A 288358-nucleotide genomic window follows, 5' to 3' on the forward strand; every position below is an offset into this window, starting at 1 on the left:
GAAATGGGCTTCTTTATAACACTGACATTTTTTATTGCATGGAATATAATAACAGATAAATCTGGCATAGGTTATCACAATCCTTCTGTGCCAAATATGGTAAAAAGGAATGTTATCCTATCCTTTTCCTTTCTAGGTTCTTCTAGCTAATTTTCTAAAATCATTTTAATGATGTTTTTGCTTTGAATTAATTTTTAAAAAATCACAGATTTACTGTTTGTTTTTCTTTTGCAGAAAATAAAAATTGGCAGTAAGATTATTTGCCTGGTGGGGCCATATGTGCAAAAAATAAAGTATGTGAAAATAGCATCAAAATAAATCTGTTTTCACAGAAAGACATAACCAAGAAGATAATTGCTAATCTGCACTTGTGGTTTGGCTTTTTTTTCAACTTTGCAACGAAATATTTTGGATATGATTGCTGTGGTGATGAGTTACAGCGAAGAACGAGTATTTTAGTAACTTTTTTGGAAAAATAAAACACAGTCCAAATTAAGTTACTTCTTTGATAACATTTTACTTAAGTTGTGATGAAATGTTCCCAAGAAGAAATTGAAAACGGTAGCTAAATAAAGATGACCTTGGTGACAGCATTTCAAGGAAGGTTATTCAGAGAATTTCCTGGCATAAGTCCCAGCAAATGGTCAGGATATTCTGGATAGAATTTTTAGGGGGAAAGTTCCCAGCCAGTATATCCAGAAAACGTTTGCATTCAGGATACACTCAAGTGCAATGATAAAAACAAGAAGGGAGGTGGATTTAGCTCATGCCTGTTTCAGTTTTAGCTCAACTAAAGTTAAGATTCAAGGTTTATACATTGTGTCTTGTCTGAGATCAGAAGGAGCTGCAGTGGATTTTAAACCAGGCTTCCCTGCTTCTCTAATCAATAGGTTTTATTTATTTGGATTTTGCTCATATGTTTTTCAGTAATAACTCAAGGTGAGTTACATTCAGGTACACTGGGTATTTCCCAGTCCCTGGAAGGCTCACAATTTAAGTTTGCACCTAAAGCTTAACTCGAGTTATCTGCAGCAGGGCCCATTTTATTCCTATGGGCCCTGCTGCAGATGCCCAAGATCACAAGGAGCAGTAGTGGGATTTGAACTGTCCACCTCTGGATGTCAAGACTAGTGCTCTAACCACTAGGCAACTCCTCCATGCTAGAAGCTTTACCTAGAACTAAAGAAGCCTCCTCTTTTCTGATCTGCACATATACATAAAAATTGGAGTCCCCCACCCCCTATATTGTATCCCTGAAAATTTTGTGTGGATAGGACATCCAACACCACCATTAGTAGTCTCAGTACAGATTCCATTATTCATCCATTTAGAAAAATGGCCATTTAACCCTACCCTCTGTTTTCTGTCCAATAACCTAATGACATTGCCTCCTATCCCCTGAAAAGTGTGATTTGAACAGGGTCCCTTGATTTAAAGTCCACTGCACTAATCACTAGGCTACTCTTCAGACTTAAAGCAGACATAAAAGTAATGCCATGCTAACTGGAAAAGCCAAATTACAGTATAGGGGTTTTTTTTTTCAAATTGGGCTTCAAAGTTCTGGGAGCAAGAATGATCTGAACAGAGTTACACATGGAGACATTGGCAGAGAGGAGACATGAATTTCATATTTTAGGGCTTTTTCTAAATTATAATGTTTACTAGGCCACTCCCACATCCATGCCGCAGCAAATTGTTGCACTTTCTTCAAACAGAATTTATGTCAGCGTATAAAGTAAAAATATTCCTCCTTCAGCTTCCAGAAGGATGCTGCAACTGGATTTGATAATTAGCTTTATTCATGCTTCTGTATAGAAGTATTTTTCTGCAGCTGACTTGGAAATTGTAATAATGAAGGGGTTTTTGATAAGAGTGCTCCTAGAGTCCTTTGTTCTGTAGTGTTCTTCATAATCGTTAGTGGTGATAGAGGTAGATTCTACAGAAAGAGTTAAAAGTTTCAGCAGCAGTGTTTCTGAAATTGTGGGGCAATTATGTGGCACCAGTGCATATATTTGCATATTAAATAACATGAATGTGTACGTTATAAAAAATAAAATCGCTTTCTGATATTTCTTGTGTGCCCAGTTAATTTAATTCATTTTGTGGAGGAAAGGATCATAGTTATCAGTGCTAGGAAGAGTAGGGTGACATAGAGAATAGGGGTAGGGTAGGGAAACAGGACGAGGGAAGAGAGGGAAAGGGATTTTGAGGTGGAGGGTGGAGAGAGATAAGGGATGGAGGGGAATCTTGAGGGGTAATCTGGAATAAATTAGGAGAGGGGATCAAGTCACAGAGGAAGGGGAGAAGAAAGGGAATCAACAGACAGAAGGAGGGAGGATTCTGAGCAGAGAGAAGGGGATCCAGGATAAGGAGAAGGAAGTGAAAGAGCCACTCTCAGAACCCTGCTCTTAATACGATCCCTTCTCTCAAACACACCCCTTTCACCCTTTACTCCCACATACTCTATACCCTTTCCAATTCTTTCACTCACACAACCCCTATACTATCCTCACATCTATAGATGTAGTTCAGGGTGGACATGGGAGGGTGGTACTCCCTAAATGTTATGTTGCTAATGTTGAATTGCCCCCTACCCCCACTGCCATATGGCTTCCATATCCTTTGCCCCCCCCCCCCCCCCAAGTAAGCAGACAATCTGTACCAATGCTTATATCCCATACCTCATCTGATCCTCTCATTAACTCCTGGTTAGTCTGTCTGATCCTTTCACTCATTCCCACACACTTTATACTTTTCCAAATCCCCTCACACAATCCCTCTGCTCTCATTTACACCTCATACCCCTTTGCTCCCCTCAATCATACTGCACAATTCTCTGATCTCACACACACTTTGAAATCCTCTCCCCACCTTATGCTGAAACCCTCCACTTTCTGATCTTTGCTTGGCAATAGAAAGGAGTGTCAGCACCTTGAGCTGCATCTTCTTTTCCTACTGCTCTGAACTGGAATTTTGTGGTTTGAAGCATGCAGCACTAAGATACCTGCATGATTCAAATTTCCACACGTGGCCCCAGGCAGCAGAAGAGAAGGACATAGCCTGAGGTTTCATACCATCATTGAACACCTCTGAATGCCAAGGCCAGATCAGCAAAGGCTGCCACTGCTATTCCTGCTTCAATCTTGCCAACAAAATTAAGTCTCCACCAGGATTTACAGGCAATCCCACTCAGTCTCCAATCAGTTAACCAGGAGTGCACAAACTCACCCCCTCCTGACAGAGACAGATGGGATACTTTTAACCCAATGACAGAGGAGAGCCTTGACAAAATCCTAAGACACCTTTGACCAACCAGTGGCGTACCAAGGGGGGGGCGGTGGGGGCGGTCCGCCCTGGGTGCACACCGCTGGGGGGGTGCTGCATGCCAGTCAGCTTTGTTTGTTTCCATGCTCCCTCTGCCCCGGAACAGGTTACTTCCTGTTCCGGGGCAGAGGGAGCATGGAAACAAACGAAGCTGAGCGGTGCGCGGCACCCCCCCCAGTGGCGTGCACCCGGGGGGTTCTTTTGTCATGGTGGGGGGTTCTTTCGCCGGGGGCGTCACGCTGCACGGGGAGGGCGCTGCACCCGGGGGGCGGGGCGCATCGGCGATCTGCCCCGGGTGTCAGCCCCCCTAGGAACGCCACTGTGACCAACTACCTGCTCCCTCCACCCCTGCCCTTCAAAGATAGTGCAACAGGCAAGTGTGGTCCTCATAGAAGGCGCCACAAAAATTGTTAACTCCTCTCTTTCTAATGGGAAACTACCAACAGCATTAAAAAGGGCAGTGGTTTACCCTTTGCTAAAGAAAAACAACCTTGACCAGGACAAAGTTACCAGCTAGTATCCAAAATCCCATTTCTAGAGAAACTTATAGAACAGTCTGTGTTCAACTCAATGATTGGCTAGAAGAGAGAAACTGGCTAGATTCATGTGAATCTGGATTCAGCCCCAATTGTGGAACAAAAACAATCCTCATATCCCTACTAGATGATTTTCACAGAAACTGAGACAGGGGATTCGCCTTGGTGTTAGTACTTCTCGGCAGCTTTTGATACTGTGGATCATGATATCATGCTAGCACGACTGACAGAAACAGGTATCAATGGAGCAGTACTTACTTGGCAACAACTCATTGCCACCATGGGCACTGATCTGTGGGGTATCACAAGGATTGATACTTTTACCTATTCTGTTCAATATCTACCTGAAGCCACTAGATGAGCTGATTCTGTCAATGGATACTCAGTTCTATGTCTACGCAGATGATGTGTAGCTACTCATACTCATTGAACCTGACTTACCTACAGCCCTAAATAAACTGATTACCTGTCTAACATCAATTCAAGAATGGGCTAAACACAACAAACTTTGCCTGAACCCAAGTAAAATCAAGCTTCTCTGGGTCCCTAACACAAGTGTATACACCTGGCATAAAATTCTCTTTTGGAAAGTACGAACTCCCCTTCAAATCACAATTCAGGAACCTTGGAATAAAGTTAGATTCAACACTTACTCTGAATCCCCAAATCCAAGCAACCTTCAATAGTTGCTTCTACTATTTGCGACAGCAATGCTGCTGCCTCTGTCCTTACATTGAGAAAGTAAATCTTATCCCAGTTGTGCATGCCATGATAACATCAAGACTGGATTACTGTAATGCACTCTACAGCAGTCTGACTACAAAGGGCCTGCACCAGCTCCATTTGATTCAGAATGCTGCAGCAAGACTAATAGAAGGTTGCAAGCCACGTAACCCATCACACCATTTTTGCAAAAACTTCATTGGCTACCAGTACAATACAGGACTAAATTTAAAACTCTATGTCTGATCTTCAAGGCCCTTAAAGGAAATAGCCCCAAGAACCTGAAGAATAGGTTGATCCTCTACATACCTCCAAGGACATCAAGGTCCTCTCAAGAACTACCACTAACCACACCCTTTCCAAAAGGGTTCTAGGTCAGTTCTCAACTGGACAGTTCCCACTGGACAGTTCTCACCCTCAAATTTCCATCAGGACAATTCCCACCCAGGACAGTTACCACTGAACCAATTCCCACCACACCAGGGAGAACAATTCCCACCCATAACCCCCAAAATACAAAATTCACAAGGCAAGCAATCTCCCTCCCTTTTCTCTCCCAGATTGTTTTTTTTGGGGGGCCAGTACCCCCTCACCCCCCAACAACATTATCTTTTACACATCGCTTTACCCTTCCAGACATGCAGTTCATGTGTGTGTGTGGGGGGGGGGGGCAATGCCCCTCCACAGCCCTCAAACTAGGTTTCAACCTAATTTATGTTTAATCCAGGATCTAAATGTCATAAATAAGTAAATAAATACATAGATAAATACAAACTGCAATTCATGTTGGGGGGGGGGGCAATGCCCACCCACACCCCCCCAAGCTAGGTTTGAACCTAATTCAGTCCCTCAAAATGATGCACTGATTACAATTTATAACAAATTGCTACTCTGCCTATGCCCCCACACCCCCCCCCCCCAAACTTGATTTCAACCTAATTCATGTTTATTCCGGGATCTAAATGTCATAAATATGTAAACAAATAAATAGATAAATACAAGCTGCAGTTCATGTTGGGGGGGCAATGCCCCCCACACATCCCTAAACTAGGTTTCAACCTAATTCAGTCCCTCAAAAAGACACACTGATTACGATTTATAACAAATACTACTCTACCTATGAAAAGTTATTCTGTTATTATACATTCTCTATGTACATCCGTATGCTGCTCTAACTTCCTTGTTCCGGATGCCATTAAAAAAAAAATACCACCAGAAGTTATGGGACCAGATACAAGAAAGAAGCTACGGTCGGTAAAAAAAAAAAAAGGCGAGGGAGGGTGGGAAATGACCGGGGGAGAAAAGTCCTTGTTGAGAATTGTCCCCCTCAAGTGGGAATTGTCCCAGGGGGAATTGTCCTAGGTGGCAATTGTCTTGGGGGGAATTGGTGGGTGGGAACTGTCCGGGTGGGAACTCGCCTGATACCTCCTAAAGACGTTACACCCTGATACCTCCTAAAGACGTTACACGATGTGATACCCGTAAGAGAGCCTTCTCTGGAGTAGCCCTCACACTCTGGAATACACTCCCTGAAAGGCTCCGCTTAACACAAGACTATCTCTACTTCAGGAAGCAGGTGAAAGCTTGGTTCTTCAACCAGGCCTTTAATAGAAGTAACAAACTTGTTAGTCTCCCTCATACACACAAGGAGTGACACGGGCTGCACATACTGCAGCAGGACATGTTTATCTACTCCATCCCTAGCTAAGTTCATCTTCAAGCACCATTCTGACCTCTTCAACCAGGCCTTTAAAAGAAGAAGTAACTAACTTGTTATTCTCACTCACACATACAAGGAGTGACAAGGACTGCACACACTGCAGCAGGACATGTTTATCCACTCTTACCCTAGCTGAGATAATATTTAACCATCTATCTGACCTCACGTGCAACATTCTTTAAATTAGTCACCTTATTTTCTAACTCCTTTTACTCTCTTACCGATCTATGGGGCCCTTTTACCAAGCTGCGTTTTTCCCGGTGCCAGGGCCCTTTTTACCACTGCAGGTAAAAAGACCCCAGGCACACATGGCCATGCAGTAAGAGAACTCTTACTGCATGGCCATGTGGCGGGGAGCTCTTACTGCCACCCATTGAGGTGGCGATACGGGTTCCCGCGCTAACCCGGTGGTAACCGCTATTTCCGATTACCACCAGGTTACTGCCATGCAAGCCATTTCCAAGGGGGTTTCTTTTTCCCCTGGAAATGGCGCATGCTCAGGGTGGGACTACCACTGGCGGCCACATTGGGCTGGCGGTAGTCCTGAAAGAGCGAGCGGTAACCCCGCATTGGGCTTACCACCGCTCTGTAAAAGGACCACGATATGTTCCATCTTTGCCTATACCCTACACAGTCAATGAAAATGTTCTATTACTTATTGTGTTGACATTCTTAGTAGAATACTATGCCAGGATACTTTATATTATTATTATTTGAATATTTTTACTGCTGTATTTGTCTATTGGTCATGTTTGATTTATTCTTACTGTACACTGCCTTGAGTGAATTCCTTCAAAAAGGCGGTAAATAAATCCTAATAAATAAAAAAATAAAATCTGGCTCCCAGTCTCTCAAAGTGATTCTGTGGAAAATAGGGAATTCCAGGTCAGATTTTGTGGCCCTTACTAAACCACAGAATCATGAGAGAGGTGAATCAGCCCACCTATGGCATTTTTCCAGATTAGCATAGGGAGATTCAGTTTTCATATCATTTCACTTATTGATATATAACCTGCCTATCACTTTGCTTCTGAGCAGTTTACAGCACTGCAATCATAAAGCAACATATTACAATAAAACACACAAACAATACAATTATGAACAAAATATCATATAATTACAGTTTAATTTAAAAATTGAAACATATATGCTCTTTAGCTTTTGTGAAGAGTACAAAAAATCTCTTTCATTACATAGCTTGGTGGGCAAAATGTTCAATTGATGAGGACCAGAAAGTGAAAAAAATCCAAGAGTGTGTATATATTTGACATGCTACTCGGAGAGAAGGAAGGTCTAACAATTCCTGTTAGCTCAATCTCAGTGTACACAGGGGCACACACTGCTGTAACAAGGCTTTCAGTTCAGTCTCCATAATTCCAAATAATGATTTAAAAGTCAAACAGAGGCATTTAATTTGAACCTTGTATCTCACTGGCAACCAGTGAAGGTCTTGTAATATTGGAAAAACGTGTTCTGAATTTCTCAAGCCACTAATGAGATGTGTAGCAGCATTTTGAATCAACAGCATTGGCTTACATACCACTTCCCAGAAGACCAAGATATGCAATATTGCAGTTGCAGTAGTCCAGGGGTAGGCAACTCCGGTCCTCGAGAGCCGCAGGCAGGTCAGGTTTTCAGGATATCCACAATGAATATGCAGGAGATAGATTTGCAAGCACTGCCTCCATGGTATGCAAATCTATCTCATGCATATTCATTGTGGATATCCTGAAAACCTGACCTGCCTGCGGCTCTCGAGGACTGGAGTTGCCTACCCCTGCATTAGTCAATGAGGGCAGATAAGTAAGTGCGCAACCTTAAGGAACCTTAAGGAAATCTTTGCACAAAGATCATCTTAAACCTTGCACTCTTTGAGGAATGCTTTACATGCAAAGATAATCCTTATTACCATACATAATCATTGGTTTTCTTTTTGTAATTAATGGCAAACCCATTCTCAGAGAACCATTGGAAAATACTTGAAAAGTCTCTAACTAGCATAGAGAAACCCAGTCCTCGGGACACACTTTGGCAGTCAGGCTTTCAGGACACCCACAATGAATATTCATGAGAGATATTTGCATGCCCTACCTCCATTGTATACAAATTTACCTGTGAGTATCCTGAATTGGCTAGGTGTGTCTCGAGGACTGGGTTGAGAACCTCTGCTCCAGACTGAATATTGAACAGGACCAATATGAGAGTATCATCTGCATATACATGGAAAAAATTCCTCAATGAATAAAGTATTCAGAAAAAGAGAAGTGAATAGATCTTAAACAGAGTGGCTGACAATTTAAGAAACACCTCCTGCAGTAGTGAACCAAGAGGAATGCTTGGTGTGCATGCTGCAGTCTCTCTGAGAGACATGAGATAAAACCACTTAAGGACCCCATCTGCAGTTAATCAGGTCAACAACAAACCTATGTACAGCAAGTGAAATGAAGATAATACATCAACGAACAAAAAAAAGTAAGTGATATAATTGTCCTCCAATCCTTGTACTTCTGAGTCTTAAAAGAGATATCATCAAAGTCTCAGAACTGTAATCAACTCTAAACCCAGGTTTGCCATAAATTTTGAAAATGACTGTCACTCATGTGAGTGCACTTGTGAGTCTTTAATCCACCACAGTTAAAAAGGTGTTCAACAGCTGCACTATTAGGAAGTGGATTGTTCAGTCTGATAAAAATTTCCATCACATCAGGCCAGGCCACAATATTACTGATGCCTTTTAAGTGGGTCTGCAGCAGGGGCGTAGCCAGACTTTGGCAGGAGGGGGGTCCAGAGCCCCCTCCTGGTGCCACCGCCTCCCCCCCACCATTTTTGACCCGCCGCCACCACCAACTTTGACCCCCCCCCCGCCGACGACCCTCTCGACCCCCTCTCCCGCCGCCAACCCGCAACCGCCTACCTTTGCTGGCGGGGTCCCCAACCCCCACCAGCCGAGGTCCTCTTCTTCCGGCGCAAGGCTTCATGCTGTTTCTGTGAGTCTGACGTCCTGCATGTACAACGTGAAACAGAACGAAGCCTTGCGCCGGAAGAAGTGGACCTCGGTGGGCAGGGGTTGGGGACCCTGCCAGCAAAGGTAGCAGACGGCGACAGCGGCAGCGGGGGAGGGTTAGCAGCGGGAGGGGGGATCGAGAGGGTCATCAGCAGGGGGGGGGTTCCAGTGCCAAATCTACAGGGGCCCAGGGCCCCGTGGCCCCACATAGCTATGCCCCTGGTCTGCAGGTACTGATCAAATAAATCTGGGATCTTGCCAGGTATTTGTGATCTGGATTGGCCACTGTTGGAAACAGGATGCTGGGCTTGATGGACCTTTGGTCTTTCCCAGTATGGCAATACTTATGTACTTAAAACTCTGTCTGAAACACTTGACTTCCTTATAGCAAAGAATGCTTTATCATCATCGTCATTATCATCTGCATTAGTAGTAGTGCTAATTCATCACTTGCATCCTCATCTTTGTTATCACTGTTATGCTGTTCAATTACAGTGAAGGCTTTCACAAAGTTGAAATCATTGTCTGGTGTTGCCCTATTTTTTTGTCTGATGGCAAACTCTGAATATCAAGAACTGATTCAAGAATGTCAAATGTATGATAACTCTTCAGTCTTGACAAGCAGACTATCAATCTAGTGGACTGTCACGCCAATGTAAAAGTTTTCAAGGGATGTCTAGCAGTCTGCTGTGATAGAGACGAATATCTGTTCACCAAGAATTGCATCCAGTTTCAGCTCCATCTCTGCTTCAAAGTGACCAAACTCATAACTGTTCTGTTTGGCTGGAGACTAGTAAGCAGTTCAACAAACGTAGGCAACTCTACTGTTCTCATAGGCTGTATTCCCTGAACACCAAAATTTAAGATGAGACGATCCACTGTTTGTGCGACAAAGTTTGCAATTGCAAAATCCTGTTCTAGGTTTTGCTGTTTTCATTTGGTTTACAGAGGAACCATCATTTAGGTCTCTCTGCCACTTTTACTTTTTGCTTTTAACTGCAAGCGTCAGAAATAACTGGGTAAAAGTAGTAAAAATTGGTAACATAGTAACATAGTAGATGACGGCAGAAAAAGACCTGCATGGTCCATCTAGTCTGCCCAAGACAAACTCATACAGTGGTGGAAATAAGTATTTGATCCCTTGCTGATTTTGTAAGTTTGCCCACTGACAAAGACATGAGCAGCCCATAATTGAAGGGTAGGTTATTGGTAACAGTGAGAGATAGCACATCACAAATTAAATCCGGAAAATCACATTGTGGAAAGTATATGAATTTATTTGCATTCTGCAGAGGGAAATAAGTATTTGATCCCCCACCAACCAGTAAGAGATCTGGCCCCTACAGACCAGGTAGATGCTCCAAATCAACTCGTTACCTGCATGACAGACAGCTGTCGGCAATGGTCACCTGTATGAAAGACACCTGTCCACAGACTCAGTGAATCAGTCAGACTCTAACCTCTACAAAATGGCCAAGAGCAAGGAGCTGTCTAAGGATGTCAGGGACAAGATCATACACCTGCACAAGGCTGGAATGGGCTACAAAACCATCAGTAAGACGCTGGGCGAGAAGGAGACAACTGTTGGTGCCATAGTAAGAAAATGGAAGAAGTACAAAATGACTGTCAATCGACAAAGATCTGGGGCTCCACGCAAAATCTCACCTCGTGGGGTATCCTTGATCATGAGGAAGGTTAGAAATCAGCCTACAACTACAAGGGGGGAACTTGTCAATGATCTCAAGGCAGCTGGGACCACTGTCACCACGAAAACCATTGGTAACACATTACGACATAACGGATTGCAATCCTGCAGTGCCCGCAAGGTCCCCCTGCTCCGGAAGGCACATGTGACGGCCCGTCTGAAGTTTGCCAGTGAACACCTGGATGATGCCGAGAGTGATTGGGAGAAGGTGCTGTGGTCAGATGAGACAAAAATTGAGCTCTTTGGCATGAACTCAACTCGCCGTGTTTGGAGGAAGAGAAATGCTGCCTATGACCCAAAGAACACCGTCCCCACTGTCAAGCATGGAGGTGGAAATGTTATGTTTTGGGGGTGTTTCTCTGCTAAGGGCACAGGACTACTTCACCGCATCAATGGGAGAATGGATGGGGCCATGTACCGTACAATTCTGAGTGACAACCTCCTTCCCTCCGCCAGGGCCTTAAAAATGGGTCGTGGCTGGGTCTTCCAGCACGACAATGACCCAAAACATACAGCCAAGGCAACAAAGGAGTGGCTCAGGAAGAAGCACATTAGGGTCATGGAGTGGCCTAGCCAGTCACCAGACCTTAATCCCATTGAAAACTTATGGAGGGAGCTGAAGCTGCGAGTTGCCAAGCGACAGCCCAGAACTCTTAATGATTTAGAGATGATCTGCAAAGAGGAGTGGACCAAAATTCCTCCTGACATGTGTGCAAACCTCATCATCAACTACAGAAGACGTCTGACCGCTGTGCTTGCCAACAAGGGTTTTGCCACCAAGTATTAGGTCTTGTTTGCCAGAGGGATTAAATACTTCTTTCCCTCTGCAGAATGCAAATAAATTCATATACTTTCCACAATGTGATTTTCCGGATTTAATTTGTGATGTGCTATCTCTCACTGTTACCAATAACCTACCCTTCAATTATGGGCTGCTCATGTCTTTGTCAGTGGGCAAACTTACAAAATCAGCAAGGGATCAAATACTTATTTCCACCACTGTATGTGTATACCTTAACTTGAATTTGTACCTGTCCTTTTCAGGGCACAGACCATATAAGTCTGCCCAGCAGTATTTCCCGCCTCCCAACCACCAGTCCCGCCTCCCATCAGCGGCTCTGGTACAGACCTTTATAAGTCTGCCCTCCCCTATCCTCGCCTCCCAACCACCACCCCCTCTTCCTCCCAACTGCTCCGCCACCCAATTTCAGCTAATAATTTCTCTAAAAGTAACAAATTTTTCCTGTACTTCTTTACAAGTAAAAGTTATAAAACAGATTCTGTTTCTTTTTTTTTTTTTAATTCTGGATGAACTGAGAACTATTTTAAGGTGCAAGGCACCACACAATTATGAAGTGAACTAAGCATACTATGAATCTTTCTGAAATGCTAGTTTACAGGCTATGCTGCTAACAGGGGTGGGCTGACATTGGTCTGGGACCCCAGGCAATAATGGTCATGGACCTCTAACCACATAGCAAAAGTAATTAAACTAAATGGATGCTAGGGGAGATTGGGCCCCCTCGCTCTTTGGGCCCTTGGGAACTGCCTTATTTTACATAAGTACATAAGTATTGCCACACTGGGACAGGCCAAAGGTCCATCAAGCCCAGCATCCTGTTTCCAACAGTGGCCAATCCAGGTCTGAAATACCTGGCAAGATCCCGAAAAAGTTCAATACATTTTATGCTGCTTATCCCAGAAATAGCAGTAGATTTTCCCATGTCAATTTAATAATGGTCTATAGACTTTTCCTTTAAGAAGCCGGCCAGACCTTTTTTTAAACACTGCTAAGCTAACTGCCTGTACCACATTCTCTGGCAATGAATTCCAGAGTTTAATTACACATTTGAGTGAAGAAATATTTTCTCAGATTTGTTTTAAATTTACTACTTTGTAGCTTTATTGTGTGCCCCCTAGTCCTAGTATTTTTGGAAAGAGTAAACAAGTGATTCACGTCTACCTGTTCCACTTCACTCATTTTCTTATAGACCAGTCTACCCCTAGCTGCTAGAATGAGCAATGTTCCAGTTATGTGGAGCCATTTCTGGCAACTATATGTTATATTCACCATCCCCTGGTTTTCTGCAGTAGCTCAAGGGTAAATTCATAACAATAGCCTGAAAAGTTGGATGTCAAAGTTTCTCTAATTCTGTGGCTATTATGTGACATAGTTCAATAAATTTTCATATATTTGCATTTAAATAATGGAAATCCATATTTTAATTTTTAAAATGTTTGCTGACATTTTATACTCATCATCTTCTTAATTTTATGTAGTGGGGAGAGGGATCTTGGTGTTCAGTATTGTAAAGAAAGGAGGAGAGAGACTAGGGGATGGGGTAGATAAGGAAGATAGAGAATAAGAGAGGGTCAGGGTTACATTGGATGAAGAAGGAAAGGGAAACTCAGAGGATGAGGAGTGGCCTAGTGGTTAGGGTGGTGGACTTTGGTCCTGGGGAACTGAGGAAGTGAGTTTGATTCCCACTTCAGGCACAGGCAACTCCTTGTGACTCTGGGCAAGTCACTTAACCCTCCATTGCCCCATGTAAGCCGCATTGAGCCTGGGGTACAAATGTAACAAAAATGTAGAAGGGGTTTCAGGAAGGAGGGAAAGAAAGATAGAAGGGGTTCTTGGGGATGGAGAATGTGAAATTGTAGTTTAGAAAGGAAAAAATGCAGCAGTGGGGGAGCAGAGGGTGGAAGAATGGTATAGAAAGGGATAGGGATGAGGGGAAGATAAGGGGGATCCGGAATCAGGAGAGAAAGGGAAAATCCACTCTTACACATTTCCTCCTAAAATCAAGCCCTTCTTTCACTCAGTCATTCACACCCTAAACTGCCCCAACTCCCCCTCCAGCTCCTCACTCACACTCAGCCATTTCCATTCCTCAATCTACTTGCACTCCCCTCCGATTTCCACACTCTTTCCACAGTTCTCCCTCATATTCCTTCCAGCGCTTCTTCCTGATCCACTCACTCCTCTCCATCTCTCATCACTCACGCTCACATTCCCTCCAATCTCCTCACTCACTCTTCCTTCACCCTCCTACTCATCTCCTCCAGTTTCTTCACTCACCCTTACATCCTGACTTGTGGCTAGGAGGAAGATAGTGTCAGCATGCTGTCTCAAGCCCCAACCTGCTTCTTTGCTGCTCACATTGGCATCATGGGTTTGCAGGACGTGTAATTCCACACAGCTCTAAGTGTAACACTGGTCCCTGGCACTAAGAGGAGTACATGGCCATGCTACCAATGTTCTCTTCCCAGCCCCAAGCCAGGATGAGAGGGTGTATGAGGGGATTGGAAGGGATATAAACTGGGAGAGAGCGAGGGGTGGAAAACCAAAATTCACACAGTGATGATGTCCACTGTAAACCATAAGTGAAACGGTCTAATCAAAAACAAAAAAAATGACCCACTGAAATATCAAAACTATGTGTGAACAAAGAGAATGTACATAAAAGGAAGGAAAAAGCCAAAGAGGTCCTGATTCACTGATGATATTTTTCTTTTATGGGATGGGGGGAGGGGGGCAGGGGGCTTCATTCTCTACAGCAGTTTGTGCAATATCTGAATGATTGTCATCCTAGAATACAGGTTGTGATGTATTTTCATGCCATGGAGATTTCTTTCTTGGATGTTTTGGTAAAAAGAAAAAAAAAACGCTGGTGGTTTCTTAACAACTGTATTCCACAAGGCCACAGATAAAAACACTTTTTTGAACTACCAGAGTTGTCATCCTCCTTCACTAAAGAACATCCTCCCTTTTCCCCAGTTTCTTAAGTATCAGAGGGTTTGTTCTACTGATCTTGACTTCCAGACTGAGTCATGGTAAAGCTCTCTTTACAATATGGATGACAAGAGGTTACCCTATCCCAGTGGTGCAGCAAGCATATCGCAGGGCAAGATTTAATAACCGCGATTTACTCTTGGCACCTAGAGTATGCGTTGTTGATGAGAAGACGTTGACATATGTCATGAAATGCAACATGAGTTCCTTGTGAGTAGTTCGCACTGTTCATAAGCATTTGGAAGTGGTTCAGTCTATACTTTCAAGATTTAACTTTGAGATTCGCTTACAGCAGCCAGGGGAAAATTTTAAAAGAGCTTCTTTGTCCCTCCAAGGGGTAGTGTATCTGATTTGAGGAGAGGTGGCCGACGTATGAAATGTGGGAACTGCACAGTGTGTGAAATAATGACAGAAGCCACGGAATTTATCAATCTGGTCACCGGGAAGAAATATTATCTGAGATATTACCTCCTGTAAATCTAGTTTGGTGATCTATTGTTTGCAATGTCCCTGTAATAAAATCTATGTTGGACAGACTTCAAGAACTCTGTATGTTTGTTTAATTGAGCACAGGAGCAACATTCAAAGGGGGAAAACCAACTTGCCCTTAGTAGCACATTGTACTTTATTTAAACATGCATGGTTAGAGGTGATGACATTCACAGATTGTTGCTGCAAAAGGAACAGAAATGGATTTTTTTTTGTTACGATCTTTGGAACCGGATTGAATGGTGTCATTTTTTCTGACTTTACATCCCATTGGCTGAGTTTCCTTCAGCGTCTGACGTCATGTTAATTAAATAAGTTTGCCATTTTTTGATATGTTGGAGAGTCGTCAGAAAGCAGTTACTTGCTGAGATGCCATCTATCTTTAGTGAGAAATAAGTAAGAAATATGTGTTGAGCAGGGGCTTAGGCAGACTTGCCATTATGGGTGGGCCCAGAGTTAACCTGGGTGGGCCCTTCCCAACCCCGCCCCTACCCCTACCCCTGTACATACATACAATATAGTGTTTTTTTAATGACCTGACATCTGCCTGTTTCTCTCTGAACCCCCTCCCCCAGTTCTACCTCAGAACCATTGCCTATCGCAATTCCTAGAGTCAACCTGTGCCAGCCCTGTAGGCTTCTCTCTACCACATCCCCAGCAAAGAAACAAGAAGTGACATCATTGAGGGCAGGACATGATAGAGAGATGCCTGCAGGGCCGGCACAGGATGCCTATAGGAATTGCCACCAGCAGTAGCTCTGAGGTAGACCAGGAGGGAAGATTCCAGAGAGAGAGGGGCAGATGCCAGGCCATGAGTGGAGAAAAGTGAGAGAGAGTAGTGAGGCACCGCAACTGAAACGTTTTAGGGGACTCATGGGCTGCTGACTGGGTGGGCCTGTGCCCACCCAGGCCCACCCTTAAAGGTTTTTTAAGCCAGTGATGAAGAACAGATCATTGTGATCGTCTTTAGCTCTATAGATCAGTTGATCTGGAGCTCTTTGAGACTTTTCCCTTCCTTTTATGTACATTCTCTTTGTTCACACATATCTACTATAATAATTTGCACCTCCAACGTTCTGAAGCTGACTGCCAGGAAGTTGAAGCCCAGTTCATAATGTCTGAAGCCTTCCGGTGATGTCAACGTGTTGCCTGGGAAACCACGACGCGTCTCAAGCGCCGACCTCCGACGACCTTGAGCAGTTTGCTTCACCCAGGCGGACGTGGGCTTGGCCCTGGGCACCCTGTACGGGAACGTCTTCTCCTAGACCACTATCTGCAGGTTTGAGGCGCTGCAGCTCAGCTTGAAAAACATATGCAAGCTCAAGCCCCTGCTGGAGGAGGCCGATTCCTCCACGGGCAGCCCCCCCAGCATCGACAAGATCGCAGCTCAGGGCAGGAAGAGGAAGAAGTGCACCTCGATTGAGGTGAGCGTCAAGGGGGCTCTGGAGAGCCATTTCCTGAAGTGCCCCAAGCCCTGGCCCAGGAGATCACCAACCCGGCCGACAGCCTGCAGCTGGAGAAGGAAGTGGTCCGCGTCTGGTTCTGCAATCACAGGCAGAAGGAGAAGCGGATGACCCCCCCCCCAGGAATTCAGCAGCAGACTCCCGATGATGTCTACTCGCAGGTAGGCAATGTGAGTGCGGACACGCCACTCCTGCACCACGGACTGCAAACGAGTGTGCAGTGACGGATAGGTAGGTTTAAAAAGTGTGGTTTCTTTTACCACGGCAGGGCGGCCCTGGAACTCGAAGGGGAGGGGTGGCGCTGGGGAAGGGAGGAGGGAGGGAGGGAGGGAGGGAGCCCTGGATGGGGAGGAAGAGCGGGAGGGGGAGGGGAGGAGGAGGGAGGGGGAGGAGCGTGAGGGGGAGGGGCCCTGGAGGGGGGGGGGAGGGAGAACTCCAAAGACAACCTTGCTAGCGCCCGTTTCATTTCACACAGAAATGGGCCTCTTTCACTAGTTTTTTATATTTCAGTGGGTCATTTTTTTGTTTTGTTTTTTTGTTTAAATGGTTCGACTCTATTGACTCCACATCCTTTTGAATTTTTTTTTAGTGAGCCATAAGTGGAAAACAGTGCACAGGGATAACTAAATATTGCTGCCACTTTGACTCGGCTACTGATCTCCTATAATAATTTTATAGGGACTGGACATTCCACATTAAAGGCCAAATTTTGTGGCCCATACTGTAGCTGCAGAATCACAGGAAACTAGGAACCCAGATTATATTATCGTCCATAGCTGATCTGCAGTAAAATTATTTGTATAAATAAAGACCATAATTCACATGTGCAGCACAGGAAATTAAGATGAAGGACTATAAATACTTGTGTCCTGTGAATACATTCATCTATATTGCACACATTTGTCATGTCTTTAAAATTGTTCTTCTGAGGAAGGAACTTCTGTGGTCTCCAAAATTACTACTACTACTACTGCTATTTAACATTTCTAAAGCGCTACTAGGGTTACGCAGCACTGTACAATTTAACATAGAAGGACAGTCCCTGCTCAAAGAGCTTACAATCTAAAGGACAAATGTACAGTCAGTCAAGTGGAGGCAGTCAAATTGGGGCAGTCTAGGTTTCCTGAAAGGTATAAAGGTTAGGTGCCGAAAATTCATGTACTAGAGCATCTCGTTGGTTGATCAAACAGGCGGTATCACAGCCTACAAAGATTCTGAGCAAAACTGCTTTGTCCTGACACAATGACTTTCACAACATGGTTGATTGTAACTCAGAATGTAGCACAGTTGGATGGTGATATAATCAGGCATTGCTATGGCTGCCTTTTTATTGGTTTGTGGCTCAGCAAATATGCAAATGCAGTCTGATAAGGTAATGCACATCGTGTGATGCTAAATGCAGACACTCAAGGCATATTTTACTGTACAAACTATCAAACTGTAGCTTTTGCAATGCTAAAGTGACTTCGTAATACAATTGTGTGCCTGTGTGTGCCCTCAAGACAGGCTTATTGCAAGTATTTCACTGCAGGCTGCTTCCATTTGAATTCATTGATTAGAATGTTGCAAGTGTGTTCATGGTGCTGTATTTACTTACAGTACATTTTACAACTTTCATTCAGTTTTCTTAAATGTAGAGATTTTGTTCTTGCTGTGCTGGAAATTCAGAGAAATTCATCAGTTTATCAGCTTTTGTGCTTTTGTGTGTGTGTGTGTGTGTGTATTATTTTCTCTAGTAAAGCCTGCACATTACATTCAAAGTGAGCCATATGTGAAGCAGCAAAGTATTAATCCACAAACAAACCTTTTCCGGAGGTGCGAAGGAGGTAGAACGAGAGGACATGAAATGAGATTGAAGGGGGGCAGACTCAAGAAAAATGTCAGGAAGTATTTTTTCACGGAGAGAGTAGTGGATGCTTGGAATGCCCTCCCACGGGAGGTGGTGGAAATGAAAATGGTAACAGAATTCAAACACGCGTGGGACAAACATAAAGGAATCCTGTTCAGAAGGAATGGATCCTAAGAAGCTTAGCTGAGATTGGGTGGCAGAGCCGGTGGCGGGAGGCGGGGATAGTGCTGGGCAGACTTATATGGTCTGTGCCAGAGCTGGTGGTGGGAGGAGGGGCTGGTGGTTGGGAGGAGGGGATAGTGCTGGGCAGACTTACACGGTCTGTGCCCTGAAAAGAACAGGTACAAATCAAGGTAAGATATACACAAAAAGTAGCACATATGAGTTTATCTTGTTGGGCAGACTGGATGGACCATGCAGGTCTTTTTCTGCTGTCATCTACTATGTTACATGGAATGTTGCTAGTGGAATAGCAACATTCCAGCTAGAATCTCCAATAGTAGCAACATTCCTTGTAGAATCTCAACTAGGGAAAGGGAAATGGGACTTGGTATTCCGCCTTTCTGAGGTTTTTGCAACTACATTCAAAGCGGTTCACATATATTCAGGTACTTATTTTGTACCAGGGGCAATGGAGGGTTAGGTGACTTGCTCAGAGTCACAAGGAGCTGCAGTGGGAATTGAACCCAGTTCCCCAGGATCAAAGTCCACTGCACTAACTACTAGGCTACTCCTCCTCTCACATGCTACCCATGCAAAAACCATGCAGTGCGCACCAGCATGGCCACGCTGCCAATTACTACTGGGAATGCGCCTCCCCCCTGGCTCAGTAGAAAATAGCATGCCAAGCTTGGAATTATCGCCGGGCGAACATGTTACCCCAGTAGTAGTGCCAGTTTGGTGCGCACTAACCATGCATTAGCCATCCCGCAGCTTTGTGAAAGGGCCCCTCTGTGCTGATTTAACCAGGATAGTAGTAGTATGTGGATATTGCAGGCTGTTAGGTTGCTGGTCTGGTCCATTATTCCCCACAGGCTGCTCGAGTCCTGATTTCATCCCACCGCATGAATGGAAATGCAGTTCTGCTTTTCTGAATTTTTCCCTTCTCCGGATTTTGTCCTTTTAAATATTTAACTATCTCCGTGCACTGTTTTTCACTCATGGCTTACAGTACATATAATCACTGGTTTATGTGTGAATTTTGGTATAGATCATTTCTAGTTAGTTCTTTCCTTCGAAGAGTTAGCACATCTTTATTCTTAGCTTGATCCCACCAGGAGAGGATCAAGAGATGTGATAATGATCTAAAATAGACTTGCTTTTCTGACAGAAATCAGACCCACAAAATCAAGAGCAGCATTTCTCAGTCTTGGCATGGCAGGATTAATCCTATGAGTGGACCTTAGGCAAATGAAATAACGCCTATGTTTACTAAGCGGTGCTATGGGCGCGTTAGCTTTGTAAATGCACATACATGGTGTATGCATGTTAAATGCTAACGCGCCCATAGAAATGTATAGGCGCGTTAGCGTTTAACGCACCTTAAATTTACAGGCACGTTAAAAACGCTAACGCACCTTAGTAAACACACCCCTAAGTGCATTGGGTTCCACATTATAATAGGTACATAAGTATATAAGCATCACCATAGTGAGACTGATCAAAGGTTCATCAAACCCAGTGGCTAATCCAGGTCACATGTACATGAAGAAGGCATAAAGTGGCATGGAGGAGTGGCCTTGTGGTTAGAGCACCAGTCTTGCAATCCAGAGGTGGCCAGTTCAAATCCCACTACTGCTCCTTGTGATCTTGGGCAAATCACTTAACCCTCCATTGCCTCAGATCTAAACTTAGATTGTGAGCCCTCCTGGGACAGAGAAATATCCAGTGTACCTGAATGTAATTCACCTTGAGCTACTACTGAAAAAGGGGTGAGCAAAATCTAAATACATAAATAAATGCCTTTTAACACTTCCAGAAACAGGGCCATACATGGTTCTGACTGCAGAAGAAAATGGCATGAAATACTGGTGTGTGGACTCATCCTGCCAATTGGACGATACAACACAGGAGGTGAGGAGAATAGACTGAACTCTGCAGGCAGTGGTGACTCCAGTTCCTACCCCTCCCTCAAACATTTTCTCTGCCAGAAGCTGACTTACCAGGGCAAAAATGTGCCTTGGAAGCTATTGAATTACACATCTGAGAGGGTCCCTCCTAAACATTTGGGCCCTAAGCATGTCTATGCTATAATCCTGTTATTTTCAAGTCCAAGGCACACATATATTTTGAAATATGTTGTGTGGCACATTACCCTCCACATAATGAGCACATATAAGAGAGAGTATGGCCAAACAAAAAGCCAGGGAAGAACTGAAAGTTCCCCCCACCCCCACCACCACCAGAGGAAGAGGAAGAGATGCTGTGTACAATGTGTGTGCTGCTCCAAGCAGGGCGTGGCTACCTCTTCACCTCTACATGCTGCCTGTTAATTCCTAGGTTTCAGGCTCATGTATCTAGGAAGGAGACGGGCAGGTATGACTACGCACATGCTCAGAAAGGAGCTTCTGCATGTTTCAGGGCCAATATTGGTTGCTGGCTACAAGCTGCTGAGAACTGAGCTCATGTGCTGGTTTGTGTTTGAGCATCAGGTGGTGGTGAATTTTTTTTTTCTATGATGCAACTGGTCAGGTCTGAAGCACACCTGTGTGTCATGGTACACTGATTAGGATTGGTTCAACCTGTCTGGAAAATTTGGAACCCTCTGCAAATGTACTTTTGAGATGCGGTTGAGACAGATTACAGCTCACCTTTGAAAACTTATTTTCCTAATGATGTTCTCTCCTCATCACTTATTGTTCAATCAGCAGGTACACTAAGATATTCGGCAGCAAAATGCTCTTAAGGTCTCTGTAGGCTGTTGTCCAGAGGAGATCATAGCACTTTCCACTTTTTTATAACTTTTAATTTCCAGACAATACAATCACAAAATTAATGTAACTGAGGAAAACAGGAAACAAAACTGCATCTCAAGAGATATAAAAAAGGAAAATAAAATCTTAACACAATCATTCACCATTCAAGGAAAATGGAATCAAGATATAGCAATAAATTTTTAAAAAGGGGGGGGGGGGGGAATTTACATACTAGAGCAGAAACATGATTCAGGGATAGACCTCAGATAGCCCTATGATGTACACAAATTAACTGCAAAAATCATGTCTGTACTTTCAGCTCCTCCTTAAAAAACATAAATTCCAATAGCTGCATAGGATCACTAAAGACACAGAGCATATTCAAAAGCATGGATTAATGAGACAAAGCCAACATGGATTTAGTGAGGGAAAATCTTGCCTCACCAATCTATTACATTTCTTTGAAAGGGTGAACAAACATGTGGATAAAGGGAGCTGGTCGATATTGTGTATCTGGATTTTCAAAAGGCGTTTGACGAAGTACCTCATGAAAGACTCCAGAGGAAATTGGAGAGTCATGGAATAGGAGGTAGTGTCCTATTGTGGATTAAAAACAGAGAGTAGGGTTAAATGGTCAGTATCCTCAATGAAATAAGGTAGATAGTAGGGTTCCCCAGGGGTCTGTGCTGAGACCTCTGCTTTTAAAATATTTATAAATGATCTAGAGATGGGAGTAATGAGTGAGGTAATTAAATTTGCTGATGACACAAAGTTATTCAAAGTTGTTAAATTGCAAGAGGATTTGAACAATTACAAGAGGACCTGGGAGACTGGGCGTCTAAATGGCAGATGATGTTTAATGTGAGCAAGTGCAAAGTGATGCATGTGGGAAACAGGAACCCGAATTATAGACACGTAATGCAAGGTTCCATGTTAGGAGTCACCAACCAGGAAAAGGATCTAGGCATCATTGTTGATGATACGTTGAAACCCTCTGCTCAGTGTGCAGCTGTGGCTAAGTCTGCAAATAGAATGTTAGGTATTATTAGGAAAGGAATGGAAAACAAAAATAAGGATGTTATAATGCCTTTGTATCACTCCACGGTGCGAGGGCACCTCGAATATTGTCTTCAATTCTGGTCACCGCATCTCAAAAAAGATATAGTGGAATTAGAAAAGGTACAGAGAAGGGCAACGAAAATGATAAAGGGGGGTGGGATGACTTCCCTATGAGGAAAGGCTAAAGTGGCTAGGGCTCTTCAGCTTGGAGAAAAGACAGCTGAGGGGTGATATGATAGAAGTCTATAAAATAACGAGTAGAGTGGAACAACTATATGTGAATTGCTTGTTTACTCTTTCCAAAAATACTAGGACTAGGGGGCACGCAATGAAGCTACAAAGTAGTAAATTTAAAACGAATCGGAGAAAATATTTCTTCATTCAATGTGTAATTAAACTCTGGAATTCGTTGCCGGAAAATGTAGTAAAAGCAGTTCGCTTAGTAAGGTTTAGAAAAGGTTTGGATGGCTTCCTAAAGGAAAAGTTCATAGGCCATTATTAAAATGAACTTGGGGAAAATCCACTGCTTATTTCTAGGATAAGCAGCATAAATTCTAGGATAAGCAGCATAAAATGTATTGTACTGTTTTTGGATCTTGCCAGCTACTTGTGACCTGGATTGGCCGCTGTTGGGAACAGGATGCTGGGCTTGATGGACCTTCAGTCTGTCCCAGTATGTCAATACTTATATATTTATGTACTTATAAGATATAGGAATTATTCTGAAAACTAAGGCAAAAAGTACAAGGAAACAATAAAATATTTCTGATGTAAAATATGACTGTCTCTGATTGTCCTTGGGGAGAGCTCTGCACATATGTAAGCATTAGCCTATGACAGAGAAGGACATCACTCTGATTGTCAAGCAGGTATTTAGTTTCAGTTTTAAATCTGTTTTTATTTATGATTTATACTCATTGATTGTTGGCACCTGTTCATATTTGTCATGGATGACATCTAATGGATTTTTGCCTTTACGTAGAAAATTGTAGTCTCAGGCTTTCCATTATGTGTTGGTAATGTAATACATTATTTACATTTTAATTTTGCACTTTGTAGTAATGTAGACTGCTATAACAAATAAAGGCTACAAGGTCCATATCCTCTGTCCGTTTTCCATTTTATGTATATTAACACATATACTGCTTGATCTTCACATCTCCACAACTAGAGCTTACATCTGTGCTTACCCCAGGCTTTCCTGAATTCTGGAATTAATTTTTGCCTCCAAACACAGATCAAGAACAAGTATGCATATTTTATATTACATTGATGACATATGTTATGAGTGTAACTCAGAGGGGGAGAGGAAGACGACTTAAGGTTGATAGCTAGTCAAATGTTGTCGGTTTGCAACATTGTGGTGCGGCTCTGGCCACCTTATTGGGTACACTGGATGGACCGGGTGGATTTTAATCTGCCATCATTTTCTATGTTACTATGTTCCATTCTTCCACTGCATGTTTTCTTTAAAGATATCATTATGTTACTCCAAAATCTACCCCCATTGACCCATTGAGATGCATTTTGATCTCTGTTCTACAGATTTTTTTACACTGAAAAATGCCACTTGTGAATTACGTGTAGCTTTGCTGTACTTTAATGTCTCTTAACTTATTCCAGTTCTTTCCACTGTACTTTGGGGTGTACTTCTTAGGCCTAAAAGTTCCTTCTCCCACCTCCCCCCCCCCCCCCCCACCACCACCAACAGCAGGACTTAGGGTGTAGATCCTGTATCATTTCAACAGCCCTTCTCTCAACTACCCTTACCCTAACTATATCCTTTTGGAGATGCAGGCCTCCAGAACTAGATCTTCAATGGATCTTGTTACATATATGTATGCAGTGGAGTACTTCTATAACTATTATACGGTTTCTCAATGCAAAACTTTATCTCTTCTCAGTATTTACTTAATCTAAATATAAAAATGAAAAAATAGGAGGAAAAGACCTCATTTAGACCTTAAACCACATTCCTGGAAAAAATATATTTCCTCTGTGTGTGGTCGGTCAAACAAGTCATCATTGGTCTAAAAACCTCCTTTCCACCGTTGTTGAACAAACCAAAAAATACGCGTTTTTATTTAACAATCATTTTATCATTCAACAACTGTATATGGTGCATATAGCATGAAGCATAAGAGATCATTATTATAAGAGGTGAGGTCTCCGGACAAAGCCATAGCGAAACGGGTCCCAGTAGGAACCTCTACCCAGGAGTTCACAGCATTTATAGCGTTCAGACACAAGAGAGCAGCTGACAATCACTTCAAGCTATTTAGAAGCTAAGTAATACTTCACCATATACAGTTGTTGAATGATAAAATGATTGTTAAATAAAAATGCGTATTTTCTGGTTTGTTCAACAACGGTGGAAAGGAGGTTTTAAGACCAATGATGACTTGTTTGACCGACCACACACAGAGGAAATATTTTGCTCCAGGAACGTGGTTTAAGGTCTAAATGAGGTCTTTTCCTCCTATTTTTCATTTTTATATTTAGATTAAGTAAATACAGAGAAGAGATAAAGTTTTGCATTAAGCCTTCAGAACTAGACACAACATTCCAGATGAGGCATTATCACTTCCTTTTTTTCTCTTGGTTATACTCACAGCCCCCAGTTTCCTGTGGCAGCTCAGGGCTAAATATATGGCAAGAATTACAAAATTCCACTGCAAAGGTTTTTAAATTAAACAGCGATAAACTGGTACATTTGCATAAAGTTGAAATAATTTGCATATTAAATGATATTAATTTTTTGCATAACAAGAATAAAATAGTTTTCCAACCTTCCTTTGTGTCTGAATAATGTATTTTGTTTTAGGAATTTTATGGGTTGTTGAATCTCAGGTATCAAGGTGGGGCAAGAGAGGAAAGGAAAATCTCAGGGTTAGCAAAGAGGGAACATCAGGGGTGAGAAGGGGAAGATGTGTAAGAGAAAGGATCAGGGACAGGGAAGTGAGAAATGAGGGAGGAAAAGGGATGGGGACTTGGGGAGTAATGAAGGAAGGAAGATTAAGATGTAAAAAGAGAGGAACGGGAGGCTGTGAGATCTTCAGGGGGATCTGGACGGGAGGGGGGGTTGGGGGTCTACAAAGGGGAGAAGGTACTAGTGGAATCTTGGGGGAATCCAAAAAGGAGAGAGTGGCATGTCCTTCCCTTGACTCCAGCTCTGCTTCCTGTCACATCCCCATCTCCATCCTCAGTCCTCCCTCTCTCTGATCCTCTCCCCATCCCTAGTGCCAATATATGTATACACCCACACACATACGCACCCGTAACATACATCCCAGCTCCTCAGTTCCTCTTTTACATACCCCCATACATCACCTCTTTTCACAATTCCCCAGTCTATTTTTAAAGACCCCAGCTCCTTTTTTATACATTCCAGCCCCCTATTTTTCACATCCCACCCAGCTTCCTTTCATACATAGACATCCAGCCCCTTGTAAGGCTCCAAGTCCCTATGTCATCCCACCATCTCTTCTGATTGTCCTTCCACCAGAACCAAACCAGGTGTATCTTATGCCCTAGGTGAGCTTTCAGCCATGTGCCCACCCTCAGGGCAACTCAAGTAGCAGATCATCATGTCCCCTTCCCTTGCAAACCTCTCCTCATATTCCAGCATCTCACCTTCCCTTCCCTAAGCTACCCCACTGTGTCCAGCATCATTCCTTCCCTTCTATCCTTTCCCAAGTAATCAGCATTTCCCCTTCCTATCCCCCCAGGTGGCTAACATCTCTCTTTCTTCCGCCCCCCAACCAGGTGACCACCATCTCATCTCCCCATACCTAATCCCGTGTCCAGCATCTTGTTTCTCCTTACCCCTTCACCCCATATCCAGCAACATCGCTCCTTCCTCTCCCCCTTTTTCCTTCCTCCTGACAAGCTTGCCACCACCACTGCATCCACCTTCACCTAGTCCAGAAGTCTAATTTATTTACTTATATTTTGCTAATGCCTTTTTCAGTTGTATCTCAAAGAGAGTTACATTCAAGTACAGTAGGTATTTCCCTGTCCTTGGAGGGCTTAGAATCTGAATTTGTACCTGAGACAATGGAAAATGTAGGGGATCTTTTTCTAAAGGTTAGTTTGAGTTATCTGCAGCAGGGCCTATATGAATAAAATGTGCCCTACTGCAGATAACTCGAGCTAATCTTTAGTAGATGACCCCCTAAGTGGCTTGCCCAAGGTCTCAAGGAGCTACAGTATGGGGTCTTCCAGCACAGGCCCATGCTGAATAAAGGTTCATTTTATTGTTCTGATCCTGTACCTTTCTTCTTCTACTCCTTGGCTATCTTCACTAATCCTGGTTGCTTGTGCTTCTAAGGAGTCTGATTCTTCTTTCTTTTGTTCAGATTTTCCATATTGAAGGCCATGACTGTGTCCCCAAGTATGAATGCAGCCTCTGCAACATTCCCAGCCCTGTCTTTCCATAATGCAGATGAGCCAATATGGGAATGAAGCTGGAGACCTCATCCATGTGAGTTCACAACAGTATTTATTGTTGGACTACCCTAAAGAGTATGATCATACATTTACAAAGTTTTATGTGTGATAAAAGCTTCACAAATAGAAAAGGCCATGGGCAAGTCACTCAACCTTCCATTGCTCCAAGTACAAAGAAAAAGAAAAACAGATGGTGAGGCCAGTAGGGCCAGAGAAAGTACCTGCATACCTTTATCTTTAAAATGATATTTACACTTTTTTTTAATTTTTGGATACTTCTGAAAGGAGATGGACAGATCTGAAGCAGTATCAGTTAGCTGTGCAAATTCACCAGGCTAAAAACGTCCCTTCACTTAGCATGCCCACAAGTAAATTTGTACCAGTGGACTTCTCCAGTCCTGCCCAAATTTTCAAAGTGAAACTCTAATTATACGAGGCTGTCCCAATCACGGACAAAAAACACACATGCATGCACTCTTGCTCTTCAGACATGTTCACAAATGTACTCTCTCATCCTTCAGTCTCACAAACACATGTGCACATGCACAAATTCTCAGTCTTCAGGCATATATGTAATCCCCCATTATATTGGGGATTACTAAACTGACGAGAAACCCTCCTTCAGAGTCACTGAGGGGAGGGAGGGAGTTAAGAGAGTGAGAAGCCCAGCCCTAAAGGGAGTGGTTATGGGAAAGTTGCTGAGGGAAATGTTTCTGGTTATTGAATGACAGTAGGGGTAGAGTTTGAAGTTAATAAAGACTGTTGTACTGCAGAGCACATGGTCTTTGGTTACTTTTACCCCCCCCCCCCCCCCCCCCCCCCGCCAGGACCTATGTGGAGAGAGGGTGTCCTGGATTGGCCCAACAACCTAAGGCTGAACTGAGTGGAGGTTTCTGCCAATAGAAACATTAACCGCTACGGTTGGAAGAAGAGTTAATCCAGCCTGGGAACAGGGAAGAGCCTGTTCGGCACCAAAGGTAGCAGCCCTGAGAGGTGTATCTTTGGGAGAGAAAAGGACAGATAGGGAGGTCTGGTTCCAAGTGGAGATAGTTTATTGCAAAAGTGTTGCAAGCACAGCCTTGGATTATCCTGCCCAAAAGGATGATCAATGGACTGGAAGAGCTGTAAATATGTAAATACCTTCCTTAGGATTTATAAAATCCACCCAATTTCACCCAGAGTCTTGAACTGGCACTTAAACCTTAATTTCAGCAAATTAGCTGTTTGGATATAATTTGAACTGTTTGTTAGTGGAAGAACTACTGTTACTAGAGATTTGAAATTTGGATAAACCGCCTGTTCAAGTAAAATTTTGTGTTTGGTTTATAAAACCTGGACTGGAGTATTTCTTTGAGAGAGAGCGAGAGAGTTAAGTTTATTTGCTCCTGGACTAATAAAGATAATAGAAAGATAAAGTGTGGCTTAAAACCCTATGGCCTACTGGAATAAGTCCTGCCTCGGCCTGTGCCCAGCTCAGAAGTAGAACTGAAACTTTTGCTGTGATCCTGGTTTTGCAGGCTAACCCGAAGAGCTAGCTGACGGCCAGAACTTTATGGTGAGACCAGGGTTACATATACACACATGCTCTCATTTTTCAGACATACTAACACATTTACTCATATGCATGCTCTCTCACTCCGTAGACATACATCGCAAGGCTCATGAAAAGGTTATTTTAATTTCTGACCACACCCAGCCCTGTTTTGTTATGTGTTTGGTATAGCATGTTGCACAGTGTTTATTCTGAAGGATAGGAAAAATAATGCAATGAGTAAACACAGCCGCTATGATTCTAAGCACTTTTAATGGTGTACTGGCAATAAAGGAACCTTTTGGCAATACCTACTGGCAATAAAAGTGCCCATTGTACACATGGTTTATGTTTGTTTCTTTTCATGGAGAGCAGTTCCAGTACTACCCACAAGCAGCTAAAACTAGCCATGTGACTTTTATAAAGTGCTAGTGAGTTTTGAGGCAGCCACATGCTTCACTGGATTGTATATGATGGCTGTATCTCCTCATAATGGAAGAGCTGCAAAATCAATAGAAACAAAAATTCCTTTGCTTATTGCCCCGGGGTCAAATGGGGCGAGATGTTGGTTCTGAAGCTGAGGAGCACTTTCTGCCTCCTTCACACTAAAGAAATGTGACATCCTCCAGGCTGTCACACCAATTTCTTCTCTGTACCTGGCTCCCAGAAATGTTCCCTGCAACCATTATGACACACAGGAGCAGAACTTTGGTAAATGTGCAAAACAATAGGAATCCTGCCAACTCCGAACCTGTCTGTGTGTGACAGGGGACGAAGGTCTTTCTGTACTACTGATACTGAGTAGGCTGTGATAGGACTCTTTCCCAAAAAATGCAAGGACTGGGGGGCATGCAATGAAACTACTAAGTAGCAAATTTAAAACAAATTGAAGAAAATATTTCTTCACACAGGGCTAGATTCTATATATGGTGCCAAAACAATCAGCACTGAAAAAGTGCTATTTTGTAAGCTGTGCTTAAAGTTAGGTGTGATTTACAGAAAAGCGCTTATGCCCAGAACTCATACCTAATTTATGTGTGAACATTTGAACCAAATGAAATTTGGTACAAAGGTACGCGCCTAAATTAGGTGTGTATCCCCGTGAGCTGGTTGATATTGAGGGGCATAATCGAACGAAAACGTCTATCTCCATGGGCGTTTATCTCCGAGTTCGGGTCCGTGAAGGGGCGGACCGAACCGTATTTTCGCAAAAAAATAGACGTCCATGTTTTATTCGACAATGTGTGAGCTGGGCGTTTTTGTTTTTCAGCGATAATGGAAAATGAAAGCGCCCAGCTCAAAAATGAATAAATCCAAGGCATTTGTTCGTGGGAGGGGCCAGGATTCGTAGTGCACTGGTCCCCCTCACATGCCAGGACACCAACCGGGCACCCTAGGGGGCACTTTTACAAAAACAAAAAAAAGGTAAAAGAGCTCCCAGGTGCATAGTACCCTTCCCTTGTGTGTTGAGCCCCCCAAATCCCCCTCAAAACCCACTGCCCACAAGTCTACACCATTACTATAGCCCTAAGGGGTGAAGGGGGGCACCTACATGTGGGTACAGTGGGTTTGGGGGGGTTGGACGACTAAGCATTAAGCAGCACAATTGTAACAGGTAGGGGGGGATGGGCCTGGGTCCACCTGCCTGACGTCCACTGCACCCCCTAACAACTGCTCCAGGGACCTGCATACTGCTGCCTGGGAGGAGGGTATGACATTTGAGGGTGAAAATAAAAAGTTGTGAAACATAATTTTTTTGTGGTGGGAGGGGGTTAGTGACCACTGGGGGAGTCAGGCGAGGTCATCCCCGACTCCCTCTGGTGGTAATCTGGTCATTTAGGGCACTTTTTGGGGCCTTATTCGTGAAAAAACAGGGTCCAGGAAAAGTGCCCTAAATTCTACCTACAAACGCATACTTATTTTCCATTATCGGCGAAAGGCGCCCATCTCTGTTCGGGTGATAACCACGCCCCAGTTCCGCCTTCACCACGCCTCCGACACGCCCCTGTCAACTTTGTCCGCATCCGCGACGGAGTGCAGTTGAAAACGTCCAAGTTCGGCTTTCGATTATACCGCTTTATTCGTTTTTGTGAGATAAACGTCCATCTCCCGATTTAGGTCGGAACTTGGGCGTTTTTCTCGTTCGATTATAAGCAGGATAGTGTATCTAGATTTTTAGAAAGCTTTTGGCAAAGTACTTCATGAAAGACTCTTGAGAAAATGAAGGAGTCATGGCATAGGAGGCAATGTCCTTCTGTGGATTAGGAATTGGTTATTGGACAGAAAACAGAGGGTAGGGTTAAATGGCCATTTTTCTCAATGGAGGAGGGTGAATAGTGGGGTCCCACAGGGATCTGTACTGGGACTGGTGTTATTTAACATATTTATAAATGATATGGAAATCAGAATGATGAGTGAGGTGATTAAATTTGCAGATGACACGAAACTATTAAAAGTTGTCAAAACACATGTTGACTGTGAAAAACTGCAGGAAGACCTTAGGAAACTGGAAGACTGGGTATCCAAATGGCAGATGAAATTTATATAGAAATGTAGACAAATGCAAAGTGATACACATTGGGAAGAATAATCTGAATCATAGTTATCTGATGCTAGGGTCCACTTTAGGAGTCAGCACTCAAGAAAAAGATCTAGGTGTCATTGTAGACAGTACGCTGAAGTCTTCTGCTCAGTGTGCAGCGACGGCCAAAAAAGCATACAGGATGCTAGGAATTATTAGGAAAGGGATGCAAAATAAGACCAAAAATATTATAATTCCTGTGTATCACTCCATGGTGTGACCTCATTTTGAGTATTGCGTTCAATTCTGGTCGCTGTTATGTCAAAAAAGATGTAGCGGAATTAGAAAAGGTTCAAAGAGTGACCAAAATAATAGAGGGGATGGAACTGCTCCCATATGAGGAAAGGTTAAAAAGGTATGGGCTCTTCAGCTTGGAAAAGAGACAGCTGAGGTTGGATATGATTGAAGTCTACAAGATCCTGAGTAGTGTGGAACAGGTGGAGGTGAATCGATCTTTCACTGATTCAAAAAGTACAAAGACCAGGGGACACTTAAAATGAGGAGGAAATATTTTGTTCACTCAAAGAATAGTTTAGCTCTGGAACTTGGGTTTAAAAAAGGTTTGGACTAGTTCCTGGAGGAATATTCCATAGTCTGTTATTGAGATGGACATGGGGGAAGCTACTGCTTGCCCTGGGATTTGTAGCATGGAATGTTGCTACTTGTCTGCCAGCTACTTGTGATCTGGATTGGCCACTACTGGAAGCAGGTTACTGGACTAGATGGACCATTGGTTTAACCCAGTATGGCTATTCATATGTTCTTATGTAAATGCTAGGAATGCCCCTATTCCACCCATGACCCTCCCATTTCCGCACCTTTCTTTTTACTCACACGTAAAATTTAGGTGCGGGAGTTTATGTGTGTAAGTTCCATTTAAATCTAATTAGTGCCAATAACTGCTTGTTAAAAATTGGCTCATTATTCAATTAAATTTTGTGCACAAATTAGACACACACTCAAATTTGCGCATGCAATTTTTGGCGACTTTTATAGAATTAGGGAGTCAATGTGTAATTAAACTCTGAAATTCATTGCCAGAGAATATGGTAAAAGCAGTTAGCTTAGCAGGGTTTAACGCAAAAGTTTGGATAATTTCCTAAAAGAAAAGTCCATAAGCCACTATTAAGACAGACTTGGGATAATCCACTGCTTATTTCTAGGATAAGCAGCATAAAATCTGTTTTACTCTTTGGGATCTTTTCAGGTTGTTGTGACCTGGATGGCCACCTTTGGAAACAGGATACAGGGGGCTGAAGGCCTTTTCATAGGTCTGTGAGGGGGACTGAAGGCCTTTGCACAATACTAATATTGAATAGGTACTGCCAGCCTAATTCTAAGTCTCTATGAGACATTAGTTCAGTTTTAGCATTTAGCTCCTATTCCAGTGGCCAATCTTGTCTTGAACTAGGATTGTGTTAGAAAACAATGCCTGGACTAAAATATCAACATTGGCAATACCCTTTTTAGTAGACAGCAGGGACCAGAAGACCTAGCACTTTCACTTAATGCCCTCTGCAATGATACTGCCCCAGAGTGATCCCAGAACACTCCTTCCCCTATACTTCTTACAAAACACTTGAGAGACACCAGCAAGTGAAAGCTTCAGACTTTGAATACCTATTGAGAGAAATGCTGTTTATGAGGTTGAATCCATGTCAGTCTGTTGGGGAGGGGTGACAGCAAGTAGACAAGGGGTGTGACATTACTGTGAAGATAGGGCTGGCTTAACCATTAGGCAGGCCAGGCAATCACCTAAGGCTGCAGCCACAGATTGCAGCTTCAGTCAAAATCAAAATAATGGGTCCTGACAGCTGCACAAACTCAAAAAACCATCACCATGTACTTTTAACCACAGGAAGGCTGGGCAATTTTCATATAGCGATTTACCCACATAATCTCAGGGAGGGGGCCAGTGGCCTGAAAGATAACTGGAAGATGAGGAGGCTGCGGCACAGCTAAATACCTTTGGCTCCAGTCTTGCATGAAGGTGAGTCACTCAGTGGGCAGAATGTGAAACATAGCCAGGAAAATGTACACAGGAGCAGAATCCTCTCTGATGCACAGGAGCTGCTGCTGTGATATCAGGCAGGAGGACTGCACAGTGCAACCCATTCTCCCAGGTGTAGTCATTTCTAGTCCTCAATCAGATTGGGTTTCAGTATAGTCACAATAAACATTTATCAGGTATATTTGCATCTATTTGGTCAAAACATCACATTCATTTGCATTTGTTTTGATTACCCTGAAAACCCAGAGCTGGCTGTGGCCATGGATACACCCTGGTGTTTACTCCCAGTTTGTACTGAGGTTCTTTCAGAGAGCTGTACACCCATCTCCTCTCCTGCAGAAAGACAGTGAAGATATAGATAAAAACACGTGATGTGTCCAAAGCAGGCGATGAGATACAGGCAAGCAGCTTCTAATAATATGCTCTGGCTCAGAGGCATCAACCAAGGTTCTGAAACCTGCATAGCAGATACAGAGTCTCTTAACTGGTTCATTGGCCTTCCATCTGAGCTTTCTTCCATGATAATTACAAAACAGACTAAAAGAAGCACAAGAAAGATTGCAGGGATGGTATATCCCAGGGGTGGACAACTCCTCAAGGGCTGCAGCCAGCGGCGTACCAAAGGCGGGGCGGTGGGGGCAGTCAGCCCCGGGTGCACGCCGCTTGTGGGGGGGCTGCAGAGAGCAGCCGCACGCCTGTCGGCTCTACTGGTTCACTGCTCCCTCTGCCCCGGAACAGGTTATTTCCTGTTCCGGGGCAGAGGGAGCAGGGAGCCAGCGGAGCTGAGAGCCGCCCGGCTACTCCCAGCAGCCAAGAATGCACCTGGGGGGGGGGTGCGCATCAGCGATTGGCCACGGGTGGCAGCCGACCTAGGATCGTCACTGGCTGCAGCCCAGTCAGGTTTTCAGGATTTCCACAATGAATATGCAGGAGACCTATTTGCATACAATGGAGGCCATGCGTGTAAATAGATCTAATGCACATTAATTGAGGAAATCCTGAAAACCCAACTGGTCCTCAAGGTCTGATGTTGCTCACCCCTGGTATACCCTGATGTTGTAAAAATAAACCAATAAAGACAAAAGGGAAACTGTGTAATAATCGTAATTATTACTTAAATAGCGTTATCCATGTACAAAGCTCTGTACAACAGAAAGAGGGGCATAATCAAACGGGGCACCCATGTTTTCCTGAGGATGTCCTCGCAGGACGTCCCGGCGAAGGGGCAGGGAAACCCATATTATCGAAACAAGATGGGCGTCCATCTTTCGTTTCGATAATACGGTCGGGGACACCGAAATCTCAACATTTGGGTTGACCTTAGAGATGGTCGTTCCCGATTTTCGGCGATAATGGAAACCAAGGACGCCCATCTCAGAAACGACCAAATCCAAGCCATTTGGTTGTGGGAGGAGCCAGCATTCATAGTGCACTGGTCCCCGACATGCCAGATTACCAACTGGGTACCCTAGAGGGCACTGCAGTGGACTTCAGAAAAAGCTCCCAAGTGCATAGCACCCTTACCTTCTGTGCTGAGCCCCCCAAAACCCACTCCCCACAACTGTACACCACTACCATAGCCCTTAGGGATGAAGGGGGCACCTAGATGTGGGTACAGTGGGTTTGTGGTGGGTTTTGGAGGGCTCACATTTACCACCACAAGTGTAACAGGTAGGGGGGATGGGCCTGGGTCTGCCTGCCTGAAGTGCACTGCAGCACCCACTAAAACTGCTCCAAGGACCTGCATACTGCTGTCATGGAGCTGGGTATGATATTTGAGGCTGGCATAGAGGCTGGAAAAATATTTTAAAAATTTTTTTAGGGTGGGAGGGGGTTAGTGACCACTTGGGGAGTAAGGGGAGGTCATCCACGACTCCCTCCAGTGGTCATCTGGTCATTTAGGGCACATTTTGTGGCTTGGGCATTAAAAAAAGGACCAAGTCGTCCAAGTGTTCGTCAGGGACGCCCTTCTTTTTTCCATTATTGGCCGAGGACGCCCATGTGTTAGGCACGCCCCAGTTCCACCTTCGCTATGCTTCTGACATGCCCCCGTGAACTTTGGTTGTCCCCGTGACGGAAAGCAGTTGAGGACACCCAAAATCGGCTTTCGATTATGCCAATTTGGGCCACCCTGGGAGAAGAACGCCCATCTCCCAATTTGTGCCGAAAGATGGACGCCCTTCTCTTTCGAAAATAAGCCTGAAAGTATACCTCAAATAGTTTACAGTTAAATCTGAAGCACATGAGAAGCCGAATGAGGGGTGGAACTAGAGTCTCCAGATATGCATATCTATGTTCTGGCCGGCTACGGAGAATAGCATCAGTTGGAGTGTGGTATATGCACACCTGGGGTGGGTGGAGATGAGCACCTTTAGCAGCCCCGGAGGAAGGGGGGGTGGTCCACCCCGGGTGCACTCCGCTGGGTGGGTGTCAGCTCCACTGGTTCCCTGCCCTCTGCCCCGGAACAGGTTACTTCCTGTTCCGGGGCAGAGAGAGCAGGGAACCAGCGGAGCCGACGCAGCTCCCAGCGATGTGCACTCGGGGGCGGATCGGCCCTCTCGCCCGCCCCTTGCTTCCTAATTCAATGTAAGAATGCGCTCCGGGGGGGAGGGTGCACGCCGTGCTGCACCCTGGGGGGGGGGCGCAGCGGCGACCCGCCCCGGGTGTCAGCCGCCCTCGCTACGGCACTGCCAGGAGGGGTATAATTTCAAGCTCCAGTGTACAAATAGACATGGGGGCAATTCTATAATAGTCACCCACATTTGGGTGCTAAAATGCAAGGCCCTGACTGTGAATTCTATAACAACATCTGGGAACCCGGATTCTGTTATAAAATACAGTGTGAGTCAGTATCAGTTACACCATGAAAAAGGCAGGTGTAATTGTTAGTGCATAAAAGTTCCACTTTAGCAAATGAAGCCAAAAAGAAAAAGATAGGGGAGGACCAATTAAAACCAACAATCAAACAATAATTAAAAAATTTGTTGAAAACATAAAACAGATTTGACGCAGATTGCATTTTGGCACACAGGCGCCTGCCTCAGGAGTCAATAACATTAGTGTAGCTAGTCTGAAGGAAGGAAAACCCTCAATTTCATATATAAAAGCTACAAAAATACACAATATCGGAAATGCTCATCTCAAGAGTTTATAGGCAGGTCTGCTCCATGAGCGTCCTCAGCTGCTCCAAGGTCAACTCTGACAACTGTCTCCTGAAATCCTCCCCCACCAGGGACACAGTTTTCCCACTCTCTTTTTGTTGCTTTTATATCTGTGTCGAGTCTGTTTTTTGTGTTCAATACATTTTATATATTTTTTTCATTATTGTTTGACCAGGTGTTGGTTTTGATTGGTCCTCCCCTATCTTTTCCTTATTGACTGCACAATTTATGCTAGGGGAATATCTTCTTCTTTTCCTGCACTTTAGCACATAACGCAGTATTCTATAAATTACGTGCCTAATTGTCGAACTCACCCATGCTCCACCCACGTGCATCCCTCCTTCCAGTTGCATGCTATGTGGGTCGCACGCTAAGATTGTGGAACACCACTTAGTGCCCCACCAGCACTTACACACATGCTATCATGCACTTATATTTAGGCGCTAAGATTACAGAATACTAACACGCACGCATGTGGATATTATGTGTGTGAATATGAGTGCTAATATGCTACAATCTTAGAGTGCAAATGGTATCTACATTAAGGTGCTAAAATGATGCAATCAGGGGGACAGATTAAGCCTGCCATGAGTGGGAAAGCGCGGGGTACAAATGTAACAAAACAAAAAAAACAGCCTGAAATGGACTACACCAAACCTGTGTGAATGCACGAGACAAGGAGAGTAATGGGGCATTGAATAAACAGCCCAGATAGAAAACCACCGTCCTCATGTCCCACCTTTTCCTATGCATCACAGTCAGTTACATTTTGTTCATTTTCTAAAACAGTGTCTTTTTTTTTTTAACTGCCATCCCAAATCTCCTATTTAATATCAGGCCTATTAAAGTTCAATTCCTCTTCCTGGCCGTTTTGGACTCGCTCAGCTTGGGCACCATGTTCTGTATCACTGTATTCTGTTAGGATATTTGAGTTACTGTCAATTCCCCTGATAGACACTTGTTTAAATAAACAGTTTAACTGAAAAAAAAGTGCATCACCTGTCTTTAAAAAAATAATATTCTTCAATCTCAGTTTTATATAGGCTGTGAGGTCCTACTCAGCTTCCTAGGGTCCCCGAAGAGAGCATGCAGTAATTACACAGATATCCCGGACTGGTACTGCTCAGCAGATGGATTTACTAAAGGGAGGAAAATTGCTAAAGGGTATTTTCCAGAGATAATCTGTACATCTTTTTCATGAGCACATTCCCTGAACAAATTCCAGCTCTCTTTGTAGTTGTCATACAGTGATTTCTGTGCATGTACAGCATGGAGTCTTTCTGTGGACTATTATGATGAAGGGAGCTTGTACACCCCAGGAGGCATGGTGGCACAGTGCTTTTGTACACTAGCAGTAGGTAGAAAAATGTTACAAGAAAGTCTCTTCATGTCACAACGTGGGCTCCTGCCAAGGAGACATGAGCACAGACCAACAAGGAAGGATTTATAAACAGTGGTGATTTTCTGCCAGGTAAGGCCAGGTCACCGATCGGGAACTTTTTTTTTCCTCAAGCAGGAATCTTTTGGAACTTCCTTTCTTTTTCCCACAGTGGTTGAAGTGGAACATGGAAATTGCCACTTGCTAAGATCTGGTACCATTTTTCGTTGTTTCAACTGCTTATAAATAAAAATGAGACGTTATATGCCAGTAACTCGCCAGGTTCACATCCCTTTCACCGTGAGTGTGTGCTCGACATCCTGGCCTAGAACAAATGGGCTCAGCTGCTTACAAATGATTTCCCCAGCTGTGAAAGAGAAAAATGAGAGGGTATCTTAGCACAAAATGAATGTAAGGATCACTACACTGGGTCCACCTAGCCTAGTTTCCAATAGGGGTGTGCAGGCCAAAAATTTCATTTTCATTAGTTTCCCATCTTATTGTTTTGTTGGGGATTTTAAAACATTTTTTTTCTTTCAGGTGCAATATTGAAAATAGTTCACGTGGAGGGGGATAATCGAACAGGGGCGCCTATCTCTATGGGCGCCCATCTCTAAGGATGGCCCTGTAAAGGGGTGGGGCAACCCGTATTATCAAAACAAGATGAACGTCCATCTTTCATTTCGATAATACAGTCGGGGACGCCCAAATCATGAAATTTAGGTCGACCTTAGAGATGTTCGTCCCCGGTTTTCAGCGATAATGAAAAGTGAGGACATCCATCTCAGAAACGACCAAATCCAAGCCATTTGGTCATGGGAGGAGCCAGCATTCGTAGTGCACTGGTCCCACTAACTGAATGGAAAAAAGCCCTTCCCGATCTGGAAAGGAACGGGCATGCATGAAGGAAATTGCTTATTTGCACATGATTTCCTTCCTAAGGAGGGGAAGTGGTGGCAGTTGAGGACGTCCAAAATGTGGATGTTTCTGTGAGAAGGACATCCATGCCTTTGCTATGCCTCCAACACCCTCTTTATTTATTTATTTGGATTTTGGATCACAAGTAGCAGCAGTGGGATTTGAATCAGCCACCTCTAGATTACAAGACTAGTGCTCTAACCACTAGGCCACTCCTCCACTCTACTCCACTCCCTTGAAATTTGGCCATCCCTGTGGGGGGGGGGGCAGTTGAGGACGTCCAAAATGTTTGAAAGAAGGACGTCCACGCCTTCTTGATGCCTCTGCTGACACAAACATATCTCTCCCCCCCAGGGACCTGCATAATGCCCCCCCCCCCCCCCCACACACAGGGATGGCCAAATTTCAAGGGAGTAGAGTGAAGGAGTGGCCTAGTGGTTAGAGCACTGGTCTTGCAATCCAGAGGTGGCTGGTTCAAATCCCACTGCTGCTATTTGTGATCCAAAATCCAAATAAATAAAGAGGTTGTCAGAGGCATAGCAAAGGCATGGATGTCCTTCTCACAGAAACATCCACATTTTGGATGTCCTCAACTGCCATCACATGGACGGAGGCATAGCGAAGGACATACTCTAAAAAAAAAAAGACAAAAGTTTTTGAAGTTGTTTATTTCGGTGTGGGAGGTGGTTAGTGTCCACTGGGGAAGTCAGGGGAGGTCATCCCCGATTCCCTCCGATGGTCATCTGGTCAGTTCAGGCACCTTTTTGATGCTTGGTCGTGAAAGAAAATGGACCAAGTAAAGTCGGCCAAATGCTCATCAGGGATGCCCTTCTTTTTTCCATTATCGGCCGAGGACGCCCATCTGTTAACCACGCCCCCACCCCGCCTTTGGTACACTGCCGACATGCCCCCTTAAACTTTGGTCGTCCCTGCGACAGAAAGCAGTTGAGGACGCCCAAAGTCGGCTTTCAATTATGCCGATTTGGGCGACCTTAGGAGAAGGACGCCCATCTCCCAATTTGTGTCGGAAGATGGGCGCCCTTCTCCTTCGAAAATAAGCAGGACAGTTACTGAAATTGTGTGCCGTATTGCACAGTGTGCACTATTGTGCACTCTTCTGCAATAATGCATCTATTGATAAGTAGTGTGCACTATTAATCAGTGGCATAGCCAGGAAATTTTTACAGGGAGTGCATCTCCTGCATTGCCCCCCCATCTCTCATGCCCCCCCCCCTCCTGGTACCTTAAAATCCTCTCTTCACCTGGGCAGTGACACTCATAGGCGGCCTGCGGCCTACACTTGGACTTCCTCTCTGAACCGTTCTGCCTTTCACAAAACAGGAAGTTGCGTCAGAAGTGGCAGGACGGTTCAGAGAGGCAGTCCCAGTGCAGGCCGCAGGCAGCCTCTGAGTGCCACTGCCACTGGTCAGGTGAAGACTGAAGCAGAGATGATTTCAAGGTACAGGATGGGGGCCAGGGAGCCGGGTCTTACAGGGGGTGTATACGTAACACATACACCTTGTATAAATATGCCACTGCTATTGATGAAACAGAAAAAAATTAGAAATGTGAGGGTCTGATATTCAGAAAAGGCCAAGCTCCTAAATATATGCCCTATTTTCAGTCAAATCTAGGAACATAATTTGTCAGCTGTCACTCCCTAATTTGTCAGCTTAGCCCTCCATTGCCCCGGGTACAAAAACTTAAGAGTCCTTTACTAAGCTGCGGTAAGCACTAGCGCACGCTTACCACAGCTTAAAATGATTTACCGTAGGACACGATCGGGCATCCTGTGGTAAGTTCCTAATCTACACTTGCAAACCACATGCCAAAATATATTTTTATCGTGAAGGGAGCATATCTGGGGGTGGAGAGTAGGCATTTCTGCACTAATTAGTTAGCACAGTTACATTACCACGCGCTGATTATTATGGGATTAGCGTGTAAGCTCTTACTACCTACAAAATCATTGTCGGTAAGTGCTCGCATGCTAATTTTTTTTAATGGCCGTATTCTAATGGCAACATTAGCACATGGCCATTAATAGAAAAAACAGAAAATCAGCCATTTTTTGGCTGCACTAAAATGGCTTTAATGTGTGGAAAAAACCTGTGTATGGGTGCACTAAGGTCACTTTTTACCGCAGCTTAGTAAAAGGCAGTGGTGGTCCTAGCCTGTTCGCCACCTGGGGCAGGTCGCCACTGCACCCCCCCCCCCCCCCAGTGTGTCACCCATCCCCCCTGAAGTGCATCCCACACCTCCCCCAAGCACATTACCAGACCTTTCCTCCCAGAAAGGGGGTGATCGGAGCAGGCGCGTGGCTGTCGGCTCTGCCGGTCCCTTGCCCCAGAACAGGAAGTAACATTAGAGAGGGCAGGGGACTGACAGAGCCGACAGCCACACACCCCCTTGCTGCCTGCATCCGTAGCAGCCCGCCCTGCCCTTGGTACGCTGTTGGTAAAAGGACCCCTTGGATTGTGGGCCCACTAGGGACAGAGATAGTACCTTTATATAATAAATGTAAACTGCTTTGATTTAGGAGCTTGAAAAGTTGTGCTTATAAATTTAGGCCTACCATTCATTTGCCTAGATTTATGAGCCTAAGTTATGAGCCCAGTGCTGAAAATCAGTGCTAAGTTCCTAATTAATTTTCCTTGCCCTAAATCTGTCCTTGTTGCAAGCCAATGTTTAGACTCCTAAATTTAGATATCAGTGAAATAGTATGTATACAATTAGGCACTCAGCCCTAGTAAGGCGTAAGGTAAGGTCATGCATTTGATATTTCAGCTTCTTGTGGTACATCCAAAGTGGTTTACATATATTATATGCGGGTACTTTGTTCCTTCAAAGAGGCCAGTTTTAAGAGCATTTTTTTTTTTTACTGCTGTTTCAGGTTAAAAACTGACATTTCCCATCAAATTATTTAAAATGAAATTGTAAACATATTTTTTCAGACAAGCATTTGGATTGTAGCTCAGGCCTCTGGACTGTCCGTTAGATTCCTGCTGAGATTTCTGGATGTGTGAATTTGTATGTATGAGCTTTCCTATTTGAAATGGAGTTCTTTCGGATTTTTTTTTTTTTAATTGTAAACTGCCTGGACCTTTATTTGATGGGCAGAATATCAAATCTAATAAATTGTAATTGTTCTAAACAAATGCACACCCCTAATTTTCATTCTCCAACAGGTGACATGGAGTCGGGGCTTAGAGGAAGTGGGTAAACCACGGCTTGTGTTGAGTTGTCCATCCAGTCACCCTCTGCCAGTTTCCAGCAGTCATTGGTTAGGGTTGTGATAAAACAGTCAGGCATGCCCACACCTTATTAAACGTTTCAAATACATGTCAGCTGTCAATGTACTAATGCCAGGTAAATGTTGATGTATAAATTATACATATCTGATAGAAAAGAGTTGGACCATCATGTGGACCCGAATGCAATTGTACTACAGTGGTCATCACTTTTATATGTACCTCCAACTTTACAAATATGCCTCTTTCAATGTTTTTCAATATGCAAATAAAATGATCTTTAAATTAAAAAACTTGTTGCTTCCCAAATTAATGTTGCCCAATGAACATGTCTAAATACTTCCTCTCCGCTTCCTTCCATGTACTTGTTTTCCCTGCTGCACCAGTTCCACAGATTCTCAGCACCCCATCCACCACTCACTTGCTCTGTAACTCGCCTGCTGCAGGCTCTTTTGCTGTGCTGCCCTCCATCTACACTGTCTGGTTCCCATTAAACTCACCTCCATTTTGCTGTAGATCCAGGGGAGGAACTCTGTGACTTTTGAATAGACACCTGGCTTGTTTCTCTCCCCACATCCATCCCCCCAGCTTGTCACACCAGTCAGGTACCATCGATCATTCTGCTCACAAACCAGTGGTCCACCGCTGTCTCCCTGAAACACGATAATCAGATTAACAGTTGGCACTATTAATGAAAGACCTAGAACAGAGCTCCTGAAAGTGTGGGTCAGATCCCCAAATGGAGTCACAAAATCCACATTTGGGACAACAACCTGAGTGAGCTCTCCATAGGTGCATCATTGTTCTACTCCTCCAGGGAGTCACACAATATATTTGGCCATGATCATGGGGGTTGTGGCCAGAAAAAGATTAATAAGCACTGGCCTAGAATAACATGAGCTTCCAGACAGACAAATAATGGTCAGATGTCTCACCTGGCAGGCATCTTTTCCTCCCTGCAGGTAGCCTGCACACATCATCCTGGCAGTGATATCTCCATTATAAGCACTGAGCCGATTACAGGTTGACGTACCAATCAAACGCACTTCTGTCTCCATCATGATTGGGGATGTATATTCTTTAAATATCCAAAAAAAACAAGTATATTCATCTATTGTTCACTCCTACACCAATCATGTTATAACAATTATTACCAGTCGTGTTATTCAATTATTTTACTGGTATATTTACAACCAAAGCCCTTCAGGATACAAACATTAGCAAAACCAAAACACTAGATAAAGAAAAAAGATCAGGGATAAGGCAAGGACTGTAGGCTGCCTGTCCTGGAGGCTGAGAGTAAAAGGGGGGGGGGGGGGAATTCTATAACTGAGTGCCACAAGTTATACCCCCAAATTACACGGGCTGTGAGCCTGTTCTAGAAAAACACTTCCATGTGTAAATATTCTTATGGGCTACCAGGGGCGTAGCCAGACTTCGGCGGGAGGGGGGTCCAGAGCCCGAAGTGAGGGGGCACATTTTAGCCCCCCCGGTGCCGCTGACCTCGCCATTTTTAAACCCCACCCCACCTTTTTGACCTCCCCACCGCCACCACCACCTTTGACCCCCCCCCCCCAGCAGGACGTCAGACTCACAGAAACAGAAGCCTGCCCTTGCAGACCAGGAATGCGGCTGCGCCGGAGAAGAGGACTTCGGCTGGCGGGGGTTGGGGACCCCTGCCAGCAAAGGTACCCGACGGCGGGTTGGCGGCGGGGGGGGGGGTCAAAGGGGTTGGCGGCAGGGGGGCCAGGGTCAAATCTATGGGGGCCCGTGCCCCCGTGGCCCCACGTAGCTACACCCCTGTGGGCTACTAGCATAATTTGGCATCTACACACCTACATTTAGGCACACCAAGGCCAGTTCAACCTATAGACCAGGTGAGGCACTGGCTCAGAGCACCAGTGATAAAAGGCGCCAAAATCTCAGTCCTGTATCTCTCCCTCTTTCTTCCATCCCCTCCCCTGCTTCTCTTCTGCCTGCAGTTCGGTTTCCACAGCATGGGGGTGGAGAGGAAAAGGGAATGGGACTTGATATGTCGCCTTTCTGTGGTTTTTGCAACTACATTCAAAGCGTTTTACATAGTATATGCAGGTACTTATTTGTACCTGAGGCAATGGAGGGTTAAGTGATTTGCCTAGAATCACAAGGAGCTGCAGTGGGATGCCAGACTGGAATTTTGGTACCCTTTATCACCAGTGGGTGAGGGTGGGGGGGACTTGAGAGAGATGGGGAGATAATGGATTGTGGGTGATGGGGAGGGCACATAGTCCCTTGAGCCAGCCCTGAGGCATATCCACCTACACCACATCATTAGCTTTAAGGGGTCCTTTTACTAAGCCATGGTAAAAGGGGGCCTGCGTTAGCATCAGCGAGTGTTTTTGACGTGTGCTGAGGTCCCCTTTTACCACAGCGGGTAAAAGGCCATCTTTCTGGTCAAAAAGAAATGGCCATGCGGTAAGTGAACCACTTGCCATATGGACATTTTGGGGGCAGCACTTGCCACCACCCATTGAGGTGGTGGTAAGGGCTCCCGCACTAACCTGGAAGTAGCCGGGCAGCAATTACTGCTGGGTAAGTACCGGTGCTGCAAAAATAGAAGATACAATGGTAGTTCTTGAATAGCAAACAGTAGGCCTGCATTGGGCTTACCGACGCTTAGTAAAAGGGCCCCTAAGTACGTAAACATTGGACACTCCCATGCCCCACCCATGCTCCTCCTCCTGACCACCTCCTTGCATTTATGTGCTACAGCAGTTGTGCACGCATGTTATAGAATACCACTGAGCGAGCAGTTGGCACGTATGCATTTAACTGTAAGTCATGTATAGAAGTGATAATACTCTGTAATTTACAAATGCAATTGGTGCCTATCTTTAAGCAACCTGTTATAGAATGAGGGGGAAAGGGTACAGGGAACAAGGATAAGGGAAGGATTGATGACCACGTTCCCTCCGGTCAGTTGTCCTGGAAGTTATGAGTCAGGGTATATATTTCAGAAGACATTGATAGAGGCAGCCTTGGGACCCTCACTCACCATCGTTTTTTGCTCAAAACCTGAAAGCCAGTCCACATGCAGGCCATGGTTTCCCCTGGGCTTTAGTTTAAGGTTTCCTTCTGTTCCCACTATAGGTTCCTTTTTTTTAGGGGGGGGTGGTAATCTGTTTAGTTTATGGAGGGGACGAGACAAGGAAATTATTTTGGAAATGTTTGATGTTGCCTTTAGCAGTTTTCATCCCCACTCATCCCAGAATCATGCCATCATTCTTTAAGACTAGCTATGTCTTCTGATTTTAGGAGGTTTTTTGAACTTTGTAAAAATGAAATTTAAATGTGATACATCTCAGTGAAAACTGACCAAAAATTAAGAGCTATATACACAATTAGTATATAGGTACAGAAAAAGGCGAAAAGAAAAGTACACTAAAGCTTCAATTATAGTCCACTATATAAGGGACAGAGCAGTACAACATGGAGAGATGAAATAAAAGGGAAAAAAGCAACACCAAAAGCAAAAATAACCCTAACTAGATCAGCTGCTCATCATACAGGGTTCCTTCTACCAAGCTGCGGAAAAATGGCCCTGCGCTGATGAACTCAACAGGCCAAGTAGAAACACTTGTAAGTACTGTTAAAATTTGTCTACGGCATTCACATCGATGAAAAATGAAGTAGATAAACTCTTTGAATGAAGAAACGAATAAAATAAAGGAAGTTTCTTTGCAATTGATAAAGGATAATACATTGATACACAGTAAATTGGAACAATTTGAGAACTACAATCGAAGGTTAAACCTTCGTTTGTTGAATTTTCCACGAACATCTGTGTATACTCCTTTGGACATATTTAAACGACATTTGATTGAAAATTTAAAGTATTCTCCGGAAAATATACCGCCTTTAAATAAGATATATTATTTGCCTCAGAAAAAAAAGTAAAGAAGATTCACAGAATTTTCCTCAAATTCAAGGAGATCTTTGATATCAGTAACAGAGAGACAAACATTGCTTGTATCATTTATTCTTCAGCAAGATCAAGAAGCTGTGAGAAGAATGGCTTTAAAACATTTACAAACACCCTTTTATGGGGGGAAAATGTGGGTTTTTCCCGATGTTACCGAGCAAACCCAAGAGAGGAGAAAAGAATTTGTTGCATTAAGATCAGCAGCGATAGCCTTGGGTGCTACATTTAATTTAAATTACCCCTGTAAATGTAATATAAAATATTTGGGAGTTAAATATGTTTTTCTCCTACCTGACCATTTAAAACAATTTATTGATCAAAAAAAATTGTGAAACTTGTTGGACTCACACGGTTAAGATCTATGGTTAAAAGAAATGTATTAATTTTTGGTGGACAAAGTGTTAAGCTTTTCTTTATTTTTTATTGTTTAAATCTCATTTCCTGAGTTTATAACGGCTCCTACCCCCCACTATTGGTGATCTAGTGCAAGACGTAAAATGGTTTTCTTTAATTATATAATTTCCTTAAACTTATATAAGTCTGACTTTTCTTGTTCAAGTTGTAAAGCTTGTAAAATCTATAAATTTATAAATAAGTTTTTTTAATTTATACGTTTATTAATCATTTCAAGTATACAACTTGTACAGAAAAGAAAATATCAGCACATATTACATCACAACACAAATTTACCCCAGAAAAATGTTGCCATATTTGCTCAAGTCCTCTATATGGATTCAAGAGGGTTCACAATGGAATTAACATTTAAATTATAAACATCATTAAAGAAATAGCTTGCATGACATCTTAATTTATCGGTTCTATTTTTATTACATCAAGAGAGAATATTCTACCCCTACTTATTCTTAGATGTTAAAAAAGCTGTTAGTTGGGTAGGTTCAAAGAAGACGTATTTTATCGATTGATATTTTACCACACATTTACAGGGAAACCTCAAAAAAAAGGTAGCCCCTAACTGAAGGACACCAGGTTTCATCATCAGAAACTGTTGACGTCTTTTTTGTGTTTCTTTTGCAAGGTCAGGAAAGATTTGAATTTTTTGTCCCAAAAACAATTTTCCTTGATTTTTAAAGAATTAAAAAAGAAAAATGGCCCTGTGTTAGTGGTGGGGGCCATTTTCCCTGCACGCCAGGGCCCTTTTTACCACAGTGGGTAAAAAAAACCCCAGACAAGCCATTTCCAGGAGTTTTCTTTTTCCCCTGGAAATGGTGCATGCTTGGGGCAGAACTTCTGCCGGTGGCCACATTGGGCCAGCGTTAGTCCCAATTTAGCATTGGGCTTACCAACGCCTCATAAAAGACCCCCCACAATAACTAGTAGACGTTACACCGGATGTTCTTCTGCAAGAGACATAAGTTTCCTATTACAAAGTGCAGTCACAGATGGGATCTTATCACTTAAGAAGGATGATAAGTTTGATGGCTCAACAAATACTTATTTCACAGCATTATACACCATAATACACTTACATTGAAATTTCAAAAGCAATTGGGTTCCAATCTGATATACATGAGACCGCATTAACAGAAACTGCTTCCTCCTTTTTTGATTAGCTCTTAGAAGCTTGGGAAATATCCATATCTTCAATTCACAGCATAACTTAAATCTAGTTTTAAAGAAGTTTCTCAATAAAACATCATGGTCCACCATAGAGGAAAAAGTTCCAATTAAGGTGACTTTCTGTAAATGAGAATTCTGAGTCTCCCAGTTTTGAGAGTCCTCCTAACTATCAGGTGAGACCAATGAATCTTGAAGCTGAGTCTCAGAGACTGAGAATGGAAAGTATAATAGTTTAGTCAAAGCTGGCAAGATCTCTTTCTCACAATCTCAGTCAAATAGTTATTCAACATCTGCAATAATTCAGATTTTCTTCTGAGTTTTCAAACTTTTTAGCTTGGACCATAGTATATTCAGAAGATTTTTCAATCGAAATATTTATTTGGTTATTTAAACTGCCCAATCTAAACTGTTCCAAAATTACGTATCACAAGCCATACCAGATCCAGCATTATTATCACTCAGGTTTCACCATCATTAGTGACTCCTGCCAATGAAGCTATTCTGGATGTAGAGATGAGATCTTCCCAACTAATCATGGCACTCCCTCCCAAAACTACTACATTCTGAGTTGGAGTCCATGCACTTGCTCCATGCCAATTCTCTGGGTCACTCCCCTGCCAGGAACCAGAAACCTTTCTGCCCAGTCATGGTGGCCATCTATACTCCTCGGGGCTCAAGATTTTTCAACAGCCAGGGAGTACACCACCTCTCCCACGGACAATCCATCCTGATATTAGGTTTTAACTGATAAAACATCCTAATACAAATAAATAAGTAAATAAATGAAAAATGAAAAAATAGATGTTTATTGGATAAACACCAGACAAACACCACTTCCTCTAGAGCAGGGTTGTCCAACCTTGATCATCGAGGGCCTCAATCTAGTTGAGTTTTCAGGATTTTCCCAATGAATATGCATGACGTCTATCTGCATGCACTGCCTCCATTATATGCAAATAAATCTCATGCATATTCATTGGGGAAATCCTGGAAACCCAACCTGGCGAGGGCCGAGGTTGGACACCCCTCCTATAGTACATTCTCACCCCTCCCCTAGCTTGTTTGGTATCTCAATTTTTGTGTCTTTTCTGCACTGATGACTCTTGAGTAACAAACATTGATTTTTTTTGTACTCTCAAAAAAAATCCTAATTGGTTGTGAAATTCATTCATTCATTCAGTACATAACTAGGAACGAAAATCCTAAATAAAACTCAACAAAATAATCTTTCTCCTCTTCCAAACATTAATCTTTCCTCATGGCGGCAATTCTATAACTGGGCGCCAAAGTTAGGTGTCAGAATTAAGAGAGTAGTGTGCTAATTCTATCATGGCAATTATGTACGCAACATTCTAGAATACTAGCATAAATCAGCAACAACATGCCTACATTTTGGCATGCCCACTTATGCTAGATGGCGTACATTAGTGCCTAAATGCAGCACTTCAGCATGTAACACACATGTTGTCCCTGCCTATGTTCCTCCCCAATGCTAAGACTGGTGTTTGTATATATTAAAGCAGGGCTCGACATATCCTGGGCGCCAGGTTGCCATGGTGCCTAGAAATTTCATACCACTGATATTTTTCCCCTACTGCTGTGCTACCTGTAACTGCTTCTCTCCACCCTGCACGGTGATCGGGATCTCCATATACTTGAGCTGGAGGGGAGGCACAAGAGAGATTGGGGAAAGTGGGAGGGGGGAGGGTTATGAGAAGAGACATATAGACTGGGTTAAGATGGGGGGGGTTATGAGAGAGAAACTGATAGACACCCAGGCTATGATAATAGGTAAAACAAAGAGGCAATTGCCTCTTTGCTTCACCTATCAAGAGGGTGCTGTCACACAGATGACAGCATGCTTTGGGAAGGAAGACTGTTGACTTCTGCAATTGATTAGCAGAGGCACATTAAGAAACTGATTTATTAAAGTTTCTTTGCCCAGGGCACAAAATAGAAAAAAAAATCTTAGTAAGTCAATTTCTAAAAGAGCTACTGCTAATCTAAGAGGGGGTTCCAAACCTCTCCCTCCCCCCAAACTTCACTGGGGGCAATGTTGGAAGGGTGAGAAAAGAGAAGCGAGAAAGATGCTGGCTCCTAAATTTAATGAAAATTTGTCAAGGCCTGTATTAAAGAATACCTCTGAGCACTTATACACATAATTGTACATATATATGCATATGTGCTAGGATTCTATAAACATGTGTGCACAATTTTTGCCTGTCTTTATGCATCCTGTTATAGAATGAGGGGTAGTGTCAAGGTCAGAGAACACACAGGAATAGTAAGGAGTCAACAAGCACAGCATCCCCACCCACTTATCTCCCACAATAACAATCACTTTATCCACTCTAAAGAATTTTTTTCTTAATGGAAAATGATTAGGTATTCTTGATTTTGCATATCCAATTTGTCAATGTCAAAAATATGACCACAGATCTTGGATATTATAATAAAGTTACTTAGTTAATGTGGAGCGGCAGAAAGGATGTCCAGTAGGGCTGCTGAGAGTGTGAGTCAGGCCCAAGGCTGCCCCTCCCCCTCCAGGACACCGCCCCACCCCAGGACACCGCCCCACCCCAGGATGCCATTGCCGCTGCTGCTGCCCCCCGGACACCGCATAGCCAGGCCATATTGGGGGGGGGGGGCTGGAGCCCAAAGTGGAGGGGCACATTCTGCCCCACCTCCTTGCCCCCCGCTGTAACTCCACATACCTTGGCTGGCGGGGGTCCTCAAGCCCCGCCAATAGAGAAGCCTCCCCTCCAGTGCTGTTGTCCACTTAACTGCCTGCCCAGTGCAGCTGCTTCTCCTCATGTCTCACATGCTCAGTTTCATCAAAACCAAGCATGTGCGACATGAGCGGAAGCAGGGCAGGCAATGCGGTGAACAGCACTGGAGGGAAAGCTTCTACCAGCAGGGCTTGGGGATCCTCTCCAGCCAAACCAGGAGCCATGAATCCAACTGTGTCTGCTCCTCCCCAGCCTCTAAGGGGGGCCCGGGGCCAAAGTCTGTCTCTCTCCTACTCCTGTTGGGACTCGGGTGATTGTGTCTCTCTCCTGTCAGGAGCACGAGAGAGACAGACCCCAGTGCCGGGCCCAAGAGAATTTTAACCCCCTGCTCCTCCCCTCTCAGTGTCCCTGATGTCCAGCTCAGAACATGGACATTCAAGTTAGTACATCACAAATGGACGTCCTTCTCACATGTATTTTAGAATCTTCTATGTGGTATGTAGAGCCAGCCCCTGCCACTAGGCAGACTAGGCATCCATCCAGGGCAGGGGTTTTCAACCCAGTCTTCGGGCATACCCAGCCAAGGAGATATCCTGAAAACCCCAACTGGCTAGGTGTGCCCTGAGGATTGGGTTGAAAACTTCTGATCTAGGGCAACAAAATTTATGGGGGGGGGGGGGTTAGCTCTAAACAGGAGACAGCCTGGTCTCCTGATGTAGGGATATAGGTAGAGAGAGGAAGAAGAGATACTGACCACCTGAGGGGGGATAGAGAAGGGAAAGGAAGATGCTGACCACCTGGGGTGGGAGTAGAAAAGGGAAAGGGATATTTTGGCCACCAGGAGGAGTAGGGAGTAGAAGGGGACATCATTCTATTCTATTCCTGTTTTTATATCATGCCTAAATCAACCTGGAATCAAAGCAGGTTACATCCAGTTAGAACAACTAATATGGCATCAAGCATTTACTACAAATTTTCCATATATTTGCTACATAAGTAGGTTTTCACTACTTTCCTAAACATAATATAATTAGGAAGTGCCCATAGCTGAACTGGAATAGAATTCCAAATCCTGCTAGACTGAAAGTTAAACAAACTTTCATGAATGAGTTTATAGCAAACCTCAATTACAGGACTACCCAATCTTATTAACAATCCAACACAAGAATAAGAGTAACATAGTAACATACAGGCTCATTTTCAAAAGAGAACTATGTCCATCTTCAAAATTCAATGATATGCACCTTAACCCTTTGGGGGCCTAGAGAAGTGAAGCAGAGAAGGGCATGGAAGTAAAGAGAACGGAAAGGAAGGGAAGGGAAGATACTAGACTATGGAAAGGCATGCAGGAGCAGGAGAGGACAGACCTGGAAGCAGGCAGGAAGAAGCTTGCCGGCGCCAGGCCTGAGCCCGCCCTCCCCCCCTTGGAGGACAGGCCTGAGGAATTTTGCCCCCCTTCCGCTCTCATTGACCCTGCAACAACCATCTTACAACACAATAGCAAATAAAGTAAGTTGGATCACCCAGGCTAGCCAACTGTTTTCTTCTCTGATTCTCTACCAGCTTGGGAAGATGAAGATATCAAATTCCTACACTACAATAAAAAATTATGCACTCTAAAATTCCTACACTAGCAGCTCCCTGCATTCCTTGATGCTGTTTACCAATCTGGGCTGACCTCTGTCTTTTCAATCTGATCCAAGCATATTTAGATTCCCTTACAGTGCTGTCTTCCACTATCTCTGCCTGCAAACTAGTTCAGTCTTGTCATGTTCTGCTAAAGTTCTTACCAGCACCGTAGTTAATCCAGCACCATTACTAAGCTTTGTAATTTAAAATTGAAATAAACCCTCTGATATATTTGGAGGTGATTGATTATCCTGCTCTCAACCTAAAACACCTGGGCTCTTGATAAAAAAAAAACCCCAATCCAAAACACTTTGATTTTATTGGAAGAGCATAAGACGTGTAGAGCAAATTTGTAAATAAACACAAAACCTTCTGCAGCCCCTTCAAATGAAGTTCACCTTTTCCATGTATTTTTAACTGAGGGGGATTTGGCTATAGACTAATGGAAAATCTCCACTTGCAGTCTCCATTCATCACCACTACAGCTCCATAAACGGATGGTCTCTTACTTGAAATTGAATTGGTTTTCCCAAAACCAGAGATCCAACACTGTTGTCCTTCCACAAAGTTCTGACCAGTCATGGGTAGACATGCAGGCTGTATATTAGCTGTAACAAGATAAAACAGCACAATTATGACCTAAAATACTTTACAGTCCAGAAATCTGACTGCCAATGTAGTGGAAACCTGGCTTTCCCAGAATCTGCATCCATGTCCCAGAATCTATTAAGCAGATTGATCACACACCAGTACTATACACATGGAAATCCACAAAGTTTCAGGAAAAGGTTAATTAGCAAGAAGTGCTGTACCTCTGAAGAAAACCCAGATGGAGGCTCTGACTATCTTCTTGATAAGTGCAGTTCTAGAAAAACTAACCTTCTCCAGGAACATGGACTTCCCACCATTCCCTCAAGGCACCTGAAGCAGCATCTCTTTACCATCCCAGATAGCCAGTGGCCACTGTGTTATTTTAATATTTACTCTTTTTCTGAAAATATTTGACATATTTTGGCAAATCTATATGTTCTGTACATTGATGTAATTTCATTTATTTTGGTTGAGATCAAGCTTTTTAATGTAAATCATATCTTTACAATGGCAATGTGCCAATCGGCACTATTGCCGGGGTAGCACGTGCACCCGGCAGTAGTTCTGAGTTTGGTGTACGCCACATATTGCAGTAGAAAATATTTTTCTACCACAGAGGCGTTCCTGACAGTACTCAGCTGTGCAGCCATGTTGGCGTGTGCTGCATGGTCACCGCACGAGTAGCGCGTGAGCCCTTATTGCTAAGTCAATGGCTGGCAGTAAGGGCTCAGGCCATAAATCGGCATGCGCTAGTTTTCATTTTTGCACACGCCCATTTCCTGGCCCATTAAAAAATGGTCTTTTTCCCAGTCATGGTAAAAAGTGGCCCAGCGTGCAACCAAAATATGCACCCACACTACTACAGGCCAGTTTTTACCGCAGCCTTGTAAAAGGGCCCCTAAGTGACTTGCCCAAAATCACAAGGAGCTACAGTGAGAATTGAACCCAGTTCCCGACCCACTGCACTAGTCATTAGACTGCTCCTCCACTTGTCTTTTTACCTCTTGGTCATCTAGTAGTTCAGTGGATTCCCTCATTGGCTTTCTGTTTTAAATGTGCTTCAAAAAGGATTGCCTCTATGCTCTTTTCAAATTCTGTCTTTGCCTATCTTGTTATTGTTTTACATCTAACTTGACAGTGCTTATGCTATCCCTATTTTCCTTATTTGGGTGTACTTTCCATTTTTTTTATGTCTAAATCTTTTTATTGGACGATTCAATTACAAACCTCATTAACAACAGTTCAGCCGTTTATAAAACATCAAGTGAATTACAGCATTCTAGTTGCCAATCGTCCCCAATTTTATATCTAATCTCCCACAACCCTACCCCACCCCTTCCCTTCCCAAACTTCGGCCAAATGATATATTCTCAACCATCAGAAAGTTATTTTGAACCCTGAGACAGCTACCTCCAAGATATCATACTTGCCAGGCCCCGTCTCCTCCCTTCCTATGTCAGTACTACCCATCTCTCGAGTGTATGTCTCATAAGCTCACAATCAACACCCAAAAAGAAGGAGGATGTTTGGTTTCTTATAACACCCCCAACATTTTTCCTATACACCTCAAGGTGTCGTAAAGCTAACTTCTCCCCAAATTTACCAATGTACCCTGCAAACCTAAAATCATCTGACCCCACCCAACCCTGACTCTGCATTCCAAAAAACACCCCTCATTCTATCCTTGAGTGCGATCCGGACTTCCCCATCCCCTCTCCCCTCCCACCATGGAGTTCCTCCACAAGTGTATCCCCAAATGGTATAGAAATTAAAAGGAATTCAATACAAGGCTGCGAGCTCTATGCGACATGGACTGGAGATAATTGTCCCAGATGGCCAAAAACCTTTGTTTCTTCTTATAAGAAGAGCGTGCATATTGTAGTTCCATTAACATCATGGTATGAAACCTATTCCTCCACTGCCAATATGAAGGAGCCTGGTCGCCAATCCACACCCCCAAAATTATACATTTCCCACCATCTCCGCTTTCCAGATCAAAAGCCCATCCAGGCCCACCCGTAGCTACGCCCCTGGTCGGATCCCATCAGGTTCGGTGAACGGCAAATTACGTGAATGTAACTTTAGAGTGTTGCATAGGGCAAATTTTACTCAAGAGAGGGTCTTTAAGGCGGGAGGGACGGACTCTCCAATATGTCAGAAATGTCGTTGGGAAGTTAACTCTTTTATCCAAGCGTTTTGGATGTGACCAATTATTCAAACATTCTGGAAGAAAATGATAAATTATTTAGAGACATTGGGAGGAAGGCCGATTAAGGTATCACTGGCAGGTTTCTTGTTAGATAAATATGAAGACCTGGGACCAAATTATACTTTCACATATCTGGAAGCCCGAGACCTCCCTGTTACCAAGAGCCTTGTAAACACCTAAATGGTAGACGTGGTTTGTTTCCCTTGCCAGCAAAAATTAGATATCAATTTACGCAAAGATAACAAGTCTCTAGTTACCAGCTTGATGGGCAATAATTGTAGAACGTACAACCACTTAGGAAAGAGGATCATCCGGAATAACTGAATTCTGCCATATAATGACAATGGCATTGAAGCCCATTGCGTAAAACATTGTTTAGTATAATCTAAAAGGTGAAATATATTCAAATCATGAATCAGGAAGGCCCTATATGGAAGTTTTATACCTAGATAAGGAAAGCACCGGGAAGCTCCCTTCAAAGGAAATTGACCTACCCACAACCGCCTCACCAATTGTTATGTGGGTAATGCCAAAGATTTATCCAAATTTAATTTGAAACCAGAGAACTCCCCATATTCTGCTAAACTATCCATTAAAGCTGTCAGGGACTCAGTTGGGTTGACCAAATGTACCAAAAGATCATCTGCGAATGCCGATACTTTGAATTTTCCATTTTTTTTAAAGATTCCCTTTTGGCTTTAACTGCCTCTTCACTTCACCATTGAACCACACTGCCAATTTCTTGGTCTTCCTTTGATTTGATTTTTTTTTAATGCATAGAATATATTTTATCTGGGCTTCCATAATGGTATTTTTAAATAATGTCCACACATCATACAAACTTTTAATCCTGACAACTGGTCCTTTTAGCTTGTTTTTGTTTTCCTTTTTAATTTCCTGTTTTTATTATTGTCTTCATTTTTTAAATTAAATTCCACAGCACTTTCCTTAGTGTCTTCTTTCCAGTGTTATGACAAAATTATTGTCAAGTAGATCTACCACTTTTACCCTTTGCACCAGGCCCTGCAATCTACTGAAAACTAGATCCAAACTAATTAATATTCTTGTCAGTTCCGTGAATAGCTGCTGCATGAAGCAGTTGTTTATGGCACCTAGGAATTGTATCATTCTTGCATGTCCTGATGTGACATTTACCCAATCAATACTTGGATAACTGAAGTCTCTTATTACTATTGTATTGTATCCTATTGCCAATTTTATTAGTCTTCCCAATATCTGTTAACATGCTACAGTCTGCTTCCTCATCCTGGGCAGGTGGCTATTAATATATCCCCACTACTATACTCTTCCCTGTCATCCTTGGAATTTCTATCCATAAAGATTCCAAAGTGTAGTTTGTTTCCTACAGAACTTGTTTCCTGTTTAGCTATGCCATTCTTAGCATATAACACCAGATCTGTACCAATTTGACCTGCCATGTCATGTGACTACTATTTGTATCCCAGTACCACAGGGCCCAGTATTTAGTGGTCCTTATCTGAATAGGTATGGCTTCTACCCAGATAAGTACTACTCACTAGGGCCAGCCATTGAGTCTCAATGCTGCTGAAAAGTTTTACTGACTGCCCTGGAACTATCCAGATAATGTTGAAGTAGTCTGAGTGTTGTGTCATGATGCAACCAGAAGTTATCTGGGTACAGCCAATATGCAGTGCCATTACCCAGATAACTATATACTGAAGTTAGGACAGCAGAATAGCTGGGACTGTTCGACTATGTCCCTGAGAGCCCCCTCTATATACATCTCTAGCTCCCTCAGCTCTTCCAAGTGTGTAACTGTGGCCTCCACAGATTGGATTTGTTCTCTGAGAGCCAGGAGCTGTTTGTACTAGCTGTGCACATAGGATCTCTCACCATGTGCCAGCTGATGTAAAAGAATTTATAGCCCTAGCCCCCAACTCACTGCTGGACTGCTGCCTGAATTTTAAGTTATTGTTAGTTATTTAAAGGCTTAAAGGGAGTGAGGATGCATAGCTAAATTTAAAGTCCCTCACATTTATTTGGTGTATTTTGTGTTGGACTACAATTAATCTAATACTAAAATCAGACTACAATTAATCTAATAATAAGGCTGGAGTTACTCACTTATTGATGTGAATCACACTAATTGCTTCCTAATTTTCCCTCCTAACTTAATTGGGGTAGCAGTCTATTTACCAGAGAATGTGCCTGGGGGTAGGTGGGAACTGGGGGAGGAATATGGAAATCAAACACCACAACTTTAATGGCTTCTCACAGCCAAACAATATCTAATTTCTTTAAACATTATTTGGCTCAGCAAACACTTGACCACTCATATAGACACATAAAGCAAATCAATACTCACAGTCCCAGTTCACCCAGCAGCAGAAGCAGCTTCTGCTGGCAGCAGTCACTTGGGAATAAACTCAAGTTTGATATTAGCATATAGATTAGCAGATCAGATTAAGCATAGTAATAGGTAATTGTGGTATTTCTGCAGTAACATTCTGAATTTAGAGCAGGTTGCATACCAAACCATAATGAATTTAGTTTAATAGTCTCCTACCTCAACAAACACTGAACAAAATATATACTCTTCCACTTTCCTATTTATGTAAGAAGAAGCTAAAGAAAACCTTACCTCCCATGAAAGAATAGGGACTTCTGAGTTTAATCAGAGCAATGTCAAAGTCATGTGTTGCATCATTATAATCATCATGCACTATAATATCAGCAACTTCTGCCCGGTTGTTGAGCTTGCTCTGGTCGATAATTCCTGCATAGACTCGCCAGTTGGCAGGGTAATATTGTGTGTTGCTGAAAAGAAAAAATTAATAGAAACAGTGTCACAGCCAGGTGCATATAGTGAGAACATTTGTACAAAAATGTCAAGCCCCTCATCCTCAGCTGCACAGCAGCCAGTCTTTCACCTCCTTGCTGACCTAAAAGTCCTTTCCTTCCATTTGTCATAATTTAAGAGTAGAAAGAGAAGACAGGACAGATGCCTTGATTCCTCCACCGTTTGTTTTATTGCTCTTCTTCTGATGTTTTCCTCCAGCCTTTTGATGTCCTGTCTGGATTGGACTCCTACCCAGTGAGCAGGTGGACCTACTGTCACTCATATCATGGTAGGTTACTGTCATCTAGTCACTCTACCCTTTTAAATCAAACCATAAACTAGATCAGGCTTGTCCAATCTATGGCCCATGGGCCAGAATCCAGCCCACCAAGAATCTGGCCGTCAGAAGCTTAGCAATTCTTGTGATGCTTACAGTAGGATTTCTGCTTCCTCGCCATGACTCAGCTCTTTATAAGTTTGAGCCATGTGGTGCCAGAGTTTCAGGTTAGTCTTACAGTTTCAAGTCTCACGAGACCAACCTGAACTTCCAGCACCACATGACCTAAGCTTGTAGAGAGCTGTGTCACGGTGAGGAAGCAGGAATCCCATGGTTTCTTCTGCAGCTAAAGCCAGGTGAGGGTAAAGAGACTGGATGAAGACTGGAGGAGGGGGGTACATGAGAGAGAGAGAGAGAGAGACTGGGTGAAGGCTGGGAAGGGGACAATGCACCACTGTATTTTTCCACTATTTCACGAAACATGTGTCAAAAAATGATGGTGCGTGTTTTGGCCCTCCAAATGTTACATAATATCAAATGCTACCTAATATAAAATGTGGCCCCTGATAGAAAAAGGTTGAACAAGCCTGAACTAAACTGTCCCTTCTGGATGAGCAGGTCTTGCACGTTTTTCAGTCTTTATGCTATTCCCAGTGTTATCTCTTTTTCTTCCCCCACTCCACCCCCACCTTTCTATACTCTTCCAAAATCACAAACTTGTCTTCACCTACTCCCCGCTCCCCCCGTTTTCTATTTCTGTTGATGGATCTCTCATTCTCCCTGTCTCCTCAGCTCGAAACCTTGGGGTCATCTTTGACTCTTCTCTCTCCTTCTCTGCTCATATCCAGCAGATTGCCAAGACCTGTCGTTTCTTTCTTTACAACATCCGTAAAATCCGCCCCTTTCTTTCCGAGCACTCTACCAAAACCCTCATCCACACCCTTGTCACCTCTCGTTTAGACTACTGCAATCTGCTTCTAGCTGGCCTCCCACTTAGTCACCTCTCCCCTCTCCAGTCGGTTCAAAACTCTGCTGCCCTTCTCATCTTCCGCCAGGGTCGCTTTACTCATACTACCCCTCTCCTCAAGACCCTTCACTGGCTCCCTATCCGTTTTCGCATCCTGTTCAAACTTCTTCTACTAACCTATAAATGTATTCACTCTGCTGCTCCCCAGTATCTCTCCACACTCGTCCTTCCCTACACCCCTTCCCGTGCACTCCGCTCCATGTATAAATCCTTCTTATCTGTTCCCTTCTCCACTACTGCCAACTCCAGACTTCGCGCCTTCTGTCTCGCTGCACCCTACGCCTGGAATAAACTTCCTGAGCCCCTACGTCTTGCCCCATCCTTGGCCACCTTTAAATCTAGACTGAAAGCCCACCTCTTTAACATTGCTTTTGACTCATAACCACTTGTAACCACTCGCCTCCACCTACCCTCCTCTCTTCCTTCCCGTTCACATTAATTGATTTGATTTGCTTACTTTATTTATTTTTTGTCTATTAGATTGTAAGCTCTTTGAGCAGGGACTGTCTTTCTTCTATGTTTGTGCAGCGCTGCGTATGCCTTGTAGTGCTATAGAAATGCTAAATAGTAGTAGTAGTAGTAGTCTTCACCTACTCAAAAAAGCAATGAGCTGCAGTGACCACCCAGTGGGGAGCGATCAGGGTCCCCCCACATACATGGTCGGTGTTTTCTCCTCTTATGAAATGGAGACTGATCTGCCAGGGCCACCTCCCCAGCTCAGCTGGTGTTCCTCCAATTATTCGACTGGTCTTCCTCTGCCCACAGTCTGTAGGGAGGCAAAGCAAAGGCACTTCAAAGTAGAATGTACTAAAAAGGGTTCTCTCTCATATCATACCTACAAAAGAAAAAAACCGTTTATATGTGACCTGGGTGTCATTAACACCCTCACAGAAGGATTGTTCCAATGGGGGGTTCCAATAGGGTACAGCCAGGGCAGGAGTTAGGGAGGCACAGCTGAGGTTTGGAAAGAGAGATACCTTTAGAATGGAAAAGTTTCATTTTATATAGGGTGTTGCTGTTGAAACGTTACACACTGTGCAATGAATGACGTTTCTTTTGAACAATAAGACAGGGGGGTGTGGTATTACTGTAAGCAAAAGCACAAGCTGTCACACATGCTATAATTACTCCAAAAGTCATGAAACATAACCTCCACTCCCTAGTGTCCGACCGTTGTTACGAAACATTTACTGATTATTTTACTGATATTTTTATCCTCAATTCAAGTTCTTTGACAGTCCTGAAAAGAAACAGTTGATGTACATTTTAGCTATACTGTGTCTCTGGTACAGTCCAACTGTTTTTGAAGGCAGCTTTGCTACTAGTCAGCGCTTTTACAAAGCTACATTTGACATTAAGACAGTCACATGGAATATTTTTATAGTTAATCAGACGGATTTCTCAAACCATTCTACCTGGTATAGAAGCAACCTCAGAATCTAGCCTTCTGCTCATATCATAAAAGGGAATAGATCTTTCATTATTGCAAAGGAGCAGCACAGCCCAAGGAATGAGTGAGCAGGTGACCCTATGAACCCTGGGACAATCTGATTCTGCTTTACACAGCATTTCTAGTGCACACTGCATTTCCTATAGAGCCCTTCTCCAGGCAGCTTACAATACGTGTAAGTATAAAATTATTCCAACAGCACCTAATTCCGTATGAATGAGGAAGTCAGAAACTTGAAAAGGCGAGTGTGTGGAAGGAATAGCAGGAAAGGAGGCACTTTCCCCTTTCACAACCAAGGCACAACCTTTCGGCTTATCACTGTCATTTATTGAATTTTCAGTGTTACACTGAAATGATGATCTTAGGGGGACCCTTTTACTAAAACTTCACGCATGCTAACAGACATTAGTGTGTGCTATGTGCCAAGTGGTCTGTAGGTATAAAATAGGACACGTGGCACTTACTGCATGCTAAATCTGTTAGCGCGCACTAAGCTTTCATAAAAGGGCCCTTTAATGGGTATATCTTGATATTTATGTTTATTTTAAACTTGTTATACTGCCTCCTCTGACGAACAGGTCAAAGCAGTTTACAGTCAAAAAGTTCAAATGTTAGAAAAGAACTCCATAAAATTAGATGGAACAGGGACACTCAAAAAGAGATCAGACACACCAAAAACTAAAACCTACAAACTACAAGAAAGTTTTATAACAGGAAACCTAAGTGGACTGAAGACCCGAGTAAATTAGACATCAAAAGCCAAATGGAAAAAAAAAGTTTTCAAGGCAGATTTAAACCTTTTAATTAAAGATTCAGTTCACAGAGAATGGGACCAAAAATAGGGACCAAACCCCCCCCCCCCCCCCAAAACGCTGAATTTCTGGCAAAATCCAGCAGGGCCCATGATGGAAAGGGAAGAACCAAACATCGTTCATATCAAAGATCTATGAGTATGCCTGGGAGGTACAGAATCGTCAACACAGACAAGTAATGAGGGTTACGTTCATATAGAGCCCTGTGGGTTAGTCCTACAATCTTAAGCTTTATCCTTGAACAGGCAACCAGAGCAATTTAATTATCATGGGTATAATATGATCAGACTTGAGGGCTTTGCAGAACATCCAAGCTACTGTGTTTTGGAGCAACTGCAACCGTTTACGATGGTACCGAGTAACACCAACAGAAACCATATTACAATAATCCCGCTGGGAAAAAAGTAATATAAGAAGAAGCATGTGCAAAGGGAAGGGTGTCTTAAAGGTGACATCCTAGAATAAAAGATCTGGAAAGTCTGAGCTCTCACAGAACCTAAGCAGGGAAGATCATCACTCTAAACCCACAGTGCATCAGAAAGCCGTTTGCAAAGTTTTACTGAGAACAAGAGGATTGCATTAGAAAATAGAGGTCATAGAGGGAAAAGTACAGAGGAGTGCATAATGGCTCATTAGTGAGAGCCGAGTGGGAAGGGGACATACAAGGACAATAAATAGGACGAGGAACTACATAGTAACATAGTAGATGACGGCAGATAAAGACCTGTACAGTCCATCCAAGTCTGCCCAACAAGATAAACTCATTCTATGTGCTATTTTATATGTATACCTGACCTTGATTTATCCTTGCCATTTTCAGGGCACAGACATAGAAGTCTGCCCAGCACTAGCTTTGCTTCCCAATTACCGGTGTTGCCACCCAATCTCCACCAAGCTTCTGTGGATCCATTCCTTCTGAACAGGATTCCTTTGTGTTTATCCCACGCATTTTTTAATTCCGTTACCGTTTTCATCTCCACCACCTCACCCTTATATACCCACCTGTTTCCTTCATTCTATTAATGATCTCAGACAGATTCTTCCAGGGCCATCCTGTGCATAGTGGGGAGTCCACCAGACATAGGGGTCCTTTTACTGAGGTGTGCTAAAATATTAGTGTGCATTAACCTCCTAATTCCATAAAACTCAAAAAAATTGCATGAAGATATTAATAAGAGAACAGATTATTTATTTGTCTCCAGCCTGAATGGAGAGTATGTGGAGACGATCTACCAGACAAGGCCTTCCATAATACAGATTAGATGATCACTTAGAGTGCAACCATTTTTAGAGCAGCCCCAGGGACTTTGCTATGCTTTAGCACGAGCTTTGCCCAACTGACTGTCAGGGCTCGATTTAGGTTTAGGAAACAGGCACATCCTTAGGGCATCAAATTCTGAAGAAGTCTAAACGCTGGGGCTTGAGGACCTCCACTCTCCATTCTCTGGAGGACTCCCCTTGCCACCAATCCTCTGTTTATGGGCATCATAATCTTACATCTGGCCCTGTTGTCTCTACTGGTACCACTTCAATCTCAAGCATGAGAGAACAGCTCTCCACTTGTTGCCTCAACCCCTTCCTTCCCCTCCTCTCTCAAGCAGTCTGCAGACAGGACAGGGTGAGGCTAGAGCTATGATCTTTGAGTAGCTTGGCAGTATATCAACTGTTAATAGACTACTGAGGCTCATTTTCAAAGCACTTAGACTTACAAAGTTCTATAAGTTAATTTTGAACTTTGTAAGTCTAAGTGCTTTGAAAAAATGCCACTTAAACCATAAAAGAGCTGAACAAGGAAAAGACACTCTGCTCTCTAATCCAGACCCTCCCCTGCTGGGAACAGGAGGGAAGATGGTGAGCATGTAGTGGACATGAGTTCATTTTTTCTCCGCATATTTTTATTTGGATTTTGTATTTAATTAGTCCTCTTTTTCAAATTCAAGCTCAAGGCAAATTACTAGTCACGTCCCTGCCCAAATGTGCTTACAATGTAAGGGGCTCTTCTACTAAGCTGTGGTAAAAAATGGCTTAGCGCACCCTTACGAAGGTCTTTCCCCTTGTGCTAAGGACATTTTTCCGCAAGGGGTCAAATGGCCAATTTTCAGATTTATCCATTAATGGCCACACACTCATTTTCCCATTAGCATGTAGCCATTGGCATTTGAGCCTCTACCACCACCTATAGTTTAGGCAGTAGGGACTCATGCACTAAACCTGCACTAATGCTGATGCGCTAACTGATTTGCATAGACACGCCCACTCGCCGTCCCCAGACACTCTGCCTGCACCAAAAAATAAATTTTATTTTTTAGCATGTGGGTAGCAAGTACAAGTGGCAATATTTCTGTGGAACACCTCAGCGCACCCTGCGGTACACCATTTTTTGCTGCTGTAAGCACGCGTTATTGCTTACCACAACTTTGTAAAAGGGCTGCTAAGTTGTATCTGTGGCAATGCGGAAGAAGCAGGATTTGAACCCTGGCTTTTCTGATTCTCAGCCTGAGGCTTTAGCCACTTATTCTGTATTTTGTGAGGATTCCACTATGTTCCATGTGTGAACAATAAGGCGTATTCTGCTAATGCGTAGCTCCTGAATAGTCCAGTTTGTTTTGTTTTCCCAATAAGAGGTGTGCTCCTTATAATGAATGCAGAATTTTAGCCCTGCCTTAGCACATGATGTTCAAGGGCTAACAGCATTTCTAGAATCCAGCTATAATAAGTTCCTGACCCCAAAAGCTTGCAGTCTAAGCGGGCACCTGAGGCATAATCGAAAGGGATGCCCAAGCTTTTCTGAAGACGTCCTCGCAGGACGTCCCCGTGAAGGGACGGGGAAACCTGTATTATCAAAACAAGATGGACGTCCATCTTTCATTTCGATAATATAGTCGGGGATGCCCAAATCTGGAAATTTTGGTCGACCTTAGAGATATTCTTCCTTAGACTTGGTTGTTTCTGATTTTCAACGAAAATGGAAACCGAGGATGCCCATCTCAGAAACGACCAAATTCAAACCCTTTCGTTGTGGGAGGAGCCAGCATTCGTAGTGCACTGGTCCCCCTCACATGCCAGGACACCAACCGGGAACCCTAGGGGGCATGGCAGTGGACTTCAGAAAAAGCTCCCAGGTGCATAGCTCCCTTACCATGTGTGCTGAGCCCCCCAACCCCCCCAAACCCACTACCCACAACTGTACACCACTACCATAGCCCTTATGGGCGAAGGGAGGGAACCTAGATGTGGGTACAGTGGGTTTCTGGTGGGTTTTGGAGGGCTCAAATTTACCACCACAAGTGTAACAGGTAGGGGGAGATGGGCCTGGGTCCGCCTGTCTGAAATGCACTGCACCCACTAAAACTGCTCCAGGGACCTACATACTGCTGCAATGGACCTGAGTATGACATTTGAGGCTGGCAAAAAATATTTTTAAAGAATTCTTTTGAGGGTGGGAGGGGGTTAGTGACCACTGGGGGGGGTAAGGGGAGGTGATCCCCGATTCCCTCCGGTGGTCATCTGGTCAGTTCGGGCACCTTTTTGTGGCTTGGTTGTAACAAAAAAAGGACCAAGTAAAGTCGTCCAAGTGCTCGTCAGGGACGCCCTTCTTTTTTCCATTATGGGTCGAGGACGCCCATGTGTTAGGCACGCCCAAGTCCCGCCTTCACTACGCCTCCGACACACCCCCAGAAACTTTGGTCGTCCCCGCGATGGAAAGCAGTTGGGGACGCCCAAAATTGGCTTTCGATTATGCCGATTTGGGTGACCCTGGGAGAAGGACGCCCATCTTCAGATTTGTGTCGAAAGATGGGCATCCTTCTCGTTCGAAGATAAGCCTGAAAGTGACTTGCCCAAGGTTACAAAGAACCTCAGTCAGGGCATGGGATTTGATCCCTTATATTGCAGGCTCTTAGCTCACTAATCTAACCACTACTAAGGAATTTCTTTTTCCTGATGGGAGTAACAGTAATGCTATTTTACGATCTGGTGTAATATTTGTGGTGCTGCTTTTTCAGAAGTAGGATTGTTGTTGTTTGAGTCCCGAGTGTTAGTGCTGTTTTCATTTTTCATTTTGCTATATACTGAAGATTCTGAGTAAGTTTTTGAAGGATTTAGTACTACTTCACAACATGCCTGGTCATTTCAGAGAACATGTCTATGGGTGTGAAAGTTAATTGGGTTGGGATGCAAGACTGAAAGATTGCCTAGGGTGCCTAATATCCATACAGTGACCCTGATACTAGATAGACCTCGATCCTATGCTGTAAAAATTGCTTTGTTCTTATAATGACCGCGATTGAATGATTTGGATTTCAGAGCACCATGTGATCATCCAGATGTGATAGAATACATATAAAAATATTTCACCTAACACCATTTCTACACAAGTCTGATCCAGCTGTTATGATCATGCTTACCCATGCAACTCAGAGTCAGATACTGTCCATTAGAACATGATGACCTAAAGATGAAAGAGAATATGAAAAAGTTACTTTTTATAGCTGTCCACTGACCTCCTCATTTCACTCCCGAGAAGCAGGAGGTGTTTAAATGCACCTCAGCTTCCTCTTATGTAGGGTCAATCTTGCGGTATGACCCATGAGATTTATAGGGAACTGTGCAGCTCATACTGTGAGCTTGGCCCTGTGCAGCAGAGGAAGCTGGCGTGATATTAAATGCCGCTCCACCTGCCAATGGGAGTCAGAGATGGAGGGAGATAAAAGGAAGGAGGATTACAAAGGGGAAAGAGGGAGGGGGAGAGAGAGAAAAAGAGAGAGTTGAGAAGGATAGGGATGTTTTGTTGTACCAAATCTGCTACCAGTGGGGGAGGTGTGGGGGGAGGGCACAAGATTGAAAATTAGCCTAGGGCACATATATCCTTGCACCAGCCCTGGAGCTTTCCAGAAGAGCCTTAGGAGCAGTTCTGTACATTGGTGTGCAGGAGATTAGGCGCCAGATGCACAAAGGTCCCATTAAGAATCCGTCTGCATTTTCAAATCGGTAAAAATTTACCAATTTAGAAACACAGAGGGATTCACAAAAAGAGAATCGCATGCAAATGAGTTGCTCGTTGCTTTTGCGACCCAGCTCATTTGCATGCGATATCAGGGAAGCCAGTCGGCGAGCTGAGCATGCGCAGAACAGTCAATCCCTATGCGTGACTGCCCTGCGCATGCTACAGATGGCTGTGTGTATGATAGCAGTAGATGTAGCCCTTTTTTGGGGGGCAAGCACAAAAGCGCATTTTTGGGGGGGGATGGACAGACCTGTATTGGGGCTCCCTGCCTCCCTGCTGCTGGGAATATGCTCGCTGTTGCTCTTGGCTCTGAGGAATCAGCATCAGGGCTTGGCTCCACCCCCAGCTGTTCCTGCTGCTTCCTTCTATTGGCCGGCTGACAACCTGGAACGCCCATCTCCCTGAAGATGGACTCTCATTGGCTGGCTGCTGTCCTAACTCCTCCGTGCAGGGCTTTCCTGATGATATCACTCTAGAGATGTAAGTTGATTGGACCCGAACTTCCTGGTGTCCCCCTCCAGTAGTGAGTGGGCAGGACATCCCAGGCTGACACTGTCCAATTGGTTTAGCCCCTCTCTGTTGTGCTTCTAAGCATGGGGGGATGCTGTTTCCCAGCAGAGGTTGTTTGACCCTTGTCTTCCTTGCATTTTTGGTAAGTCACCATTACTTTTATGATTTACATTTACTGCCCCCCCCCCTCCATTTCTTGCCAGTAAAATGTCATTTGAGAAAAGAATCATGGCATGGCTTTCATACATGGCTTTCATACACTCAAAGAAGCTGCTTGTAAGCCGGTGTACTTTTTTTTTTGTGCTCCATCTTCCCTGCCTTTTTCTCCCCTTCTCCCACTTGTGATAATGAAGAACTGTCAGGCCCAGACCTCCCGTTAAAATTTCCACGGTAAAGGTACGGACTGCTTTTGTGCATGGGATCGGAAACGGTAGTGCATCACATTGAATGCACATTATAATAGTAATTAGCTCATTATAATAGCTTTGCATTCCGTTTTCGTTAGCTGCTACTGTGACTAGAAAATGGCTTGGAGAACCCTTTTGTGCATGTCCAGGTTTACTACTTGCGCAGCTAGAACTAGTTTAAAAACCACATTGCTGGCTCGTTAAGTTTAGTGCATCTGGCCCTAGGTTCCTGGCTGTCACCGGGGATGCTTTCAAAATATTTGTTGCCTCTTGCCAGTGGACTGTCACCACAATGACTGAATTAGAAGGAAAAGGGAATAACATAGGAAAAGCCCTGGCCACTTGTGAATAAAGGTTAAACAAACAGTGCTGTAGTCCCTACAGAGGCTAGAAGCTCAAATGAGCAGGGACAAACAGCCAGCTAACCCTCTCTCCCACCCCCTCCCCCCAAAATATCAAAATCTTAGGGATCCTTTTACTAAGCCACAGTAAAATGTGGCCTGCGGTAGTGTGGGCATATGTTTTTGGCACGCACTGGGCCATTTTTGACTGCGGCTGGGAAAAAAGACTTTTTTCAATGGGAGCAGTAAATGGCTGTATGCTAGAATTAAAAGTAGTGTGTGGCTATTTATTGACTGAGCCCTTACCACCACCCATTGACCTAGTGATAAGGGCTGACACGCCATATGTGTGGCAATCATGCAGAACGTATAAATTTGGTCGCGCTGTCAATTACCACCAGGAACGCCAAAATAGAAAAATATTTTCTACTGCGGGAAATAGCGCATTACTGCTAGGTGAGCGCACTAACTGGATGGTAGTGTCGATTTGGCACACGCTACACTCGATTTGGCACACGCTACACACGAGGTAGCTCGACCATCGCTTTGTAAACGGGCCCCTTAGTTTACAGCCACAACTACGAAAAAGACACCACAAAAATGTAGGTGAAAGAAAGGAGACTTTAAGAGATGCAGTGCAGAGCTCTTTCTTACCTCACCAGGCTCCCTTGAATAGTGTCTGCGGATTTGCTATAAACAAGTCCAGTGTTGCTTGGGTCACCTGACATGCTGACTGCTTCAGTTTGAAAAGAGCTAAACAGAAAAGAAAGATGTTTGTCATCCCTTTTACCTTTAATTATCATTTATAATAAAAATAATTGCTATTGTTACACAAGGACAACTGGCAAGCAACCCGAAGACCAAAAGAGAGACATTACTCCCATGTGTACTGGTGTGCCAAAAAGCATGATAGGCCACACCTGCTAATCTTGTTTCCTTATTTATATATCACGTTTGGAGAGAGACACAATACACGTAGGGACTGCAAAGGGTGAGGCAGGGACTCTACAGCCACAGGAGAGAGAAAGTGGCTGCTTCTTAAAACAGAAACTCTACTACCATAGGAAAGAGAGTGGGCCTTGTGCCAAGGTGTTATTTTGAAACTTATATATTGCCAGTATGGGGATGGTGCTGGCAACCTGCCCTGCTCAAGGCCTGCCATGGAAACCATCATGCTTGTGACAGCCCCCATAAGTCATGGCTTGGTATTTGTGTGCAAGGGGTACTCTATCCACCATCATATTGCCAAGAGACTTACTTGTCAAATCCCAGCTTTTTGCAGACAAAATTTGAGAACGATGAGCTGAGGCCCTGCATACACACAGGCAACCATCGGTTATCTTGAGAGGAAGACATGACCTCAAGCAGTGAGTTATCCCACCGGAACCGCACTGTGCAGGGACAGAGGCAGAACAATTACTGGGGCCAACAGTTCTTCATACTTAGAGACCATTTAAAAAGGGACCTCTGCAAACACAATCAGTATTTTCATATCCAATGAATGCTTTAGATCAGGGGTGGGCAACCATGGTCCTTGAGGGTCACAACCCAGTCGGTTTTTCAAGATTTCCACAATGAATATATGTGAGTCTGATTTGCATGTATTGCTTCCATTGTATGCATATTCATTGTGAAAATCTTGAAAACTCAACTGGATTTTGGCCCTCGAAGACCATGGTTGCCCACCCCTGCTATAGAACATGCTGGCTATGATGTCATAGTGGCATCATGCATCCTGCCTAAACCAATCAACTAGTAGCGTGTGATGATGTTTGGGACAGTCTTTCAGACACGGTTATTACCAATGATGGAGAAGAATCCGAGAACCCAAGAGACAAGAGGCACTTGTGGAACTCATTCTTCATCATAGTTGCTGCTTTTATGTATATTTTAGAAATACTGCACAATACATGCTGGAACTTTTCTTTAACATTACATCCTATTTATTAGATGCTACAAACGTAGCCACATTGCTTAACATAGTAACATAGTAGATGACGGCAGAAAAAGACCTGCACGGTCCATCCAGTCTGCCCAACAAGATAACTCATATGTGCTACTTTTTGTGTATACCCTACTTTGATTTGTACCTGTGCTCTTCAGGGCACAGACCGTATAAGTCTGCGCAGCACTATCCCTGCCTCCCAACCACCGGCTCTGGCACAGACCGTATAAGTCTGCCCAGCACTATCCCCGCCTCCCAACCACCAGCCCCGCCTCCCGCCACCTGCTCTGGCACAGACCGTATAAGTCTGCCCAGCACTATCCCCGCCTCCCACCACCGGCTCTGCCACTCAATCTCGACTAAGCTCCTGAGGATCCATTCCTTCTGCACAGCTTAAATAGCAATGCTTTCTGCTTCTCCTCATCAGATGGGTGGTATGCCTGAAACCATTTTCTCAAACACTTTAATAGGTAAGATGATTTCAGGAGCTTGCTAGAAATATCTTCTTTCCCCCTAAGTCCTTACCCCCATTCCTCATCATAGCCAAAAAAGAAAGGGAAGTCTTGTAGCCCTGTGTACCTCACTTTTGTGATATCAACCAGGATTTTACTCTGCAGGTACATATCTCCTATCCCCATACACAGAGACACACTATTATTTTAAACCAAAATTGGAAAATGCTTTTTCATTACCACAGCCCAGTTCATCGCCCCCCAAGGAGCAATCTTTTATTCCATTGCAGCGGATCTGGTTTGCAGGACAGGTCTCCAGTACCTTCTTGCTGGGTGGGGGGCTCAAGAGATTTAATTTATCTGCAAGAGAAAGCAAGAGGGTCCTAGGGTCAGAGGTGGCGTGGCCGGGCACTGTTTATATTTATTTTTAAAAAGTCTTGTTCAAACTTGGTTGAGAATGATGTATCATTATTTCAGTGAAGCACATTTTTCTCTTCTGCTTCAGAGTATCGCCTTAACTCAACTGGATTACTGTAACTCTGTCTATTTAGAAGTTTCAGTAAAAATGATGAGGAAAATCCAGCTGCTCCAGAATATATTAGATTAATTTTTAGATTACACAAGTTTGACCATGGTACTCCTATGCTTGTGAAACTGCACTGGCTGCCGGTAGAAGCACGGATAATTTTTATATTATCCTGTTTTGCTTTTAAGATTCTAAATGGGGAAGCTCCCATACAAGGAATGAATTTAATTTCCATTAGGAGAGTGAAGGAGAACTTATGTTCAACAAAGCGCCTCACATTGGGATTTCCATCATGTAGAGAAAATTTTAAGAAAATGTTGAATAGCTCTTTTCCTTATTTAGCAGTTCATTACTGGAATATGATTCTAGTATACGTCAGACAATTACTGAATTATAATGTGTTTTGTAAGCATTTAAAAGCTTTTTAATTTCAAAAATATTTGAATGTAATTTAGAAAGGAGACTTTTTAAAATTGTTTTAATCTTCTATGTTTTCTTTCGTATAGTTTTTATGTAATCCTCATTGAACTAGAATGGGATTATGAGGTCTATAAATTCTATGATTATGATTTGTCCATGCTCCTGTCTGAAGCTCCAACCTCTCTCCCAATCTATTATAGTCATGAACACTGAAGCAACTAACCTTTATGTTAATAAATTACATAAAGGAAAGAGAAAAATAAGGCCGCTCTTGTTCTTGAAAGTAGTAGCCGAAAAGGTAAGAGAAAGGAGGTTAGCCTTCATATGATATAAGACGACTCAGAAAGAAGAAGACAGGCAAGAATACCTGGGTAAGCTAAGAGAAGCTGGAAAAGCTGCCAGGAAAGTGAAGAGGCAAAGGCTTTTGAGAAATCCAGCAACACTAGTATCAAGGCAGATCCCTTGTCACGGTTTCTGTGCAGATCATCGAGAAGGGACATTGGGGGATAAGACGTTTTTCAGATGTGTGACAGGAGGAAGTGTCATTAGAGCATTTTGAGGCTCAAAGCTGAGGTGGAGGAATAAAGGAAACTGATAAGGATAAAGCTGAACTGTGTTCAAGGATGAAAGGCCGGGGGGTAGGACCAGGGCCGTGCCTAGGGTCTCCGGCGCCCCCCTGCAGTTGGCCCCGCCGGCGCACCCCCCCCCCCCGAAAACGATCGCTACACTACCCGCCCTCTTCTCCCCAGATCCTTTTCCTTTTTGTTTAAATTTACCTCTCCGGCGCGCGGCAGCGTAGCGTTAGTGAGAAGGAGGCGGCGCTCCCCCACCCCGACGTGTCTTCTTCCCTTCGCTCAGTGTCCCGCCTTCTTCTGACATCATTTCTGACGTCAGAAGAAGGCGGAACCGAGCGAAGGGAAGAGACTGACACGTCGGGGCGGGGGAGCGCCACCTCCTCACTAACGCTACGCTGCCACGCGCCGGAGAGGTAAATTTAAACAAACAAAAAAAAAGGACAAGGATCTGGAGAGAAGAGGGCGAGGTAAGCATGGTGCGGCGGGGCGCCCCCCAGAGGATGGCGCCCTCCTGCCATGCTTACCTCGCTTACCATGTCGGCACGGCCCTGGGTAGGACCACAGAAAACAAAAGCAAATGGGGATGGCTGTATGGCAGACCAAGACCCGTTCTCAGAGGAGCTAGCTAAACTAAAAGTAGACAAAGCAATGGAGCCTGATGGGACACATCCGAGGGTGCTCAAGGAACTCGGAGAAGTTCTGGCGGCTTAGCTGACTGACCTCTTCAATGCTTCCTTAGAGTCCGGAGTGGTCCCGGAGGACTGGAGAAGGGCAGATGTGGTCCCTTTGAACAAGAGTGGAAGTAAGGAGGAGGCTGGGAATTACAGACCTGTCAGTCTGACCTTGGTGGTGAGTAAACCAATGGAAACGCTTCTAAAGTGGAGGATTGTGAGGTTTTTCAAATTGAATGGAATGCAGGACCATAGACAGCATGACTTCACTAGAGGCAGGTCATGTCAGACAAATCTGATTGATTTCTTTGACTGGATGACCAAACAGTTGGATGTGGGAGGGGCACTAGATGTGGTGTACTTAGATTTCAGCAAAGCCTTTGACATGGTTCTGCACAGGCAACTCATAAATAAACTGAGTACCCTCGGTATGGGACTTTAGAGTAACTGACTGGGTTAAAAATTGGTTGAATGGAAGGAGACAGACGGTAGTGGTAAATGGAGTGTGGTCTGAAGATAGGGATGTTATCAGTGGAGTACCGCAGGGATTGGTCCTAGGGCCGGTTCTTTTTATCATCTTTGTGAGTGATATTGTGGCAGGGCTGTCTGGTAAGGTTTGTCTCTTTGCAGATGATACCAAACTCTGCAACAGGGTGGACACCCCAGAGGGTGTGGATGACATGAGGAAGGACCTAGCAAAACTTGAGGAACGGTCCAATATTTGGTAACTAAGATTTAACGCTAAAAAATGTAGGATCACGCACTTGGGTCACAAGAATCCTAGGGAACAGTACAATATAGGGGGTGAAATGTTTCTTTGTACAAAGGAAGAGCGGGACATGGGAGTGATTGTGTCTGGTAAGTTTCCAAACAGGTAGAAAAAGTGACTGTCATAGCCAGAAGGTTGCTTAGGTACGTAAAGAGAGGGGTGACCAGCAGATATTTTATAGTATCATGCTTCATTTCTGGCAATGTCCCTGAACTAGCCATACCCCTCCCATGGCCACACCCCCTTTGGTGTGTGTACTATGAAATTTAGGCATGATGTTAAAGAATAGGGCATAGGGCAGATCCTCACCTCATTCCTAATTGCTGCCAATTAAGTGCTTGTTAACATCAATTATTGAATGTTGGCTTCTAATTAGCTAATGTGTGGCTCTGCGATCCATGCCCACATTTGCATGCCCAACTTTGAGCAACCTCTACAGAATCCAGCAAATAATGCACTTTATATGTGTTTTTACAAACCACATCTTCTCCCTACATGCTATACGCATGGGCGCACTATACTATATGATTTGTTTTCTAAAACACACTAACTGCAAAATTAGTGCATTTGTTTTTAATACTTATTCTCTTTTGTTTTGTTTTTTTGCAGGTTTACATAAGTACATAAGTACATAAGTAGTGCCATACTGGGAAAGACCAAAGGTCCATCTAGCCCAGCATCCTGTCACCGACAGTGGCCAATCCAGGTCAGGGCACCTGGCACGCTCCCCAAACGTAAAAACATTCCAGACAAGTTGTACCTAAAAATGAGGAATTTTTCCAGTCCATTTAATAGCGGTCTATGGACTTGTCCTTTAGGAATCTATCTAACCCCTTTTTAAACTCCGTCAAGCTAACCGCCCGTACCACGTTCTCCGGCAATGAATTCCAGAGTCTAATTACACGTTGGGTGAAGAAAAATTTTCTCCGATTCGTTTTAAATTTACCACACTGTAGCTTCAACTCATGCCCTCTAGTCCTAGTATTTTTGGATAGCGTGAACAGTCGCTTCACATCCACCCGATCCATTCCACTCATTATTTTATACACTTCTATCATATCTCCCCTCAGCCGTCTCTTCTCCAAGCTGAAAAGCCCTAGCCTTCTCAGCCTCTCTTCATAGGAAAGTCGTCCCATCCCCACTATCATTTTCGTCGCCCTTCGCTGTACCTTTTCCAATTCTACTATATCTTTTTGAGATACGGAGACCAGTACTGAACACAATACTCCAGGTGCGGTCGCACCATGGAGCGATACAACGGCATTATAACATCCGCACACCTGGACTCCATACCCTTCTTAATAACACCCAACATTCTATTCGCTTTCCTAGCCGCAGCAGCACACTGAGCAGAAGGTTTCAGCGTATCATCGACGACGACACCCAGATCCCTTTCTTGATCCGTAACTCCTAACGCGGAACCTTGCAAGACGTAGCTATAATTCGGGTTCCTCTTACCCACATGCATCACTTTGCACTTGTCAACATTGAACTTCATCTGCCACTTGCACGCCCATTCTCCCAGTCTCGCAAGGTCCTCCTGTAATCGTTCACATTCCTCCTGCGACTTGACGACCCTGAATAATTTTGTGTCATCGGCGAATTTAATTACCTCACTAGTTATTCCCATCTCCTGCAAAATCCTAAAAAGAAAAGACCTTTAAAACAAATGCATTCATTTTGCAATTCGTGTGCTTTAGAAAAATAAACTGGTATAGCATGCGTTATATGCATGGGCAAGTTATATGAATTTATTTTTACATACAATTTGCGTGCGTTATATGCATGTGTGTGCGGGTGTACTATATGCGTAAATATACTGTACACAAGTCTTGGAAATTTTTTTTTAACCAATAAGCCCTCAAAGTGAGTTAGAAAGGCTTGCACTGCTGATGCCTGCGTTCTACCTCCTACAATAACTTTGATTTGATTTTTGTGCTGCCAGTCTGGCGGGTTTCATAGTGCTATGGTCACAGTAGTGGCAAGATCAAATGGAGCTGTTAGTCTATAGGAACAGCTGGAAACTGATGGGAAAAACAATGTAACATATTGCAGTCGTACTGAATCCAGTCAACTTTTAAAAGAAAAGTGAAAAAAAAAAAGCTAACATGAGAAAGAAAGGAAGAGAGAAAAATAAACAGCTTACATGCTACAATTAATCCAACGAGCAGCACGATGATTGTGATGATGACGAGGAAGATAAAGGTCACTATTTTTCTTTTTCCACATGTTGGCAGGAAGGGGATTTTTGACCCTGTTTATATTAGACATGATAAAATACATATTCATTAAATGTACAGCATTGGGTAAAATAAGGCTTTGTTCACTTTACCTTCTGCCCATCCACAACATGCACTTTATATTCAGCTTCAGAGCCAGCTCGGCCATTGAAGGACCTGTGCTTTGTGCCCATGGGCCCACTCTTCAGCCCCTTTTGATAGTCCCTGCACATGGCCCTGCCCCTGGGGAAGAGGCAGGATGTCCTCTCATTGCAAAAACAGTGCGAGGAAGTTCTGCCTTCTATTTTCCTCTAAAGAAAGATATGTCAGAGCATCCAAAAGTGTTTCAAGAAATATTCAGATTCTGATGTCATCTCCATAACTGCAACACCTGCTGCCTCCGCTATCACAAGTATTGTTATTATTGCAGGAGATACGTTTTTTCAACATTTGTCTTCTAGAGCCACACGGTTACTAAGGGGCCCTTTTAGTTTTACTAAGGTTCTAATGCATGCCTAATGTAGCAAAAATGGCCTTATGCAGGACATGCTATAGCATTCCACATTAATTCTGCCATCTGCTTGCATGCTAAGCGCACAGTACTCATTTTTTGGAGGGTCAGGGGTAGAGAATGGTTGTGCATGCACTAATCAGATAAGCATTCTGACCTAATTAGGAGGCGGTAATTGCTCCTATGTTAATTTTTTTTAATGGCCGCACGCTAATGTTAACATTGGCGCACAGCCAGAAATGCAACAAATAGAAAAAAAGCCATTTTTGATGGCCGCACTAGAAATGGACTTAACACACGGGAAAGGTCCATGTAAGGGTATGAAAAGCACATTTCATAGTGCAGCTTAGTAAAAGGGCCCATAAGTAAACTGTTTATTCCTTCTCCATTTTTCTGGTCGCCGTATCTCAAAAAAAGATATAGCAGAATTAGAAAAGGTTCAAGGAAAAGCAGCCAAAATAATAAAAGGGATGGAACTTCTCTCATATGAGAAAAAGCTAAAGAGTTTAGGGCTCTTCAACTTGGAAAAGAGACGGCTGAGGGGGGGGGGGGGGGATATGATTGAGGTCTACAAAATCCTGAGTGGTCTAGAACGAGTAGAAGTGAATCAAGTTTTTACTCGTTCCAAAAGTGCAACACTCAAGAAAGTTACATGGAAATACTTGTAAATACAAATAGGAGGAAATATTTTTTCACGCAAAGAATAGTTAAGCTCTGGAACTCGCTGCTGGAGGATGTGATAACAGCAGTTAACGTATCTGGGTTTAAAAAAAGGTTTGGACAAGTTTCTGGAGGAAACGTCCACAGTCTATTGAGACAGACATGGGGAAGCCACTGCTTGCCCTGGGATTGGTAGCATGGAATGTTGCTACTCTTTGGGATTCTGCCAGGTACTTGTGATCTGACTAGGCTACTGTTGGAAGCAGGATACTGGGCTAGATGGCCTACTGGGCTGACCCAGTATGGCTATTTTTATGTTTTGGGGTTTAAGTTTCTTCCCTAATCATTGGTTCCCTCTTTTGTTGTTGTGACCTCCACCACCAGGTCTTTTGTGACAAAACACAAAACCTTCATAAACTCTTTCAGTACAAGTGCAACAATCTTCCCATATCAAAACATTATGTATTTATTTTTTAGATAATTTATTTCAGACTTTTATATCTCACCTATCCACTGTGTTCTAAACTCACAGGAGTCAAATGGCAACAATTCTGTCTGTGAAAAAGGCAACACTGCAAATATTATAACAGACATTAGACACTAGTGGTGTGAATGGTGGATGTATATCTATGGTGTGATAATGGGGGGGGGAACAATGGGGGAATAAAAATAATGCACTGATGGAGGGTGGCCTGATTAGTGCATCCACACTCATTCTCTGCCTCCTCCAAAAAATGTCCACAAAAAATTAATACCACGCTTTAGCATGTCCTGAGTTAGGGTGACCTTATGTTCCCGTTTGGATTAGAGCACACCAGAGAGGGGAACGTTCAGTTTTTTATATTGCTTGATATCTGTATTATTTATTCAGTAGTTTTAACAGGTGTTCATTAGATGTGGAATAAAGAAGGGAGAAAAAGACACTAGAACACCAATACACCTCCTTCTGGGCCATATGTACTAAGCATTTTTTCCAATTTTGTGTCCGTGAGAGAAATGTTTAGTACATCTGGCTCATTGAAGGATGCAGATTGAAAAATATATCAAACTAGACTGCTACTGATTCCTACACAAAAACTACAGTCTAGCATAATACCTCACCTCTGGACATATAGGCAAAGCACAAACAAACCCTCACCAAGGAGGGAAGTTGTCAACGTGGGCTACTGTTGTCAGGTTGTTTTAGCACAGGGTTCGATTTTATTCAATGAGACCATGTGCTAAAATAACCCAATTTAACTGTAGCCCGTGCTGATAACTTCTCCCCAATGAGTCTTCACATAGGACTTAAATTTTATAAGGGAAGGTTCAGCTCTGATATTAAGTAGAGGAGTGTGGTAGCCGTGTTAGTCCACTCTTAAGGTTATCAATAGAAATCAAACAAAATAAAACATGGAAAAGAAATTAAGATGATACCTTTTTTATTGGACATAACTTAATACATTTCTTGATTAGCTTTCGAAGGTTGCCCTTCTTCGTCAGATCGGAAATAAGCAAATGTGCTAGCTGACAGTGTATATAAGTGTAAACATTCAAGCATTACTATGACAGTCTGACAGGGTGGGAGGATGGGGGTGGGTCGGAGGTATGCATGGGGATATCAAAGCATATCATTGATATTCTAACCGGATGGGTGTGGATAGGTGAGGGGTGGGGTGATCAACAGAGACATACAGCTTTATGGTTTATAATGGGCTAGGAACCCCAGATCCTTGTTAAGTCCTTTCTGTTGGGTGTTAAAATATTCAATCATTCTGACTTCAAAGGTCTTACATTCTTGTATGGTTTTAAAGTTACCTTTAAATACTGAAATACTGAATACTGAAAGGTAACTTTAAAACCATACAAGAATGTAAGACCTTTGAAGTCAGAATGATTGAATATTTTAACACCCAACAGAAAGGACTTAACAAGGATCTGGGGTTCCTAGCCCATTATAAACCATAAAGCTGTATGTCTCTGTTGATCACCCCACTCCTCACCTATCCACACCCATCCTGTTAGAATATCAATGATATGCTTTGATATCCCCATGCATACCTCCGACCCACCCCTATCCTCCCACCCTGTCAGACTGTCATAGTAATGCTTGAATGTTTTCACTTATATACACTGTCAGCTAGCACATTTGCTTATTTCCGATCTGACGAAGAAGGGCAACCTTCGAAAGCTAATCAAGAAATGTATTAAGTTATGTCCAATAAAAAAGGTATCATCTTATTTTCTTTTCCATGTTTTATTTTGTTTGAGCTCTGATATTAAAAGGAAGGTCATTTCATAACTTTGGTGCCAAATAAAAAAATGCTGAGGACTTAGTGGTTTCATAAAGTACAAATTTTAAGGATGGCACAACTAGGCAGTTAGCATCTAAGGAACATAATATAAGGACTAAGTACAGAAGACAAATAAAGGGGAGATTGTATTGTATTGTATTGCTGTGCCCTCTTACTAGGGAATTCTACATATGGTGCCTGGTGTTATGCGTTAATCGATGCGAAAAGTGTTGTAATTTTATTTTATTATTTATTGTATTTGTACCCCACATTATCCCACCTTTTTGCAGGCTCAATGTGGCTTACAGGGTGTTAATTTGGTATGATCATTACATAGTATTATATAACAGAAGAAAGGTGCCAAACGACCAAAATAAACGCAGATTGCTGCAGAATTACACTGTTATGGCATAGAGCCTAAGGTGCCCCGCCCAGTTACCATGTTAGTCTTTACCGCTAGGTCAATGGCTGGCGGTAAGGTCTCAGACCCAAAATGGACGCGTGGCAATTTTGATTTTGCCGCACGTCCATTTTCGGCAAAAAATATTTTTAAAGCCTTTTTTACTGGTGCGCTAAAAAAAATGGATCGGCACATGCCCAAAACCCACGCCTACACTACCGCAAGCCATTTTTCAGCGCATCTTAGTAAGAGGACCCCTAAGATCTGAAAAGGAGGTGTAACAATGGGAGGGATGTGGGCGGATTGGGGTTCTTCCCTTAAAATGTGCACAGTGTTATAGAATTTGGGGAATCCGAGCCCAACTGGCAGGCTGGGATTTACACCTGGTTTCAGTTTGTGTAAATCCTCGCACCCAAAGTTGGCGCAGATCCCGGCACTACACACTATTCTATACCGTTCAGCGTCAATTTTCAGTGCCATATACTGAATCCAGTCTTTAATGTTTTATTTACACAACATTGTCAGGCCAAGAGGTTTTCTTGAAACTTATCAGGACAGACACCTCCATCACCCCTAGAGAGAGACATCAGGGACTAACATGTCTCCAGTAGTCTAAAGGCAGAAGCATAGCCAGGTTTGGATGTCAGGGGAGCAGACCTTTTGTAAAACAGGCGTCAGTGTGAAGCTGAAGGGCTGATCATCTTAGATGCTATTTTATTCAAAATCCATTTGGGGGAGCAGCTGCTCCCCTTGCACCCCACCTAGCTACGCCTCTGTCTAAAGGGGAGATTCTTATCACTTTAACTGTGCAAATGCTGCTGAACACTTACCTGAATTTGGCCGTTGAATGACATACGCTGGTAGAGATGGTCCAGCCTGGGGCATGTATGGTTGATAGACCATCCCTTGGTTTCCTCCTGGTCTGTGAGGACCTGGAGCACTTGCATGATAAAGGTTGAAAGGATGATTTCCATAGGGTGGAGGGGGAGTATTCTGAAAGCAAAGAAACAGAGGTCTGTTAGCTCATATTCAGGAGCTCCCCAAGCTGGAATTGCACCTGTGCAGTACACCCCTAGTGTCCCACTCCACCCACTGTGCCTCAACCCCTGTAGGGAAGACAATGAACAGGGAGTAATTTTTGCATCCCCATCTCCCTTGTACCCCATGTGGCCACATCACTCGCACAGCCGTCAGGACAGCTTTGGACAGTGAAAAGTCTGCTTTACCTAGGAATAACCTGGCAGACAATAGGGTCAATCCTTTAGAATTCAGAGAGGGTCAACCATTTAGCTATTATGTACAGCAAATTAAAACACTGTGCTGTATCACAAATCATTCCGCCTGAATTGATAAGAACCCTGGCAAAATCAAATCATTTACACATATCATTCAGGACAGAGGGAAACAATTACCACAAATGGCAAGACAAATAGATTTTTAATCACAAGGTGTTAAGCCCTTCATGTGCAGTTAGCACACACAAACAGGCTACCGCAGAAACGCATTGAAGTGTTTTGCAGTATTTTGCCTGTCTGCACACACCAACCAGCTTGTTACTAATTTTTCAAGTTATGATTAGCCACGCTAACTGGATAACATGGAGTTAACACGCAAGCACTTAGGAAGTGGTAAGTCCTCCCATGTTAATTGTTGCAGGCCCCACACACTAATGGCCTGTAGATTTTTTTTAAAAGCCCTAAAAAAGTGCCACATTAAATCTGGGGTTAGCGTGCAGGAAACTCCCTTGTTAAAATGTGTTAAGACCAGAGTTTAAAAGGCTCCAATATTCATTAATGGGCAGATGATGAGGGTATCAAGCTGCATGGGATGGCAGCAGGATAGATACTGACAGGAAGAGTTAAAGGTTCCAGTTTAATTTATCTCCAGGATTTATATTCCACCTTTGCAATCACTAAAAAAGCACAAAGCAGGGTGCATTAATATAAAATACATTAAAGTATACTGGAAAACAACAGTTCTGGAAAGAAGTGATAACATATATAGGAGATATTTTGGTATCCCCCATACCCCTTTCCCCGACAGGAATTATTTTGATCAGTTTGAGGTTTTTGTACTGCTGGTGAGAGGGGGGCATCGGTTACGCCAGAAGGCAAGTATAGTAGGCAAAAAGACTGTTTGGGGTGTCTGGACAGTCCAGGACCTGCCTTCTTTCTGGGCCTGGAGCAATAAATGTAATACTTTAATGCTTTTTGAAAGTAACCAAGCCAAGGCATTGCCTAAATGCAAGAAAATACTTTTGTCTACATGGGAGAGTTATATTCAGTCCCTCCCTCACAGGGCTGATAGTGGTATTATCAACCCTCTGTAGGCCCCGACATGTTTTTGTTTTTTCACATTTCTGTTATAATTTCAATTTGCTGTGATAATTGGAATAGTGGGTAGGGAAGGGGGGATAAACTTTTAAAAAGTGTGATGCCTGTTTGTAAGATATTCTTATTGTTCTTTCTTTCTATATTCTCATTGTTGGACTTGTTATCAATAAAAATTGTTAAATTGTAAAAAATATACTGGAAAAATTCATACTCCCAATTACAAGTTTGACTCTTGGTAGAAAAAGGCTTCTTCACTCTTAGCCTCACTTGTGACCTAGTTGACTAGCAATAAAGTTCACTGGAAATATTTTGCATTTCACGAAGACACAGTGGAAACCAGGAACAGTTTCACAAGCTTATATCCAGGACATTCTGTTCCATTTGTGGAAAGACAGTGGCAGATCTCAGTCAGGTGTTTCTTAGAACAGGCCTGGAGCCTCCCAGCCTCTGAGATATTAACTGGAACATACATAGCAGAGAGGTCAAGGAGTTTAGCGTCTGTAGGAGTAGACACCCTTACCGCAACTCATTCAGGTTTCTTCTCTCCCCAACTGACCTTCCATAGAGTGCCCCCAAGCATAAATCTCTTCATGTGCTTGTGTCATTTGGAAAGTAATTTTCAAAGGCACTGGCTAAAGTGGTGTGGTAGCTGTGTTAGTCCACTTTTAAAGGTAATAAATAGAAATAAGTCAAAACATAGAAAAGAAAATAAGATGCTTTTTTTATTGGACCAACTCAATATATTTTTTGATAAGCTTTCAAAGATAGCCCGTCTTCTTCAGATCGGAAATAAGCAAATGTTGACAAATATCAGAATATGTAAGTAAAACACAAAAGCATTCCAATGGCAGTCTCACAGGAAGAGGGTGGGGTGGGTTAGGTGAGAAACAGGGAGAACTGGGTGGGTGAGAGACAGGGAGAGATGGATGGCTAATAAGAAAGTGACAGCACGGTATAATTTTATGGTTTATGGTGGGATAGAAAGCCCACATCTTTGTTAAGTCCTGTCTGGTGGGTGTCAAAATATTTCATCATTTTGACTTCAAAGGTCTTACCTTCCTGGATTGTCTTAAAATTTCTTTTTAGAATTCTTACCATAAGATCATTGATGCAGTGTTCTGGTTTTGTAAAGTGCTGTCCACAGAGGTGGCATCTTATCAGCCATCATCTCTCCCTGTCTCTCACCTATCCAGTTCTCCCTGTTTCTCACCTAACCCACCCCACCCTCTTCCTGTGAGACTGTCATTGGAATGCTTTTGTGTTTTACTTATATATTCTGATATTTGTCAACACTTGCTTATTTCCGATCTGAAGAAGAAGGGGTTACCTTCAAAAGCTAATCAAAAAATGTATTGTTAGTCCATTAAAAAAGGTATCATCTTATTTTTTTTTCTATGTTTTCATTTATTTCTATTTATTACCTTCGAAGGCACTGGGAAATTACCTTTACATAGGCAGCTGAGACCACCCCCCCCCCCCCACCCCATGAAGAAAGGAAGGGCCACTTGGACCAAGAACTCAGGTGTTATAACTTTTGGGCTGTAGCTTTTATTTAACATTAACATGATTTAGAAAGTTTGTATAACATCAGAACACTACGCCAGTCAAGAAACACACATAAAAATGCATTTTGTGCCCCAGCCTACAATGGTGCTGGCAGAGATGTCACCTTTGCTAATCTCCAGGGCTTCCCTGCCATTCAGCCAGGGGCACAACCACAGACTTGTGCCAGGCAGTATATCAGCCAATGACAGGCGTCCCTGGGCATCCCTGCTGCAATCATATACGGTTAAAATGTCCCAAATTATAACCCCTGGCTTGCCAGCGGTGATAATATGCAAGTAACAGAATAGCCATACTAGCAATGACTATACACGTAAGGAGGGAGGGGTGAGAGGAAGGCTGACCACAAGCCAAGTGCAGGCAGCAGGAGTGGAGCAGTAACCTAATGGTTAGTGCAGTGGACTTTGATCCCTATTGCAGCTCCTTGTGACTTTGGGCAAGTCATTTAACTCTCCATTGCACCAAATGTAAAAACTTAGATTGTGAGCCTAGGGACAGAAAAAGTACCTGCATATAATGTGTACAGTGCTCTGTAGGTCTAATAGCACGATAGAAATGATAATTTCTTCTATTAGCTTCCATTGTGGCAGACTCACATCATCACCACTCCTGCATATCATGCAGCAGGTGCTTGAGCCATGGCGGGAAATTCTCCAACCACACCCAAGGAAGTTGGATGTGAAGATGGGGCAGAGAGGAATGGGCTGGGGGCACAGTGACACAACTTGAAAGAGAATGGTGTGGCAAGGAATGTTGAGAGGAGTGCGTCTTGAGAGCTCCTGCTAAGACCTCCTTTTTTTTTTCCTTTCCTGTAAAGCTTTTCCTTACTTACTGAATTTGACTCAGGTTATTGAAGCGGATGTGACTGAAGTTAAACCTGCAACTTTAATTGCTTCCTTTTTATTAGACCCGGACCATGACTGGATTTTAAGACTCTTCTTTCACAATTGTGCTTCCTTATTTTTGGGTTGTAAAGTCCGGGCTTTTCCTGATGTTACAAGAGCGACTCAGAAGTGTCACCAAACGTTTTTGGCTCTGAGACTGCGTGTATTCTAGTTGGGTGCTCCTTTTTGGCTGAATTACCCATGCAAATGTGTCATCAAATTCTGTTAAATATGTTTTCTTTGATTCTGGCCATTTGAAGAATTTTTTGGAATCTAAGTCACCTGCTATTGTTTCCCGTCCTTCCGTTCCCCCCCCCCCCCCCCCCCCCCCCCAGGATGGTTTCACTTCTACTCCTTAATTAATAATCTTTCAATCTTATCCTTAATTGTTACCTTTTCTGGTATTTCACCTTGTCCTCCGTCTCAAGATTATTAATTTCCTTTGTAAATTTTTCCTAGTACTCATTTATTTAGTACATAAGTAATGCCATACTGGGAAAAGACCAAAGGTCCATCGAGCCCAGCATCCTGTCCCCGACAGCGGCCAATCCAGGTCAAGGGCACCTGGCAAGCTACCCAAACATACAAACATTTTATACAAGTTAGTCCCAAAATTGTGGATTTTTCCCAAGTCCATTTAGTAGCAGTCTATGGACTTGTCCTTTAGGAAACCGTCCAACCCCTTTTTAAACTCTGCCAAGCTAACCGCCTTCACTACATTTTCCGGCAACAAATTCCAGATTTTAATTACGCGTTGGGTGAAGAAAAATGTTCTCCTATTTGTTTTAAATTTACTACACTGTAGTTTCATCGCATGCCCCCTAGTCCTAGTATTTTTGGAAAGCATGAACAGTCGCTTCACATCCACCTGTTCCACTCCACTCATTATTTTATATACCTCTATCATGTCTCCCCTCAGCCGTCTCTTCTCCAAGCTGAAAAGCCCTAGCCTCCTTAGTCTTTCTTCATAGGGAAGTCGTCCCATCCCCGCTATCATTTAGTCACCCTTTGCTGCATCTTTTCCAGTTCTACTATATCTTTCTTGAGAAGCGGCAACCAGAATTGAACACAATACTCAAGGTGCGGTCGCAACATGGAGCGATACAATGGCATTATAACATCCTTACACCTGTTTTCCATACCTTTCCTAATAATACCCAACATTCTATTTGCTTTCCTAGCCACAGCAGCACACTGAGCAGAAGGTTTCAGTGCATTATCGACGACGACACCCAGATCCCTTTCTTGGTCCGTAACTCCTAATGTGGAACCTTGCATGATGTAGCTATAATTCGGGTTCTTTTTTCCCACATGCATCACCTTGCACTTGTTCACATTAAACGTCATCTGCCATTTAGCCGCCCAGTCTCCCAGTCTCGTAAGATCCTTCAGTAATTTTTCACAATCCTCCCGTGAGTTAAAGACAGGTTCAACTGTAGGAAACACAAGGCATTGTACCGGCAGGCCTTAACAATAGCCAAAAAACAATATTTCTCTCAACACATTGAACAAGCTGCAAATTCAACTAAGCAATTATTTAAGTGGCCCTTTTACTAAAGGGTTGCCGTGTGGAAACCCGGAACTACCGCCAGCCCGATGCAGATGCCGGCCGTAGTTCCACCCCCCCAGTATGTGCCATTGTTGGTGCTAGTGGAAATATTTTTAAAATATTTCTGTGGGGGGTTACCTGGCGATAATCAGGAAGCATTGTGCACTGCCTGGTTACCACCGGGTTTAGTACGGGAGCCCTTATCACCACCTCAGTGGCTGCGGTAAAAGGTGCCCTAAAACAGTAAGCAACACACAAACCCCACAACAGATGGAAACAGGAAAAGGGAGTCCACGCCTTCCACAAAGACACAAGCGCAGCAAAACAAAGGTGGAGGCAAGTCCAAATGACCAGCCCAAACACTAAGTAAGAGTTTGTTTTGTGTTTGGGCTGATCATTTGGACTTGGTCTTGCCTCCAACCCCACAAGAGAACCAGCCTTTCCAGTCATAATTAACCAGCAATGATTTTGCCACAGACTTTACCAACAAAATTAAAGGTCTACATCAGGACCTAAAGACAGTCCCAACAAAACTCTCACCAGTTAACGAGGAGAACACTCCCTCTTCCCCACCATGCACAGCCATCTGGGACTCATTCAACCAGGTCACACAGGAAGCTCTTGAAAAAATTCTGAAAGGTCTATAACCAACAACCTGCTCTACTGACCCCTGCTCAGCAAAGATACTACAGTGAGAAAGCGTAGGCCTCATTGAAGGGGACACATAAATTATTAAGCCCTCTTTTGTGGATGGGCAGGTGCCAACAACATTAAAAAGAGCTGTGGAGCACCCCCTACTGAAAAAAAAGCTCCCTTGACCAGGACAAGCTTGAAAACTGCTGACCAGTCTCTAACATTCCTTTCTTGGCAAAACTTAAAGAACAAACAGTCTGCATTCATAGTAGCATAGTAGCTGACGGCAGAAAAAGACCTGCACGGTCCATCCAGTCTGCCCAACAAGATAAACTAATATGTGCCACTTTTTGTGTATACCTTACCTTGATTTGTACCTGTCTTTTTCAGGGCACAGACCGTATAAGTCTGCCCAGCACTATCGCCGCCCCCCGCCCCCCAACCACCAGCTCTGGCACAGACCGTATAAGTCTGCCCAGCACTATCCCCGCCTCCCACTACCGGCTCTGCCACCCAATCTCGGCTAAGCTCCTGAGGATCCCTTCCTTCTGAACAGGATTCCTTTATGTTTGTCCCACGCATTCAACTCAAAGATTGGCTAAATGAAATTAATTGGATAGATCCATGTCACTCTGGCTTCAGACCTGGGTACAGAGCAGAAATAGTTGTTATGTCCCTTCTCGATGATCTGCACAGAAACCGTGACAAGGGATCTGCCTCGATACTAGTGTTGCTGGATTTCTCAAAAGCCTTTGACACTGTGGATTATAGTATCAAGCTTATGAAGCTGGCAGAAACAGGTATCGGTGGCAAAGTATTTACATGGTTCAAGTCCTACTTGTTAGACAGATAACAATCAATTCTCTTCAACAATAGCACATCATTACCTTGGGCAGCGAACTGTGGGGTACCATAGAGATCCATACTGTCTCCCATTTTATTTAATATCTACCTTAAGCCTCTGGCTGAGTTGCTTCAGTCAATTGGCACAAAATTGCCCACTGAACCAGATCTACCCACAGCTTTGAATAAACTGACTGCCTGTCTAACTGCAACTCAGGAATGAGCAAAAAAAAAAAAAACCCAACAAACTCTGCCTGAACCCAAACAAAACAGAGATTCTTTGGGTACCTAACACAAGTGGACAAATACCTGACTTCAAAGTACCTTATGGAAAGTATGAACTCCCCATAAAATCACAGGTCAGGAATCTCAGGATACTGCTTTACTCGTCACTCACTCTGATCTCACAAATTCAAACAACTTTTAAAAATTGTCTCTATCACCTGCGGCAACTACGAAATCTCTCTTCATATATTGAAAGATGAGTCTGACCACGGTGGCCCATGCCATGATAACATCACAACTAGACTACTGTAATGCCCTGCACACTGGTCAAACCAAAAAGAGCTTGCATCAGCCACAACTAATTCAGAATGCTGTAGCCTGACTGATAGAAGGCTGCAAGTGGCATGATCACATCACACCCTTCCTACAAAAACTACATTGGCTACCAGTACCTTATAGGGCTAAATTTAAAACTCTGTGTTTCATTTTCAAGGTCCTCATACAAAATGGGCCAGAGTACTTAAAGAATATGTTAGCCCTCTACATAGGGTTACCATATGTCCGGATTTACCCGGACATGTCCTCTTGAGGACATGTCCAGGCAACTGGGCGGGCTTTGCCAATCTGCCGGTTTGTCCAGATTTCTGGACAAATGGGCAGATTGCTAGCCTCCCCTCCCCTTAGTTACTACTGCCCTGGTGGTCTAGTGACCTCTTCCGCCTTTCCTGCCCGGAGCGCTGCCCTGCATGCATCCTTCCTGTTGGTGATCTCGGCGCTGATTCAAAATGGCCGCAGAGAGGTGAAGTGACCTCTCGAGACTTCAACTCTCGGCGGCCATTTTGAATCGGTGCCGAGATCACCAACAGGAAGGATGCATGCAGGGCAGCGCTCCGGGCAGGAAAGAGGGGGCTCTTTCCTGCCCCGAAGAGGTCACTAGACCACCAGGGCAGTAGTAAGGTAAGGGGAGGGGGGTGATGGGGAGGGAGGGGGTGACAGGGTGTGTGACAGGGGGGGAGGGGAAAATGTGCCAGGGGGCGGAGTGAGGCCGTGAAAGTGGGCGGGGTGGGGTGTGTGGTGGGGGCGGGGCATGTGTCCTCCTTTTTGGGGAACAAAATATGGTAGCCCTACCTCTACACAGCTTTGAGACAGCTTTGAGACCTCTGAGGTCCTCTCAAGAAGCATCACTTTCGAAAGAAATTGTATGATGTGAAACTCACCAGCAAGCCTTCTCAGGGGTAGCCCCCACACTCAGGGCCACCGAGAGACTGAACCGGGCCCGGGGCAGAGCAGCCGCCACCCCCCCCCCCCCCCCCCCCCCCCCACACACACACACACACAATTCAATTACCTTCACTGGCAAGGATCCTGAGGCCACGCCAGCAGAAAACGTGTTCCTCCAGCACTGCTCTTCTACCGATTGCCTGCCCCTGCAGCTGCTTTTCTTTTCAGCTCGGCAGAAGAGCAGTGCTGGAGGTGCTCATCTGGACCGGGTCCTCCTCAGCCTCCAAGGGCCGCGGCGCCAGAGTTTTCTCTCTCCTGCTCCTGTCGGGACGTGTTCACTTGGGTCCCGTCAGAAGCAGGAAAGAGAGAGAGAGAAACCCTGGTGTCGGGCCCCCCTTGGAGGCCTAGGTCCGGGAAATTTTGCCCCCCCCCCTCTTCCCTCCCCTCTCGGCAGCTATGCCCACATTCTAGAACTTATTCCCAGAGGGGCTACGTCTAACTCGAGATTACCTCTACTACAAGAAGCATGTAATAGCCTGGATCTTCTCACAAGCCCTTAATACATGTGGTGACTGACTATACACTCACTCCACACCTGAACTAGCTTGCTGCACACTCTGTAACTCAGACCAGTTCCTCATATCTTGTTTAACTGTACAAAGATTTTGTCTTGACTTTAGTCACCCATCTATTTATCCCAATTGACTCTGTACCACCCATCTGGTCCCCATCTATACATCTGACTTGGCCCCTTCGCTACATGGTAAACTGTATTGTAGAAAAGCATTAGCATCATATCTATATTTATTGAATGTTCTAATGCTTGCTTTTTAGGTGTTTCATTGGTATTATACTGATATTGTATTATATCTATGTCATTTGAATATTCTTCCATGCTGACTATTATACTACTACTACTACTTATCATTTCTATAGCGCTACTAGACATACTCAGCGCTGTACACTTGAACATGAAGAGACAGTCCCTGCCTGATAGAGCTTACAATCTAATTAGGACAGACAAACAGGACAAACAAGAGATAAGGAAATATTAAAGTGAGGATGACAAAATAAGGGTTCTGAACACGTGAATAAGGGAGGTGGGCTTTTAGCTTAGATTTGAAGACGGCCAGAGATGGAGCTTGACGTACTGGCTCAGGAAGTCTATTCCAGGCATATGGTGCAGCAAGATAAAAGGAACGGAGTCTGGAGTTAGCGGTGGAGGAGAAGGGTGCCGATAAGAGAGATTTCCCCAGTGAACGGAGTTCCCGGGGAGGAATGTAGGGAGAGATGAGAGTGGAGAGGTACTGAGGAGCTGCAGAGTGAATGCGCTTATAGGTCAATAAGAGGAGTTTGAACTGTATGCGGAAACGGATAGGAAGCCAGTGAAGTGACTTGAGGATAGGGCTAATATGAGCATAATGACACTGGCGGAATATTAGTCGTGCAGCAGTTTGTATTGTACTGACATCGTATTTCTAAGTTTACCTCATTTATTGTATTTACTAGCCGTTAAACCCGTTAAAACGGGCGAGATTTCCAGCAATCTTCCTTGATGCCGCTCCCTCCCCCCTCCGTGCCGGGCCCCCTGCACTGACCTGACAGCGCCTCTCACCTCCGTGTGAAAGCGCTGCAGGCAGCAGCAGATCACTCTGCTGCTGCCTGCAGCGCTTCCACATGGAGGTGAGAGGCGCTGTCAGGTCAGTGCAGGGGGCCCGATACGGAGGGGGCGGAAGCGGCAGCGGGGATGGGGGGGAGGGTGGAGGTTGTGCGCGATGTTCGTTTCTAGGCTCCAGCGGCAGCGGCAGCATCCGACTCCGTTTCCCTCTCTGTTCCGCCCTCTGACATCATCACATCTTGACGCGAGGGCGGGACAGAGAGGGAAGTCTCTAAAGCGCATTTGCAGGTGAGTCGGTCACTTGCCATTTATATGTTTGATGTTTATATTTGGTCATTTTACTATTGTTTTGTTGTTAATAAAATTGTAAGTTTTCTATAAATTGGACTTGCTGAACATCACCTTGGGTGAATCTATTCATAAAGGCAGTTAATAAACCCCAATAAATAAAATAAAAATAAGTAAAATAAATCTTAAGGGTGTCTGTCGTGCACCAGACACATCACCCTGTCATCCCCCTCACTGTTCACACTATGCATACTTTGACGTATGGGGAAAAGGGATGAAGTTAAGTTGGGGAGGAAATATACATATCGCGCTTTCACTGTGAAATCCACAAACTTTCGTGCGAATACTTATCACCTGCTTTAAAACTAGGAAAAATACCCACTTTCCTCTACTCAATTGCATTTTTCAAAGCTTCCTGGCTGCCTGCCTAGATACACAGATACTAAACAAGCATTTGCTACTTCAGGGCCAGCGTATAGTAGGGGAGAGGCTTCTTCAGGGCCAGGGTTGTGTGGGACAGAGAAAATAGGGCATTGCCTTATAAGAGGCCACTTTGCAAAGCTAAATAACCTACTGAGGCAGAGCGTCAGGGCACCTGTGGCTGGCTAGATCCACACTGCTCAGGGCTCCAGTGTGTCTGGTGATAGCTCTGTGCTCCTTGCAAATTGAGCAGCTCAGACAGTCAAGGGGTCACTTCACCCTACCTAAAATTTCAGAGGAAAGCACCAGGACTGGATGATTCGTGATACCCTTTGCTGTTTGATAGGTCATAAATACCTACAGTAGAACTATACCTTGCTATCGATATACCTGTTCTACCAGGTTAAACTCAGCAAATAAACAGAGAGGAAGAATCACCCAGAACCTTAATTCTTACAGAATCACTTTAGCCTCCAGTAGCAGGAAAGTTCTAGTTACAGACCAATAGCTCCAAGCCCTTCTGTGCATCACTTGAAAAAAAAATGAACTGCAGAATTAAGGAATCCTAGAAGCTGTGAAAGCTGCCTTCGCTCATGCATGTAACCTACCTGGTGGCCTTCCATGGTGCCCAGCAGCAGCCTGACCGGTCAGAGACACAGTAGTCTCATCGCCTGCTATCGAATGATCTCCAGTGAGTTTGTCAATGTTATTAAAGTGAGTGAAAAAGGGACTGGGAGGGAAAGGAACCTCCTAATACCTGTATGTCTCTGTGTGATGTAATCATGCATAAATTACCAGCCAGAAAAGAAACTCACCCAGCTGGTATCTCCACTTTAAGGCAGACTCAGCCTTGACTCTGCCTTAGTTCATGGCAGGCTGTTGAGGGCAGGAGATTACTGGCCTGACATACAAAGGCTTTCTCCTTATGTACCCCAATTCAGCCCCAATGTTGGCTCACAGGATCTCCTGAATTCAGTCAGTCATTTACTGAACTATTGGAGTACAGGTAGAAGGAAACACTGAAAGATCACCATGAGCACTCCACAAACAGCACATGACAGGATGCCAATTCCTTCATCAAAACAGGCTCTTCCATGAGGCAAACTGTATCTGAATTTAAGAACGCTTGGGACAAGTACACAGGATCTCTAAGGGAGTAAAAGGGAGAGTAGATGGCATGGATGGGCAAGGGGCCATTGGCGGAGTCCGTCATTCAGCAGCTGAACATTGCCATGATTAGGAGGGGAGAGAAAGAGAGAAATGAATGATGGCTAGATGTGGGGGGGGGGGGTGAAAGAGAGAAAGAGGGTGCTGAGGTGGAATGCACTTGGGGTGGGTTAGAAATAAAGAGATAGAGAGTAGAAAGAACTGGTGAGGCAGAGGGGGATTGAGAAAGAGAGAAAGTGCTGAGCTGGGGAGGGGGAGAAAGAAGGTGATGGGGTGGGTTACTGTGGTATGGAGAGAAAGAGGATGATAAATACTGCAAAAACAGGTCAAAGAGATGTTGCTGTTCTGGACAGGGAGTGAAAGGGAAAGAGAAAGAATGCTAAGGGGAGAAGCAGAAGAGATGCTAGGCAGGGGGCAAAGTGAGGGTAATGCTGTGTAGGAAGTGATAGAATGTGGAATATCATGCATGCTGCAGAGAAAGGGAAATGGGACTTGATATACTGCCTTTCTGAGGTTTTTTGCAACTACATTCAAAGTGGTTTACATATATTCAGGTACTTATTTTGTACCAGGGGCAATGGAGGGTTAAGTGACTTGCCCACAGTCACAAGGAGCTGCAGTGGGAATTGAACTCAGTTCCCCACAATCAAAGTCCACTGCACTAACCACTAGGCTACTCCTCCACTAGCAACATTCTATCTAGAACCTTAAATAGTAGCAACATTCCATGTAGAATCTCAAATAGGGAAATGGAAATGGGACTTGATATACCGCCTTTCTGTGGTATTTTACAACTACATTCAAATCGGTTTACATATATTCAGGTACTTATTTTGTACCAGGGGCAATAGAGGGTTAAGTGACTTGCCCAGAGTCACAAGGAGCTGCAGTGGGAATCGAACTCAGTTCCCCAGGATCAAAGTCCACTGCACTGGACTGCTGTACTGGAGCTGCCACAGCTGGTAAGAGTGAGCCCTATGCTGGAGCTGACACTAGTAGCTAGGTTGGAGGGGGGAGAGGGAGCAAGGCTGAAGTTTCACCTAGGGCATTGTGAGGTTGCAGGTTAGCCACCTTACAATAGGTGGCGCTAAACCTGCCATGTCAAAGGCTGTGAGGTGTGTGGCTCAGGCCGGGAGGTGGTTAAATGCCCTGGAGAGAGAGATACTCCAAGGAAGGAACTCACCTAAAGTGTGGCTGGGCTGCAGTACCTGTGGGGGTGAATCCCAGGGACGCAGAGAGTGGACCTAGCTCAGAGGTTTCCACCCTATAGAAGCCCAGAGAGTGCATGAAGGAAGAACAGAAGTGCAAAGGTAAGAGTGCCTTTATTTATCTGTGAAGATCCAGGTCCTCAGCACTAAGCTGAGCAGGAGTCCTCCATGTATAGTCCTGCCAGTGGAGGTGCTGTTTCACTAATATTTTCAGTAGTGAGGGACAGGTAAGCTCTACAGGACTAGAGAGTTGAATGGGGACAGAGGTTTCACCCATCCCTGCCCATTCCCACTGGAATCTAACCCTTCCCCGCCTGTCTCCACTGGAATCTCCATCATTCCCACCTAGGATTACCATATGGCTCCAGAAAAAGGAGGACAGATTGAGCCAGTCTGGGTTTTACTTCCATTGCTTTCATTGGAAGGAAAACCCTGACTGAATCAATGCGTTCTCCTTTTTCTGGAGCCATATGGTAACCCTATTCCCACCCATCCCTGCAAGTAACCTCCTCCATCTGTGCCTGTCCCCCTGTACTAAAACAACCTTACTTGTGGTAAAATAACCCAACTTAACAGTAGGTCATGTTGATAACTTCCCCTCTCAGTGCTTATGGGGATTTCAATGCTATCAACCATAACCATTCATTTTTTTAGTGCTATTATAATTGCTAAGCTAGCTTAGAAACATAAGGAAAGGATAAGTGGGCTGGCCTGGCACTACACTTCTGTGGGAACCAGGGGCGTATCTGAGGTTCGGCGGTAGGGGGGCAGGGGCTAGAGTGAGGGGGCACATTATAACCCCCCCCCCCCGGCCGCCATCCCCCCCCACCACCGTTAACCCTCCCCCACCGCCGTTAACCCTCCCCCGCCTACCGCCAACCCTTCCCCCACCTACCGCGGTCACCTACCCCCCGAGGTCCGCTCCTGCCAGTTTTTTAAAATATTACTTCAGCTGGCAGGGGACCCCAACCCCCGCCAGCCCAGCCGAGGTCTTTAACTTCTTCATCCTCGTGCTGTTAAACCTGCAATGCATCCTTCCAGTTGGATGGAGTTTGAAGTCGCAGCACGTTGACGTCCTGCACGTACAACGTGCTGCGATGTCAAACTCCGTCTAACTGGAAGGATGCATTGCAGGTTTTGCAACACGGGGATGAAGAAGTTAAAGACCTCGGCTGGGCTGGCGGGGGTTGGGGTCCCCCGCCAGCTGAAGTAATATTTTAAAAAAACAGCAGCAGCAGACCTCGGGGGTAGGTGACCGGGGTAGGCGGGGAAAGGGTTGGCGGTAGGCGGGGGAGGGTTAACGGCGGTAGGGGGGTCCAGGGCGAAATCTGTGGGGGCCCAGGCCCCTGTGGCCCCACGCAGATACGCCCCTGGTGGGAACCCCGCAGGACCTGCATCCATCCCCGTGGTCAGCTCTGCCTTAGAGAGCATAGGGAAAATCAAAGTTAGCAAGTGCTCACAAACAGGATTTTTTTTCCCCTAGGGTTTAAACAATGTTGCAGTGCTGCTGAGCAGCAAGCAATATGTAAAATCTGGCTTGGAGTAAAGCCACAAGGAAAGCAGGCCTGAAGGGCCCAAAAAACGTTCTGCAGAAAGTGTTTGGGGCTGTTGTATAACCCACAAAATAGCCAGAGGAGCTGGCAAGAAAATTAAACGTGAGGAAACAATTAAACCCTGGAGGCTTTCCTTAATTGGAGGATAGAGTATGTTTGAGGCTTGAGATCTAGTAGAACAGAAGAAAAACAAAGTTAAAACAGAATATGCTAGTTCTGGAGCAAGGAAACTCCTATGGAAAGTCAACCAAGAATTGCTGTTGGTGCTGGAGCAGCTGGGGAAAGCCAGTTTGGAATACAGAGTGGAGCTATTGCTTCTGTTATCAAGAAGCTGACTCTTGGAGACTGCAGAACATAAGATTAGCTATATTGGGTCAGACCAATGGTCCATCTAGCCCAGTATCCTGCTTCCAAAAGTGGCCAATTCAGGTCACAAGTAGCTGACAGAATCCAAAATAGTAGCAAGATTCATGCTACTGATCCCAGAGACAAACAGTAGCTTCCCCCATGTCTATCTCAATAGCAGATGATGGACTTTCCCTCCTGGAACTTGTCCAAACCTTTTTTTAAACCTAGATACACTAGGAGTGGAGGAGTGGCCTAGTGGTTAGGGTGGTGGACTTTGGTCCTGGGGAACTGAGCAACTGAGTGTGATTCCTGGCACAGGCAGCTCCTTGTGACTCTGGGCAAGTCACTTAACCCTCCTTTGCCCGCTGCATTGAGCCTGCCATGAGTGGGAAAGCACAGGGTACAAATGTAATAAAAATAAAATAAAAAACTGCAAGATTCCAAGCTGTGCATACAGAAACATAGTGAAAGCTGAACTGCTGCCAGGGAGGCTGCAACTGGGGCAATTAAAAAATCCAGTCTGGAGTGGAACAGGGGAGTAGCTAGATTTGACATTTATTTATTTTAGTTACCTTTATACCCTGCACTTTCTCACTCATGGCAGGCTCAATGCGGCTTACATATACAGGTACTTATTTGTACCTGGGGCAATAGAGAGTTAAGTGACTTGCCCAGAGTCACAAGGAGCTGCCTGTGCCTGAAGTAGGAATCAAACTTAGTTCCCCAGGACCAGAGTCCACCACCCTAACCACTAGGCCACTCCTCCACTCCAGATTTGACATTTTTTTTTTTGGGGGGGGGCAGTAGGCATGCAGGTTGAGTAGTGCTTGGTATATTCCTAAATAATGCCTTAGAGTCTGCATCAATATAAACCACATACATACTCAATACCATATATTTTGTGAAGTAACACTAAATCCTGCAAATATATGTTTGTAGAGCCCGTGTAGCAAACTTAACAGCACCAATTCTGAACACACAAATACCAATAACTGTATCTTTAAAAAGGCAGCAGTAAAACGACAGAACAGCGATATGCTTCCTATTGGAAAAGCCAGACAAACCTGGATCCCCGCACAAACTATGTACCAGCAGAATCTCTCACCTTGGTCATTCACAGAACACAGACCAACTCTCACTAACCACAGAATAAAGGACCAAAAGTTAGAACAGGAAACTCTGAAAAAATTACATTCTCTATGAGGGAAAGGGGACTTGATACACCGCCTTTCTGAGGTTTTTGCAACTACATTCAAAGTGGTTTGCATATATTCAGGTACTTATTTTGTACCAGGGGCAATGGAGGGTTAAGTGATTTGCCCAGAGTCACAAGGAGCGGCAGTGCAAATTGAACTCAGTTCCCCAGGATCAAAGTCCACTGCACTAACCCCTAGGCTGCTCCTCCACACAATATGCACAGCAGAAATAAAAAAAATTTAAAAAGCATTATCTACTGTTCGGAGCAAAATGCAAGAACATTTTCTACCCAAAATAAAACCCACAAATAAATTATCCGAATACCCATGAAATGTCAAAAAACTTGTGGGACACAGTTTCTCCAGCAACAAGGTTTAAATATATTCTGCAAAGACATGCCATGTAAGTTAAGCGGGCATTTGCCAAATAGTAGTTAGACAACATACTAATGTATATGTGTGTAAATGGTCATGTACACATTCCAAGCATTTACACCTGTAACAAAAGTAAAGCATCTCTTGCCTAGCTAGATCCATCAATATAAATCCGAGTAAATCACAGGAAGGGTGAGAGAACACACCAGTGCTTATCAGTATTACCCCCCCCCCCCCCCTTTCCTTAGCACTAATACCAAAGAAATATGAATATAGGGACATAGATAAAATCTGGATACCCCTACAGTGTATACCACCTTAAATCAGGCATTCATAAAGGATCAGGCTTTTACCCAGTCAGCCACATCCCTGGATCCTCTGCTGCCTCAGCGAGGCCCTGCTATGCCTCGGTTTAACCTGCCCAGGAACCTTGGCAATTTTTTTCTTCACCTTAAAGGTGGATGTGAAGGTCTCCTTCAGATCTGACTTTATTGCTAAGAACCAACCTACCAGGGGGGTTGTTCAGAGGCAGCCTGAAGCAAGATCCAGTGACCTCTGGATCCAACTTTAATGTGAAGAAAACAAAGCTAGTGCAAAGCAGGCCATGACAGCAGAGGATCCAGGGATACGGCTGAGCAGAGGACAGGAAAAAGGCCAGATCCTCCAGCTTTGAAGTGTTAATAGTCTGGATCAGGCAGATCCAGGAGATCTGGCTTTTACCCGGTCCCTAAATACAGCACCCAACAGCAGAGGCTGTGCAGAAACCCTAAAAGGCACACACATTCAATAAGAAATTAAAAAAAAAAAAGGTAGGAATTTGTAGAAATTGTACTGTAGCCAAGCATCTCCCCTGCCCCTCCATAACCCCCCAACTCCTTCATATGAAGTCTGGCATCACCCCTGCCCTTCTATACCCACCACCCCCTCATAGACTGGCATCACCCCCTGCCCTTCCATACCCCCACCCCCTCATATTTATTTATTTATTTGCAGTATTTGTAACCCCCATTTTCTCACACACTAGCAGGCTCAATGTGGCTTACAAGACACCGTATTGGGTCGATGTTAAATACAATCAGAAATAGGGTAAGGGAAGGTAGAGGTAGATGGGAACAATAAATGACAAAGGAAATAAGAAATAACATTGTCTTTTAAATCAGTGCAGGGTTGAGGCAGCTAGGCAGATTCAGAAGGGTAGGCCTTACAAAACAAATATACTGGCATCATCACCCCTACCCTTCTCTGTGCCTCCCTGCTCTTCTCTACTCCACCATTATCCCTACAATCCAACATCAATCCCCACCCCTCTCCCCTACCTGGCTTGAACTTAGCCCTTCCCACACCACCACAGTCCAGCATCAATTCCTGTCCCCAAAGCCCCAGTATAAGATGTTCTTTTTTTTTTTTTAACCTAGACAGCAGGCAAGCACTAGCAGTGGTGGAGGAGGCCCAAGTTGAATTCAGGCACTAGTGCCTGCGGGGCCACTGATAAGGCTTCTTTCAGCTGAGCAGCAGCACTTTCAAAATGTTCTAAAACCGATCCGGTGCAGCAGCTGCTCAGTGATATGTAGTGGCGTAGGAAGGGCGGGGCGGTGGAGGCGGTCCGCCCCGGGTGCACGCTGCTGGAGGGTGCAGAGAGCTGCCGCGCGCCTGTTGGCTCCGCTGGTTCCCTGCTCCCTCTGCCCCAAAACAGGTAACTTCCTGTTCCGGGGCAGAGGGAGCAGGGAGCTACGGAGCCGACAGGCGCACGGCTGCTCTGCACCCTCCAGCAGCCAAGAATGCACCCGGGGGGGAGGGCTTGATGCGTCGGGGAGGGGGGTGTCATTGCACTAGGGGGGGCTTGATGCGCTGGGGAGGGGTGTCATTGCGCGGGGGGGGCTTGATGTGCCGGGGGTGTGCAGCGGCGATCCACCCCGGGTGGCAGCCGACCTAGGAACGCCACTGGTGATATGCACTGTTTATCAGTAGGTACACTGGTGTCAATAGGCACTCTATAAATGGTGCCTATAAAATCAGTGCCGAAAAATAGCACTATTACTATGTTAAGCACTATTCTATAAATGGCGCTTATAAGTTAGGCGCTGTTTATGTAATAGCGCTTAGTGCTAAGAACCGCAACTAAATTTAGGTGCAAGCATTTACATTAGGCATGGATCCCTTTCATTCTGTAACAATGTGCATAAATTAAAGAAATGCCCCTGACCCACTCATGAGCGGCCCCTGTCCGTGCCCCTTTTGTGGACATGCACGTAAAATTTATGTTTGTAAACTTTAATTCCAGTTAGCACTAATAATTGCTTGTTAAGGTCTCAATTATTTTTGCTAATCGGGTTGTTACTGCATTTGTGCATGCAAATTGACAGTGTACCCAAATTTGCACATGCTATTTGAAGTGCTTTTTATAGTATTTGGGGGACTGTTGTGCAAAGGTGCACCCTATTGCTTAGTAATGTACGCTGTTTATAAATAAGCACACTGGTGATGAACAACGTTCACTACTGAGCAATAAGGAATGCTATCAGGCTCATTTTCGAAAGAGAAGGACGCCCATCTTTCGACACAAATCAGAAGATGGGCGTCCTTCTCACAGGGTCGCCCAAATCGGTATAATCGAAAGCTGATTTTGGGCGTCCCCAACTGCTTTCCATCGCAGGGACGACCAAAGTTCACGGGGGGCATGTCAGAAGCATAGCAAAGGCAGGACTTGGGTGTGCCTAACACAAGGACGTCCTCGACCCATAACAGAAAAAAAGGGCGTCCCTGACGAGCACTTGGACGACTTTATCTGGTCCTAATTTTCTTATGACCAAGGCACAAAAAGGTGCCGAACTGACCAGATGACCACTGGAGAGAATCGGGGATGACCCCCAGTGGTCACTAACCCCCTCCCACCCTCAAAAAATATCTTTAAAAAGATTTTTTGCCAGCCTCTATGCCAGCCTCAAATGTCATACTCAGGTCCATCACAGCAGTATGCAGGTCTCTGGAGCAGTTTTAGTGGGTGCAGTGCACTTCAGGCAGGCGGACCCAGGCCCATTCCCCCCTACATGTTACACTTGTGGTGGTAAATGTGAGCCCTCCAAAACCCACCAGAAACCCACTGTACCCACATCTAGGTGCCTCCCTTCACCCATAAGGGCTATGGTAGTGGTGTACAGTTATGGGTAGTGGGTTTGGGGGGGGGGGTTGGGGGGCTCAGCACACAAGGTAAAGGAGTTATGCACCTGGGAGCAATTTCTGAAGTCCACTGCAGTGCCTCCTAGGATGCCTGGTTGGTGTCCTGGCATGTGAGGGGGACCAGTGCGCTACGAATGCTGGCTCCTCCCACGACCAAAGGGCTTGGATTTGGTCCTTGGTTTCCATTATTGCCGAAAAACAGAAACGACCACGTCTAGGGACGACCATCTCTAAGGACGACCTAAATTTCAGGATTTGGGCATCCCCAACCGTATTATCAAAACGAAAGATGGACGTTCATCTTGTTTTGATAATACGGGTTTCCTCGCTCCTCCATCGGGACATTTTGCGAGGACGTCCTCAGCAAAACTTGGACGTCCCTTTCGATTATGCCCCTCCACTTGAACCATATGGTGCACTACCGCACAATAATGTACAGATGACATTGATCCCAAACTAGAAATTTAAAAAAAATCCCATAAAAAAACAACATGGGGAAATAAACAAAAGTAAGCATTGTGCTTTACACACCTCTAGGGAGCATCAGTCAGCCAGGTTTTCAGGATATTCCCAGTGAGTATGCATAAGACACATTTAAATGCAATGGAGGCAGTGCTTGAAAATACAGTATCTATCTCATGGATATTCATTGTGGTTATCCTGAAAACTAGACTGGCTGCTGCTGTCTCAGGACAATTTGAGAACCAGCTGAGCCAAACCTAGTTTACCACATAACTTCAACTGACTTGTAATTTCCTGCCTTTCTAAGAAAAATTGTGATAAAGCTAGGACTGACTTGTCTTACTTCCTACTACATGGAGCTTTCTGGCAACCCCTAAAATTGCCTATGTCAAAGTTACCATGAGCTCTTTACCTGTAAGGAAAGACTGATCCAGTAGTTTTACTCTCAGTGCATTACATGGGCTTAGACTTCCTGCCTGTTAAGAAAATCATGACATTATTTAATTAATTTACCTATGTGTTGGGATTTATTAACCACCTTTATGAAGAGATTCACCCAAGGCAGTGTACAGCAGGTACAGTTTAACATAAAACTTGCAATTTTGTTCACAGCATAACAATAGTAAAATGAACAAGTAAAGACGTAGACAGAATGAAAGAGGAAAACTTGAAAGAAGCAAACTGAGACCTAAAAATAGGACTACCATGAAACAGGATCAAAAATATACACATTTACAGCACTGAAATTCAAATAACAGAGATATTTATTTATTTGCTGCATTTATATCCCACATTTTCCCACCTATTTGCAGGCTCAATGTGGCTTACAATATAATACAACAACAATCATATTGATGGAATAGAAAATCAGAGTATACATAACAGATAAGGTGTATAGGAATATTGTGGCAATCATATAATACGATGTAAACATAATAGTCATGGAATATCTAATAAGCACATGATTAGAACATTCAAACAACATTGCTATGATACTAATACATTTTTACAACACAGTTTACCATATAGCTGAGGGGCCAAGTGTATATATATATATATATATATATAGGACAAGATGTGTGGTACAGTCGGTTGGGATAAATAAATGGGTGGCCAAATTAAAGGCAAGTTCTTTGTATAGTTAATCAAGATATAAGGGACTGATCTAAGTTACAGTGGGTGTAACAAGCTAGTCCAGGTGCAGATTGGGTGCATTTACCCAGACTGTTCTGGGAGGGGTAGTATTGGAGGGACCAAGGGGCATAAAGGTTATTTTAAGGATGGGGATGGGGATGAGATGCAAGGGTGGAGGGTTGCCTAGGCCAACTAAAACCTTGCACTGGCCCTGCAGTTACATTTCTAAGTTATATCCCGCTATCACCTCACAGTTCTAAGCCGGTCACAAAACTCAGGAGGCCAAAACAATCTTTGGGAATTACATAAACTTTACCAAAAATAACTGTAACCTAAAATATTTATCTTCTTGTAAAATAAATTTCTTAAATAAGCAGGTTTTAATTTTCCTTCTAAATGTAAGGTACTGTTGAGGAAATGAAAATAAAAGTAGCAAAGTCCTTCCAGAACTTCCAGCATATTACATTGGCCCCTCAGTAAAGGCTGTTGAGATACATGGCAAGTGTCATGTTTCTGCACACAGTGGACTCCCTTCTTTACTGGCCTCTCAGATTGTAATTACTGCATCCTCTCCAGCAGGGGGCATTACAGGATTTAAAGTTCAGTTTTGTATTTTGGAACATGTTCATTAGCCAACATTCCATTTTACATTAACTCTGAAAATGCTAGGGAGCTGAATTTTTTTCCTCCACACATAATACTGAAATATTGGCTGCTTCTGGCATTGGTTTTCTGATAAATAAAAATAAAACAAAAAAGGAAAGAAAAATAAAGCAATACCTTTTTTTCAATTATTGATATTGCACTAATTTTACATTTTTGACAAGCATGCAAAGACAGAACCACCTTCAGAGCAGGTATGAGCAATATTAGAATACATAAGTGAAACATGAAAAGAATTCTAATGATAATCTCAAAGGAAACCACAGTATTGTTATTCTCTTATAGGGGAAATGAGTTCTAATCCCTAACCTGGGCACTGGGTTCTTAGTCTTGGTTGATCAGATATCACCTTACTGAAGGTCCATCAGGCCCAATATCCTGTTTCCAACAGTGGCTAATCCAGGCTACAAGTACCTGGCAAAATCCCAAAAGAATAAAACAGATTTTACGCTGCTTATTTTATTTATTTACTTATTGCATTTGTATCCCACATTTTCCCACCTATTTGCAGGCTCAATGTGGCTTACATAGTTTAGTAATGATATTGTCATTCCAGGATATCAGATACAATTAGTAATATGTAGAGATTAAGTAAGGGGAAGAAGAAGGAAGTGATTGGGCGGGTAAGTTTAGAAGGTGGACTTTCATAACTGGATGGATTGGTGGGGTGGATTGTTGGGCTATAGGTTCTCTTTGTAGGCCTTGTTGAAGAAGTATGTCTTCAGAGATTTGCGAAAGTTAGTTATTTCCTCATTTGTTTTCAGGTCTGTGGGTAATGCATTCCCTGAGTAAGGCTGATCAGACCCCTCTGTGGTGGAATGGCTGCTTGATGGGCATAGACTGACCATGCAGATTAACGAAAAATCTACAAGGTATTATAAATCTAACGGTTCCAGATGCAAGAAAGCAATTCATATTGAGAAGAATTCTTGTGACTCTAAATCCATTTATTCACAGAAAGAGAGACCCTGATAATCAGCAGCGCTTTATTCAGGTAGGAGCAGTTCCTACCCAGATAAGTGCCTTCACCAGGGTGGTACAGTTTAGGGGGTGAAGTACTTTTGTGCACAAAAGAAGAGCAGGACATAGAGGAGCAGGACTTGAGTGTGATGGTATGTAATAATCTGAAGGAGGCCAAACAGGTAGAAAAGGCAATGCTAAAAGTTAGAAGGATGCTTGGGTGCATAGGGAAAGGAATGGCCTGCAGGAAAAAGGAGGTGATAATGCCTCTGTATAAGTCTCCGGTGAGACCCCATTTTATTTATTCATTTTCCAGAACTTGATATACCATACAGGGTCCATGGAGGCTACTGTGCAGTTTACAGTACTAAAACAGAGTCCTCAAGGGAGGAAACAAAAGGAAGGGAGATACTAAGAGCAGGTTAGTCCATAAGCTTTGGAGAACAGATGGGTTTTGAGCAGTGACTGCATTTTGTGTAGGACGGTTGTAGATGGATATGGGATGGAAGCGAGTTCCAGAGGGAAGGGTCAAGGAAGTCAAAGGATGTTTCACGAGAGACAGTTATGCAAAAGGCAGGGAGAGAGTGCACCACCAAAAGATTGGTGGTAGAAGAACGAAGGGAATGTGTAGGGGTACAGGGAATCAGTGCACAGTGAAGGTATGCAGGGGCCGAGTGGAGACACAATTTTGAAAACAAGTCAAAGGATTTTAAACTTCACATGAGCTGAGTTGGGAAGCCAGTGTTCTAGGTGAAGAAAGGGATTAATGTGATCAAAACGAATGAAAAGTAGAGAAGTTTGACTGCTCTCCTCTGGATGAATTGAAGGTGTTTGATGGAGTAGAAGGGAAGACCAGTGTAAAGAGAGTTGCAGTAGTCAAGGTGAGAGATGACAATAGAGATGAGACGAATGCAAATTTGATTGCGATCAAGGAGAGGACGCAAAGCATGGATACGATGAAGAGCAAAGACTGCAGAACAAATGACTGAATGAATTTGGGGCTTAAAGGTCAACTTGGAATCAAATATAACACCCAGAATTTTGACTATATCAGAAAAGGAGAGAAGGCGGCTATCGATAGAGGGAAAAGGGAGAAGCAGTGTACCAGGATTAGGGAAGACAATTGCCTTGCATTTAGAGGTGCTGAGGAAGAGACAATTGTTCTTAAGCCAAGAGGAGACATAAAGGAGACAGTTCTTGAGAGTTGAAAGAGAGGTAGAAGAGTTAGTAACTCTACAGAGGATTTGGATGTCGTCAGCATAGCAAAAAGGAATGCAACCTTGTTCTTGGAAGCGTGAGAAGGGGTGAGAGAAAGACATTGAAAAGATTGGGAGCCAGGATGGACCCCTGGGAAACCCCTAATTGACAGGATAGGTGGAAGTAAGGCAGCTGTTATGAAATAGTTGTAAAGTGCAATCTGAGAGATAGCTGGAGTACTGTGTACAATTCTGGAGACCAATTCTGGAGTTGGTCCAGAAAGCGGCTACTAAAATGGTTAGCGGTCTTCATCATAAAACATATGGGGAGTCAGGGACAGACTTAAAGATCACCATATCTATACTTTGGAAGAAAAACAGGAAGGGGAGATATGATAGAGACGTTTAAATAGTTCTGTGGCATAAATACACAGGTTCAATTGAAAGGAAAGTATGGAATGAAGCAGCATAAAATGAAGTGGTAGATGCAAGGAACAGCCTCCTGGTGGAGATGAAGACTGTATCTGACCATGAAAGCTTGGGACAAGCACATAGGATCTCTAAGGGAGGGGAAGGGACAGTAGATGGTGTGGATGAACAGACTGGATAAGTCATGTGGTCTTTATCTTACTTAATTTTTCTCTGTTTCTCTGTTTTCTACATTTCTAGATTACTTGGTTTTCAGTGTTAATTACTACTACTACTACTACTACTACTACTACTACTATTTAGCATTTCTATAGCGCTACAAGGCGTACGCAGCGCTGCACAAACATAGAAGAAAGACAGTCCCTGCTCAAAGAGCTTACAATCTAATAGACAAAAATAAAGTAAGCAAATCAAATCAATTAATGTGTACAGGAAGGAGGAGAGGAGGGTAGGTGGAGGCGAGTGGTTACAAGTGGTTATGAGCTAATATCCAGATAGTGTTGAAAATCTTTACTGACTGCCACAGCACTGTCTAGGAAGTGCCAGGGTGATCCAGTGGTGCAGTCAAAATACAGCTGCAAGTTATCCAGGTACTGCCAATATTCAGCTCTGAAACCTGCCTAGTTATTCAGGTAAGTAAAGACAACAAAACTGGGGCCACTGTGATAGAAAGGGACACCTGTTTGGGGGGGTCTCCCTACCTCTAAACAAAGACAAGACTCCCTCCCCCCACCTTTATGTGGCAGCTTGATCCCTAGCAGTAGTACTACTAGACTACCACTGGAAATCATGGACACCATTTTTAACCTGGCTCCAGCCGGGGCAGGAGTGATGGGGGATCACTTCTGCTCAGTACTCTCAGACTACCAGGAAATAGTTGTGGTAGGCCCAGGGAGACCTACAGGGAGGGGGTGGGAGGGTCTTTAGGGGAGTCCAAGGAGGATCAAGGGCAATGAGGCTATAATGTGTATTCAGTGATGGAGGTATCTTCGGGAGAATGAGTCTTTGCTGGTGAAGGAACCGCCCCCCCCCCCCCCCCCCCCCCCCGCCTCAGACTGTTTGTTTAAAATTATGCTCCTTGTCAGGGAAAATAACACTGTTTTAAGCTGGAGTTATTTTTCCTGGAATAACAAAGCTTGTGAAGTTCAGCACAAGCAGCATTATTCAATTTACATATTAATGAGGTGTTTGGTATAATTTGCATTCTTTGCATCGCATTATTATGTATTCTTTGGTACATTAAATTAATATGTTATGGTAATATAACACATGAAATTGCTATTTAATGTGTGTTAAGATGCAAATCTCATGCATTATTCTCTTAATGCATTTTATGAACTATTCTTCCTTAGTCTTTTGAGCAGTCCACACAGTCAAGTATAAGAGTTGTTAGCTGACAAACTTGGCCAAACAATAATGTGCAGTGAAAGTATGAGGAGAGGACCAGGTAGCTGCTTAATGGAATGCATTCAGTAAGGCTAACTTTATTAGGGTCACTGTGGCTGTAGAAGTCCTAATCTGATGCAACTTGACTTTGGAGGACAGCAGGGCCGTTGCAAGGGTTTCTGGTGCCCACTTCACCCTCCATTGCCCCAGGTACAAATAAGTACCTGTATGCAGTGCACTTTTTCTAGTGAAAAAGGTGCCGGTACTCAAATGCTAGGCCACCCTTCAGGGGTGGGGGTAATCACTGAGGGACCCTCCCCACAATAGCCAGGCCCCCTGCAACCAGTCACAGAACCTATGACAAGGCAGAATTGGTGTGTAGAGCCTGAGCTCTTTCATGAAAACTTGGGGACCATGGGTCAATTTTAGCAGCCAATGGAAAAGGTGCCGGTACTCAGTACCCCCAAGTACCCCCTCAAAAAAAGCCCTGCCTGTATGTAATATATAAACCACTTTGATTGTTAACCACAGGAAGACAGTGTATCAAATCCCATCCCCTTTTCCTGTTTATTTTCCTATATATTAGTGCCCTCTTCCCTCATTAATATTAATAGCAGGTCACGTACAACCTTTTCCCCAAAACTCCTTTACCAGCTCTTTGTTCACACAATGCTACTATTTAATTAAAAGGTTTCACAAAAGGTTAAAGCTACTTAACTTTCTGCACTTTCCTGTTCATAAAATCAAGGCACAAGGACACAAAGTGTTTTAATTGCTACTGCAGCTGCTGCAATTGAGGTCTAGTTGGAGGTACTGATACCAACACCGGCCATGATGAGGCAGGGCCAGTGCAACAGGTAAGGTGGAGCTTGGCTTGTGGCAGCTTTGACACCCTCTCGCTGCACTTACTCGCTAGCTGTGTTGCGCCAGTCCTGGAGCAAAATAGCCATGCTGATAGCAGAACTGTGTAAAAGAAGCAAGGCAGTTTGCTAGAGTTCATTTTGTAACTGGCATACCAGTTCTACTAGGACTGAACTGAGTTGATTTTCCGAATGATTCAATTCTATTCAAGTACCTGGTGCCAACCGATTTATAGTCCATTATACTGGAAAGCTGGGCTTTACTAAATCCTGGAAGTTGTTAGAGTGCACACTCCATGTTCAACCTTTTGGAAATGGGCCAAACAGAAGTGGATTCTTGCACCTGTTGGACCTCGAACATGCCATGAACAGATACAGTTACTGTCACTTTGGGGTCTTCTATTTTAAAAGGCCAAAGATGTCAGATCTCAGTTCTGTTTCCTGCTGAAGCAGAAAGGAACTTCTTTATCCATCATGGTAACAATGTGGGATTATCTTTGAGCCTTTTTTAAAGGCTCATATGCTTCCTGCATCGCTGTTGCACTTTAAAGCATTCTGACCCCTGAGGAAGGCTTGTTTGCCGAAACCCGGACCGTGTAGGATCCCAATAAACTTATTTTGACGCTCTTATTTCCTGTTTGGGCTGGTCACTTAGAACCCGTTCGCTTCCACCCTTGTGTGTTGTGCTTTGTTGCTTTGTGGAAGGTGTGGACCCCCTTACTTGCCGATCCTACAGAAAAGACTGAGACAAAAGGATCTGAAAGTAGTAAGGCGTGAGGAGTGAGACTGCGTTAGGCTAAGGTGACAATTGCTGTTACCAACTAGCACAGAAAGAGCAAGCTGTTGTGCAAGGTGTTGCACAAAAGTGGTGAGTCCATTCTAAACATATCTTTTGCAGTATCAGGAGGCACCAGAATATATGGGTGTAATTAATCATGTGCCAAATATATATTATCCCATCAATATAATATGTAGAGCGGGAGGACACCAGAGTTCAAAAAAAACGATGGAGAAAAAAGACCTCAATGAAAAAATCTTGGTAATTTATACACATGAAGTATTGCCAGCATCTGTCTATCACTGGTCAAAAAAACTCCATCCAAATGTTCAAAGAACTTCAAAAACTTCACACAAGGTCCTCCAAACTGCACACAATAAATTGAATATATAGGACATATCCAGTCAAGTGTAATACAGACAGTTAACGCCAGTCTCAAACCCGATTTATCTGAAATGATAGAAGCAGAAGCTGTTTGCATTCCATAATCCAAATCCCATTTGCTGCCTCAGAGGAAGACTGGAACTATGGATACTGAAAGGAAGAGAGTATTTCACTGAGGTCTTTTTTTCGCCATCATTTTTTTTCCATATATATTTTTTTGAACTTTGGTGTCCTCCTGCTCTACATATTTTATTGATGGGATAATAAATATTTAGCATATGATTAGTTACACCCATCTGTCTTTCAATTTGTGATTGGTAATTCCAATTTTCAAATAACCCATTTACTTGGATAACAACATAACATAATATAACAAATCAATTCTTATATTCTGCAGCAATCAATAAACGTTCTGCATGGATTAAAATCAAGAGAAACTAGAACAGTCCTCAAGGAGCTACAATCCAACATCATTATCAAGCACCTTCACCTTCAACAGCCATTATAAAGTACACATTTCTGAAATAAAATAGTTTTGACTGATTTTCTGATAAGCTTATAATCGGACATCGATTGAAGTTGAACCGGTAAACTTTCCACGCTTTCCACGCCTTTACGGCCTGGTAAACAAATGAAGAGTCAAATCATTTTTAAGATTTCTTTCTCTTAGGAGTTGGAATTGAAAAAATTGTAGTACCTCATAATGAGTGCTTTCTACTTACCTCTGAGAAACAAAACAAATTATACATATATAGAGGAGCCTCACCTTACACTCTTTCATAAAGAAAACAATATGATTTAAACATAAGAGTAATTGAATTTAAGAAGGGGATATTCGTTTAGTTCTAGTTAATGAAAACATGAGTTGAATTGCTCTATTTTGAATCATCTGAATTTTCTTCAGCAAATATTTAGGAAATCCTAATAAGATAGTATTACAATAATGAATTTGAGACAATAACAAGGCTTGAACTAAAAATTGAAATTGATTTATCCTAAAAGCATGAATATATGACATAACTTTCACATTAGAAAAATTGTTTTTCTAATCAAGGCCCTGCTTCAGGGCCGCCGAGAGGGAGGGCGGGGGGCAAAATTCCTCCAGGCCTGGACTCCAAGGGGGGCCCAGCGCCGGGGTCTCTCTCTCTTTCTCTCCTGCTCCTGACAGGCTCCGAGTGATCAGATCCTGGGCCCCCCTCCAGCGCTGCTCTTCGCTCACTTCTACTGTTGTGCCGAGCGGCTGCTTTTCCCCCTCAAGCGCATGCTCGATTTTGAAATTGAGCATGCGCAATGAGAGAAAAAAAGGAGACGCAGGGGCAGGGCAGGCATGGAGTGAAGAGCAGCACTGGATTCTTCCGCTGGCGGGGCCTCGGGATCCCCGCTAGCCCCAAGGTACCTCAGTTGCGGCAGCAGCAATCCTGGGTGGAGGGGGCGGGAGCAGCAACGATCCAGGGGGGGCAGTAGCGATTGGGGGGTGGCAATCGGGGGGCAGCAGCAGCCCTGCTCCAGGCGCGGCAGCAGCGTTCCTGCCCCAGGCCTGCTCGGTCTCTCGGCGGCCCTGCCCTGTTTACTAAGGTGCGCTAGCATTTTTAGCGTGTGCTAAATGGTAGACATGCCCATATATTCCTACGGGTGTCTCTAGCATTAGAGCACACTAATGTTTAGTACATGCTAAAAACACTAGCATGTCTGTAGCGCAGCTTAGTAAACAGGGCCCTAAAATATTTATTTTGTGGTACTAGTAGTGATAAAGAATGATCAATTAGTATCCCCCAAATTTTTTTCTCAAATGAAAATTTAAAATCTACATCTCTAATCCTAATTGATTCTACATTGTATTGTATTGTATTATAACATTTATAACCCGCGCTTTCCCACTTGTCAGCAGGCTCAATGCGGCTTACATAATATAGCAAATTTACAAGATAAAGCAAAATAAATAAAACATCTAAACATAGTATATAAAGAGGTGGACAATAAAAAGAATAAGGGAGGAAGGTGGTAGAGGTAGGGAACAAGGAGATGGTGTAAGTTGGGGTAATGTGTTATGAGTAAGGAAGAATGTATAATAATGGTTCGAAGAGGGATGAATTAAAAAGGATTAAAAAACATACTTTAATTTCTGTCAAGTAGTAGATCCAGGTATCACAGATAAATATCTAATTTAAGTCTCATCATATGTGTAGGCTTGCTTAAAAAGGTGAGTTTTCAGCAGCTTCCGGAAGGGTAAAAGGCCATTGACTGTTCAAATCGATCTTGGCAAGGTGTTCCAGAGCTTGCTGCCTATAACGGGGAAACTGGATGCACATTATGTTTTATACTTGATTCCTTTACAGTTGGGAAGATGTAGATTTACATAAGTTCGAGAAGATCTGGAGCAATTCCTGGTAGGAAGGTCAATTAGATTGTACATGTAGGCTGGGGAATCTTCGTAGATAATCTTATGAATCATCGTGTGGACTTTAAAATTTAAAACGGAGAGGTGTTGCACTATCAAACCGTGATTTACCAAAAATAAGTCTGGCTGCTGTGTTTTGGGCATAGTGGAGGAGTAGCTTACTGGTTAGTGCAGCAGACTCTGATCCTGGGGAACTGGGTTCAATTCCCACTGCAGATCCTTGTGACCCTGGGCAAGTCACTTAACCCTCCATTGCTCCTGGTATAAATAAGTACCTGAATATAATATGTAAACCGCTTTGAATGTAGTTGAAAAAAACACAGAAAGGCAGTACATAAGTCCCATTCCCATAGTCCAGACTAGAATGACCACCTAGTAATAGGAATTTTGTTGTTTCCTTATTTAATTTTAAAGGATGACGCAGCAACCAGTTTTTAGAGGGACCCTTTTACAGTGTGGCAGTAAGCCTAACGCGGGCTTACCACTTGCTCTTCCAGGACTGCTGCAGGCCCAACACGGGCGCCAGCAGTAGTCACATCCCGAGCATGCAACATTTCCAGGGAAAAAATAAACCCCCTGGAAATGGCTTGTGCAGCAGTAATCCAGTGGTAATCGGGCATCGCCACGCACTGCGCGGTTACTGCTGGGTTAGTGCGGGAGCCCTTATCGCCACCTCAATGGGTGGCGGTAAGGGCTCCCCATCGCATGACCATGTGGTAAGAGTTCTCTCACCGCATGGCCATGTGTGCTGGGGTTTATTTTTTACCTGCTGCGTTAAAAAGGGCCCTGGCATGCTGGTAAAATGACCCCCGCCACCAGCGCAGGGCCCTTTTTCCCGCAGCTTGCTAAAAGGATCCCAGAGTAATGCAGTCTTGCATAATACCACTGGATGATTCAATAGAGCAAAGAATCAGAATTATGATGGAATGTCATATGAAAGTTTGAAAACCTTCCTTTTCTAAAGTAGGCCCTTGCAAGTACCAAAATACATTAAACAATATTGGGGATACTGTGGAACCCTGGATTTTAGAAATTCTTTTTTTTTTTTAAATATTTATATAATTAGAACAATACATAATGTCCATTTTCTATGGGATTGTTCTGTGAAGGGTGATATGATAATCCTGATTGTTGACTCTATCATAATCTTGGGCGGGAGAGACTAGGCATGACAGTTACTTGAAAAGGGCAAAGCTGAAAATTTGCATAGAGCACCGAATACCCTTGTACTGGTCTTGTGCACTGAGGTTGCAACATGTGAAACGCCAAGGAGGAAGGTGTTCCGGTCATGCTCCACTGATTGGTTTATGTGTCAGATGAGAAAACATTCTATACGCCTGTGTTTGAGAGGAAATGTAACTTATGATAATGACCTTGAACGGGATGCTGTGAATTTAAAATAAAGAAATGAAAATAGATTTGATTTTAGGAAATGTATACTATATCATCAATTAAAATGCAATCAGTTATATATATTGCAAGAATAGCCTGATAGTTTCCCTTGATAATTTTGTCCTTGAATATTATATACACTTTGCACCACTCAGTCTGTATCTTTTCCATGATGCTGCAGCAAGTTTTTTCAATGTACTGGTGTGTTTTTAAATTGTGTTTTGGCCCAAACTAGGCCAAATCTGTGAAAGTTAGAAGAGAAGGCTGAAGGGAGATATGATAGAGGTCTATAAAATTCTGAATGGAGTGGAATGGGTACAAACAAAATGATTGTTAATTTTTTTCAAAAAGTACAAAGACTAGATGACACTTCATGAAGTGCATAGTATCATGGTTAAAATAAACAGGAGAAAATATTTTTTTCACTCAACATATAGGGAGTCTTTTTACTAAGGTGCGTTAGCGTTTTTCGCTCGTGCTACAAATCAGCTAGCACTAAACACTGAGATGCCCAATACATTCATATGGGTATCTCAGTGTTTAGCGTCAGCTGATTTTTAGTGCGAGCTGAAACACTAGTGCACCTTAGTAAAAGACCCTCATAATTAAGTTCTGCAACTCATTGCTGGAGCAAGTGGTAAAAGCAGTTAATGTAGCTGGGTTTAACAAAAAAGGTGGTAATTTCGGATTTGGCATGCGTCCATAATGCCTGGACAGATTATTTTTTTATTACCTACCGCTTGTAGCATTTCCAGCATTACTCAGCAGTTGGCACGTGCCGACAAAATTGGCGCTTGGCAACCAGTCATCGTGTTTGTAGCATGATCCCTTACTGCTAGATCAATGAGTGGCGTTAAGGGCTCAGTCCGTAAATAGACGCGTGCTGGTTTCAGTTTTACCGCAGGCCCTTTTCCCGGCCCCTTTGAAAAAAAGCCTTTTTTCCCCAGATGAGGTAAAAACTGGTCCAGCAAGCGCCCAAAATACGCAGTCACACAACTGCAGGCCACTTTTTACCGCGGCTTAGTAAAAGGACCCTTAAGTGACTCGCCCAAGGACACAAGAAGCTGGTGTGGGATTTAAACTTGGGTCCTTCTGGTTCCTAACCCAATGCTCTAACCATTAGGCTTAGAGCTCTTGCCATGAAACAACACAAACATGAGCCTTGGCTCATGCCATAGGAGTAGTAGCAGCAGCAGTGAAAACAGTCCAGAGAAGGAGCCCCACCCCACTCTTCAATCTTGGGTGGCAGAAAACACCAGCAGGTTCACCCTAGACCCCAGACCCTTCTAGGATCAGCCCTTACTGAGTCATCTTGACCAAGACTTGTAGGTCTTCCTTGAACCATCTAATACATATCTATATCTAAACCTAGACTAGTTTTCCTACGCTCCCTGTGAAATCCACCTGAAAGTCTAATCAAAAGGGAACATATTAAAAAATAAAAATTCTAACCTACATTACCACAATTTTTATTTTCCAAAGATATGGCTTATGACTGTAACTGGTTCCCTTATCCCTTATTTGTCCTGTTTATCTGTCCTAATTAGATTGTAAGCTGTGTCAAGCAAGGACTGTCTCTTCATGTCCAGTATACAGCGCTGTGTACTTCTAGTAGCGCTATAGAAATGATAAGTAGTAGTAGCATGTTACGTTTGTGCCTTGTTTCTTGTTCTCCTTCACCTTACCACCCAGTGGCCAGACCTAGTGGCTGCAATGGACTGTCTGGTTACTGTCACCCGTTCCAGATTTCAGCCCAGTCCGGTCCGGAGCGTCCGGGCTGCCAGACTTGCTTGTTTTGTGTGAGCCTGCACAGCACCCATAGCTGCCTGGTGATTGCTGCATCTGCGCTTCAGCTGCTGCTGGGCTTATTAGCCATTTGGGAAATCTCTGCCTGGCCTTTGCATTGCCTAAGGCCCTGGTATGTGGGTGTACACTGTGCACTTCTGCCTAGTCCAGTTCTAGTCTGAGTTCCTTGTCTGTTTCTAGTTTGTTTGTGTGTTGTTAGCTTTGATTTTATTGCTTAGGTCCTAGTCTTGTTTCTGGTCTGCCTTTCCTTGTCTTGTGTTTGTGTTTCTTGCTTAGTGGCTGCTTGCAGCTTTCAGTCCTGACTCTCTCCTGTCTGTGGTTCTCTTAGTGGCTGCCTGGCAGCTTTTAGTCCCTACTCTGTTGTGTGTTGCCTGTTGGGATCCTGCCCTGTCCTGCAAGTCCTGCCGGCCACCTGCACCCAGGGGCTCAACTCCTGGGGAAGGGCGGCTAAGTGCAGGTAAAGTCTAGCCGTCCCTGTCAGAGTTCTGTCTTAGTCTGTGTGGGGTGGTCTTGCCTGCCGCTGCCGCTCCTCGGCAGTGGTCCAAGGGCTCACAAACCTGGTTCCAGCTTGGAAAACGTGACATAGCAGTAACTGTAATGACCAGACTGAATGTGCCAGGGAGGAGGGGGTAATGCTTGTGTTGCCAAATCTCAGCCCTGATTCTGACTGAGCAGGTCATATAGGACTAAGGGGTCCTTTTAGAAAGCAGCAGTAGCCTGATGATAATTCCAAAGTTGGCATGTACTGGTTCCCGTGGTAGAAAATAAATGTGTATTTTCTACCGCAGGGGGCATTCCTGGTGGAAATCAACAGCACACCCGCATTGGCGCATGCTGCCTGATTACCATGCGGGTAGCACATAAGGCCTTACTGCTAGGTCAATGGCTGGTGGTAACGGCTCAGGCAATAAATAGCCACGCACTACCTTTCATTTTAGGTCACGGTCATTTACTGCCCCATTGAAAAATGCCCTTTTTCCCAGCCATGGTAAAAAATGGCCCACTGCATGTCAAAAACGCGCGCCCACACTAGCGAAGGCCACTTTTTACAGCTGCTTAGTAAAAGGGCCCCAAAATTTTGTATGTGGTGCTGAAAACAATGAGTGCTGCTATTCTATAAATGGTGCTGCAAGTTGGGCAAAGTATATAGAATAGCGTTTGGCACCAAGATCTGTGCCTAATTTAGGCATGAGGATTTACACCAGGTTTCAGTTGGTATAAGTCCTTGCACCTAAATTAGGCACGGATCTTCCTAATTGTGTAGTGTAGTGTAGAAATTTAAAAAACCAAGGAGGATGCCAAAAAACTATATTAAAATTAAAAACGACCCAACACGGCCGTGTTTCAGCCCAAAGGCCTGCCTCAGGGGTCTTGATCAATCTGGGTGTAGCAGTGTAATTTAATACACCGATGAGAATTGATGCCCAATTATTGGGTAATATGAATCTTCCTCCAATCTTTTCTCCTTGACAAAATGGCAATAATTGGGCATCAATTCTCATCGGTGTATTAAATTACACTGCTACACCCAGGTTGATCAAGACCCCTGAGGCAGGCCTTTGAGCCGAAACACGGCCGTGTCGGGTCATTTTTAATTTCAATAAAGTTTTTTGGTATCCTCCTTGATTTTTTTCCTCACTGTTATTTCTACATCTCACGGTTACGTGAGGTATTTTATCTCCTTTTTCTGCTGATTTTCTTCCTAATTTTGTAACACTGCCTGCAAATTCCAGGAACACTTCTCCCATGCCCACGCCCCCTTTTTGGATCCATGTGTAAAAATGTACGCATGCATCTTTAGAGAATAGCAACTAAAAGATGTGTGCATATATTTTAATTACTGCCAATTAGCGCTGATAATTGATATGGCCAAATTATTGGTGCTAATTGGCTTGTTATACAATTAAATTGCATGCACAAATTGGATGCATGCCCAAATTTGTGTGCACAGGTTTTAGCACCATATATAGAATTGGGGGCATAAAGGAGCAAGAGGTGATTGCTGGGTCAAAAAAATAGAAAATAAGCTAAATACACTTGTTTTATTTTTTTTTTAATAAAATCTTTTCCTTTTTTAGGGTATGTACTTTATAATGGTTATCACAAATGTGCTATGATGCTAATCTCTTATGCCTCCATGGGTGGTTTTATCTGCACTATATAGGCACAAAATTGTCACTGAGCAACTTATTCTAATATTTATATCTATACTACTAAATGTTTTGAGCATATAAACCTGATTAACGAAAGTGTTGTATCAAAAAAAATAGAGGTCAATGGTCATTTCCCTAGCTGCAAGAATATAAGATACAAATTTATATTCACCAATGGATTCCCTTACTTAGTTACAAAATGGTAGAATTCACTTCCGAAGGAAACAAGATACATAAATAATTATTTATCCTTCCGTAAATCTCTAAAAATCTTCCTGCTTAAAAAGTTCTTATCTATGGAAAACAAACTGTCTTAAGCAATAACATATTTTCTCTATAATATGTCTATTCCACACTTCTGTTAACTATCTAATCCTTATAATCTAGTATATTTATTTATTTACTGCATTTGTATCCCACATTTTCCCACCCATTTGCAGGCTCAATGTGGCTTACATTGTTCCGTCACGGCGATCGCCATTCCGGAATAAGAAATACAAGAGGTATTACCTAAAGATCATGAATGACATAGAGGGGCATAATTGAACGAAAACGTCTATCTCCATGGGCGTTTATCTCCCAGAACGGGTCCGTGAAGGGGCGGGCTGAACCGTATTTTCGAAAAAAATGGACGTCCATGTTTTATTCGACAATTTGTGAGCTGGGCGTTTTTGTTTTTCAGTGATAATGGAAAATGAAAGCGCCCAGCTCAAAAACGAATAAATGCAAGGCATTTGTTTGTGGGAGGGGCCAGGATTCGTAGTGCACTGGTCCCCCTCACATGCCAGGACACCAACCGGGCACCCTAGGGAGCACTTTTACAAAAACAAAAAAAAAGGTAAAAGAGCTCCCAGGTGCATAGCACCCTTCCCTTGTGTGTTGAGCCCCCCAAATCCCCCTCAAAACCCACTGCCCACAAGTCTACACCATTACTATAGCCCTAAGGGGTGAAGGGGGGCACCTACATGTGGGTACAGTGGGTTTGGGGGGGTTGGGCGACTAAGCATTAAGCAGCACAATTGTAACAGGTAGGGGGGGGATGGGCCTGGGTCCACCTGCCTGAAGTCCACTGCACCCCCTAACAACTGCTCCAGGGACCTGCATACTGCTGCCAGGGAGGTGGGTATGACATTTGAGGGTGAAAATAAAAAGTTGTGAAACATCATTTTTTGTGGTGGGAGGGGGTTAGTGACCACTGAGGGAGTCAGGGGAGGTCATCCCCGATTCCCTCTGGTGGTAATCTGGTCATTTAGGGCACTTTTTGGGACCTTATTCGTGAAAAAACAGGGTCCAGGAAAAGTGCCCTAAATTCTAGCTACAAACGCATACTTTTTTTCCATTATCGGCGAAAGGCGCCCATCTCTCCTCGGCCGATAACCACGCCCCAGTTCCACCTTCGCCACGCCTCCGACACGCCCCCGTCAACTTTGTACACTTCCGCGATGGAGTGCAGTTGAAAACGTCCAAAATCGGCTTTCCATTATACCGATTTATTCGTTTTTGTGAGATAAACGTCTATCTCCCGATTTGGGTCGAAATCTAGGTGTTTTTCTCTTTCAATTATAAGGTGGATAGTAGATTAAGCAATCAGGTATAAAGAGTTCATGTTCAGAATAAGAGATAGAACAGTATTCCATTAAAAGTTCATAGGATGGGTCGTTGGAGTACGTCTTGATGAGGACATAGTAGATTCAAATTCGGAATGGGAGATAAAGCGGTATTGCGTTAACGTTCATAGGAGGGATCTTTGCAGTATGCCTTGTTGAAGAGGTAGGTCTTCAATGATTTCCGAAAGTTGGTTAGGTCTGGCAATTTTTTCACGTCAGGTGGTAGTGCATTCCATAACTGTGTGCTTCTGTAGGAAAAGCTGGATGCATGTGTTAATTTGTATTTTAATCCTTTGCAACTGGGGAAATGGAGATTCAGGAAAGTGCGTGCTGATCTTTTTTTGTTCCTGGGTGGTAAGTCTATAAGGTCTGACATGTAGACCAGGGCCTCTCCGTAAATGATTTTATGAACCAGGGTGCAGACTTTGAACTTGACACTAGTGGAGTGGAGGAGTGGTCTAGTGGTTAGTGGTTAGGGTGGTGGACTTTGGTCCTGGGGAACTGAGTTCAATTCCCACTTCAGGCACAGGCAGCTCCTTGTGACTCTGGGCAAGTCACTTAACCCTCCATTGCCCCATGTAAGCTGCATTGAGCCTGCCATGAGTGGGAAAGCGTGGGGTACAAATGTAACAAAACTACTGTATTTTTAATATATGTAAGCCACATTGAACTGTTATTCTTTTGTATAATATGGGATATATAAGTACCAATAAATTAATAAATTATGAAATGATAAGTGAAAAATGAGAGAAAGTAAACTAGCATGAAAAACTGAAATTCAGAGGAAGTAGAATAGAATCTGTGAGCACAGGAAATAACAAAAGATGTTAGTGACTAAAGTCAGTGCTGAGGTTAACAGTCACACTTAAACCACACGCACTGCAACAGAGTCCGAGCAACAGGTGTGAATTTTTAGGGAAAGCTGGGGGTGCAGAAACAGAACAGCATATTAAAAATCATGTTGCAAATGTAGCCCTACCAATGCACTTCACTTGAACCATGCAGCTTTCCCTACAGAAAGCTCTGCAACTTAGTTTGCCTCACTCCTTCACTGCAACCTCATTCCTACCACACAATTTAAAGCTAATTGTTTCTATAACTATTTCTATGGTTTTACTTTTATACATCCTTATTTTGTGATCATATTCCTTTGTTTGCCTCCTACCAAAATCTCTTTGTGCACACCTGTAAACAGAGGTCCTGTGAGCATAGGCAGTGGAAAAGGGTGGGTCACTAGAGCCATGAACCAACGGATGTTTTGTCCTACACTGCATCAGCAACTAGGAAGCATGGAAGTGTGGATAGTGGATGGTTGGTTTGCCCTGCCTCCCCACCCCATTTCAAAAAGGTATTCTGCTGTCCCTGTCTAAGGGGGTCTTTTACTAAAGCTTAGCTCGAGTTACCTGCTGCAGGGTCCATAGGAATAACATGGGCCCTGTTGCAGAAAACTCGAGCTAAGCTTTAGTAAAAGACCCTCTAAGTGACTGGAAGTTCATGTAGCAGCTACTCTAATATTGGTAGCTGTTTAGAGTAAGCCACGATAATAAAATTAAATTACCACCTAGGTCTATAAGTACAGTACAGTCTTAATTATCCGAACTGATCCGATCATCTGGCATATCCAACAGACACCCCTCCCCTCTGGTGATGTAATCACATTTATTTTGACTAAAGATCTTTGTTTTAGAACAATTTTTGAAAAATTGCGAACTCTGAGGTCCTTTTACCAAGCTGTAGAAGAATAGACCCTGCGGTAGTGGCAGGGGCCGTTTTACTGCAGTGGGTAAAAAGTCCCTAAAAAATGGCCACACGGTAAGATAACTCTTACCGTGTGGCCATGTGGCAGGGAGCACTTACCGCCACTCACTGAGGTGGCGATAAGGGCTCCTGTGGTAACCTGGTGGTAACCGGGCAGTGCGCAGTGATGCCTGATTACCACTGGGTTACCACCGTGCTAACAATTTCCATGGTTTAAATTTTTTCCCCAGAAATGGCACGCGCTCAATCTGGAACTGCCGCCAGTGACCCCATTAGGCCAGCGGTAGTTCCAGAATAATGTGCGGTAAGCCTGTGTTGGGCGTACCGCTACTTTGTAAAAGGGCCCCTCTGTGCCTTTGTTTATGTGTTGTTTGAGGGGTTTATGCAGTGTTTTCCGTATTATCCGACTTTTCAGTTATCCGACAATGGGTCGGTCCTGTTTATAGCAGATAATCAAGACTGTATTACATAGAATGTTATTTTTCATATTTACTTCACATCTTTTCATGGTAGCTTAAGGCAAGTTATCTTCATGTATAATAGGTACTTTCCTGTTTTCACTGGGCTTGCAATCTAAGGGGCCCTTTTACTAAGCCACGTAAGCATCTACGCACACCCAATGTGTGCCAAAATGGGCCCTTGAGGTTATTTCATTTTTGGCGTGCATCTTCTATGCACGCCCAAAAACTATTTTTTATTTTCTGGCGTGCATCAGTTACACGTGCCAAGTGCCATTTGATGCGCCTAGGTCGTTTACCACCCAGTTACCGTGTGAGACTTTACCGCTATGTCAAAGGCTGGCGATAAGGTCTCAGACCCAAAATGGACGCGCGGCAATTTTGATTTTGCCGCATGTCCATTTTCGACAAAAATTTTAAAAAGGCCTTTTTTACAGGCGCGCTAAAAAATGGATTGGCGCACACCCCAAACCTGCGCCTACACCACCGCAAGTCATTTTTCAGTGCACCTTACTAAAAGGACCCCTAAAACTGTTCCAGGAGACAATAGAAGATGAAGCAACCTGCCCAAATTCACAATACAAACCAGTGGGATTTGAACCATGGCTTTCCTGCCGCTCAGCTCTAAATGCTAGTGTTTTCCCTGTAGTGTTAGGGTCTAAGCACTACACTACTGGAAAAATACAAGCACTTATTTAACTGGGTCTGTGAAGCAGCCTGTGCAGAAGACATAGGAGGACAGAGGTCTAGCCAATGGCCACACAGCTGTTGGTGGTTATGTATATTATTACAATGCTTTGTGCTTAACTGTGGGAAGGGAGGAGTGCTGGGATGAACTAAGTGGGATATCTTGCATTCTCATCTGCCCAAGTTGTAATTTATTTGTTGTATCTAAACACATTTCTAGCATGCTCAGCAACAGTACTGAACAGATTACAATAAAAACATAAATGATAAAGGTACGTGGAGGGGCATAATCAAACGAAAACGTCTATTTCCATGGGCGTTTATCTCTGAGAACGGGTCCGTGAAGGGGTGGACCGAACCGTATTTTCAAAAAAAATAGACGTCCATGTTTTATTCGACAATTTGTGAGCTGGGCGTTTTTGCTTTTCAGCGATAATGGAAAATGAAAGCGCCCAGCTCAAAAACGAATAAATCCAAGGCATTTGTTTGTGGGAGGGGCCAGGATTCGTAGTGCACTGGTCCCCCTCACATGCCAGGACACCAACCGGGCACCCTAGGGGGCACTTTTACAAAAACAAACAAAAAAAAGGTAAAAGAGCTTCCAGGTGCATAGCACCCTTCCCTTGTGCGTTGAGCCCCCCAAATCCCCCTCAAAACCCACTGCCCACAAGTCTACACCATTACTATAGCCCTAAGGGGTGAAGGGGGGCACCTACATGTAGGTACAATGGGTTTGGGGGGGGGGTTGGACGACTAAGCATTAAGCAGCACAATTGTAACAGGTAGGGGGGGATTGGCCTGGGTCCACCTGCCTGAAGTCCACTGCACCCCCTAACAACTGCTCCAGGGACCTGCATACTGCTGCCAGGGAGGTGGGTATGACATTTGAGGGTGAAAATAAAAAGTTGTGAAACATCATTTTTTGTGGTGGGAGGGGGTTAGTGACCACTGGGGGAGTCAGGGGAGGTCATCCCCGATTCCCTCTGGTGGTAATCTGGTCATTTAGGGCACTTTTGGGGGCCTTATTCATGAAAAAACAGGGTCCAGGAAAAGTGCCCTAAATTCTAGCTACAAACGCATACTTTTTTTCCATTATCGGCGAAAGGCGCCCATCTCTGTTCGGGTGATAACCATGCCCCAATCCTGCCTTCACCACGCCTCCGACAAGCCCCCATCAACTTTGTACGCTTCTGCGATGAAGTGCAGTTGAAAACGTCCAAGTTCGGCTTTCGATTATACCGTGTTATTCGTTTTTGTGAGATAAACGTCCATCTCCCGATTTAGGTCGGAACTTGGACGTTTTTCTCATTCGATTATAAGCAGGATAGTGATACAATAAAAACATGAAGTAACAAAACACAAAAATAAAACAAAAATTTTAATATGTGATCTCAACAATAATGCTTAATAGAGAGGCGGAGTGTGGGCAACATTGATCAGTAGTGCTGTCGAAACTTTCCATGCAATCAAGGGGTCATTCTGGGATCTGGTGCCACTCAAAGCGAACAGCTTAGTTCCGAATTGATGACTGGTGGGTTTTATCATTCTTTTTCTCAGGAATGCCACTACAAAAGCTTTGGAGTCTGATTTACTTTTGCAAGTGAGTGGGTTACTGATGAGGGACGGAAGGAAGGGAGTGGGGGAGGGGGTTGGGGTATAGTGGGGGTAGTTATGGTAGGTTACTTCTATAAGCAAATCAATAGAAATCAAACAAAATTAAAACATGGAAAAGAAAATAAGATGATATCTTTTTTATTGGACATAACTTAATACATTTCTTGATTAGTTTTCGAAGGTTGCCAGATCAGTAGTAAAAAAAAAACAGAGACCATAACAGACTGGATCACTGCAGACAACCTTGACTTCCTATTCATCACTGAAACCTGAGTCCACAACCTTCAAGACCCTATAATCCTAGAATTATACCCACCAGGATACAAAATTACACACTGGACAAGAAACGGAAAAAGAGGAGGAGGAATAGCCATAATATACAAATCGAAGTTCAACATCACAAACACAGCTGAATCCATACTGCCACAACTTGAAATCGCTTCCATAAGAAGCCACCCAAAATTGCAGGAACACCTTAAAGCAGTCATATTTTACAGACCACCAGGCAACTGGCGAGACTGCCAAACACACTTCATGGACTTCATCTCGAACACCTGTATCTCTTCCTCTAACTTCATCATAATAGGAGATATTAACCTACACCTGGAAGATCTCACCATAACAAGTACCCAAGACTATAAAGAGTTCTTACAACTATGGGATCTACAAGGACAAAATACACAACCAACACACAAAAAAGGTCACACATTAGATATCATAACACACAAATTTGACTACGACGCAACTGTTACACTAACAAACACTAATTGGTCACCTACACTGTGGTCAGACCATTACAAAGCACATATCACCCTCCAATGGAGAATGAAAGACTTACCTAACACACAAACATGAAAAACCTACACCACCAGAGGAAAAATAGATCCGGTTAAATTCTGGCAACAAATCTACATCGACGGATGGACAATAAAGACAGACACAATCCAATTCCTCTCAGATTGGGATAACAGATGTAAATTAATACTAGACAACATTGCCCCAATCCAAACCAGAACCTCGTACAGAAAGAACTCAATACCATGGTTCAATGAACAACTGAGAAAACTCAAAACACAAGTTAGGAAACTAGAACGTGCGTGGAATAAAAAGAAAGATGATCCCACTCTCAATGCTTGGAAGCAACTCCGAAGGAAATATAAATATACCATAAGACAAACCAAAAGACAATACTACAAAACTGAAATTGGCCCAAATTACAAAGACAACACAAACTCTTCCAACTCGTGAATAAATTATTAGATACTACTCCATTCACCAACATCAGCAAAGACACATCAGGAGCTGACGACTTGGAGAAGTACATCAAGGAGAAAATCATACAACTGCGACTCAAAATGCCTGCCAGCCCCATCAACTACACTGCACTCCTAGAATGCCTAGACCCTGACCCTGGAGTTTACCCAGCAGACAGGATCTGGACTGGATTCATAATACTACCAGAAGACCTTATCTCACAAACGCTTAAAAGATTCGCCAAATTTCATTGCAAATTAGATATATGCCCAAACAACCTCATGAAATCAGCCCCTCAACAATTTATAACTGACCTAACAAACCACGTGAACTTTATGCTACAAAATGGACTCTTCCCAATGGAGAAAGACAACATTTTACTCACCCCCATACCTAAGGATGCAAAGAAAAACGTTAACGAACTAACGAACTACAGACCAGTAGCATCCATCCCATTAATTACCAAAATAACAGAAGGTATGGTGACCAAACAACTCACAGAATATCTAAACAAGTTCTCAATATTACACGATTCCCAGTCAGGATTCCGCGCTAATCACAGCACTGAAACCGTATTAGTTACGCTCATGACAAAATTCAATTGATAGCAAACAGGAATAACATACTACTGTTACAATTCGACATGTCAAGCGCATTTGACATGGTTGACCATGGAATCTTATTACACATCCTCGAATACTTTGGCATTGGAGGCAAAGTTCTCAATTGGTTTAAGGGGTTCCTAACTACACGCTCTTATCAAGTGACATCAAATTTGGCTACATCAGCTACATGGACACCTGAATGCGGCATTCCACAGGGATCCCCTCTCTCACCAACCATATTCAACCTAATGATGACACCCTTGGCCAAACTACTATCGAATCAGAAGTTAAACCCATATATATATGCTGATGATGTAACGATCTTCATCCCATTCAAACAAGATCTAAGGGAAATCTCCAATGAAATCAAGCAAAGCCTACACATCATGAATTCCTGGGCAGATGCATTTCAGCTGAAACTTAATGCAGAAAAAACCCAATGCCTAGTACTCACTTCGCAATACAATAAGAATAAATTCACCACCATCAACACACCTAAACTAAACCTACCAGTTTCGGACACCCTAAAAATTCTTGGAGTCACCATTGATTGACACCTAACACTTGAGAATCATGCGACAAACATAACTAAAAAGATGTTTCACTCAGTGTGGAAACTAAAAAGAATTAAACCATTTTTCCCAAGGTCTGTCTTCCGCAATCTGGTACAATCACTAGTACTCAGTCATCTGGACTATTGTAACTCAGTATACGCTGGCTGCAAAGAGCAAATACTTAAAAAACTCCAAACAGCCCAGAACACAGCAGCCAGATTAATATTCGGCAAACCAAAATATGAAAGCGCGACACCCCTACGAGAAAAACTACACTGGCTCCCACTTAAAGAACGCATCACGTTCAAACTTTGTACCCTAGTCCATAAAATCATCCATGGAGACGCCCCAGCCTACATGTCAGACCTAATTGAACTACCACCCAGGAATGCAATAAAATCTTCTCGCACATTCCTCAACCTTCATCCTCCCAACTGTAAAGATCTGAAATACAAATTAATGCACGCATCTACCTTTTCCTATATGAGCACGCAGCTATGGAACGCACTACCACGTAACCTGAAAACGGTCCATGAACTGACCAACTTCCGTAAACTACTGAAAACTTATCTCTTTGACAAGATATATCACAAAGATCAACACTTGTAACTGTACAATCTTTCATATATATATAGGAATGTCTTATAATGTATTTTGCTTTATTACAACCATGTATTTCACCACCATGTAACCCAAAACCCTCTGTAAAACCAAATGTATATTCTCTTCTATTTCTAGTATCCACGACGAATTGTAAGCCACATTGAGCCTGCAAAGAGGTGGGATAATGTGGGATACAAATGCAATAAATAAATAAAATTAATAAATATTGTTATGTCCAATAAAAAAGGTATCATCTTATTTTCTTTTCCATGTTTGCATTTTGTTTGATTTCTATTGATTACCTTTAAGAGTGGACTAACATGGCTAACACACCTCTTTTCTATAAGCAAAGAAACACTTTCTAGGGTTCTTTCGCATTGTACTGCAGGATTTCTAAAATAATTTTATTCAGAAACAAATAACAGCACATTACAAAGTGACAGGCACATACACATCCTGTACCTGCACAGAAAAAATTACAGAAATGACCACAGGCCAGCAATCAATGTATATAACAGAAGAAACACAGGGACATGGCTAAACAAAAACTAGCTTTGCAGATTATGTATAGTATTACCTCTTCCTGTAAAATTATAAGTCATAGGCTGTAGCAAACTACCATTGCCAGGTTCCTTAATTTCTTTTCTTGTCCTATTACCCTACCACCTACCCACCCCATCCCCTGAGAAAATAAGCCCTCCAAATTGACTGAAACAGGCCACCATTCACCCCAGCGTCCATGAAGACCCTGCAGTTCCCATTCTGCCATATCTTTTATATTCATCACCAACTGGTGGAAGGATGGTAGTGACTCCTTCGTCCATTGTTGAAAAATGTCCTTCTTAACCAGCAGGATGGCCGCCAATACAAACTTGTGAGTCTGCAATTTTTATTTGATTGATTGTTCTCATGATTATAGGTTGGCATGTCAAAAGGAACAACCGTGTGCTAGCAGTTTTCTTTTTTGATGTTGCGCTCAAAAAAAACTACAAAAACAAAACAATGATGCTTATACTATCAGCCTGTACACTTGTACTGCTAAAAATAGTGCTCCACCAGTGCTACAATACCCTCTTCCTCCCCCCCCCCCCCCAAATAAGCAATATAGGCACACAACCCCTTCTGGGGGAGCCATTGGGAGTATGGTCCACAATGAGTGGTTCCGAGAGTGTGCAGGTTGACCTGACTACATAAGAATAGTTGAACTGGGTCAGACCAATGGTCCATCTAGCCAAGTATCCTGCTTCCAACACTGGCCAATCCAGGTCACAAGTACCTGGCAGAAACCCAAATAGTAGCAACATTCCAGAACTCCGAAGTGAAGCAAAATTCCAGAATCCCAAAGAATAGCAACACTCCATGCTACCAATCCCAGGTCAAGCAGTGGCTTCCCCATGTCTGTCTCAATAGCAGACTATGGACTTTTTCTCCAGGAACTTGTCCAAACCTTTTTTTTAAACCCAAATACACTATCCGCTGTTACCACATCCTCCGGCAACAAGATCCTCAGCTTAACTATTCTTTGATTTCTATGTAATTTCATTGAATATCCCCTGATCTTTGTACTTTTTGAAATTTGATTCACTTTTGCCTGTTCTACACCACTCAGGATTTTGTAGAACTTAATCATATCTCCCCTCAGCCTTCTCTTTTCCAGGTGAAGATCTCTAACCTCTTTAGCCTTTCCTCATATGAGAGGAGTTCCATCCCTTTTATCATTTTGCTCACTCTTCAGTGAACATTTTCTAATTCCGCAATATCTTTTTGGAGATACAGTGACCAACAATCAAGGTGAAGTAGCATAGTGGAGCGATATAGAGGCATTATAATATTCTTGGTCTTATTTACTAATAATTCCTAGCATCCTGTTTGCTTTTTGGCCGCTGCCACACACTGGGCAGAAGTTTTCAGCATATTGTCTACAATGATACCTAGATCTTATTCTTGAGTGCTGACTCCTAAGTTTGTGGCAGGCCTGAGCCAGTAACAACCATCTCTGGAAGTGGTACAATGAGGGGTGAAGTATCACCTAAGACTGGAGACCAGTGCTGCTCAAAGTGGTTGGGTAGAGGCAAAAGGATTGGGGCATGAGCTGACTCTGAATGCCACACCAGCTTTGACCTGGCTGACTCTGGATGATGGGCTGTAGACACCAAACTAAATGTGCTACCCTACCAGTGACAACTGGCTCAACACTGATGTATTCCAATAAAGCTGCGACTTTGTATGCAAAATGATCTGTGTGTGTTTAGTATGAGCAATAGGGGGGGGGGGGAGGAGAGGGAGTATATATCTGCTTTGGTTAGAAGGAGCCCCTAGGCTCAAATGCTCAGAAAGACAACTGTGACCAGGTAGCATTGCCCCTTTTTCAGGCAGAAGAGGTAGAAATTCCTCCTTGTCTTCTCAAGGGATGGGGTGGTGGCCACTGGCCACTGAGGAGGAAGAGTAAAAGATGGGACCTTGCCAGCCAGTGTAGTAAACAATCCGGGGCAGAGTGCTGGGCTGGAGGGAGAGAAGGGGTGCCGCTAGAGAGCCATTCCTCTCAACCAGCTCTTCTATGCTGCTCCATACTTGGCAACAAGTTTCCCATGCATAGCCAACATCAAAAACGTTTTCTTTTTATTGCATGGCCGTGATATTAATAATGATCACATTACCTTGCATTCTAATGTGGTGTGTAATTAACACCCAGGCTGAAACCCTTTCTGAACTGCTTGTCCAGTAAACCATGTAGCAGATCCACACTAAATCCACAGTTTACTGTTGCGGTCGGCTGCCGAGGGAACTTCTGGGAATGGAGTGGATACTGCACCGTTTACGGAAGAAAGAGTTTATAACAGCTGGAGAATCTGAAAGTGGACAAGGCTATGGGGCCGGATGGAATACATCCCAGGATACTGAAGGAGCTCAGAGAGGTAATGGTGGGACTTCTTAAAGATTTATTTAATAGATCTTTAGAGACGGGAGAGATTCCAGGGGATTGGAGATGAGCGGATGTGGTCCCTCTTTACAAAAGTGGAGACAGGGAAGAAGTGGGAAACTACAGACAGGTAAGTCTCATGTCAGTGGTAGGAAAAAATAATGGAGTCGCTGCCAGATTGAGTGGCTGCAAGATTGAAAGGAAGTGATGTCAACAGAGTTGTCTATAAAAATAGAGTGCATGTGCGAGCGTTTTTTGGGCTGGCAAGTCTTGAGTAGGAGTGATGTTCCACACCAGGTACGCCAAGAATATAGAATATTAAAGCAAATTGAGATTGTAATAATAAGAGGAACGAATTGATTTAGAAATGATATGGAACAAATCAAGGTGCAAAGTATAAGTTCACAAACCAATAAGGGATTGTATAATAAAAACATGTATTTATGTTTTAGACACCAAAAGTTCTCCTGAGGACGCGAACAACTAGCGAAACACAGCTTGTGTTGAGAACTGAGTTGGAATAGAGTGAACAGATGAGTGGAGGAGTGGCCTAGTGGTTAGGGTGGTGGACTTTGGTCCTGGGGAACTGAGGAACTGAGTTCAATTCCTGGCACAGGCAGCTCCTTGTGACTCTGGGCAAGTCACTTAACCCTCTATTGCCTGCCGCATTGAGCCTGCCATGAGTGGGAAAGCGCGGGATACAAATGTAACAAAAAAAAAATCCAATGAGAAGATATCTGTATATAGAGTTGTCACAGGCACAACACCACACGTATTAGTTACTCCGGAGGGACAACCACAACATAACCAACAAGAAGGAAGACCAGCCCTAAGATAAGTGCACTAGCTAATAAGATGGTACAAATGAAAAGAAATTTGGGTGTTGGTGTCTGAGGATCTGAAAGTGAAGAGACAAGGCGATGGCCGTGGCCAGAAGGATGCTAGGCTGCATAGAGAGGGGTATAACCAGCAGAAGAAAGGAGGTGTTGATGCCCCTCTACAAGTCGTTGGTGAGGCCCTACTTGGAGTATTGTGTTCTGTTTTGGAGGCCGTATCTAGCTAAGGATGTAAAAAGACTAGAAGCGGTGCAAAGAAAAGCTACGAAAATGGTTTGGGATTTATGTTGCAAACCGTACAAGGAGAGACTTGCCGACCTGAACATGTATACCTTGGAGGAAAGGAGAAACAGGGGTGATATGATACAGACGTTCAAATATTTGAAAGGTATTAATCCGCAAACAAACCTTTTCTGGATATGGGAAGGTGGTAGAACTAGAGGACATGAATTGAGGTTGAAGGGGGGCAGACTCAGGAGTAATGTCAGGAAGTATTTCTTCATGGAGAGGGTGGTGTATACGTGGAATGCCCTCCCGCGGGAGGTAGTAGAGATGAAAATGGTAATGGAATTCAACCATGCGTGGGATAAACACAAAGGAATCCTGTTTAGAAGAAATGGATCCACGGAATCTTAGCAGAGATTGGGTGGTGACGCTGGTAATTGGGAAGCAAAACCGGTGCTGGGGCTGGGCAGACTTCTACAGTCTACGCCCTGATCGTGACTGGATGGGAATGGGCTTGAGTGTAAATTTTAAGGGGCTTCGACGTTAGCTTCAGAACTTTTAGTGGAAGAAGAGTGCTGGGCAGACTTCTATGGTCTGTGCCCTGAGAAAGGCAAAGACAAATGAAACTCGGGTATACATATAAAGTATCACATACCATGTAAAATGAGTTTATCTTGTTGGGCAGACTGGATTAGGGTTACCATATGACTCCAGAAAAAAGGAGGACAGATTGAGCCAGTCTGGGTTTTACGTCTATTTCTTTCAATGGAAGCAAAACCTAGACTGGATCAATGTGTTCTCCTTTTCTGGAGCCATATGTTAACCCTAGACTGGATGGACCGTACAGGACTTTATGTGCCGTCACTTACTATGTTACTGTGTTAGTAATGCATTGCTGATATACTTATACATCTCACACAGTGAAAAGGGAAGTGTATAATTGACAAGGAAGTGACTTGTACCCGCCCCCTCCTGCCTACAGAAAGCTGAACCCAGAGGCAGAAAAATCAATCAAAACTCTGGAGGAGTCTGTCAGTACTGTTAGTGCCACGGATCATGCCGGCATCTCCAGAATGGCAAGAAGTGTCCTCTCAACACTGGCAGCTGGCATTCTGCTGACATTCTGCTTACAAGGTAAGACTTCAGGAGTCCAAACCATTCCTAGCAGTCAAGGGAGCACAGGACAAGTACACAGGATCTTTAGCTGCAGGACGCAAGAAGAAAGTCTGTCTGTGGTATGACAGTAGTTAGGGACAGTAAACTAAGAGGGGGAAACTGGCTTGTGTTATTCATTATATTAAATTTGAGTTGCTGTGCTCAGTGTCTTTAGGAAGGATTCAATCAGAAACACCCGGTACTCCCATAACAGGCTCTATGCAGGTTCCAGTGCAGGCTGTGGGATTATTTTGAAGGGTTGACCCTGAATCTGGGCTATTGTCTTGCTAGGGTGATATAGTAGTAATAAATGTGATTATTCTGTGAGGGATGGCGCATCCCTCTATGCTAGCGTCACTACTGACATAGTAGCGAGATTTCAGGTCAGTCAAGATTCACCTTAGACCCATCATAAATATTTGAATACCTTCATGTTTCAAATTCAAGTTTCAGGTTTAGTATTTGATTTACTGCCCTTTAGGGACCTTTGAGAGCGGTTTAAAATAATAACATTCTGAAAAAGAGAGGCAATACAATAAATGATAGGAAAGTAGATAGGTAGCCTAGCAAAGTTATTTGACACCGATTCCTCTTGGTAAGGACTAACTAGGGAGGATCATGTCAGAACTAGTAGTGTAATTCAGTAAAACTAAGTATCCTAATTAGATTGTAAGCTCTGTTGAGCAGGGACTGTCTCTTCATGTTCAAGTGTACAGCGCTGCGTACGTCTAATAGCGCTATAGAAATGATAAGTAGTAGTATGTTAGTCTCAGCCAGAGATATTCTCAGCCTCTACCCTCTCCTACCCCTATGGATGTCAGGTGTTCTCTCTTCCTCTGGGGGCATTCCTCGTCTCCTTCCTTCCGCCCCCATAGATGACACATCTTCTCTTACCCAGAGTGAATATTACAAGTTCTCTTTTATTCCGTAGTGAGGTCAGACCCAGAAGTTGCTCTCCCCCCCCCCCTTTCTGTCTGCCTTTACAGTACTCTTAGTGTTGTTACATTTTCATATTTGCTTTATTAGTTCCTGATTTTGAGAAATGCCGCCAAGGACGTCAAAGGTCTCATTACTGCATTTTTTAAAAACTTGGCTCACACTTTTTCAGTGGTAGCTCAAGGCAAGTGAGATCGAGGTGCAATACTTTTTCCCTGTCTCCAAAAGGCTTTCAGTTTAAGGGTCCGACAGTCAAAAAAAAAATGCTAAGCCTCCTAAATTTGTCCCCTATTTTCAGCCAAATTCAGGGCCCTGTTTACTAAGCCACGCTATAGGCATACTAGCGTTTTTAGCCTGTGCTAAAAATTAGTGTGCCCTAACACTGGAGACATCCATAGGAATATATGGGTGTCTCTAGCATTTAGCGCACACTAAAAATGCTAGCGCATCTTAGCAGCAGCGTAGCAAGGGTGGGGCAGTGGGGGCGATCCGCCCCAGGTACACACTGCTGGAGGGGTGCAGCGAGCAGCTGCATGCCTGTCGGCTCCGCTGTTTCCATGCTCCTTCTGCCCAGGAACAGGAAAGGGCAGAGGGAGCAGGGAGCCAGCGGAGCCGAGAGCCACGTGGCTGCTCCCAGCAGCCAAGAATGCACCCCGGGGGGGGGGGGGGGTGCGCATCAGGCGATCAGCCCCAGGTGGCAGCCGACCTAGGATCGTCACTGCATCTTAGTAAACAGGGCCCTTACGAGTATGAATTTTTTTTGTTACATTTGTACCCCGCGCTTTCCCACTCATGGCAGGCTCAATGCGGCTTACATATACAGGTACTTATTTGTACCTGGGGCAATGGAGGGTTAAGTGACTTGCCCAGAGTCACAAGGAGCTGCCCGTGCCTGAAGTGGGAATCGAACTCAGTTCCCCAGTTCCCCACCAGAGTCCACCACCCTAACCACTAGGCCACTCCTCCACTCATTTTCTGTTGAAAATTAATCTTAATTTAGGAGCTTAGAAGTTATGCTGATAAATGTAAGCCTGCCATTCGTTTGCCTAGATTTATGAACCTAATGCTGAATATCAGTGACACAGTAGCATAGTAACATAGTAGATGACGACAGAGAAAGACAGACCATTCAGTCTGCCCAGCAATATAAGCTGATTACATATGGTATGTGATACTTTATTTATCTTTGCCATTTTTAGAGCATAGACCGTAGAAGTCTGCCCAACACTGTCCTTCTTCTAAAATTTCTGAAGCTTACATCGAAGCCCCTGAACAGCTCCACTCCATCCCATCCAAATCTATTCAGCTACGATCAGGGCACAGACCTTAGTAGTCTGCCCAGTGCCTGCCTTGTTCTCCAGCTTCTGAAGCTGAATCTTTCTAACCACCATCAGAGCACAGACCGTAGAAGTCTATCCAGTACTGGCTTTGCTTCCCAGTTACCGGTTTTGCTTTATGATCTCCACTAAACTTCTTTGGAAACAAGTGCTAAGTTCCTAGTTATTTCTCCCAGCCCTAAATCCACCTGTTACCACCCATTTTTTATGCTTCTAAATTTAAGAGTTTAGTGAACATTTGAATAAAAATTTGTGGCCTTGACTGTAGTAAATTTTCAGACAGGCCAATTTATGGGCATAAATCCTTTGCATATTGGGCCTAAGGCCCCTTTCACGAAGCTGTGGCAAAAGGGGGCCGGCGCTGGTGTCAGAGCATGGTTTACATGTGCGTTGAGGCCCCCCATTTACCACAGCTGGTAAAAGAGAAGTCTCTCCATCCTGCAGGAAATGGCCATGTGACAAGTAAAGCACTTGCCATGCAGCAATTTCGGGGGTACACTCTGGCGCTACAAATATTCATTTTGTAGCGCCGGAAATGATGGCGTGCTAGGGGTGGGAAGTACTGCCGGGCTGCTGTGGTAGCCCAGCGGTACTTCCTTGTTAGCAAGCAGTAAGCCTGCGATGGGTTTACCGCCACTTAGTAAAAGGAGCCCTAAATTTGTACCTGAAGCAACGGAGAGGGACGTGACTTGATCAGTGGGAGTGGTGGGCTTTGAACTCCAGGTTTCCCTGATTTTCAGCCTTCTGCTCTAACTATTAGGCCACTCATTCTTCATTGAGGGGATCTTTTACTAAAGGGTTGATGCCACACGCCAATCCGGAACTACCGCAGGAGCCCAGTGGTAGTTCCCACCCCCAGTAAGCGCCATTTCTGGTGCTATAAAAATATTTTCTATTTTTTTTTTAGCACCAGTGCTTACCCGGTGGTAATCAGGCAGTGCCGTTTGCTGCCCATTTACTGCCTGGGACCCACCTCAATGGGTGGCGGTAAGTACTCCCCCTCCCTGAAATGGCCGCACAGCAAGTGGTTCACTTACCGCATGGCCACTTCTTTTTGAGAACAAAAGATGAACTTTTACCCGCTGCAGTAAAAGGGGGCCTCAGCGCACATCAAAACACATGCTGATGCTTGCACAGGCCCCCCTTTTACCGCAGCTTAGTAAAAGGACCCCTAAAAGACTTACCATAACATAGCAGGTGATGACAGAAAACCACCAACTGACCCATGCAATTTGCCCAGTTATTCTTGCAATAGAATGTTCCTTCTCTATACCAAGATAGAGAAGAAGGGCCTTAAAGCAGGTTTGTTGTAGAGAGAAAGCCTCCTTTTAGTTAGGTATTGCTGGCCCACCTCCAAAAGACTAAAGGTATATCTGCAATTTGTAATCTGCAGGGGAAAGTCTGCCTCCTCCTACTCAGGTGCGGTTTAAAACCAATGACTTTTATCATCACATCCTGACTTGGGAGCCGGGACGGAATAGCACTGGAAAGGCGTGGTATCAAGTGGAGTACATGCGGTGAGTCCTGAGGTTTTGTGGTGAGGATTCCACATGTAGGGTAGGGGTGTGAGGGGGTGGCGCTTTGGCATGTCCTCACTGACTAGATTGACCCCTATGCAGAGGACTCTCAGCAGTTTTACACTTTTTATCTGAGGGATCATGTTTGTCATGGCTGTAGTTTCTAAAGCTTTGTACTCTATCTCCTGCAAGGATAACATAATACTTTATTTACTTGCATTTGGGGGGGGGGGGGGGGGAGAATGCTCAAAGCGTGGCACAACCAGAACCAGAAACCACCCAAAATAAAGATACTTAAAAATAAAACTACATACCATTTAAAATAAATACAAATAAAATAACAATAAATAACTCATAAATCAAATCTCATCATAAACTTAAACCAAACCTTAAAGGAAACAGGATTGAAAGATAAGTGAAATAGTATATATTCAGATCAGTTATATAAATAAAAAGCCACATCTTTGCAGACTTAGGAACAGCTCTTAATATTTCCGATGGCCTTCCTTGGGAAAGGAGCTCCACAGACATTCTACAAAACTCAAAAACAGTCAATTGTGCAGGGTAAACCCAGGGACCCCAAAAACAAGAGCAATACCTGTGTAATCCATAGCACAAAATACATCAGAACATAGTCTAATGATAGGGGAAAGGAGCTGAATTGCTGATATGCTGTTAGAAATATGTAACCTATCATTAAAATCATCCGTAGAACCTGAAGATTGGAGGGTGGCCAATGTAACGCTGATTTTTAAAAAGGATTCCAGGGGTGATCTGGGAAATTACAGACTGGTAAGCATGATGTCACTGCTGGGCAAAATAGTGGAAACTATTATAAAGCATAAAATTAGGGAACACATAAATAAACATGTTTTTATGGGATGGAGTCAGCATGGGTTTACCAAAGGGAAGTCTTACCTCACCATTTTGCTTCATTTCTTTGAAGGCATGAATATGTGGATGAAGGTAAGCCAGTTGATATGATAGTGTATCTAGATTTTCAGAAAGCGTTTGACTCCTGAGAAAATTAAAGAGTCATGGGATAGGAGGCAATGTTCTGGTGTACATTAGAAATTGGTTAATGGACAGAAAATAGAGGGTAGGGTTAAATGGTAATTTTTCTCAATGTAGGAGGGTGAACAGTGGAGTGCCATAGGGCTCAGTATTGGGACCGGTGCTATTTAACGTATTTATAAATGATATGGAAATCAGAACGACAAGTGAGGTGATTAAAGTTGCAGATGATACAAAACTATTCAAGGTTGTTAAAACACAGGCAGACTGTGAAAAATTGCCGGAAGACCTTAGGAAATTGGAAGACTGGGCATTCAAATGGAAGATGAAATTTAATGTGGACAAATGCAAAGTGATGCACATTGGAAAGAATAATCCAAGAAGAAAAACTGCAAAAGCGGAAGACTGAGGTCCACTACGTATAAGGGTTCACGCGAAGAGGAGTAGTGCGATCAGCAAGGCTCTTCCAAAAAAACACCAGGAAGACAGATATATGTTGGAGAAAACTATATTCTTTATTCTTGTAATACCCGGCACCATGTTTTGGCTAAGTGCCTGCCTCAGGGGTCTATAATAAACAAAACAATAAATATATTAAATGTAAACATATATTGAAAAGAAGATAAAAAGATATGGTATGTATACATAAATATAAATATATAAAAGGAGTATTGGTGGAACTGATGTGACACTTATAATATAAAACAGAGGGCATTTGTAACATACCACTACATCTTTAAAATGTAACAAAGAATTTAAAAACACGTACAGTGATTAATAAAGAAAGTGATAAAGGAGTAATACACCAACAGGCTCATTTTCGAAAGAGGACGCCCATCTTTCAACACAAATCGAAAGATGGGCGTCCTTCTCCCAGGGTCGTCCAAATCGGTATAATCAAAAGCTGATTTTGGACGTCCCCAACTGCTTTCCGTCGCAGGGATGGCAAAAGTTCAAGGGGGCGTATCGGAGGTGTAGTGAAGCCGGGACTTGGGCGTGCCTAACACTAGGATGTCCTCGACTCATAATGGAAAAAAAAGGGCGTCCCTGACGAGCACTTGGACGACTTTACCTGGTCCTGTTTTTCTTATGACCAAGGTACAAAAAGGTGGCCGAAATGACCAGATGACCACCGGAGAGAATTGGGGATGACCTCCCCTTACTGCCCCAGTGGTCACTAACCCCCTCCCACCCTCAAAAAACATCTTTCAAAATATTTTTTGCCAGCCTCAGATGTCATACTCAGGTCCATCACAGCAGTATGCAGGTACCTTCAGGCAGGTGGGCCCAGGCCCATACCCCTCCCTACCTGTTACGTTTGTGGAGGAAACAGAGAGCCATCCAAAACCCACCAGAAACCCACTGTACCCACATCTAGGTGCCCCCCTAAACCCATAAGGGCTATGGTAGTGGTGTACAGTTGTGGGTAGTGGGTTTTGGGGGGGGGGGGGTTGGGGGGCTCAGCAGACAAGGTAAGGGAGCTATGTTCCTGGGAGCATTTTATGAAGTCCACTGCCCCCTAGGGTGCCCGGCTGGTGTCCTGGCATGTGAGGGGGACCAGTGCACTACAAATGCTCCCATGACCAAAGGGCTTGCATTTGGTTGTTTCTGAGATGGGCATCCTTGGTTTCCATTATCGCCGAAAATCAGAAACGACCAAGTCTAGGGACGACCATCTCTAAGGACGACCTAAATTTCCAGATTTGGGCGTCCACGACCGTATTATTGAAACGAAATATGGACGTCCATCTTGTTTCGTTAATACAGGTTTCCATGCCCCTCCATCAGGACGTTTTGCGAGGACGTCCTCAACAAAACTTGGGCGTCCCTTTCGATTATGCCCCTCCAAGTGTATGGAAAACTAAAAATTAAAAAACAAAAGATAAAAAAAGGAAGATAAAAGAGGGGAGGTTAAAGGGACACACCTCTGTATGATAAGTTGAAGTATATGCGCTTGAAAATCTAAAACACTTGCTGCCTGTAAATGAAAGCTTAAAATGAAAAAAGTGAAAAAAGTTTGTGAGAACCATATAATAGGCAAACAAGGGTGTGCTGGAAAGACAGTGAGACAAGAAAAGAAAACTAGGCGTGCTATATGTGAAAAGGGAGTAATCTATAGACAAAATTGATGACAAAATCAATTCAAAATACCGGCAGCAGATCAAAAGGCCTTGGAAACAAATGTAGGAGAATAGCAGCAGGTCTTATGTTAGTAGAGGAGAATACCAGAGAGTGAATACAGAAGACAAAAAGTGAACAGTAAATGCCGAATATCAGAAACTGCCATAAAAAGGAAAACGGAACGTACCTTTAAAAAGACGTGACGTGCTGGTCGCACTACTCCTCTTCACGTGATAGAATAATCCGATGCTAGGGTCAACCACCCAAGAAAAATATCTAGGTGTCATTGTAGATAATATGCTGAAATCTTCTGCTCAGTGTGCGGTGACAGCCAAAAAAGCAAACAGGAAGCTAGGAATTATTAGGAAAGGGATGGTGAATAAAACCAAAAATACTATAATGCCTCTGTATTGCTCCATGGTGCAACCTCAACTTGAGTATTGCGTTCAGTTCTGGTTGCTGTATCTCAAACAAGATATAGCAGAATTAGAAAAGAAGAGTGACCAATATGATAAAGGGGATAGAACTCTCATATGAGGAGAGGCTAAAGAGGTTAGAGGTCTTCAGCTTGGAAAAGAGATGGATGAGGGGAAACATGATTGAGGTCTACAAAATCCTGAGTGGTGTAGAACGAGTAAAAATGAATCAATGTTTTTACTCATTCCAAAAGTGCAAAGACTAGGAGACACTCAAGGAAGTTACAAGGAAATATTTTTAAAACAAATAGGGGGGCATATTTTTCAACTTAACGAATAGTTAAGCTCTGGGACTTTTTGCCAAAGGATGTAGTAACAACGGCTAACGTATGCAGATTTAAAAAAAAAAGTTTGGACAAGTTCCTGGAGGAAAAGTCCATAGACAGCTATTGAGACAGACATGGAGAAGCTACGTCTTGCCCTGGGATCATTAACATGGAATGTTGCCACAGTTTGAGTCAGTTACTTTAGACGGCGTTTGCCATGGTTTAAGTCTTTATTCAGCAACAGTTCAAAATCCCCAGAAGCAGGTCTTTTGATCGAAATGCTGTATTCCATATGAGCGTCAGCGTCAGAAGCAAGAACTCTTTAGCCAGCACTGAGCTGCTAATGCAGCTTATGTAGTCACTTATTTTCCTATTCTCTTTAATAGTAGTTGTTGGTTGGAACTCTAATGAGGTTTTTTGCTTAACTGTCACATATGAAGTATCTCTAGAAGTTACTTGTGTATATTGATTTTTTTTATCCAAAACATTTATTTGAACTTGTAATATATTTACAATGAAAGATGTAAATACAAAGTTAATACCTAATTTAGAGGTTTTGGTCTCTGGAGGCAAATGATGTCTCCAGGTCCTTTTTCCTCTTTTTTTAGTGGTATGTCATAGTGTTCTTTGGGTTTCTGCCAGGTACTTGTGACCTGGCTTGGCCACTGTTGGAAACAGATGGACCATTGGTCTGATCCAGTACAGCTATTCATATGTTCATTTATGCATGTAGAGTCACTCCTCTAACCACCCCTTGCTCCCACCTAGGGTTACCATCAAGCTCATTTTCAAAGCACTTAGCCTCCCAAAGTTCCATAGAAGCCTATGGAACTTAGCCTCCCAAAGTGCTTTGAAAATATGCCTCCATATGTCCGGATTTACCCGGACATGTCCTCTTTTTGAGGACATGTCCGGGCAACCGGGCGGGTTTTGCCAATCTGCCTGTTTGTCCGGATTTCTGGACAAACGGGGCAGGCTGGTGGGCTGGCCATCCTATAGGATGGCCTACCCGCCAGCCTGCCCGTTTGTCCAGAAATCCGGACAAACGGGCAGATTGCTAGCCTCCCCTCCCCTTACTTACTACTGCTCTGGTGGTCTAGTGACCTCTTCCGCCTTCGGGGCAGGAAAGAGCCCCCTCTTTCCTGCCCAGACCGCTGCCCTGCATGCATCCTTCCTGTTCCTGATCTCGGCTGCCGATTCAAAATGGCTGACGAGAGTTGAAGTGACCTTGCACTCTCAGCAGCCATTTTTAATTGGTGCCGAGATCAGGAACAGGAATGATGCATGCAGGGCAGTGCTCCGGGCAGGAAAGAGGGGGCTCTTTCCTGTCCCGAAGAGGTCACCAGACCACCAGGGCAATAGTAAGGTAAGGTGAGGGGGAGTGACGGGGTGTGTGACAGGGGGGAAGAGAAAATGTGACAGGGGGCGGATCGAGGGCGTGAAAGGGGGTGGGGCGGGTGTGAAAGGGGGCATGGTGGGGCGGGGCATATGTCCTCCTTTTTGGGGACAAAATATGGTAACCCTACTCCTACCACATCCCTTTTCTCAGTTCCAAGTGAAAAGGATACCTCTCTGTTTGAAAAACAGATCATGCAGTGCATATACCAATGCCAATAGAGGGTGGGTCCTTTGAGCTCCATACCCCAAGAATCACTTTTTGGCCAAAAAAACATGCTTTCTTTACAAACGGTTTAACTAGTATTCCCTTGGGGAGTCTTTTACTAAAGATTAGCACATGTTATCTGTGGCAGGGTCCATAGGAATTAAATAGGTCCTATGACAGATAACTGCTGCCCCCCCCCCCCCCCCATACTAAGTAAAGATACTAGTCTAATAGTGATAGTAAAGCTCTGAAAATATGACTCTTTAGATAATCTTTTGGATTGTTAATGGTATTATTTTATTGTAGTAGTAGCACTCCAGAATGATGTGGGGGTTTACATTTTTCCCCCCTATTGTGTCTTTGTTTTCTGTTGTTTAGCACTTTTTTTTTTGTTATTGATTGTTGAGCTATTGTCAATACTCCTCCTTTTGTGTTGTGTTGTTTTTAGCGTTTGTTTTATTGTTTTTGTTTGCATCTCAGAATGGATGTCTTTTTATATTGTAAACCACCTTGATATATTTGTTTGAAAGGCAGTAGATCAAATTTTACAAAATAAATAAAATCAGTGACTGAGCCGGGTCCGGTTTTCTAGGAATGAAGACACCTGGAAGTACTAATGCTGGAGGGCAGAGATTTGTACACAGATTAACAAATATTAATATTTCCTAATATCCACAGATATGGCAGCAATTGGGAGCTTACCAAACACTGTGCCAAGACTGTCAGCCTTTCATGCAACCTCACCACAGAGACGATGGATCCCAATCACAACTATTTTGGCAGAGTTCGGGCTGTTTTGGAAGACCAGGTCTCAGAATGGTCCAGGACCAGTCGTTTCTCTCCACAGGAAGGTATGAAGTAGACTTTTGCACCTCTGCCCCATCCCTGGTTAGGATCATAGCAGAAGGACATAGCGTCCGTAGAGGCACCTTCCTCCCACCCCAATTCATAGTAATGGTAGGATGCCTTGTTGCAGACCAAGACTCCCATACTGAGCACCATTTCATAAATTTGGTTTATGTGAATGGCTGAAACGCCAATGGGGCAAAGTGACCATTTGTGGGATAACGATGGAACACCTCTAGGTTAGAATCCACCCCCCCCCCCCCCCCCACACACACACACACACACATACTAAACAGAACGATACTGCAGCACTGCAGGCTGGTGAGTAGAGCCACTCTCCTCAGGATCAGAATGCAAACAGCGCACCACACATTCATGGGGACCCTGGTGCTACCTCAGTTATAGCCCTAGAAGATGATATGGTACCTGGAGGGGTGGGAAGACATTACTTCTCCTGTAGAAGGCTATAATGTTTATGTCAGGGCTGTGATATAAACATTTCTGAAACCCTTAGTCAATTTTTCTTGTGTATTTTTTCCAGTCATTTTACCGGCTCCACATTTAGCCTTGAATGTAGAAAGAAATACAGTTTATATCAAGGTGAAATCTCCCTCCTTGAGAAGACAGAATATCACAGTTGAATTCAACGATATCTTCAAATATAACATTATATACAAATTATATGTCAGGAGGGCATCAGATAACTTTACGGTAAGGATATTTCTTTTTATAAATGATACATGATCATGTCACATTCTGCCTCTCACACTGCAAGTGTGTGTGTGTGTACTTACACTCCGTCAGAGGATCAGTATGCTTCTGTGCGTACTCTGAGATGCTGTACACCATTCACACATTTCAGAAAATGTGCTTATTCAGTTGCTTCCAGCCAACGTCTGCTTATGAGCAGTTCAAAGGTGAATGCAAAGATTGCTATTGTGTATATCGCCATCCAAATGCCACAAAGAATAGTCTATATCCACAATAAGTTGCAGACACATGATCCATTTGCATTATAAGCAGGTTTAATGGCTAAGGAGGGGTCGGCTACCGAACAGAATAACATGCAAGTCACATCTCTGCTTTTTCTAGTTTGTGCAGGTGGTGGACCTCTTGCAGTCTGAGCTGTCTAACCTGGCCTGGGGTCAGCAGTACTGCATCGCTGTGTGTGCTGAGGTCAAAAGCAGGCCTAACCCTGGCATTCGCAGCAAGGAACACTGTGTATCTGTGCCAGAGGAAGGTAAGTTGTACAGGATATATATATATATATAGGCTGCCTCCAGTAGTTCACAGACTCCAAAAAGTAGGAAGGTGACTTACTTACCGATTTGATGCACGTGCTGAATGTCCGTTGTCCCATATTAAACTCAAGTCTTTTCAATGGTAGTTCTAAGGTGAATTACATTCAAGTACATTAGAGTATCCTCCTGCACCTTGCAGGTTTTATAATCTAATTTTGTACCTGAAGTAATGGAGGATTAAGTGACTTGCCCAAGATCACAATCAGCAGGAGCAGTGGAATTTGAACCTTGACTTTGCTTCTTCACAGCTCACTGCTCTAGTCAGCTGCCTACTCCTCCACTCTGTTTAGTATATTTATTCATTGCAGTTCCACGACTTATCTGAAAGGCTTTATGCCTATATCTAAAGGTAGAACATTTATTAATAACTATCAAATTATGCCAACTGGCTGTACCACACATCTTGTTCCCATCACATTTATTTAGTTAGTAGGATTTATTTACCGCCTTTTTGAAGGGCATTCACTCAAGGCGGTGTGTAGTAAGAATAGATCAAACATGAGCAATAGACAATTACAACAGTAAAAATATTCAAAAACAATACAAAGTATGGCATGGTATATCTGCTCTTGGTCCCTCAGCTATATGGTAAGCTACCTTGATTTGTATCTGAAAATGACAGATACAAATCAAGGTAAGGTACACACAAAAAGTAGCACATATGAGTTTAGTTTATCTTGTTGGGCAGACTGGATGGACCGTGCAGGTCTTTTTCTGCCATCATCTACTATGTTACAATGTTATTGTAGAAAATCTTTAGCATAATATCTATGTTAGCTGAATATTCTAATGCATGCTTATTAGGTGTATCATTAGTATTATGCTAACATTGTATTATATCTCTGGTAATTGAATTCCACTGCTGTTAAATGTGTATATTTTTGATACTGTTTCATGGTACTTCTATTATTAGGTTTCAATTTACTGTTTTCAAGTTTACCTCATTTATTGTATTTATGTTTATTCTTGGTTATTTTACTATTGTTATGCTGTTAATAAAATTGTTAACTTTTATGTTAAACTGTACCTGCTGAAAGCTGCCTTGGGTGAATCTCTTCATAAAGACAGTTAATAAATCCCAATAAATAATGTAATGCGTCCCTGTCTCCTATTCTATGTTCCACATAGGGAGGCAGCACACCTCAGAAAGGACGCACACAGGGCAAAGCTATTGGTTCATTTTCAATGTCTACCTTTTTTCTAAAACTTTTAATGCTTGTCGTTCATTTTTTTAAAAATTATTAAAATGAATGTATAACACATGCCAATCAACGTAACATACATTAATTCATAAGTTAATGTGTGTTAATTCAGTTCAGCAGGCACTACATTTTTAATGCACACTAACAACTCCACATCCCTAAGCTACAGGACTCCCTTGACAAAAGTTCTATGTTCTGCATTACACGTTACCCAGCTTTGTTTCTAACTCTCACCTGTTTCTCCCACAGAGAGAACAAGCAGCAATGTGATCATCATTCTTGCCTGCGTTTGCATCCTCACCATTATTATAAGTTTTGGAAAGATCTTCATTTGCTGGTACATTAACAGACCAGCAAGCACTCCAGAATCATTGGTATGTGATAGCATTAATTCAAAACTGGGGAGAAACAGATTGCATGCTCTCATGTTATGGGAGGAAAGGGTTGCAAAGAGTTCTCCAAAGGGGTGAAGGGCTTTCATAGCTACCTGGAACTGTTATTTGCATACTATCTCCCATAAAGCTAGAAGTGCTGAATATATTTAAGAGTGTTACATGAGTGGGTATTGTTATATAAAGGATTGTTTTGGGGTTCTTAGATTGGGTAGGGGAGGGAGGAATTGGAGTATTGGCTGTTATCTTTCCCAAGATGGCCTGGAGTTATAAGAGTCCAAACTCCTGCCATCTTAAAAATCTGACAAGGCAAAGGTATTGGTAGGGAAGGAGGGTGACTTTGAATATTTGATAACATTGAACAGATAATGGGGTAGAGGGGTGGGAGGTAATGAGAGGGTTATCGTATGTATAAAAAAGGATCATGTATTACAGGGTTATTATTGACAGATGTTCTTGCTCGTTGCTATGTAAATGCTTGATGCGTTTGCATAGGTTTCTTTTTCAGCTGTATGTTGTTAGGTTTTCTTTGATCCTGAATAAAAACTGTTACACTTTAAATCAAAACTGGGGGTAGGCACTCATGTGCCCTTCCACCTCAAAAACTAAGGGACTCCACAAAAGCAGAGGACCGGGTATCACTATGTCAGTAGAAACCAGCAAAAGGAGTAGTGTAATCAGCAGGGCTCTCCCACAAAGGAACAGAGACTGTTTCTTCTCTTTTTCCAAGGTCATGGTTTTTCTAACTCATTCTTTACCGGGAAGTTTTTGATTCTCTCTTTCTGCTTTGGTAAATGTGCAGCTCCCCTCTCTTTCAATTTTGAACAGTATGGAATAGATTTCTGTTTCTGTTTCTCCAATATTGCACTGCATACCGTATCTGGCTTCTCAGGGTTTCCATTTCAGTTTCTGCTGGTATTTTCTATTCCTACTTTGTGGTCACATATTCTGTATTTAGTAGGGGACTTTCAATATTCTGCAATGACATAAGATATTGTAGGAATTTCTAGCAGTCTAGCTCATTTTGTTTGTTTCCTATCAGAGAAACTGGCATTCTAGAACTTAAGTGAGGTATTTGCAGTGCTGCCTTTTCATAGGTAGGATAGTTGGCATTGTTGGAATTAGTGTTGTTAGTATGGCAGATGTGTTACATCAAATGAATATACTTTTTAATGTCACAAACAGCCCCCTAATGGAGTTTGTGTATTTGTGTTGCTTTTGCTAAGGTAGCACCAAAATATGAAAATTGTTCACTGTATAGTGATAAGAAAGGGAAAATGTCTCAGTTCTCAAGGGAGGCCTTCTTCCAACAAAGCAATCATTCATCAAAGTACAATCTACCCAACCAGGGACCTTTTGGTCTGAACTTAGTGTTGTGAATCTCACAAAGGGCTTGATTCCCTAAGACTTATCTCTCATTCTGTGACCTTGGGGGGGGGGGGGGGGGGGGTGAGGCACTTAGTGAATCAGACCCAAACATTTAGCAAAACAGCTCAGTTGCTACCTTATACATCACTGCCTTCTCACAAACGCAGCTGGTGTCTGGCAGTGGAACTGGTTTTGGACATCACTATTGATGAAAACTTAGGAATGATTTAGGGAGTGGTAAATTATATCCGACAGAATGTGTGGGCTAGGGGAAAGATTTACTGAGTTCCCTTCACCATGTTCTGTAACTTCATGTTTTTCAGAAGTCTTTCGCAACTCATAGCTCTCACTGGATTGAAGACCAGCAGTTACATGTTTGGGACTACAGCATATTGCAATGTTTGGATGATCTTACCCTGAAAAAGATGTTCATGGAGTTGAAGAGCAGATGTGGGAGCATGGACAGCGGTTTCTGTAGTGAGAAGCAAACTCTAGAGAATACCTGTTCCTGTTTCACACTTACCCATGATGATCCAGAACAAACACTGGAACCTGGAGCTCCACAGGCTTCTGAACATAGCTGCTCTAGTGCTGACAGTGGCATCTACCCAGGAGGAACACCCTTTGGATGGAGCCCACCCATGTCTGAGAACAAGGCATATCAGAAGCAGATTAAAGCCACTGAGAGCGACGATAGTGGCATAAGCATGGAAAGGGATTCTCCATGCTCAACACGACTTGCAGACAGAAGGGAGCAGCCCACCATAACATATGAAGATGACCTGCAGGGAAAGAGGGAACCTGGACTGGTGAATAGCACTGGTGAGTGCAATGAAACGAATGGAAGCCAGGGACACATTAATCATCAGGGATATAAGAAACAATCCAAGTACTGGAATGGATCCTTCCAAAGTCAAAATGGAAGCAGTAATGACAAACTTTTCAGCATAGATGTCACAGATTCAGCACAAAAAACATGCATCGAGGGAAAGTTGGACTGCTCTGTACTTGATCAAGCTAAAGGGTACCTAAAACAGACATCTCAAAAGTTGGGCTTGGTCCATTCAGATGTTACATCAGATCATGCTGATGGGACTTTCTTGAAGGACACAGGCATGATGGTATTCTCTGCTTCACTAGAACTTAGAAGTTGGGGCTTACATCATGAGAATCTAGTGACATCCACTGACCTGAAATACCACACAAACTGTAAAGTGACTTCAGATGTCACTGACCTCTTAATGCCTTTCCCACTCATCTCCAGTTTAAACTCAAATGACATATTCACTCTTGAAACGAACACTCTCTCTTTGGCAGACATGGAACTTGAAGATGGCCATGTATGACTGAGTCAAGGGGGAAAAATGTTTAAGGCAAAGAGCCTGCTTTGAACCCTCCCACAGTCACTAAGCGTAAGAAGAGATCAGTCCTAAGGGACTTCATTGGCACTTGCCTGTCTACAATGTTAAATGCTGACATGTTGTATATGTTGAGGAGAGGATTTTTTTTTTTTTTATTGTATTTTACTTTTTGCCATGCATGTAATTTGGGATTTTACTTGATTGTTCCAGAATTTAAAAAGGCATGGGATAAGCATGTGGGATCACTTAGGAACAGGTAGAATTGGGGGTTACAGAGGATGGGCAGACTGGATGGGTCATTTGGCCTTTATCTGCCATCATGTTTCTATGTAAGATAAAACCAAGCATTTTTCTCACTGGAGGAGGGTGAATAGTGTCATGCCACATGGATATCTGTACAGGATATCTATAAATGATCTGGAAATCAGGATGACAAGTGAGGTGATTAAATTTGCAGATCACACAAAACTATTCAAAGTTGTTAAAACACATGCGAATTGTGAAAATTTGCAGGAAGATCTTAGGAAACTGGAAGACTGGGCATCCAAATTGCAGATGAAATTTAATGTAGACAAATGCAAAGTGATACACATTGGGAAGAATAATTAAAATCACAGTTACCTGATGTTAGGGTCCATTTTAGGAATCAGCACTCAAGAAAAAGACATAGGTGTCATTGTAGACAATAAACTGAAATCTTCTGCCCAGTGTGTGGCGGCGGCAGCCAAAAAAAAAGCACACAGGATGCTAGGAATTATTAGGAGAGGGATGCAAAGTAAAACCAAAAATATTATAATGCCTCTGTATCGCTCCATGGTGTGACCTCACCTTAACTATTGTGTTCAGTTTTGGTCACCATATCTCAAAAAAGATATGGTGGAATTAAGAAAGGAGGTGGAACTGCTCCCATATGAGAAAAGGCTAAAGAGGTTAGGGCTCTTCAGCTTGGAAAAGAGATGGCTGAGGGGAGATATGATTGAGGGTCTACAAATTCCTGAGTGGTGTGGAGCGGATGGAGGAGAATTGATTTTTCACTCATTCAAAATGTACAAAGACCAGGGGACCCTCAATGAAATTGCATGGAAATACGTTTTAAAACAAATAGGAGGAAATATTTTTTCACTCAAAGAATAGTTAAGCTCTGGAACTCATTGCCAGAGGATGTGGGAACAGTGGTTAGTGTATCTGGGTTTAAAAAAGGTTTGGCCAAGTTCCTGGAGGAAAAGTCCATAGTCTGTTATTGAGATGGACATGGGGGAAGCCACTGCATGCCCTGGGATTGGTAGCATGGAGTGGTGCTACTAAATGGGTGTCTGCCAGATACTTGCGACCTGGATTGACTACTGCTGGAAGCAGGATGCTGGGCTAGATGGACCATTGGTCTGACACAGTATGGCTATTCTTATGTTCTTAGAATGTGAGCAGGTCTACAGATCATGGAGGGCAGCTGCCTTCCTTCAGGTATTCTGCAGTACAAGCTCTCAGTCCTGGCTCATTGGGATATAGTCACTTGTAGTAGAGTAGCAGAGCTCAGGCCTGCTCACACAAGGATTACTTATGTCAGTGGTTCCCACAGCTGTCCTGGAGGGGGGGGCTCTCCAGCCAGTCAGGTTGTCAGGATATTCACAATAAATATTGATGAGAAATATGCATGGACTGCCTCCACTGCATTCAAATCTCTCTCATGAAATGACAGGTTTGTGAACCACTGACTTATGTGATTTTAATAGTTGTTCAATGGTCGCCCCCCCCTCCCCCCACACACACCACCACCCACGTCTCCACAAAATCATCCTGTTGCCTATGCTGCTGTTTTCCCCCATTGGATTGAGAAGTTACAGATCATTCAAAAGGCATTTTCTCACACCATACGTATACTCACACAAACCACTAGTATGGAAGTGTCTTTAAATGTAAACCTAAAGTGTACTATATTGAATCAAACCAAAAGGTCCATTAACCCGGTATCATTTCTCTGACAGTGGCCACTTGTCACAAGTACCCAGCAGGATTCCAAGGGATTGATCCATCCTTATTATTCATATACAGAGATAAGCTGCAGCTTTCCCAAGGCTAAATGACTAGTAATGGTTTACAAACATTTCCTCCAGGAACTTGTCTAAATCTTTTTAAACCTAGCTATGTTAACTGCCTTGACCAGCAACAAGTTCCATGGCTTAATTTTATCATGTGAAAAAATACTTCCTCCAAATTTTCTTTAAATATACTGTCACTTTCAGGGAGTGTGTCCTCCTCTTACCCTTATTTGAAAGGTTAAACAACTGTTCACCCCACTGATGGTTTTATAGACTTCAATCCTATATTCTCTGAGCTCTCTCTTCTCCAAGTCGAAAAGCCCACACTTATTCAGCCTTTTTTCCTTGGGAAGTCTTTTCACCCCATACTACCTTTTTGGTTGTTCTTCTCTGTACATTTTCTAGTATAGCAATTTTTGAGATGGAAGTGACAAGAACTGCATACAGGACTTAAGATGCAGTCACACCATGGATCAATACAGAGACATTATAATATACTCTATTTTATTTTCCAATCCTTTCTGAATAATTCTTAACATTGTTTGCTTTTTTTGACCCTCTCTGCCCATTGTGCTCAGCATTGCTCACTCTAACGCCAAGATGTTTTCCTAGATAGTGACTCTTCCTATGGTACCATCATATAGTTAAGATTATTTTCTCTGTAGGGAACACTTTGCACTTATCCACATTACATTTTTTTTTCAACCATTCAGATGCCCAGTCTAATCAGGTCCTCCTGCAACTCCTCAGAATCAGCTTGTGAGTTAACAACTGTGAATAATTTAGTGTCATCTACAGACATAATCACCTCATTCATTGCTCCCTTCCTCAGATCATGTACAAATATTGTTAAGGATCGGTCCCTATACAGATCCCTAGGGCAATCCATTATTTACTTTTCTTCACAGAAAGAGCTGATCATTTAATCCAACTCCATTTCCTAGCTTTTAGCCAGTTCCCAATAGGACATTGCCTCCTGTCCCATGACTTTAATTTCCTCAGGAGTAGCTCTTGAGAAAAGTTGTCATACGCCATTTGAAAATCCAGATACACAATATCAACCAGCAAATCCTTTTCTGCATGTTTATTAACACCTTTAAAAAAAAAAAGACAGATTAAGAAGGCAAAACCTCCCTCTACCAAATCCATAATGGTTCTTCCCCATTAAACCATGTCCCTCCGTATACCAGTGGTCTTGTTTTTCAGAACTGCTTTTGCCATTTTGCCCAGCACAGATGTCTTGCTCACCAGTCTATAGTTTCCCAGCTCCTTACTTCAACTCACCCATCTTCCAATCCTTAAGTAATTTTTATTACATTTGTACCCCGCGCTTTCCCACTCATGGCAGGCTCAATGTGGCTTACATGGGGCAATGGAGGGTTAAGTGACTTGCCCAGAGTCAAAAGGAGCTGCCTGTGCCTGACATGGGAATCAAACTCAGTTCCTCAGGACCAAAGTCCACCACCCTAACCACTAGGCCACTGTTCAATTTTTGAGTTCTTTCATAACTTGGGTTTATACTACCTTTGAGTGTATATGGGTAAAAACCTTTATCAACCATACCCCCACACCAAGGTGAGAAATGGAACCATGCAGCACATGCACTGGCAGCTTCTCTTCAGAAATAGATAGGGGATGGGAAGGAATAAGGAGTGGCAGGAAAAGCAGTACTTTAACTGAATCCCAATCACAGTGAACAGAACTCATCAAATAGACTTTGTGGTCAAAGCATTTCAGCAGGGACCCCTCTCTGTTCTGCAATACAGGGGGGCTGGTGCTGCATATGAATCACAGAAAGGAAACTGTTACTGGTAAACAAGGGAGACCAAGTCAGCTCCATAATAGCCAGAAACTTGAACATGACGATCTGGGGTTTTCAGCTGAACCAAGGACAACTAACTGATTCTGTTGTGGATTTGCCCTACTGCATGTCTAGAGCTATAGCCCTGCTTTAATGAGGGAAACCTGTGCATGAACTGGGCTGGTGGACCAGTGCTGAGGAGGGATCATTAGTATAAGCCCTGCCGAGATAGTAAGATTCTTCTGAGTCAAAATAATATATTTTCCGTTATTAATGTAATCAGTTTGATAGTGGGTTCAGTCCTGCAGAAATACTGTGCCAAGAGTTCATGGCGTCTGTTATTTATTTGTATACACTTAGCTGTCCTGTTCTTAGAATTTTGTATATAGAAAAAGAGACTTATTTATTGTTTTGTATGTGCTATTTAAGTAAATTTATTTTAAGTAAATTAATTTTTCTAATAAAATTATCTTTGAAACGTCTCCTGATGAATATGATTCCGTGCAGGCTGGTACCTGGAAATGGCCTTTTGGCTTCTCTATAGATTAAATAATTTCAATACATACGCCCTTGTTTACTAAGCTGCGCTTGCAAATTGCGGTGCGCTAATGCCGACACACTGAATGGGCTGTCACTGCTATGTGGCTTAGTAAATAGGGGGGGATAGTTTCCTTCTTCCTACACCGCATAGGCCAGTGGTTCCCAAACCTGGTAGCTGAGGCACCCCAGCCAGTCAGATTTTCAGGATATCCACAATTAATATGCATGAGAGAGATTTGCATGCAAATATCTCTCATGAATATTAATTGTGGATATCTTGACAACCAGACTGGCTGAGGTGCCTCCAGGAAGAGGTTTGTGGGAAAAGGGTAGATTTTCAGAACACATATGCCACAAAACGAAAGAAAATCCACAGATTTTGGAAGGCAGTGGAACAGCCACTGTAAAAAAAAAAGGATGACAACTGAGATAGAGAGCTCTCCTCCTATCATTCTAAACCTGGGAAGAAAACAGAACTGAACCTTCATGTATGAGAAAAATACCCAAAAGAAGTATAGGGAAGCCATTTTCTCAAGGGACTTTTTCCCCTCTGTTATCATTGTACAGTATCTAAATGGGTCACTAATACTTCTAGGGAAGCCCAGTTTATTAAAACCTTCTAGGGTTTTAAAATAAACCACCAGGAGATCTCCCCTCCCCCTCCGCTTTTCCTGTGTGTCATAGAACCTCCTTGGCTCAACTGTCAGTCAGACACTTCCTCCTAGGAGAGTTAGCCTTGTGCAGCTGACCGAAACTGTCACTGCTTGGCAGGAAACTGCTCATCATCTGTTTCCCAAAGTGAAGAAACTCTGCAGAACTTTTCACTAGCTTCTCAGTACCTAGGAATTTTTTTTTTCTTTTAACAGTGAACAGAAACTCGCTACAGAAGTAAGGGGCATATAAAGAGAAGCCCTAAAAAGTTGTTTTGGGGTTTTTTTTTAATCCATCGATGTATACATTTAAGGTTTCTATTCTTAGCTGTTTATAAACTGTAAATTTAGGTGTTTATTTTCCAGCTAATTCTGGATTCTTTCAGAGTATAAAAATTGTATTGTTAATTTCCTTAAAAGCTGAAAGATTAGGCTACACCAATGGGTTGTGTCCTCACCCCAGCAGATGGAAGTAGAGAAAACTGAACTCTGCCAGTGACATCACTGGTATAAGGGCTGTTTCAGGCTGGAATTACTTCAGTAGGGGCTTCTTTTACTAAGCTGCGCTAGCGATCCCCAAGCAGCAAATGAGAAGAAGCCCATAGGGACTGAACGAGTTTCCTCTCATTTGCCACACCAGGAATCGCTAGTGTGGCTTAGTAAAAAGAGGCCCTATGTGAATACCAAAACTAATTCTCTCTTATATTTGCACAAAAACCTTTATTTTCTGTGCGGATAACAAGATCTTCAAGAAGTCCAGGCAATCTCTTAAAATTTTACATTTGCTAATCAGTTATAATTACAACATAAAAAATATTATCCAAAATCATGAGCTTTCGTGTATTTCCTAAATAAAATATAGGCAGGGAGAGAATTCTAGACCTTAGCTGCCAAATATGTGAAGTTGTTGAAAATACTGTTGTAAAACACAACCCCCTAGGGATAGGAAATCGCAAAATTAAAAAGGATTTCTAGCTTCTCTAAATCTAAACAGAATTGGAAAACCAAGTATATATATCACATCCATGGAGTGGAGGAGTGGCCTTGTGGTTAGGTTGGTGGACTTTGGTCCTGGGGAACTGAGGAACTGAGTTTGATTCCCACTTCAGGCACAGGCAGCTCCTTGTGACTCTGGGCAAGTCACTTAACCCTCCACTGCCCCATGTAAGCCGCAATGAGCCTGCCATGAGTGGGAAAGCGCGGGGTACAAATGTAATAAAATAGATACTATTGGAGATTCTACATGGAATGTTGCTATTCCACGTAGAAGGCTGCGCAGGCTTCTGTTTCTGTGAGTCTGACGTCCTGCATGTACGTACGTGCAGGACATCAGACTCACAGAAGCCTGCGCGGCCGCGCTGATGATCTGCAAGGGCTGATGTTGCTAGTGGAATAGCAACATTCCATGTAGAATCTCAAATAGTAGCAACAGTGGAGGAGTGGCCTAGTGGTTAGGGTGGTGGACTTTGGTCCTGAGGAACTGAGTTTGATTCCCACTTCAGACACAGGCAGCTCCTTGCGACTCTGGGCAAGTCACTTAACCCTCCATTGCCCCATGTAAGCCGCATTGAGCCTGCCATGAATGGGAAAGCGTGGGGTACAAATGTAACAACAACAACATAAGATGGAGCATTACTATAGAGTATATTTTTAAAAAATCAATGAACAGATAAAGAAGAGCAGACCAACAAATTGAAGAGAAAATCATTTATTATTCAAGGTGCACAACGTGGCCATGTTTTGCCTTCAAAAAGGCTATGTCGGGGCAGAACTATTAGGGACTCAGAGAACACTTTCCCCTAATAGTTAATACTACAGCAGCAGTAACTCTTCATGTCAGGAACTTTGAAGAAAAAAAATGCTCTTCTCTTCAATCTGTTGCTCTGCTTTATCTGTGGATTGAGTACCTGCAGATTGCTGCCTCTTTGTGATTCTATTAAAAGTCATCATACTTAATTTAAACCTAACGCAAACCTCTACTGGTAACCAATGCAATTCTATCAACAGAGGAGATACTACTTCAGATTTATGGGCAGAAGAAACTAGCTGTGCCACTGTGTTTTGGATCATCTGGATCTTTTTCAATAAAAATGGTGAACATCTTTTTCCCTTTTCTTCTTCAGCTTCCCATGGAGGTATCTTTAGGATCCTCTCCTTCTGTGGACTGTATTGGGTGTCTAATAGTTTGATATCTTTATTATGTCTTTTCCTTTTTGTTATTTCTCAAGTTCTGATCAAAGTTAGTATCTTTGAGGTATAATGTGAAATGATATAAATAAAATAATAAAAAAAATTACAAACATCCTAAATAGACAACATTACAATAGTCTGTCCTAGAATAAGACTTTGTACCACCATTTTTAAAACTGAAGTGTCTAAATAAGCCTTAATTCTCCAAAGCAATTCAGTACAATCAAAAAACTTTGCAAACTCATTCTTTTCTTTTCTTTCTTCTTCTTTTTGTTAAACCCCATAGGAAAGCTCTGCAGAACTTTCCAAACAAAAAACCCACATTCCCTACAACATCTAATATAATAAAACGCACCGTGAACGTTCTAATGAGGACAACGTTCTGAAGCCATCTGACGTCACTCCCTGGCTGTAGGGTTCGTGGCGTTCGTGGTGTGAAGCCACCCAGCCGTCTGTGCCCCGCCCTCGCGTCTAAACAAACAAATCCGGAAGCGAAGCGTCAGGGAAGGAGGCGGCGCTCCCGACGTCTAGCCTTCCCTTCGCTGTGTTCCGCCTTCAAAAAAAGGCGGAACACAGCGAAGGGAAAGCTAGACGTCGGGAGCGCCGCCTCCTTCCCTGACGCTTCGCTGCCGGAAACGCCACGGAGGTAAAGTTAAAAAGAATAAAAAAACAAAAAAGGGATGCATGGATGCGAAGGGGGGCGGGGGCATGGATGCGAAGGGGGGGGGAGAAGAGGGCGGGCCAGGCTGGGACATGGGAGAGAGAGGAGCATGGATGCGAGGGGGGGCCATGGAAGGGAGAGGGGGACTTGCTGGAAAAGGATGAATGGAGGCAGCAGGGGACAGAGGAGCATGGATTGGGAGGGCAGGGCTCAGGGAAAGAGGGAAATTGCTGAAAAGGGATGAATGGAGGGGGCAGGGGACAGAGGAGCATGGATGGGCATGGATTGGGAGGGCAGGACTCAGGGAGAGAGGGAAATTGCTGGATAGGGATGAATAGAGGGGACAGATGGGCATGGATGGATATGGATTGCAGGGCAGGCCTCAGGCAGAGAGGGCAATTGCTGGATAGGGATGAATGGAGGGGCCAGGTGACAGAGGAGCATGGATGGGCATGGATTGGAAGGGCAGGACTCAGGGAGAGGGGAATTGCTGGATAGGGATGAATGGAGGGGACAGATGGGCATGGATGGATATGGATTGCAGGGCAGGCCTCAGGCAGAGAGGGGAAATGCTGGATAGGGATGAATGGAGGGGGCAGTGCCCATGGAGAGAGGGGAATTGCTGGAAATGGATGAATGGAGGGGGCAGGGGACAGAGGAGCATGGATGGGCATGGATTGGGAGGGCAGGACTCAGGGAGAGAGGGAAATTGCTGGATAGGGAAAAATGGAGGGGCCAGGTGACAGATGAGCATGGATGGGCATGGATTGGAAGGGCAGGACTCAGGAGAGGGGAATTGCTGGATAGGGATGAATGGAGGGGCCAGGTGACAGAGGAGCATGGATGGGCATGGATTGGAAGGGCAGGACTCAGGGAGAGGGGAATTGCTGGATAGGGATGAATGGAGGGGACAGATGGGCATGGATGGATATGGATTGCAGGGCAGGCCTCAGGCAGAGAGGGGAAATGCAGGATAGGGATGAATGGAGGGGGCAGGTGACAGAGAAACATGGATGGCCATGGATTGGGAGGGCAGGGCTCAGGGAGAGACTCACTCTCTCTCTCACACACTCACACTTTCACTCTGACTCTCAAACAGTCACTCTCACATACACTCTCCCAAACATACACACTCCGAGGAAAACCTTGCTAGCGCCCGTTTCATTTGTGTCAGAAACGGGCCTTTTTTACTAGTTATATATACTTTATTATTATTTATTGCATTTGTGCCCCACATTATCCCACCTTTTTATGGCTTACAGAGTGTTGTTATGATGCAGTCATTACATGATCTTAAATACAGTCGATAATAAGCTGAAGGTAGGTGATTTAGATGCAAGGTGCTAGGTAAGGTGTTGTGAGAGGTGTTTTTGATGCACCTGAGTAGTTTGAGGAATGATGTATTAAGGATGTCTTTAGTAGGCTTTGTTGAAGAGATGTGTTTTCAAAGATTTGCGAAAGCTGGTTAGATTGTCCATATTCTTCAGGGCCATGGGTAATGCGTCCCAGATCTGTGTGCTTTTATACGCAAAAGTAGTAGCGTATGACTGTTTGTATTTAATTCCTTTACACCTGGGGAAGTTCAGATTGAGGAATTTGCGGGCCAATCTTTTGGCGTTTCTGGGTGGTAGGTCTACTAGGTTTAACATATAGAGTGGAGCGTCTGCATGGATGATTTTGTGGACGGTTGTGCAGATCTTGAACTCGATTCGTTCCTTGAGTGGTAGCCAGTGTAGTTTCTCTCTTAGAGGTTTCGCCCTTTCGTATTTAGTTTTTCCAAAGATGAGTCTGGCTGCGGTGTTCTGGGCTGTTTGGAGTTTTTTAATGGTCTGTTCTTTACAGCCTGCGTACAAAGTGTTACAGTAGTCCAGATGACTTATTACTAATGACTGTACTAGGGTCTAAGGGGTCCTTTTACAAAGGCTAGCAACTTTAGCACATACTAAAAATAAGTATGCGATAAATGCTAGAGACACCCATAGGAATATACGGGTGTCTCTAGCATTTAGCACGTGCTAAAAATGCTAGCGCACCTTTGTAAAAAAAAAAACCCAACTCTGATAGCTCTCTCAACACAGTTCAGGACTATTCCCCTGACACCATACTCTTCAGTGGATTATTCTAGAAGGATGGAAAGAAGGGAAATTAATAGATATGAATACAATTTCACCTTCTTTTTCATCCTTCTACACCAGTACAAACAAATGGGATGTACAAAAGAAGTACCTCATGGGGTGAGGGAAGACAAAACCAGCTTGATTACAGGTCTGCCAAAGGAAGCCTGGACCCTGGCCAGAACATCAATCTTATAAATGCTTAACAAAAGAATGGAGTGACGACTAAGTTGCTACTCTGCAAGCGTCCTCCAGGTTGCTGCCAGAGCCTCAGCCCAGGAGGTTGCTTGCATCTGGGTAGAGTGAGCCCTAAGGCTTACAGGGACAGCTTTCCCTTGAAGATGTATGCTGCCTCAATGGCTGCCTCAATCCATCATGCTACACAGGACTTTGAAGCTGCACCTATCTATGCAGACCCTAAAACAAGACAAAGAGCCTGACCAACTTCTGGAAAGGATTTGTCACTCCCAAGTATGAGAGAAGCACCCAACAAACATCCAACTTGTGGAGCTTGCAAGAAGAATTCAATGAAGCAAAAGAATCCTGAGCCGAAAAGGCAGGAAGACACACTACCCGATTTACATGGAATGGGGAAACCACCTTTAGCAAGAAAGATAGGACTGTACCTACAGACATGGACTCATCAGCAAAGGATAAGGCCTGCAACTCAGAAACCCTTTGGTCTGAGCAAATGGCAACAAGGAAGACCAACTTATGGGTAAGGTCTTTCAGGAAGGACCTCTTTAAGGATTCAAATGGTGGTCCAGCCAAGACATTGAGCACTTGCTTGAAATCCCTTCTGTAGGACTCTGCCGATGAGAGGCCAAGATGGGAACACATATAGGGCCAGATTCTATATATATGGCACACACAAAAAAAATCAGCACCCAAAACACCCGTGCTTGCAGTATTCTATAAATCTCACCTAAAGTTAGGCCACGGTTTACAGAATGCAGCTGCCCTGCAGCTAAAATTTAGGCAGAGGCATTTACTCCAACTAAAATCTGGTGTAAATGACCACACCTTATTTAAGCGTGGATCGGGCGTATTCTGTAAGAATGCATGTAAATTTTCAAAATGCCCATGACCCGCCCATGGCCACACCCCTTCTGTGGTCTGATTTATGCATATCACTTTATAAAATACACTTAGCAAGCTATGCCCATAAATCCTAATTAGTATCAATAAATGCTTAACATCCAATTATTTGCACTTGTTAACCAATTAAGTGCCACACAATGCGCGTGAAACGTTAATAGCTGTTTACAGAATCTGGGGGATAAGGGTTGCTGCTGTGGCCACGACTATACTAGCTCATCAATGTCTGTTGAGCTTGGCAACTTTCTGTGGCTGAAAAATAGAGAACATTTCACATTCCACCATGACACCATCAGGTCACAACATGAAGGACCCCACTGGCGCACCACAGTGTGAAAATGCCAAGGGGCTCAACTCCGTCTAACCTAGATTCAAGATGTTCCTGCTGATAAAGTCCACCTGCATGTTGTCCATTCTTACAATGTGTATCACCGAGAGCACTCCAAAAATCTAATCCACCCAACTGCAGCACTAGCTGGCTTACAATGTCACTTCTGATGCAGCATTCCCCCTTACCTGTTGATGTACGCCACCACCCAGAACACTTTCTGGCTCAACAGGGACAGGAAGAAACTAAGCCAAAGCCTTTTTTTCAGCACTGCAAAAGCTGTGCTGAGGAAGAGGCAGCCAGAGCCAAACATGCACTCCCTGCTGGCAAGGACCCCATGAGGTCCACTGCTAGTCAGCCTCACTAAGCACCAGTCCTTGGGCTAGGTTCAGGGTGGGGAAAAAGAACTCCCCTGGCCTCAGCAAGCTCAACTGTGGGTAAAGGCCATGACCCCAATCCCAGAAGCAGCTGATCAAGGGACTTAACCAGAAGTGACACCCAAAGCAAACCTACTATACCAACTCAACCTACACCATCTGCCAGAGGTAGTGAAATTCTGAAATGTTCCAGCCTGCACCAGGCCTTACACTGGAGATGTCACTGGAACAGTTGGTTTCTTTACCTCCATCTGCTGGTGGGGGGTAAATAACCCATTCGTGTGGATGAAAGGAAAATGATGTTTATCAGTGGTTTTGCACCATGGGTACTATACGGTCACCTTTTCTAGTAGAATCAAATGTATACATCTGTGTCACTTAAAGAGTTATTAGTGCAGAAAGGGCACAAGCCTGAGTGGAGGATACAAAACAAGCTGGGGGAGGGGTAAGAAAGTCCTGGGGGATATGGTGTTTTTTTCCAGTGTATAATCCAATAATTTTTTTTCCCATTGAGTACTGTATCAGCGTTTATCATATGAAAGTTAAAATCGAAAGCCCTATCTATGAGTCAGATCAAAAGTTTCCTCATAATTTAATAAGCAGTTTCCATAACACTTCTGTTAATCTTTAACTGTTGAGTGTTTTACTTGACAAAAACTGCGGTGTGCCCAAACACAGCTTCTTGATCTCACTGTCAGCAACAGCTGAGCGTGGGGTGAAGCCATCACTGCTATTCACAGTTGGCAGTTCTCCTGTCAATACCACATAGGCCCTTTAGAACCAGAGGCGGCTGCCTGACACCCACACATTTATATGCAAATGTCTAAAGTGACTTAGACTGCAAAAAACATTTTTGTAATAGTTGACTTATAAGCAAAAAGATGAACAGCCAAAGCAGTGCTCAAGGAAATGGATTCCATATACTCTTCATAAATCAGATTATCAAGACATGATGACCCAGGTAAAGTTACAAGAGGGGCTGGTTTATCCAGTAGAAGAGAATGGAAAAAGCTACTGTGGTTAGCCTGAGAAGCCTAGAAGCAGTGCTGGATCCTCTAGCAAAGGTACAGAATGCCAATGTGTTTTGAGGAGACTGATGAGGCCTCACATTAGGGATCTGCCCAACCATCCCAAATCTACATAGTCAGCTTAACAGAAAAAAAAAAGATGGAATCAGCAGGGAGCCCAATCCTTCAGAGCTTCTACAAGAGAGCAGGAAAGCATTATCCCCCCCCCCCCCCCCCCAACACACACACACACACACACCCACCTCCTGAGACACACAAAAAAAAGAGAGAAAATGCAGAGCAGCATCAGCTAGAACTTGCTAGTAGAGCTGCTACCACCAGCTATAGGGAAGATGTGAGGGGATGGACAGACTAAAGAAAGATGGAGAGGATTAAGATTTTATAAACCTAGGAATATGTTTTCTCAGTTCCATTACATAACTTGCCTTGAATGAATAACTGCATAAAAGTGGTTAATAAAGCCCAATAATAAAATAAAACAAACATGTAAACTTTTTCCATACACAGTGAGATGAAGACACCCACCGTTTATAATCAGCAAATGCAGAACAGCCCACCTGGGACCCTAGTTATCTGATACCATCTCCCCTATGTGCCAACAGAGTTCTCTTCTTTCACTGTCACATTACATATTGCAGTCATGAAATTGGACGTAACCAGATGTTGAGGTATTGCCGCTGATGGTGAAGGGAGGGGCGAGCTCAAGCTCCACCGACTTTGGGTGCCTGCAGGGAATCAAAAATACATAGGTGCTTACCCCCAGATCTCCATCACCCCAACGAAACCCTGTCAGAATCACCAAGCACTCCAAATGGACTCTCCAACGAGCTATTCTTCTCATGCTACACAGCCCCTCTTTTTAAACTACTCATGGTGTCCCCACCTCTTGTCGTCAGATGCAGAAAGAAATAACCATGAGACACCCCCCATCCCTCACGCAGCTCAGTCCTTTCCTCACCATTTCATGTCTTGCTCTGCACTCACCGAAACTTATCCAGGTTGAAAATGAAGTTAGAACCTAAAGGTGGGAAGAGCAGTTATCAGAATTAGAAACCTTCTTTTAAAAAATTAAAAAGCCAATGCTCAATCCACACAAAGCCTGTACATGATCACACTATCACACCACAACCCAGATTTGAGAAGGCTTTTTCCCCCCCTTCTGTGGGGGAAAAAAAAAACAACTTAAGAGTCGGGTGCTAAATCTGGGGTGGCAAAAGTGTTTTTCAATGTCATACAAGACTGGGGGGAAAAGAAATGTACTTGATGCAGACTGATCACAGGTTTGAGGGGGAGGGGTCTCCTCTGATGCTGTAGTTGAACTTTACCCCTCCCCATCCCTTGCAGCCAGGGCCACCGAGAGACTGGGCCGGGCCCGGGACAGGGCCGCCCCCGGGCCCCCTCTCCATCCCCGGGCCCTGTGCACTAACCTTGCACCTCTCTCACCTTCGCAGCAACAGACCTCGCCTTCTTTCCGTGCCCCGCCCTCGCGGACGTTACGTCAGGTGAGGGCGGGACACAGAAGGAAGGAGATTGGAAGGCCCGAGTCGACGTCAAGACATCAAGACGAGGAGGAGAAGGAGGAAGGAGATTTGATTTTTTTTTTTACAAGCAGGGCACGAGGCGCTGCCTGCGACGCTGCTTCGCCGGTTTTTTTAATGTGTGGCGCCGCGGGAACGGCCACGGGAGGCGGCGGGAGCGGAGCACCCCCCACCCACTGGCACCCGGGGCGGACCGCCCCCACCGCCCCCCCCCCCCCCCCTTGGTACGCCACTGGTGCAGTGTGAACTAGCATCAGATCACGTTACACTAACAATCCACCCTCACACACCTCAGCAGCCTATAACATCTCAGTGCCCTGAGAGTGCCCAGCCTCAGGTATTCTGCAGCAACTCTCAGCACCTTTCAGAATTTAGCAAACTGGTCTACACAGGGTCCCACAATTGCTAAGACCGGCCCTGAACCCTTAGAACAGCTCAGTCAGGGAGGCCCAGAGGAAAGAAGCCCTCCGACATATGCCTCCTCTGTGAGCACGCAAACTATAGAAGCTCCACTCAAGTAGACCAAGTTTATCATGGAACACTCCTGAAACTAAACTTAGAGCCCAGGCCAAAGCCTGGCTCAATTCTGCTGAATACTGAAAGATAAAACTTTAACTTTGGAACTCCAGGCAGAGACAAGTTGTTTGTGCTGCCTTTTGAAAGACAGATTACTGCACACAGTAGCCCTTCATGAGCAAGCCATGGGAGAGAGTTCTTTAGAGCAAGGACAGACTTTGTGTATTGGACTTTTCCCTACTTCTGAAAGAACAGGTCACCCCTTTTCCTGCACATTAATAAATTGTTTTGCTTCACATTTAAACCCCCTGTGTTTATCAAGGCTCCAGGCCCACCCTTGCTCATACTGCTACACTCATCACACTGCACTCTGCACATACTGTGTTCCATGCACTGAATTCTGCAATCACTTACTCTGCCTGCACCATCCTCCCTGATGCCATTTGATGAGGACATAGGACACGACACATATCAGCATCGCAGCAAGACTGACCCCCAGGATGAGCCCCAGTGCACTGGCCATTCCAGCTCCTGCAGATTACAAAGAGGTCAGGGTGAGACTAACTCTAGAGTGACTCCTGGAGAAGAGAACGTACATGTCTAAATTCTGCAACTCACAGTAAGGTCAGGATTAGAATGAACCAGGGGCATTGCCATATCTCGCAGTGGGAGGGGGGGCCAGAGCCCGAGGTGGGGAGGGCACATTTTGGTCTGCCACTTCCCCCTGCCGCCCTGCCACTCCCCACCCACTGCGACAGCAAATACCTTGGCTGGCGGGGGTCCCCAACCCACGCCAACTGAAACGTTGTCCAGCGCTGGTCTCAGGCACTGCCGCGTTGCCTGCCCTGTCTTCCCCTCACGTCCTGCATGCTCCTTTTAATGAAATTGAGCATGCTCATTTTCACTAAAAGAAGCGTGCCGGACGCGAGGTTGAAGACAAAGCAGGGCAGGAATCACGGTGGCACCAGAGACCAGCACTGGACAACGCTTCAGCTGGCACAAAACCAGGGGCCCACAGGAAATTGGGGGGGGGGGGGGGGCAGTGCCGCAAAGCTATGCCATTGGAATGAAACCAGGATATACGCCAATAAAATAATTACCCAATGAAACATTTATCCATTTTTCTATTTTCAATTACAGGAAACACTGAGGTACCTAAAACTACAGAAATGAAGAAATGCACAACTCCCGAAGCTGACAGAGAACATAGAATGTTTTCCACAGATGAATGAGCAAGAATTTTTTTTTAAATAAACCCATGAGCAAACCAGAAGTAGTTCATCATGTTCCCCTGGACGTGTAGTTCTATGGTCACACTATATATAATTCTCAGGCATAGAGCACGAATAACAGTAAAATAAGCTGTGTCCTGTGATTCCATGAGAAAGGTAAATGTATGATGACTAAAGGGAAGACAATTACCAGAACCACGGAACAAACTTATTTCTCTTCTATACATTGTAAATTTTCTTTTTACCACTTTATATATGTTACTAAAATAATACATGAACTCTCATCCTAATAGATTTTGAATTTCAGAGGCAGAGTTTCACTTTATTGAATGCTTGTACTGGAATGCCTCCTTGTTATTTCTTAGTTCTTGACTCAATTTATTGTGGACAAAATGAAAAACTTTTTTCCTTCATTGTTATTAGAGGTATTTAGTAATGCCGTATTATATTGCTGATATTTCAATACATTTATGTTGTTATTAATATAAATGAAACTAATAAATAAAGAAATTAAAAAAAAAAGGAATGCCTCCTTGTGTTGTGCAGAAGTAACTCACTCACTTCATGCCCTTCACAGTATCTATCCCCAGAGCCCAGGGATTACTACTACTGCTGCTAAATTCTATAGTGCTACTACCTGTCAGAAGCACTGAACACAAGCATGTAAAAGAGATTCCCTGCTCAACAGAGCTTAATATCTATTCAAGACAAACAGGACAGATTAGGGAGTTTCATTCGTTATGGGAACGATTACAACATGAGTTAGTAAAACAGGCAAATAAAGGGTTCCAATTTAAAAGCAGCCTCAATAAGGTGGGTTTTTAGCTTGATTTGAGTAGGGCCAGAAAAGGACCACTAATGCATCAACTCAAGAAGTTTATTCCAGGCATACGGCGCAGCAAGATCTGTTTATTTAATTAGATTTTGCTCACACTTTTCAGTAGTAGCTCAAGGTGAGTTACATTCAGGTACATTGGGTATTTTTTTTTTTGTTGGTAAGATGTAAAGGAACAGAATTTGGAATTGATGGTGGAGGAGGGCACAGATAAGGAACTCAACCAATGAGCGGAATTCCCAGGGAGGTGTGTAGAGAGAGATACTAAGGAGCTGCACAATGAATGCACTTGTAAATTTCAGCACCTGGCGACTGAAGGCAGGAATAAGCTGCCAGGAAGTTAAAGCATGGAGTGTGCCTCCTTATTGGGTTCCAGAAAGCATTAAAAATATATTTTTTTGAGAATGATATGATTTTATTACTGTGTATTTAATGTTTTTATGACTTGTAATTGTAAACCATCTCAAAAAGTATGGCCAAGGAGAGGGTCTATCATAGTTGTATAAATTTAAAAAAATTAAATAAGTCTGTAGGAGAAGTTTGAAATGTATGCGGAAACAGTTAGGAAGCCAATGAAATGACCTGAGTCAAGTGCAGTGATGCTGGCAGAAGATAAGTGCACAATTCTGAACAGATTGAAGGGGAGATAGATGGTTCAGGAGCAGGTTGCAGTGAATGGATAGTGTGTTCAGAAGGAAAGGGACAACTTTTGATGATGTTACAGAGAAAGAAATGACAAGTTTTAGAGCAGTCTGGTGGATATATGGAAAAAGAAGCATCAAAGATGGCCTCAAGGTTACAAGCTGAGAAGACAAGAAGGATGAGTGTTATTCACAGAAACAAAGAATGGGGGAAGAGGAGAGGTGGGTTTAGGGGAAAAGATAAAAAGTTCAGTCTTGGCCATATTCAGTTTCAGATGGTGGTGAGATGTCCAGGCAGCAACATCAGACAAGCAGGCTGAGACCTGGGCACCGATTCCAGGTGAAACTTTTGGTACTGAAAACCATGGAAAGAGATCAGAGAACCAAGGGAACAAGTAGAGAAAGAGCCCCGAAGTAAACAGACTGATAATGGGATAACAGTGGAGGATGTAGTGTTCAATTCTGGTCACTGCATCTCAAAAAAGATATAGCGGAATTAGAAAAGGTGCAGAGAAGGGCGACGAAAATGATAAAGGGGATGGGACGACTTCCCTATTAGGAAAGGCAAAAGCGGCTAGGGCTCTTCAGCTTGGAGAAAAGACGGCTGAGGGGAGATATGATAGAGGTCTATAAAATGAGTGGAGTGGAACGGGTAGCCGTGAAGCGTCTCTGTTTTCCAAAAATACTAGGACTAGGGAGCGATGAAGCTACAACGAATCAGAGAACATTTTTCTTCACTCAACGTGTAATTAAACTCTGGAATTCGTTGGCAGAGAATGTGGTAAAGGCGGTTAGTTTAGCAGAGTTTATAAAAGGTTTGAATGGCTTCCTAAAGGAAAAGTCCATAGACCATTATTAAATTGGACTTGGGAAAAATCCACTATTTCTAAGATAAGCAGCATAAAATTTTTCTACTTTTTTGGGATCTTGACAGGTATTTGTGACCTGGATTGGCCACTGTTGGAAACAGGATGATGGGCTTGATGGACCTTTGGTCTGTCCCGGTACAGCATACACAAAGTAAAATGAGAGAGATAAGAAAAACTAAGAGCAGATCCCCAAAATACAAGCGAAGATAGCATATCAAGGATTATGTGGTGATCAACAATATCAAAACCAGTAGACAGGTCAAGGAGGATAAGGATTGAGTAAAGACCCTTGGACCAGTAACAGGTCACGCACAGGGACCTTGGCAAGAACTGTTTCTCTATGACAGACAGGGCAAGCACTAGGTTGAAGTGGATCAAAAATAGCCTGAGGTAAAAGAAAGTCAAGACAGTGGCTGGCTGTAGTAGAGATGTCCATTTATTAAATACACTCAGTTCAATGGTGCACTGCACTCTAAAGTCAGTGCATGTTAAACATGTTAACCTACTGCATGTTAAAATTTATGAAAATAAATGTGGGGGGGAGGGAGCCCAAATAAGTCAAAAATGAAACATGAACTGAAACGTTTTGCCCAGTCTCTCTCTAGTATGTAGTGTTCCGAGTACAAATGGGTGCTGTTTAATCAGGTACTCCGTAGTAACAGATACCATACTCTCTGTAATAATCACCCGGGCTTTTAGAAAAACACTGGGTTTTCTGAAGTCTAGGATGGGCTGTTGATGGAGGCATCATTTCTGTCCTCCAGCCCACCTCCCCATGACCACCACCATTTCTGACCTCCATCTTGCAGGAAGTGACATAGTTGTCCTTCACCCTCCACCTCCCTACCCCCCCCCCCCCCAAAAAAAACTGGATCTCTTTTCTTACCTTGTCTTGAAATTATGGCGCTAGGCTAGTGTGAGGCCTTGAGCATGCGTAGATCCTCAAGGCCTTACATCGGCCCAGCACCAAAACTTTGAGATGAGGTAAGAAGACAGATCCAGTCATCATGGCAGGTGATTAGTGAGGGAAAGCTTGACTTGGTTTTAAAACCAAATTTTCTGGAATTTATGGGTACTGAAGCAGGGAGGTGGGCGATTATTAGAAAGAAAATGATATTTACTGCTACAAGTGTGCAGGGAAAAAATTGTTTGTTTAGTTTCCTGTGTCATTTTTTTTCTTTTTTAAATTTTCATTCAGGGCTATTTTGTTAATAGTGCATTTCATTGATCAATAGCGCACACTAGAGGTACACTAATTATTCAAAAGACACCTATTGAACAGTGTGCATATTAACAGCACAGGAAACCACCCAAAATTTCAGGGTTATTTTTCCTTTTTCAGGTTAGAAACAATATGTAAACCACAAAAAATGGCGGAAGATGAACCAAAACAGACCAGAAAAACAAAGGAGTAAGAGCACCAGAAAAGTTTAATGGGAACCTACACGGTCCGTGTTTCGGCCAACAGGCCTTCCTCAGGGGTCCTGAATCTGACGTTTACAGGTGCACCTCTGAGATACTCATGAAACAAAAAGCAAAATACCTGAATCTGATGTTTACAGGTGCACCTCCGAGATACTCATGAAACAAAAAGCAAAATACGCTAATGCTGTCTGATGGCGGACATAAGCGTGTATGCTCTTACTCCTTTGTTTTTCTGGTCTGTTTTTTGTGGTTTGTTTTGATTTTATGGGAGATTTGGACCTTCCTTTTGTGTGTTTAGAAACAATATGTAACATCATGGACCATATCAGTGACATTCCCCAAATCATTTGAGATGAATGCACACCTTTCAGCCTAATCCTGAGATGTTTGCTTTGATTATGACCATCTATGACTACATCATTATAGGCTGAAAGAACAATGCCGGTAACTAAACCTGCCAGTATCTTATGCTAAGTGGTTACTCTGTCCCAAATGTGCTGATAAAAGTTGATTGAAGTATTTCCTAAATGTGTCAAATTCCGCAGGGGGGGCTTTGCTGTGAGGTTCTGTGACCCACTCATCTTACCTGTCTCTAAGATATTAAGCACAATTTCAAATCAGACTCTTCTCGCTGCTTTTCATCTTATTCCTATTATATTTATTTATTTTTATATATTTATAAATATTTCCTTGACTGCACTTTGCACCTACAGTCTATCAGGGTGGTTATCTCTCTTTATGAAACAGAGCAGAGCTTCCCAAACTGTGTGACAGGACCCTAATTGGGGTCACAAAATCTGCCTTTGGGATCATGATCTAGGTGGGCTCTCCATAGGTGCATCTCCAGGGGGAGGTGGAGTCACACAGTTATCTGGCTACAGTTATGGCACCAAAGCCACAAAAAAAGTTGGGATGCACTGGAATAGGGGATAGCTCAGTGGCAGCACTATGCATGGCCACTCCAAAGACCTGCATTCACATTTCACCTTTATTCAATTTCCAGGTCAGGCCTTCTGTTCCCTAGGCTGGGTGAGGAAACTGCAGAGGCAGCATTCACAGCCCTTGGGGGAAGGGAGCTTCAGAAACAGGCCAACAGTGACATCTAGTGGCCATCGTTAGGGCCCATGATTGCGGGGTACCAGAAGGCAATACTACCCTAAGGGAGATAGCTGGTTCCAACTGCGCTGGAAACCCAACGGAGTAGGAAGAAATTACTGGGACAACAAAAAAATAAAATAAAGCCAAGATTTGCAGCCTGTAATATGGCAAAACTCCAATGCCTTTTAGTATACCACATAATGGCAAACACAAGATTTCCACAGAACAAAGGTTTCAGGGGTTGAACTTGAAACCAAAACGTGGGCCAGAGGTGTTATAAGGTCCTTACAAGGCTGGTCAAATCGTCATTTGTTTCTTTTATTTATACATTTTTATAGCACACCTCCTGGGTCACATCAAAGTCGGTTTACTGGTTTATCAATACCTTAACAAAAGGCACAACACAATTAAAGCACAGAGGGAAAACAAGACCTCAAACAATAAGTGAATGGATGATTTAAAAAAAAAATACCCTTTGGCAAAAAACACAGATCGGAAAACCTCAGCACAGCTGAAACTAATTGAACACTAACTGAACACGATGAAAATAGATCCAACAGCATCTACAGAGTGGGGTAAAAAAAAAAGTAATCGCAAGTTGTTGGGTTTTTTTGCTGTTCTCAGCAACCGCTTGGAATTTCAATGTGAAATTTTGCACTTTTGTTGTTACTATCTATGTTTATGTTCCAAGTTGAATGAGATTATCTTTAAACAAGATGAAGTTACAGACTTTTAAGCGTGACCACCCAGCAATTTTCATGCATTCAAAAATTGTTTGCACTGTAAAACTATCATTCTTTGAAAAAAAAAAAAAAAACCAAAGGGGCACCAGCTTACTGTTAATGTCACAGCGAGGTAGACTTTTGTCTGGGGAGCAATGTTATGGGCCTATCACAAGTTCCACCTACAGCCAAAAACAATCACCAAACTCAAGGAAGTGCTGCAGATGATCTGGGACAGCCTGACATACAGACCAATTGACAAGGCTGTTAAGAACTTTCTAAAGTGACTGAAGGCCTGTGTTAAAGCTGGGGTTGGACACTGAGCATTCACAGTGACTGTAAAATTTGCTAATTGTACCATTTCAATGACAATATTTTACTGTGTTTTATCTCGAACATGTTTAACGTGCAAAAGTTGCTAAGTAGTAACACTAAAATGTCAGTCAAATCAACACTGGTTAAGATAATTAAATGCTGTTTAATAGTAATACATAAGTATGATAACTAAATAGTTTGTAAAATTTCTCATTGAAATTCAAATGGTTGCTGAGAAAACGGCAAAAAAAAACTCCAAGGGGTTTTTTTTGTTGTTTGTTTTTGTTTTTTTGCCTCACCCTGTAGACATTCATAACCCTAACAGTGTTTCACAAGAATAGCCACACTGGGTCAGACCAATGGTCCATCTAGCCCAGTATCCTGTTTCCAACAGTGGCCAATCCAGGTCACAATACCTGGCAGAAACCCAAATAGTAGCAATATTCCCTGCTACCAATCCCAGAGCAAGCAGTGGCTTCCCCATGTCTCTCTCCAGGAACTTTGGTCCAAACCTTTTTTAAACCGAGATATGCTAACTGCTGTTACTACATCCTCCAGTAGAGTTCCAGAGCTTAACTATTCAATTTGCAAGGTGTACTATAAACACATTAAAAAAAAAACCTGGGAGCAAGGATGGATCCCCTGCAATTCACTGAGAATACCAATGAACTTACATTTCCACATGTCACAGAAAAGATGGTTTTCAGTCATACTTGTCTCATTGGATAACTAGCAAGTCTCACACACACACACAAGGTCTAACACCAGCTGCACATACTATAGCAGGGCTTCCTTATCCACTCCTACTGGAGCTGAAATCATTTTTATGTATCTTTTCTGACTCCTCGTGCAATTTTTCATTAAGTTTGTTACCATTATTTTCTGTCTAGCTAATATCAGTCTCGCGTACCTGCCTATATGTTCCACCTCTGCTGTCTATTAGGATTGTTTAATGTATATTGTGTTGACAATTGTCATTTTGGCATAGTATGCTGCCACCTGTTATTGGAATATTTCTTTACTGCTATAATTGTCTATTGCCTAAATCCAACTTTATTCTTGCTGTGTACCGCTTTGGGTAAATTTCTTCAAAAAAGGTGCTAAATAAATCCTAACAAATACATTTTAGCGCAACCCCTTTGCCTATGGCAGATAAGATGAGTTAGTTAAGTCCTCCGTTACCTAAAAGTGTACTATCTATTCATGAGTATCAAGGAATGCCTTAAAAGATCCAAGATGGCAGTTTAAGAAAAGGCCAGGGGACCTGTAGGGGAATGTTTTTTCCTTTTTTTGCAGGGACTGAGAACAGAACCCAGCGACACCATCATTGTTCCAGGCATTACCTAAGGTCTGCAGACTTCGGCAGACAGAGGAGGTCTGGAGCTCATTCTGCACAAAGGATATTCCCAAGGCTGAGATTTAAAAAAAAATGATGTGCAGTTTCCAGATCTTGGATGATGCCTGGTATGAATATTATGTGATGGCTCTGCCTCCTCTACTGAGACATGCACCATAGGAGAAGGGTGTATACCATTGCTGACCTGAATTAAGAATGTGTTTGCCTCCTGAAACTTGCCAGGAATGTGACACAAATCATTCAGGAATTGGCACAATGCTCATCCTCACTACCACTTATTTAAGAAAGAAATTCACTAATGAGGGAGGAGAGTTTTCCAAAACCTTACAGACAGTAACAGGCATACAAGAAGCATGCTGCAGAGTTACTGAAGGTGCTCACAGCCAGCAGACTTTGAAGGGAGAGGGTTGGGCAAGGGAGGGACACTCCTCAAACACAAAAAGCCACTCTGGCTGTGGTACTACAGGCACCTTGATTTTGGACATTACCCACTGGACAATCTGGCTACATCTTTCTACCTCCATTTAGTCACTACTCTACTTTCCCACAGGGATACCAAGACCAAACTCCTTCACCCACCCTGCTGACCTAGCAGCACTGCTACACCAGGGTGCCAAGGCCCCTTCTTCTCACCCACCTCCACTGACCAGTATTGTGTGGACCAGTGGCTGAGTTCCAGAGAATTGTTCCTTTCTTCCAGTCACACTTTTATATCTTCATTTTCTTCTGCCTTCACACAAGGCCCAGCAGGTCAGTATTTGCAGAACAAAGATTTGTGTGTGAAACTGTCACTCTTTCTTCATGATACACGGAATAGTTGCTGCTCCCCTTCTGTGAAAAAGCAAATAAGAGTATTACAAGTATTGAGAGTTGTTTCAAGCTCTTTTGCCATGTCCACTTCCCCCTTCTCACATCTCTCTCGTACTGTATTTTATCAACGGATGTTGTATTCATCCTATCTGTGGCCTGTGATTCTGGGAGGTGGACACATAGAAACTCCCTCCCACGCACTCACAGGAGGGGGCCTGATTGGTAAAGGTTCCCCTCCCCCCCCAAAAAAAAAAATATATCGGTGGGTAGTTTTACAAAGGATTTTCATGCATAAAGATTTTTACACAGATAAAAAGAGTTGTATACAATTGTTACAAGGTTACATGTGCCAAGAATGTGAATACTCTTACATGACCTGCCCGTAGGAATATTCAAGGGCATGATTTATGCATGTTGTTTAGAAAACATACACCAAAGGAAGGAGTAGTGTAGCCAGCGAAGCTCTTCCAAAAAGAACAACAGGAGGATGTTGGAATGGAAGAAAAACTAATTCTTGAAAAAGACCCAACACAGCACCGTGTTTCAGCAAAATGCCTGCCTCAGGGGGTCAGTCTTCTGTGCTCGTGAGTCTTGATCAGACTTTATGGCGTTCTTATGTATTGCGCCTTTTTCAAGGCAGTGTTTCAATTGACCAGCATAGGCCACATGTGTATGTGACCTTTCAGACAGACCCCTGAGGCAGGCAGTTTGTCGAAACACGGTGCCGTGTCCGGTCATTTTCAAGAATCAAAGTTTTACTTCCATTCAGACGTCCTCCTGCTGTTCTTTTGGAAGAGCTTCGCTGGCTACACTACTCCTTTCCTTTAGTGTCTTTGTACGTAGTGTGTCACGGTCCTCCGCCTCTGCGGTGTTTATAACATACGCTCATAGGTACATACTTTATGCTCAAACATTTATGCCTGCTCCCAAACAGGTGTAAATATCCGTAGCTTCAATCCAGCTACAATTTCTGACACTTTGCCCTTAGTATTTTACAAAGGCACAGCTGCCTGTATGTCTTCATAAAATAGGATTCTACTTGGCCTTCACACATAAGCAACCTGTTACAAAGTACTCTCTCTGTGTCTGAGACAAGACCTTCATAAATCAGGCCCCAAAGTGGAGGAGTAGCCTAGTGGTTAGTGCAGTGGACTTTGATCCTGGGGAACTGAGTTCGATTCCCACTGCAGCTCCTTGTGACTCTGGGCAAGTCACTTAACCCTCCATTGCCCCTGGTACAAAATAAGTACCTGAATATATGTAAACTGCTTTGAATGTAGTTGCAAAAAACCTCAGAAAGGCAGTATATCAAGTCCCATTTCCCTTTCTGAGATTCTACATGGAATGTTGCAACTATTGGAGATTCTAGATGGAATGTTGCTACTATTGAGATTCTGTTGCTACTATCTGAGATTCTACATGGAATGTTGCTATTCCACTAGCAACATTCCATGTAGAAGCCTGCCCTTGCAGATCAGCAATGCGGCCGCGCAGGCTTCTGTTTCTGTGAGTCTGACATCCTGCACGTACGTGCAGGACGTCAGACTCACAGAAACAGAAGCCTGCGCAGCCGCATTGCTGATCTGCAAGGGCAGGCTTCTACATGGAATATTGCTAGTGGAGGAGTAGCTTAGTGGTTAGTGCAGTGGACTTTGATCCTGGGGATTTAGTTTGATTCTCACTGCAGCTCCTTGTGACTCTGGGCAAGTCACTTAACCCTCCATTGCCCCTGGTACAAAATAAGTACCTGAATATACGTAAACCGCTTTGAATGTCGTTACAAAAACCTCAGAAAGGCGGTCTATCAAGTCCCATTTCCCTAAATTAATTCTGACATGATATTTCCCCCTCTTCTGTTGTTCTGCTATCCCTGAAGTCTTTGAAGCTTTTTAGTGGACCAACAAAAATTATCCAAGGATCTTTCCAGAACACACAGCCCCTTGCTTTAGATGAGGCCATGACTGAAGAAGGGGTGTGTGTGCTCTCATTCTCAACTTCAACTCTGGATATTTATTACCTTTAGACATTGGCTTAACTTCTTATGCAGCTCCTTGAAAGAGAGATAACAGAGTGTCTTTTTGAAACATTTTTGACATTAGTATAGTGTATGTTAGATGTGCTGAGATGTTTTATGTTATATATATTATAAAATTTATGTAACCTGCTAGGAACCTGAATGATGGGATATAGCCGGATATAAATCCCTGGCACAGAATAGCATAACACATTACTTAGAGCTCCAAGAAGCGACGCTGCAGCCTGCAAATAATCTAGTTTTCCTCAGGACCAATACAGCTGCCAGAATGCCCTTTCTACCAATGTAGGAATTCCTTTCCACACCAGTACCGGAAGACTAACAGCCTGACTGCTGCCATGTGACACATGTTGCAATGTCTCTGCCTGCCATGTCAGCTTCTATAAATATGATGGCGTGAGCTGCCAAAACGTCACTGGGTTTTGGGAAGGTGTTTGACGGTTTCTATGTCAGAATCTCTTAATGCAACAGTCACATACCTCACCTCCAAGTCACCAAGTTCAGAGCAATTGAAGAACATTCATCTCTGGCAGGCAAGAGGCCACTGGGCTCTCTGCTACATCATGACAGCTCTACCCTGACGAAACTCCACCCCAACATCTGAAAATTTAAAAGGAATGTGCTAACAGGACAGAAGAATCTCACCTCCGGGATGACCCTGCATCCCAAAATACTGGTGGCAGAAGGTAGTTTAGATATCATAGAACAGTTTCTGGGGGACCTAGCATACATGAGCTAAGATAACTTCCCAATTATAGTCATTATTACAATTGGAATTTGGGTCCAGGATCACATAAACACAGGGTATATTTATAATCTACTCTGTACATTCCTGTAGAGAAAGGGTAAAATATCATTCTTTTTCCTTTTAATTAAATTATAACAGAAGTTAATGATTAGGGTTACATAAGCACCTTCCACCCCCCCCCCCCCCCCCCACACACACACACACACAACTTCAAAGCTAAATCGCATTGGCACATTCATCTCACAGTCATGCATATTAACTGCTGCAGAAATGGAAGAAAGCAGTGATGACCAGGAGGGGAACGAAGTACGCTGGAGTCTACCATATAGTTGCAAGAAATTTTATTCTGGGGCTCAATAGCATCAAGGCACTTACACTGACCCATTTGTTGTTTCACTGTGTGGATTGTTCTTCTCCCATTGCCTTCCTCACTGATTGCTGCACAACATCCCGGCCGTAAAAGAAGAGGATCACGAACAGGGCTGGATTAAACCTGAATGGGGCCCTAAGCAAATGCACATTTGTGGGCCATGACCCCTATTTACTTTCTCAAACCTTCCCCCCCCCCCCCCCCCATAGTCACATTCACTCTTTCCCTGCATTCTCCCCCCCCACCCCCCCCCGGCCAATCTTCATAGTCTTCCCCCCATAGTGACATTCACTCTTTCCCTGCATACCCCCCCCCCCCCACACACACACAATCGTCATCTTCCCCATCACATTACTCTTTCCCTGCACCACCCATCTTCATTATCTTCCCCCCCTACAGTCCCATTCACTCCTTCCCTGCATCCCTCTACTCCCCCCCCCCCCCCCCCCTTTAATCTTCATTGTTTTCCTCCACACTTTACCTCTCCAAAAGTAGCTTCGGGGAAAACTTCTGGTCTGGGTGTGTGAGCAGCATCAGCAGGTTGCGAGTGAGCCCAAGGAGCATGCAAGCACATTGCGTCAATGGAGCAGCTTTGTTGTTAGAACAGCGGGACAAGAACCCATTTTTATTATTAAGCCATTTTCACCCTACACAGTTACCCTACCTCTCTGAAACCTCATTTGCACAACACATGAACTTTCCCCCTTCTTTCCTTCTTCTAACTAAAGCTGCATCCTAGTATTCTCACCTCCAGCGTCTTCCTATTACCTCGATTCCACCCACAGTCTCTGCTGCTGGCAACACTGGAATCAATCAGGTACCCACAGGCTCAGGCAGGTGCACACAATCAAGACTGGAGAGCTGCAGATGGAGGTAAAAAAAATGTCCAGACATCTGACTTATGTACATTAATGCAAAAATCTATACAAACCTGTAAAAAGCCAGACAGTTGGCAACCATAACCGAGTATATCTGACATGGCCCCTCTGTTTAGAGGTATAGGCAAACCAGGAGTGTGCCTAGGCTTCAAATGTTTGCTTAAATACTTGAACCCTAGGCAAATGCCTAGTTTGCCTATACCTTTATCTGGCCCTGGGCAGCAATCAGATTACAGACACTGCTACTATTTAGCAGCTTCATCAGTCATGAGAAACCAGTTGCAGTTCGGTTTGAGCAAAATTGGAAACAGGCTTGTGACAGCAAAATGGATAAGGAGGAATGAGGAAGCAGGTTCCACATGGTGGAAGCCACTAGGCTCAATGAAGACCATGACCATCAGACAACTTGAGATCTCTCCTTGCTGCATCCATTGTTCATTTTAACTATGTAAAATGGGCTAAAATGTACCCACTTCTGCTAGTCTTCTTATCCTTGGTATCCTGCATGACACCACTGTATATAAGAACCTTGTATGCACACACTCCATACCAGTCTACGCAGGCCTCAAGATGCAATCAAACTGCTCTTTGTTAGACAATGCAGAAAGACACAGAGGGCCGATGAACACAACCCGTTGCTAGTCTGGATAGCGCTCTCAAAATATTGCCATTCCACCGCTGTACTAGAGAACAGCAACGTGGTCATGATCAAAGTTAATATATGCAGATATAAGCAGCACTATAGCAGCACTAACCCCCTCAAAACAGCGTAATAAAATATGCAAAGCAGCCAGGGAGCACATGCACTAAAACAAGCCAGTAACACCGCACATGTCCATAGGTGGGGTGCGCCAACATGTGCATTTGCATAGGACAGCTTGGTGTGTTATAAGTGCACCCAGCCAAAAAGCATGTCAAAAAATGCTGCCTGAAAATGCTGTAAAAACATAGGCTTGCCTGTAGTCCTATAGGTGGCCCTAGTCTTTGTGTTCTTTGCGTTGGCTTTGTAGCTGGTTTGACTGTGCTTGTAGCACTTTCCTTTGGGCTTCTTTGTCACATCAAAGACTAGGTTGAGGTGAGTGAAGACATGTGTATTTGAGTAAACCCATCATTTGTGTGGAAGGCTTAAAAAGCAATACGTTTTTTTCTTCTTTTTTTTTTCAGGTGTCCGTCTTTGCTTGCATTGGCGGTCCCCTTTGCCTTGTGCTGTTTTCAAACTTGTAGACGGTGCTCAACTTTCAAAAGATGTAATGTAATCTTAAGAGGGGGGGGTGTGCATTTTTATTTTGCATTCCCTCTTTTTTTCAGGATTCATAGCCACCTTGCATAGGCGGTTGTTGGTTCCTTTTATAGGCGTGTGTTTTCAACCCTGTACAGATAAGCATTAGCATTTGGCTTCCTCAAAATCATTTTATTGGGGTTCATGGTGCAACAGTCTTCAGAAATTGTTTCATATTGTGACCAGTTTATTTCTCTCTTTTTGTGTGTATGAGTTTTCATAACCTGTCTCTTTGCTTATGTCTAAGTAGGCATGGATGCTTGCAGCCAGCAGGTGACCGTGCCACTGCGTGTGGCAAAAAAAAAAAACACAGGCGTGTCACTTCATGGAAGAAGAAAATGACCTGCTCCTCAGGTGCATGACTGAGTTTGCGTGGTTGAACCCCCAGTCCCACTCCCAGGCATGGAGCATCGTTAGTGCCAAAAATAAAGTGTGGGTGCCAACAGCGACAAACCACACTGTTGAACAGGTGAAACACCATTGGCGTAATATGCACTGTAAGGTTAAAGACAAAGTGTCTCAGATCAGGGCTTTGCAGTGGTAGACAGCTGGTGGTTTGCCAATCGACATCCAGCTGACACCCACTGAAGAGCTGGTGAACATTACTGTGCTCCGGAGACTGTGGTTGGGGTGCCAGAATGGTTTGATACATGTGACCAGCCAGAAGTCGGTAAGTGGTCTGTTTGCAGGATGTGTTTCTGTACTGATGTGGATTGTCTACATATATAAAAGTATACACTTTTACTCCCCAATTTCTTTGCCAGTGCCGTTTCCAGAGGAGGTGTTCCACGTCCCTGTACCAGGCGCAGGTCAGGAAGAGAAGTGAGCGGAGGACACAGTCACCTGTTCATCCTCTCCCACATCTTGGCGAGGCAGTTCCATGAGGTTGAGCTCTGTGTTGGCAGAATGTATGTCTCAGGACACAGAGGGAACACAGGCCAGTACCTGTAGAGAACCCCTCCCCTGCAGGTTGGTCCCTTTCAGTAGAGTCCTCTGCATGTAGGCCATGTGTTGTGGGTGCAACGGAGGTTAGTGCCATGGGAGAGACTCTGGTGAAAGTGTTGATTCCCCTGTACCACTATCCCACAATGCTGGGGGGAAGAGTCTATTGACAATATGTTGGAAAAGCAGACAGATTGGAACCGTGGGACACAGCGATTCCTCAAGAGCATTTCGCGAGAAATGTGCCTTGTCCATTGTTCTGTCGATCATCTCAGAACTGAGATGCGTGAAGGGATGCGGGAGATGGTCACTGAGATTCGGAGGATGACCGACATGTGCTGAACACTCCCCCCTCCCCCAAAACTGTGCACACTTTACAAGGCAGGTCCCTTTCCACCTGTACCCTTTCTTTGCAGCTCCTTGTATCTGGACTGCTGTTATTCTGCTCCTGAATTGTTTGTATTTTGCACAGGAATCCCAGAAATGTGGACCGCAGGACCCTAACCGAATGCTCCTGCATGCTGTTTCTCGCCCCAACAGCTGGGTTGGTGATATCAGAAATGTATTTAAAAAAAATCTAAGAGTGGCCAGGGCACTGCAGTGCATAAGTTCATAGGCTGTGGTAAGCTGGCAGGGTTCTGGAGACTTTACTCAGGTAACTCTGTTACCTGGGCAAATTCCTTTGAAAACTGTTCTAATATTGTCTCCTCTCTGTTTTTCCTTTGAGACACCAGAAAAAGCTAAATATCATTTTCTGATGCCTCTTCCAATGTGTGTGTGGGAGTAAAGATATGGTGCTACTGTAAGAATTCTCACGAGTGCGTGCAGAGAACCCAGGAATACAAAGGACTTGTGAAAATCTCCCCATTGCTGAAAAAGAAACATGAGCTGGTAAGCATGTCAAGACACGATGACTGAACCTGTCTGTGCAGATGGTGAACCAGTGGCTGAGGGAAATGCAAGGTTCAGAAATCTTTCTTTGAAAAAGTTTGTCAACCAAAGCCCATAGTGCAGTCAAGGCACTAGGCTCGCCACAAGACTGGGCACCTAGTGGTTAGAGGGCAAGGGAGTGGGGAGCACTATTAAAGTCAAGGGGAGGAGGCATACTGATCATGGTTAACTTGGTCACCATTGTAGAAGCTCTAAAATGTTGCTTGTTAAGTATCTCTTTACCAAAGCCTATCTCGAGAATTCATAACCAACTACAACACATCGACACTCCTCCCGTACTTTGACCGTCTTCTTCCTATAACTGCTTGATCAGATTGACTGTTAGCCTGTTATCATTGATATCTTTGTACCACTAAATGTATCTCTGTACCTTGAAATGGTGATGCCATGACAGGTTTTTGTAAGCCACATTGAGCCTGCAAATAGGTGGGAAAATGTGGGATACAAGTGCAATAAATAAATAAATAAAAGTATTTGTGTACTGGTTATAAATTTTGTGCAAGCAGTGAATGTTCCTTCGTTGTGTTGGTCAATAAAAAAGTACTATATAAAATTAAGAGAACCTTGTATTGACATTAGGTCTATCATACAGAGGCCATGAAAGCACAGGACTGACTTCCAGCACTAGAGTTTTTACCCATTGCTGTGCTTTCGGATACTGACTGCTGCTGTCTCACTACATACCACAGTGAGGACACACTAACACCGAATTACTGTGACTTGTAAATATGTCTAAGTGATTCAATATAAATGAACTGCTGCTTTCCAAACAAGCAGCAAACTCCATTTCCGAAACAGAAACCTGCCCTGGAGCAGTGTACACCTGCAGTTTTCCCAGGAGAGGAATTCACGTGCAGCCAGAGGTCAAGTGTTGCACAATATGGGCCAAGGATCTAGGTGGCACAGGTTCAGTTTTTACTAGTACCTGATTCTTGGTCCCTCCCAGTTGAAAACAAATACCTCAGCAGGGTGTAGGAGAGGAAATTCTGTCCCATAGCTTATGACAAAGTCCCATACTTCACCGTCATGAAATGGCAACCATAACAAGGCCACGTCCACATAAGACTCAGGTCCCAAACCTATCCCTACTGGGGAAGGGAACATCAGAGCTTGTGCTTTATTCAGTGTGACTAACTTGATTCTGTACTAAAAACATTCAGGAGGTTTAATCCTTCTAGTTGTAACAAAACTCCCAAACAGTTTCATGTCCCCACTGAGGTCAGGGCATTAAGCCTCCTGTTCTACACATGTTCTTAGTCCCAGTCAAAGTGGCTCACACCTTGGACCTCGTATCAAATCTTAGCCAAAAAGTCTTTTTAGAACATACCGTTATTATCCTTTTAAAAATCTGCCAGGCTCTGCCAAGTGTCAGAAAAATATCATTAAGAACTGATTTAGGGGACTATTTACCACACTGTTAGCTTTTAACATAGCAATTAACACACACTACACCTGATGCATTAATACAGTGATCGGCAACCACAAGCCTCAAGGGCCACAACCCAGTCGGTTTTCAAGATTTCCACAATCAATATGTATGAGATTGCATACAATGCAAACAGTATATGCAAATTAAATAGATCTCATGCATATTCAATGATGAGAACTTAAAAATCCGACTGGGTTGTGGTCTTCAAGGACTGTGGTTACTCACCTCTTATTAACAGCTAATGTAGAACAGGGCACAGAATGGATTGGGGGTGGGGGGTGAGGGGACTACACCTTACAGTTAGTTTGGAGGTATTTACCATGCATTATCTTAATGCAGCAGATAAAGCAGTGCAGTTAGCATCAACCTGAGAAAGCATAGCTAATTTCATGGTCTTATTTACAATGCATATGCGATAATGACACTTCCTCTTCATTAACTGAATGGGGCACTGCTGGATACACCACCAACACTTCAAGCAGAGGTTTTGCAATCACCATGTGCTGATTTTGGCATTTAACATGCAGTAACTGCAAATCAGGGGTGTAGCCAGACACCCAGTTTTGGGTGGGCCTGGGCCCAAGATGGGTGGGCAGAAGCACTCTGCCTTGGCCCTTGTCCCACAAGTGATTTGGTCTCTCCCTCTCTTGCCTGCATGCCATATGGTCTCTCAAACATCCCCCCTACCCCGCATACCTTTTAAATAGCTGATTTTCACTGGCAGCGAGCAGCAACTAATACACACTGCTCATGTTGGCCCCACAGTCTTCCCTCTGATGCAACTTCCTGTTTCCGCATAGGCAGGAATACATCAGAGGGAAGGCTGTGGGGCCGGTGCAAACAGTATGAATCAGTCACTGCTCGCTGCAGGCGAAGATCTACTATTTACAAGGTATACAGAAGGGCCAGTTGTTGGGAGTTTTTGGCTGGTGGGGCTTGGTGATTCCTGCCAGTCACATCATAGGTGTGCTGATACTGGGTGGGCCTGGGCCCACCCTTGGTTACACCACTGTTGCAAATCTTACCAAATGTTAGTAAACAGGGCCCTTATTGTTGTGGACATGACTATATAACTGCTTGTTAGGAAATGGTGCTAAGTTAGCAATTCTAAGTCTATCCCTGCATCTGGGGTAAAAAAAGAAGTACATTTTCAGTGCTAAGAACTGGCTTAGAGTACACAGTGCTTTTCAGCTTCACTTAGTTCATCAAGGGATTTTTTTCCACAGACACAGAGGGTAACTGTATAAACAGAGCGCCCAGTTAGTCAAGGCACATAGGTTATGTTTATTTTACAAAGAAACTCCAAATATGGTAATTATCTACATTTTTGTGTAGAACAGCCAAACATCACACATCAGAGGGTGGGGGTATATCTGGATACATTCTTACTTCATCATAGATCCTTTTTGTAAAATTATCTATAATATTGTGCCATATATATTTTACATAAGAACATAAGTGTAAGAATAGCCATATTGGGTCAGACCAATGGTCCATCTGCTTCCAACAATCCAGGTCATAAGTACCTACAGAAGTACATAAGTAATGCCATACTGGGAAAAGACCAAGGGTCCATCGAGCACAGCATCTTGTCCACGACAGCGGCCAATCCAGGCCAAGGGCACCTGGCAAGCTTCCCAAACGTACAAACATTCTATACATGTTATTCCTGGAATTTTGGATTTTTCCAAGTCCATTTAGTAGCGGTTTATGGACTTGTCCTTTAGGAAACCGTCCAACCCCTTTTTAAACTCTGCTAAGCTAACCACCTTCACCACATGGCAGAAATCCAAATAGTAGTAACATTCCAGAACCCCAAAGAGTAGCAACATTCCATGCTACCAATCCCGGGGAAAGCAGTGGCTTCCTCATAGCTGTCTCAATACCAGACTATGGACTTCTCCTCCAGCAACTTGTCCAAACCTTAATTGCTCCTATTCTTCATATAAGACTATTTATTTATGACAAGCAAATCCAAAGATAAAGTAGAAAATTTATATATTGTGGAGCAAGTAAAATATATATATGGCACAATATTATAATTATCTATGATGACGTAAGAGTGTATCCAAATATACCCCTACTATATGGTCTGCAAAAATGGTTTTTTTTAAGCAAGACAATTGTGTGTGATATTTTATACAACATATGCACCAATCTAGCCCATCACATATCTAAAACCCAGAGGTCATACTGCACCCATAAAACTTGCAGCTTCAGGAAAAAGCCAAGACTTGAGTTTATTATGAAAGGTTCATTTTTATTTGATATACAAGAAGTTTACAGATAAAAACGTAAATAATAGTAAGAATAATAAAGTGTATGAGATATGGAAGAAAAAGTGGTGGAACACAACAGGAGGCCTAGGTTACCGATTAGTTTCAAAAAAGAGAGAGGGAGGGGACAAGGCAACATAAATGGACAATATACGATACAGGAGGAGGAGAGGGGAAGAAGATAAGACTGGGAGACAAGGTTGGTAGTGGCTGAAACCTACATGCTGTGCTACTCAAGTTACTTAATCTGAGGAAATGCTTTTGCAACATGTTTTTGGTGCCTGCTTAAATTTCTGAAGAGAGGTCCCCAATCTAATATCAGGGAAAGTCTATTTCAAAGCAACAGGACAACTATCTTAAAACATAAGAAGTGTAGGTTGTCTCAAACTTTACCACAGTGTAGGCAGGAATACTGAAGGTCTTGTTGAGCTGAGCATAGATTACAGGAAGGAGTATAGGGAATAATTAATTACATTAGTAAGAAATGAGCCAGCATAGCTCTGCTGCTCAACTCCTGACTCAGCTTAGGCTACCTTTGGGGGGGGGGGGGTGATCTCTGTAGCTGTGCAGGCCACTATGAATAAGGAGGTATTCCTATAGTGGTCTGCCACCCCTATATCCTTCCACATCATGTGCATTGGGGAAAGATGGGAGTGGAGCTGTGGAGGATTGACTGGGAGAAGGGAAAGTGGTGTAGATAGGCAGGAGAGGGGAATACCATGAGGATGAATTGGGGTTGGGGAGGAAGAGAGCCTCATGGGACATTCACTGCTTCTTCTGACAAGTCCTCTCTATATAAAAGGCACCACCAACGTTCTATGAAGCCTCCAGCCGGAAGTGTGAAGGGGGAGAGATATCCGGTTTCCCCATGAGTGTCTGCCCCGCCCTCGCTCTCTCTGTAACACAAACAGTGAAGGAAAAAACACAGCAAAGCACGAAATCAAATCGCTCTCTCTGTAACAGTGAAGGACTCAGAGGGGTGAGGGAGAGAGAGCAGGGACACACACACTCCCACATGCACACACAGAAGAAAACCTTGCTAGCCCCCGTTTCATTTGCATCAGAAACGGGGCTTTTTTACTAGTATTTACATATAGCCTGTCCCACTGTGTTCAGAATCCACCTAATGTATGTTGAGCAGAGCAACCCCACTCGATTTGAAAAGTTGGCTCCTATGTATAGGAAGAAATTAAGGAAAACAGGTAAGAGGGAGTACCTGTATATAACACTTTGTGGGTTAAGGTGGGAATCAAACCATATTCTGTATAGATTAGGAAGCAAATGGTAACATATCAAACATGGTCATAAACTTTTAAATGCTGTGTTGTGAACAGTTTGAAATTTAATCAGAGAGAGACTGACACCCGAGTATACTGTATTAGCAGTAATCAAAGCATGACATCAATCCATAAATCAAAGTAAGGTCAGATGAGATAACGACACAAAATTGTCTTAGGGACAAGAAACCTGTCTTCGCTAATGTGGGAGACTGGAAATAAAACTCCAAGAAAATTAGTGAGCAGAGGACTAGGGCAAGTGAGGGACACAATGACTGTCCCATAATCCCCAATGCCGGTTTTGGATGGATTCAAGGACAAGCCAGTTCCACAGCTGGGCAATGATGAAGCTGGGTTAAATCTGGCCTGTTAGGGTCTATGTATGAGATCAATAGATGTCAGCAGCATTTATTCAGAAGTCTTGTATCACCATAGTTAAGAGGACTGAGAAAAATGTTAAACAGTAACGAAGCTAACACCCAGCTCTGGGGCATGCCACAGTGTAGACAAAGTAAGACAGACATACGAGGCAGCACAAGGAAAGACAAAAAAAAACACTGCTATACAGCACCTATGATATCAAAGTCAGTTAATCTGGTTAACAAATCATGGTCCACTAGGCAAAACACCGCAGACAACTGAAAAGAAAATCACCAGTGTGATTTTCCCCCTTCCCCAGTCAAAAGCATAGCATAGCACACTTAATAGCACTACTAGGATGGTTTCTGTTCTATTCCTAAGTAAAAAAAAAAAAAAATCAGATTCTCATGTTCTGCACCCATGTCATTGTTCAACATGATGCAGAAGTTATTGAAAGACCATTTCTCTGCTAATTTAGATACGTAGTTTAAGTTAGAAGCTTTGGAAGGTTCCAAGGTAGATTTTTTCCAGAATGGGGTAAACAAGTACCTGTTTTCAGAAGATGGGAACTTCTCCAGTAGATAACCTTATCATGGAAACCAAGGAAAAAAGAATGATATGATTTGTTTGATGGGACAAGAAGAGGTACAGAAACAGAATTATGACAGGAACCACCTATTGTCCAGGCCTCTTAAAGCGTAATATTCTTAAGGCTTTAATATTCAAGAAGTGTAACCTCGGCACATCAGCACACCCAGAAGTCTCTCCTTTTTCTGAAATTTACTTTACTGAATAAATGTAGATTGAGATATTCAGACGTTCATGCACCATGGCAAGAAACTTCATGGTTCTGAAAGCTGCAAAGGTGGATGGAGGTAGAAATCTGAAGAAAGGAAGCTTGTTACAGAGATGGGAAGGTGATTAAATAGATGAAAGCAGTTCAGAGATAAGGTGCAGAATTTGTGCAATATCTTATGAGAAAGAATGAACGAGGTGAAAAAAATGAGTTTTCTTCAGGGGAACAGAAAGACAAGTGCTGAGGTGGCAAGATGTAGAATGTGCCTCGTGGAGATAGTGAAGTCAGGAAAGGCCCCACACAAGCCCAGGGAGGGGGAGGTAAAGAGGCCAATAGGGACAGAACCCGAGATCAGGTAGCAGGGGTGTTCACAGAGGGCAGTCCTCAATTGGAGGGAAAAATCATACCCTAGTTGATCCATCAGGACAGAGATAGTAAGAATAATCAGGAAATGATAGCAGGTAGAGAAAGGAGCCAAGCTTGGCTGAGAAAGGGAGGAGGTCTTTGCAGGAGAATAGACCACTAGTAACAGACTTTATACAAACAAGAAGGGGTGGTTGCAGTACATGTGAGACTACATTTCACACGATGCATTACTCATATATCTTTGCAGTGAAGACTGCAGCAGTGAGAATATCAGTAAAGACATTAAACACTACAAACTAATGCAAGGCTGTCGGTGGACAGAACACCTACTAGAAAGGTCCATTCAAACAACCCAAATTCCCCTTCTGCTGCAGTACTGAATGATCCCACTCAACATCCTGCTTTCCCCAGAGTCAAAAGTGAACAAATTGAGAAAACATCTCACCTCTTCCACCTAATATTCAGGATCGCTAGAAAACGCAGTCAGATAAAAGCTATACAAGCAAACATATTTCTAGGTATGGTTAATGTTACTCAGTTTGTTGGGGGGGGGGGGGGGGGCAGAGGCAGGGAAGATGAAGGGATTTTGAATTTTAGCTCAAGCCTTTTCAAGTACCAAAGGTGAATTACATTCTGGTACAGTAGGTATTTTCCTGTCCCCAGAGGGCTTACAAGCTAAGTTTGTATCCGAGGCTTGCTTGCCCAAGATCACAAGGTATCACAGTGAATTAGGCTTCCCTGGCTCTTCCACTTCACGTATGTTGAAACTGGATCTAAGAGAGAGCCATGTAAGATACATGTGTCCGACACAAGTGTATCTAGGATCTTATTGACCATAGTATACCTAGAATTAGCACAGTCATGCTCTGAGAGAAAAACCTAGTCAGGTGTTCACATTCACAGTCCATGGAGGAAGCAGGAGCCTGGGAATGACCTAATTGTAGCTCTCTTTGGCAATTCAAGTCAAGTTTGAAGGCGATTTGAGGTGGCTGCCACCTACTTTTCTGTTCATCCAAGATCCCTGTAGACTCTAATCTATAAAGAAAGGGCTGAAAGAATGCAAAATAAGGAAATTAAGAAGGATGCTTTTGTTCTCTAGTCCTCAGAAACACTTTCTCCAGCTAATCTTTCCCTAGAAAAGCCTGTACTAATATGGCTAGAGGGTGAAAAGAGACAAGAGAATAGCAATAATGTAACATGGGAAGAAAAGCAACCAAGTGTCAGCCAGAAGGCAATATACAGAAGCTTTTCTCAACTAACATGTTGCAGGTGTGCTGGAAATTTTTTTCCAGTGGACAGCTAGAGCCCAGAAGGGAAAGAAATGAGATGAGATGGAATTGAGCCACCTCAAACATGAACCAACCAACACAGCCTTTATTTTATCTCCCCCCGCCACACACACACACACACACTTACTTCCAGCCTGCAGGGGCTGCTATCAGAACCATGTGAGGCCAGCGAGTCTTGTGAGATTAGGGGGTTCTGCATAGTTTCAACAACTGAAGGAAGCCACCAGAGAAGGCATAAGCTATGGGATAAGCACTGCTCACCACATCTACTGGCTGAAGGAGATGTATTGAGAGAGAGAAGGGTCAGATCATTTCCCAAAAGTAGGAGACAAGAAAAGGGAAGGGAAGAGAAAAAAAAGAGAGAAGGTGATGATACCGAGATGCTGGGAAGAAAAAACAATGATGTCAGAGAGGATGAGAAGGGCGTAGACAGGTGAAAGTGTGTCACAATGAATTAAACTCCATGTCACAGGACAAAAATGATGAAACCCACTGGTGTATAGGGCTGAACTAAGGACCTAGACATATTATCAGGACAACTTTAATACACTGTAGCGACCTTGACAGAAGAAAAGTAAATGCCAGAGTATAATTATGAAGACACCAACAATGTTATCAGATTCTAGTGCCGACATATGCAGGTCAAGACACTCGTGGATGGCTGGGGAGCCATGGGTGCTCTGATGGGAATTTTATACAGTGTAAAATCTGCAACAGAAGATAGGGCCAGTGGAAGTGTATAAAGCACCCTAAGTGAAAGTGCCATTCCACCCCCTCAGGAGTTTGATAATTTAATTCAACAGTGATGACCATTCCTCACAAAACAATCCTATAAAAAAATGCATATTTGGACACCATACTTTTAAACTTTGTTTTGTAAATACATACACAATTGGGGGGGGGGGGGGAGAGATTTCCAAAAACCACTTACAAGAGGAAATGGTTATTTGAAAAACCGCCCTTTCTTCCTGTGGATAAAACTATATGCTACTGACTGAGTTAGTGTTGGTGTCAGGACCTACTGTTTGGCTTTGACTGTACCTGCTCTTTGCTGACCTCTATAAGCTACTGCCCAAGGCAACTAATTAATCTGCCTAATGGTGAGCCAGCCCTGACAGAAGAGTGCTCGATGCAGGAGAGAGAGAGAGAGAGAGAGAGAAAATAGATGAAAACCTTTATCAAAAGGCCCTTTATCAAAAGGTGGTAGAACGAGAGGACATGAAATGAGATTGAAGGGGGGCAGACTCAAGAAAAATGTCAGGAAGTATTTTTTCACGGAGAGAGTAGTGGATGCTTGGAATGCCCTCCCGCGGGAGGTGGTGGAAATGAAAACGGTAACAGAATTCAAACATGCATGGGATAAGCATAAAGGAATCCTGTGCCGAAGGAATGGATCCTCAGGAGCTTAGTCAAGATCGGGAGGCGGGGCTGGTGGTTGGGAGGCAGGGATAGTGCTGGACAGACTTGTACGGTCTGTGCCAGAGCCGGTGGTGGGCAGCGGGACTGGTGGTTGGGAGGCGGGGATAGTGCTGGACAGACTTGTACGGTCTGTGCCAGAGCCGGTGGTTGGGAGGCAGGGCTGATGGTTGGGAGGTGAGGATAGTGCTGGGCAGACTTATACGGTCTGTGCCAGAGCCGGTGGTTGGGAGTAGGGGCAGGTGGTTGGGAGGCGGGGATAGTGCTGGGCAGACTTATACGGTCTGTGCCCTGAAGAGCACAGGTACAAATCAAAGTAGGGTATACACAAAAAGCAGCAAATATGAGTTATCTTGTTGGGCAGACTGGATGGACTGTGCAGGTCTTTTTCTGCCGTCATCTACTATGTTACTATGTAGTTCTAACAAGACAGACTGTAAGGGTAGTGGAGCACAAACACGGACAGACATTCAGCAGTAGCTTTCTACTTGCTACTAAAAAATACAGTTTGAGCTTACTGAAAGTGGTCTAAATGTTACTCTGTGAAAGTAACTAGCAGAATTACCGATCATAATCATAAAATGTAACCAGTTACTTTTGTTCATTTCAACAGGAGATGGATGTGTATGTATTTCAGAATGTTTATATCCTGCTTCCACTGAAAGTGGGAGGACACTGGAAAACTCGATACATCCATAAATATACTGGCAAAAAAGTGATATAGCCGCTGGCATCCTCCAACCTTCGTACAATTTCCCCAAACCCTCTAGCCTAGTGGTTAGTGCAGCAAACTTTGATCCTGGGGATCTAGGTTCAATTCGCACTGCAACTCCTTGTGACTCTGGGCAAGTCACTTAACCCTCCATTGCCCCAGGTACAAATAAGTACCTGTATATACTATGTAAACCACTTTGAATGTAGTGTAGGAGTGGCCTAGTGGTTAGAGCACCAGTCTTGCAATCCAGAAGTGGCCGGTTGAAATCCCACTCCTGCTCCTTGTGATCTTGAGCAAGTCACTTAACTCTCCATTGCCTCAGGTACAAACTTAGATCATTGTGAGCCCTCCTGGGACACAGAAATATCCAGAGTACCTGAATGTAACTCACCTTGAGCTACTACTGAAAAAGCTGTGAGCAAAATCTAAATAAATAAATAAAATAAACCACTTTGAATGTAGACAGAAAGGTGGTATATCAAGTCCCATTTCCCTTTCCCTCTAGTCACAATAGCAATCTTATAACAGAGCACCTACTTTGAGGCACTCCAGTGCTGTACAGGAACTCCCTCTTCTATAGGGGGCATCTTCCCCCCCCCCCCCAATTCCATTACAGAATGCTAGAGTAAACCCCATAGGCACATCCAGTTATGCTAGGTCGTGTAACCGAGCACACTGGAGAGCAGGCGGCTTCATGTATGACACGTGGAGGGGCATAATCGAACGTCGCCAGCCAAATAGATGGCCGGCCATCTTCTTGGGTGGCTACGCGAGGGGGCGGAACCAAGCGTATTTTCGAAATACGCTTGGAGCTGGCCAAATCGCTAGCCGGGTTTAGATGAGATGGCCGGTTCCGATTTTCAGCCATAATGGAAACAGGAGACGGCCATCTCAAACCCGGCTAAATGCAAGGCATTTGGCCGTGGGAGGAGAAAGCATTTGTAGTGCACTGGCCCCCCTCACATGCCAAGACACCAACCGGGCACCCTAGGGGGCACTGTAAAAAAGTAAAAAATAAAATAAAATTTGCTCCCAGGTGCATAGCACCCTTCCCTTGAGTGCTGAGCCCCCCAGATGCCCCTCAAGGCCCACTGCCCACAACTCTACACCATTACCATACCCCTAAGGGCTGAAGGGGGGCACCTACATGTGGGTACAGTGGGGTTTAGGGGGGTTTTGATGGCTCAACATTAACGACCCCAAGTGGAACAGGTAGGGGGGATGGGGCCTTGGTCCACCTGCCTGAAATGCACTGCACCCACTAACAACTGCTCCAGGGACCTGCATATTGCTGTCAGGGAGCTGGGTATGACAATTCAGGCTGGCATTCAGGCTGGCAAAAAAAGTGTTTAAAGTTGGGGGTTTTTTGGTGGGAGGGGGTTAGTGACTACTGGGGGAGTCAGGGGAGGTGATCCCCGATTCCCTCTGGTGGTCATCTGGTCAGTAGGGGCACTATTTGTGGACTTGGACCAAAAAAAAAAGGGTCCAAAAAAAAAAATCGGACCAAATTCTCGTCAGGGCCGGCTTTCTTTTTTTGATTATCGAGTGAAGCCGGCCATCTCAATGTACGCCCCCGTCCCGCCTTCGCTACCAAGCCGACACACCCCCTTTGGAGTTTAGCCGGGCCCACTACAGGACGGCAGTTGAAGACGGCCAAATTCGGCTTTCCATTATACCGATTTGGCCGGGTTTAGGAGATGGGCGGCCATCTCCCGATTTGTGTCGGAAGATGGCCAGCCTTCTCGTTCGAAAATGAGCTGGATAGTATTCTACAAGTAGCACATGTAAGTGGATTCTCTGCCCATGCCCCTCCCTTATATACACCCCCTTGTACGCTACAGCACCTTAATCTGTAAAGGTGCATATGTGTTTACGGCGCTTAAATGTGCAGAGCTGTGGAGTCGGTACATCAAACCTTTGACTGCAACTGGTATTATGCTTTAAATTTCTTGTTCTGGATCTAAAGTACTAGTAAAAATAACTTCTATTTACCCATACTTTACATCCGGGACAAAGATAGATAGATAGATAGATAGATAGATAGATAGATAGATAGATAGATAGATAGATAAGTATAAAATGATACATTTACCATAGATTATAAATGTTTTAAGTTTTTATTTTGAAGTTGGATGCACTGCCCATGTGCACATTTTTACTGAAGACTCCTCAGTCCTGTATGTGCATGCTCATTTGATATATGCGTGCCTAGTTATAGTTGCCCTTAAATGTCCAAAACAATCCACCCCCCACCCCAAATCAAAAATTCACCTTCCCCTTCTGAAATGGAGAGCACTGGGCTGTCTCTTCCTCCATTGCCACCTGGGGCCAGCTGCTGCAAATCATGCAGCTGTGAGTTGTCCTACATGCATACTAAAATAGCAGCGGGGGCCCAGGCAAGTAGAGAGGATGTGGCCTGATGTACGTTTCTTTCTTCCTCCTTCTACTTTCAGACTGGGGGGGGGGGGAGGGGGTTATTTATATCTTTCACCTTTAACTGCACCGTTCTATCAAGTTCTAGGCAGTGTATTTATTTATTTATTTATTTATTATTACATTTGTACCCCGAGCTTTCCCACTCAAAGCAGGTTCAATGCTGCTTACATAGTAATAGGGATTACAGAGTATTGATAGAGAAAATATAAGTTAAGTATAGCCAAATAACAAAAAAAGATAGGTAGAGAAGGACAAGGGTGAAGGGAGTAGGAGAGGTATAAGCAAGGGTAGGTGAGCGCTGGAGGAGGGGTAGAGGAGGCAGGAGGGGGATGGGGATGGGATAAGGGATAAGCATAGGGAATTTTGGTGGGAGAAGTAGTCTGCTCATTGTCGTAGTTTCCTGGATATACGTTGGATTATAGAGTTCATAGGATTAGTTTGGGTCATTATGATAGGCTTGCTTGAACAGATGGGTAGATAGTCACTGATTGATCGGATAGGTCTGGGGAGGGCATTCCAGAGTTGGCTGCCTAAGGAGGAGAAATTGGATCCATAATAGGTTTTGTATCTGAGTCCCTTGCAATTGGGGTAATGTAAGTTGAGGTAAGTTCGTGAAGATTCAGACATGTTTCTAGTGGGAAGGTCAACCAGATTAAGCATATAACCCGGAGATTTGCCATGGATAATCTTATGGATTAATGTGTGGACATTGAAGTTGATTCGTTCAGAAGCCAATGAAGTTTTTCACGAAGAGGTGTTGCGCATTCAAAACGAGATTTGCCAAAAATGAGTCTCGCTGCTGTATTCTGGGCAGTCTGGAGCTTTTTCAGGATATGGGTCTTGCAGCCTAAGAAAATACTATTACAGTAGTCGGCGTGGGTAAGTACTGTGGATTGTACCAAGTTCCGGAAAGTTTTCAGAGGGAGATATAGTTTTACACGTTTCAGTATCCACATCATGTTGAACATTTTCTTTGTAGTGGTTTTTGCGTGACTTTCGAGCGAGAGATGGTTGTCTAATGTCACTTCAAGGATTTTCAGGTTGTCAGGTATGGGGATTGTAATGTCTACCTATCTTTTTTGTTATTTGCTATTATTACACGTAAGTACAGAAAGTACAACCATAAAAACAAATCACCCAGCTATTTCCTTCCCAATGCAGCACAGTCTCCCTCGATGATTCTGCGGGGGGGGGGGGGGGGGTCAGGTGTGAATCTAGGATCGAGCTGGAACTTTGGAAGTCAGCTATTTAAAGTCCCACCTATTCCAACATATATCCAGGAAACTACGACTATGACCAGACTACTTCTACCACCAAAATTCCCTGTGCTTATCCCGTATCCCATCCCCCTCCCACCTCCTCTACCCCTCCTCCAGTGCTCACCTACCCTTGCTTATACCTCTCCTACTCCCTTCACCCTTGCCCTTCTCTACCTATCTTTTTTTGTTATTATTACACATAATAAGTACAGAAAGTACAACCATAAAAACAAATCACCCAGCTATTTCCTTCCCAATCCAGCACAGTCTCCCACGATGATTCTGCAGAAGGGGGGGGGGGGGGCATGCCTGGGTACAGATGTGAATGTAGGATCTAGCTGGAACTTTGGAAGTCAGCTATTTAAAGTCCCACCTATTCCAGCTCGTTTTCTTATAAAGGCAGTTTCATTTTTGTGATGACAGTGTATTCACTATTGGTTCTGATTTTATTATGCTAATATTGGGCTTTAGCAAATGATTATTTCATAACTTAAACAATGCGTGTGTGTTCATTTTGTAAACCAATAAATCAAACCATTCTGCTCAGATAAAGTAGCCAATTGCCTTAATTCCACTTTACAACCCAGCCAGAGTCTAGTCCTTCCCAATCGTGTCTTTGTTGAATTTAGCTCAATGCCTTTTCTCTTCTTTTGTCTCGATTAACTTAGAAGCTCCATAAAGCAGGGGCAATCTGTGCATTTGTAGGGTGGTGTTTTTTTTATTACACATTTTATTATGGCACTAGTATAAAGAAAGTATTAAAGCATTCACTCAATGTTAAAAATGAAAGAATGACAGAAGGGGGACAGAGAAAAATGACAAAGGAAGCAGCGCCATTTTGTTTGGGGGGGGGGGAAGCATTTTTTTTTGTCTTGTTTGGAATTTGGGGGAAAGTAGGCGAGGAGCAGCCTGGAGAACTTTGTTTCAGGAGAGAAACAGTATCCAGGTAAACTGAATTATGAAAAGGCTAGCAGACACAGAACAGTAACATATCAGATGACCATGGGAAAGCAGCAGTAGCTTTTCTGATGTCTACAGCGAGGCACTCAAAAGATTAAAAATGTGTACGAGATCCTCCACACAGCAAACAGTAGAAAACTTGAAAGCCAGGGCCCCAATGACCTGGATCTACCATGAACTTAAGCACTATTAACCAAATTATCCAATGCAAGCTGAGGGGTTCTAACCAGATACCCTAGTTACCTATCATGTGGAGGATTCAGTTTAAAATTTTATCCCTTGTTTATAGGGTTTTGAATAAGGATGTTCCTTCAAAGGTTAGTTCATTGCTTCAGCTTTATCAACCTGTATTGCTTTACGATCTGCTGAAAAACTATTACTGAGAGTTCCTTTATTTCATCGGGTCAGATTAAAGACCTATAGATCAGTACTCTTGTGTTGGTGGTGCAACTTTGTGGAATACCTTTCTGCTGGAGTTACGAAATGTAGCTCCTTTTCCACAGTTCAGAAAATATTTGAAGCCTTAGCTGTTTGTAAAAGCTTTTGAGTAAGATTATGTTACGGAATTCATTATTGATTTAGTATCTGTAATCAAGGTTTTATGATTTGTGTTTGCTTAGATAGATAGATAGATAGATAGATACTAGTGGAACCATGCCCGTTTCCTCAACAATGAAACGGGCCCTAGGAAGGCTGTCGTGTAAGCTTTTATTTCTCTCTCCCCTGCCTTCCCCTCCATGTCCAGCGATTCTTCCCTCCCACTCCCCTACATGTCCAGCGATTCTCCTCTTCCCTGCCCTCCCATCCGTGTCCTGCGATTCTCTCCTCTACTGTCCTGTCATCCCATCCATGTCCATCAATTCTCCTCTGCCCTGCCCTTCCTCCCCTCGTCCCGCAATTCTCTCCTTCCCTCGATTTGTAGCTGAACTTTCTCTGGCTGGCTGGCGCTGGCTTCCGTTCGTAACATCCCTCCTGATGTCAGCTCGCCTCCAGCGTTCCCTTCCCTCACTGTTCTGCCCTCTGACATCATTACATCTTGACACGAGGGCGGGACAGTGAGGGGGAATGGAACGCTGGAGGCTGGCTGACGTCAGGAGATGTTACAAACCCAGGCATCCAGACATGGAACGTTGGAGGTGCAAATTATTATATAGGATATATATATATATATATATATATACACATATTACACATACATATATATATATACACATACATACACACATGGAGGGAGAGAGAGAAAGATTATTATTATGTATGTAAAGTTGTATGCCCCTCAAGATACTTTTTTTTTAAAATAAATCTAATCGCCCATGTATACACCCCTTTGTATTTGCATGCCAACAGAGAAATGAGTTGAGTAGGGCCATTCCAAGGGCTGTGTGAGTGGTGCAGCTGCGCAGGGGAACAAAAACCACTCCAAGTCCATCATCTCCACTGAGGTGGCAGTGGTACAGTGGGCAGGTTGGAGACACTAAGAGCATATTGCACAGGGCAATGATTCCGGCTCAGGATGCTCCTAGAATGGAGCATTCTAAATACTGTTCTCTCTCCTTCCTCTCCTATCATTTTCCCAATTCTATTTTTCTTTCTTCGCTCCATCTCTTCCCTATAAAATGTCCTATTGTGTATTGATTAGAGGCTAAGGACTCCTTTTACAAAGTGGTATTACTGATTATTATGCACTGAATGCAAAGAATCCCATTCAGTTCCCATGAGCTTCTTCGGATTCAGTGCACGCTAACCAGTAGCCCCATTTTGTAAAGAGAGGCCTAAATGATGGGAAAGAGACAGAACTAAATGACCATTTCTCAATGCACACACTAAATTAGTAGTGCCACTTTGTAAGAGGTGCCCTCAATGAGGGAGAGACATAGGACTAAATGATCATTTCTCTCAATGGAAAAAGGATCAGATGCATGCCTCACAGATCTGTACTGGGACCAGGGCTATTTTAATATTTTTCTAAATCTAGAAAAAAAAAAAGAGACAAAGTGAAGTAACATAGTAGATGACGGCAGAAAACGACCTGCACGGTCCACCCAGTCTGCCCAACAAGATAAACTCACATGTGCCATTTTTTGTGTATACCTTACTTTGATTTGTACCTGTCTTTTTCAGGGCACAGACCATATAAGTCTGCCCAGCACTATCCCCGCCTCCCACCACCGGCTCTGGCACAGACCGTATAAGTCTGCCCAGCACTAGCCCCGCCTCCCAACCCAGCCCCGCTTCCCACCACCGGCTCTGGCACAGACCGTATAAGTCTGCCCAGCACTAGCCCTGCCTCCCAACCACCAGCCCCGCCTCCCACCACCGGCTCTGGCACAGACCGTATGTCTGCCCAGCACTAGCCCTGCCTCCCAACCACCAGCCCCGCCTCCCACCACCGGCACTGGCACAGACCGTATAAGTCTGCCCAGCACTAGCCCTGCCTCCCAACCACCAGCCCCGCCTCCCACCACCGGCTCTGGCACAGACCGTATAAGTCTGCCCAGCACTAGCCCTGCCTCCCAACCACCAGCCCCGCCTCCCACCACCAGCACTGGCACAGACCGTATAAGTCTGCCCAGCACTATCCCCACCTCCCAACCACCAGCCCTGCCTCCCACCACCGGTTAAGCTTCTGGGGATCCCTTCCTTCTGAGCAGGATTCCTTTATGTTTATCCCACACATGTTTGAATTCCGTTACCGTTCAAAAGGCTCATTTTCAAAGCACATAGACTTACAAAGTTCCATAGGTTACTATGGAGCTCATTTTCAAAGAACTTAAGACTTACAAAATTTATTTTATTTATTTGAATTTTGCTCACACCTTTGTAAGTCTAAATACTTTGAACATACACCTCTATGTAACTTTGTAAGTCTATGTACTTTGAAAATGAGCACTCTAATCTGCTAAAGACAAAAAAAAATATTTGGTAGGTAAATCATGAGCCAATAGCGAGGCACTGTAGGAGGACCTTGCAAAACTAGGGAACTGAGCTCTACATAGCAAATTAAGGGGCCCTTTTGCAAAGCTGCAATAAACACTAACACGTGCTTAGTGCAGCAAAAAAAATGCCTTACCATGGGGAGCGCTCAGACATCCCCTGATAATTTTGGGATCGGCCTACGCTACCCACCTACTAAAAAATAAAATACTGTTTTTAGCGCTGAAGTGAGCCTGGGGGCGGAGAGTAGGTATGTTCTGCACTAATCGGTTAGTGCAGCTACACTGCCCTACGCTAACCAATTAGCACGTGCTTAGCATGTGAACCCTTATCACCTACATAATGGGTGGCAGAAGGGGCTGACATGCATTTGGGAAAATTAGTGTGTGGCCATTATTAAGAAAAATAGCAAAATCGGCCCTTTTACCCCAGTAGTAAAAATGGCCCAGATAAGGACGTATTAAGGCCACATTTTACTGCTGTTTGGTAAAAAGGCTCCTAAATTAAATGTTTGTTTTAAAATTTGCTATACCATCTTTTCTGATAAACAGGTCAAGATGGTGTACAATTAAAAATATCACAAAGGTAGATGTTCGCAAGTGCAAAGTGGTGCATATGGGGAAAAGAATTCAAAATGAAGGTACACAATGCCGAGAAGAGACATGATAGGGGTCTATAACATCATGAGGATAGAAAACAGGGCTGGCTTAACTATTAGCCAAACCAGCTGGTTGCCTATGCTGACAGCATCTGAGCTCAGCCAACAGCAGCTGAAAGTCAAAGCAAAAGACTAGATCCCAACAGTCAAACACCTCAAAGATCCATCAGCACCTAATTTTACCCACATGGAGGGCCATTAATTTTCAAACAGCCCATTTACTGGCCAGAGACAAACCACCAAGGGTCCCAACAGTTTATCCAGCTCCCGGCCTCTTTCTCTGAAACTCCCAGAGTCTTTTGTCAGCCGTCAAAGTTCCTCATATAATTCATCCATGCAAATCTCATGCAAATGAGTCCAGTCTCTTCCAACTCTCAGCTGCTCAGCTTTAAACCTCTTTCCCCTCCCAGAAGTCGTTTGACTATTCACTAGAGGGTTAGCCCCACCCTTACCATCTCCCACGTAATCTCCTTTACCTGACTATATCACCCCATGCAAGGTTCCAGGACGCCCCCTAAATATAATAGTGGGGACTATGTCCAAGTAGTCTTACGGTAGGGGCCTAAAAATATTATCTTTTCTTGGGGAGATCTCTTTCCCAGCAATAAGATGTATATCCTGTCAAATGCCCCAAAAAGTGAAGTTTACAGTTTATATGATCCAGACTCTATCTTCCATCTTTCTCCATTGTCTATCAATACCTACTTATCCCTTTTGTTATTCTGCTATACTTAACTTATACTTTCTCTAACAATATGCTGTATTCACTATTAATATGCAAGCCGCATTGAACCTGCTTTGAGTGGGAAAGCGCAGGATAGAAATGTAAAAAATAAATAAATTATATATGTACATACAAAAAGTTTAATACTGACCATCTAAGCATTTTTACAGGATTGTTCTAGGATGGGATAAGCATGGTTGAGCTTGATTAGGGAAATCTCAGGGAGGCCTTAGGGCATGAAAGATAACTGAGTGGGAAGGGGGTTGCAAAGGTGAAATTAAATCCTCTAGGTGAACTACCCTTGCACTGGCCTTGGTGGAACAGATAAGTAGAGAATGATTATTTATCCTTTCACATAGTGGAGTGGAGGAGTGGTCTAGTGGTTAGAGTGGTGGACTTCGGTCCTGGGGAACTGGGTTCAATTCCCACTGCAGGCATAGGTGGCTCCTTGTGACTCTGGGCAAGTCACTTAACCCTCCATTGCCCCAGGTACAAATAAAGTACCTAAGCCGCATTGAGCCTGCCATGAGTGGGAAAGCGCGGGGTACAAATAAAAAAAATAATATTAGGACTAAAAGATGTTTTGCTAAACAGCACTTTTAAAATAAATTGGAGAGAACAGTTTAATCGCTCAGTGGGCAGTTAAATTATGAAATTTGTTGCTATGAGACATGGCAAAAATGGCTAGCAAAGATAGGTTTAAAAACTGTTTAGACAAGTTCCTGGAGGAAAGTTCATGAATTATTATTAGCCATGTAGACACAGGAAGGCCCCTACTTATGCCTGGATGGAAGCAACAAGGAATAGATCTACTGTTTTGGAATCCAGGATTGGCCATTGTTGGAAAAAGGCTACTGGGTTTTCTTATATTTCCTCCTCTTTCTCTTTTCTCCCAGTCTCTCTCTTTCCTTTCCCTCTCTACTTTGTTTCCACTCCTCCTCCTGTCTTTCTTCTCACTTTTTCTCCACTACTTTCCAATAGTTTTTCATTTCTCTCCCCCTCCTAATTTCTTCTTTCTCCAAGAGCTGTCCCTGGAAAGATTGTGTTGTGATTTACCAGTAACAGGATATTACTCAGAACTTGGGAGTTTTCAGTACATGAAGGAATTTTTCCTGGTGAAAAGAAACTTGATAAGGAAAGGAAGCTCAACTTCCACATGCAGCTAATTACCTGCACAACACGACCATGACATGCAACCGAGGATAACGCCTTCCACATCTGGGAAGAAAAGGAAGATTCAGGAGTAACACCTGCATTCCTGGCTGTCTTCTGTGACTCATTCATCCTGATCCAGGGGAACCATCTATGCACCTTCATTCCCAGTGTCAGGACTGAGATCCTAGTCATCCATTCACATAACTTTATGCTGGGTCTACTCTGGGTCCACAGCTGTCCTCTTCATGGAACTTATTCACTTTCATGCTTTACAATTTCACAAGGTCTTGTCCCACTCTTCTTAGGCATTGTTATGGAGGCACCCCTCCATCTTCCTTCTTTTCTGGAACTAGGCAGGAGACCTAGGGGCTCATTACCAAAGCACTTAGACCTACATAGAGGCATATTTTCAAAGCGCTTTGGGAGGCTAAGTTCCATAGGTTTCTATGGAACTTTGTAAGTCTAAGTACTTTGAAAATACATCTCTTACAATCTCTCGAGAAAAGAACAATCTAGAGGGAAACCCTCTAGAAAGGAACCTGGTGATAACTGATTTGACAAAGTACCTAAAAAAAGACTCCTGAGGAAATTAGAAAGTCATGAGATAGGAGATAATGTCCAATTGTGGATAAAGAACTGATTAAAAGGAAATAGAGACTAGGGCTAAACGGTCAGTATTCTCAATGGAGAAGGGTAGATAGTGGGGTTCTGCAGGGGTCTGTTCTGGGACTGCTGCTTTTTAACATATTTATAAATGATCAAGAGATGGGAATAACTAGTGAGGTAATTAAATTTGCTGATGAGCCAAAGTTATTCAAAGTTGTTAAATCAAAAGAGGATTGTGAAAAATTGCAAGAGGAGTTGTAACCCGCATTGAGCCTGCTGTACTGTATGTGGGAAAGCGCGGGGTACAAATGTAATAAATAAATAAGGGGCCACCAAGTGCTACCTTAATGACCGAGGGGGGACAAAAAAAAGTCTGATTAATCACAGACATGGAAGCTGATGCACAAATATCAGCAATTGCTTATTCTGGCACAGCGAATCGGTAGGGAACGGGAATTCACTAAGGAAAGGGAATGCAAATGAGCTACTCGTTGTAGCTCCGTTGCATTCACCATTACCTCGGTAGCCAGTCGGAGAATCGGGACGTCCCATTCGGTTATGCTCCTCTTCTTGGGTCTCTTCAGCCAATCAAAGCGCATCTAGCTTGCTGGTGTCAGCTACACGCACTCTGATTGGCTGAAGAGACCTGGAAGAGGAGCATAATGGAAAGGGACGTCCCGAACTCCGGATCAACTCGAGTCGCAGGTCCCCGATTCCCTAATCCCTTCTCCTCGCTGCTACAGAAGGTAAGCAGCGCAGGGGAGACAAAACTTAAAAAAAAAAAAAAACGGCGAAAAGACGTCCCTCACAAGCGCAGGCAGAGTACGTCCATAAAGGACGCCCCTCACGTGCGCTCGCTGCTTTTTTTTTTTCTTCCTTTTTTAATTTTTTGGGGGCTCTTTTCCTTTCCGATTCCCTCACAGGAGCCCTAACGAGAGGTGCAGACCTCACGTTAGGGTTTCCACGGTAAGGAAATCAGAAAAACGGTAGTGCATCTCATTATAATGAGCTGCAACGGTACTGCAGCTCATTATAATAGCCTTTGGATAATTTGCATTCCGTTTTCGTTGCCTGCTACCGTGACAGGAAAAATGCCCTTGGTGCATGCCCCGGTAAACTACTTGCGTTTTAAACTGCCTGGAACCAGTTTAAAACGCAAGTTGTGGGCTCGTTAGGTTTTGTGCATCTGGCTCAAAGTAAGAAGAAAAAAAGTGTTTTGTTTCCTCAATACTAGTCTATTAAGCTAAGCTAATGCAAAAGCAGTCATGCAGGATTAAAAAACAATAGAACTACGCAGCTGGCCAGGTGAGTCAAGTCCAAAGGTTGCATGGAACTCAACTTACCTTGTTAAAGAAGCGTGACTAGTGTAGCGTTTCCACAGCACTAGCGATTCCAGTTTTGCCACTTTTTTTTTTAATCAGTGATCTTTTTTTTTTTCCCCGTATAAGAAGATCCTGTGCCTCGACATGAAAGCTAGTGGCAAGTTACAGCAGACAGACCTGGGAGGTTTCTGGAGCACTAGGACACACCTGCTCAGGTGGTGGGGAGAACAGCATCAAACCTGGAGGCAAGTGCTAAGGAGTTCGGAGGCCCTTGAGGAGACTGTTCACACGCTTTTATTTTCGTTCTTCTCGCTGCTGGAAGATTTGGGAGTTTGGCAGATATGGTGAGTTCTGGATCCCGATACAGCTCATTTAATGTTAGCGGAAAAAGAGAGAGGTGGCAGGAGAAGGGACTTGGAACTGCCTGGCCAGGATCTGTAGCATGTCCTGGCAGGACCTGGTATGGAGTATGACTGCCTTTTCTTGCACGCTGAAGCATGTCACTTCACAGCAAGGCAAAGCCATGGAGATGTTACAGGTCATCCAGGTGGAATCTCTGCCTCCTGCAGGCTTTCCTTAAAGCTACATACCTTGGAACCGTTAATTGAAATACCATAAATTTGCTAAGCCTTCTCTAAAACTGTGTTCTTTGGCATCTTGACTTTAATTTAATGAAATTAATACAACTGAACACTTTCACTGGAGAGGACTCCACTACATCTGAAGCTAGACTAGTATCACCTTTTTAATATTATTCACCGAGTACTGGCAGTGCACACAGCAAAATAAGAGTGTACTTATAAGGTCACTGCTCCACAGGGGTCTTGGGTCCAGCACAGGAAAATTTAAGTTGCTAACCCATTGGGACGATGGCTGAATCTCCAGATATCATGTCTAAAGAACAGGACTATTCATATGGTTTTAGATCACCTTTAATACTGCTCTCATTACTTCCACCTTAGTGTTTATTACTTTGATTAGTTTTGATTTTGTTTTGTTGCTGTTCTATTTCTTGAAATTATCAAAAACAAAACGCATAGACAGGTTTGTCCCGTCACCGGCCCACAGAACTGGTAGCCAATGAATAAGCTTCACCCTATGCCGTTTACTAACTGGGAACCAAGGGATATGATATTTGGCTTTATCATTGTGGAAGAATATTTATGTCCCTACCTGCATAGTGAAGGTCAGCACAAGGTACAAAACCAGACACACAGCCGCAGAACACTTCCAACCATGATATCCTATAGAATCATGGGGCTATGTCCAGGCATTGAATTTCTGGGTTTCCAGAGCTAACACATAGCCGTTTAACAGCAATACCGAGCACTTACCCAGCTATGGGTTACTTCATAAAAGACAGGACTGACTTTTATGCAGCCCAATTTATGCGGTTAACCTAACTGGTCAAGTGCTGAATATCAGCACTTAACCGGTCAAGTGCCAACTCTGCCCCTAGAATGCACCCAAAATAGCCAGTTTTCTGTTCAGCACTAACCACATAAGTGCTGCTGAAATTGACCAGTTAGCCCCAAACAGGTGATTTAACCGGCTGGTTAAATCACCTTGAATATTGACCCCCCCCCCCCTCCCCAAGTTTTTTAACATTTCGATCAAACATGTATATAAGTCACAAAAAAACTGAAACCCAAATACAGTAGGATGTTTGCATGATGTAATAATGGGCAGAAGGAACAGAAATATGATATCTCTGGAGGCGCTCCTCTGCTCCCCTTTTCTTAAAATGTTCATCAGTAGGTCAAGTGTTATTGACCTCTTAATCCATTTTATTAATGCACAACTGACAATAGTCAGAACACTGGTAGAGCAGGGCAGTTCCTTCTCAGTGTCTTTATTTACACAATTAAGCACATACAAGCTTAATTGCTTACAGACAACTAACCTGTTAACGTTGCCCCCTATTTATCAGCTTAATGACCCACACATCTGGGTAGCAGCAGAGAAATAGGTAGCAACCATATGCCAATCTGTGAGAGAGAGTTCGGGGGGGGACAACTGTAGGTTACTACGTCTTTGTAGGGTCAAAGTCGTATCACCATATTCTGATGTGCCTAAGCCAAGGCTGGAACCAGAGCATTAGGCAAACCTTTAGCTTTCCGCACCCCCCTCCCCGAGATTTTGATAAACTCAACAATCACATCACGTGAACACTATAAATACTTGGACATCATACTTTTAAACAATTCACCTGGGTAAACGGGCTATTTGAAAATTCCTCGCCTTCCCTGCAAGACGATGGTGCTTTTAGTTTGCAGGGCTGTCAGGATCTACTGTTTTGCTATTACTACATCTTCTCTGCAGCCCAATAAAAGCTGCTCTCCCTGGCTACTGCCTGGTCTGCATAATGCTTACACCAGGCCGGACCAAATCGAAAACGTTTCCCCAGGAACATCATACTAAAGTGGGCCACACCCGGAGCACTCTCGTAAAGAATAAACCATTTGAGCGTATTGGATGTTAAGCGTTGCCACAGGAGGACCTCGATGTAGTGAGGAAAGAAAGGGAAAGGATGCACAGGATGCAACTGACAGGAAAGACGATAACAATACCTCGTGCAATTATCGTGGCTGCAAGAGCAGGGAATCAACCAATACACAAGGACCCACCCTATATGTAGCAACCTGTCGTATCAGGCTATATACGAAATGGCTGCTTCTTATGCACTTACAAATGAGGGGAAATCTGCTCAGGCTCTGTATATACAGCGCAACAGGGATCAGATGTATGAACACATCTCCGCCTTAGTTTTGCATGACGGGAGAACGGCCCCCCACTCACCCGGGCCAGCAGCAAACTGCATATCCCGGGGATATACCTCTCCGTACCCTGCTCCCACGGCACCGCTTTCGCCCGTATATTCACCAGCATTCACTTGCAGCAGCCCGCGCACTGTGCTCCTACGCATGCGCCTTAGCCGACGGCGGACAGCTGGGGTGCGTTTCCGGTTTAGTTTTCCCCCCTTTCCCCCGGGACACAGCTGCTGGTTAAGAGCTAAATGGAGTCAAAGATTATTGCTCTTGGGCAAGTTCATTCTGTGCACCAAAGTTCTGTATATGATCGAGCGACTAGTGTTCAAACTGCCTCTAGGCCTTGCAGGTGCACAGGTACTTGAACATTACATGCAGCAGGTGAATTTTGCACCTTAATTAAAGCAGGGACGGGTATATACACAAAGCTGCTAAGTTACTCAGTTCCAAGGGGGAGCGCTTTGAGACCAGCCTTGGATCTCTAATAATCACTGTAAGGACCTGCACGACTGACTTCAATGGGTAGAATTAGGGATTACAAAAATACCACTTCCCTTTGGGATGTAGATAAAAAGGCACAACTGGTCAAAAAGTCTCCCTCTTGACTCTGGGTAACTTAGCTGCTTGTCACTTTTTTCCAGTGCATTTTTTCTAGCGAAAAAGGTGCTGGTACTCAAATGCTGGGCCACCCTTCAAGGTTGGGGTGATCACTGAGGGACCCATCCCACAATAGCAGGCCCTCAGCAACCAGTCACAGAATCTATGACAAGGCAGAATTGTTGTGTAGAGCTTGAGCTCTTTCATTAAAACTCAGGGACCCCATGGGTAAATTTTAGCAGACAATGGAAAAGGTGCTGGTACTCAGTACCCCCTCAAAAAAGCCCTGGTTTTTTTTTCCCACCACAGTTAAAAGTATGTAGGCTGTAAAGAATGTGCATACTTTATCACGAAGAAGTTGAGAGATTTGGATTTGAACTTTAATTACTTTTGTCAAATGTAGATTTATCAAGTTAAAAGCAGGTATACAAGTTATTTCCCTGTCCAAATGGATTTACAATCTAAGTTGTACCCCAGACAATTAAAGTGACTTGGCCAAGGACACAAGGGCACTCATTTTCAAAGCACATGGACATTTCAAAACAGCCAAAAAGAAAAAAATCCTTCTGCCAAAATGTCCAAATTTGCGATTTTCAAAAAGGCAGAATTTCAATGTTTTCCACTGAGTTCATCCAACTAGAAAGAGGGCATTTTGGAGGCATGTTTTGTGTGGGCTCAAACAGGGCCGTGCCTAGGGTCTCTGGTGCCCCCCCCCCCCCCCCCCATGTGGCACAAGATGCAAAGGAAATAGGAGCTGAAAGATTGAGTGCATCTTTGTGGGATTGCTCAACAAATAGAGGGTTTACAACCACTTAGCTTTTCATGCTTTCATGTTCATGAAATTAGTATTTAAATCTTTGATATCTAACTGGGCACATATATCATTCTCAGTAGCAATCATGGCAAGGTTTACCAGCCTTTCTTGCGAAATACTTGATCGCAAATAATTTTTTATGATTTTTAACTGTGAAAATGATCGCTCACCACTTGCCACACTGACAGGAATTGTCAGCAATATTCTTAGAAACAAATTGCTATACATTGCAAAATAAGATAGCAGATGTAAATTCTCAAAGTGGACATGTTCCAAACGCTAAAATGAAAATAAAATGATTTTTTTCTACCTTTGTTGTCTGGTGACTTTCTTTTTCTGATCATGCTGGCCCAGTATCTGATTCTTCTGCTATCTGTCCTCTTAACTCCAGGGCTTCCTTTCCATTTATTTCTTTACTTTCCTCCTTTCTTCTTCATTTCTTGCTCTATATCCATAAGTAAAAGCTGGGTCCTCCGCAGACATGACTGTCCAGTGGATCCAGCTTCTGCCTATTTTCTCTATCCATGTGCAGTTTTTCTCCTCTCTTCCTTTCCCCTCATCTAATCTCCTTCCTCTCTCTTCCCTCCCCTCCATCCATGCCCAGCATTTCTTCTATCTCCCTTCCCCTCCATTGATGTGCATCTCCTTCCTCTCTCTTCCCTTCCCTCCCCTCCATCCATGTCCAACAATTCTCCTCTCTCCCCTCCATGTCCAGCAATTTCTCCTCTCTCCCTGGGCCCTGTCCTCCATCCATGTCCATCCTTGTCCCTCTCTGCCCTTCCCTCCTCCATCCATATCCAGCAATTCTCCTCTCTCCCCTCCATGTCCAGCAATTTCTCCTCTCTCCCTGGGCCCTGCCCTCTCATCCATGTCCCTCTCTGCCCTTCCCTTACCTCAGCTCCGCGCCGCCCTGGGGGTTTTAAATCTTATACCTCCGACAGTTGCAGCAGCGTCAGTGAAAGCGCTGCCGACGTCTCCAGCCTTCCCTTCACGCTCGCTCGTTCGTTCCCTCAGTGTCCCGCCTTCTTCTGACATCATTTCCTTGCGAGGGCGGGACACTGAGGGAACCAACGAGCGCGAAGGGAAGGCTGGAGACATCGGCAGCGCTTACACTGACGCTGCTCAGATGCTGCAACTGTTGGAGGTAAAAGATTTAAAGCCCCCAGGGCGGCGCGGAGCTGAGGTAAGCAGCGAGAGTAAGCACCGTGGCGGCGCCCTCCAGAGGTCGGCACCCCTCTACGATGCTTACCCCGCTTACCATGTTGGCATGGCCCTGGGCTCAAAATTAGGATGTCTTTCAGCGATAATGGAACAGGCAGATATATCTAAGTTTAAAAAAAAAGGGGGGACATTTCTATTTAGAACTGTTTCAATCAAGTTCAAGTAACAAAAAGGTGTTCTGACCAGCTGATCACTGGCGGGATTAAGGCATGATCCCTCCATAATCCCCCAGTTAATGCTGTCCTCCTCCCACTCCCTTTAGAAGTGAAACTGAAAGGGGATACCAGGCACTATGACAGCATCTGGTATTATGGGCATACCTAACAGAGCAGCAAGCAGCTCCCAGAAGTTGGCTAGTGGTCAGCACAGTGGACTGTACACAAGGCGACCCAGTTTTGGTGGAAATTGTGAGCCCTCTAAATTTAACAATATACCTACTGTACCTACATATAGGAGACACCTTCAGGTTTGAAGGTCGTTGTAGTGGTGTACAATTAGGTACAGTAGGTTTTTTTTTCCTGTGTCTGGAGGGCTCACAATTCATAATAAAGGAGTTAAGGTGGGATTTGTACCTAGGTGCCATTTGTTAAAGTCCACTGTACTGACCACTCAGCTGCCCCTCTGCTCTGCATGGACGTCTGTGTTGCCATTTTTGTACAAATGATGCCAGATATTTTTGGGCCTGCTTTTTTGGCGTTCATATTTTGGATGTTTCAGTTTGGAATTGGCTGTTCATTTTTTAATATTTTCAGTGCAAGGATGTCCTCATGTATTTTCGAACAGAAAATCCCAACATTTTTCCTGTTCAGAAATAGCTGTGAGATGGATGGGGTTTTTTTGGACGTAATGAGCGGGACATCCCAATTCTAACTTGAACATTTTTTTCAAAAATGTCCCCCGAGGGCCGTTAGTGGGAGGAGCGATATTTGAACCCTGGCATCCCTACTTCTTAGCTTGATGTTCTATCCACTAGGCAACACCTCCAGTTTTTTTAAACATATTTTTCCTCAGATGATCTCATACTAGTTCCCAGAACAGAAAGTAGGACACCTTTCTCTGTGTACTAAAGATCTGACCCTGGTAGCTTCTCTTTTAAGACTGAATGCACTCTTGTCATTGTGTAAATATTTCTGGGTTGGCTTATTTGTTTTATGGATGTATGTATATGTGGTGTTTTTATTATATACTAGTAAAAAATGCCCGTTTCTGCCGCTGATGAAACGGGACCTAGCCGGCACCGGACTCCCTTTCCCTCCCCTTACGCTTGTCTCCCTGGTGGTCTAGAGGTACCTGTTCGGTCGGGGCAGGAAAGGAAGAGCCCCCTCTTTCCTGGCCGTAGTGGTGGTGCTGCTAGGTTCCTTGCTGCATCGTGTTGGATTCCGGCTCTCGGCGTTTCAAAATGGCCACTGAGAGTTGAAGTCTCGTGAGGCAGCTTCAACTCTCAGCGGCCATTTTGATTCGCCGAGAGCCGGACTCAGACACGATGCAGCCGGGCAGCTAGCAGCAGCGCTCCGGGCAGGAAAGCGGGGGTTCCTTCATTCCTGCCTGAGCGAACAGGTACTGCTAGACCACCAGGGATAGTGGCGTAAGGGGATGGGAGGTGACAGGGGGGAGGGAAGGTGATGAGGGGAAGAGTGTGGTTCCGCCCTCGATGTCATCACGTGTGACGCGAGGGCGGGGCATGCAGACATGGTGAGTGTTGTGGCTTCACCACCATGAAGTTACGAACCGGTGTGTGAGTGCCTGCAGTGACATCAGTGTCCTCAGAACTTTGAGGGTGCGTTTTATTATAGTAGATGTGATGTGTACCCTGCTTTAGGTAAAGGCGGGTTATAAATAATAAACCTATCCTAAAGGTCTGACCCTGATTTCCCAGGGCAGAAATTAGGAAGCCTTTCTCTGTGTACTAAAGATCAATTCCTGACAACAGGTTCTTCTGTTATTTTGTGGCACACCCTAGCTTTCAGTGTTTATTATTGTTGAAGTTGTTTATTATTGTACATATAATAATACGTCTTTCGTGAAATCTCTCTCAAGCCCATGACACAGAGATAAGTGAGACCATTTTTAGCTGCCATTGCTAAAGGGCTTGCTGTAGAATGAGATCCACCTATATAATTCCTGCACTAGTTTATGCTTGACCTATATGGACTCTGTGTATGTCATATCAACTTCTAATGTCTATGAAGATCAAGGGGTCCATGCTATAGCAATAATCCCTTTAGGATGCTAAAATGTGATTAATTCTAATATCATCACTCAGCATATTTTGTAATTAATAAACCAATTATCTCCCCTTCTATACAAGCAAAACAGTACCTTAGCTCTCTCCTTGCTGAAGAATGCCTACTTTGCAGTACCTTGAAGGGCAGATTTTCAGCTATGTCATACATGCATGGTGTCATTTTAAGTGGAGCCATTCTTTCTCTTAGTCCTCAAGGAGCATGATTCTTATTTAGTGACTGAGCACAAGGACCTGTTTGACTAGATTGCTAGAATTCTTATACTCTCTCCCCTTTGCAAACTCTCAGTCAAGAGGTACTGGAAGTGATGATGGTTCTGTTGATCTGAGTGGCAGCCACAAAGATTCTGTTTGTCTTGTTAATGCTAAGCTTTTCTTTCACCTCAGTTAAAACCAGATGGAAACATGGGGGGAGAGGGGCAGACAGAACCTGAGCAGTGACCTATAGTTGCTCATTTTAAAAGCACATAGACTTAGAAAATGACATAGAGGCTCATTTTCAAAGCACACGTAGACTTACAAAGTTACATAGGCTACTGTGTAACTTTGTAAGTCTATGTGCTTTTAAAATGAGCCTCATAATTCATAGCAGAATTCCCAAGAGGGAGGATAAGGTACCAGCACATCAGGACACTCTCCAATATCAGAAGGAGTTTGTTATACCAACAAACTCAAAGTGTAGTATTTATACAGAAAAGCAAGTGGTAATCAGAAGAATGCATCACTGTTAAAAACGGATGTTGAGTGATATTCTTAAAATAATATTACCCAATAATTTTATACCTATTGGATCATCCGAGTCCTCACCCAGTAAACCTCGATTTCTCAATCATATGGAACTGTTACTAATCAGACATATTATAGAATAATCCCACAGAAACACAACACATAAGAACTTATAAATATGTGCGAATTGTGCTCATAAATGTCATTGGACCATCAGAGACCAAACAGGTCAATTGCTTGTCCACATATTTGTCATGTAATCATTGCACATTCAATTTAGTGACACACCCATGTCACAGTGTCAAACAAAACAAAAAAAAGTATCTTTTTTATATAAATATAATGTTGAAACAACAGTGCATTGAACAGGGTTTCCTTAATTGGTCCAATAATGTATCAGGATGGAGCTGTAAGAAATCCAGGAATGGCCTAAAATCTCTATCCTGGAATTGGGTAACTTGAAAGCTCTGTATTAGCTGATACTTTCTACATGGGGCTGTCATACGGTTTCTTTGCATCTGGAACAAGAATTCTGCTTACTGTTAATCAAAGACATAACTGGTAGAATTATATATATAGAACCTAAATGTACTCCATTCCCTTCCAGGAAATCTGATAAAAGTATATTTCCATTTCCTTCATTGTTTGGTTTCTTTCTCTGCTTTGATTCACAGCATGTGACAGATAATAATCATGACATCGAACAGCCTCGGAGTAGAGCAGGTAAATGTTTCATATGCAGTGCTTTTTTTGTAGAAAAAAAGGTGCCGGTACTCATTATGGGCGGGGTCACCACATATGGCTCCACCCCTATGATAGCCACACCCACATTAACCACACCCCCTATACCAGCCATGGCGCAGATAAACAGACATCATCTATATATATAAAAGGCAACCCCAATGTTCTATGAAGCCTCCAGCCGGAAGTGTGAAGCGCCAGAGATATCCGGTTTCCCCATGAGTGAAGGAAAACAGCACAGCACGAAATCCCTCTCTCTGTAACAGTGAAGGACTCAGAGGGGGGAGGAGAGAGATGCCCTCACTCTCTCTGTAACACAAACACAGCACAGCAGGAAACAACACTGAAGGACTGGACTCGGAGGGGGGAGGGGAGGGCAGGGACACTCTCACATGCACACTCTGAAGAAAACCTTGCTAGCCCCCGTTTCATTTGCATCAGAAACTGGGCTTTTTTACTAGTTGAAAATATTACAGTACTATAGGAGAAAAAAATAACGTGATTTTTTTTCATTATAAATAATCTCTGTAAGCTCTTACAGCTCCAGTATACCCAGTGCAAAATAAGACAGCCAATGTAAATTCTCAAATTGGACATATTACAAACACTAAAATGAAAATAAAATGATTTTTTTCTACCTTTGTTGTCTGGTGACTGTTTTTCTTTTCATATTGGTCCCAGTCTGTGATTCTCTTTTCTTTTGTTTTCGCTTAACTCTTCTGTGCCATTTGTCATTTTTGTCTCCCTTTTTCTTTGCTTTCTTCAATATTTTTCAGGCTCTCTCTCTGTCCAGATTTAATTCATTCTTACTATCCATTCTTTAATTTCCTTCATCTACCTGTGGCTTTTCATCTTTTCCTCACCCTTGTTCTCCCCATGCCCCTTCCTCTTATTCTCCAGTCTTTCTCTATTCCCCTCTTCCATCCAGCAGCTCTGCTTTCTCTCCCCATCCTTCCAGTGTCTCCCCTATTTCTTTCTGCATTCTTCCATCCAGCGTCTTCCCTCTTTCTCTCCCTATCCTTCCGTTTTCCCTCTCTCTCTCCCCATCCTTCCATCTGTTTTTCCCTCTCTCTCTCTCCCCATCCTTCCATCTGTTTTTCCCCTCTCTCTCCCCATCCTTCCATCTGTTTTTCCCTCTCTCCCCAATCCTTCCATCTGTGTTTTTCCCTCTCTCTCCCCATCCTTCCATCTGTTTTCCCTCTCTCTCCCCATCCTTCCAATCTGTTTTCCCCTCTCTCTCCCCAATCCTTCCCTCTGTTGTTTTCCCTTTTTCTCTCTCTCCCCAATCCTTCCATGTTGTTTTCCCTTTCTCTCTCTCCCCAATCCTTCCATGTTGTTTTCCCTCTTTCTCTCTCTCTCCCCATCCCCATCCTTCCATCTGCTTTTCCCTCTCTCCCCAATCCTTCCATCTGTTTTTCCCCTCTCTCCCCATCCTTCCATCTGTTTCCCCTCTCTCCCCCCGATCCTTCCCTCTGTTGTTTTCCCTCTTTCTCTCTCTCCCCAATCCTTCCCTCTGTTGTTTCCCCCCCCCCTCTCTCTCTCCCCAATCCTTCCCTCTGTTGTTTTCCCTCTTTCTCTCTCTCCCCCAATCCGTCCCTCTGTTGTTTCCCTCTTTCTCTCTCTCCCCAATCCTTCCCTCTGTTGTTTTCCCTCTTTCTCTCTCTCCCCAATCCTTCCCTCTGTTGTTTTCCCTCTTTCTCTCTCTCCCCAATCCTTCCCTCTGTTGTTTTCCCTCTTTCTCTCTCTCCCCAATCCTTCCATGTTGTTTTCCCTCTTTCTCTCTCTCCCCAATCCTTCCATGTTGTTTTCCCTCTTTCTCTCTCTCTCCCCATCCCCATCCTTCCATCTGTTTTTCCCCTCTCTCCCCAATCCTTCCATCTGTTTTTCCCCTCTCTCCCCATCCTTCCATCTGTTTTCCCCTCTCTCTCCCCGATCCTTCCCTCTGTTGTTTTCCCTCTTTCTCTCTCTCCCCAATCCTTCCCTCTGTTTCCCCCCCTCTCTCTCTCCCCAATCCTTCCCTCTGTTTTCCCTCTTTCTCTCTCTCCCCAATCCGTCCCTCTGTTGTTTTCCCTCTTTCTCTCTCTCCCCAATCCTTCCCTCTGTTGTTTTCCCTCTTTCTCTCTCTCTCCCCCAATCCTTCCCTCTGTTTTTTTTCCCTCTCTCTCTCTCTCTCTCCCCAATCCTTCCCTCTGTTGTTTTCCCTTTCTTTCTCTCTCTCCCCAATCCTTCCCTCTGTTGGTTTCTCTCTCCCTGCCAAGTTTCCCGCGAACGGCGCGAAGTCGCGACGCACGCGGCACCAGCCTCTATTTCCGGCCGCTGCTGCTTCTCCTGTTGAGCAGCAGCGCAGCGGCCGCTACACAAAGAAAAAGAAGATTTAAAAAAAAACTTCAAACCTGGCTGAAACGCAGCACCCCGGCACTGTAGACAGCCATTAGGCATTGGCTGTTGCCCTGCAGCCACTCCTCCTCTTGCCTCTACGTCACTGCCCCTGGAGGAAGACCCCGGAGGAGCGCAGTGACGTAGAGGGAAGAGGAGGAGCGGCTGCGGGGCAACAGCCAATGCCTAATGGCTGTCTACAGTGCCAGGGTGCCGCGTTTCAGCCAGGTTTGAAGTTTTTTAAAAAAATCTTTTTCTTTGTGTAGCGGCCGCTGCTGCTCAACAGGAGAAGCAGCAGCGGCCGGAAATGGGGGCTGGCACTGCGTGCGGGACATGGACTCACGGGGCGGGGGAGCAAAAAAAAAAAAGGTGCCGGTACGCCGTACCGTTGCGTACCGGCACAAAAAAAGCACTGTTCATATGTCTAAAAACTGGGCTGCAGGATTTGAACAAGAGAGGGAGAGATGCAGCTAGAAAGGAGAGGATAGCTGGAGAGACACAGAAAAAGCAAGAAGAAGAGGCTGCGAATTACAGAGAGGAAGGAGAGAAAGAGAGGGCAGCAGGGACAAGGACAGAAAGCTAGAAAAGCCATTATAGACTTAACCTTCTGATATATACTCTGTTGACAAAGTTACTGCAAAAGGAGAGAAGTGCAAATCCTGTGTCTACAGCTTGGTCAAGTCTCCAACACTTCTGTCTCTTCATGGCCTCTTCTAACTCTATTAATTACTTGTAATCTCATGGTAATAATACATTGACATCTCATGGCCTCTTCTAACATTATTGGTTAGTTACTGATGTTCTCATGGTAATATGTCCCTTTCTTATGGCCTCCTCTAAGATTATTAGTTTGTTAGTAATATCATAGTAATATATCCCTTGCTTGCTTTCTTTCATCATAGGTGCTGGCGGTGCCCATGGCCCCAGAGTTGTGCGTGAACCCAGAGCCAGAGGGGGTGCTGCACACCCCACTGCACATCCCGCTGCACAAGAATCCAGTAAATTGACTATGTTTAAAAAAATCGGGGTCCCAATCATTGCAGCGCTGTTGGTGGCAGGCGCGCTTGTTGTTATTGGAATCCTCAGTAAGTCTTTCTCATCTTTCCAGGAGTGACCAATGATTGTGAACATGTCTGCTTGTACTTTGGATAGGAGTTTACTCTCCTGCTCTCTGTTTTTAGCTCTTCCATATGGTAGAAGGGGAAACCAGTTTGAGGAGAATGTCAGTTCACTAGAGCTATTTTGAAGTGGAGGAGTGGCCTAGTGGTCAGGGTAGTGGACTTTGGTCCTGGGGAACTGAGGAACTGAGTTCGATTCCCGGCACAGGCAGCTCCTTGTGACTCTGGGCAAGTCACTTAACCCTCCATTGCCCCATGTATGCCGCATTGAGCCTGCCATGAGTGGGAAAGCGCGGGGTACAAATGTAACAAACAAAAAAGACAGTAAAGGTTACTTGAAAGAGCCTGGAGTCTCAATGTGTTGATGAGACGATGGTACAAGGAGGAGGGTTTTAGATTTGTTAGGAACTGGGCAACGTTCTGGGGAAGGGGGAGCCTATTCCGAAAGGATGGACTCCACCTTAACCAGGGTGGGACCAGGCTGCTGGCATCGGCATTTAAAAAGGAAATAGAGCACCTTTTAAACTAGAAGCGGGGGGAAGGCCGACAGTCACTCAAAAGCGCATGGTTCGGGATAAGGTATCTTTCAAAGATATCACCAAAACAGGGAAGATAGGGTATCCCGATAGTGAGGTTGCAAAAGAGACCATAGTAGAGCAGATGTCCTTAAAGAAAATAAAAAAACAGTTAAAAGATTGCAAATTACTACTTTCCTTTCTTCGACCCCATTGTACCTGAAACATGTGTACCTTATCCGACCACAATATCACATTGTAACTGTTTCTACCGGATTGGCGAATGCCTTTACGGTACTATGTAAGCCACATTGGGCCTTCAAATAGGTGGGAAAATGTGGGATACAAATGCAACAAATAAATAAATAGGAACAACAAACATAGTTTGAAATGTCTATATGCGAATGCCAGGAGCCTAAGAAATAAGATGGGAGAATATATTGCACTAAATGAAAAATTAGTTATAATAGGCATCTCTGAGACCTGGTAGAAGGAGGATAACCAGTGGGACACTCTCATACCGGGGTACAAATTATATCATAGTGATAGGGTGGATCGAATTGGTGGAGGGGTAGCATTGAATCAAATAGATTGAAAATTCTGCAGGAAACAAAACACTTCTTGGAATCACTATGGATTGAAATTCCATGTGTAAAGGGGAAAAGGATAGTGATAGGAGTGTACTACCATCCGCCTGGCCAGGATGAACAGACGAATGCAGAAATGTTAAAGGAAATTAGGGACACAAACAAACTGGGCAACACAGTAATAATGGGTGATTTCAATTACCCCGATATTGACTGGGTAAATGTAACATCGGGGCATGCTAAGGAGGTAAAATTCTTTGATGAAATCAAGGACAGCGTTATGGAGCAGCTGGTACAGGAGCCGACGAGAGAAGGAAAAATTTTAGACCTAGTCCTTAGTGGGGTTGTTTTTTAATATGCTTTTTATTGTTTGCATTTTTATTTGTTTGCACGCTGCCTTGAGTATCGCTGGTAAAAGCATTAGGTGGATTAGGCATCCACCAAGTTTGGCACAATTTTAGGGGCAGTACTGCAAGAGGACCAAAAGCACAAATGGTCCATCTTCTACTGCTGGCTTTGTTCCCCAAAGAAAGCAGGCACTAGAAGAAATGACAAAGAGTCCTGCTGCTGGCCCCTCTCTCCCCATTACCTGTCATCCCATGCTATGACTGGATGCTGGAAATGCAAACTTCCAGGCCTGAGGGCTTCAGAGCTGCAGCCTGGAAGTGACATCCACCTATTTGTGCCATCACTTGAGGGTAATGGGAAGGAATTTGTCTCATGGCTAATTTTGACTACTGGAGCGCAGGTTCAGGCAACGCAGAGCCCAGAGACCCCAGCAAACAAGTAAGTCACAGCTCTGGAAATGTCAACAGAGAAGGACAAAAGTTGCCTAACTGCAGTTGGTAGAGAGGGAGGCCAGGCCATAGTTGAAGGTAGGCATACTTGGAGAAAAACATGGGGTTATATTGTGCCTGCCAGAGGCAGTCCTGGCTGCTCTGGATACATAAAAATATCTGAGAATAGCGGGTAAGGTGAAGTGCCCCCCCCAGCTGTGAATGACTATAGTAAGAGGGGTTTTATGAGATATGTAGTACCTTCACACATGACTGTAATTCTGCGAGTGTTAGACCCTCCCTCCCTCCCTCCCTCCCTCTAGTGTTGGGCAGCACTGTGGGGAGAATGGAAACTTAATATGTGGCAATAGTATTGGGGAGCACTGTAGGAGTCTGGGACCCTCACACAGTTCTCTAAGGTTTAGGAGACAGGTTTTGAATGATGGATTCCATGGACACCTGCAGACCCCCCATTCATTGACCCTGGGCTTTATTTTTACAGTTAAGGTTGTCCTTGATAATTACTACTTCTTCTGCCTGAAATCCTTCAAGTTCATACCCATGAAAAAGTGGTGTGATGGAAACGCTGACTGTGCAGATGCTGAGGACGAGCAGCGCTGTGTGAAGCCAATGGAAATCAATACTCCGTCAACTGGTGAGTATTGACAATGCTTACTCACCTCCAGCAAGGCCACAGCAGGGAGGAAATACACCCCTCTACCACTCCTAAAATCTCAAAGAGGTACAGTGGGGAGGAGCTGTCCTTTCCGACCCCAAGGCTCCAAGAGGTACAAAAGGGGGTCTCCCCCATCCCCGACATTGATGCCCTTTGGGTACAGCAAGCTTGAACTCCCCCATCCCCATACCTGTGAAAGTAAAACAGGAAGGCGCTACCTCTCCCATAAGATGCTTGAAGAAGTACAGCAGGGAGGAACTGTTCCTCCCCCAATCTCCCATGCTCTTGGAGATCTAGGCCCTGAGCTATATGGATCCCCCTTTGTGCATCCTCGCTGTTTTTGAGTTTCAGCTGTCAAATGGATTCTGTCAAAAAGGTTCTGGGGTCACGGAGGGGGGGGGGGTGTTGTTGTTGTCCATTGGACCACTGGGGAAATTTTTTTTTAAATTCATGGGGGGGGGGGCACCAGGAGGTGAGAGGTAGGAAGCACAAGCAGGCAACCTTTATAGCTTCCTGCTTGTGCTTCTCTCCTCTCTGACAGCTCCTGAGCAGCCATTAAATTTGCTAATTAAATTAGGGCTGCCCTGGAGCTGTGCATCCCATGGAATACACATTAGATTACAAATGAGCTCATTCGAATACTAATGAGCTCATTGTAATACATTTGCATGGGATTCTTGGTGGCTGCTAACGGCACACGTTAGAACCACGGAAAACCCCTTTGTGCATTCCTAGCTACATAAACGTTTGCTTTAGACTGACTAGAACCAGTCTAAAGCAAACATTAATAGCAAGGTAAGCTTTGTGCATCTGGCCCCTAAACATGGAGGAGCTTGCTAACACCTAATGCCTGGAAAGGAGTTCCTCCAATATTGCCTCCAACAAGCATGAGAAGAGCTAAACCTTGCTCCTAGTGCATGTGATTCCATTGGAAGTACATTAGGGAGGAGTTGCACCCCATCATGTCCCCTCCTGAATCCAGTGGAGGTATAGCACAGAGATACTATACCTTCTCCCACCCCCAAAAAAATATTATGGAGGTACATTAGAAGGGCGTTTGCCTTACCAGTCTCCTCCAGTGCGCTGGAGGAGTAATAGCAGGGAGAAGTTGCTCCCTCTGGCCTCCCAAAACTGAAGGAAATGCACAGGGAAGAGCTGTACCCCTAACTCCCAGCTTCCTGAGGATGTACACTGGGGAGGAGCTTCCCCCCCCCCCCAAAAAAAAAATACCTGAACAAGTTGCTCCCTCCCTGTCTAAGAGGTACGGAGGGGAGGAGCGACCCCTTCCACAGTACCCCTTACTCATCATGTTGAGTGTTTTCTTTTTCCTAGTGAGGATCTCTAACAGTATGTCCATCCTGCAAGTATTCAACCAGGGAAGTCAGAGCTGGACCCTCGTTTGCTATGATAACTGGGACAAAAACCGAGCCAAAGCTGTCTGCAATCAGTTGGGCTTCAACAGGTAGTGACCAACACATACATTCATGGGCCTGTACTAATACACACAGGCAGGTATGCATGCCCACAAGTACACACACAGAATTATGTGTACATGTGTATGCATATGCCTTAGGCCACAAACATTTTAGAAGCAGTCTCTGGTATAGGACATGTTTTTAGTATATAACATGCTGAAACTAAGAGCAGAGACAGCCCAGCCCCAACTATGCCCCACACAGCTCCCTTCTTTGGGAGACTCCAAAGTGTTTCATCCCATTGTACAGGATTTGTCAGCGAAAGAGGAAGTTCTATGCAGAGGAGTTGTTATTTAAAATAATGTATTTTCACCATGGATTTTTTGGGATGGTGTTTCTAGGGACGGGTTCCTCTAATTCTGCCTTAATGCACAGATTAATGAAAAACATTTGTGCTGCAGAAAGAAGAGGGTTTGGAGGGACAGTGGCCAATGGAATGTTTGTTGGAGCTCTTTCCATGATAAGGAGGCTCCTCCACCTATCTGATCTTCTGTCAATTTTTTTCAGTGACCCTGTCTCTAATGCAGTGGCTGTTACCAATATCGACACGCCAATACAAGCCTACAGCAGGGTTGAAGTCACCAATGATGGAGGATTCCAGTCTATCCTGACCAATGGGTGAGTACAAGGACTAGTGTGATCTTAAGACCAAGGACAAAAGCAGCTGAGCTCTGTCATTTGTAGTGCGTCTGAATCAAGTGAGTCCTAGCAGCAGCATATGGTACTTAACAGGGCATTGTTTTTAATTTTCTAGTGGCTGTGTATCTGGAAATGTAGTCTCTCTCAGCTGTATAAGTGAGTAGAACACCTTATTCCTTCCTCCAATGCTTGCCTTCTCCTGGTCCCCTCTTCTAACATTCCTTTGTTTTCCAATCCCTCCTTCCCCTCCCCCAACCTTTCCCAAGCCTTCTCACTGATTCCTCACCCCATACCACTGCTTCAGTATTGTTCTTTCATACAAACTCCCATTCCCCTGCCCTCCTCTTTCCGTTGGGTTTCAGCCATCCCTGACACTCTTACTCTTGCTCTCGTTCTTGACTGCAGGTTGTGGCAAGGGCCAGAATCAGGTACGCATTGTTGGTGGCACTTCCTCCCTCATCCAGAACTGGCCTTGGCAGGTCAGCTTGCAGTACAAGGGGCAGCATGTCTGTGGAGGCAGCATCATTAGCCCCTCCTGGATCCTCACTGCAGCTCACTGTTTCCTAAAGTAAGATAGAAAACACTTTCCTAAAGGGTGGGGGGGACAATTTCCAAATAATGATTGAACTATTGAGATCAGGGCTTCTATGAGGAGAAACCCACGCAAACCCATTCCCATAGGAATACTGTACAATACTGTGCCACACTCAAAATGTCACCATAAAATGCTGTAATGTAGTTTACGGACTACAGAACTTTACTGTAGGAATGCTACAGTATAATATGCTAGATCCAGAGAATTACCATAAGAATACTGCAATACATTTTGCTTAATCCAGAACATAACCATTGCAATACCACACCATACTTTGCTGTAGAGCATTGTCATAGGAATTCTGCACTAAACCAGGAGCTTTAGCATAGGAGCACCACATTATAGTGGGTCACACGCCCAGAACACTGCCATAACGACAGCACAATATATTCTGTTAAAACCATAGCAGTACCACATCATACTATGCAATGAATATGAATATTGCACTAAATGCAGAGGTTTATCATAGCAACACTGCATTATAGTGTGCTAAATCCAGAACATTAGCAAGGGAACACTGCATTACCATGATGCATAGTATTCTACTATAGGAATGCTGTTCTATACTGCAGTATTTCCTATAGTAATGCTCTGGATCTGGCTCTTTATTTTGTCCCACGCTCTAAGCATTCCCATCAGAATACTGCAGTACAGTGTCAAAATACTGTGCTATGGTGTGCCAAACCCAGAGCATCGCCATAATTATGGTGTTGAATTAATTTTGTGTACCAAATTCATAGCCGTTGTAGGAGTCTGGGAATGAAACTCTTGGAATTAACCACTTCTTTCTCCTTGCAGGGATCAGCAGCAGGTGGATAACTGGCGTATCCAAGCAGGAATCTCCACTCTGTCTGTTCTGTTTGCAACCCGTGTGGATAAGGTTTTCATTCATTCCATGTACAATAACTCGAAGCCCTATGATATTGGCCTTATTCATCTGAATTCACCCTTAAGCTTCTCAGGTGAGGTGCCAGTACACGTGAAGGCTTGCTGAACCCTGCTACATGAGTAAATTTCCTCTCCTGTGCATTTGTGCCAGGAAAGCAAAGTTCACACCAAGTTCATATGTTAGAGGGATCCAGATGCCAGGGAGGTGTGAAGAAGGAGGAATTTTATAAATCAAGGGGTCAATATTCAAAGCAATTTAACTGGCCAGAAATGGTTCCTGATACTCAGGAGCACTTAACTGGTTAGTGTTGCTGAATATCACCACAGACCACTAAAGTCAAAGCTATTTTGTGGGCGGTCCAGGATAGAGTCAGCATTTATGCGGCTAAGTGCCAATATTCAGCACTTAAATGCTTAAGTTTAATGGTCAAATCAGATTGCATACTACTACTACTAACCATTTCTATAGCACTACTAGACATATGCAGCACTGTACTGTTGGACATGAAGAGACAGTCCCTGCTCGACAGAGCTTACATCTAATCAGGACAAATATGGGATAAGGACAAAGAGTAGCAAGATTCTATGCAGAATCCCAAAGAGTAGCAAGATTCCGGAATCCCAAAAAGTAACACGATTAAATGCAGAATCCCAAAAAGTAGCAAGATTCCGGAATCCCAAAAAGTAACACGATTAAATGCAGAATCCCAAAAAGTAGCAAGATTATGGAATTCCAAAGAATAGCAAGATTCCATGCAGAATCTCAGAGTAGCAGGATTCCAGAATCCCAAAGAGTAGTACGATTCCATTCAGAATCCCAAAAAGTAGCAAGATTCCATGCAGAATCCCAAAGAGTAGCAAGATTCTGTGCAGAATTCTGTGCAGCACTGTACACATGAACATGAAGAGACAGTCCCTTCTTGACAGAGCTTACAATCTAATCAGGACAGACAAACAAGACAAATAAGGGATAAGGGAAATACTTAAGGTGAGAATGATAGAACAGACATGGGTACTGAACAAGCGAATAGGGGTTAGGAGTTAAAAGCAGCCTCAAAAAGGTGAGATTTTAGCTTAGATTTGAAGACAGTCAGAGATGGATTTTGACGTACTGGCTCAGGAAGTCCATTCCAGTCGTATGGTGCAGCAAGATAAAAGGAACGGAGTCTGGAGTTGGCAGTGGAGGAGAAGGGTACAGATAAGAGAGATTTACCTGATGAATGGAGTTCCCGGGGAGGATTGTAGGGAGATAAAAGAGTGGAGAGTGAATACACTTGTAAGCTTAAAAGTTAGTCCTATCTTTATGTGGTGTCACTTAGGTGGTTAAGTGCTGAATATTGCACTTCATTGCGTAAGAGAGAACCACCCGCATCAACCCAGATATTGACATGACCCAGCATAATGAAGCCACTCACCACTGCTGGATGAATATCGACCCCCAATTCTTTTTTCTTACTGACTGGATGTGATGTACGATTCTACTTATCTCATAGTGGGAATTCAACTGAAACTCTCCCTTTTCCACTCTCAGAAGTTTAGCTCAGTCTGTGTCAGGGCACAGTCTAAACCTGGGTGCTTCTTAGATACAGCAGAGAACAAAGAACCCTGTCTCCTAGCCATGATAAACAGCAAACAACATAAAGCAGACCAGCAGGTGTGGAATTAGATAGCTTATTAGAACAAGCACCTGACATGGCTACGTTTTGCCTAAAAAGGCTGTATCAGGGGTAGAGCTGTTAATCCAGACATATCACATTGTTTAAAACATACAAATAAAAAATAAATCATATTAAAAGATAATTTCAAATTGAGCATACATATAGATAAAAGTAAAATAAATAAAAAGAGTGGATAAATAATTTAAAGATTATGCTAGTGCAGTCATAAAGTACAACATAAATGGAACAATCTTCTTCTATATAGCACACACAGAAACAACCCACATGGACATGTGTATGGCTTCTGAAGCAGCTAGAACAGTGGAATAATCAATATTCTTCACAAAGAGTTGTCAGTACACTTAGCTCATAACTGGACTTGCACTTCATTGGAGGAAAAAGCCTCAGTTTTCGCTGGGAACACTCAATAGTGAATTAGAGAATACATCCAGCTCTTTTCTATCATTGGCATGAGTCTAGTGGTGATTGACTATAAAACCGTCCAGTTTTATTTAAATATTTAAATTTTTTATATTTTTCTTACATGTGATCAAAGTATAGAGATTCCTCTATTAATATCTACTTAAATGTGAGAAAAGAAGCACTTATCTTCATAGGGACGATCCCTCCAATGAAATGCGAGTCTAGTTATGAATTAAGTTATTGACTCCTCTATGTGAAGAATATTGTTCCATTGTTCTGCATTCAGTGTATACTAAGTTTGTGTGTGGAATGTATTCTCCAATTTGTAAATTCATTCAACAGCAGTCTACCATACAAGTTAAAAGTGCAAGAATGAAACAGGCTAATGTGGAGCCAGTAACTAAAATGCAAGCATCATAGCAATCAATTTTCTGATGATTACAGCCAAAAGTGACTTATGTGAGGTTCTGTACAAACAAGTAACAGTAGCACCAAAAAGGACATGTACCTAAAGGGGAGCTAGAACAAATCTTCCCCTAATAGCAAATTTCTATAAAAAAAAGCCTAAAATTCAAAAATGTTTTGTGAAAAATATAATCCTACTTAAAAACATCACGGAGAGACACATTAAAAAAAAGTTTTACTTGAAAAGTACTCACTATTCCAGCACTCTTTATTCAAAGCAGCAACATTTCTCCACAATCAGGACTGAAGAATCTGCCATGTTGTGAGTGGTACTAGCTTATATGCTTCCGTCAGAGGTCATAAATAAGATACCTCTTTAAAAACTTAAAAATCAAAAGCAGTTGTCCCTAGAATGTGTAAAATCTAAAAAAAAAAAATCATGAAATTAATATCTAAAAAAAACACTTGTTTAATCATAAAACATCAATTAAACCACTGTAAAAGCTCAAATTACATCAATCTTTTATGAAAAATTTCAATCACAGGATCAGTGGTGGAATTAGATGCAGCTATGTCTGCTAACCTGGAAACGCTATTTATTTATGAAAAACACTGGAAAAATCATTTTAAAAATGCTTTAAAAAGTGTGAAAATCTTATTCATTCCAGCAGCCATCTTGAATGTGTGACTTGTTATGACAGCACTTATAGGGGTCCTTTTACAGAGTCATGGTAAAATGTGGCCTGTGGTATTCTTGGCATGTGGGATTGCCACGCAGTGAAGCCACGTTTTACTGCGGCTGTAAAAAAAAACATTTTTTTCTATTGGTGTCCTTAATGGTCATTCGCTAATTTCACAATTAGCACGCGGCTATTAGTGCCTGAGCCCTTACTTGTCAATAAAGGCTCACATGCTAATCCAGAGGTAATCAGGCAGCATGCGGTGATGGGCATGTGCTGCCCAATTACTGCCAGTCACACCTACTCCCCGGCCGCTGCATTAGAAAATAAAAATTATTTTCTAGCAAGGGAAATGGCGTACAGCAAAAGCAGAACTACCACAGGGCACCTGGGTACCCGGCAGTAGTGCTGTTTTGTCGCGTGGTAGTCCTACTGCCCTTTAGTAAAAGAGCCCCATAGTGCAGTACTTTGCTCACATCCGGCTTATAGTATAAAGCAGTCTCAAATGTACCATTCATATGTTTAATCTTAATGTCCAAGAAAGAGACCTCGTTCCTATTGTAATTTTTAACTCATAAATTCTTTATTTGCAATAACTTGCTATACTGCTCTAGCTGACGGGCAGAACAAGCAGTGTACAGGCTAAAAAATAGGAAACAACCATATATAAAATGCTAAAAGTTCATCATCCTTGCAATTCCAAATCATAAAATGTCATCAATGTACCTTTCCCGTAATAATATACTACTCTTGTATGGATTATCAGTTACAAATTTTTCTTCAAAATTGGCAACATATAAATTAGCTGCAGAGGGGGCCATAGTGGCACCCATTGCTGTGCCTTTAATTTGTTTGTAAAATCTGCCTTCAAAACAAAAATAACTCTCTTTCAAAGTCAGTGTTGTCAATTCTACTATGATAAGGAACCAAAAATGGTATAATGATAATGAAGATTTTATGGCAGAAACAAAAAGCAATGGGATTCCAAAGCAAACAGAGGAATCACAGGAGTAGAAGAATGGAGGGAACAGTCTCATTCAGCTATGGAAACTACACAACCTAAACAGGAACTAGAATTCTTCTGAAGTAGCCTCAGAGGATCCCACTGGCAATTAACAAGGATGAGGTTATTTTACTGCAGCAGAGTGGCAAAGGCTTGCTAAAGTATGCACAACCAGTCCTAGAAACAGCTCCCTGAGCTAAGACTGCCCTTCCTGACAGACATTAACAAAAGACATTTTTAACCTGAATCCCTTTTTCTCTTTCATTCCAGACTTCATTCAACCAATTTGTCTTCCAAATTTTGATGACAGCCTACAAGACAATGTCAGACTGTGGGTGACAGGCTGGGGTCACACTTCAGAAGGAGGTATGCAGAGCGCTTTCCTGCCGTGCTCAGTGAGATCTCACTAAACTAACACCTTGCCATGTTGGACAGATACATGTGAATGAGAAAAGCAGATGAAAGCATCCATCTAGTGAGCTCTGGAGCATGTATCATTATACAAGGATACTCCTTACATATGCCCTGGCCTGACACCAGCCTCTATTTGCAGCTACCAGCAAACATTTCACAGAACGTTTAAATGTAATGATTTTACTGGGCATGATTTGATGCTCTCAGGGTAGAACGCAGTTTCCAGTTGTATGTGGGGATGGAGAATAATTTGTGACTGTCTCTAGGAATTAGACTGATGCATATCTGGTCATCTCTAAAGATGAAGGTCTGGAATCTGTGAGTGAGAAGAGACTGATGTAATCATCTTTTTTTTTTTAAGCAGGAACTCTATCTTCACAGCTACAGGAAGCTCAGATTTCCTTAATCTCATCATCCAACTGCAACAGGGAATACACAGGGCAAATTTTGGACAGCATGATATGTGCAGGACGTATCGAGGGTGGCACTGACACCTGCCAGGTCTGTGAGTCTGGGCTGCGCATCATTAGAGTTAGCCTTGGAACCCTGGAGTTCATGGCTCTCTCTTCTCCGCAGGCTAAAGAGTTGCTCGTGCTTTGAAAAAAATGTTATCCACTCTACCTCTCTCTTCGTATCTGTAAGGATTTATTTTGGGGATTTATTGCTCCTTCATGAAGACACAACAACATCCTTATACTCAAACTTCCATAATAATTAAAGTCTGCAATACTCCCAGTTCCTTAGAATTATAGACCACTGGGTTGTGGAAGAGTAGCTACCCCAAATGTGCAAGCAGAGAGCACTTGAGAAAACACAGGCTGAAGATGAGGGCACCATTTCTTGCTGTGACTGACCTTAGGGACTGTCTAATGCAGAGATTCTCAGCCTTTTTCATCTCATGGCACACTTACCCGGTGCTAAAATTGTCAAGGCACATGCCCACACATAGTCCAGCATTTTACCCCCCCCCCCCCCACCACTCCCACCACCACCTCCATACCCACACCCAAACATGGTCCCGCATTTTACCTTCTCCCCCCACCCAGCAAATAGTCCACCACTTGCCTTCTCTTCCCTCCACCCCCATAAATAGTCCAGCATCTCTCCTAGCTGGTCACCAGCTGGAGAGGGGACAGGAATCTCCCCTTCCCCCCACCCCATGTATCTTTTAAAAGTTTTCTTGTCTCTAGTGGTCAGCGGCAAGGAGCAGCAATTCATGCAGCCTGCTCGCACCAACCCCACAGGCTTCTCTCTGATGCTTCCCATCTATGCAGAAGCAGGAAGATAAGACTGTGGGGTTGGCCCAAGCAACTGTATGAATCGCTGCTCGCTGCTGCCAACCAGTAGAGACAAGAAAACTTAAAAGATACACTCCATTCCAGCATAAATTAAACTGGACTAACTCCCACAGCACACCTGGGAAGGCTGGATGGACTCTTGAGGAGTTAAAAAGCCCCCATGTTAGGGGGATACTGGCATGTTGATAGAGGTTTTTGTGGCTTCTCTCTTTTTTTCCACTACAGCTCATAAATCCTGTCAGCCAGTGCATAGGTATTTGGAATATGTGTCTTTTCTAGTTCACTTCATTTGAATGGTCATTAACATGCACCCTTCATCTCTAAAGGACTTTAGATGTTGGGTTTATTTTCAGAGAAACCTGCAAGGAATGTAACCTCTCTGTTTTTCCCTTGCTGTCCTTTCTCCACAGGGTGACAGTGGGGGCCCACTGGTTGCTTTGAGTGGGCAGAAATGGGAACAGATGGGCATTGTCAGCTGGGGCGATGGTTGTGCACGGCCAGGAAAGGTTGGAGTGTATACCAGGGTCATGTATTACCTGGACTGGATTTATGGTGCCATGAAGGTAAGGAGTGCTCTGTGGTGCACTGATGTTGCTAGACTGCAGGACTTAGGACACTGTTCATGTGAACCGGTCTAAAAAATGTTTTCGTACTGTCTTTGAACACTGCTGGGAAGATATGTGTTTGCTAATTGTGATAATACAATAATGAGGTAATTCTACAACTAGGTACCTCCATTTGGGTGTCCTGATGACACATGGTAGAAGCCTATTCTGTAATGGTACCTGGGTGCCCAGGTTCTGTTATAGAACACTAGGTAACCCGGTATCAGCATGTAACATTTGCATGCCCACAGCTGGCATAAATGTGTGCACCTAAATGCAGCAGGGATGTGCATAGCTTACAGCATTCTGTATGCCACCCTTTGCATTTGCATGCCATGTAAGTTAGGCACACTATTAGTGAATAAAGCAGAGGTGCCCTGCTGGCACTTTTGCAATTAAGTGTACACTGATGTGTGTAAGTGCTACTATTCTAGACACAGACATAAATGTGAGCACTTTTAGTGGCATAACCACGGAGGAGGGGGCCTAGGCTCCCCACTTTGGTCACTTTGGTGGGGATGCCAAAGCCCGGCCAGCTAAAGAAATTCCCTGCTGAGCCGCTCCCCTCCTCTTTGCCCTGCTATAGTAAACTGGAAATCGACAGGGCACCTCCCTCCGCCAAGACTCCTCACGCATGCTGAGTTTACGCAAGAACTGAGCATGCTTGGGGAGTCCCGGAGTTGGCGGCTGGAGGCACCCAGCCGACTTCTAGATTACTGCAGCAGGGTGAGGAGGAAGGGAACAGCTCGGCAGCAAATTTCTTTGATTGACGGGGCTTTGGCATCCCCAGCAGCAAAGGTATTATTTTTAATACATTGGGAGGGGGGGCGGAGGGAGGGTATACATTGCCCCTTCAGTCCATCTCTTGGCCCCGCCTAAATCATAGGGCTGGCTACGCCCCTGATATAGAATTGCCCTTCACATGCATGTACAGTATATACCTGCAGCTGGCCCAGGTAGACACTGCAGGTTTGCAGGGTGTAGTACATCTGTCTTCTGTGGTGGCTTGGAACCCCCACCAAATAGAAATTTGTGTTTCATTGTACCTTAGGGAGATGTGGGATGAAGGGAGTTAAAATCTCATGTTCAGAGCCTTAGGCTGGAAAGATGGCTCTTTTGCTAAGGGCATGTTTCTGTTAGATCTGTACAGAGCTGAGAGTCATGGGCTACAGCTTAATTAACCTTTCGCCTTCCCCCTCAGGACCACACATGAGAACCAATTGTAATGTTGTTGAAAGAGCCTTTGGGCAAGTGGGTACCCAGTCTTCTCTTACCAGAGGTCCATGTCTGATACTTGCTGTTTATTCGTTATTTTTGGACAGTTTCTCATCAGTGACTAAATCTTTTTGCAGAAAGCACAATGAGAAACAGATGGAGAGAAGCAGCGCCCCACACCCTATTTGCCGTGGAACTCACGTGGGACCTGTGTGTCCCATAGCTTCCAGGGAGCCTGATACTCACAAGGCGGAGGTGCATAACCTGCGCTTTGGTGCCGTATATTACACTACAAGATCTGTTACAGATGAAGGAACCCAAATCTTACCTCTAACCTAGCACCCAGCTAGGAATTTATGAAGAAGGCATTCTGTGCAAGAACTGAAGATTCCATAGTGCCTTGTATAGGGAAAGGACAGACTTTGCCCTTCTGTAGAGGGCAGTTGATAGAAATATAGCCTATAACCTTTTATAAAGGAAGGACAGACTCATTCCCTCTGTAAGGGAAGGGAAGCCTATTTCTATAAGTGCAATGACTGACCTCACTTGAAGCCATGTTGACCACTGGGGTTCTATCAGATTTCCAAGTTGGAAAAATATTTCCTCATGTTAAATATTTATTGCACTTTATATAAATACATCTATCTAAAATATATCTAAAATGTTGAAACTTGGACATCTTTTAAGATATCCCAATTGTTTAATGTGATATTAATATTGCACTATAAGGATCTATCCTTTTTGATACAATGCTTTTTGGCTATGTTTACATTATTCGAGTAGAGCTGAAGATTGGGCAGTGTTCTAACGAACTTTACCTGTTCCAGTACTGAGACCCCTCAATACAACTCCCTCCTCCTCTACAGTACCTTCTACTATACCCACTGCCTATGCACCCACTCTACAGCACTCACTGCTATTCAAGTACTGAGAATTCCTCACACATGGCACCTCACTCCTGCGCTGAAATAGTCCTGGCTATTCCAGCACTGAGCCCCATACATAAGCTCAGCCAAAGCACCTTACTCCTGCTCTGCAGCGCCACCTGTAATTCCAGGATTGAGATCCTGCCTCACACATTGTTCTGCTAAAGCACTCCCCTCTGCTATTGAGACCCACACACAGAGCTCTACCAATGCACCTTATTCCTGCCCTGCATCAGCCCCTATGCCATAGATCTTTTCAGATAAGACAGCACTAACTGTGCTGAACAGTGCCATATTGTGTAGCAGTTTTGTTATGTGAAGAACCGTGATCCAGAGTGGAGTCTGAGATAACAGCATCTTCACATAATTATGACCACTAATTACCTTTGTAAAATTGTAAATAAATGTTTTTATATGTAGTATAAGAAAATTAATGCTGCAATTATGAAAACCTGAATGTAAATATAAATAAATGTAAATTATATTTATACTTTTTTTAAATCGTATTGAATATATATTGTAAATAAAGAACTATTGCAAATATGTTATAACAACACTCAATATTGTAGGCAGAGTTTTCATTGTACACAGCACTGCTCCTTGTGTTCTGTATATACTACTACTGCTTATCATTTCTAAAGCGCTACTAGACATATGCAGTGCTGTACACTGAACATGTAAGAGACAGTCCCTGCTCGACAGAACTTATAATCAAATCAAGATAGACAAACAGGACAAATAAGGAATAAAGACAAAGAGTAGCAAGATTCCAAACAGTAAAAAGATTCCGGAATCCCAAAGAGTAGCAAGATTCCAGAATCCCAAAGACTACTACTACTACTTACCATTTCTATAGCGCTACTAGACATATGCAGTGCTGTACACTGAACATGTAAGAGACAGTCCCTGCTCAACAGAGCTTACAATCTAATTAGGACAGACAAACAGGACAAATAAGAGATATGAGAAAACGTACACTATTGTAACAGAGAGGTGTAGAAAGCTTCTGTAGTACAGTGTTGCGTGTTGGAAGCAGTTAGACACTTTCACAAAGTCGTTTTGCATATACAAAAGACGTCCACACAGTTTTACAGAGTGCTGCATACGCAGAGATGTGTGCAGAGCAGAGTTGTATTCAGGGAGAGGTGTACACAGGAAGTTTAGGTAGCTTTGGATACTGGCATTGTGCGATTGTGGATCCCTGGCAGTGAGCTCAGTTCTGTTGTCACTGTATATTATAGAAATAAAGAAGTGCAGACTCAGGTTTCTTTCTTCTGAAGATTATTTGTATACGTTGGAACAATTTGTGGCACAGTATCCACTTATCATAGCTGTATAGTCTGTAATTAGTATAATTACCTCAGGAACATTTTATAACCTGGCTTCTAACTCAGTCAGGCCCTCTCTTGGGTTATGCTGCGACTATCCTGGGAGGTTTTTTTTCCCTATTCTTGTATGCCTTTCCAATTTAGTTCCAGCCGTTGTAGGGATGGCCTTTAGCCAGGGGCCACAAGGCATGGTTCTCTTTGGGACCTAATGAAAGTGGACCCAATGTCTGGCCACTAGGTGTCGCTGTTGCACAATGACTGGAATGCCTTTCTCACAGGGGCTGTGGGCACTGTCTCTTCAGCATCCCCAGCAGAGGAACGGGCCCAGGAACTGAATGTAGGACCTCCATGCCACAGTGTGCATCACTACATCTGAGTCACCAGGCTGGCTCTGAGGAATTCACCTTTTCCTCAATCCTCTTCTTACAGAAGTGCTACACTTTCGGGTTTCAGATTACTGCCTTTATTAAAGACTTCACTAAAGCAATCTTTTCTGAACAGTAATATCCTTCCAAACAAACATTTAATCCCATCTAATGTTTTGTCTCCTCAACTAAACCTTCTCTTGAGACAGAAGGGTGTTTACCTTGCAAGGGTGAAATAGGAGCAATACTCTGTAAATGAGGTCTCTTGAAACGCTATATGCATAATGTACATCCATGTATGCCTACCATTCTTTGTGGTTCATAGGATATCACATAGTTTACATGCTGATTTGGAATCTGCCAAAGACCGGTAGCAATCGGTGGAATTCAAATATTTTTAACTAAATAAATCATCATAAGTATATAAATGTTGCCATGGTGAGACAGACTGAAGGTCCATCAAGCCCAGAATCCTGTTTCTAACAGTGGCCAATCCAGGTTACAAGTACCTGGCAATATCCCAAAACAGTACAATACCTTTTATGCTGCTTATCCTAGAAATAAGCCGTGGATTTTCCCCAAGTCCATCTTAATAATGGCTTATGGACTCTTCTTTTAGGAAGCTATCCAAAGTTTTTTAAACCCTGTAAAGCTAACTGCTTTTACCACATTCTCTGGCAACATATTCCAGAGTTTAATCACATGTTGAGTGAAGAAACATTTTCTCTGATTTGTTTTAAATTTACTACTTTGTAGCTTCATTGCATACCCCCTAGTCTGAGTATTTTTGGAAACAGTAAACAAGCGATTCACGTCTACCCATTCTGCTCCACTCACACCTCTCCTTAAGAAGCCTTCACTCGACCCTACTTGCCCCTCTAATTACCGACCCATCTCCCTCCTTCCTTTTCTCTCCAAATTACTTGAGCGTGCTGTTCACCGCCGCTGCCTTGATTTTCTCTCCTCAAATGCTATTCTTGACCCACTACAATCTGGTTTTCGCCCTCTCCACTCAACCGAAACTGCACTTACTAAAGTCTCCAATGACCTATTACTGGCTAAATCCAGAGGTCAATATTCCATCCTCATTCTTCTTGATCTTTCCGCTGCTTTTGACACTGTCCATCACAGCATACTTCTCGATACCCTGTCCTCACTTGGATTCCAGGGCTCTGTCCTTTCCTGGTTCTCTTCCTACCTCTCCCTCCGCACCTTTAGTGTTCACTCTGGTGGATCCTCTTCTACTTCTATCCCTCTGCCTGTCGGCGTACCTCAGGGTTCTGTTCTTGGTCCCCTCCTCTTTTCTATCTACACTTCTTCCCTTGGTTCATTAATCTCATCCCATGGCTTTTCCTACCATCTCTATGCTGATGACTCCCAAATCTACCTTTCTACCCCTGATATCTCACCTTACATCCAAACCAAAGTTTCAGCGTGCTTGTCTGACATTGCTGTCTGGATGTCTCAACGCCACCTGAAATTAAATATGACCAAAACCGAGCTTCTCATTTTCCCCCCCAAACCCACCTCCCCGCTCCCCCCGTTTTCTATTTCTGTTGATGGCTCTCTCATTCTCCCTGTCTCCTCAGCTCGAAACCTTGGGGTCAACTTTGACTCTTCTCTCTCCTCCTCTGCTCATATCCAGCAGATTGCCAAGACCTGTCGTTTCTTTCTTTACAACATCCGTAAAATCTGCCCCTTTCTTTCCGAGCACTCTACCAAAACCCTCATCCACACCCTTGTCACCTTTCGTTTAGACTACTGCAATCTGCTTCTTGCTGGCCTCCCACTTAGTCACCTCTCCCCTCTCCAGTTGGTTCAAAACTCTGCTGCCCGTCTCGTCTTCCGCCAGGGTTGCTTTACTCATACTACCCCCTCTCCTCAAGACCCTTCACTGGCTCCCTATCCGTTTTCGCATCCTGTTCAAACTTCTTCTACTAACCTATAAATGTACTCGCTCTGCTGCTCCCCAGTATCTCTCCACACTCGTCCTTCCCTACACCCCTTCCTGTGCACTCCGCTCCATGGATAAATCCTTCTTATCTGTTCCCTTCTCCACTACTGCCAACTCCAGACTTCGTGCCTTCTGTCTCGCTGCACCCTATGCCTGGAATAAACTTCCTGAGCCCCTATGTCTTGCCCCATCCTTGGCCACCTTTAAATCTAGACTGAAAGCCCACCTCTTTAACATTGCTTTTGACTCGTAACCACTTGTAACCACTCGCCTCCACCTACCCTCCTCTCTTCCTTCCCGTTCACATTAATTGATTTGATTTGCTTACTTTATTTATTTTTTGTCTATTAGATTGTAAGCTCTTTGAGCAGGGACTGCCTTTCCTCTATGTTTGTGCAGCGCTGCGTATACCTTGTAGCGCTATAGAAATGCTAAATAGTAGAAGTAGTAGTAGTATTTTATAGACTTCTATCATATCTCCCCTCAGCCATCTTTTATCCAAGCTGGAGAGCCCTATCCGCTTTAGCCTTTCTTCATAGGGAAGTCGTCCCATCCCCTTTATCATTGTCATCGTCCTTTCTCTGTACGTTTTCTAATTCCACTAATATCTTTTTTCAGATGCAGTGAACAGAATTGCACCCAGTATTCGAGGTGCAGTTGCACCATGGAGCGATGTGAAGGCATTATAATATCCTTACACTGAAACATATATCTTTACTGCACACCTGTTCACAATGCATTTGCACTGACATACAGCACCACCTCCCTCATGTACATACAGGGTGAGGTAAAAAAAAAAAAAAAGTAACCCGCTGGAGTTTCTTTTACTGTTTTCTCAGCAATCGCTTTGAATTTCAGCGAGAAATGTTATGTACTTATTTAGTCACCATACTAACATATTACTATTAAACAACCTTAAGCACCTCTTTTACCAAGCTGCGCTAGCAATTACCACTCAGCAATGCTGACAAAGTTCATTCACTTTCAATGGGCTTTCCTCAGCATTGCCATGCAGGAATTGCTAGCATGGTTTGGTAAAAGAGGTGTAGACTACTGGTTAGTGCAGCAGACTTTGAGCCTGGAGAACTGAGTTCAGTTCCCCCTGCAGCTCCTTGTGACTCTGGGCAAGTCACTTAACCCTCCATTGCCCCAAGTACAAATAAGTACCTGTATATACTATGTAAACCACTTTGAATGTAGTTGCAACAACCACAGAAAGGTGATATATCAAGTCCCATTCCAGTTCCATAATTATCTTAAGCTATGTTGATGTTACTGACATTTTACCATTACTACCTAGCAATTTTTTTCAGTTAAATTTGTTTGAGCTAAAACATTGTAAAATAACATCCTTGAAACAATTAACAATGTGTCCGAATTTTGCAGTCACTGTGAATGCTCAAAGTGTCCACCCCCAGCCTTGTCCATTAGTCTCTGTGTCAGGTTATCCCAGATCATCTGAAGCACTTCATTGAGTTTGGTGATTGTTTTTGGCTGTGGATGGAACTTGTGATTGGCCTGCAACACTGCTCCCCAGGCAAAAGTCTACATCATCTTGATGCCGTTAACAATAAGCTGGTACCCTGTTTTTTGTTTTTTTAAATAATGGTAGTTTTACAGTGCAAACATTTTTGAACATGTGAGAATCGCTGGGTGGTCACACTAAAAAGCCTGTAACTTCTCTGTGTTTTCAGATAATCTCATTCGACTTGGCACATAAAAATAGTAACAAGAAATAAAGCTGTAGAATTTCACATCAAAATTCCAAGTGATTGGTGGAGGAAGTGACGTCACAGGGAAGCATGGTCGCCTAGCTTCTTGGCTCCCTCACCCTCCACTGAATCATTGGGGAAAAAAAGCGATCTAACGAGAGAAAGGCATACTAAAAGCTAGCGGATTCCTCCTCTAAACAGCTGACAACATGAGTAAAACCGTTTCTACGCGGAAAAAAGAAGCGGAAAAAGCGGAGAAAAGCATGGCGAGTAAGGCCGCAAAGCACCGCGAATCTCCTGAGCGCGCCTCCCCGTTGGACTCGGATTCAGCGCTATCCATGTCTGAAACGCGAGCCCCTCCTCCAAAAAAAGGTATGACCGGCGAACTCCGCAAGTTTCTCTCCAATATTCAGATGGAGATTAAACAATCCAAAGACGAAATATTGGAGCGGATGGACACACTCAGTGCCGACCTTAGGGAGCTGGGGGGCCGAATGGAGGAGGCAGAACTGAAAATAGATGAACACGCTGAAACTTTACATAAACATGCAACTCTACTACAAGAGATGGAACATAAAAATGCGCATTTGGAGTACAAATTAGACGACATTGAGAATCGGGGACGGCGGAATAATCTTCGCTTTCGTGGCGTCCCTGAGGGCGGCGAAATTGAAAATGTAGCGGAGATAGTGCAAACTCTTTGTTCCACCTTGCTGGGCCCTGAGGACGGAGAACCCCGGTGTGAATTGGACAGAGCACACAGAGCACTGGGGGCGCGAAAGGAGCAACAGACACGTGACATCATCGTGAAGTTCCATAAATATGAGACCAAGGAGAGGGTTTTGGCAGCGGCCAGAAAGAATAAGACATTGGAATACGGAGGAGCTCAGATCCAGGTTTACCAAGACCTGTCGCAATACACCCTCCAGTTAAGAAGGCAGATGAGACCAGCGCTGGAGATCCTGAACAAACATCAAATACAGTATAGATGGGGATTTCCCTTCTCCCTGAATTTTACGTTGAAGGGCACTAAGCATCGGGTGCAAACCCTACAGGAGGCATGGGAGGCCTTGTACGCTGCTGACCTTGTGCCTGCAAAAGCCCCTCCTGGAGTGGTGGCGCCCGCCACAAGGGCGAAACTTCAATGGTGGCAAAGAGTTCCAGAATCACCTAAGAGAAGCAAGCAGAACCGCTGAGCAGGACTGCGTAGGTTCGATGGGGAAGCAGAGACTGTGTTTTCAAAGATCTGGAGAGTGGAGGGCTGTCGTGAGCGCCGGTTCTGACCGGTGGATTGTGAGGCCTGTGATGGAACGGCCTCTAGCCATATCCTTAAGACTTATGTGAACAAATGAATCGGTAATGACATGAATAGGATGTATATTGAACTATAAGGGACCTGGATGGGGGCTCAAGGTGGGGGAGGAGGGGGAATTAGTGACTGTTTAGATCTGTTAAGTGGAGGGGGGGGGGGGGTTGGACTTGGGGCCGGGGACTGTGTGGGAGCTGGGTAACTTCCTCGATTCCCACTTGAGGGTCATAGGCCTCTCATGTGGTGAGAATGATTGGGATGGGGGGAGGGGGGCTTCAAGGGGAAGGCGCGGGTGGGAGACGGGGATACTGGAAGGGGAAGGGGAGGACAGGGCTGAGAACAAAGCTGATGTGGTACAGAGGGGTCATGGAAAGATGTTACAGGCTAACCCTGATTAATTAACCAGTGATGGGCACAGACTTAAAGATAATATCCTATAATGTAAAGGGGCTAAACATGCCACAGAAACGACAGAAGTTTTATAAAGAATTGAAGCAGCTTAGGCCGCATGTGGCTCTCCTGCAGGAAACACATCTGAGGGGTAGACATGAAAGACTTCTCTCCCATTCAGAGTATCCAGTGGTGTATCACGCCTCAGCAGCAGAATCTAAAAAGGGGGGAGTAGCGATATTAATCCATGGAGCAGTTGGGGCACAGGTGATTAAGGTAAAGAGGGATCCGGGAGGACGTTATATTTTTTTACATATTAGAATTGAACAGGTGGACCTAACAATTGCATCTATATATGCACCAAATACCGGTCAGACACATTTCCTTGAGAGAGTTAAAAATTCTTTGGCCACTTTTGCACAGGGCTCCCTTGTCATTGGTGGGGATTTCAATGCTGTGATGGATTTGAAACTAGATCGTACAGGAGTCCCTAGAGCTGAGGGTCAGAAGGACTCAGCGGCATTGAGATCTCTAGCATTATCATTAGGAACATTGGACTTGTGGAGGGTGAAACATCAGAGAGAGCGGGATTATACATTCTACTCACCAGTCCACAACTCCTACTCCCGTATCGATTATATTTTTCTAGATGCCACACTAGTGGAATGGGGACCTGCAGCGGGGATAGGTAGCATGACCATTTCGGACCATGCCCCAGTGTGGGTAACTTTGCCAAATATCAGAGCAGAGCATAAGGATAAAAGATGGTCGTTAAACTTAGGCCTACTGCAGGTAGGGGAAGCGGTGGAAGGCTATAAAAAGATGCTACAAGAATATCTTGAGTTCAATCTGGAATCAGGGCCCCCGCTTAGCACGGTGTGGGATGCGATGAAGGCTGTGTCTCGGGGTTACTTTCTGCAATTGGCTAGCAAACAATCCAAGACCCGTAAGGCACAGATAGTGCGTTGTACGGAGGGCATTCGCCGGTTAGAGGCTCAACATAAGGCTAGCGGGTCTGCACGAGTCTTGCGGGAGCTTACTGCACAGCGGGAGCTACTCGATTCTATCTATTCAGAACAACTTGGTTTGTTACAAGCAAAGATAAGAGTGAGCTCGTATGAATTTGCCAATAAGGCGGGGCGTCTCCTAGCCATCAGAATGCGTCGGCAAAAAGTTGAGCGGACTATTTTAAAGGTACGTGAAGTAGGGGGGAGGGATTTAGATAAATCTGAACATATACGTAAGCGGTTTAGGGAATTCTACCAAGAATTGTATGCCCAAGAACTTAACCCCTCTCTGGACTTGGTAGACCAATATTTACAAGGCAGTGAGTTGTCCTCTTTGAGCCATCATCAGCAGGCTTTTTTAGAAGAACCAGTAACCCCCAAGGAAATTCAGGAGGCCATTCGTAGCTTGCCATCAAGTAAATCACCTGGGTTGGACGGCCTGCCCAACGAATTTTATAAGAAGTTCGCCCCAGAATTAGCTCCCCTTTTAGCAGATTTGTTTAATCAGGTGGGGAGAGGGGGACCTCTGCCGATGTCTATGATGGAGGCATGGATAGCAGTATTACCTAAACCAGGAAAAGACAAGTGCGAATGTGGATCCTATCGACCTATATCGGTCTTAAATGCGGATGTAAAAATCCTGGCCAAGGTGCTGGCAAACCGGTTGGCCCCTATCCTCCCAGTGCTTATTCACCCAGACCAGACAGGCTTTGTCTCATACAGGAAAGCGATGGACAATATTAGGAGAGTGGTGGACATCATGTATCTAGCTAAGCGAAATCAGAAGCCGCTCTGTCTTTTAAGCCTCGACGCGGAGAAAGCCTTTGACCGGGTTCATTGGCCCTTTCTGCATAAGGTATTGGAAACCATGGGGTTTGAATTGCAGTTTAGGAGGTGGATTCAGGCTTTCTATGAATCCCCAAGGGCCTGTGTCCGGGTCAACGGTGGAAATTCTGAGATGTTTACGTTGTACAGAGGCACCAGACAGGGGTGCCCACTGTCACCCTTGTTGTTTGCCATGGTAATGGAACCCTTTGCAGCTCGAGTGCGCTCGGATCCTAATATCTCTGGAGTCAGAATAGCAGATAGAACCCATAAAATAGCCTTATTCGCTGACGACGTACTGATGCTGATAACACAGCCTCTGACCTCCTTTCCACATCTTGAGAGCATAATAGCGGAATACTCTGCAGTATCAGGGTTTAAAGTTAACATGGCCAAATCAGAGGCCCTGAATGTGACGCTTCCTGAGGATGTGGTGGAAACTCTAAAGATCTCCTCTCCATTCCGATGGGCTCATAAACAAATCAGGTATTTGGGAGTCAACCTGACTGGGGATTATTTGGAACTCTTTAATGCCAACTATAAGGGTTTGGGTAAAATTATTGCGGAGGACCTAGAGCGTTGGGGAGAATTGGGAATATCATGGTTTGGGCGAATAGCTATTCTTAAAATGAACATACTACCACGCCTACTCTATCTTTTCCAGGTGCTGCCTGTGATGATGCCCAGGCGATTTATAGCGTCCTTACAAGATAAAATGGTGCGGTTCGTCTGGGCCGGAAAGCACCCTAGGTTGGCGAGATCTCTGTTATACAAGGAGCGGAAGAGGGGGGGGCTAGGGGTAACCAATCTTGCTTGGTACTATAGAGCAGCACAAGGGAAAGCGGCACTCGAATGGCACCAGGATTATCCTGACCGTCAGTGGGTGCATATAGAACAACACTCCCTGGGCGAGAAGCCGCTGAGTGCAATTATGTGGTTACCAAAGTCTTTCAGAATTCTGGAGGAGCGAGCCTGCCCCTCTATAACTACAACACTTTATTACTGGGACAGCTTATTCCCTAAGAGACAGTGCATATTGACCCGAGACACTCCTATAGCCTTTAATCCTCTATTCCTACCAGGAATCACTAAGGGGATATTTACTAAATGGTACGAGACAGGGGTGAGAAATTGGGGTCAAATGTTTGACGGGGACTCATTGCTGTCTTTTCAGGCCTTGAAGGATAGATATCCAGGGGTAGAGGGAGGTGAATTTGCATATCGTCAATTAGCGCATTTTCTCCAGACTAAAGCGGTACGAGAAGTGATGAAACGTCAAACGCTGGAGCTGGAGGAAGTGTGCGAGAAGTTTGCTACCTCTCGAGGCCTGATCAGTCACTTATACCTCATCATAAGTAAGCAAACAATTTGTAGTGAGGAGCACAGGAATAGATGGGAAAAGGAACTGGGCAAGTGCCTGGAAGAGCCTGAATGGGAGAGAATAGAAAGAAGCGTGGTGAGAGTGTCGACACATGTACCCCTGCAGGAGAACGCAGTGAAAGTATTATACAGGTGGTACCTTACACCTGCTCGTTTACAGAGGATATTTCCGTCTTCCTCGGGTATGTGCTGGCGGAGATGTGGCCATAGGGGCACAATGGGGCACATATGGTGGGGTTGTAACAAAATTCGTGCATTTTGGAGAGCGGTCCACTTTAGGATGCAGAAATGGTTGGGAGGTACAATACCATGGGCCCCTGAGGTGTTTCTGTTCTCTGCTCGGATTGCAGGCTTAACAGCATGTAAACAGATCCTGGCGAAACATGTAGTGAGAACGGCAAGGGTGGTCGTAGCCTCACACTGGCGAAGGGAGGGGGTTCCCCCAATAACAAAATGGCTTCGCAAACTGAGGTATGTAAGTGAAATGGAGAGACTGATGGCTGAGCGCAAAAATCAGATGGGAAAATGGAAATTGGTTTGGAACAATGTCCCCTCTGAAGACCTATCAGTATAGCATGTTGATTATCCGAATGTACCATGACTGTTAATGGTCAGCTGTGTCCTTTTGGAGGGAGGGTGGGTAGTGGGGGGGGGGGATTGCTAGATCGGGGGGGAAGGGAAGGGGGAATAAAATGGAATAAAAGACAAAATTTGAAGTTACGCGATGTTAATAATTGAACGATGAAACTGTTACTCACCACAGTGAAGAAACTGTTATTAGATTCTTTGTACTTACAATAGAGTAGCACTTAATTGATGTTTGTGCAATGTATGTTATGTTATGTTATGTTTCATTGAACAATAAAGACTTCTTTCAAATAAAAAAAAAAAATTCCAAGTGATTGCTGAGAAAAAAGCAAAAAAAAACTCTACAGGGTTACTTTTTCTGCCTGACCCTGTATAAGTACATAGATATACACAAGAGTAGTTTACCTGGAGAAGCAAAGGGAAAGGAAGTCAAATAAGGCAGCAGGAGGAGGTAAATCAGTTCACATTAACACATCTGTTTGGGGGGGGGGGGGGCACTGTCCACCCATGCTCACCCAAAATATGCCTATGTATAAACAGAATAAACTATATTTCCTCATCATCACACAATACTAAATCCATGCCTTTTACATAAAGCATATTTTCAACACACCTGACAATCTTACAAAGACACATCTATGCGCATTCATGCTATATACACACACACACTCCTGCAGTTACATACATCATACATATATGTATTCATATCTTTCACACTGTTGGAAGCAGGATACTGGGCTAATGGACCATTGGTCTGACCCAGTATAGCTGCTATTATGTGTTTATGGGGAAGACCTCAGAGTTAGGTCATATTAAGCTTGATCTAGCCGGTGGTTGAGAGGCGGGGCTGGTGGTTGGGAGGCGGGGATAGTGCTGGGCAGATTTATACGGTCTGTGCCCTGAAGAGCATAGGTACAAATCAAAGTAGGGTATACACAAAACGTAGCACACGAGTTGTCTTGTTGGGCAGACTAGATGGATCGTGCAGGTCTTTTTCTGCCGTCATCTACTATGTTACTTTTACATTGCTCTCTTCTTACCTTTTGCCTTCCTATCCAGATGTATGTCATTCTTTTTCTCTTTTCCTTCATTTTAATTTGCAATTGCTTTGACATTTTGGTACTGAAAGTGGAATGGTGAGACCAAATACACATAAACACAGTGGGTAGAAATTCAGCCAGCATCAGAGGAGGGCGGGCCCAGAAAGAACAGAGGGACGTCGGAGAAGGCAGCACTGATTGCCGATCAGCTGTTCTTGTCCGTGCAGCGCCTTCACACAGAGGTGAGAGGCGCTGCACGGGCCGGTAAAGCGGAGGGGGTCCAGTAGAGGGGGGGGCGGCGACGACGAGCTCAGGGGGGGCACGGGGGCGGAGGATGGTGGGAGGTGGAGCTGTGGGAGAAGGAGAAAAACAGAGAGAGGAAGGGAGGGGGACTGGGGCTGCTAAACTTTGGTTTTTTTGTTTTTATTTTTTAATTAATACATGCAGAAGCGGGGAGCAGCGGCGACCTCGGGGGGGGGGGGGGGGCAAGGGTGTCCACCTTGCCCCCTCCCGAACCTTTTTTGACTTTTGTTTTTTGTTTTGATTTTCTATGCAGGGGGAAGCTGGGGAGCAGCGGAGTGTCTGTCTGTCTGATCTTCATTTTTAGGGCTTTTCTTTTTCTCTGATGGGCTGTCCCTGGGGGTGAGATGGTCTTTTTCTATGGCTCCCTTAACACGAAGTACTCCTTAACTTTCTAACAGCACAGTAGGTATGACATATGTCATACAACGTCCATTTTGGCCAATCACAGCGCTTTAAGCCCAGCTAATGCGCTGGGATTGGCTCGTTTTTTTTTTTTTTACATAATTGTCTTTCCTAGCATGTGCTGCCCCAACGAGAGGTACAGACCTCTCGTAGATTTACCGGCGTTTTTCCTGCGTCAATCGGAAAAGGTTAGTGCATCTTGTTACAATACAGTTTCTACAGGAATCTCTCATCTGCATTCCGTTTGCGTTAGCTGCTACTGTCGTCGGAAAATGTCCTTTAATGCATGCCACAGTTCACAAATTGGTCGTTAAAGGGTCGTTAAACTTTAGTGCATCTGGGCCTATATCCCAACAGTCAAACACCTCAAAGAACCATCAGCACCTAATTTTACCCACATGCAGGGCCATTAATTTTCAAACAGCCCATTTACTAGCCAGAGAGAAACCACCAAGGGTCCCAACAGTTTATCCAGCTCCCGGCCTCTTTCTCCGAAATTCCCATAGTCTTTTGTCAGCCTTCAAAGTTCCTCGTATAATTCATCCATGCAAATCTCATGCAAATGAGTCCAGTCTTTTCCAACTCTCAGCTGCTCAGCTTTAAACCTCTTTCCCCTCCCAGAAGTCGTTTGACTATTCACTAGAGGGTTAGCCCCACCCTTACCATCTCCCACGTAATCTCCTTTACCTGACTATATCACCCCATGCAAGGTTCCAGGACACCTCCTAAATGTAATAGTGGGGACCAGTGGTGTGCTGGAGCCGGCTCGCAAAAACCGGTTGTTACATTTTGTACCGACTTGTGAGCCAGTTGTTTCCCACTGCGAGCCGGCTCTCCTCCCTCCCTCCCGCCCGATCCCTCACCTGACTCTTCTAATTCTTCGGCGGGGCAGGCAGTCTTGCCTGCCCGCTACCAGTGCTGACTCTCCCCTGCCGGTTTGCGCTTTAAAAATGGCCACCGAGACTTCCAGAGGCGGCCTCGCGAGACTTCTACTGAAGTCTCGGCGGCCATTTTGAAGCGCAAACCAGCAGGGGAGTCAGCGCTGGTAGCGGGCAGGCAAGACTGCCTGCCCCGCCGAAGAATTAGAAGAGTCAGGTCGGTGAGGGACGGATCCGGAGGGAGGGAGGAGAAGTCGCCGGTGAACAACGCGGGAGGGGTGGCAGGGGAAAGAAGGGAGTCCCTGGGCATGGATGGATGAGGGAAGGGGAGAGGAGGGTCACTGCTGGGCATGGGTGGATGGAGGGCACGGGAGATTAGGGTCACTGCTGGGCATGGGTGGATGAAGGGCAGGGGAAAGAAGGGTCACTGCTGGGCATGGGTGGATGGAGGGCAGGGGAGAGAAGGGTCACTGCTGGGCATGGGTGGATGGAGGGCAGGGGAGAGAGAAGAAATGCTGAACATGGATGGAGGGGAGAGAAGAGTGAGGAAGGAGATGAGATGAGGGAAAAGGAAGAGAGGAGAAAAACTGCACATGGATGAAGAAAATAGGCAGAAGCTGAGGACCCGAAATGAAGAAGAAAGGAGAAATGGAAAGGAAGCCCTGGAAACGGTGTTAAGAGGACAGATAGCAGCAGAATCAGATACTGGGCCAGCATGATCAGAAAAACAGTCACCAGACAACAAAGGTAGAAAAAAAATCATTTTATTTTCATTATAGTGTTTGGAATATGTTCACTTTGAGAATCAGGTGCTCAACATTAAAAGTTTATATTTATTTACTTATTTATGGCATTTTATCCCACATTAAACATGAATTAGATTGGAACCTGGGATCATTTAATTTTTTTTTCCTGGATAATGCATTGCCCCCCCCCCCCCCCCGGCTCTCTCCCCGGCTATAGTCAGCTCTGCAATTTGGGGGGGGGCGCAGAGGGGGACCGGGGAGAGAGCCTGTTAAACATTTACCAGCACACCACTGGTGGGGACTATACCCAAGTAGTCTTATGGTAGGGGCCTAAAAATATTATCTTTTCTTGGGGGGAGATCTCTTTCCCAGCAATGGGATGTATATCCTGTCAAATGCCCCAAAAAGTGAAGTTTACAGGTTATATGATCCAGACTATATCTCGCATCTTTCTCCTTTGTCTATCTCTACCTACTTATCCCTTTTGTTATTCTGCTATACTGCTTTGAGTGGGAAAGCACGGGATACAAATGTAAAAAATAAATAAATTATATATGTACATACAAAAAGTTTAATACTGACCATCTAAGCATTTTTACAGGATTGTTCTAGGATGGGATAAGCATGGTTGAGCTTGATTAGGGAAATCTCAGGGAGGCCTTAGGGCATGAAAGATAACTGAGTGGGAAGGGGGATGCAAAGGTGAAATTAAATCCTCTAGGTGAACTACCCTTGCACTGGCCTTGGTGGAACAGATAAGTAGAGAATGATTATTTATCCTTTCAAATAATATTAGGACTAAAAGATATTCTACGAAACTGCTAAACAGCACTTTTAAAATAAATTGGAGAAAACAGTTTAATCGTTCAGTGGGCAGTTAAATTATGAAATTTGTTGCCATGAGACGTGACAAAAATGGCTAGCAAAGATAGGTTTAAAAACTGTTTAGACAAGTTCCTGGAGGAAAGTTCATGAATTATTATTAGCCATGTAGACACAGGAAGGCCCCTACTTATGCCTGGATGGAAGCAACAAGGAATAGATCTACTGTTTTGGAATCCTGTCGGCTACATGTGACCAGGATTGGCCATTGTTGGAAAAAGGCTACTCCCATTCTCTCTTTTCTTTCCACTCCTCCTCCTGTCTTTCTTCTCACTTTTTCTCCACTACTTTCCAATAGTTTTTCATTTCTCTCCCCCTCCTAATTTCTTCTTTCTCCAAGAGCTGTCCCTGGAAAGGTTGTGTTGTGATTTACCAGTAACAGGATATTACTCAGAACTTGGGAGTTTTCAGTACATGAAGGAATTTTTCCTGGTGAAAAGAAACATGATAAGGAAAGGAAGCTCAACTTCCACATGCAGCTAATTACCTGCACAACACGACCATGACATGCAACCGAGGATAACGCCTTCCACATCTGGGAAGAAAAGGAAGATTCAGGAGTAACACCTGCATTCCTGGCTGTCTTCTGTGACTCATTCATCCTGATCCAGGGGAACCATCTATGCACCTTCATTCCCAGTGTCAGGACTGAGATCCTAGTCATCCATTCACATAACTTTATGTGGGTCTACTCTGGGTCCACAGCTGTCCTCTTCATGGAACTTATTCACTTTCATGCTTTACAATTTCACAAGGTCTTGTCCCATTCTTCTTAGGCATTGTTATGGAGGCACCCCTCCATCTTCCCTTCTTTTCTGGAACTAGGCAGGAGACCTAGGGGCTCATTTTCAAAGCACTTAGACCTACATAGGCTCCTATGTAACTTCGTAAGTCTAAGTACTTTGAAAAAACATCTCTTACAGTCTCTTGAGAAAAGAACAATCTAGAGGGAAACCCTCCAGAAAGGAACCTGGTGATAACTGATAAGGGGCCACCAAGTACTACCTTAATGACCGAGGGGGACAACAAAAAAAGTCTGATTAATCACAGACATGGAAGCTGATGCACAAATATCAGCAATTGCTTATTCTGGCTCACCATCATGGGAGAGATAAACACCAGACAAAGTAAGAAGAAAAAAAGTGTTTTGTTTCCTCAATACTAGTTTATTAAGCTAAGCTAATGCAAAAGCAGTCATGCAGGATTAAAAACAATAGAACTACGCACCTGGCCAGGTGAGTCAAGTCCAAAGGTTGCATGGAACTCATTTACCTTGTTAAAGAAGCGTGACTAGTGTAGAGTTTCCACAACACTAGCGATTCCGGTTTTGCCACTTTTTTTTTTTTATCAGTGATCTTTTTTTTTCTCCCCGTATAAGAAGATCCTGTGCCTCGACATGAAAGCTAGTGGCAAGTTACAGCAGACAGACCTGGGAGGTTTCTGGAGCACTAGGACACACCTGCTCAGGTGGTGGGGAGAACAGCATCAAACCTGGAGGCAAGTGCTAAGGAGTTCGGAGGCCCTTGAGGAGACTGTTCACACGCTTTTATTTTCGTTCTTCTCGCTGCTGGAAGATTTGGGAGTTTGGCAGATATGGTGAGTTCTGGATCCCGATACAGCTCATTTAATGTTAGCAGAAAGAGAGAGAGGTGGCAGGAGAAGGGACTTGGAACTGCCTGGCCGGGATCTGTAGCATGTCCTGTCAGCACCTGGTATGGAGTATGACTGCCTTTTCATGTCACTTCACAGCAAGGCAAAGCCATGGAGATGTTACAGGTCATCCAGGTGGAATCTCTGCCTCCTGCAGGCTTTCCTTAAAGCTACGTACCTTGGAACTGTTAATTGAAATACCATAAATTTGCTAAGCCTTCTCTAAAACTGTGTTCTTTGGCATGTTGACTTTAATTTAATGAAATTAATACAACTGAACACTTTCACTGGAGAGGACTCCACTACATCTGAAGCTAGACTAGTATCACCTTTTTAATATTATTCACCGAGTGCTGGCAGTGCACACAGCAAAATAAGAGGGTACTTATAAGGTCACTGCTCCACAGGGGTCTTGGGTCCAGCACAGGAAAATTTAAGTTGCTAACTCATTGGGATGATGGCTGAATCTCCTAGATATCATGTCTTAAAGAACAGCACTATTCATATGGTTTTAGGATCACCTTTAATACTGCTCTCATTACTTCCACTTTAGTGTACTTTGATTAGTTTTGATTTTGTTTTGTTGTTCTATTGCTTGAAATTATCAAAAACAAAACACGTAGACAGGTTTGTCCCGTCACCGGCCCACAGAACTGGTAGCCAATGAATAAGCTTCACCCTATGCCGTTTACTAACTGGGAACCAAGGGATATGATATTTGGCTTTATCATTGTGGAAGAATCTTTATGTCCCTACCTGCATAGTGAAGGTCAGAACAGGTACAAAACCAGACACACAGCCGCAGAACACTTCCAACCATGATATCCTATAGAATCATGGGGCTATGTCCAGGCATTGAATTTCTGGGTTTCTGGAGCTAACACATAGCCGTTTAACAGCAATACCGAGCACTTAACCAGCTATGGGTTACTTCATAAAGACAGGACTGACTTTTATGCAGCCCAATTTATGCGGTTAACCTAACTGGTCAAGTGCCAACTCTTTCCCTAGAATGCACCCAAAATAGCCAGTTTTCTGTTCAAAACTAACCACATAAGTGCCGCTGAAATTGACCAGTTAGCCCCAAACAGGTGATTTAACCGGCTGGTTAAATCACTTTGAATATTGACCCCCCCCCCCCCCCCCAAAGTGTTTCAAAATTTGGATCAAACATGTATATAAGTCACAAAAAAACTGAAACCCAAATACAGTAGGATGTTGCATGATGTAATAATGGGCAGAAAGAACAGAAATATGGTATCTCTGGAGGCGCTCCTCTGCAGCCCCTTTTCTTAAAATGTTCAACAGTAGGTCAAGTGTTATTGACCTCTTAATCCATTTTAATTATGCACAACTGACAATAGTCAGAATACTGGTAGAGCAGGGCAGTTCCTTCTCAGTGTCTTTATTTACACAATTAAGCACATACAAGCTTAATTGCTTACAGACAACTAACCTGTTAACGTTGCCCCCTATTTATCAGCTTAATGACCCACACATCAGGGTAGCAGCAGAGAAATAGGTAGGAACCATATGCCAATCTGTGAGAGAGAGAGAGAGAGAGAGTTCGGGGGGGGGGGGGCAACTGTAGGTTATTACGTCTTTGTAGGGTCAAAGTCATATCACCATATTCTGATGTGCCTAAGCCAAGGCTGGAACCAGAGCATTAGGCAAACCTTTAGCTTTCCGCCCCCCCTCCCCGAGATTTTGATAAACTCAACAATCACATCACCTGAACACTATAAATACTTGGACATCATACTTTTAAACAATGAAGAGCCATTCACCTGGGTAAACGGGCTATTTGAAAATTCCTCGCCTTCCCTGCAAGACGATGGTGCTTTTAGTTTGCAGGGCTGTCAGGATCTACTGTTTTGCTATTACTACATCTTCTCTCCAGCCCAATAGAAGCTGCTATCCCTGGCTACTGCCTGGTCTGCATAAATGCTTACACCAGGCCGGACCAAATCGAAAACGTTTCCCCAGGAACATCATACTAAAGTGGGCCACACCCGGAGCACTCTCGTAAAGGATAAACCATTTGAGCGTATTGGATGTTAAGCGTTGCCACAGGAGGACCTCGATGTAGTGAGGAAAGAAAGGGAAAGGATGCAACTGACAGGAAAGACGATAGCAATTATCGTGGCTGCAAGAGCAGGGAATCAACCAATACACAAGGACCCACCCTATATGTAGCAACCTGTCGTATCAGGCTATATACGAAATAGCTGCTTCTTATGCACTTACAAATGAGGGGAAATCTGCTCAGTTCTGAGTATATACAGCGCAACAGGGATCAGATGTATGAACACATCTCCGCCTTAGTTTTGCATGACGGGAGAACGGCCCACTCACCCGGGCCGGCAGCAAACTGCATATCCCGGGGATATACCTCTCCGTACCCTGCTCCCACCACGGCACCGCTTTCGCCCGTATATTCACCAGCATTCACTTGCAGCAGCCCGCACACTGCGCTCCTACGTATGCGCCTTAGCCGACGGCGAACAGCTGGGGTGCGTTTCCGGTTTGGGTTTAGTTTTACCTGCTCTTCCCCTCCCCCTTTCCCCCGGGACACAGCTGGTTAAGAGCTAAATGGAGTCAAAGATTATTGCTCTTGGGCAAGTTCATTCTGTGCACCAAAGTTCTGTATATGATCGAGCGACTAGTGTTCAAACTGCTTCTAGGGCCTTGCAGGTGCACAGGTACTTGAACATTACATGCAGCAGGTGAATTTTGCACCTTAATTGAAGCAGGCACGGGTATATACACAAAGCTGCTAAGTTACTCAGTTCCAAGGGGGAGCGCTTTGAGGCCAGCCTTGGACCTCTAATAACCACTGTAAGGACCTGCAAGACTGACTTCAATGGGTAGAATTAGGGATTACAAAAATACCACTTCCCTTTGGGATGTAGATAAAAAGGCACAACTGGTCAAAAAGTCTCCCTCTTGACTCTGGGTAACTTAGCTGCTTGTCACTTTTTTCCAATGTATTTTTTCTAGTGAAAAAGGTGCTGGTACTCAAATGCTGGGCCACCCTTCAAGGTTGGGGTGATCACAGAGGGACCCATCCCACAATAGCAAGCCCTCAGCAACCAGTCACAGAATCTTTGACAAGGCAGAATTGTTGTGTAGAGCTTGAGCTCTTTCATTAAAACTCTGGGACCATGGGTCAATTTTAGCAGACAATGGAAAAAGTGCCTGTACTCAGCACCCCCTCAAAAAAGCTATGCTTTTTTTCCCACCACAGCTAAAAGTATGTAGGCTGTAAAGAATGTGCATACTTTTATCAGTAAGAAGTTGAGAGATTTGGATTTGAACGTTAATTACTTTTTTCAAATGTGGTTTTATCAAGTTAAAAGCAGGTATACAAGTTATTTCCCTGTCCAAGTGGATTTACAATCTAAGTTTGACCAAGGACACAAGGGCACTCATTTTCAAAGCACATGGACATTTCAAAACAGCCAAAAAGAAAAAAAATCCTTCTGCCAAAATGTCCAAATTGCGATTTTCAAAAAGGCAGAATTTCAATGTTTTCCACTGAGTTCATCCAACTAGCAAGAGGGCATTTTGGAGGCATGTTTTGGGTGGGCTCGAAATTAGGATGTCTTTCAGCGATAATGGAACAGGCAGACATGTCTAAGTTTTAAAAAAAAGGGGCATTTCTATTTAGAACTGTTTCAATCAAGTTCAAGTAACAAAAAGGTGTTCTGACCAACTGATCACTGGCAGGATTAAGGCATGATCCCTCCATAATCCCCCAGTTAATGCTGTCCTCCTCCCACTCCCTTTAGAAGTGAAACTGAAAGGGGATACCAGGCACTATGACAGCATCTGGTATTATGGGCATACCTAACAGCAGCAAGCAGCTCCCAGAAGTTGGCTAGTGGTCAGCACAGTGGACTGTACACAAGGCGACCCAGTTTTGGTGGAAATTGTGAGCCCTCCAAATTTAACAATATACCTACTGTACCTACATATAGGAAACACCTTCAGGTTTGAAGGTCATTGTAGTGGTGTACAATTAGGTACAGTAGGGTTTGTTTTTTTGTGTCTGGAGGGCTCACAATTCGTAATAAAGGAGTTAAGGTGGGATTTGTACCTAGGTGCCATTTGTTAAAGTCCACTGTACTGACCACTAAGCTGCCCCTCTGCTCTGCAGGGACGTCTGTGTTGCCATTTTTGTACAAATGATGCCAGATATTTTTGGGCCTCCTTTTTTGGCGTTCATATTTTGGATGTTTCAGTTTGGAATTGGCTGTTCATTTTTTAATATTTTCAGCGCAAGGATGTCCTCATGTATTTTCGAACAGAAAATCCCAACATTTTTCCTGTTCAGAAATAGCTGTGAGATGGATGGGGTTTTTTTGGACGTAATGAGCGGGACATCCCAATTCTAACTTGAACATTTTTTTTCAAAAATGTCCCCCGAGGGTTGTTAGTGGGAGGATCGATATTTGAACCCTGGCATCCCTACTTCTTAGCTTGATGTTCTATCCACTAGGCAACACCTCCAGTTTTTTTTAACATATTTTTCCTCAGCTGATCTCATACCAGTTCCCAGAACAGAAAGTAGGACACCTTTCTCTGTGTACTAAAGATCTGACCCTGGTAGCTTCTCTAGTAAGACTGAATGCACTCTTGTCATTGTGTAAATATTTCTGGGTTGGCTTATTTGTTTTATGGATGTATGTATATGTGGTGTTTTTATTATATATGTGATGTGTACCCCGCTTTAGGTAAAGGTGGGTTATAAATAATAAACCTATCCTAAAGGTCTGACCCTGATTTCCCAGGGCAGAAAGTAGGAAGCCTTTCTCTGTGTACTAAAGATCAATTCCTGACAACAGGTTCTTCTGTTATTTTGTGGCACACCCTAGCTTTCAGTGTTTATTATTGTTGAAGTTGTTTATTATTGTACATATAATAATACGTCTTTCGTGAAATCTCTCTCAAGCCCATGACACAGAGATAAGTGAGACCATTTTTAGCTGCCATTGCTAAAGGGCTTGCTGTAGAATGAGATCCACCTATATAATTCCTGCACTAGTTTATGCTTGACCTATATGGACTCTGTGTATGTCATATCAACTTCTAATGTCTATGAAGATCAAGGGGTCCATGCTATAGCAATAATCCCTTTAGGATGCTAAAATGTGATTAATTCTAATATCATCACTCAGCATATTTTGTAATTAATAAACCAATTATCTCCCCTTCTATACAAGCAAAACAGTACCTTAGCTCTCTCCTTGCTGAAGAATGCCTACTTTGCAGTACCTTGAAGGGCAGATTTTCAGCTATGTCATACATGCATGGTGTCATTTTAAGTGGAGCCATTCTTTCTCTTAGTCCTCAAGGAGCATGATTCTTATTTAGTGACTGAGCACAAGGACCTGTTTGACTAGATTGCTTGAATTCTTATACTCTCTCCCCTTTGCAAACTCTCAGTCAAGAGGTACTGGAAGTGATGATGGTTCTGTTGATCTGAGTGGCAGCCACAAAGATTCTGTTTGTCTTGTTAATGCTAAGCTTTTCTTTCACCTCAGTCAAAACCAGATGGAAACATGGGGGGAGGGGGCAGACAGAACCTAAGCAGTGACGGTATAGTTGCTCATTTTAAAAGCACATAGACTTAGAAAATGACATAGAGGCTCATTTTCAAAGCACACGTAGACGTACAAAGTTACATAGGCTACTGTGTAACTTTGTAAGTCTATGTGCTTTTAAAATGAGCCTCATAATTCATAGCAGAATTCCCAAGAGGGAGGATAAGGTACCAGCACATCAGGACACTCTCCAATATCAGAAGGAGTTTGTTATACCAACAAACTCAAAGTGTAGTATTTATACAGAAAAGCAAGTGGTAATCAGAAGATGGCATCACTGTTAAAAACGGATGTTGAGTGATATTCTTAAAATAATATTACCCAATAATTTTATACCTATAGGATCATCCGAGTCCTCACCCAGTAAACCTCGATTTCTCAATCATATGGAACTGTTACTAATCAGACATATTATAGAATAATCCCACAGAAACACAACACATAAGAACTTATAAATATGTGCTAATTGTGCTCATAAATGTCATTGGACCATCAGAGACCAAACAGGTCAATTGCTTGTCCACATATTTGTCATGTAATCATTGCACATTCAATTTAGTGACACACCCATGTCACAGTGTCAAACAAAACAAAAAAAAAAAGTATCTTTTTTATATAAATATAATGTTGAAACAACAGTGCATTGAACAGGGTTTCCTTAATTGGTCCAATAATGTATCAGGATGGAGTTGTAAGAAATCCAGGAATGGCCTAAAATCTCTATCCTGGAATTGGGTAACTTGACAGCTCTGTATTAGCTGATACTTTCTACATGGGGCTGTCATACGGTTTCTTTGCATCTGGAACAAGAATTCTGCTTACTGTTAATCAAAGACATAACTGGTAGAATTATATATAGAACCTAAATGTACTCCATTCCCTTCCAGGAAATCTGATAAAAGTATATTTCCATTGCCTTCATTGTTTGGTTTCTTTCTCTGCTTTGATTCACAGCATGTGACAGATAATAATCATGACATCGAACAGCCTCGGAGTAGAGCAGGTAAATGTTTCATATGTCTAAAAACTGGGCTGCAGGATTTGAACAAGAGAGGGAGAGATACAGCTAGAAAGGAGGGGATAGATGGAGAGACACAGAAAAAGCAAGAAGGAGAGGCTGAGAATTACAGAGAGGAAGGAGAGAAAGAGAGGGCAGCAGGGACAGGGACAGAAAGCTAGAAAAGCCATTATAGACTTAACCTTCTGATATATACCCTGTTGACAAAGTTACTGCAAAAGGAGAGAAGTACAAATCCTGTGTCTACAGCTTGGTCAAGTCTCCAACACTTCTGTCTCTTCATGGCCTCTTCTAACTCTATTAATTACTTGCAATCTCATGGTAATACATTGACATCTCATGGCCTCTTCTAACATTATTGGTTAGTTACTGATGTTCTCATGGTAATATGTCCCTTTCTTATGGCCTCCTCTAAGATTATTAGTTTGTTGGTAATATCATAGTAATATATCCCATGCTTGCTTTCTTTCATCATAGGTGCTGGCGGTGCCCATGGCCCCAGGGTTGTGCGTGAACCCAGAGCCAGAGGGGGTGCTGCACACCCCACTGCACATCCCGCTGCACAAGAATCCAGTAAATTGACTATGTTTAAAAAAATCAGTGTCCCAATCATTGCAGCGCTGTTGGTGGCAGGCGCGCTTGTTGTTATTGGAATCCTCAGTAAGTCTTTCTTATCTTTCCAGGAGTGACCAATGATTGTGAACATGTCTGCTTGTGCTTTGGATAGGAGTTTACTCTCCTGCTCTCTGTTTTTAGCTCTTCCATATGGTAGAAGGGGAAACCAGTTTGAGGAGAATGTCAGTTCACTGGAGCTATTTTGAAGACAGTAAAGGTTACTTGAAAGAGCCTGGAGTCTCAATGTGTGGATGAGACGATGGTACAAGGAGGAGGGTTTTAGATTTGTTAGGAACTGGACAACGTTCTGGGGAAGGGGGAGCCTATTCCGAAAGGATGGACTCCACCTTAACCAGGGTGGCACCAGGCTGCTGGCATCAGCATTTAAAAAGGAAATAGAGCAGCTTTTAAACTAGAAGCGGGGGGGGGGGGGGGGGGGGGGGGAAGGCCGACAGTCGCTCAAAAGCACATGGTTCGGGATAAGGTATCTTTCAAAGATATCACCAAAACAGGGAAGATAGGGTATCCCGATAGTGAGGTTGCAAAAGAGACCATAGTAGAGCAGATGTCCTTAAATAAAATAAAAATCAGTTAAAAGATTGCAAATTACTACTTTCCTCTCTTCGACCCCATTGTACCTGAAACATGTGTATCTTATCCGACCACAATATCACATTGCAACTGTTTCTACCAGATTGGCGAATGCCCTTACTGGTACTATGTAAGCCACATTGAGCCTTCAAATAGGTGGGAAAATGTGGGATACAAATGCAACAAATAAATAAATAGGAACAACAAACATAGTTTGAAATGTCTATATGCGGATGCCAGGAGCCTAAGAAATAAGATGGGAGAATATATTGCACTAAATGAAAAATTAGTTATAATAGGTATCTCTGAGACCTGGTAGAAGGAGGATAACCAGTGGGACACTCTCATACCGGGGTACAAATTATATCGTAGTGATAGGATGGATCTAATTGGTGGAGAGGTAGCATTGTATATTAACAAGAGCCTTGAATCAAATAGATTGAAAATTCTGCAGGGAACAAAACATTTCTTGGAATCACTGTGGATTGAAATTCCATGTGTAAAGGGGAAAAGGATAGTGATAGGAGTGTACTACCATCCACCTGGCCAGGATGAACAGACGGATGCAGACATGTTAAAGGAAATTAGGGACGCAAACAAACTGGGCAACACAGTAATAATGGGTGATTTCAATTACCCCGATATTGACTGGGTAAATGTAACATCGGGGCATGCTAGGGAGGGTAAAATTCTTTGATGAAATCAAGGACAGCTTTATGGAGCAGCTGGTACAGGAGCCGACGAGAGAAGGAAAAAATTTTGACCTAGTCCTTAGTGGGGTTGTTTTTTAATATGCTTTTTATTGTTTGCATTTTTATTTGTTTGCACGCTGCCTTGAGTAGCGCTGGTAAAAGCATTAGGTGGATTAGGCATCCACCAAGTTTGGCACAATTTTAGGGGCAGTACTGCAAGAGGACCAAAAGCACAAATGGTCCATCTTCTACTGCTGGCTTTGTTCCCCAAAGAAAGCAGGCACTAGAAGAAATGACAAAGAGTCCTGCTGCTGGCCCCTCTCTCCCCATTACCTGTCATCCCATGCTATGACTGGATGCTGGAAATGCAAACTTCCAGGCCTGAGGGCTTCAGAGCTGCAGCCTGGAAGTGACATCCACCTATTTTTTTTTTTTTGTTACATTTGTACTCCGCGCTTTCCCACTCATGGCAGGCTCAATGTGGCTTACATGGGTCAATGGAGGGTTAAGTGACTTGCCCAGAGTCACAAGGAGCTGCCTGTGCTGGGAATCGAACTCAGTTCCTCAGTTCCCCAGGACCAAAGTCCACCACCCTAACCACTAGGCCACTCCTTGAGGGTAATGGGAAGGAATCTGTCTCATGGCTAATGTTGACTCCTGGAGAGCAGGTTCAGGCAACGGCAGAGCCCAGAGACCCCAGCAAACAAGTAAGTCACAGATCTGGAAATGTCAACAGAGAAGGAGAAAAGTTGCCCAACTGCAGTTGGTAGAGAGGGAGGCCAGGCCATGGTTGAAGGTAGGCATACTTGGAGAAAAACATGGGGTTATATTGTGCCTGCCAGAGGCAGTCCTGGCTGCTCTGGATACATAAAAATATCTGAGAATAGCGGGTAAGGTGAAGTGCCCCCCCCCCCCCAGCTGTGAATGACTATAGTAAGGGGAGTTTTATGAGATATGTAGTACCTTCACACGTGACTGTAGTACTGTGAGCGTCAGACCCTCCCTCCCTCCCTATAGTGTTGGGCAGCACTGTGGGGAGAATGGAAACTTCATGTGTGGCAATAGTATTGGGGAGCACTGTAGGAGTCTGAGACCCTCACACAGTTCTCTAAGGTTTAGGAGACAGGTTTTCATTTATGTGCAGTGTGTGTTTTCCATGGACACCTGCAGACCCCCCAATTCATTGACCCTGGGCTTTATTTTTACAGTTAAGGTTGTCCTTGATAATTACTACTTCTTCTGCCTGAAATCCTTCAAGTTCATACCCATGCAAAAGTGGTGTGATGGAAACGCTGACTGTGCAGATGCTGAGGACTGAGCAGCGCTGTGTGAAGCCAATGGAAATCAATACTCCGTCAACTGGTGAGTATTGACAATGCTTACTCACCTCCAGCAAGGCCACAGCAGGGAGGAAATACACCCCTCTGCCACTACTGAAATCTCAAAGAGGTACAGTGGGGAGGAGCTGTCCTTTCCCACCCCAAGGCTCCAAGAGGTACAAAAGGAGGTCTCCCCCATCCCCGACTTTGATGCCCTTTGGGTACAGCAAGCTTGAACTCCCCCGTCCCCATGCCTGTGAAAGTAAAACAGGAAGGCGCTACCTCTCCCATAAGATGCTTGAAGAAGTACAGCAGGGGATTCTGTCAAAAAGGTTCTGGGGTCACGGAGGGGGGGTGGTGTTGTTGTTGTCCATTGAACCACTGGGGAAATTTTTTTTTTAATTCATGGGGGGGGGGGGGACCTGAAGGTAAGAGGTAGGAAGCACAAGCAGGCAACCTTTATAGCTTCCTGCTTGTGCTTCTCTCCTCTCTGACAGCTCCTGAGCAGCCATTAAATTTGCTAATTAAATTAGGGCTGCTCTGGAGCTGTGCATCCCATGGAATACACATTAGATTACAAATGAGCTCATTCGAATACTAATGAGCTCATTGTAATACATTTGCATGGGATTCTTGGTGGCTGCTAATGGCACACGTTAGAACCACGGAAAACCCCTTTGTGCATTCCAAGCTACATAAACGTTTGCTTTAGACTGACTAGAACCAGTCTAAAGCAAACATTAATAGCAAGGTAAGCTTTGTGCATTTGGCCCCTAACCATGGAGGAGCTTGCTAACACCTAATGCCTGGAAAGGAGTTCCTCCAATATTGCCTCCAACAAGCATGAGAAGAGCTAAACCTTGCTCCTAGTGCATGTGATTCCATTGGAAGTACATTACGGAGGAGTTGCACCCCATCATGTCCCCTCCTGAATCCAGTGGAGGTATAGCACAGAGATCCTATACCTTCTCCCACCCCCCAAAAAAATATTATGGAGGTACATTAGAAGGGCGTTTGCCTTACCAGTCTCCTCCAGTGCGCTGGAGGAGTAATAGCAGGGAGAAGTTGCTCCCTCTGGCCTCCCAAAACTGAAGGAAATGCACAGGGAAGAGCTGTACCCCTACCTCCCAGCATCCTGAGGAGGTACACTGGGGAGGAGCTCCCCCCCCCACCAAAAAAAAATACCTGAACAAGTTGCTCCCTCCCTGTCTAAGAGGTACGGAGGGGAGGAGCGACCCCTTCCACAGTACCCCTTACTCATCATGCTGAGTGTTTTCTTTTTCCTAGTGAGGATCTCTAACAGTATGTCCATCCTGCAAGTATTCAACCAGGGAAGTCAGAGCTGGACCCTCGTTTGCTATGATAACTGGGACGAAAGGCAAGCCAAAGCTGTCTGCAATCAGTTGGGCTTCAACAGGTAGTGACCAACACATACATTCATGGGCCTGTACTAATACACACAGGCAGGTATGCATGCCCACAAGTACACACACAGAATTATGTGTACATGTGTATGCATATGCCTTAGGCCACAAACATTTTAGAAGCAGTCTCTGGTATAGGAACATGTTTTTAGTATAAAACATGCTGAAACTAAGAGCAGAGACAGCCCAGCCCCAACTATGCCCCACACATCTCCCTTCTTTGGGAGACTCCAAAGTGTTTCATCCCATTGTACAGGATTTGTCAGCGAAAGAGGAAGTTCTATGCAGAGGAGTTGTTATTTAAAATAATGTATTTTCACCATGGAGTTTTTTGGATGGTGTTTCTAGGGACGGGTTCCTCTAATTCTGCCTTAATGCACAGATTAATGAAAAACATTTGTGCTGCAGAAAGAAGAGGGTTTGGAGGGACAGTGGCCAATGGAATGTTGTTGGAGCTCTTTCCATGATAAGGAGGCTCCTCCACCTATCTGATCTTCTGTCAATTTTTTCAGTGACCCTGTCTCTAATGCAGTGGCTGTTACCAATATCGACACGCCAATACAAGCCTACAGCAGGGTTGAAGTCACCAATGATGGAGGATTCCAGTCTATCCTGACCAATGGGTGAGTAGAAGGACTAGTGTGATCTTAAGACCAAGGACAAAAGCAGCTGAGCTCTGTCATTTGTAGTGCGTCTGAATCAAGTGAGTCCTAGCAGCAGCATATGGTACTTAACAGGTCATTGTTTTTAATTTTCTAGTGGCTGTGTATCTGGAAATGTAGTCTCTCTCAGCTGTATAAGTGAGTAGAACACCTTATTCCTTCCTCCAATGCTTGCCTTCTCCTGGTCCCCTCTTCTAACATTCCTTTGTTTTCCAATCCCTCCTTCCCCTCCCCCAACCTTTCCCAAGCCTTCTCACTGATTTCTCACCCCATACCACTGCTTCAGTATTGTCCTTTCGTACAAACTCCCACTCCCCTGCCCTCCTCTTTCCGTTGGGTTTCAGCCATCCCTGACACTCTTACTCTTGCTCTCGTTCTTGACTGCAGGTTGTGGCAAGGGCCTGAATCAGGTACGCATTGTTGGTGGCACTTCCTCCCTCATCCAGAACTGGCCTTGGCAGGTCAGCTTGCAGTACAAGGGGCAGCATGTCTGTGGGGGCAGCATCATTAGCCCCTCCTGGATCCTCACTGCAGCCCACTGTTTCAAAAGTAAGATAGCAGCCGCTTTCATAAGGGTGGGGGGGGGGGGGGGGGACAATTTTCAAATAATGATTGAACTATTGAGATCAGGGCTTCTATGAGAGGAGGAACCCACACCCACGCAAACCATTCCCAAAGTGAACACACACAAATCCTCCACATATATTCAGAACTGTAGAGGAGTGGCCTAGTGGTTAGGGTGGTGGACTTTGGTCCTGGGGAACTGAGGAACTGAGTTCAATTCCCACTTCAGGCACAGGCAGCTCCTTGTGACTCTGGGCAAGTCACTTAACCCTCCATTGCCCCATGTAAGCCGCATTGAGCCTGCCATGAGTGGGAAAGCGCGGGGTACAAATGTAAGAAAAAAAAATATCTGCTTGTTATACTATTATCTTGTTCTATCATTATCATGTTGCCCAAGATCCTTCTGTAATACTAAATGTCTATTTTCTAATCTATTTCTACTATTCTTGATGTATGGTAAGCCACATTGAGCCCTGCTAAGAGGTGGGAAAATGTGGGATACAAATGCAATAAATAAATAAAATACTGTAACAATACTGTGCCATCACTCAAAATGTCACCATAAAATGCTGTAATGTAGTTTACGGACTACAGAACTTTACTGTAGGAATGCTACAGTATAATATGCTAGATCCAGAGAATTACCATAAGAATACTGCAATACATTTTGCTTAATCCAGAACATAACCATTGCAATACCACACCATACTTGCTGTAGAGCATTGTCATAGGAATTCTGCACTAAATCAGGAGCTTTAGCATAGGAGCACCACATTATAGTGCGTCACACGCCCAGAACACTGCCATAAGGACAGCACAATATATTCTGTTAAAACCATAGCAGTACCACATCATACTATGCAAGTGGAACATTATCATATGAATATTGCACTAAATGCAGAGCTTTATCATAGCAACACTGCATTATAGTGTGCTAAATCCAGAGCATTAGCAAGGGAACACTGCATTACCATGATGCATAGTATTCTACTATAGGAATGCTGTTCTATACTGCAGTATTTCCTATAGTAATGCTCTGGATCTGGCTCTTTATTTTGTCCCACGCTCTAAGCATTCCCATCAGAATACTGCAGTACAGTGTCAAAATACTGTGCTATGGTGTGCCAAACCCAGAGCATCGCCATAATTATGGTGTTGAATTAATTTGGTGTACCAAATTCATAGCCGTTGTAGGAGTCTGGGAATGAAACTCTTGGAATTAACCACTTCTTTCTCCTTGCAGGGATCAGCAGCAGGTGGATAGCTGGCGTATCCAAGCAGGAATCTCCACTCTGTCTGTTCTGTTTGCAACCCGTGTGGATAAGGTTTTCATTCATTCCATGTACAATAATTCGAAGCCTAGAACCCTATGATATTGGCCTTATTCATCTGAAATCACCCTTAAGCTTCTCAGGTGAGGTGCCAGTACACGGAAGGCTTGCTGAACCTTGCTACATGAGTAAATTTCCTCTCCTGTGCATTTGTGTCAGGAAAGCAAAGTTCACACCAAGTTCATATGTTAGAGGGATCCAGATGCCAGGGAGGTGTGAAGAAGGAGGAATTTTATAAATCAAGGGGTCAATATTCAAAGCAATTTAACTGGCCAGAAATGGTTCCTGATACTCAGGAGCACTTAACTGGTTAGTGTTGCTGAATATCACCACAGACCACTAAAGTCAAAGCTATTTTGTGGGCGGTCCAGGGTGGAGTCAGCATTTATGAGGCTAAGTGCCAATATTCAGCACTTAACTGCTTAAGTTTAATGGTCAAATCAGATTGCATACTACTACTACTAACCATTTCTATAGCACTACTAGACATATGCAGCACTGTACAGTTGAACATGAAGCGACAGTCCCTGCTCAACAGAGCTTACATCTAATCAGGACAAATAGGACAAATAAGGGATAAGGACAAAGAGTAGCAAGATTCTATGCAGAATCTCAAAGAGTAGCAGGATTCCGGAATCCCAAAGAGTAGCAAGATTCCATGCAGAATCCCAAAGAGTAGCAAGATCCCGGAATCCCAAAAAGTAACACGATTCCATGCAGAATCCCAAAAGAAGCAAGATTCTGGAATTCCAAAGAATAGCAAGATTCCGTGCAGAATCTCAGAGTAGCAGGATTCCAGAATCCCAAATAGTAGTACGATTCCATTCAGAATCCCAAAAAGTAGCAAGATTCCATGCAGAATCCCAAAGAGTAGCAAGATTCTGTGCAGAATTCTGTGCAGCACTGTACACTTGAACATGAAGAAACAGTCCCTTCTTGACAGAGCTTACAATCTAATCAGGACAGACAAACAAGACAAATAAGGGATAAGGGAAATACTTAAGGTGGGAATGATAAAACAGACATGGGTACTGAACAAGCAATAGGGGTTAGGAGTTAAAAGCAGCCTCAAAAAGGTGAGATTTTAGCTTAGATTTGAAGACAGCCAGAGATGGATTTTGACGTACTGGCTCAGGAAGTCCATTCCAGTCGTATGGTGCAGCAAGATAAAAGGAACGGAGTCTGGAGTTGGCAGTGGAGGAGAAGGGTACAGATAAGAGAGATTTACTTGATGAAACGGAGTTCCCGGGGAGGATTGTAGGGAGATATAAGAGTGGAGAGTGAATACACTTGTAAGCTTAAAAGTTAGTCCTATCTTTATGTGGTGTCGCTTAGGTGGTTAAGTGCTGAATATCGCACTTCATTGCGTAAGAGAGAACCACCCGCATCAATCCAGATATTGACGTGACCCGACATAATAAAGCCACTCACCACTGCTGGATGAATATTGACCCCCAATTCATTTTTCTTACTGGATGTGATGTACGATTCTACTTATCTCATAGTGGGAATTCAACTGAAACTCTCCCTTTTCCACTCTCAGAAGTTTAGCTCAGTCTGTGTCAGGGCACAGTCTAAACCTGGGTGCTTCTTAGATACAGCAGAGAACAAGAACGCTGTCTCCTAGCCATGATAAACAGCAAACAACATAAAGCAGACCAGCAGGTGTGGAATTAGACAGCTTATTAGAACAAGCACCCTGACATGGCTAAGTTTTGCCTAAAAAGGCTGGATCAGGGGTAGAGCTGTTAATCCAGACATATCACATTGTTTAAACATACAAATAAAAAATAAATCATATTAAAAGATAATTTCAAATTGAGCATAAGTAGAGAGGTGTGGTAGCCGTGTTAGTCCACTCTTAAGGTTATCAACAGAAATCAAACAAAAGAAAATAAGATGATACCTTTTTTTATTGGACATAACTTAATACATTTCTTGATTAGCTTTCGAAGGTTGCCCTTCTTCCTCAGATCGGAAATAAGCAAATGTGGTAGCAGATAGTATATATGAGAGAAACATCAAAGCATTACTTTGACAGTCTGACAGAGTGGGAGGGTACATATAGATAGAGCATATATATAGATAAAGTAAAAACAATAAATAAAAGAGTGGATAAATAATTTAAAGATTATGCTAGTGCAGTCATAAAGTGTAACATAAATGGAACAATTTTCTTCCATATAGCACACACAGAAACAACCCACATGGACATGTGTATGGCTTCTGAAGCAGCTAGAACAGTGGAATAATCAATATTCTTCACAAAGAGTTGTCAGTACACTTAGTTCATAACTGGACTTGCACTTCATTGGAGAAAAAAGCCTCAGTTTTCGCTGGGAACACTCAATAGTGAATTAGAGAATACATCCAGCATCTCTACTACATCCAGTTCTTTTCTATCATTGGCATGAGTCCAGTGGTGATTAACTATAGAACCGTCTAGTTTTATTTAAATATTTATATTTTTTATATTTTTCTTACATGTGATCAAAGTAGAGAGATTCCTCTATTAATATCTACTTCAATGCGGAAAAAGAAGCACTTATCTTCATATGGACGATCCCTCCAATGAAATGCGAGTCTAGTTATGAATTAAGTATATTGACTCCTCTACGTGAAGAATATTGTTCCATGTTCTGCATTCAGTGTATACTAAGTTTGTGTGTGGAATGTATTCTCCAATTTTTAAATTGATTCAACAGCAGTCTACCATACAAGTTAAAAGTGCAAGAATGCAACAGGCTAATGTGGAGCCAATAACTAAAATGCAAGCATCATTGCAATCAATTTTCTGATGATTACTGCCAAAAGTGACTTATGTGAGGTTCTGTACAAACAAGTAACAGTAGCACCAAAAAGGACACATACCTAAAGGGGAGCTAGAACAAATCTTCCCCTGATAGCAAATTTCTATTAAAAAAAGCCTAAAATTCAAAAATGTTTTGTGAAAAATATAATCCTACTTAAAAACGTCACGGAGAGACACACTAAAAAAACGTTTTTAGTTTTTTTTTTGAAATATTTTTATTGTGTCATGAATATAACAAGTCAATACAAAACTAATCTGGGACAACCCCCAGGTATACAGCACATCATCGGTTATACAGTCATTACGCCACTCTCCTGAGCACCAGTTGCACATTAACATCACTTAAAACATAGTTTAAACGGATACCCTGTGCTCCACCATTTCATGACTGTTTTCCTTTTCCCCCCCCATCCCCCCCGCAACCCTCCTCCCCTACCCCATCCCCTCCTATCCCCTTACCCCTCCGCTAGGTCTCCACTCTAGCTGTCCTTATCAAGCTCCTGTGCCCCTAGGCTAAGATACCGCTTCCACAGCTCTCGATACCTCTTATGCTTATCAGCTGTCAGAATCGAATATTGCCACCCAACCCACTGCCCCAATTCTTTCATCAGAGCATGCCAATTATTCAGAGTTGGAGGATCGGGGTCTGTCCAGTGTTGTAAGATACACTTTTTAACCAACAATGTGGCTGTTAAAATAAATTTGTTTTGTGGTTCTGTGAGTCCCTCATCAACCAACTGTTTATCATTACCAAGTAGAATGATTGAGTATGACCAAGCAAATGGCCGTCCTATAGTGTGCTCCATGGTCCCTAGAATGTGTAAAATCTAAAAAAAAAAAAAAAAATCATGAAATTAATATCTAAAAAACACTTGTTTAATCATAAAACATCAATTAAACACTGTAAAAGCTCAAATTACATCAATCTTTTATGAAAAATTTCAATCACAGGATCAGTGGTGGAATTAGATGCAGCTATGTCTGGCTAACCTGGAAACGCTATTTATTTATGAAAAACACTGGAAAAATCAATTTTAAAAATGCTTTAAAAAGTGTGAAATCTTATTCATTCCAGCAGCCATCTTGAATGTGTGCCTTGTTATGACAGCACTTATAGGGGTCCTTTTACAGAGTCATGGTAAAATGTGGCCTGTGGTATTCTTGGCATGAGGGATTGCCATGCAGTGAGGCCACTTTTTACTGCGGCTGTAAAAAAACATTTTTTTCTATTGGTGTCCTTAATGGTCATTCGCTAATTTCACAATTAGTGTGCGGCTATTAGTGCCTGAGCCCTTACTTGTCAATAAAGGCTCACATGCTAATCCAGCGGTAATCAGGCAGCATGCGGTGATAGGCATGTGCTGCCCAATTACTGCCAGTCACACCTACTCCCCGGCCTGCTGCATTAGAAAATAATTTTTATTTTCTAGCAAGGGAAACGGCGCACAGCAAAAGCAGAACTACCACAGGGCACCTGGGTACCCGGCAGTAGTGCTGTTTTGTCGCGTGGTAGTCCTACTGCCCTTTAGTAAAAGAGCCCCATAGTGCAGTACTTTGCTCACATCCGGCTTATAGTATAAAGCAGTCTCAAATGTACCATTCATATGTTTAATCTTAATGTCCAAGAAGAGACCTCGTTCCTATTGTAATTTTTAACTCATAAATTCTTTATTTGCAGTAACTTTCTATACTGCTCTAGCTGACTGGGCAGAAACAAGCAGTGTACAGGCTAAAAAATAGGAAACAACCATATATAAAATGCTAAAAGTTCATCATCCTTGCAATTCCAAATCATAAAATGTCATCAATGTACCTTTCCCGTAATAATATACTACTCTTGTATGGATTATCAGTTACAAATTTTTCTTCAAATTGGCAACATATAAATTAGCTGCAGAGGGGGCCATAGTGGCACCCATTGCTGTGCCTTTAATTTGTTTGTAAAATCTGCCTTCAAAACAAAATAACTCTCTTTCAAAGTCAGTGTTGTCAATTCTACTATGATAAGGAACCAAAAATGGTATAATGATAATGAAGATTTTATGGCAGAAACAAAAGCAATGGGATTCCAAAGCAAACAGAGGAATCACAGGAGTAGAAGAATGGAGGGAACAGCCTCATTCAGCTATGGAAACTGCACAACCTAAACAGGAACTAGAATTCTTCTGAAGTAGCCTCAGAGGAGCCCACTGGCAATTAGCAAGGGTGAGATTATTTTACTGCAGCAGAGTGGCAAAGGCTTGCTAAAGTATGCACAACCAGTCCCAGAAACAGCTCCCTGAGTTAAGACTGCCCTTCCTGACAGACATTAACAAAAGACATTTTTAACCTGAATCCCTTTTTCTCTTTCATTCCAGACGTAATTCAACCAATTTGTCTTCCAAATTTTGATGACAGCCTACAAGACAATGTCAGACTGTGGGTGACAGGCTGGGGTCACACTCAGAAGGAGGTATGCAGAGCGCTTTCCTGCCGTGCTCAGTGAGATCTCACTAAACTAACACCTTGCCATGTTGGACAGATAAATGTGAATGAGAAAAGCAGATGAAAGCATCCATCTAGTGAGCTCTGGAGCATGTATCATTATACAAGGATACTCCTTACATATGCCCTGGCCTGACACCAGCCTCTATTGCAGCTACCAGCAAACATTTCACAGAAAGTTTAAATGTAATGATTTTACTGGGCATGATTTGATGCTCTCGGGTAGAAGAACGCAGTTTTCGGTTGTCTGTGGGGATGGAGAATAATTTGTGACTGTCTCTAGGAATTAGACTGATGCATATCTGATAATCTCTAAAGATGAAGGTCTGGAATCTGTGAGTGAGAAGAGACTGATGTAGTCATCTTTTTTTTTTTTTAAGCAGGATCTCCATCTTCACAGCTACAGGAAGCTCAGATTTCCTTAATCCCAACATCCAGCTGCAACAGGGAATACACAGGGCAAATTTTGGACAGCATGATATGTGCAGGACGTATCGAGGGTGGCACTGACACCTGCCAGGTCTGTGAGTCTGGGCTGCGCATCATTAGAGTTAGCCTTGGAACCCTGGAGTTCATGGCTCTCTCTTCTCAGCAGGCTAAAGAGTTGCTCGTGCTTTGAAAAAAATGTTATCCACTCTACCTCTCTCTTCGTATCTGTAAGGATTTATTTTGGGGGTTATTTATTGCTCCTTCATGAAGACACAACAACATCCTTATACTCAAACTTCATAATAATTAAAGTCTGCAATACTCCCAGTTCCTTCGAATTATAGACCACTGGGTTGTGGAAGAGTAGCTACCCCAAATTGTGCAAGCAGAGAGCACTTGAGAAAGCACAGGCTGAAGATGAGGGCACCATTTCTTGCTGTGACTGACCTTAGGGACTGTCTAATGCAGAGATTTTCAGGCCTTTTTCATCTCATGGCACACTTACCCGGTGCTAAATTGTCAAGGCACATGCCCACACATAGTCCAGCATTTTACCTTCCTCCCCACCCCCCCCACACTCCCACCACCACCTCCATACCCACACCCACACATGGTCCCGCATTTTACCTTCTCCCCCCCCCCCCACCCAGCAAATAGTCCACCACTTGCCTTCTCTTTCCCTCCACCCCATAAATAGTCCAGCATCTCTCCTAGCTGGTCACCAGCTGGAAGGAGACAGGAATCTCCCCTTCCCCCACCCCATGTATCTTTTAAAAGTTTTCTTGTCTCTAGTGGTCAGCGGCAATGAGCAGCAATTCATGCAGCTTGCTCGCACCAACCCCAGAGCCTTCTCTCTGATGCTTCCCATCTATGCAGAAGCAGGACGGTTAAGTCAGAGAGAAGACTGTGGGGTTTGCCCAAGCAACTGTATGAATTGCAGCTCGCTGCTGCCAACCACTAGAAACAAGAAAACTTAAAAGGTGCACTCCATTCCATCACAAATTAAACTGGACTAACTCCCGCAGCACACCTGGGAAGTCTGGATGGACTCTTGAGGAGTTAAAAAGCCCTCATGTTAGGGGGATACGGCATGTTGATAGAGGTTTTTTTGTGGCTTCTCTCTTTTTTCTACTACAGCTCATAAATCCTGTCAGCCAGTGCATAGGTATTTGGAATATGTGTCTTCTAGGAGTTCACTTCATTTGAATGGTCATTAACATGCACCCATTCATCTCTAAAGGACTTTTAGATGTTGGGTTTATTTTCAGAGAAACCTGCAAGGAATGTAACCTCTCTGTTTTTCCCTTGCTGTCCGTTCTCCACAGGGTGACAGTGGGGGCCCACTGGTTGCTTTGAGTGGGCAGAAATGGGAACAGATGGGCATTGTCAGCTGGGGCATTGGTTGTGCACAGCCAGGAAGGTTGGAGTGTATACCAGGGTCACGTATTACCTGGACTGGATTTATGGTGCCATGAAGGTAAGAAGTGTACTGATGTTGCAAGACCTGCAGGACTTAGGACCTGTTCATGTGAACCGGTCTAAAAAATGTTTTGTACTGTCTATGAACACTGCTGGGAAGATATGTGTTTGCTAATATTGATAATGCAATAATGAGGTAATTCTACAACTGGGTACCTCCATTTGGGTGTCCTGAGGACACATGGTAGAAGACTGTTCTGTATGGCCACCTGATTGCCCAGGTTCTGTTATAGAATACTAAGAAAGCCGGTATCAGCACATAACATTTGCGTGCCCACAGCTGGTATAAATGTGGGCACCTAAGTGCAGCAGGGATGTGCATAACTTACAGCATTGTATGCCACCCTTTGCATTTGCATGCCATGTAAATTAGGCACCACTATTAGTGAATAAAGCAGAGGTTCCCTGCTGGCACTTTTGCAGTTAAGTGTACACTGATGTGTGTAAATGCTACTATTCTAGACACAGACATAAATGTGGGCACTTTTAGTGGCATAACCACGAAGGAGGGGGCCTAGGCTCCCCATTTTGGCAACAGACGCCCTCCAAACCTACATGGCGCATTAAATGGCTGGTGGGGATGCCAAAGCCCCGCCAGCTAAAGAAATTCCTCGCTGAGCCACTCCCCTCCTCTTTGCCCTGCTATAGTAAACTGGAAATCGACAGGGCGCCTCCCTCCGCCAAGTCTCCTCACGCATGTTGAGTTTACACAAGAACTGGAGGCACCCAGCCGACTTCTAGATTACTGCAGCAGGGCGAGGAGGAAGGGAACAGCTCGGCAGCAAATTTCTTTGACTGACGGGGCTTTGGCATCCCCAGAAGCAAAGGTATTATTTTTAATACATTGGAGGGGGGGGGCGGAGGGAGGGTATACATTGCCCCTTCAGTCCATCTCTTGGCCCCGCCTAAATCATAGGGCTGGCTACGCCCCTGATATAGAATTGCCCTTCACATGCATGTACAGTATATACCTGCAGCTGGCCCAGATAGACACTGCAGGTTTGCAGGGTGTAGTACATCTGTCTTCTGTGGTGGCTTGGAACCCCCATCAAATAGAAATTTGTGTTTCATTGTACCTTAATGAGAGATGTGGGATGAAGGGAGTTAAAATCTCATGTTCAGAGCCTTAGGCTGGAAAGATGGCTCTTTTGCTAAGGGCATGTTTCTGTTAGATCTGTACAGAGCTGAGAGTCATGGGCTACAGCTGAATTAACCTTTCGCCTTCCCCCTCAGGACCACACATGAGAACCAATTGTAATACTTTGTATTATCTCTGTGATACTTTGTACCATACTTTGTAAGCCGCACTGAACCTGCTATCGAGCGGGAAAGAGCGGGGTATAAATGCCACAAATAAATAATGTTGTTGAAAGAGCCTTTGGACAAGTGGGTACCCAGTCTTCTTTTACCAGGGGTCCATGTCTGATACTTGCTGTTTATTCGTTATTTTTGGACAGTTTCTTATCAGTGACTAAATCTTTTTGCAGAAAGCACAATGAGAAACAGATGGAGAGAAGCAGCGCCCCGCACCCTATTTGCCGTGGAACTCACGTGGGACCTGTGTGTCCCATCGCTTCCAGGGAGCCTGATACTTACGAGGCGGAGGTGCATAACCTGCGCTTTGGTGCCGTATATTACACTACAAGATCTGTTACAGATGAAGGAACCCAAATCTTACCTCTGACCTAGCACCCAACTGGGAATTTATGAAGAAGACATTCTGTGCAAGAACTGAAAATTCCATAGTGCCTTGTATAGGGAAAGGACAGACTTTGCCCTTCTGTAGAGGGCAGTTGATAGAAATATAGCCTATAACCTTTTATAAAGGAAGGACAGACTCATTCCCTCTGTAAGGGAAGGGCAGCCTATTTCTATAAGTGCAATGACTGACCTCATTTGAAGCCATGTTGACCACTGGGGTTCTATCAGATTTTCAAGTTGGAAAAATATTTCCTCATGTTAAATATTTATTACACTTTATATAAATACATCTATCTAAAATATATCTAAAATGTTGAAACTTGGACATCTTTTATGATATCCCAATTGTTTAATGTGATATTAATATTGCACTATAAGGATCTATCCTTTTTGATATAATGCTTTTTGGTTATGTTTACATTATTCAAGTAGAGCTGAAGATTGGGCAGTGTTCTAACGAACTTTACCTGTGTGACCCATTCCTGCCCTGCAGCACCCACTGCTCTTCCAGTACTGAGACCCCTCAATACAACTCCCTCCTCTTCTACAGTACTTTCTACTATACCCACTGCCTATGCACCCGAATGCTGCTCTATAGCACTCACTGCTATTCAAGTACTGAGAATTCCTCACAAATGGCACCTCACTCCTGCCCTGAAATAGTCCTGGCTATTCCAGCACTGAGCCCCATACATAAGCTCAACCAAAGCACCTCACTCCTGCTCTGCAGCACCACCTGTAATTCCAGGATTGAGATCCTGCCTCAAATATTGTTCTGCTAAAGCACTCCCCTCTGCTATTGAGACCCACACACAGAGCTCTACCAATGCACCTTATTCCTGCCCTGCACCAGCCCCTATGCCGTAGATCTTTTCAGATCAGACAGTGCTAACTGTGCTGAACAGTGCCATATTGTGTAGCGGTTTTGTTATGTGAAGAACCGTGATCCAGAGTGGAGTCTGAGATAACAGCATCTTCACATAATTATGACCACTAATTACCTTTGTAAAATTGTAAATAAATGTTTTTATATGTAGTATAAGAAAATTAATGCTGCAATTATGAAAACCTGAATGTAAATATAAATAAATGTAAATTATATTTATACTTTTTTTTAAATCGTATTGAATATATATTGTAAATAAAGAACTATTGCAAATGTTATAACAACACTCAATATTGTAGGCAGAGTTTTCATTGTACACAGCACTGCTCCTTGTGTTCTGTATATACTACTACTGCTTATCATTTCTAAATCGCTACTAGATGTATGTAGTGCTGTACACTGAACATGTAAGAGACAGTCCCTGCTCGACAGAACTTATAATCAAATCAAGATAGACAAACAGGACAAATAAGGAATAAAGACAAAGAGTAGCAAGATTCCAAACAGTAAAAAGATTCCGGAATCCCAAAGAGTAGCAAGATTCCAGAATCCCAAAGACTACTACTACTACTTACCATTTCTATAGCGCTACTAGACATATGCAGTGCTGTACACTGAACATGTAAGAGACAGTCCCTGCTCAACAGAGCGTACAATCTAATTAGGACAGACAAACAGGACAAATAAGAGATATGAGAAAACGTACACTATTGTAACAGAGAGGTGTAGAAAGCTTCTGTAGTACAGTGTTGCGTGTTGGGAGCAGTTAGACACTTTCACAAAGTCGTTTGCATATACAAAAGACGTCCACACAGTTTTACAGAGTGCTGCATACGCAGAGAGGTGTGCAGAGCAGAGTTGTATGCAGGGAGAGGTGTACACAGGAAGTTTAGGTAGCTTTGGATACTGGCATTGTGCGATTGTGGATCCCTGGCAGTGAGCTCAGTTCTGTTGTCACTGTATATTATAGAAATAAAGAAGTGCAGACTCAGGTTTCTTTCTTCTGAAGATTATTTGTATACGTTGGAACAATTTGTGGCACAGTATCCACTTATCATAGCTGTATAGTCTGTAATTAGTATAATTACCTTAGGAATGTTTTATAACCTGGCTTCTAACTCAGTCAGGCCCTCTCTTGGGTTATGCTGCCATAAATCTTCATTTGCGACTATCCTGGAAGGTTTTTTTTCCCCTATTCTTGTATGCCTTTCCAATTTAGTTCCAGCCGTTGCAGGGATGGCCTTTAGCCAGGGGCCACAAGGCATGGTTCTCTTTGGGACCTAATGAAAGTGGACCCAATGTCTGGCCACTAGGTGTCGCTGTTGCACAATGACTGGAATGCCTTTCTCACAGGGGCTGTGGGCACTGTCTCTTCAGCATCCCCAGCAGAGGAACGGGCATAGGAACTGAATGTAGGACCTCCATGCCACAGTGTGCATCACTACATCTGAGTCACCAGGCTGGCTCTGAGGAATTCACCTTTTCCTCAATCCTCTTCTTACAGAAGTGCTACACTTTCGGGTTTCAGATTACTGCCTTTATTAAAGACTTCACTAAAGCAATCTTTTCTGAACAGTAATATCCTTCCAAACAAACATTTAATCCCATCTAATGTTTTGTCTCCTCAACTAAACCTTCTCTTGAGACAGAAGGGTGTTTACCTTGCAAGGGTGAAATAGGAGCAATACTCTGTAACTGAGGTCTCTTGAAACGCTATATGCATAATGTACATCCATGTATGCCTACCATTCTTTGTGGTTCATAGGATATCACATAGTTTACATGCTGGTTTGGAATCTGCCAAAGACCGGTAGCAATCGGTGGAATTCAAATATTTTTAACTAAATAAATCATCATAAGTATATTGCTGATTTTGTAAGTGTGCCCACTGACAAAGACATGAGCAGCACATAATTGAAGGGTAGGTTATTGGTAACAGTGAGAGATAGCACATCACAAATTAAATCCGGAAAATCACATTGTGGAAAGTATATGAATTTATTTGCATTCTGCAGAGGGAAATAAGTATTTGATCCCTCTGGCAAACAAGACCTAATACTTGGTGGCAAAACCCTTGTTGGCAAGCACGCGGTCAGACGTCTTCTGTAGTTGATGATGAGGTTTGCACACATGTCAGGAGGAATTTGGGTCCACTCCTCTTTGCAGATCATCTCTAAATCATTAAGAGTTCTGGGCTGTCGCTTGGCAACTCGCAGCTTCAGCTCCCTCCATAAGTTTTCAATGGGATTAAGGTCTGGTGACCTGGCTAGGCCACTCCATGACCCTAATGTGCTTCTTCCTGAGCCACTCCTTTGTTGCCTTGGCTGTATGTTTTGGGTCATTGTCGTGCTGGAAGACCCAGCCACGACCCATTTTTAAGGCCCTGGCGGAGGGAAGGAGGTTGTCACTCAGAATTGTACGGTACATGGCCCCATCCATTCTCCCATTGATGCGGTGAAGTAGTCCTGTGCCCTTAGCAGAGAAACACCCCCAAAACATAACATTTCCACCTCCATGCTTGACAGTGGGGACGGTGTTCTTTGGGTCCATAGGCAGCATTTCTCTTCCTCCAAACACGGCGATGTTTGAGTTTCATGCCAAAGAGCTCAATTTTTGTCTCATCTGACCACAGCACCTTCTCCCATCACTCTCGGCATCATCCCAGGTTTTCACTGGCAAACTTCAGACGGGCCGTCACATGTGCCGTGCGGAGCAGGGGGACCTTGCGGGCACTGCAGGATTGCAATCCGTTATGTCGTAATGTGTTACCAATGGTTTTCGTGGTGACAGTGGGCCCAGCTGCCTTGAGATCATTGACAAGTTCCCCCCTTGTAGTTGTAGGCTGATTTCTAACCTTCCTCATGATCAAGGATACCCCACGAGGTGAGATTTTGCGTGGAGCCCCAGATCTTTGTCGATTGACAGTCATTTGTACTTCTTCCATTTTCTTACTATGGCACCAACAGTTGTCTCCTTCTCGCCCAGCGTCTTACTGATGGTTTTGTAGACCATTCCAGCCTTGTGCAGGTGTATGATCTTGTCACTGACATCCTTAGACAGCTCCTTGCTCTGGCCATTTTGTAGAGGTTAGAGTCTGACTGATTCACTGAGTCTGTGGACAGGTGTCTTTCATACAGGTGACCATTGCCGACAGCTGTCTGTCATGCAGGTAACGAGTTGATTTGGAGCATCTACCTGGTCTGTGGGGCCAGTCTCTGCCTGGTTGGTGGGGATCAAATACTTATGTTCCCTCTGCAGAATGCAAATAAATTCATATACTTTCCACAATGTGATTTTCCGGACTTTAATTTGTGATGTGCTATCCTCACTGTTACCAATAACCCTACCCTTCAATTATGGCTGCTCATGTCTCATGGTGAGACAGACTGAAGGTCCATCAAGCCCAGAATCCTGTTTCTAACAGTGGCCAATCCAGGTTACAAGTACCTGGCAATATCCCAAAACAGTACAATACATTTTATGCTGCTTATCCTAGACATAAGCAGTGGCTTTTCCCCAAGTCCATCTTAATAATGGCTTATGGACTCTTCTTTAGGAAGCTATCCAAAGTTTTTTAAACCCTGTAAAGCTAACTGCTTTTACCACATTCTCTGGCAACAAATTCCAGAGTTTAATCACACGTTGAGTGAAGAAATATTTTCTCTGATTTGTTTTAAATTTACTACTTTGTAGCTTCATTGCATACCCCCTAGTCTGAGTATTTTGGAAACAGTAAACAAGCGATTCACTTCTACCCATTCTGCTCCACTCACACCTCTCCTTAAGAAGCCTTCACTCGACCCTACTTGTCCCTCTAATTACCGACCCATCTCCCTCCTCCCTTTTCTCTCCAAATTACTTGAGCATGCTGTTCACCGCCGCTGCCTTGATTTTCTCTCCTCACATGCTATTCTTGACCCACTACAATCTGGTTTTCGCCCTCTCCACTCAACCGAAACTGCGCTTACTAAAGTCTCCAATGACCTATTACTGGCTAAATCCAGAGGTCAATATTCCATCCTCATTCTTCTTGATCTTTCCGCTGCTTTTGACACTGTCGATCACAGCATACTTCTCGATACCCTGTCCTCACTTGGATTCCAGGGCTCTGTCCTTTCCTGGTTCTCTTCCTATCTCTCCCTCCGCACCTTTAGTGTTCACTCTGGTGGATCCTCTTCTACTTCTACCCTCTGCCTGTCGGCGTACCTCAGGGTTCTGTTCTTGGTCCTCTCCTCTTTTCTATCTACACTTCTTCCCTTGGTTCATTAATCTCATCCCATGGCTTTTCCTACCATCTCTATGCTGATGACTCCCAAACCTACCTTTCTACCCCTGATATCTCACCTTTCATCCAAACCAAAGTTTCAGCGTGCTTGTCTGACATTGCTGTCTAGATGTCTCAACGCCACCTAAATTAAATATGACCAAAACCGAGCTTCTCATTTTCCCCCCCAAACCCACCTCCCCGCTCCCCCCGTTTTCTATTTCTGTTGATGGCTCTCTCATTCTCCCTGTCTCCTCAGCTCGAAACCTTGGGGTCATCTTTGACTCTTCTCTCTCCTTCTCTGCTCATCTCCAGCAGATTGCCAAGACCTGTCGTTTCTTTCTTTACAACATCCGTAAAATCCGCCCCTTTCTTTCCGAGCACTCTACCAAAACCCTCATCCACACCCTTGTCACCTCTCGTTTAGACTACTGCAATCTGCTTCTTGCTGGCCTCCCACTTAGTCACCTCTCCCCTCTCCAGTCGGTTCAAAACTCTGCTGCCCGTCTCGTCTTCCGCCAGGGTCACTTTACTCATACTACCCCTCTCCTCAAGACCCTTCACTGGCTCCCTATCCGTTTTCACATCCTGTTCAAACTTCTTCTACTAACCTATAAATGTACTCACTCTGCTGCTCCCCAGTATCTCTCCACACTCGTCCTTCCCTACACCCCTTCCCATGCACTCCGCTCCATGGATAAATCCTTCTTATCTGTTCCCTTCTCCACTACTGCCAACTCCAGACTTCGCGCCTTCTGTCTCGCTGCACCCTACGCCTGGAATAAACTTCCTGAGCCCCTACGTCTTGCCCCATCCTTGGCCACCTTTAAATCTAGACTGAAAGCCCACCTCTTTAACATTGCTTTTGACTCGTAACCACTTGTAACCACTCGCCTCCACCTACCCTCCTCTCTTCCTTCCCGTTCACATTAATTGATTTGATTTGCTTACTATATTTATTTTTTGTCTATTAGATTGTAAGCTCTTTGAGCAGGGACTGTCTTTCTTCTATGTTTGTGCAGTGCTGCGTACACCTTGTAGCGCTATAGAAATGCTAAATAGTAGTAGTAGTAGTAGTATTTTATAGACTTCTATCATATCTCCCCTCAGCCATCTTTTATCCAAGCTGGAGAGCCCTATCCGCTTTAGCCTTTCTTCATAGGGAAGTCGTCCCATCCCCTTTATCATTGTCATCGTCCTTTCTCTGTACGTTTTCTAATTCCACTAATATCTTTTTTCAGATGCAGTGACCAGAATTGCACCCAGTATTCGAGGTGCAGTTGCACCATGGAGCGATGTGAAGGCATTATAATGTCCTTACACGGAAACATATATCTTTACTGCACACCTGTTCACAATGCATTTGCACTGACATACAGCACCACCTCCCTCATGTACATACAGGGTGAGGTAAAAAAAAAGTAACCCGCTGGAGTTTTTTTTACTGTTTTCTCAGCAATCACTTTGAATTTCAGCGAGAAATGGTATGTACTTATTTAGTCACCATACTAACATATTACTATTAAACAACCTTAAGCACCTCTTTTACCAAGCTGCGCTAGCAATTACCACTCAGCAATGCTGACAAAGTTCATTCACTCTCAATGGGCTTTCCTCAGCATTGCCATGCAGGAATTGATAGCATGGTTTGGTAAAAGAGGTGTAGACTACTGATTAGTGCAGCAGACTTTGAGCCTGGAGAACTGAGTTCAGTTCCCCCTGCAGCTCCTTGTGACTCTGGGCAAGTCACTTAACCCTCCATTGCCCCAAGTACAAATAAGTACCTGTATATACTATGTAAACCACTTTGAATGTAGTTGCAACAACCACAGAAAGGTGATATATCAAGTCCAGTTCCATAATTATCTTAAGTTATGTTGATATTACTGACATTTTACCATTACTACCTAGCAATTTTTTTCAGTTAATTTGTTTGAGCTAAAACATTGTAAAATAACATCCTTGAAACAATTAACAATGTGTCCAAATTTTGCAGTCACTGTGAATGCTCAAAGTGTCCACCCCCAGCCTTGTCCATTAGTCTTGTGTCAGGTTATCCCAGATCATCTGAAGCACTTCATTGAGTTTGGTGATTGTTTTTGGCTGTGGATGGAACTTGTGATTGGCCTGCAACACTGCTCCCCAGGCAAAAGTCTACATCATCTTGATGCAGTTAACAATAAGCTGGTACCCTGTTTTTGTTTTTTTAAATAATGGTAGTTTTACAGTGCAAACATTTTTGAACATGTGAAAATCGCTGGGTGGTCAAACTAAAAAGCCTGTAACTTCTCTGTGTTTTCAGATAATCTCATTCTACTTGGCACATAAAAATAGTAACAAGAAATAAAGCTGTAGAATTTCACATCAAAATTCCAAGTGATTGCTGAGAAAAAAGCAAAAAAAAACTCTAGAGGGTTACTTTTTCTGCCTGACCCTGTATAAGTACATAGATATACACAAGAGTAGTTTACCTGGAGAAGCAAAGGGAAAGGAAGTCAAATAAGGCAGCAGGAGGAGGTAAATCAGTTCACATTAACACATCTGTTTGGGGGGGGGGGGGGCACTGTCCACCCATGCTCACCCAAAATATGCCTATGTATAAACAGAATAAACTATATTTCCTCATCATCACACAATACTAAATCCATGCTTTTTACATAAAGCATATTTTCAACACACCTGACAATCTTACAAAGACACATCTATGCGCATTCATGCTATATACACACACACACTCCTGCAGTTACATACATCATACATATATGTATTCATATCTTTCACACTGTTGGAAGCAGGATACTGGGCTAATGGACCATTGGTCTGACCCAGTATAGCTGCTATTATGTGTTTATGGGGAAGACCTCAGAGTTAGGTCATATTAAGCTTGATCTAGCCGGTGGTTGGGAGGCGGGGATAGTGCTGGGCAGATTTATACGGTCTGTGCCCTGAAGAGCATAGGTACAAATCAAAGTAGGGTATACACAAAAAGTAGCACACATGAGTTGTCTTGTTGGGCAGAATAGATGGACCGTGCAGGTCTTTTTCTGCCGTCATCTACTATGTTACTTTTACATTTGCTCTCTTCTTACCTTTTGCCTTCCTATCCAGATGTATGTCATTCTTTTTCTCTTTTCCTTCATTTTAATTGCAATTGCTTTGACATTTTGGTACTGAAAGTGGAATGGTGAGACCAAATACACATAAACACAGTGGGTAGAAATTCAGCCAGCATCAGAGGAGGGCGGGCCCAGAAAGAACAGAGGGACGTCGGAGAAGGCAGCACTGATTGCCGATCAGCTGTTCTTGTCCGTGCAGCGCCTTCACACAGAGGTGAGAGGCGCTGCACGGGCAGGTTAAAGTGGAGGGGGTCCAGTAGAGGGGGGGCGGCAGCGACGACGAGCTCAGGGGGGCACGGGGCGGAGGATGGTGGGAGGTGGAGCTGTGGGAGGAGAAAAACAGAGAGAGGAAGGGAGGGGGACTGGGGCTGCTAAACTTTGGTTTTTTTGTTTTTTATTTTTTAATTAATACATGCAGAAGAGGGGAGCCAGCGGCGACCTTGGGGGGGGGGGGGCAAGGTGTTCACCTTGCCCCCTTCCGAACCTTTTTTGACTTTTGTTTTTTGTTTTGATTTTTCTATGCAGGGGGAAGCTGGGGAGCAGCGGAGTGTCTGTCTGTCTGATCTTCATTTTTAGGGCTTTTCTTTTTCTCTGATGGGCTGTCCCTGGGGGTGAGATGGTCTTTTTCTATGGCTCCCTTAACACGAAGTACTCCTTAACTTTTCTAACAGCACAGTAGGTATGACATATGTCATACAACGTCCATTTGGCCAATCACAAGCGCTTTAAGCCCAGCTAATGCGCTGGGATTGGCTCGTTTTTTTTTTTTTTTACTAATTGTCTTTCCTAGCACGCGCTGCCCCAACGAGAGGTACAGACCTCTCGTAGATTTACCGGCGTTTTTCCTGCGTCAATCGGAAAAGGTTAGTGCATCTCGTTACAATACAGTTTCTACAGGGAATCTCTCATCTGCATTCCGTTTGCGTTAGCTGCTACTGTCGTCGGAAAATGTCCTTTAATGCATGCCACAGTTCACACATTGGTCGTTAAAGGGTCGTTAAACTTTAGTGCATCTGGGCCTATATCCCAACAGTCAAACACCTCAAAGAACCATCAGCACCTAATTTTACCCACATGGAGGGCCATTAATTTTCAAACAGCCCATTACTAGCCAGAGAGAACCACCAAGGGTCCCAACAGTTTATCCAGCTCCCGGCCTCTTTCTCTGAAACTCCCAGAGTCTTTTGTCAGCCTTCAAAGTTCCTCATATAATTCATCCATGCAAATCTCATGCAAATGAGTCCAGTCTTTTCCAACTCTCAGCTGCTCAGCTTTAAACCCTCTTTCCCCTCCCAGAAGTCGTTTGACTATTCACTAGAGGGTTAGCCCCACCCTTACCATCTCCCACGTAATCTCCTTTACCTGACTATATCACCCCATGCAAGGTTCCAGGACACCTCCTAAATGTAATAGTGGGGACCAGTGGTGTGCTGGAGCCGGCTCGCATTTTGTACCGACTTGCGAGCCGGTTGTTTCCCACTGCGTGCCAGCTCTCCTCCCTCCCGCCCGCCCGATCCCTCACCTGACTCTTCTAATCTTCGGCAGGGCAGGCAGTCTTGCCTGCCCGCTACCAGTGCTGACTCTCCCCTGCCGGTTTGCGCTTTAAAATGGCCACCGAGACTTCCAGAGGCGGCCTCGCGAGACTTCTACTGAAGTCTCGGCGGCCATTTTGAAGCGCAAACGGCAGGGGAGTCAGCGCTGGTAGCGGGCAGGCAAGACTGCCTGCCCCGCCGAAGAATTAGAAGAGTCAGGTCGGTGAGGGACGGATCCGGAGGGAGGGAGGAGAAGTCGCCGGTGAACAACGCGGGAGGGGTGGCAGGGGAAAGAAGGGAGTCCCTGGGCATGGAGGGATGAGGGCAGGGGAGAGGAGGGTCACTGCTGGGCATGGGTGGATGGAGGGCAGGGGAGAGGAGGGTCACTGCTGGGCATGGGTGGATGGAGGGAGGGCAGGGGAGAGGAGGGTCACTGCTGGGCATGGTGGATGGAGGAGGGCAGGGGAAGAGAGGGTCACTGCTGGGCATGGGTGGATGAGGCAGGGAAGAAGGGTCATGCTGCATGGGGATGGAGTGCAGGAGAGGAAGGGTCACTGCTGGGCATGGGTGGATGGAGGGCAGGGGAGAGAAGGGTCACTGCTGGGCATTGGGTGGATGGAGGGCAGGGGAGAGAGAAGAAATGCTGTTCATGGATGGAGGGGAGAGAAGAGTGAGGAAGGAGATGAGATGAGGGAAAAGGAAGAGAGGAGAAAAACTGCACATGGATGAAGGAAAAATAGGCAGAAGCTGAGGACCCGAAATGAAGAAGAAAGGAGAAATGGAAAGGAAGCCCTGGAAACGGTGTTAAGAGGACAGATAGCAGCAGAATCAGATACTGGGCCAGCATGATCAGAAAAAACAGTCACCAGACAACAAAGGTAGAAAAAAAAATCATTTTATTTTCATTATAGTGTTTGGAATATGTTCACTTTGAGAATCAGGTGCTCAACATTAAAAGTTTATATTTATTTACTTATTATGCATTTTATCCCACATTAAACATGAATTAGATTGGAACCTGGGATCGTTTAATTTTTTTTTCCTGGATAATGCATTGCCCCCCCCCCCCCCCGGCTCTCTCCCCGGCTATAGTCAGCTCTGCAATTTGAGGGGGGGGGGGCGCAGAGGGGGACCGGGGAGAGAGCCTGTTGTTAACATTTACCAGCACACCACTGGTGGGGACTATACCCAAGTAGTCTTATGGTAGGGGCCTAAAAATATTATCTTTTCTTGGGGGGAGATCTCTTTCCCAGCAATGGGATGTGTATCCTGTCAAATGCCCCAAAAAGTGAAGTTTACAGGTTATATGATCCAGACTATATCTCGCATCTTTCTCCTTTGTCTATCTCTACCTACTTATCCCTTTTGTTATTCTGCCTGTACTGCTTTGAGTGGGGAAAGCACGGGATACAAATGTAAAAAATAAATAAATTATATATGTACATACAAAAGTTTAATACTGACCATCTAAGCATTTTTACAGGATTGTTCTAGGATGGGATAAGCATGGTTGAGCTTGATTAGGGAAATCTCAGGAGGCCTTAGGGCATGAAAGATAAACTGAGTGGGAAGGGGGATGCAAAGGTGAAATTAAATAGGTGAACTACCCTTGCACTGGCCTTGGTGGAACAGATAAGTAGAGAATGATTATTTATCCTTTCAAATAATATTAGGACTAAAGATATTCTACGAAACTGCTAAACAGCACTTTTAAAATAAATTGGAGAAAACAGTTTAATCGTTCAGTGGGCAGTTAAATTATGAAATTTGTTACCATGAGACGTGACAAAAATGGCTAGCAAAGATAGGTTTAAAAAACTGTTTAGACAAGTTCCTGGAGGAAAGTTCATGAATTATTATTAGCCATGTAGACACAGGAAGGCCCCTACTTATGCCTGGATGGAAGCAACAAGGAATAGATCTACTGTTTTGGAATCCTGTCGGCTACATGTGACCAGGATTGGCCATTGTTGGAAAAAGGCTACTCCCATTCTCTCTTTTCTTTCCACTCCTCCTCCTGTCTTTCTTCTCACTTTTTCTCCACTACTTTCCAATAGTTTTTCATTTCTCTCCCCCTCCTAATTTCTTCTTTCTCCAAGAGCTGTCCCTGGAAAGGTTGTGTTGTGATTTACCAGTAACAGGATATTACTCAGAACTTGGGAGTTTTCAGTACATGAAGGAATTTTTCCTGGTGAAAAGAAACATGATAAGGAAAGGAAGCTCAACTTCCACATGCAGCTAATTACCTGCACAACACGACCATGACATGCAACCGAGGATAACGCCTTCCACATCTGGGAAGAAAAGGAAGATTCAGGAGTAACACCTGCATTCCTGGCTGTCTTCTGTGACTCATTCATCCTGATCCAGGGGAACCATCTATGCACCTTCATTCCCAGTGTCAGGACTGAGATCCTAGTCATCCATTCACATAACTTTATGTGGGTCTACTCTGGGTCCACAGCTGTCCTCTTCATGGAACTTATTCACTTTCATGCTTTACAATTTCATAAGGTCTTGTCCCATTCTTCTTAGGCATTGTTATGGAGGCACCCCTCCATCTTCCCTTCTTTTCTGGAACTAGGCAGGAGACCTAGGGGCTCATTTTCAAAGCACTTAGACCTACATAGGCTCCTATGTAACTTTGTAAGTCTAAGTACTTTGAAAAACATCTCTTACAGTCTCTTGAGAAAAGAACAATCTAGAGGGAAACCCTCCAGAAAGGAACCTGGTGATAACTGATAAGGGGCCACCAAGTACTACCTTAATGACCGAGGGGACAACAACAAAAAGTCTGATTAATCACAGACATGGAAGCTGATGCACAAATATCAGCAATTGCTTATTCTGGCTCACCATCATGGGAGAGATAAACACCAGACAAAGTAAGAAGAAAAAAAGTGTTTTGTTTCCTCAATACTAGTTTATTAAGCTAAGCTAATGCAAAAGCAGTCATGCAGGATTAAAAACAATAGAACTACGCACCTGGCCAGGTGAGTCAAGTCCAAAGGTTGCATGGAACTCATTTACCTTGTTAAAGAAGCGTGACTAGTGTAGAGTTTCCACAACACTAGCGATTCCGGTTTTGCCACTTTTTTTTTTTATCAGTGATCTTTTTTTTTTTCTCCCCGTATAAGAAGATCCTGTGCCTCGACATGAAAGCTAGTGGCAAGTAACAGCAGACAGACCTGGGAGGTTTCTGGAGCACTAGGACACACCTGCTCAGGTGGTGGGAGAACAGCATCAAACCTGGAGGCAAGTGCTAAGGAGTTCGGAGGCCCTTGAGGAGACTGTTCACACGCTTTATTTTCGTTCTTCTCGCTGCTGGAAGATTTGGGAGTTTGGCAGATATGGTGAGTTCTGGATCCCGATACAGCTCATTTAATGTTAGCGGAAAGAGAGAGAGGTGGCAGGAGAAGGGACTTGGAACTGCCTGGCCGGGATCTGTAGCATGTCCTGCAGCACCTGGTATGGAGTATGACTGCCTTTTCATGTCACTTCACAGCAAGGCAAAGCCATGGAGATGTTACAGGTCATCCAGGTGGAATCTCTGCCTCCTGCAGGCTTTCCTTAAAGCTACGTACCTTGGAACTGTTAATTGAAATACCATAAATTTGCTAAGCCTTCTCTAAAACTGTGTTCTTTGGCATGTTGACTTTAATTTAATGAAATTAATACAACTGAACACTTTCACTGGAGAGGACTCCACTACATCTGAAGCTAGACTAGTATCACCTTTTTAATATTATTCACCGAGTGCTGGCAGTGCACACAGCAAAATAAGAGGGTACTTATAAGGTCAGTGCTCCACAGGGGTCTTGGGCCCAGCACAGGAAAATTTAATAAGTTACTAACTCATTGGGATGATGGCTGAATCTCTAGATATCATGTCTTAAGAACAGCACTATTCATCTGGTTTTGGATCACCTTTAATACTGCTCTCATTACTTCCACTTTAGTGTACTTTGATTAGTTTTGATTTTGTTTTGTTGTTCTATTGCTTGAAATTATCAAAAACAAAACACGTAGACAGGTTTGTCCCGTCACCGGCCCACAGAACTGGTAGCCAATGAATAAGCTTCACCCTATGCCGTTACTAACTGGGAACCAAGGGATATGATATTTGGCTTATCATTGTGGAGAAATCTTTATGTCCCTACCTGCATAGTGAAGGTCAGAACAGGTACAAAACCAGACACACAGCGCAGAACACTTCCAACCATGATATCCTATAGAATCATGGGGCTATGTCCAGGCATTGAATTTCTGGGTTTCTGGAGCTAACACATAGCCGTTTACCAGCAATACGAGCACTAACCAGCTATGGGTACTTCATAAAGAAGGACTGACTTTATGCAGCCCAATTTATGCGGTTAACCTAATGGTCAAGTGCCACTCTTTCCCTAGAATGCACCCAAAATAGCCAGTTTTCTGTTCAAAACTAACCACATAAGTGCCGCTGAAATTGACCAGTTAGCCCCAAACAGGTGATTTAACCGGCTGGTTAAATCACTTTGAATATTGACCCCCCCCCCCCCCCCCCCCCAAAGTGTTTCAAAATTTGGATCAAACATGTATATAAGTCACAAAAAAACTGAAACCCAAATACAGTAGGATGTTGCATGATGTAATAATGGGCAGAAAGAACAGAAATATGGTATCTCTGGAGGCGCTCCTCTGCTCCCCTTTTCTTAAAATGTTCAACAGTAGGTCAAGTGTTATTGACCTCTTAATCCATTTTAATTATGCACAACTGACAATAGTCAGAATACTGGTAGAGCAGGGCAGTTCCTTCTCAGTGTCTTTATTTACACAATTAAGCACATACAAGCTAATGCTTACAGACAACTAACCTGTTAACGTTGCCCCCCTATTATCAGCTTAATGACCCACACATCAGGGTAGCAGCAGAGAAATAGGTAGGAACCATATGCCAATCTGGTAGAGAGAGAGAGAGAGAGAGAGTTCGGGGGGGGGGGGGGGGCAACTGTAGGTTATTACGTCTTTGTAGGGTCAAAGTCATATCACCATATTCTGATGTGCCTAAGCCAAGGCTGGAACCAGAGCATTAGCAAACCTTTAGCTTTCCGCCCCTCCCCTCCCCGAGATTTTGATAAACTCAACAATCACATCACCTGAACACTATAAATACTTGGACATCATACTTTTAAACAATGAAGAGCCATTCACCTGGGTAAACGGGCTATTTGAAAAATTTCCTCGCCTTCCCTGCAAGACGATGGTGCTTTTTAGGTTTGCAGGGCTGTCAGGATCTACTGTTTTGCTATTACTTACATCTTCTCTCCAGCCCAATAGAAGCTGCTATCCCTGGCTACTGCCTGGTCTGCATAAATGCTTACACCAGGCCGGACCAAATCGAAAACGTTTCCCCAGGAACATCATACTAAAGTGGGCCACACCCGGAGCACTCTCGTAAAGGATAAACCATTTGAGCGTATTGGATGTTAAGCGTTGCCACAGGCGGACCTCGATGTAGTGAGGAAAGAAAGGGAAAGGATGCAACCTGACAGGAAAAGGACGATAGCAATTATCGTGGCTGCAAGAGCAGGGAATCAACCAATACACAAGGACCCACCCTATATGTAGCAACCTGTCGTATAAGGCTATATACGAAATAGCTGCTTCTTATGCACTTCAAATGAGGGGAAATCTGCTCAGTTCTGAGTAGTATACAGCGCAACAGGGATCAGATGTATGAACACATCTCCGCCTTAGTTTTGCATGACGGGAGAACGGCCACTCACCCCCCGGGCCGCAGCAAACTGCATATCCCGGGGATATACCTCTCCGTACCCTGCTCCCACCACGGCACCGCTTCGCCCGTATATTCACCCAGCATTCACTTGCAGCAGGCCCGCACACTGCGCTCTACGTATGCGCCTTAGCCGACGGCGAACAGCTGGGTGCGTTTCCGGTTGGGTTTAGTTTTTACCTGCTCTTCCCCTCCCCCTTTCCCCCGGGAAACAGCTGGTTAAGAGCTAAATGGAGTCAAAGATTATTGCTTTTGGGCAAGTTCATTCTGTGCACCAAAGTTCTGTATATGATCGAGCGGACTAGTGTTCAAACTGCCTCTAGGCCTTGCAGGTGCACAAGGTACTTGAACATTACATGCAGCAGGTGAATTTTGCACCTTAATTGAAGCAGGCACGGGTATATACACAAAGCTGCTAAGTTACTCAGTTCCAAGGGGGAGCGCTTTGAGGCCAGCCTTGGACCTCTATAACCACTGTAAGGACCTGCAAGACTGACTTCAATGGGTAGAATTAGGGATTACAAAAATACCACTTCCCTTTGGGATGTAGATAAAAAGGCACAACTGGTCAAAAAGTCTCCCTCTTGACTCTGGGTAACTTAGCTGCTTGTCACTTTTTTCCAAGTGTATTTTTTCTAGTGAAAAAAGGTGCTGGTACTCCAATGCTGGGCCACCCTTCAAGGTTGGGGTGATCACAGAGGGACCCATCCCACAATAGCAAGCCCTCAGCAACCAGTCACAGAATCTATGACAAGGCAGAATTGTTGTGTAGAGCTTGAGCTCTTTCATTTAAAAACTCTGGGGACCATGGGTCAATTTTAGCAGACAATGGAAAAAGTGCCTGTACTCAGCACCCCCTCAAAAAGCTATGCTTTTTTTTTCCCACCACAGCTAAAAGTATGTAGGCTGTAAAGAATGTGCATACTTTTATCAGTAAGAAGTTGAGAGATTTGGATTTGAACGTTAATTACTTTTTTTCAAATGTGGTTTTATCAAGTTAAAAGCAGGTATACAAGTTATTTCCCTGTCCAAGTGGATTTACAATCTAAGTTTGACCAAGGACACAAGGGCACTCATTTTCAAAGCACATGGACATTTCAAAACAGCCAAAAAGAAAAAAAAATCCTTCTGCCAAAATGTCCAAATTGCGATTTTCAAAAAGGCAGAATTTCATGTTTTCCACTGAGTTCATCCAACTAGCAAGAGGGCATTTTGGAGGCATGTTTTGGGTGGGCTCGAAATTAGGATGTCTTTCAGCGATAATGGAACAGGCAGACATGTCTAAGTTTTAAAAAAAAGGGGCATTTCTATTTAGAACTGTTTCAATCAAGTTCAAGTAACAAAAAGGTGTTCTGACCAACTGATCACTGGCAGGATTAAGGCATGATCCCTCCATAATCCCCCAGTTAATGCTGTCCTCCTCCCACTCCCTTTAGAAGTGAAACTGAAAGGGGATACCAGGCACTATGACAGCATCTGGTATTATGGGCATACCTAACAGCAGCAAGCAGCTCCCAGAAGTTGGCTAGTGGTCAGCACCGTGGACTGTACACAAGGCGACCCCAGTTTTGGTGGAAATTGTGAGCCCTCCAAATTTAACAATATACCTACTGTACCTACATATAGGAAACACCTTCAGGTTTGAAGGTCATTGTAGTGGTGTACAATTAGGTACAGTAGGGTTTGTTTTTTGTGTCTGGAGGCTCACAATTCGTAATAAAGGAGTTAAGGTGGGATTTGTACCTAGGTGCCATTTGTTAAAGTCCACTGTACTGACCCTAAGCTGCCCCTCTGCTCTGCAGGGACGTCTGTGTTGCCATTTTTGTACAAATGATGCCAGATATTTTTGGGCCTCCTTTTTTGGCGTTCATATTTTGGATGTTTCAGTTTGGAATTGGCTGTTCATTTTTTAATATTTTCAGCGCAAGGATGTCCTCATGTATTTTCGAACAGAAAATCCCAACATTTTTCCTGTTCAGAAATAGCTGTGAGATGGATGGGTTTTTTTTGGACGTAATGAGCGGGACATCCCAATTCTAACTTGAACATTTTTTTTCAAAAATGTCCCCCGAGGGTTGTTAGTGGGAGGATCGATATTTGAACCCTGGCATCCCTACTTCTTAGCTTGATGTTCTATCCACTAGGCAACACCTCCAGTTTTTTTAACATATTTTTCCTCAGCTGATCTCATACCAGTTCCCAGAACAGAAAGTAGGACACCTTTCTCTGTGTACTAAAGATCTGACCCTGGTAGCTTCTCTAGTAAGACTGAATGCACTCTTGTCATTGTGTAAATATTTCTGGGTTGGCTTATTTGTTTTATGGATGTATGTATATGTGGTGTTTTTATTATATATGTGATGTGTACCCCGCTTTAGGTAAAGGTGGGTTATAAATAATAAACCTATCCTAAAGGTCTGACCCTGATTTCCCAGGGCAGAAAGTAGGAAGCCTTTCTCTGTGTACTAAAGATCAATTCCTGACAACAGGTTCTTCTGTTATTTTGTGGCACACCCTAGCTTTCAGTGTTTATTATTGTTGAAGTTGTTTATTATTGTACATATAATAATACGTCTTTCGTGAAATCTCTCTCAAGCCCATGACACAGAGATAAGTGAGACCATTTTTAGCTGCCATTGCTAAAGGGCTTGCTGTAGAATGAGATCCACCTATATAATTCCTGCACTAGTTTATGCTTGACCTATATGGACTCTGTGTATGTCATATCAACTTCTAATGTCTATGAAGATCAAGGGGTCCATGCTATAGCAATAATCCCTTTAGGATGCTAAAATGTGATTAATTCTAATATCATCACTCAGCATATTTTGTAATTAATAAACCAATTATCTCCCCTTCTATACAAGCAAAACAGTACCTTAGCTCTCTCCTTGCTGAAGAATGCCTACTTTGCAGTACCTTGAAGGGCAGATTTTCAGCTATGTCATACATGCATGGTGTCATTTTAAGTGGAGCCATTCTTTCTCTTAGTCCTCAAGGAGCATGATTCTTATTTAGTGACTGAGCACAAGGACCTGTTTGACTAGATTGCTTGAATTCTTATACTCTCTCCCCTTTGCAAACTCTCAGTCAAGAGGTACTGGAAGTGATGATGGTTCTGTTGATCTGAGTGGCAGCCACAAAGATTCTGTTTGTCTTGTTAATGCTAAGCTTTTCTTTCACCTCAGTCAAAACCAGATGGAAACATGGGGGGAGGGGGCAGACAGAACCTAAGCAGTGAGGTATAGTTGCTCATTTTAAAAGCACATAGACTTAGAAAATGACATAGAGGCTCATTTTCAAAGCACACGTAGACGTACAAAGTTACATAGGCTACTGTGTAACTTTGTAAGTCTATGTGCTTTTAAAATGAGCCTCATAATTCATAGCAGAATTCCCAAGAGGGAGGATAAGGTACCAGCACATCAGGACACTCTCCAATATCAGAAGGAGTTTGTTATACCAACAAACTCAAAGTGTAGTATTTATACAGAAAAAGCAAGTGGTAATCAGAAGATGGCATCACTGTTAAAAACGGATGTTGAGTGATATTCTTAAAATAATATTACCCAATAATTTTATACCTATAGGATCATCCGAGTCCTCACCCAGTAAACCTCGATTTCTCAATCATATGGAACTGTTACTAATCAGACATATTATAGAATAATCCCACAGAAACACAACACATAAGAACTTATAAATATGTGCTAATTGTGCTCATAAATGTCATTGGACCATCAGAGACCAAACAGGTCAATTGCTTGTCCACATATTTGTCATGTAATCATTGCACATTCAATTTAGTGACACACCCATGTCACAGTGTCAACAAAACAAAAAAAAAAAGTATCTTTTTTATATAAATATAATGTTGAAACAACAGTGCATTGAACAGGGTTTCCTTAATTGGTCCAATAATGTATCAGGATGGAGTTGTAAGAAATCCAGGAATGGCCTAAAATCTCTATCCTGGAATTGGGTAACTTGACAGCTCTGTATTAGCTGATACTTTCTACATGGGGCTGTCATACGGTTTCTTTGCATCTGGAACAAGAATTCTGCTTACTGTTAATCAAAGACATAACTGGTAGAATTATATATATAGAACCTAAATGTACTCCATTCCCTTCCAGGAAATCTGATAAAAGTATATTTCCATTGCCTTCATTGTTTGGTTTCTTTCTCTGCTTTGATTCACAGCATGTGACAGATAATAATCATGACATCGAACAGCCTCGGAGTAGAGCAGGTAAATGTTTCATATGTCTAAAAACTGGGCTGCAGGATTTGAACAAGAGAGGGAGAGATACAGCTAGAAAGGAGGGGATAGATGGAGAGACACAGAAAAAGCAAGAAGAGAGGCTGAGAATTACAGAGAGGAAGGAGAGAAAGAGAGGGCAGCAGGGACAGGGACAGAAGCTAGAAAAGCCATTATAGACTTAACCTTCTGATATATACCCTGTTGACAAAGTTACTGCAAAAGGAGAGAAGTACAAATCCTGTGTCTACAGCTTGGTCAAGTCTCCAACACTTCTGTCTCTTCATGGCCTCTTCTAACTCTATTAATTACTTGCAATCTCATGGTAATACATTGACATCTCATGGCCTCTTCTAACATTATTGGTTAGTTACTGATGTTCTCATGGTAATATGTCCCTTTCTTATGGCCTCCTCTAAGATTATTAGTTTGTTGGTAATATCATAGTAATATATCCCATGCTTGCTTTCTTTCATCATAGGTGCTGGCGGTGCCCATGGCCCCAGGTTGTGCGTGAACCCAGAGCCAGAGGGGGTGCTGCACACCCCACTGCACATCCCGCTGCACAAGAATCCAGTAAATTGACTATGTTTAAAAAAATCAGTGTCCCAATCATTGCAGCGCTGTTGGTGGCAGGCGCGCTTGTTGTTATTGGAATCCTCAGTAAGTCTTTCTTATCTTTCCAGGAGTGACCAATGATTGTGAACATGTCTGCTTGTGCTTTGGATAGGAGTTTACTCTCCTGCTCTCTGTTTTTAGCTCTTCCATATGGTAGAAGGGGAAACCAGTTTGAGGAGAATGTCAGTTCACTGGAGCTATTTTGAAGACAGTAAAGGTTACTTGAAAGAGCCTGGAGTCTCAATGTGTGGATGAGACGATGGTACAAGGAGGAGGGTTTTAGATTTGTTAGGAACTGGACAACGTTCTGGGAAGGGGAGCCTATTCCGAAAGGATGGACTCCACCTTAACCAGGGTGGCACCAGGCTGCTGGCATCAGCATTTAAAAAGGAAATAGAGCAGCTTTTAAACTAGAAGCGGGGGGGGGGGGGGGGTGGGGGGGGAAGGCCGACAGTCGCTCAAAAGCACATGGTTCGGGATAAGGTATCTTTCAAAGATATCACCAAAACAGGGAAGATAGGGTATCCCGATAGTGAGGTTGCAAAAGAGACCATAGTAGAGCAGATGTCCTTAAATAAAATAAAAATCAGTTAAAAGATTGCAAATTACTACTTTCCTCTCTTCGACCCCATTGTACCTGAAACATGTGTATCTTATCCGACCACAATATCACATTGCAACTGTTTCTACCAGATTGGCGAATGCCCTTATGGTACTATGTAAGCCACATTGAGCCTTCAAATAGGTGGGAAAATGTGGGATACAAATGCAACAAATAAATAAATAGGAACAACAAACATAGTTTGAAATGTCTATATGCGGATGCCAGGAGCCTAAGAAATAAGATGGGAGAATATATTGCACTAAATGAAAAATTAGTTATAATAGGTATCTCTGAGACCTGGTAGAAGGAGGATAACCAGTGGGACACTCTCATACCGGGGTACAAATTATATCGTAGTGATAGGATGGATCTAATTGGTGGAGAGGTAGCATTGTATATTAACAAGAGCCTTGAATCAATAGATTGAAAATTCTGCAGGGAACAAAACATTTCTTGGAATCACTGTGGATTGAAATTCCATGTGTAAAGGGGAAAAGGATAGTGATAGGAGTGTACTACCATCCACCTGGCCAGGATGAACAGACGGATGCAGACATGTTAAAGGAAATTAGGGACGCAAACAAACTGGGCAACACAGTAATAATGGGTGATTTCAATTACCCCGATATTGACTGGGTAAATGTAACATCGGGGCATGCTAGGGAGGTAAAATTCTTTGATGAAATCAAGGACAGCTTTATGGAGCAGCTGGTACAGGAGCCGACGAGAGAAGGAAAAAAATTTTGACCTAGTCCTTAGTGGGGTTGTTTTTTAATATGCTTTTTATTGTTTGCATTTTTATTTGTTTGCACGCTGCCTTGAGTAGCGCTGGTAAAAGCATTAGGTGGATTAGGCATCCACCAAGTTTGGCACAATTTTAGGGGCAGTACTGCAAGAGGACCAAAAGCACAAATGGTCCATCTTCTACTGCTGGCTTTGTTCCCCAAAGAAAGCAGGCACTAGAAGAAATGACAAAGAGTCCTGCTGCTGGCCCCTCTCTCCCCATTACCTGTCATCCCATGCTATGACTGGATGCTGGAAATGCAAACTTCCAGGCCTGAGGGCTTCAGAGCTGTAGCCTGGAAGTGACATCCACCTATTTTTTTTTTTTTTGTTACATTTGTACTCCGCGCTTTCCCACTCATGGCAGGCTCAATGTGGCTTACATGGGTCAATGGAGGGTTAAGTGACTTGCCCAGAGTCACAAGGAGCTGCCTGTGCTGGGAATCGAACTCAGTTCCTCAGTTCCCCAGGACCAAAGTCCACCACCCTAACCACTAGGCCACTCCTTGAGGGTAATGGGAAGGAATCTGTCTCATGGCTAATGTTGACTCCTGGAGAGCAGGTTCAGGCAACGCAGAGCCCAGAGACCCCAGCAAACAAGTAAGTCACAGATCTGGAAATGTCAACAGAGAAGGAGAAAAGTTGCCCAACTGCAGTTGGTAGAGAGGGAGGCCAGGCCATGGTTGAAGGTAGGCATACTTGGAGAAAAACATGGGGTTATATTGTGCCTGCCAGAGGCAGTCCTGGCTGCTCTGGATACATAAAAATATCTGAGAATAGCGGGTAAGGTGAAGTGCCCCCCCCCCCAGCTGTGAATGACTATAGTAAGGGGAGTTTTATGAGATATGTAGTACCTTCACACGTGACTGTAGTACTGTGAGCGTCAGACCCTCCCTCCCTCCCTATAGTGTTGGGCAGCACTGTGGGGAGAATGGAAACTTCATGTGTGGCAATAGTATTGGGGAGCACTGTAGGAGTCTGGGACCCTCACACAGTTCTCTAAGGTTTAGGAGACAGGTTTTCATTTATGTGCAGTTTGTGTTTTC

At 43.7% G+C, this 288358-nt stretch overlaps 5 protein-coding genes and 1 long non-coding RNA gene across 13 annotated transcripts in view; 4 read left to right on the forward strand and 2 right to left on the reverse strand.

The window, feature by feature from the left end:
• Positions 1–37249: 37249 nt before the first annotated feature.
• On the reverse strand, positions 37250–141062 carry TMPRSS13 (transmembrane serine protease 13). 2 transcript variants are annotated; one of them, XM_030220433.1, is made up of 13 exons: positions 140947–141062; positions 79459–79621; positions 74712–74819; positions 69845–69964; positions 68466–68598; positions 67862–67960; positions 65351–65394; positions 59277–59448; positions 57181–57356; positions 52267–52365; positions 42796–42938; positions 42361–42513; positions 37250–38058 (listed from the first exon to the last, which is right to left on the reverse strand). In XM_030220433.1, the coding sequence occupies exons 1-13, from the start codon at positions 140980–140982 to the stop codon at positions 38032–38034; spliced, it is 1473 nt and encodes a 490-aa protein (XP_030076293.1). In that variant the 5' UTR covers positions 140983–141062; the 3' UTR covers positions 37250–38031. The 2 variants fall into 2 exon arrangements, with proteins under 2 accessions (XP_030076293.1, XP_030076294.1); XM_030220434.1 differs by lacking the exon at positions 140947–141062 and adding an exon at positions 90814–90918.
• IL10RA (interleukin 10 receptor subunit alpha) lies at positions 129408–145630 on the forward strand. Its single transcript, XM_030220432.1, has 7 exons — positions 129408–129485; positions 133173–133296; positions 139455–139627; positions 140164–140333; positions 140715–140862; positions 142375–142499; positions 144209–145630. The coding sequence occupies exons 1-7, from the start codon at positions 129425–129427 to the stop codon at positions 145229–145231; spliced, it is 1824 nt and encodes a 607-aa protein (XP_030076292.1). The 5' UTR covers positions 129408–129424; the 3' UTR covers positions 145232–145630.
• A 12690-nt stretch (positions 145631–158320) lies between these two features.
• Positions 158321–201544, reverse strand: SMIM35 (small integral membrane protein 35). Of its 6 annotated transcripts, none has more exons than XR_003944059.1 (6): positions 173329–173515; positions 171942–172062; positions 169265–169448; positions 160538–160654; positions 159054–159087; positions 158321–158794 (listed from the first exon to the last, which is right to left on the reverse strand). XR_003944059.1 is itself a non-coding variant. In XM_030221951.1 (4 exons), the coding sequence occupies exons 1-4, from the start codon at positions 201532–201534 to the stop codon at positions 158695–158697; spliced, it is 378 nt and encodes a 125-aa protein (XP_030077811.1). In that variant the 5' UTR covers positions 201535–201544; the 3' UTR covers positions 158321–158694. The 6 variants fall into 6 exon arrangements, 1 of the variants encoding a protein (XP_030077811.1); XR_003944055.1 differs by having other exon boundaries at positions 169255–169448; XR_003944058.1 differs by having other exon boundaries at positions 159028–159087; positions 169255–169448.
• Positions 198643–226507, forward strand: LOC115482282 (transmembrane protease serine 4-like). 2 transcript variants are annotated; one of them, XM_030221949.1, is made up of 13 exons: positions 198643–198952; positions 207651–207699; positions 210996–211178; positions 213592–213744; positions 215098–215227; positions 215748–215858; positions 215995–216035; positions 216285–216447; positions 217273–217436; positions 221802–221897; positions 222307–222446; positions 223654–223806; positions 225201–226507. In XM_030221949.1, exons 1-13 carry the CDS (start codon positions 198950–198952, stop codon positions 225210–225212), a joined length of 1398 nt encoding a protein of 465 aa, XP_030077809.1. In that variant the 5' UTR covers positions 198643–198949; the 3' UTR covers positions 225213–226507. The 2 variants fall into 2 exon arrangements, with proteins under 2 accessions (XP_030077809.1, XP_030077810.1); XM_030221950.1 differs by having other exon boundaries at positions 222310–222446.
• A 15964-nt stretch (positions 226508–242471) lies between these two features.
• Positions 242472–288358, forward strand: part of LOC115482154 — a 59962-nt gene continuing 14075 nt past the window's right edge. The window contains 13 exon segments of the mRNA XM_030221728.1: positions 242472–242694; positions 249309–249357; positions 249850–250032; positions 252479–252585; positions 252587–252632; positions 253877–254006; positions 254526–254636; positions 254773–254813; positions 255063–255224; positions 256483–256653; positions 261740–261834; positions 263621–263715; positions 285789–285970. Coding sequence (XP_030077588.1) covers positions 242692–242694; positions 249309–249357; positions 249850–250032; positions 252479–252585; positions 252587–252632; positions 253877–254006; positions 254526–254636; positions 254773–254813; positions 255063–255224; positions 256483–256653; positions 261740–261834; positions 263621–263715; positions 285789–285970 — 1375 coding nt within the window. The 5' untranslated portion in view covers positions 242472–242691.
• Positions 278576–285813, forward strand: LOC115482284. The gene is made up of 3 exons (XR_003944060.1): positions 278576–278626; positions 285250–285298; positions 285789–285813. It is a non-coding gene; the product is annotated as an uncharacterized LOC115482284 (long non-coding RNA).

Source organism: Microcaecilia unicolor, chromosome 12 (genome assembly GCF_901765095.1).
Source record: "Microcaecilia unicolor chromosome 12, aMicUni1.1, whole genome shotgun sequence".
In the NCBI taxonomy this organism is placed as follows: Eukaryota; Metazoa; Chordata; class Amphibia; order Gymnophiona; family Siphonopidae; genus Microcaecilia; species Microcaecilia unicolor.

What these genes read in the sequence shown, in the direction of transcription:
- IL10RA (XM_030220432.1), top strand. Translation starts at nt 129,425, where the DNA reads ATGGCAAGAAGTGTCCTCTCAACACTGGCAGCTGGCATTCTGCTGACA. An exon ending in GCTGACATTCTGCTTACAAG is followed by an intron (nt 129,486 to 133,172) that starts GTAAGACTTCAG and finishes TGTAATCTGCAG; the next exon opens with GGGAAAGTCTGCCTCCTCCT. An exon ending in CAAGCACTCCAGAATCATTG is followed by an intron (nt 142,500 to 144,208) that starts GTATGTGATAGC and finishes CATGTTTTTCAG; the next exon opens with AAGTCTTTCGCAACTCATAG.
- TMPRSS13 (XM_030220433.1), bottom strand. Translation starts at nt 140,982, where the DNA reads ATGGGACAACGGACATTCAGCACGTGCATCAAATCG. An exon ending in AAAAAGCTGGGATTTGACAA is followed by an intron (nt 67,961 to 68,465) that starts GTAAGTCTCTTG and finishes TTTTCTGTTTAG; the next exon opens with CTCTTTTCAAACTGAAGCAG. An exon ending in ATTCAAGGGAGCCTGGTGAG is followed by an intron (nt 65,395 to 67,861) that starts GTAAGAAAGAGC and finishes TTTCATCTTTAG; the next exon opens with GTCATCATGTTCTAATGGAC.
- LOC115482282 (XM_030221949.1), top strand. An exon ending in AATCAGTTGGGCTTCAACAG is followed by an intron (nt 215,228 to 215,747) that starts GTAGTGACCAAC and finishes AATTTTTTTCAG; the next exon opens with TGACCCTGTCTCTAATGCAG. An exon ending in GCAGCTCACTGTTTCCTAAA is followed by an intron (nt 216,448 to 217,272) that starts GTAAGATAGAAA and finishes TTCTCCTTGCAG; the next exon opens with GGATCAGCAGCAGGTGGATA.
- SMIM35 (XM_030221951.1), bottom strand. Translation starts at nt 201,534, where the DNA reads ATGCGTAGGAGCACAGTGCGCGGGCTGCTGCAAGTGAATGCTGGTGAA. An exon ending in GCAGTTTGCTGCTGGCCCGG is followed by an intron (nt 160,655 to 201,407) that starts GTGAGTGGGGGG and finishes TGTAATCTGCAG; the next exon opens with GAGCTGGAATGGCCAGTGCA. An exon ending in GGGAGGATGGTGCAGGCAGA is followed by an intron (nt 159,088 to 160,537) that starts GTAAGTGATTGC and finishes TCCCACCTTTAG; the next exon opens with GTTCTAACTTCATTTTCAAC.